The sequence below is a fragment of the Emys orbicularis genome, chromosome 8 (assembly GCF_028017835.1).
Source record: "Emys orbicularis isolate rEmyOrb1 chromosome 8, rEmyOrb1.hap1, whole genome shotgun sequence".
Classification (NCBI taxonomy): Eukaryota; Metazoa; Chordata; order Testudines; family Emydidae; genus Emys; species Emys orbicularis.
This window is the reverse complement of record NC_088690.1, coordinates 49,202,387-49,442,885: the sequence shown is the minus strand read 5'-3', so window position 1 is coordinate 49,442,885 and position 240,499 is coordinate 49,202,387. Positions and strand designations below refer to the sequence as shown.

The 240,499-nt window shown below is 41.1% G+C and overlaps 4 protein-coding genes across 6 annotated transcripts; 1 reads left to right on the top strand and 3 right to left on the bottom strand.

Moving 5' to 3' along the window:
- Positions 1-11,021: 11,021 nt before the first annotated feature.
- GLRX2 (glutaredoxin 2) lies at positions 11,022-18,897 on the bottom strand. Of its 3 annotated transcripts, none has more exons than XM_065409428.1 (4): positions 18,831-18,897; positions 17,456-17,519; positions 12,652-12,828; positions 11,022-11,954 (listed from the first exon to the last, which is right to left on the bottom strand). In XM_065409428.1, the coding sequence occupies exons 2-4, from the start codon at positions 17,516-17,518 to the stop codon at positions 11,808-11,810; spliced, it is 387 nt and encodes a 128-aa protein (XP_065265500.1). In that variant the 5' UTR covers position 17,519; positions 18,831-18,897; the 3' UTR covers positions 11,022-11,807. The 3 variants fall into 3 exon arrangements, with proteins under 3 accessions (XP_065265500.1, XP_065265499.1, XP_065265501.1); XM_065409427.1 differs by lacking the exon at positions 18,831-18,897 and adding an exon at positions 18,512-18,579; XM_065409429.1 differs by lacking the exon at positions 18,831-18,897 and adding an exon at positions 18,045-18,065.
- A 16,511-nt stretch (positions 18,898-35,408) lies between these two features.
- CDC73 (cell division cycle 73) lies at positions 35,409-230,216 on the top strand. The gene is made up of 17 exons (XM_065408934.1): positions 35,409-35,561; positions 48,562-48,667; positions 52,459-52,528; positions 53,323-53,385; positions 53,476-53,528; positions 56,714-56,802; positions 59,843-60,059; positions 76,159-76,257; positions 78,322-78,400; positions 88,859-88,923; positions 184,323-184,380; positions 196,989-197,024; positions 197,227-197,314; positions 214,446-214,607; positions 216,386-216,486; positions 225,483-225,624; positions 229,526-230,216. The coding sequence occupies exons 1-17, from the start codon at positions 35,431-35,433 to the stop codon at positions 229,560-229,562; spliced, it is 1,596 nt and encodes a 531-aa protein (XP_065265006.1). The 5' UTR covers positions 35,409-35,430; the 3' UTR covers positions 229,563-230,216.
- On the bottom strand, positions 133,017-134,294 carry LOC135882868 (beta-1,3-galactosyltransferase 2). The gene has a single exon (XM_065409900.1). The coding sequence runs from the start codon at positions 134,292-134,294 to the stop codon at positions 133,017-133,019; it is 1,278 nt and encodes a 425-aa protein (XP_065265972.1).
- On the bottom strand, positions 185,413-196,438 carry LOC135882357 (uncharacterized). The gene is given in 5 exon segments (XM_065409253.1): positions 185,413-186,132; positions 186,269-186,291; positions 186,380-186,968; positions 187,506-188,474; positions 196,397-196,438. Coding segments are annotated over 5 exon segments (2,343 nt in total).
- Positions 230,217-240,499: the final 10,283 nt, after the last annotated feature.

Sequence of the window (240,499 nt, the reverse complement as noted above, 5' to 3'; positions counted from 1 at the left end):
GATGTGTTGCTCATGTCCATTCCAAAATATGCCCTCCTTACCCCTCTATTGGAGTTATCCGGCAAGAAGGAAATTAGGGGTCGGCAGGGTGCTATATACTGCACCATCAGGGTGCGACTCCAGGGGGCACCATAGCCTACCCGAAGGATACCACTGAGGGAAAAACTTTCCGACGATGATGCATGCAGCATGTGCACACCTACATTGGAATGGACATGAGTAACACATTTCTAAAAACAACAGTTATGGAAGGTTAGTAACCGTTTTTTTTCTTATTTTTTCTTTTTGGAAAATATTTCTCAAAGATAATCCAACACCTACCTGTATGATGATTTTAATAGGCTTTATTTTTGGGAAATAATCATTTTAAATTAGCTTGTGCAATTTTAAAGACTATTTCTATAGTTTGTATAGTGATCATGCTCTCTATTCTTTTTAAAATATATCGAGTTTATATTATTTCCATAATAAAGGGGACTATTAAATTAATATTCTGGATAGATAGGCAGCTTTGCAGCATTGGTTAATGCAGTTTTCTTGTGTCTAGAATGTAGGCAGAAATTTGAGAAAGGAGATTGATTAATTTATGTACAGAATGTTTTAAATTGATTTGACAATATTTCAGCATTTTTACAGATTTATGCTAGCTATTTTCAAAGGTTTCATAGAGACATATGTACAGTAAATACATTGTTTGAACAGACTTATTCTTGTAAAAGTTATTCCCGTACCATAAGATAGCATAGCATACAGCAATACTGACAATATTGTCTGTGTGAGGGATCTGGGAAAAAGGTAAGTCAGTAAGATGGTATATGTGCTGCTTGTCATACCTAAAATTGAGGTTAAGTTTAACAAATCTCAGCAGGAGGTATGATGCCTGTAAATATGTGTGTGTTACATGTGGGTTTATAGTTTCTAATATTGTGACATTTTCCCTTCAGATATTTCTGCATTTTGAATTTAAGTTTAAATAAAACATATGGTAACACTTAAAGGTAAGAACATGTAAAAATACTTCTTTGACAAATAATGAATAGAAATAATAATAAATGGTACCAACTAATAAATGTTACCAGCTTCTTAATAGTTGAGCTCAACAGGTAACAAAATGACTATTCTTCTACACTCTCATTTAAAGTACGATACTGAAATAATTGTTTTTAAAAGTCACTTTCTTATGCAGAAGTTCTGCACCTGGGGTGTTTCAAATTTCTATAGGCATACTTAACTGATTTACAGTGTTTCTCCCTCCTCCCCCAGTTGATTACTCATTTTAGCAATGCAGAGTTTGATCTGGGTGAGAAACCTTGATTCTGTTTGATTCAAGCATCATGATCAACATAACTGAGTTCCTATTGCAGAATTTTTATTATTGGTGATGTATGTGTTTAACTCTCGGCTCCCAAATTGAATTTGCAGGCTAGCAATTAGAAAAACAATGTGTAATTGTAAGCTGTACAGTTTTGATCTGAAGTCACTGATAAACAATAAACATGGAACACCCCCCCCCATAATGCAGGTTTTAGTCATGTTTTAGAGTAGAAACCTCACTTTAAAATATATATGGCTTTGTGCTACTTTCTATAAAATAAAACTAAATTCATTTGAGAAAAGATCTTTGGAAGGAAGAGCCTTAATTTGGTAAATAATGGCAAAATTAACTATTTGAGTACCTTAACACATTCATCTTCATTTAGTAAATGGGCACTCATTAGTATCTATAGGCACACAGCATGTTTCCTGAACTATTAATGGAATTTTGCCTTAACAATTCCCTCAGATTTCTAGAGCATAGAACTCAAAGGGTTAGTATTTTAGGAAGATTTAAAAAAAATTTACAGGTAACAAAACGAAAAGTAAGGTCTTGAGAAAATGCCTTTGCATGCTATTATTTTTTTACACTGTGGGAAGATTTACCAGTCTTCATCTGAGGTCTTGTTTTTAATTAACAGACCTAAGTAATCTACATAGAGGGAAAAAAAGAAGAAAAATCTTTATCAGCATTTGTGCAAAATAATTTTTATTTAGTATAAAATTTAGTGAGAGAGGTATACATTTGTGTGTGTTTAATTTGATGGATATGTCCTTGTAAATCAAAACTTAACAGGGCAGTGAAGAACTAAACAAAATGTAGTAAACTTTGCAATAATAATAATAATAATAAAAATACATATCCGGGGTCAGTGTGTTATTAACTCTTTATATATGTTAAAGATGCACTATGCCTTTCAGAAACTGTGGAGAGGGATTATTATTTAAACTGAAAAATTATTGCAATCTAAAAAGTTCAGGCTGATTAAGTGTATTGTGAGAATAAGTATGCAGGTCTTAAATTACACACGGTCTCTTTCTAATCATATTCTCTGCTCTGAAGAGAAATTTGATGCTACATCTCTTTGGGCAGGAACTGTCTTCTACTGTGGATTTGTACAGTACAGTGTGGGGCCACAATCCTAAGTGAAACCTCTGGGCACCACTTTTTAATACAAATAGTGACGACTAATAATTCATCAGCCTTAAGCCTTTTTTATTGTGAATAGTGCACCTTTAACAGTGTAATGGTCCATTTTGAGGAAGAAAAGGATATGCTTTCCTGTTTGCATATTAACAACATTTCTCAAATACTGCAGGGTCTTGATGGTACCAATATCCTGGCCTTGGATGTACATTATACTGAAATTATTATTTGTAGACATTTACTTGCAAGTGAAATATTGCTAGTAAACTGCATTATGACTGTAGAATATGATATGATTACTAAATAAAGTCTATGCATAGCAGACTATATTGTTTGGTTATTTATTTTCATATGGTGGCAAATTCATATTAAATCTATGGCTGTGCATTTTGGTGTGAGCAAAAATCTGCCTACATCCTGAAACAGTAATCTTGATTTTATATTTGGAAAATGGTGTGTAGTTGTTTGCTCAGCCAGGGCTGGAAAAACAGATCCTCTGTAATACAGACTGGAGAGACAGAGAGGTATCAATAACTTGCCCAGCACACATGCCCTCTAATTTCATAAAAATGTATATTCCATTTTCTCAAGGCCTTGGATTTACATCTTGTGGCCAGGATAATGGAGGAGGAGGACACAGAAAAATGAGGGAGGAAGGCAAAACCCAAATCTCCTTTAACTCAAAGAGAAGTAGCAACGAAGTTAGCAGCCCACCTGTAAACAGAGGAAATTGCAGTGTTTGGACAGAAAACAGGCCTTTCCTATTCTTGTAAGGTTTCTTGAGAGTGGTAGCAATTCATTGGAACTTCTCTCCTGGTCCTGGAAGACAATTACAGATAGGTGTAGCCTATTAGGGGAAGTTGGTTGCAGATGGAAGACCTTTGTGGAGAGCCCTCCATAGATTTGAATAAGCAACCACATTTCTTGAGGGTTATCTGAGCCCCCAAACGTCTAGAAGATAATCATATTAAAACAACCTGAAATTGAACAGACTGTGCACACAACCCTCTTTAACAGCCCCCAGATTGGCTTCTTTGAAGAATGGTCTCTAGGAAAACGTTTAAAATCTTGACCACTATGATGTATCCAGTTTGACACATCCAGTCAACATGAACAACATCCTACATGAACAATGTGAACAACTGTTCACTTCTTCTGAGACACAAATTTTAAGGTGAACTTCATATCAGTGATTTAGGGTAACATTTCTGACAAGAATGTTGTCATTTTTTATTTATTTTAACACATTTACAAACCAGGCACTTCACTATTAAGGTTAAACTTTAAAGAAATCAGAGCATTTGGAAATATGAAAATTCAGTTGAGGCATACACCACACATTAATTCAATACCCATAAAAACACCTGCCTCCCATCTTTTTGGTTGATGTGTGAAATGTGCAATACAGAATATTATATAACTTGCTTAATAATTACATGCTTCCAGCATGAAGTGCAATGCTTTGTCACCCCTTAAGTTTTCTAAAACAGAGTTAGTAACTTGACTGCCATCTAGGGGTATTGTGAGGCTATATCACTCAGGGCAGGTCTTCACTACGGGGGGGGGGGTCGATTTAAGGTACGCAAATTCAGCTACGCGAATAGTGTAGCTGAATTTGACGTCTCGGAGCCGACTTACCCCGCTGTGAGGACGGCGGCAAAATCGACCTCCGCAGCTCCCAGTCGACGGCACTTACTCCCACCTCCGCTGGTGGAGTAAGAGCGTCGATTCGGGGATCGATTGTCGTGTCCCCACGAGACGCGATAATTCGATCCCGAGAGATCGATTTCTACCCGCCGATTCAGGCGGGTAGTGTAGACCTAGCCTTAGTGTTTATACAGCCCTTTGAAATCCTTCATTGGAAGCCACTGCCAAGCTTCCATTGACAGTAGTCTCCCCATACTTAAGCAAGTAACCCACTTTTGATCTCAACTTCAGTCATAGCATATCTATCCTAAATTTCTGAAGCAGATGGATGAAATTTCAAGTTAATCAGTCATGACCTTTGAGATGGGATTTAAAGATTTCAATTTTTTTGAAAGTGCCCCAGATAAACCCCACAACAAGTTAGCCTACCAACTCCAAATTTGTTTCAATCTATTGGTGTTGACAAGGAGTGGCACTTTTCACTAGTTCTGAGTGAAATTATTTAGGGCTTGTCTATATGGGGAATTTGCCTGGAATAGCTATTCTGCAATAGCCATTCTGGAATAGTTCCTCATGTGGACACTTCTTCTGGAATAAAGGCTAGTCAACATGGGCAGTTATTCCAAAATAGCTATTCCTGATAAATTCTACACGTGAACACCCTTGTTCCACATTAGCTTGAACCATTGGATTAGTTCCGTTAGAACTGTTTCATAAGTAAATTTCTTATCCGTTCTATTCCCAAGCCCAAGGGAGGGAGAGGTGCCAGTTAATGATACCTACCTCCCACATGAGAAGTAAGGGTCTATCTGGGTCTGAGGAGAAGGAAGGGGAGCCACAAGGGGTAGGACCACCAGGGTTGTGCACTAGCCCCTCTACATAAGAACACAAGAATAGTCATAAAGAGTCAAACAAATGGTCTGTCTATCCCAGTATCCTGACAGTGGCCAATGCCAGATGCCTCAAAGGGAATGAACAGGGCAATCATTGGGTGATCCATCCCATCATTCAGTCCCAGCATCTGGCAGTCAGATACTTAGGGACACCCAGAGCATGGGGTTGCATCATTCACTATCTTGGCTAATAGACAGGGCCGCCCAGAGGATTCAGGGGGCCTGGGGTCTTTGGCGGCGGGGGGCCCCCGCTGCTGAATTGCTGCCGAAGACCCGGCGCTTTGGCAGCGGGTCCCGGGACAGAAGGACCCTCCGCCGCGGGTCTTCAAGGCACTTCGGCGGCGGGTCCCGGGGCGGAAGGACCCCCCGCCGCCGAATTGCCGCCGAAGTCCCGGAACAGAAGAATCTCCAGGGGCCCAGGCCCCATGAGAGTTTTCCGGGGCCCCCGGAGCAAGTGAAGGACCCCACTCCAGGGGCCCAAAAAACTCTCGTGAGGGCCCCTGCGGGGCCCGAGGCCTGGGGCAAATTGCCCCACTTGCCCCCCCCCCCCCGCCCGGGCGGCCCTGCTAATAGCCATTGATGGACCTATCCTTCATGAACTTATCTAAGTCTGTTTTGAATCCAGGTATAGTTTGCATCTTCACAACATCCCCTGGCAATAAGTTCCACAGGTTCACTACGTGTTGCATGAAGAAGTACTTCCCTTTGTTTGTTTTAAATCTGCTGCCTATTAATTTCATTGTGTGACACCTAGTTCTTGGGTTATGTGAAGGGGTAAATAACACTTTCTTATTCACTTTCTCCACACCATTCATGATTTTATAGACCTCTATCATATCCCCACTCCGTCATCTCTTTTCCAAGATGAGCAGTCCTAGTCCTTTTAATCTTTTCTCATATGGAAGCTCTTCCAGACCCTTAATAATTTTTGTTGCCCTTCTCTGTACCTTGTCCATTTCCAATATACCTTTTTAGATATGGGACGACCAAAATGGCATGCAGTATTCAAGGTTTGGGCGTACCATGGATGTTTATAGAGGCATTATGATATTTATTGTCTTATTATCTGTCCCTTTCCTAATGTTTCCTAATACTCTATTAGCTCTTTTAATTGCCACTGCCTATTGAGCTATCCACAATGACTCCAAGACCTTTCTTGAGGGATAACAGCTAATTTAGACCCCATTATTTTGAATGTGTAATGAATAGGGATTGTTTTCTAATATGCATTATTTTGCATTTAACAAAACTAAATTTCATCTCCCATTTTGTTCCCCAGTCAGCCAGTGTTATGAAATCCCCTTGTAACACTTTGCAATCTGCTTTGGACTTAACTATCTTGAGTAATTTTGTATAATCTGCAAACTTTGCCACCTTTACCCCTTTTTCCAGATCATTTATGAACATGTTGAACAGCACTGGTCCCAGTATAGATCCCTGGAGGACACTGTTATTTATCTGTCTCCATTCTGAAAACTGATCATTTATTCCTATCCTTTGTTTCCTGTTTCTTAATCAGTTACTGATCCATGAGGATCTTCCCTCTTATCCCATGATTGCTTAGTATACTTAAGAGCCTTTGTTGAAGGACAGTTTTTCAGAAAGCCTCTAGCAAAGTACACTATATCCACTGGATCCCCCTTGTCCACATGTTTGTTGACTCCATCCCTTCAAAGAATTCTAATAGATTGGTGAGGCATGATTTCCCTTTATAAAAGCCATGCTGACTCTTCCCCAAAAATCATGTTCATCCATGTGTCTGGTAATTTTGTTCTTTACTAATACTATAGATCCAATGAATTTGCCTGGTACTGAAACTGGCTTACTGGCCTGTAATTGCCAGGATTGCCTCTGGAGCCTTTTTAATTGGCATCATATTAGCTCTCTTCCAGTCATCTCATATGGAAGCTGATTTAAGTGATGGCTTACATACCACAATTAGTAGTTCTGCAATTTCATATTTGAGTTCCTTCATGTCGCAGCCCTACGCCCTGTCATGGCGTCAGGATGGCCAATTGCCGGTCAGAAGGTCACATCGGTGTCGTGTGCAGCACCTTGGTGCTGAGTGCAGTGCCTTGGTGTCGTGTGCAACACATTGGGGCCGTGTGACCATTCTCGAACCTTCCGCCTGGTCAATTGTAGGTCACATTGGTACCGTGTGCTACAATTCCAGCGGGCCGTGTGCATAAGCCTAGTGTGCCGTGTGCAGTGCCTGTTATGTAGAGGGCACCAGCTCGGAGCCTGGTTGGTGTAGGGGCGGAGAACCAATTAGATGCTAGCACGTGCAAGGGTCTTTGAACAAAACTATGTCTCTGGTCTAAATCAGCAGGAGTGTCCGCGTGTTAGCTGGAAGGCCTGATCACCCTTTCAGCCAGGATCTCCTCCGGATTTAGCTAGCTCGTGTCGTGTTCTTTTGGATTACATCTCGTCATGTCCCTGGTGTCTGTACTGCTGGTCAGCTGCGCCTGGAGTGTGGTATGCATGTATTAATTTTTGTAGACATTTTGTTGGTTAGGCCCTTTTTCTGTATTACTTGGTACCAAGTCTCTTGTACAGTGTATAGAAGGCAAATGGTTACAGTTTACTCAGTTTTATATACTTGTTCTGGTTTTTGGTAAATAGTTGGTTGTAAATTATCTGATTCCTTGTTGTTAACTGTATATAGCTTGTTTTATACTACTGCTTCCTTGTTGTAAGTGTAAATAGACTGTTTTATAGTGCTGCTCTGGTGACAGTTTTGGTTGGTTACTTGTTCCTTTTTCAATTGAGTTTGTATTGTATCATGTTAGCACATGATAAAAGTGCTCCTCCCCAGCCCAAGTTGTGATTTGTTCCCCATCAATAAACGGCCACCTGTTTTTGAATTACAATCTGCCTCCGTTTCCAATTTCCCTCCTCCACTCGAGTATTCGAACCTGTATTGATTTCGGACACTTCAGAACTCTTCGGTGAATATCATCCGATCTTGGTGATTTATTACTGTTTATCAATTTGTTCCAAAACCTCGTCCATTGACACCTCAATATAGAACAGTTCCTCAGATCTGTCACTTAAAAAGAATGACTCAGGTGTGGGAAGTTTCCCTCCCATCTTGGGCAGTGAAGACCAATGCAAAAAATTTATTTAGCTTCTCCACAATGGCCTTTTCTTTCTTGAGTGCTGCTTTAGCACCTTGATTGTCCAGTGGCCCCACTTATTGTTTGGCAGGCTTCCTGCTTCTGATGCACTTAAAAAAGATGATGATAGTTTGAGTCTTTTGCTAGTTGCTCTTCAAATTCAGAGAGAACATAAGACTGATCGGGGTGATGTTCCTGCTCAGACAGCTGCAAGAACCTACCCATTGCACATGCAGTTGGAGAGCTCAGGAGAAGCCTTAGCAGCACCAGAAGCTCTGTGGAGGATTGGAGAATTGATGCAAATGAAATAATGCCGGCTTTGTGAGGTACATCTTAGGTACAGGGTTTAGTAAGTTGTATGTGGCTACGTGCCTCCTTTTGATTTTCAGAGCTTAACTAAACATATAGGTAAGGTGGATATGTATCAACATAAGAAACTGGGAGAGAGGAAAAACTTGAATATAAAATTTTTGATTTAAAAAACACTGAAAGTTGTTGTTTTTTAAAAATGGAAATACACATTTAAGGTACGTACTTCCCCCTTCCCACAGACAACCTTAATCATGATCTTCAAAGAATAATAAAATGGTCGGGTTCTTTTTATGATATATAAAGGCAGGATTTTGTCACCAAAATTTTGCTTGATTTAGTTTAGCTTTAGTAATTCAGGGTGGGTCCATCCTCGTAGAATGTGTGATGACTGAAGAACATATGAAACATGAGATTGAGACTGGAAGTGGAGCATTTAAGAGGGGAAGGGATTTTGTCTGTTTAGAACTTTTGTTAAACCCTATTTAATTCCAGTGCTTAATTGACAGAGAAAAAAGGATGTTTTGGTTAAAAATCTGACATTGCCTTCAATTAAAGGCCTCCTAAAGTGGTAGGGAAAGCTTGTGGGGGTCAGAGCATCAATACTGTTTTACAACAAAGCCCAGGAAGGCGGAACTTGACACACCTAATTTTTTTTTTTTTAACTTTTTTATAAAGGCATCCTTTATGATTAACTGCTCCTCCCTCACATGCCAATTTAGCACCAAGCTTTAAGATAGCTAGCAAATATAAGACTATCTACGTAACAAGGCAGATATGCACGATAGTAGTAACCAAGGGAGGTTTAAAAAAAAATGCTGTCTTTCCTGCAACAGCTGTGCAGTTTTATACTAAGATGAAGCTTTAAGAGTATCTCAAGCTGTGCCTATTACGCTGCTGCAATATAACTGCTGGTGTATAAGATACTGGGATGAGTCTATCACACTGCAGCAGGGAAATGTTCAGAACCATACAGTTGAGGGGGAAGTGGGTTGACAAATGAAGAACTGAAAAGGAAAGGAATTAAGCATGGCAGAAATACGGTAGATTTACTCTAATTCGCTGTTACATAGTGCTTGTTACCCAAAGATCTCAAAGCACCTTATAGAGGAAACTAAATACAACTGTCCCTGTTTTACAGATGAGTTGAGAGGTGAAGTAATTGCCCCATGTCACACACTTAAGTGGCACAGCCAAAAATAAAGCAAGGGTGAGTCCCAGTTCGGTGTCTTATCCCAAGGACTGCATTGTGACTAACTGTTCAACTCAGAAAATTCCTTTTTGACCATCTATCTGCCCTTTTTTAATTAACTGCTGTTAACAGTATAGCATCTTATAGTGTTCTAGCTATTAGTATAGAATTTGCAATGTTTGACCTATAATATTGTGCATAGGGACTACATAACTTCCCAGGCTGTTTTTATTATTCATTTGCTCTGAAAGCCTCTCCTCTGCAAGTAAGTTTTGTTATGGCATAAAAGTTATGTGAGCCATGCATTTACCTGATTAGTGTGCACCGTTGAACTGCAGGAGCTCTAACAACCTAATGGTGGTGCCTTTACCATGCGTTGTTAGTATTAACACTAGTTAAATTACTGTATTTGCATTACTCCAACAGTTCCCTGCTAAAACTTAACTCATGACTTAAAACCTACTTGCAACTGATGAGTGAAGCTTTCCCTGGCACTTCAAGAAGCTAAACCATCTGTTTTTGGATTTTTTTAGAAGTTTCTAGCCCATATGACTGAGGTGAATTTGAATAAACTGAAGCAATGTTGTCTTCCTGACTAAAGACAGATTGTTTCAGTCCCTCTGGGACTGCTCAAAGATCTTCCAAGCAGCAAACAAAGTAATAGCTCTCTAGACAGTTGGCATGCTGGTACTCAGAATCTGGTGGGAGAGTGGAAGAATGACAAAAAGAATGACAAAAAAGTGAATTTCACACTACTGCTGGAAAAGCTAGGGGCAGCACATGTGGCACCTGAGCTGTTGTCTCAGGAACAGAGGTAGATCTCCCCAATCTTGCATGACGACTTTAAGTAGTAAGTAAATAATAGTGAGATATGTCAGGGTCTGAAAAAGTTAGGTGGAAAGCAACCCCCCCCCCCAAAAAAAAGAAAAGAAAAGAAAAAAAGCTGCTTATTTCAAAGTTAGACAAAGGAACTGTGAAGTCAGTATGTAACTTATATTTTTAAAAGTACATATGTATTGCATATAGACAATTGAACACAGATGGACATTTAACTTAAATCATATTTCTATATGAAATCTACTTACTATAGTTACATGTAACATTACAGTGCCTGAACGATTAGACAAAAGCTTTATTTACCTTATATACCTGTATATAGTCAGATTCACTATTACCATGTATGTTGGACCTTCACCACATTTAAAAACAACTAAACTACTAAAATGGGCAGGGGAGTCAGCAGCAGGTGTAGTACCTGAAACTACTTAACTACATTATTGAAACAGAACAGACTGGTTGTTAAGTGTCTCAAAGTGATTAGAACTTAGCGTGTTTAAAAAAGTTTCCAACTGTTACTTGAGAATATATACAGAACTGTAAGAAAAACTCAACTACTGTAGCTTACCATGATACTGCCTTTAATAACAGAACTTTTACATTTGCAGAAATGTAATTTAAAATCTCAGTAACTGCAGACTTCATATGAATAAAAGTGGTTCTTTTTAGTGTCTTCAGTGTACATAATTTGACAGAGATGAATTAATCTTTAGCACTGACGTGATTTTATAGGAAACACTAAATTGCACTGTCATCTTTTATTCCAACACAATGACAGTAAAATTAGCTAGAAAGTATAGCAAACCAATTCACATTACAATCAACAGGATACTACAAGGTTTTGAAGGTGATAAGCAGTGCAAGTTTTCACTAGTTGTATTTGTCATCTATTTCACAGACCCTCGTGTAGCACTTTTTAACATATTTAAAACATGTTGTCCTTTATGTCTCCAAAGCATGGTAACAAAAATATTAACTAATCCACACAAAGGCTCTGTGAGGTAGGTAATTGTTTTTACTTCCATTTTATGAACGGTGAAGCTGAGGCAGGGAGGGTTTAAGTATTGCCCAAGGCCGTAATGTCTGTGTTAGATAAATGATTTCAAATTGATGAATTATTCGCTTCAAACCCTAGTTAGTTTAGTAGACCATGCTGCACACGTAGGCCTAAATTTTCAAGTTTGGGTGCTTAACAATTGGCACCTAAATTCATAGTTAGGTCCCCAAATAAATGGCCTAATTTTAGACCTTGTGGGTTCTCAGCACCTCTGAAAGTCAGGCCATTTATTTAGAGGCCTAAAGATGGATTTTAGGTACCTAACATCTAGATTGGGGCACTTTTTTAACTAAGGCTAAGGTAGGCTACATGACAGATCAGAATTTTTTGCTGTTCTCATTTGACATTGATGAACTAATGGAAGCAGCTTGCCTTCCTGGTGAAGCTTTTGAGTATCTGTAGCACCTCCGATGAAAGCCCCATTAATAAACACTCTTGGAACCTGTTAAGTATATAAAAATTACATTAGTTATTTTGTTGGAGGTAGGCTAAAAAACAAGTGTGGTCATGCATGTTGCCGTACTGCCATATAAACTTAGGAATGGTATACTTTACATACTTGCTATTTGATGCACCATATTAGTGGACAGTCTTACATTTCCATAATAACTTTCTATAAAAGGGGTCTTGAGATGCTTTATATTAAACATAGGCATCACTGCACCTTCTCCTTAAAAGTAATATGTGTCATTTGCACATCGGTTTAGAACATGCAGTGAAAAAACACTTGATTCAAATGAAGTTACAGGCAATTGTTACAAAGGCAGAATGTAATTCCAAAAGGTGCCAGGATATGGGGCTAACACTTCTACCCATGCAAAAAGAGTCCCTGATGGATTTCAGTTTTGTGTCTTTGATGTGACCTTTGTTTAAAGTCTCATCTGAAAGACAGCAGGATCAGCAGTACAGTAACTATCATGACTCTGGAGTGGTACGTCAGCACCATGAGGAATGTGAGATACCTTACAGAAGCTTTGCTACAGCTTCCTCAAGCACCTTGTGTTTTACTTAGGAGCTCATATATAAGGTTCAACGCAGCTAGCATGCAAGATCTGATGAGGTCACAATTGGTGGGCTATTGCTTCAGTGAATTAGCCCTCCCTCTATTTTAGTTACTACGTCTGAAAAGATGTACTCACCGTCCTGCCACCAGTCATTTGATGAAGAATGTCTTGAAACTGGCTTCCATTTTCATACATGTCTAGTTCTATTGCTGTGTAATTTACATTCATATCCTGGAACAGTTTCTTTGCCATTTTGCAGTAGCCGCACGTTGTTTTAGAGAAAATCACTACACAGTTGTCCGAAATGGTTTCCTGTATTTTTTTTTAAAAAAGGTTGAGTCAATGTATTCTGCACACGGGTACTAATTAAATGAATTAATTTATCACATTCTTAAAGATAAAGTCTTAGACAAAAGCAATATGTTTTGTCTTTTCATTATGGTAACAAATTCCAAAAATTATAAGTAGGTGTTTCCAGTGAGGTCCCGCAAGGATTAGTTCTTGACCCTATGCTATTTAACATTTTTTATCAATGAGCTGGAAGAAAACAAAAGATCATTACTGATTAAGTTTGCAAGAGACACAAAGATTGGGGAAGTGGTAAATAATGAAGAGGATAGATCACTGTTAAAAAGTGACCATGATCACTCTGTAAGCTGGACACAAGCAATCAATATGTGTTTTGAAATGGCCAAATGTGAAGTTCATATCTTGAAACAAAGAATATAGGCTATACTTACAGTACAGGGGACTCTATCCTGGGAAGAAGAGAGTCTGAAAAGGATTGGGGGAAGGAGGGGTGTCATGGTGGTGGTGGATAATCAGCTCAACACAGGCTCCGAGTGAGACACTATGGCCAAAAGGGCTAATACAATTCTTGAATGTATAATCAGAGGAATAGCGAATAGGAGTAAAGGTGATATTTTGCCTCTGTAAGGCATACATTTTAACAGCGAGGGCAATTAACCACTGGAACAATTTATCAAGGGCTATGGTAGTTTCTCCATCACTGGATACCCTTCTAAAAGTTCAAACAAGAATTTAATTGAGGGACATTGTATAGCCTGTGTTATGCAGGAGATCATTCTAACTGTTCACAATGGCCCCTTCTGGCCTTATAACCCATGAAGCAGGACTGGCTGGGCAAGAAGACTAGTACAAGGAGCTGGAGGGGAAACTAGGACTGGCTGGACAAAGAGAGTTGTGGGGATGTATCATCCTTACGCCAACCTAATGGAAAGTTCCATGAGAAGGTAAGGGTCACGATGGGACACTTGCCAGGTAATAAATCATGGCCTTATGTAAGGCCCCCTGGTGGTCTAGGGATTATATAAGATGAGGTAAACAAGGTAATAAATCATGGCCTTATGTAAGGCCCGCTGGTGGTCTAGGGATTATATAAGATGAGGTAAACAAGGTAATAAATCATGGCCTTATGTAAGGCCCCCTGGTGGTCTAGGGATTATATAAGATGAGGCAAACAAGGTAATAAATCATGGCCTTATGTAAGGAATGGTTGAACCAATCGGTGTGGGGCTATACATGTGATAAACACATGATTCTCCTTCTTGTCCAATCGGTAGATGTGTGATTATAGCCTAATTGTGTTATGTAATGTTGAGAAAAACTAAAAAAGAAAGCTTGTAATAAACAGGATTCAGATTCAGCTTGCAACCACATTGGTTGTGTGCTTTATCCGCTCCGCATGGGACCCCACAAATGGTGACCCCGACGTGATTCGGCTTGGACATCAAGGCAGCCGACTGAAGCGTTCGGTGAGAAAAGGCGGAGGTGGCAGCCGCGGCAGGAGGTACCGGAGGATACCGGCTCCTGGTCGTCCGAGAGAGACGTTCGTGAGCTCACAGGCAGCCGACTGAAGTGTTCGGTGAGAAAAGGCGGAGGTGGCAGCCGCGGCAGGAGGTACCGGAGGATACCGGCTCCTGGTCGTCCGAGAGAGACGTTCGTGAGCTCACAGGTGAGCGGCTGCATTTGATAAAATGGGCTCTGCTTTGTCTGCAGAGGAGGAGACGGTGCATGATTTTTTATTACGCATCGCTGAAAAGCGGGGAGAGAAGCTTCCCTCTGACGCGTTGTCCCGTTTGCTGAAATGGGGACAAAGACGCGGGTTTTTTGTTACACCAAATACTGTCTTTGATAAGGCAGTCTGGGAGAGTCTAGGCTCTGACCTCTGGGAGTCGGTCTCTCACGGCAACAAGGAGGCCGTGTCATTGAGCCAAATATGGTGCAAATCTAAGAAACTGATAGAGACGCTTGCGGCAGAAGCCGAGGTCCAGTCAGCCATTAATGACCTCTCTTGGCCAAAAGAGGAGCCGCCTTGTGTGTTGTCGGTGGGAGCCCGTGAGTTCTTTGGGGGTGAGGACACTATCATACCACTCATCCCCAGTGCACCCGAAGTTGATTCTAGTACCGTCCCGTTACCGGACGACCCCGCGGATAGAATGGGGGTTCGAGCCCAGAAGGGGATAAGTCACAAGAATTTCTGGCGGAAATGTACAAACAGGGCCTTCAGCTACAGGACATGCTGAATCAGTTGTCCCATTTGGCCGGTGAGAGCCATCCCCCGCAGTCCCACACATTGCGAGCCCTGAACCAGCCCGGCTTTCCTTTCACCAATAATGTTTGTACCCCAGAGTTCCGGGCGGAGTTCCAGGGGCAGGGTGAGCAGTTGCGGAATAGGTTGGAAAAAATGGCGGAACCGGGCTTATCTAGCTTTGAAAGGACATATAGGAAAAAAACACCGGATAAGATCAGTCCGGCGGATGATGTAGCTACCCCCTGTCCTCGTTGTGGTTTGTGGGGCTGCGCGATTGGGTGCACCGGACGGGATAACGTGTCCACGCACCGGCCACTGGATGTCACCAACCCGTTTGCCCCGAAGCCTCCGGCATACTCATCCGATGTTTCCACCGATGCGGGTCCCCGGTGGGTTCCAGCGAAGTGGGTCCGGCCGTGGCTCAAGACACGAATTGCTGAGGAGCCCGACGCCGCCACGCAGGAGCCGGACGACGACCCCGCGACACCGGACCTGCACTTGTTGTTTGTCACAGCCTAGACGCCTGATAATGCTGTACTTCTATTTGTTCGGACTCCTTATTATAGGAGCAGGGGTCTTTGTATGTCCAAACTCTGTACCTTTTGTTAACCCACGACAAAATGTTTGGGTCACCTGGGCGAACCAGACTGGCCAAGAAGCCTTTTTTGCTTGTCCATGGCCACCCCATCGGAACCCTTTAGAAAATGTCTTATTGGCTATCCTTATTTACACCCCGATGGTTTTCGTGGGTATTTTAATACCTTATTTAAGAAAAAGGGGGGAGGTGTGGGGATGTATCATCCTTACGCCAACCTAATGGAAAGTTCCATGAGAAGGTAAGGGTCATGATGGGACACTTGCCAGGTAATAAATCATGGCCTTATGTAAGGCCCCCTGGTGGTCTAGGGATTATATAAGATGAGGTAAACAAGGTAATAAATCATGGCCTTATGTAAGGCCCCCTGGTGGTCTAGGGATTATATAAGATGAGGCAAACAAGGTAATAAATCATGGCCTTATGTAAGGAACGGTTGACCCAATCGGTGTGGGGCTATACATGTGATAAACACATGATTCTCCTTCTTGTCCAATCGGTAGATGTGTGATTATAGCCTAATTGTGTTATGTAATGTTGAGAAAAACTATAAAAGAAAGCTTGTAATAAACAGGATTCAGATTCAGCTTGCAACCACATTGGTCGTGTGCTTTATCCGCTCCGCATGGGACCCCACAGAGAGTGGGATTTGGATGAGAAGCCGGAGGAGTGGAGACTGGGTAGGGGAGAAGAAAGGGACTGGGATGAGAAGCCAGGAGTGTGGAAGAGAAAGGACTGGCACAGGGACAAGCTGTAGAGGATGGGTGAGAAGGGGCCCCCACTTGAGCGGGGTAATGGACAGAAGCGTTTGGGACCACTAAAGCGCACTCTCCTCCAAAACACACTCAAAAGTTAGAGGGACAGGCTACCTTAATACTGACGTTTCCTGACTTGAGTTCTTGATTTTGTAACCTTAATAATGTACTTTTAACATAATGTGTGTGTGTAATTTTATATTGTTTGGGTGATAAAATGCAAGGGTGGTCCAAGGAAAACACCTCTAAAGAGATTTGAAGACAGACCATGGACAAGGCATGATAAACCCCAGGGAACAGGACACTGTAGGGGGCTGGAATGATAGGATGGACCTTTCCAAGAATCCCCAAAAGTATAACAGAGCTGTGGGTAACATGGCTGTGATAAGTCACCTAAAGGTAAAAATGATGCAGGTCTGACAGGCTTTGTAGTCAAAAGATGAATGTGGAAAAAAGGATAAAGTTCTTTCTAGAAATGTAAAACTATTACACCTCTACCTGGATATAACGCTGTCCTCGGGAGCCAAAAAATCTTACCGCGTTATAGGTGAAACCACATTATATTGAACTTGCTTTGATCCACCAGAGTGCGCAGACCCACCCCCCCCGGAGCACTGCTTTACCGTGTTATATCCGAATTCGTGTTATATCGGGTCACGTTATATCGAGGTAGCGGTGTACTTTACTGGAGCTAAACCTGAGATATTTTCTAGCTCTCATTGCTTAATTAATTGGTTTCATGGGATTTAACCCCTCCCCTCCTCCAAGACATTATCATTTAATAATGACACCAGTGGTGAACGTAACTGATTTAAACGGGACACTGTGAAAGTATAAGGGTCATGGATTAGATTGCAGAACTGGAGTTCAAAAGTATAATACATTATTTACTGGACTAAGTTTACAGATCAGATTCTGTAGCCTGATGTAATAAAAAAGCAATCCTTGTACCAATTAGAAAAAAAAAAAAGGATCCCTTTTTCAAAGGCTAGAAATAATAATTCTTTCTGAATAATAAATGACCCCTTTATTTACCTGGATCTTGTTCACAGTAGCAGCATTAGACAATCCCATTGAAGTAGATGGACTATTTCCCATTCTAAAAATAAAAAAGTTAGATAGATAGACCTATAAAACCTCTTTTTGAAAAACTGTCACTCATTTTTATGGTTCTCAAGTTATTTTAAATATGATACTAAGGCTTTCTATCAAAACAACTTCACTACCCCCACCCCATTTTTTACCTATCTGCAAAGTGCCCAGAACAGAGACAGCTTGACTCAGTCTATCCATATATCAGAAACCCACTGGTATCCCACGATTTTGTCTCTGCAGGCTTTGGCATTGCACAGCAGTCATTACTTTGAACTGAATTACAGAAACATTACTTTTTAAAATGCCATCTAACAAAGGGATTATCTACATCAGAATGCTTTGCTTCTTTAATTATGCTGGTGTAACTGAAGCGGCAAACCCACCCTAGCCAGGATTCAGTTGCAGTGGTCCAAAGGTACCTGCACTGGTATAGCTTATTCTCGTTTGCCTGCTAGAGTTTACAGGGGTGTAACTTTATCCTTAAGACAACAACAACCACACTCGATCTCCCTCCCACAGTTTACTATACCAGTGTAACTCTTCCAGTCCTAGGGGACCAGACCGGTAATGGTATGGAGGGGATGTGTCTCTGTCCCCCGTTTGCCTTGGGCTCGGCTGATGCATCTGCCCGGATGCGGCGGTGCCGCTAAGAGCTGTGAGGCAGGCAGACCCCGTGGGGGATCGGCTGCCGGCGGCTAGCAGGCTCAGCCGGCTTGGCTCGCTCCCTGCCGGGCTAGGAGTGCCCAGCACCAGGGGAGCAGATCCTGAGCGGGGCTCGGCCCCAGCGCCCTGCCCCGATGGGCGGCGAGGCTGGGCGCGGTCCGCACCCCTGCTCGGCGGCGACACGGGGTCGGTGACAGTGGGGCAGCCCCGCAGCGGCCACGGAACAAGCGGGCGACCCCACCGGGGGGAGAGGCCGAGGCAGGCAGGGCCAGAACCGCCCGCCCTTCCCCGGAGCCCCAGGTGGGTGCAAAGTCCCGACCCCGCCGCACGGACCTGAGCCGGCTGCCGGCGGCGCGCAGGGCTCCCCGCAAGGCCACCATGGGCTCGCCGGGCCGGGGGAGGAGCCCGGCCACCTCCTGCGCGAGCTGGGCTGCCCGCCACGCTGCCTGCCCGCGTCTCGCGCGACCCCCGTCGCCGCGTCCCTCGCGGCCTCCTCCCTCCCCGGAGCCTAGGGACCGCCCCGCCCCCAGCGCTGGCCCGGGAGAGCAGTCCCTGCTCCGCTCCCGGCAGCCATTTGTTGGTCTCACCCAACCGCCTTCATCCACAACCCGACCCCACCCCACCCCCATGCCCCCCTCCGCAGCCATGGTACCTGAGCCGCCTTCTGCTACTGCATTAAGCGATGGGCGGCACATCTGTCAACCGGTGGTTGCGTGCTCCTGTCCCCTGGGGGAGAGATGGGCACAGTGCAGTAGCTTGTTTTGGGAGAGGCCAGTTAGGTGTAAACGCCACATTCTTATGTATTGGTGTCAGAGAAGGCAAGGTCAAAGAAACGCCTTGGCACAGGGAGCAGAAGGTGGTGAGGTTTGTGATGGTTCTTGGGTGAGTTTATGCCAGCAATGCCCCTCTGCCATGTACATTGGCCAAACTGGACAGTCTAGGCAAAACAATAAATGGACACAAATCAGACATCAAGAATTGTAAGATTCAAAAACCAGAAGGAGAGCACTTCAGTCTCCCTGGACACTCAATAACAGACTTAAAAGTAAAAACGAAGAGTACTTGTGGCACCTTAGAGACTGACAAATTTATTTGGGCATAAGCTTTCGTGGGCTAGAACCCACTTCATCAGACGCATGCAGAGGAAAATACAGTAGGAAGATATATATATAGTACATGAAAAGATGGGGGTTGCCTTACTAATTCTAACGAGACAATTCAATTACAGTGGGCTATTATCAACAGGAGGAAAAATCACTTTTGTAGTGGTAACCAGAGTGGCCCATTTCAAACAGTAGACAAGAAGGTGTGAGTAACAGTAGGGGGAAATTAGCATGGGGAAATTAGTTTTTATTTCTTGTAATGACCCATCCACTCCCAGTCTTTGTTCAGGCCTAATTTGATGATGTCCAGTTTGCAAATTAATTCCAGTTCTGCAGTTTCTCGTTGGAGTCTGTTTTTGAAGTTTTTGTTGTTGAAGAATTGACACTTTTAGGTCTGTTATTGAGTGTCCAGGGAGGTTGAAGTGTTAAAAGTGGCAATTTTTCAACAAAAAAAGTCAAAAACAGACTTCAATGAGAAACTGCAGAACTGGAATTAATTTGCAAATTAGGACACCATCAAATTAGGCCTGAATAAAGACTGGGAGTAGATGGGTCACTACAAAAAGTAATCTTCCCTCTGTTGATACTCACACCTTCTTGTCAACTGTTGGAAATGGGCGATGTCCACTCTGATTGCATTGGCCTCATTAACACTACAAAAGTAATTTCCCACTCTGTTGATATTCACCCCTTCTTGTCAACTGTTGAGAATAGGCCACTTCCACCTTAATTGAATTGGCCTCATTAGCACTGACCCCCCCCCCCACACTTGGTAAGGCAACTCCCATCTTTTCATGTGCTGTAATATATATACTGCTTACTGTATTTTTCACTCCATGCATCTGATGAAGTGGGTTTTAGCTCACGAAAGCTTATGCCCAAATAAATTTGTTAGTCTCTAAGGTGACACAAGGACTCCTCGTTGTTTTTGCTGATACAGACTAATACACCTACCACACTGAAACCAGTCTTAGGGTTGGTTTACACTACACAGCTAGGTCCACATAAGGCAGCTTACCTCGACCTAATTATGTCTTCATTACAGCCTTCCTCCCGCCACTACAGTAGTAAGTGCCTACTACACCAACATAATAGCTCCACCGCCACCAGAGGCATTAGGCTTATATCCCTGTAGTTAGGTGTATCACTGCAGACACTGCATCCCTTTCATTGGCTGTTGGCTGTTTTGTTAATTTCAGGGCAGGAGCCCTGAAATTGACAAGAAAGCCAGAAAACTAGAGCCCAGCTGCCCCCCCTGCTCCCCTGGGAGCCAGGGTAAGAAGCCCACACAGCTTCTCCCCACCCTTCCCCACTTCCAGCTAGGACCAAGCGCAAGAAGCTGGGCAGGGGGACTGAGAAGCCAGGGCAGCTGGAGCCCACTCCCCAAGGCGAGAAGCCCCAGGCGGCTTCCCCTGGCTCCTAGCGGGGAATGGGGAGGGGAGAAGCCCCGGGGGAAGGCTCCTGGCAGGGAATGGGGAGAGGAGAAGTCCTGGCTGCGCAGCTCCTGGCCAGGAACAGGGAGCAGAGGGAGGAGGCAGCCTCCCAGGAGCCCAGGAGGCAGCCGGGCTCCTGGCAGGGAGCTGCCAGCAGAGCCAAGAGATCTCTCAGCACCTTGCACTGCCCCTCTTAGGTTGGTGGAAGCATTCCCTGTGAGAGCGCATACCACCGACCCAAGGAGGGTAGTGTGAACATACACCACCACAGTCATTATTGTGGTGACTGTAAACTGGCCTAATATAGGTCGACTCAAGTTTCTAGTATAGACATAGCCTGAGGCTGGTAAAGTTCTGTTTCTTGCATGATGACGTTTTACCCATGTTATTTATAAAGAGTTCCATTGTGCCACAAGAGAAAGTTGTCAGCACTCTTCTCCCTGGAGCTGAAGGGGTCTTTTAGATATTCTGGGCTCAGGCCATGTCGTGCCTTGAAGATCAGGCCTTGAACTTTATTTGGTATTCTATGGGAAGCCAATTTAGAGAGGAGAGGTATGAGGTGCTTGCAGCAGCCTATCTTGCTGAGGAGACATGGTGCAGTGGTGTATACTAGTTGGAGTTTCCTGAGTGCTGAAGACTTCATGTCCAGGTTTATCACATTGCTGTAGTTCAGCTGAGAGGTGATGAAGGCATGAATAACTGAGGCCAGGTCATCGTTGACCAACATGGGATGGCATCTTCTAGCCAATTGGAGATGATAGAATGAGTCACTCTCAGATACTTCTGTGTGAGAGCTTAGCATCAGCAAGGAATCCAGACTGAATTGAGCAATTTTGGGTGTGTACCTTCAGCCAAAGGATTCTGCATGGTGTCTGCAGACTTTTCAAAGGGCTTTCCTCTGGCCACCAGCATCATCTCTTTTTTGCTCAGGTTCAGCTAAACTTCTCTCAGCTGTTCATCCATGAGCCGATCTCATCCGAGCACTGGGCCAGCTTGATGGCAGTGGTGTGGTCATAAATGGTGAAGGATAGGTAGTGTCATCTGCCTATTGGTGGCACTTGAGTTCATGTTGTCTGACCAGTTTGTCTTTGTTTTAGAATCCCCAGGTCACACAGGTCAATTTCAGAGCTGAGAAAAGAAGCCAAGAGTACTGCTTCCTATTCCTGCCAGCCAACCACTGGGAAACACTAGAGCAGTTTGCTCATACCTCTCCTTTGTCAGCTCTCCATCTCATTTTAAATCTCCATTGCAAAGTAAACTTTTATCCTTTGTAGTTTCTTTCTTGCTCTTCTATTACTTATCTGTGTAATTGTATTACAATGCAACTTCAAATATACAAACAAAATCTTCCTGTTATATGAAACAGTCATGAAAAATCCATACATTACCTGAATCCTCAATTATCTGAACATATTCAATATTCCTCATGACATTTGGATAATCAAGGTTGTACAATATTTATCTCTGAAAAGCATTTTAAGATACAGTCTGTATGAAAGAGGCTACAGAAAATAAAACTTCATTGTATTGCACATTTCCCTGTGGCCACAGCAGTTTCCTGGGCAGTGGGGGGAAGGAAAGCATCAACCCCTCTCCTTCCTCCCTGTTGCTCCTGCATGCACCGCCTCTCTGGAGACACAGGTGGGACACACAACGCTTAAGGAACAAGGTGAGGAGGCGAGGGGCGGATGAAGAGGTGGGCCACGAGGTGAGCGGCAGGTGGGGGAGGGGGCGAGGAAGTGAGCGGTGGGCGCGGGAGTAAGGAGATGAGTGGCGAGCCAGCAGCAGAGGAGTGGGGGGATCTGGTGGTGAGCGGGGTGGGGAGTGAGGAGGCGAGCGAGGTGGGGAGTGAGGAGGTGAGCGATGGGCAGACGGTGGGGTGAGGAGGCGAGTGGCAGGGAGGGCTGGTGAGGAGGAAAAAGTGTCAGTGCGGCCACCAGCAAGAGTTGGTGGCTGCACTCTGAGGCCACCAAAAATTTTGTTGCAAGAACCCCTAGTGGCCTATATAGAGGTCTCTAGAGACAGTGGACTTTGATATGTCTTTGGGGTATTATATTTGGGATTATATAATATACCAATTAAGCAAATGTTTTTAATAATGTTGAATGAAACATTCAACATCATATTCTCTAAATCTTAACATGTTTTTCTTTGTTTTAGAATCCCAAGTATTGTGCAATTATACAAGCTATAAGGTGCTGTTCTGCAATATACACATGCCTCATCTATGTCATAAAGTGTCCTTCAGCATACTAGTACTGGAATGTTGGAGATCCCTGGCCAAATGTCCCATTGGATAGCTATACTTATAGGCCCTCTGAGCCTGCCAGTCAGGTTCTATACTAGGAACCCATTAGTCCAGCAGAGCTACTAGCAGCCTCCCTTTTGAAGCTGGTAAGGAATGCTCTATTCAATATCAGTCTCAGCAAACTGTCTAATGATTCTAGTTTTTTCCCCAAATGATAGCTGAAAGGTAAGAATTGAATAATGGGTATTATTTAGTTCTTACTTTCCAATAACAACTTATTATTAACAAATTAATAATCTTTTCCGACAGGCTAATGTTTATTATGTATTACAAAAATAGTACAAGCATTATCAATTCGATATTTGGTAATTATGAGAATTGGAAGTAATGGGTCAACTGGAAGTACTGACACATGATGTACCAAACTGTTTTTGCAACTTTTTGCAACTTTATACTGATTTTACAACACGAACATAACATGCTAGACCAGGGGTCGGCAACGTTTGGCACGTGGCTCGCCAGGGTAAGCACCCTGGCGGGCCGGGCCAGTTTATTTACCTGGTGACGCGGCAGGTTCGGCCGATCACGGCCCCCACTGGCCGCGGTTCGCTGTCCCGGGCCAATGGGGGCGGCGGGAAGCCGCGGCCAGCACATCCCTCGCCCGCGCTGCTTCTTGCTGCCCCCATTGGCCCGGGACAGCGAACCGCGGCCAGTGGGGACCGTGATCGGCCGAACCTGCCGCGTCAGCAGGTAAATAAACTGGCCCGGCCCGCCAGGGTGCTTACCCTGGCGAGCCACGTGCCAAACGTTGCCGACCCCTGTGCTAGACTATACAACTACATATCAGAAAATACAGTTTCAGCAACATAATACTATATTCAATACATTTTGATATTGGTACAATACTAATATGCTTTCTCATTTCAGATAACTCCCTTCACGTTTGAAAAGAGAATTGGTAAATATACGCGCAAGAAGAGGCTGCAGTTTGCTTTTTTATCTTCATTTATCACTTGCTAAGAATATCTTTGTGATGTTGAAATTCTTGTGCTCATGTATGTGCTATAAAGATATCAAAATTGCAAAACATATTCTTTTATTGGCTGTTACCCCAACTTGCCAGTGGTAACATTTTATCTACAAGAGCTAAACAAAGGAATAAAAATACTGGCATTCATGCAAAGCAGGAGGAAAAAAATAAAGAGAGAGCTATGACTAAAAAAAGCCAGAAGTTTTCAGGTGTTTAATCCATTTAATATTGAAGATATTCTAGTCCAGTTGTGATGAAGCTGGTAAGAATGAGGTATCCAGGAGCACATGAAAATAGCCCTGTATCTCTGAGCTCTGTCAACAGATCTTAACTAAAGAAAGCTGTCTAAGCTGATGACATATATTTTGATTTCAGTGTAACACAAATAAATCAACAAAACAAATTGCATAATCTATTTATAACCTCCATGATTTATAATTTTGATTTACGATATGTCAACATGAAAGAGAAAAACACTGTACAGTAAATTTTCTTTCAGCCATGTATTATGGTTGACTACTTACTGTGGCAGGCATTGCTCACCTATCAACAGACTGAGGGATTACTAAAGTGAATACCATATATACTCATTCATAAACTGAATTTTTTTGGTTAAAAAGTGAAGCATCAAAGAGCGGGAGTCAGCTTATCAGCAGGTCTACACCAAAAGTTGATGATTTTAAGCTCTATTGAATTATTGAATTGAATATCTAATACATTGTCATTGTAGATCAGGGGTCAGCAAACTTTGGCTCCCGGCCCGTAAGGGTAAGCCGCTAGCGGGCTGGGACGTTTTGTTTACCTGGAGTGTTCGCAGGCACGAAGCCCCGCAGCTCCCACTGGCCACAGTTCACCATTCCCAGCCAATGGGAGCTGCGGGAAGTGGCGGCCAGCACGTATCTCAGCCCACGCTGCTTCCCACAGCTCCCATTGGCTGGGAACGGCAAACCCCGGCCCCTGGGAGCTGAGGGCCTCCGTGCCTGTGGATGCTCCGGGTAAACAAAACGTCCTGGCCCGCCAGCGACTTACCCTGATGGGCCAGGAGCCAAAGTTTGCCGACCCCTGCTATATTTTAAAAGTTGGCATCACAAGAAACACTCAAAAGTTTTGCTAAAATTATTTTAATGTAATCTAACAAAAAACCTGTTGTTCTTATAATAATAACTGAACAAATATGTATTCACCTTCAAAATTACAGTCAATGTTTTAAATATCTATTTACTGATTTTAACGTCTCATATTGACCTAAGGTACTTATTTAAAAATCTTAAAGTCCTTCAAAGTCCGAATCAGTCTCTGATTCACCAAACAGTTCATTAAACTCGGCTTCAGTCACAGCTGCACCTGCATTGTCATTGTAGATGTCGGCAGTGTCATCTTCAGACTCAGATTCCTTCTCATCATCAGCCTCTGTTGTGTCATCATCAAATATGGCATCGTCTTCTGACCGAGCGCATTGCTGATACAGCATTTCCAAAATGATTTTTCTATCGTTTCTGAGGGAAAGGACTCCCACACGTCCCTGACCTACTGGGCAACCAGATTGATTTCAGGCTTCATAAGATTCCCGCCTTTTATCAACTTTGCCATGCCTGAGCACATCCATTCAGACCACATTTTGTGTAGCGTGTCTTTAAAGGGTTTGTTCAGGCAGACATCAAGCGGTTGTAGAACTGAAGTTAAGCCTCCAGGTATTACAGCCAAAGTAGTTTTCATTTTTTTGGCCACATTTTTCACCTCATCCATCTTGTGTGCCCTGAACATGTCCCAAACGAGCATAGCAGGTTTCTTGAAAAGTGCTCCTGGTCTCTTATTCCACATTTTTCCAGCCATTCAATAGTCCCACTTTCATCCATCCATCCCTTTTTGTGTGCACATACGATGACACCAGCAGGAAATTTCATGTTTTTAGGCAAGGTTTTTCTTTTAAAAATAACAACAGGAGGGAGCTTTGATCCATTGGCCAAACACGATAAAACCACCCTGTCATAACTATAAAGGGAAGGGTAACAACCCTCCTGTGTACAATACTATAAAATCCCTCCTGGCCAGAGACACCAAAATCCTTTTACCTGTAAAGGGTTAAGAAGCTCAGGTAACCTGACTGACACCTGACCCAAAGGACCAATAAGGGGACAAGATACTTTCAGATCTTGAGGGGGGAAGGCATTTGTTTGTGCTCTTTGTTTTGGGGGTTGTTCGCTCTTGGGACTAAGAGGGACCGGACATCAATCCATGCTCTCCAAATCTTTCTGAACAAGTCTCTCATATTTCAAACTTGTAAGTAACAGCCAGGCAAGGCATGTTAGGTTTATCTTTGTTTTCTCAACTTGTAAATGTTCCTTTTGCTAGAGGGGTTACCTCTGTTTGGTGTAACTTTGAACCTAAGGCTAGAGGGGGTTCCTCTGGGCTCTTTGAATCTGATTACCCTGTAAAGTTATTTTCCATCCTGATTTTAAAGAGATGATTTTTACCTTTCTTTCTTTACTTAAAATCCTTCTTTTTAAGAACCTGATTGATTTTTCCTTGTTTTAAGATCCAAGGGGATTGGATCTGGACTCACCAGGAATTGGTGGGGGAATGGTTAATTTCTCCTTGTTTTAAGATCCAAGGGTTTGGATCGGTGTTCACCAGGAAATTGGTGGAGAAGTCTCTCAAGGCTACCCAGGGAAGGGTTATAGTACTTGGGAGGAAGATATTCGGGGGGGGGGGGGAGGTAGACAGAGTTTCCCAAATGACTCATAAATAATTTGGGTGGTGGCAGCAAAACCAGATCTAAGCTGGTAGTTAAGCTTAGAGGTTCTCATGCAGGTCCCCACATCTGTACCCTAGAGTTCAGAGTGGGGAAGGAACCTTGACACACCCTAAAATTGATTTTTTCATGGCCAGTGGTTTTAATTAAAACTGTTTTTTCACCAACACCGGTTACTGTTCTGTTGCTCAGGAAATCGAATGCCATCGGTGTTTCGTCCTTATTTCCTATTTGTGACAGCTCAAATGCATATTCCTTTTGATGTTTTATAATAGGCCTTTGGAAAGATTCGATTTTTTCTTCCAGATCTCTCAGCAGCTTTTGCGCTATCTTTGTTCGCTGACAAAGACAGAGACCATGATGGTTTATGAAGTGAGTACACCAACCCACTGATGTGACAAATATTGATGGCTTTACTGACTTGTATTTGTTGTCTTTCGACATTTGCAGAGCACGCAGACGAATTCCAGTTCTAGTGACGACGTACCCCTTTTGTCGACATTCAACAACCCAATCATTGAGATCTTTCTCCAGCTTAGGAAATGAAGCGCACCTCGTTGGACATTTTTTCTTGCTTCTTGGCATGTCTTTTAGTGTTGTTTTATTTTTTCGCCATTCTCTTACTTGCTTCTCATTGATATAGAATTCATGAGCAGCGGCGCAATTATTATTTGCTTCTGCATATTCAACAACTTTAAGTTTGAACACTGCTTGATAAGCAGACCGTTTTCTTTTGATTTCACTGTTCATTTTAAATACTAGTATGAAAATCTTAGAAAATAATAATTTAGTTATGGATTTTGTAGGACTTTATATAGGAATGTCACCTGCTTTATCACTGTCAAATTATTATTGTTCTTTGTTTATTTCAAAGCAGCCCTGTAGATTGGCATGTTTGTGGCGATAACAGGCTATTTAAATTTTATTACAGATTCCATCAATTCTGCACATTATATTTTCAGATTGGCTTGAGACTTACGAGGTCCATTGGTAGAAATGCATGAAGAAATCAAATTACAGAGTAGGGGACTGACACCAGTGCCATAGTACTATCGTTCATTGTATTTTTCTGATTGGCTTGTAAGATGTAGCATTTTGTGAAATGTATGGGTCAAATGTCATGCAGATCTGCAGCACTGCTCTTTTAGCATTCATTTGAAGCCAGTCTAGTCCACTAAACAAAGCCTTTGAAACTTTAAACGGCTGCAGTACTGACATCAATACATTATTTTACAATCAATAAAAGTATGCACTATAAAAATAATTATAATATAGTCCTGTAGTAGAACAATACTAGGAAAAGCAAACAGCTAGTACTAGAAAAATTGAACTTTAGGGAAGCACGTGTTTTTAAGTGCTTTGTTTACATGGACATGAACTGAGAAAAATTATATCATCGATATTCATACGTTTTATTTATATTCATACGTCTTTTATCTCAATTATAACATAACAAATATACAATTTAAGTAAAAATAAATTTTTAGCAAATTTTTAAAGAAGCAAATCCAGAATTGACGTTCCCTCATCAGCAATCTACAACAGGGGTCGGCTAATGAAAGGGTCATACAGTTTTTGCCATTTTTACCTATCCATCTTGGGGGGTCGGCTTATAAATCAACGGGCTAATGAACGAGTATATATGGTACTTTTTCATTCATCAGAACTATGATGATTGTGGACAGTGGATAAAGGAAGATTGTACATACAGACTAGAGATGTGCCATACAGATCCACATATATTCTAGGTATACTTTGTACTGGCAAATCTATGTATGAGCCTGCCTGGTGTGTAACACACAGTTTGAAGCCAGTGTGTTTCAAAAAAGTCTTTTGGATGGGACATAAAACTAAGATCCTGGCCATTTGCATACACTAAAAGTTCCACTGCAGTTTTTTGCAAGAGGAAGCGTTTTAGTTGAAGTGACATGAGCAAATTCCAATTTGGGCAATTAAATTCTGCCTACCTAAAATTATCCTTAATGTTAGTTCTTCACCTCCTAAATAGTTGTGCACTGTTGCATTATGCAAGTTAAACTGATGCTTCAGTGTACTTCAGAGTTTATAGCATTTTGGTAGATAATGTAATTATATTACTGTGTATTATAGCAGGGGTTCTCACCCGTGTTCTTCCCGAGGCCTCCCTGTGTCACAATAACTGTGTTTCTTCATATAAAAGCCAGGGCCAGCGTTAGGGGGTAGCAATCAGGGCAATTGCCCTGGGTCCCCTGCCACAGAGGGCCCCACAAAGCTAAGTTGCTCAGGCTTCGGCGTCAGCCCTAGGTGGTGGTGCTTGGGGCCCTGGGCTTCAGCCCCATGAGGTGGGGCTTCAACTTTCTGCCCTGGGCCCCAGCAAGTCTAATGCTAGCCCTGCTTGGCAGACCCCCTAAAAATGGCTTGTGGCCCCCCATTGGGCCCTGGACCCCTGGTTGATAAACACTGTATCACAGTATATTCATGTTACATTATGATATAATATGTGTGATTCATTATATGTGTATGTAATATATATTAAATATGCTGCATAGTTTTTTGTTATAAAATGAATGATAATATTTCTAGCATCTCAGAACAAGAAATGCTGTGAAAGATTGCCTGTTTCTCTGCATCTCACCAAGCTCACGGTGTGCTACTTTGAATTCTGTGAGTCTCTTTCATTTTGTTCCTGCTGGTCTTGAAAAAATGTTAAGAACCCTCAAAGCATCCAGGATTTGAATGTCAGCTATTGATCTGTCCTGTAGGCCTAACAATTCAGTGTAATATTATTCCTGAGGAGGTGACAGAATCTCACTTTCAGGTGTCACTCTAAAACATAAAGGATTTCCAGTATGTATAGACTTGAATGGAAGAAATTGTACTCTGCAATCATGAGAAAACAGATACACCTCTACCTCGATATAACGCTGTCCTCGGGAGCCAAAAAAATCTTACCGCGTTATAGGTGAAACCGCGTTATATCGAACTTGCTTTGATCCACTGGAGTGCGCAGCACCGCCCCCCCGGAGCACTGCTTTACCGTGTTATATCTGAATTCGTGTTATATCGGGTCGCATTATATCGGGGTAGAGGTGTAAATGTGCCAGAGGAGATCTGCTACCACTTCAACTGTTTAATTTCCCCAAGATGCAAACCCAGTGTAACAAGTGAAACATGGTAACATGATTTTTTTTTTAAGTAGTGGCAGTAAATACATGATTGCAATGTTTGCTTGTTTTGTTTTGTTACTGTTGTCATTATGGTATGTTTCCAGATACCAAGAGAAAATAAATATTAATCCTTCTCCCACTAGTATAATGATGCTGTGGTATTTGACGTTTTAGCATTTTGTTTTGTACAGCATTAGTTGTGATGTGTTTTATTATTATTGATGCCACCTTTAATTTTAAAGGGACAGTGCCAAGCTTGCTAAGCCCCACATAGGCGCCGACTTCCCCTCTGCCTGGTGGGTGCTCGACCTCCCCCCACCTTCCCTGGCCCCACCCCGTCCCGCCTCTTCCCACCCCTGCACCGCCCTCGCCCTGCCCCTATTCCAAACCCTTCACCCAAGTCCCCGCTCCTTCTCCGCCTCCTCCCCTGAGCGCGCTGCATCCCCGCTCCTCCCTCTCCCTCCAGGAAAGTCCTAAGCGCCACCAAACAGCTGTTAGGCAGCAAGGGGCGGGAAGCGCTGGGAGGGAGGAGCAGGAGCTGGGACGCGACATGATTGGGAGGTGGGGAGGAGGTGAGGTGGGGGCGGGGGGAGCTTGGCTGCCAGTGGGTGCCGAGCACCCGCTAATTTTTGCCCCTGGGTGCTCCAGCCCCGGAGCACCCACGGAGTCGGCACCTATGAAGCCCCAAATTTGTCCCACTTTTCGCCTTCTATCCAGGTCTCAAAGCATTTTTTTCTGATCTCTGTTACATTTATGCCATACATACACAAGTTAGATAAAAGCATAAGCTACTCTCGCTGGAAGGTTGTTGTGGAGGATGGTAAGCCTTGAACATGGGTCCACAAGTCCCCAGGCAGTGCTCAGACTATGGCCACTGGAGCTCACCAAATGACTGGAGAAGGGGGGGGCTAAAAAGCTTTAGTTCACAAAGAGTCTCATCCAAGAAGCTTCTGACTGGGGGAGATGTCCAGCCCCACCAATTGGCTGGGACGCACTACTTAAGCCAGAAAGAAGTACAGGAAGTTGTCTGAGCGATTCGATGAATTCCTGGCTGGCTACTACTACAGACCCTACCTACTTGTCTGACTCCTGTTTCCTGCCTCCCTTACTGTACCTGCCCTCCTTGTTCCAGACCCCCGTCTGCTCCCAGTTCCTGTTTCCTGCCTGGCTCCAGGTCCCTACTTCTACGCCCTACCCCTGACACTGACTCGGCTTGACTCGACTCTGACTTCGGTTCTGACCTTTGGCTTGGCACCTGACGCTGACCCCAGCTCTGGTTCCAGACTCCTGACTCTAACCCTTAGACCTGACTACCCACAGCCCAGTCCCTACAGTTGCAACATTACACCATTTTATTTCTTATAATTCAGAATAATACACAAGAACCCCAAAACACACACAGAGAGAAAGAAGGTAGCTCCTTAAAACAGAGAGGCACAACTCATCTCACCTTACTCTTCTTTCTAGGCTGGTTGTCTTCAAATTGAGTCTGCTTTGCCCAGATCATACACTTACTTACAGAGCTCTTTCATCTGCAAGCAGGACCAGGAAACCTCCCTGAGCATTTAAAGTGACAGATCATAATTTTAATGCAGTTGTCAATACACCACAATCTCTAATCCAGGATCAGTGCTTGGAAAAATGTAGTGATTCCAATAGCATTTGTACTTGTCTCCCAAAGTGGTTCTAACACTGGGACATCGCATTAAGCACTATAACTAGCAAACTAATAGTTCAGTCATTGTGAACAACAATTAAAAAAAAAAAAAAAGCAATGTAGGTTGTTGTAGTATAACAATATAGTTAACGGAATGTATGCTACACCAGGCTCTATTCACAGCCCCAACTACAGATTCGTGATGCATAAATGAGATGCTGCTCAGTAGATTGTGTAAACTAGCATATGATCATCCATCTTGGATCAATAGTGAAAGAGCAATATTGACATTAAATTACCATTAAGTTTCTCACAAGGTTTTGACACCATGCAGTTTTGCTTGCTTGTGTGGATTTTGTAATACTTGCTTACATAAATCAAAGGATTTATTGGAACACTGCCATCGTCTAAGCAGCAATACCTTATTACATATGGTGATTCCAGTCAGATAGACTACATCAGAAAGAACCAACTTTATTGGTAATGGCCAAGATTTTAAAAAGCGACTAGTGATTTTAAGAAACTCAGTTTTTGGGTGCCCAGCTTGAGATGCCTTAAAGGGGCCTGATTTTTTTCAGAATTTGTTGAGTGCCATGCTCTGAAAATCAGGCCTCTTTCTGGAGTCTCTCAGATGATATACCCCAAATTATTAGTCACTTTTGAAAATCTTGTCTAACATGCACAACTCCCAGTAAAAAGAACTACATCATAGTTAACCATCAGCATTTCTTCAGAATATAATACAGCCCTTAGCAGTTTAACAGAATTTGTAAAACTGTAATTATGCCATCTGGTAATGCCCAGTAATATTACACAGTCACGATGCATGGGGCAGTTCACATCTTTCAGGGTTTGTCTACACTTACCGGGGGATTAACAAGTGGCGATCGATGCATCAGCAGTCAATTTAGCGGATCTAGTGAAGACCCACTAAATCAACCTCAGATTGCTCTCCCGTCGACTCCTGTATTCCACCATGTTGAGAAGATGGGAGTCAATGGGAGAGCGTCTCCTGTCGACATCGCATAGCATGGACCCTGCGGTAAGTAGATCTAAGCTACGTCGATTTGAGTTACGTTAAAGTAACTCAAATTGTGTAGCTTAGATCGAATTTCCCCTGTAGTGTAGACAAGGCCTCAGAGATTGTTTGGTGCTCTTTGTAGCACTGAAGACTCATGTAGACATTGGTTCACATTTTGAAGGATCTCTTCTCAACTATAAAGTCTAGATAATTTTGTCTTATTTCAAAGTGATGAGCACCCACAGCTTCCATAAACGTCAATGGGAGGCACAGGTGCTTTGAAAATCAAGCCACTAATTTATTTAAAATGAAAGCTTACTTTCTGAAGTTGGATAATGGTTTGAACAATTGACTATGAGATGATAGGTTGTAGAAAATGTTCCAGATTGTCAACCCAGTGAGACCTTACCCAATCCAAATTTATGTAACCGTATTTGTGAACTATGTGGTACTTTCTATAGAATGGCTTGAGTATGTGCACTATTGCCCTCTACTGAATGGAATGGACCAGTAATTTGCTAGCTAAGTGAATTACTTCCCTTTACTGGAGTGAAGCCTGGTCTACACTTAATTTAAATTTAATTTAAATTTAGGTTGACTAGCCCTGGTACTTGGGTGGGAAAAAATCCACACCTCTGAGTGCTGCAGCTATGCCAGCCTAATCCCCAGATGTAGACACAGCTAGCTCAATGGAAGAATGCTTCTGTCAACATCACTCGGGGAAGTGGAGATACTACAGCAATGGGAAAACTGCTGCTGCTGTAGTGTATGTCTACAGTATGGCGCTACAGCAGCATATTTACAGCATCATAGCTGTGCTGCTGTAGCTCTTATAGTGTAGACCTGAGTAATTGATTCATTCGGCAGCTGGGCTTACAGCTTGGTGCTGGCTGGTGCCTGGCTGGACAGACTAAGAGTAACCTTGTGTAAACCCAAGACTGGCCCCCAGGCTGCAGGGCCAGGCAAGAATGGCTGCTCCCCTCATGCAGGCCAAGGGTTACCACCTAGCTGGTATTTGACCAGCCTTGCCAGTTTTTTAGTGGATTTGCCAGTTACCAGAAAAACAATTTAATCTGCCAGTTTATGTGGATCTAAAGATTTGTATTATTATCACAATACACTGAGATATCTAATACTAAAAGTTTCTGTGTCCAGCTAAAGATGTTGCAGTGTTCCCACTTCTACAGTTTAAGCAATAATCGATCAAAACTGTTGAAAATACAGCAGCTGTCTGCCCACCAACACACAAGCACACCACTCATGTGTGTGAAAGGGGGTTTTAGTCACACAAGAAGGTAAGAGTGAGGAGATGTGCAAGGCATATTAAATAATGGAAGATCAGGGTGATGGTGCGTGTGATTCTACTGCACCTCTGAAAAAAAAGCTTGCATCAGAAACTGCACATTCAGAGAACTGGCTAAATGAAACAGACTACAAAGGCTGGCTGGCAAAGTGTGCTGCTAAAACAAATGCCTATTTGTTATCAATGATATTATCAATCTTATCTATATGTGTTATCTCTCTGCATATTATAAGTGGCTGTTGAAGGGAGATGGGTTGCAGAGTGGCCTTGTGGCTGGGGTTGTGGCAGCCTTGCCTTGTGGTGGAGTACCATTTTTGTACATTTCAAAGGTGGTAACCCTACCCAGGCCTGTGGGGCTGAGTGCAGTATTGTCATCTCTCATGATTTTGTCATGAGTCTCATGATAATTACTGTTCTCCTTAAAACCCCAGCTTCTGGAGTCAAGTGGATATGTGATGATTCCAGCCTTCATTCTTAAAGAAAATGTAAGTTTTATAGCCCTTGTGGCTGTGAAGAAAGCTTCAAAAGTGACCACAATGCATTCTAAAGGCTCAAAAAGTAGAAGGCAAATAAAATCTATTATTTCTTACATAATCTCGTGATTTTAAAGCCAAGCTCAGGATTTTTGGCGAGCCCAACTCATGATCTGTGAACATTTGGGGTTGGCAATACCGAGGATGAAAGGCAGGAGGGAGGGGAAGGGGCAGAGGGAGGGCAGCACTCGGGGTGGGGGGGTTAGAGACAGGGGTAGGGTGACCATATTTACCAAAGTAAAATCGGACACCGTGTGGGGCTGGCCTGAGCTGCCTGCCATCACTGCTTGCCTGAGCCCCCGACCCGGGGCTGTCCCAAGACACCTGGTGTTGCTACTCACCTGAACCCTGTACTACCCAAGACTGGGGTTGACCACCCAATCTCCACCCTGCTCTGGGCTGACTGCCCGAGCCCCACGCCACCTGGAACTGTTCACACGAGCCCCACGCCACTCCGGGCTGACTGCCCAAGCCTTGCGCTGCCCAGGACTGTGGATGGGACTGACTGACTGCCCGAGCCCCAGGCGGCCTGAGCCCCGCACCGCCCAGGGCTGACAGCCCGAGCCCCGCCGCCGCCCCACACACCCCTCCGTCCCCCCCCCCCCCCGTAAGGGGGCGCAACCCATTAGTCTGGCAAAACTGGACGTGCCATTTGCTCTTCACTGGTCAGAGCAACTTGCAACTGGCAAGAGGAGACGGGACCAGGGCCCAGTTTGGCCAAAAAAGTCAGGACATCCGGGACAGGGCTTAAAAAAGGGGACTGTCGTGGCCAAAACCGGACATATACGGCCACCCTAGCCAGGCGGACTGGGGTGAGGGGGGCAGAAGCACGGAGATGAGGCAGAGGCGGCGAGGGGCACATAGGTGAGGCAGGCGGCGTGGGCGGCTTCCCCAGGCGGCAGCGCTCAGGCGTTCGGCAAGGGCAGCCCGGCGGGGCCCTAGCGGCTGGCGGCGGGGTCCTCGCGCGGCTGGCTGTGGGGGCCGAGCGGGCCGGGCCGGGCGGAGCGGTGGCGGCCCGGCGCGAAGATGGCGGACGTGCTGAGCGTGTTGCGGCAGTACAACACGCAGAAGAAGGAGATCGTGGTGAAGGGGGACGAGGTGATCTTCGGCGAGTTCTCCTGGCCCAAGAACGTCAAGACCAACTATGTCATCTGGGGGTGAGTCGCGCGGCCGCTGCAGGTCCCTCCCCGCCCCCCGCATGCGGGCAGGGGGTGGAAGCTGCCCCGAAGTTGTTACCGCTGAGCGGGGAGGCGAGGCGGGGGAACTGGTGCGTGTGTGGGGGGGAGCCCGCGAGCCCGGCCCCTCTCCCCCGGCTCCTCGGGGGTCCTGTCTCCACTGCGTGCTCTGCCATGTGCTGGGAGCCCGGTTCCCCTGCCCGGGACCGGCCGTTGTTTGCTTGTTTGTTTGTTGCTCCTCGGTGGCCGTGGCTGGTCGTGGCCCCTTGTTTCCTGGTGCAGCGTCCAGGGGGGAGCGAGTCCCGGCTGGCAGAGCGCGGGTGGGGGGCCAGCGGGAACCGAGTCGGTGGGGGTGGGCTGTACGCGGTGTGTGTCCCTGTGCCCCGGGGGGTGTCGCTCCTCTGTCACCCTGGGAGCCTTGATCTCAAGTCAAACAACGAAGTCTCTTTTCTTCCTTTTGGGAGGAGCCTGGTTTCCCCCAGCTCTGAGATTCAGCCAGTTGGAGAGAGCAGATCCAGTACCTCAAAGGAAAGACGGTGATTTCTTTCCTGCCGCGGGAGCTGGCAAGAGGGTTATGTCCATTTCAGGTGTTGGGGTTTTAGATTTCTGCTCTAAAGAGGGCACGCTATAGATGAGATTGGTGGCTGGCCTGAGAGTTGTTTTTTTCTGACTTAGTACCTCATACTGAAAGGAAGTGACAAGTATCCTAGAAGTTGTTTTACTACTAATCTTCTAGCTAAGTTTTCCGTATTGTTTGCTCACTTTAATTGCCCTTTCATGAGGATGTGTTTCTACTCTCCTTTTCTCCTTGTGTAGGGAGTATAGTTGGGTCCAAATAGAAACTCTTGATCTGACCATCTGTGAACTTTGCAGAAGCTTCTATGGGGCTATACAGGCCTATTCTTAATGGGGCCCCCCATCTTTGCTGTAATACTAATATAGTTTGTCTCCCAACTTTTCTGGGAGACAACACATTGTAAACAAGTACATTCACAATGTAAATACCTCCCCAGATAGAAAGAGGGTGTATTTATTTTTTAAAGTGAACTTTCAAAATGTTATTCTTTATACGGTATAAATTTTGTAGCCCAACAATTGTATTGTCTAAAAGCCAAGGGGTTGCTTTTTCCTACTTTTTTCTATATTCCTTGAAAATGAGTGCCTGGTTTTTAGTTAGACTTTATTAAGTGTCATTAAATTGTAGTAAGACATTCAATTTCTCCCAAAAATAATGCTGCAGAGAAAGCTGGAGATCAAAGAAAAAAATAATTTCCCCAAAGAAGCTCCATAGGCAGGGAAAGGGGAGGCAATAACACACTCAAGGATCTTTCAGCTGGTCATCTGAAGTCTGGGGCATTATTAAAGAACTTCTGAATTAGGGTAAGAACATTAGATTTGTTAACTGGATCAGACCCGTGGTCCAGTATTCTATTTATAGTGGTGGCCCTAACGTTCAGAAGAAGTCAAAAATAACCACCACAATCATAGAACTGGTTGGGACCTTGAGAGGTCATCTAGTCAAGTTCCCTGCACTCATGAGTAGACCATTCCTCTCCAGTGATGGAGATTCCACAACCTTTCTAGGCCATTTATTCTAGTGCTTAACCACCCTGACAGGAAGTTTTTGCTAATGTCCAACCTAAACCTCCCTTGCTGCAATTTAAGCCCATTGCTTCTTGTCCTATCCTCAGAGGTTAAGAAGATTTTTTTCCTCCTCCTTGTAACAACCTTTTACGTACTTGAAAACTGCTATCATGTCCCCTCTCAGTCTTCTCTTTTCCAGACTAAACAAACCCAGTTTTTTCAATCTTCCCTCATAGGTCATGTTTTCTAGACCTTTAATCATTTTTGTTGCTCTTCTCTGGACTCTCTCTAATTTGTCCACATCCTTCCTGAAATGTGGCATCCAGAACTGGACACAATACTCCAGTTGAGGCCTAATCAGCACAGAGTAGAGCGGAAGAATTACTTCTCATGTCTTGCTTACAACACTCCTGCTAATACATCCCAGAATGATGTTTGCTTTTTTTTGCCACAACGTTACACTGTTGACTGATATTTGAGCTTATGGTCCACAATGACCCCCAGATCCCTTTCCGCAGTACTCCTTCCTAGGCAGTCATTTCCCATTTTGTGTGAGTGCAACTGATTGTTCCTTCCTAAGTGGAGTACTTCGCATTTGTCCTTAAGTAAATAGGATGAAATTCAATCAGACCATTTCTCCAGTTTGTCCAGATCATTTTGAATTTTAATCTTAGCCTCCAAAGCACAATGCAGCTAGCCAGTTGTTCTTAGAGTTAGGGACTTGTTTCTGACCCTTTCAACTAGTCAGTTTATAATCTGAAGTATGTGACTTTATTACCCTTCTTTCAGGGTGTTCAAAAATCTGCTTGAGTTGTATATGCACTTTCCTCCCCTTCTCGCCTCACGTAAATTCTGCCAAAATGGATAATTCCTAGTTAAGGGGAGGGGAGTAATTGCTTTAGATATCTTTCCAAATATTAACTGTTTTTATTGCTGTTTTCTTGAGCAAGCAGGGAGGCAACTTTGGGGTGTCTCCTGCTCAAAGTTTTCTGGGATAGCAACCAGTAAAATTTAACAAGACTCTGGTCAGTTTCATTACTGTTATTCAGAACTATGGGGGGAGCAGAGAAACTAACATCATAGAAACGTAGGGCTGGAAGGGACCCTGAGAGGTCATCTTGTCCTGTTCCCTGCTCTAAGGCAGGGCCAAGTAAACCTAGACCATCCCTGACAGGTGTTTGTCCAATCTGTTTGTAGAAGCCTTCAGTGATGGGGATTCTGCAACCTCCCTTAGAAGCCTCACCCAGTTTTTAACTATCCTTAATAGTTACAAGGTTTATCCTAATATCTAACCTAAATTTCCTTTGCTGAAGATTAGGCCCATTACTTCTTGTCCTACCTTCAGTGGACATGGAGAACAATTGATCACCATCATCTTTGTAACAGACCTTAACATATTTGAAGACTTATCAGGTCCCCCCTCAGTCTTTTTTTCTCTAGATTAAACATATCCAGTTTCTTTAACCTTTCCTCACGGGTCAGGTTTTCTAAATCTTGTATTATTTTTGTAGCTCTTCTCTAGACTCTCTCCAGTTTGTCCACATCTTAAAGTGTGGCACCCAAAACTGGACAAAGTATTCTGGCTGAGGCCTCACCAGCGCTGAGCAGAGCAGGACAATTACTTCCCTTTTCTTACATACAATACTACTGTTAATATACCCCATAGTGATATTAGCCTTTTTCACAACAGCATCACATTTTTGACTCATGTTCAATTTGTGATCCACTTTAACCCTTTTCAGAAGTACAACTGCCTAACCCCATTTTGTAATTGTACATTTTCCCCCCTCCTAAATGTAGTACATTGCACTTGTCTTTATTGAATTTCATCTTGTTGAATTCAGACCAATTCTCCAATTTCTCAAGGTAGTTTTGAATTCTAATCCTGTCCTCCAAAGTGCTTGCAACCCTCTCAGGCTGGTGTCATCCACAGATTTTATAAGCATACTCTCCCCCCATTATCCAAGTCATTTATCAAATTATTGAATAGCATCAGACCCAGGACTGATGTTTGCTGAACCCCACTACATACAGCCTGTCTAGTTTCACACCAACCTCTTGATAATTACTCGTTGAGTACGATCAGTCAATCAATTTCACACCCACCTTATAGTAATTTCAAATGTAATACATTTCCATAGTTGGCTTATGAGTATGTGGGACTGTGTCAAAAGCCTTATTAAAATCAAGATACATCACATCTACAATCCCCCACTATGCCGGTAAGCTACATTGTCAGTGCTGCTGCTTAGGAAAGCTTCAGTACTCCTGTTATTTTTGAGGATACAGACTAACACGGCTGCTACTCTGAAAGCAGTGTCTAAGGCAGGCACAAGAGCTGTTCACAGGGGAGGAGGATCCAAAACAGATTGAGGCAAGTAATAGTAAAGTTCTATTCCTCACTGTAGTTGTGGGGCTGAGGGAAGAAGAGTTGTGGATGAGATGCTCTGGGTGTGTGGAAGGGAGAACCAAGAGTCTTTTGTTGTCTGAAATAATGTCTTTTGGGAGCCAGAAGGAATAGGAGGGGAGGCTGATCCAAAAGAAGGTGCTTTGAGCAGGGTCCAAGGATAGCCCCATGAGGAGAATCTCAGTGTCTTCTTTTTCTTAGCAGTGTGAGGATTGGATGTTATTTCTGGACCTCCTTGGTGGGTGTTCTTTCCCTATTTTTTATATCATCAGCCTTGGTGGAAGGAGTCCAGTAAAAATTTCAAATCTTCGTTTAGACTAAATAATTATTGATAGAGCTGTCCAATTCTTGTAGGTGAGTGAGATCCACTTGGCTTAGAACATTAGTAATAGGATTCAGATCTTTTTACATCTAGGTCACTGGAGAGAATCCAGTCCCTGTTCATAGTTCTTAATGCCTGACTGTGCAGAGAGTGTGTGGTTTCAGTCCAATATGTAGTAGGTGTTTGTCCTCACTTAACTGTAACTGACAGCCCTCTTTGCACTCTGGACAGAGGGGTCAAAAACTGCATAGTCATGGAGACAAAACTATTCTGTGAGCCTTAAAATTAGTCCCTCTGGAATTAAGTTTAAGTACATTATCAAGATAATATGGGGAAGCTTCCATTTCTACTGTATATTTTTTGTGGATAAATGGAGCTTTCACTTCCAGTAATTCAGCACTTTTCCAAAGGATTACATTTGCTGTAAAATCCTTTCTCTAGCTATCTTCTAAAGCCAATTGTGATTTTCCCCCCACCCTCAATGGACACAGGACACTTTTAAAATTGCCTTTACCATTCTTTCACTGCTAAGTAGATTACACTCACATGGATAGTAAACATAGTGAGTGTGTGTGTGTGTGTGTGTGTGTGTGTGTAAAGTTGTTTCTTGGCCTCTGATCTGCTAGTTGCTATTTGTTACTCCTGAACGGCAACTACAGAGCCAAGGCTGAGCCAAGGGGCAGACAAGTAGATCCAGAGAAAGACTTTTATGCAGTCTACTTAGCCAGCAGACGGGGCGATCTCTAGAGTTGAGGTTAGTGAATAGTGAACAGCTAGTTCACTGTTGCTGTAATTTGTGTAATAGACAGTGTACATGTTGCTTTTGCATGTGCCTGTTTCTGAAGATAGATCCTTCTCTTCAAGTAATGGGCTGTCCATGTTACTGCTTTCTTTTGTGCATGAGGGATACATTTTTACACTAAGCACGCCAGTAAAAATCAGTATCTTTCACATCTTCCAGTGTGACAGAGAATAGAAAGTAGTCTGATGGATTAATGATCTCTTAGCATCTACAGATTGAGGGTAAATGAATGAACTGGAAATACAAGTGTCTGGTTTAAAAAACAAAAAATGTTTGCTCTTGCTTAATGCAAATGCTTTCTTTTACTAATATGGCATGAAATTGTTAATCTGGAATTACATGTAAGTGGAGAGATGCACAAGGTGAATGAAAAATACTGTATTTTGTGCAGGCCTAAATTCAGGACTTTTTGTTTCTTTTGAAACACTTGATGGCATTACTAACACCAAAAGTAGAAGTTGGGTTAGTCCTTGTGCTGCTTGGGTGTTTGTGCTATCAACTGCAGCAAGCTACCCTCAGTTTAGGTCTTGACATGTAAGCAAGGAGAGGAACTGACTTTAAAAGGAATTAAAATACCTTTTTTAGGCAAAGTCTTGGCATGTATTCAGTTGCATACCCTGGCCTGGTTTATTGAGGTGGTGGTAGACTGTTTAAACCACCTAGATACATTGTAAGACCTGGGGCAAAATGCCTTCAACTGCACAAGAAGTGCACTGTTAATCTACTAATGCATATCCTAGGGTGGCTAATTTTGGTTCATTTAAGAAAATGTTTTGAAAAAAAAACATTGTGGGTTTATATAACATCCTTCTACTATGAGAAGTTGTGCCTATAAAAAGGATAAGTGATAACAGTATGGAAAATTATACATTTCTAACCTTTTTTTCTCTCAAGGTTCCTGTGTTGTTTTGACTTGCCCTTTCAGCAGTAGCTTATGACCCAACAGCCACTTTCAACTCATTTTTAATTTATATACTTTGCTTATTGACCAAGCTGCCATTTGGCTTTTGGGCTACAAAGTGAGTCTGAAGTGGCTAAAAGGACTAAAAACTCCTGCTTGAATGGCAGTTTTGCCCTTCCCACTAAGTGCTGTTCAGACTAGTTTTCCTTCTTCAGCCTCTCACTCTCCTACCTATCTCTTTCTCCCACCTCCTGCTAGTGTGACTTATCTTAGACCTGGTCTACACTACGAGTTTAGGTCGACTTTAGCAGCGTTAAATCGAATTAAGCCTGGACACATCCACACGACGAAGCCCTTTTTTTTGACTTAAAGGGCCCTTTAAACCAGTTTCTTTACTTCACCTCCGAGGGGATTAGTGCTAAAATGGGCCTTTGCGGGTCGGATTTGGGGTAGTGTGGACGGAATTCGACGTTATTGACCTCCGGGAGCTATCCCACAGTGCTTCATTGTGAACGCTCTGGACAGCGCTCTCAACTCAGATGCACTGACCAGGTAGACAGGAAAAGCCCCGCCAACTTTTGAATTTCATTTCCTGTTTGCCCAGTGTGGAGAGCACAGGTGACCACGCAGAGCTCATCAGTACAGGTAACTATGATGGAGTCCCAGGATCGCAAAAGAGCTCCAGCATGGACCGAACGGGAGGTACGGGATCTGCTCGCCATATGGGGAGATGAATCTGTGCTAGCTGAACTCCGTAGCAGTAAACGAAATGGCAAAATATTAGAACAAGTCTCAAAGGCCATGAAGGACAGAGGCCATAACAGGGACGCACAGCAGTGCCGCGTGAAAATTAAGGAGCTAAGGCAAGCCTACCACAAAGCCAGAGAGGCAAACGGAAGGTCCGGGGCAGAGCCGCAAACATGCCGCTTCTACGCGGAGCTGCATGCCATTCTAGGGGGTGCAGCCACCACTACCCCAGCCATGTGCTTTGACTCCATCAATGGAGAATCACGCAACAGGGAAGCGGGTTCGGGGTACGCGGAAGATGATGATGATGAAGACAATGAAGATAGCTCCACAGCAAAGAAGCAGAGAAACTGGTTTCCCCAACAGCCAGGATATGTTTATCACCCTGGACCTGGAACCAGTAACCCCCGAACTCACCCAAGGCGTGCTCCCAGACCCTGAGGGGGCACACAAGGGACCTCTGGTGAGTGTACCTTTGTAAATATTACACATGGTTTAAAAGCAAGCGTGTTTAATGATTAATGATTAATTTGCCCTGGCAATCGCGGCCAGTACAGCTACTGGAAAAGTCTGTTAACGTGTATGGGGATGGAGCGGAAATCCTCCAGGGACATCTCCAGAAAGCTCTCCTTCATGTACTCCCAAAGCCTTTGCAAAAGGTTTCTGGGGAGGGCTGCCTTATCCCATCCGCCATGGTAGGACACTTTACCACACCAGGCCAGTAGCACGTAGTCTGGAATCATTGCATAACAAAGCATGGCAGCGTATGGTCCCGGTGTTTGCTGGCATGCAGACAACATCCATTCCTTATCTCTCTTTGTTATCCTCAGGAGAGTGATATCATTCACGGTCACCTGGTTGAAATGGGGTGATTTTATTAAGGGGACATTCAGAGGTGCCCGTTCCTGCTCGGCTGAACAGAAATGTTCCCCGCTGTTAGCCACGTGGTGGGGGGGAGGGGTGAAGTGATCATCCCAGAGAATTGGGTGTGTGTGTGGGGGGGGGAGGGGGTAGTTGGGTTTGTGCTGCATGTTAACCCGGAAACCGCAGCCCCTCCTTTTACATTGCAAACCCATTTTAAATGGCCAACCCAACGGGTCCTTGGTATGGGAAATGAGGGCGCTGCTGTTTGAAACCATTCCCACATGTTATGAAGGTTAAAAAAGCCAAAAGACTGTGGCTTATGGCTGCCTGCAAGCTGAATTCTGTTGCCTGGCACTGCGTGAGTGATCTCTCACACCAAACCGGCAGGCCCTCAATATAAGAGGAAAAATGCGACCTTGTAACGAAAGCACATGTGCTGTGTAATGTGAACAGCAAAATTTAACGTGAAAGAGTGTACCCATTGTTCTCTAAAATGTCTTTTTTAACCACCTCTCCCTTCTCCTCCACCAGCTGCAAATGTTTCTCCTTCGCAGAGGCTAGTGAAGATTAGAAGGAGAAAACGGCGGACTCGGGATGATATGTTCTCGGAGCTCCAGATGTCCTCCCATGCTGACAGAGCACAGCAGAATGCGTGGAGGCAGTCAATGTCAGAGTGCAAAAAAGCACAATATGAACGAGAGGGGAGGTGGCGGGCTGAAGAGGATAGGTGGCGTCAGCTTGCTGACAGAAGGCAAGAGTCGATGCTCCGGCTGCTGGAGCATCAAACTGAAATGCTCCAGCGTATGGTCGAGCTGCAGGAAAGGCTGCAGAAGCAGAGACCGCCGCTACAGCCCCTGTGTAACCAACAGCCCTCCTCACCCAGATGCCCAAGAAACACGGTGGGGGGGCCTCCGGCCACCCAGCCACTCCACCCCAGATGATTGCCCAAGCATCAGAAGGCTGGCCTTCAATAAGTGTTAAAGTTTTAAAGTGCAGTGTATCCTTTTCCTTCCCTCCTCCCCCACCCCTCCCGGGCTACCTTGGCAGTTATCCCCCTAGTTGTGTGATGAATTAATAAAGAATTCATGAATGTGAAGTAAAAATGACTTTATTGCCTCTGCAAGCGGTGCTCGAAGGGGGGGAGGGGAGGGTGGTTAGCTTACAGGGAAGTAGAGTGAACCGGGGGTGGGAGGGTTCATCCAGGAGAAACAAACAGAAGTTTCACACCGTAGCCTGGCCAGTCACAAAACTGGTTTTCAAAGCTTCTCTGATGCGCACCGCGCCCTGCTGTACTCTGCTAACCACCCTGGTGTCTGGCTGCGCGTAATCAGCGGCCAGGCGATTTGCCTCAACCTCCACCCCGCCATAAATGTCTCCCCCTTACTCTCACAGATATTGTGGAGCGCACAGCAAGCAGCAATAACAATTGGAATATTGGCTTCGCTGAGGTCTATCCGAGTCAGTAAACTGCGCCAGTCTTTAAACGTCCAAATGCACATTCCACCACCATTCGGCACTTGCTCAGCCTATAGATGAACAGGTCCTGACTCCTGTCCAGGCTGCCTGTGTACGGCTTCATGAGCCATGGCATTAAGGGGTAGGCTGGGTCCCCAAGGATAACGATAGGCATTTCAACATCCCCAACGGTTATTTTCTGGTCCGGGAAGAAAGTCCCTTCCTCCAGCTTTTGAAACAGACCAGAGTTCCTGAAGACGCGAGCATCATGTACCTTTCCCGGCCTCCCACGTTGATGTTGGTGAAACGTCCCTTGTGATCCACCAGGGCTTGCAGCAGCATTGAAAAGTACCCCTTGCGGTTTATGTACTCGGTGGCTTGGTGCTCCGGTGCCAAGATAGGGATATGGGTTCCGTCTATCGCCCCACCACAGTTTGGGAATCCCATTGCAGCAAAGCCATCCACTATGACCTGCACATTTCCCAGAGTCACTACCCTTGATATCAGCAGGTCTTTGATTGCATTGGCTACTTGGATCACAGCAGCCCCCACAGTAGATTTGCCCACTCCAAATTGATTCCCGACTGACCGGTAGCTGTCTGGTGTTGCAAGCTTCCACAGGGCTATCGCCACTCGCTTCTCAACTGTGAGGGCTGCTCTCATCCTGGTATTCTGGCGCTTCAGGGCAGGGGAAAGCAAGTCACAAAGTTCCATGAAAGTGCCCTTACGCATGCAAAAGTTTCGCAGCCACTGGGAATCATCCCACACCTGCAACACGATGCGGTCCCACCAGTCTGTGCTTGTTTCCCTGGCCCAGAATCGGCATTCCACGCCATGAACCTGCCCCAGTAACACCATGATTTGCACATTGCTGGGGCCTGTACTTTGTGAGAGGTCTATGTCCATGTCAATTTCCTCATCATTCTCGTCGCCGCGCTGCAATCGCCTGGTTTTGCTTTGGCATGTTCTGGCTCTGCATATACTCCAGGACAATGCGCGTGGTGTTCATAGTGCTCATAATTGCTGCGGTGATCTGAGCGGGCTCCATGATCCCAGTGCTATGGCGTCTGGGCTGAAAAAAGGCGCGAAACTATTGTCTGACGGAGGGAGGGAGGGGCGAGTGACGACATGGCTTACAGGGAATTAAAATCAACAAAGGTGGCTGTGCATCAGGGAGAAACACAAACAACTGTCACACAGAATGGCCCCCCCAAAGATTGAACTCAAAACCCTGGGTTTAGCAGGCCGTTGATTTCACGGAGGGAGGGGGAAGCAAATGAATACAGAACAAATCTGGTCCATCTATTTTTTACAACTTAAGCCATCAGCATCTTCTGGGTGCTTGGCAGAAAATGCTGTACTACGACTGCTAGCCATCATCGTCAAGACGGTTCAATAGGCCAGGAGACAAAACATGTCGCCCAGGTGCCTCTGATTGAACTCACTGAGGAATCCACTGCCAAAAGGCAAGGAGCTGCTGCTGTGTAGCAATGCAGCCCCACGTCTGCCAGCACCCAGCTAGCCGATGACGGCTACCAGTCATACTGCACCGTCTACTGCCAAAAGGCAATTAGCTGCTGCTCTGTAGCAATGCAGTACCACGTCTGTTGGCACCCAGATGACATATGGTGACGGTGAGCTGAGCTGAGTGGGCTCCATGCTTGCCATGGTATGTTGTCTGCACAGGTAACCCAGGTAAAAAGGCGCGAATCGATTGTCTGCCGTTGCTCTGACGGAGGGGGAGGGGCCTGATGACATGTACCCAGAACCCCCCGCGACACTGTTTTTGCATCATCAGGCATTGGGATCTCAACCCAGAATTCCAATGGGCATCAGAGACTGAGGGAACTGTGGGATAGCTACCCACAGTGCAACGCTCCGGAAGTCAACGCTAGCCTCGGTACTGTGGATGCGGTCCGCCAAGTTAATGCACTTAGAGCATTTTATGTGGGGACACACACAATCGACAGTATACAACCGATTTCTATAAAACCGGCTTCTATAAATTCGACCTAATTTCGTAGTGTAGACATACCCTTAGTGTCCTTGCTCTGTATTAACTTTCCCATCACCCATAATGGGAGTAGGAATTTTTTCATGGGGGTTAACCAATGAAGTACCAGTAGCGCACTGTTGCGAGTTGGTGATGGCTATTAGATCATCGAAATAGCCTAATCAGCAAGTCAGAATGTCATCTTGTAACACCATATCCTCAGCCAGTGTAGTAATAGAGATCTAGCAGTTTTTTCTGCCTTTTTATTGATCAGTTACAAACTCAGACTAAAATGCCTATTATGCCTGATCACGTAGAGATAAGCAGTAGTTCAAAGAAACAAGACAATCTAAAATGATTTTTTTTTTTTAAAAGTGCTAATACTACTGCACAAACCAGGTATTTGTTGTGGATGACATCACTTCTGGGGATGTTGAATGGAGGAAGAGCTTTCATTACTACCAGGGCTCAAGAAATTTTCTAGACATCCACTAGCCAATGGTAAAAAAAAGATGAAAATAAGTGGGAGGGGCCCCATCAGTAAGCCGCTGGGGCAGTGACTTGGGCCCGCCCCCTCCCTCTCACTGTCATCAGCTTCTGGGGATGGCAGATTGTTGGGATTTCTACCAGGGTGCCAATCCTAAAACCTGGCTTTGTGGGCACTAGCTTTAAAACCAGCTCTTGGCTAGTATGTGTCTAATTGATTTGAAGCTGTACACCTCTCTCTCCTTCTCTTCCCCCACCAATATGATTCTTGATAGCTTGGCTGCTGGTCTGTGGTTCCTGATAGTATCATTGAAACTGACCAGTCTAGTCAGTTTCAATCTACTGTAGGTTAGTAAAGCAACAGTCATAGCACCTGTAGAGGCACAGGTGTCTGGAACGTGGGGACCACATTACTACATTGATTTATACTTGGTTCATATTTGGTAGGTGCTCTTTAAAGCATAAATGTTCAATAAGCTAAAATTCTGCAGGTTATGTCTTATGCCCCCATCTTCTCTTGGTAAGCTTGCTGCTTCTGTGGTGGAGTTTTCAAGCCCTAGGTGCTACCTTAATGGTTGATAGTTGGTCACAAGGCACAGAAAACGCTATTTAGGGTATGCTGGAAAAGTCATTTGCTTGTGCAAAGAGACGTTACTTTGAAGATCAGGCTGAACTCCTAATGTGCTTTTAGCAGCCGTGTTGCTGAAAAATGACACTGTCTGACGCCAGCAATCTGGGAGTCCAGTATAAATTTGTAAATCTATTTCCATCTTACTGGTTTATCTTCTGAATAGCTTGTTATCATGTTCCTTATGAGGATCCCTTACATTTTGCTTGTATCCAGACTCTCTTGTGCCTCAGATATTTAGGATACACTTGGTTTGTGAAGTCTCTGAGCTCTTCACTAGCATAGATTTTACAATGAAGATTTTACATATCTATTTCCAGAGCAAGTCATCTGGAGAACACTTTAAATTATTTCCCAATGGATGTTGAAAATCTCCTCAGCCCCTCTCCCCCATCCCCAAGGGTCTGAGTAAGTTATTGCAGCTCTTTTGAAAATTAGGAGAATAAACATGAAGTAGTGGTTTGTCTTCCAAAACTTTTAAAAAGAAAAACAAATATTAATCTTATAGTTACAATTCTTGACAACTATATACTTTTATACTTTTATTAGTTGGCCTCTTTTCTTACACCTAATTACTCCAGCCACTTCTGGAGTTTTGAATCCATTCCATGTAGAGGTTGTAAGTATGTGGGTAATGATTGATAAAATATCTGTTGTACTCATGCTGACAAATTTGATCAGTGGCTTTTCATTTTTTTTTTTTTAAATAGCTTGATATACCAAACAAGATTAATGAGGAGTATATGTGTGAGGAAATACGGTTGTAAATAAAATCTGTTTCTTGATGTTACAGGACAGGGAAAGAAGGCCAGCCCAGGGAATACTACACTTTGGACTCTATCTTGTTCCTGCTGAATAATGTGCACCTTTCACATCCTGTTTACGTCCGGCGTGCTGCAGTAAGTAGAGCACATGGAACTTTGTTCCTTAATAATGTTGGAGGGTGCATGCTTGACAGCTAATAATTTTTGTGATCATGTTAGTATTTTCAGGAAATTAGGAGAACAGTTACTGTGACATTCACTAACATACTTACAAATACTCAGCTGTTTCTTGATAGTTACTTGGCTAACAACATGGTATGGCATAGTTATAATCATGAACAACAGTAAAAACATAACTTTAATAAGCTCAGCTTTCAGTGACTGGCATTATTGTTTTCGCTCCTCACCTAACTGGAATTGTTACTTGATTGGTACAGCCGAGCTGTAAAATAATAATAGTAATAATCTCCTCTTCTGAAAAATCGAAACCGTCTGCATTTTTATATTGAAACATCTCCACTGTTTTCTGACAAAATGTCCACTCCAGTCTTGTGCAGAACAGTTTCACTCCTCTTAGTTCTTCCCTTGATGCTCTGTATACTTTTTCAACAGTGGTGAGTAAGTTGTTTATAGCCTGTTCACACATGCTCTCTGAAGAAGTTTTTTATTTATTTATCATAAAAAGCACTTGCTGACTGAGGTTAGGGTAACATGAAGGAAAACAATACAGGACTAGTAAAGAGAGCATAGAATATGTTTCAGCATAATCACTATATTGCTGAAAAAGGCTGTCATATTTTAATACTTCAATATTGACAGTACAAGTAAATCACTTTGTGGCCTGTACCTTCTTTCTTGAATACTTCATAAGCATTAAGATTGATCCAAGTTAGTACAATATTTTGTATTCTGTTAGCATCTGTTAGTCTGAAATACTGAAATTGACTAAAATCTTTGACCTGAAGAATATCTCTGTGAAGCTCAAAAGCTTGTCTTTCACCAACACCTCACCCACTTTGTGTGTCTAAAATCGTTGACACCTGCTCTTAATTTTCTTATTGAATGAGTAGAATGAAATTGATTCACTGTTCACAGTAATTGTAATAGTTGACACACTGAGTACCGGACTTAATGTGGACTCTGACATTGTTTTAAAGAAGAGAATTTAAGAGAAAAGATTACAAAATCATGTGGAAAAGTATGCATAATACTATAGGATAGCATGTTAATCAGAAGCAGTGCTGGATATGGCAACTGAGCACACACATCCTTCTCCTATTCTGAACTCAGGTGGGAAGAGGGAGTTAAATGTAAAATAATCTATTACTACTTATTTGTAAGCTTGAAAACAGGAAGTTATTTTTTTTGCCATTCTTAGTCTTCCAGCTAGGAATTATTTGATATATTTGAACATATTTTAAAAACAAATATTCTTTTGTTCTTAAGACAGTGGCAAAACTAAGTAGAAAGACACGACAAGGTGTGTTTTATTGGTTCATTAATCTGTGTCTCAGTTCAAGCATAGCATCTCTGCTATGTGTGTTTAGTGATAGTTTAAACCCTGGTATTAAAAGCTATCAAAACAAGGGCTTTTGGTTACATATGGTCTTATCTTTTCAGAAAATTTCTGTTTAATACATCTAAAGAACCAGATTAGCACTAATGTTTGTACATTAAAAGCCATCTTCTTTCTTTTGCTCCTTTGAAGATCAGTCTTTTACTTAGAGCATCTTTAAGGTTTCATTTTTAACAGCTTAACTGTAACTTGCAGTTGATTTTGTGTGAGAAATATAAATGCGGTTTCTTAACTTGAAATGAAAATGGGAAAGGCTGTCCCTGCAAAAATGCTGGATCAGAGGTGTGTTCTTGAGTGGTGTCAGGGTTCCCTCCCCACTCTGAACTCTGGGGTACAGATGTGGGGACCTGCATGAAAGACCTCCTAAGCTTATTCCACCAGTTTAGGTTAAAAACTTCCCCAAGGCACAAATTCCTTTTCTTGTCCTTGGACGGTATTGCTGCCACCACCAAGTGATTTAAACAAAAATTCAGGGAGGGGCCACTTGGAGCCCTATCTCCCTTTCCTGGGGAGGCTTGAGAATAATATACCAACCAATTGCCTTTAATGTAAGTACAAACCAGACCCTTTATCTTTAGGACACTAAAATCAATCAGGTTCTTAAAAGAAGAAATTTATTGTAAAGAAAAAAAGTAAAAGAATCACACCTGCAGAATCAGGATGGAAGGTAACTTTACAGGGTAATAAAAAAAATTTAAAACACAGAGAACTCCCCTCTGGACTCTGCTTCACAATTACAAAACAGGAATAAAACTCCCTCTTAGCATAGGGAAAATTCACAAGCTAAAACAAAAGATAACCTAACACATTCCTTGCCTCACTTACAATTTCCGTAATTCTTAGATGGATTATTCCAGGTATATTTTCAGGAGATGTTGTCCCTGCTTGGCTTCTCTCGTGGGAGAGGGAACAAACAAAGAGAGCCCAAACAAAACCTTCCCTCTGCCCCTCCCCGCCCCCGATTTGAAAGTATCTTCTTTCCTTATTGGTCCTTTTGGTCAGGTGCCAATCAGGTTATTTGAGCTTCTTAACAGGTAAAGATTCAGTACAGCTGCTCAGGAGGGATTTTATGCTACCCTTATCTGTATGTTTATGACAAGTGGCTATAACTTTAATGTTTTTTTCAGATAGCCTATGTTTGTGACAAACCAACTAAACTGAAAGAGATACTGTAAAGATTTTTAGGCTAAACATTTGCTTACCTGCAGAGTGTTTCCATCTAGTAGACTTTACTTGAAGGTAATTTAGTTTATTCTACACTCTGCTTAGGTACATAATCATAAGACTACCTCGATATACTGCATGCAAAAGGACTACACCCAAATCCAAAAATAGTAGCTATTTACTGTGATGTAAATTGGAACAAAATGCTCAGATGGCTAAAATAATGTTAGTCAGAAATTCTAACCGATTTAGACTGCAATCTGTCTACCAGAATTTTACTTGAGGTGGCATAGATGATCCCAGAAATGAGCCAAGATGTTAAATGATATGCCCAATGTTGCCATTGATTTATTGGAAGTAATTAAGTTGAGAATAGCATGTGCACCTTGAATTTTGAATGCAGCTTAAATGAATTATGCATCCACCAATGTTGAGCAGCTACCTAATATTTATTTTGTGATGTACCTAGAACATTCCTGGATGCTTGAAAAGTAATTGCAATCTGTTGGCTGCTGACCTGGACAGTACATTGGTGTTACACGTACCATTATGCATTTAAGTGGAGCCAGCTGTATTTTTTTAATATGTTGAAAGCGTTTGGGTAGGCTGGGGATAAAGCTTAATAGCCCTTTCTCTTCTTCCTATTTTAGCTTATGGTTTACTGTGTAACCATGCAGGAACCATGGCAAGTGCTAAGAGAAAAGCCTTCCTCACTTGGTTCATTTTATGAAATAATTCATTTCCTGATGAAGCACTGCTTTATGAGCAAATGCTTAATTTTAAACTCTCATACTCAACAGATTTACTGTAAAAGAAAACTTTGAAAAATAGGATCATTCTTGTGAACAATTTAAAAGAAAAAAGACCTGAAACGTAGTGGTTCTGTTTTATCATGTGTTGCCAACAACAGTTTTTCACAAAAACAGCTTGCATGTGGTTGTATAGTTACTAAGCACTGTGGGTAAAGTTGTTAGAAAACCTAGTAGATGAGGATTCTGCAGCTCTCCATTTCTAACAGATCTTATAATTTATTTACAATATAATTTGTGTATCAAACAGCAACTTCTAAATAAAGGAAATGTCTTCCCCACAAACTTTAAACATGTCATATTATTTTGGGTTTTGTTCTGAGGCATCCTGTTTTTGAATGTGGTCTATGTAAAATAAAATCTTCAATTCTTTTCAGACTGAAAACATTCCTGTGGTAAGAAGACCTGACAGAAAAGATCTACTTGCGTACCTAAATGGGGAAACATGTGAGTGAAGTTCTTCCTTTTTAGCACTGCTAAACTGCATTTTATTGCTTCACTTTTGCAGTGGGGAGGGAGAGATTAAACAAGAGTGGACATATGAACCTGTATATATGTTGGAGTATATGAGGCCTGTTCAAATGGGCTTACAGGTGTTCTGCCACCTCTTTGTTCTAAATTTCACTTGTCTGTCTCTGTGTGTCATTAGTAGCTATATGATAAAACAAACCGTGACAGCTGAGCCAACAGCTTCTTCAGATGTTAATGCTGCTGTGTGGTAGGGATGTGCATATACTGTTTTCTAGAGTGTGACAAAGACCTATTCAGTAATACCACACACGTACTATACCAGAATTGAGAGTATGAGTCCTACAGTTTGCTAAAATGATATATTACATGCTAACACTTATTCATTAGCAGCATAGCAATTTGTATGGTCTTCCAGCATTAAAATCTAGGTTACCAGTAGTCAGAGAAGAGAGGTGCTTGAAGATGTTAGCCTGTCTGTAGATGAATACTAATGCATGTTGTGTTTTCAATATTTTCTCTGCAGTTTTTCTTGTAGTACTGTATTTTTTAGTAAATTGGAATTTGAGGCTACTCTCTTTTTGTGATATGTATGATAAGCATGCTTTTATTTCAAATGGGGGCCATTAGTTTAATTTCCTCTTACAAATGTAAGTGAATTTACAGAGATACTTGATTCCAGATTACAAAATATTTGTTACCTTTGCAGTGCTGTTTGCTTCCTGTGCTCACATCTTTGAATACTTACATACAATTTTGTGTTTGAACCTTAGCAACGTCATCAAGTATAGACAGAAGTGCACCACTTGAAATTGGTCTTCAGCGATCCACTCAAGGTATGATTTAACTGCTAAGCAGAGTTGGTATGAATTTTATGAAAGCCCACCACAATTCTGCATTTTTAATTACCTTTTTTTCCCCTTTAGTTAAAAGAGCAGCAGATGAAATATTAGCAGAAGCAAAGAAACCAAGAATAGAGGTAATGCAAATGACTAATGTCATCCATCTGAGTTTCTTCTGGGACTAACTAGATTTTTTTTATCTGATATTGTAATTTAGATAAACTTCCTTTCCTGTAGGTTCACATACTTCTCCCATTAATGTGAATGGGAGTTGTTTATGTGAATTAAATGGAGACTGTGCACCAGTACTTAGTAGGAATTTCAGCCTCTCCTTTGAACTTTGATGTTTGACTTTACTGGCTTTAAATTCTAACACACTTAAGTGGTCTGTAGTATAAGAGGGGAAATCTGCAACTTTATAGATCATGGATGTATGTTTTGTATCACATGGCTGGAAGTTAGCCTAGTTGCTTGAATAAGGGCTGAAGGATTGGGACCTAAATCCTATTTACTGGCATTAAAAAAATACCTAGGCACATTTCATCCTCTTAACATGTAGCTACTCTTACTTCCCCATTCAAGACCAAAGCATTTGACCTTTAATTTACATCTTCCCATCATTATTCTAGGTGTGTTTGTTAAAGGATCCTTATCATACTTGGTTTACCTGTTCTGATACTACAGTGCTCTTGGTAACATGTGAAACTACAGTCCACCATTGTTACCCTTAGTCTGACCTGACATCCTGGCAGTTCATTTAATGGTGTACTTACACAAGTGCATCTTCAAAGCAATATATTACATTTATTTATTCAATTAGGAAGTGGTTAGCATTACTTACAGTCAAGACCATGAGTCTGTGACAATCTGATTTAATGTTTTTTCTCAGTTACCTTTTTGTGTCATCCTTGTCAGTTGGTTGCTAAGATTCCTCTATGAAATTGGCTGTACATATGTCCTGTGTATTATAGGCTTCTTTTTTTAGGTGGTCTGAAACTACCAGTTAAATATTACTAAATGTTCCTACTATTCTATAACAAATTAACTTTTATTATTTTCTATAGCAAACAATTAAAATATTGTCCTGTAACTTGTCCTATTTTAAACTAAAATCATGATTTATTTTTACCATTTTGCTGTGGAAAAATAACTTGTTTTAGAGTAGAGTCATCCTCAAAAGATTTAGGAGGGGTGGTGCCATTGCTGATAAAGTGGATTAGATGTGCTCACAGTTAGTGAAGCTACTGCAAATTATTCCACCTCTTCACTCTTTCACTAGCCTGGTGCTTAGTAGATGAGTGATTCATATCATAATTGAGTATATGACTTACTAACAGTCTCTCTACCAATTTTTGCTTCATTTTCAGATGTATGTTGAAAAGCATACAACATAGCTTCACTTTAAGGGCTTGTCTGTGCTAATGCCACAGTTTGCCCATTTTTTATGTTTACATCACAGGCATGTTGTGATATAGTTAAAACAAGATTGGACAGACCAAGACCTTAGCAGCACAGTATAGGCACTCAGTTGTGTCTGGACACAGTTCCATCTTGTGTAGACTAAACTCTGGTTTAAGTATATTCTGGAACCATGCTGCAGTCTTGATCTTTGCAGCTGTGTTCAGGAGACAACTCTGTAACCAGGTCCTCTGAAAAGTGGTTCTTGCAATATAGATGGATCCTGTCTGTCCTCATTCTTTCCTGTGGCCTAGCTGTTTCGTGTGATCGCTCGGTTTACCGACCCTGCTGATGAACCCATTGGTCTTTTGAATAACAAAATACTTAAAAGCTAATTAATTTAAGGCTAACCCGTGCTGATTAGTGGTCACTGCAAAGAATTTGTTGGGTGCAACTTGATGGATGCAAATAATCTTTTTGAAAAATCATTTAAATTAACTGGGGGGGAGAGGTACCTGTTTCTTAAAGTTAATGTTAAATAAACTGTGTTTCTATTATTGCTTTCTTGGATAAACATCTTCAGCTCAGGGGCCCACATCAGTATGTTAACATTTGTCACAGATGTTTAACTTAAGTTCTTCACCTTCTAATAGGCAGTATACAGTACAACCTCATTAATTCACACTAATGTCTGGGAGCCCCTTTTTCAATTAGCAGTTAAGCCTTGAAATTATTTGTAAAATAAACAGGGAGCTGCCACATCAGTTTACAGCTGTCACTTTGGATTTGCGTCTCAGAAGGAGCTAGTCTTTGCAACCACTTCAACTCTTCAATAGACAGACATTTTATTGGAGCATGGTTTATGCTTGGGTGCAGTGGCATGAGAAGCTGTAAGTAGTGTGCAAAGACTCTACTCCTATGAAGCAAAGACGTTAGGGGGCAGTGGGATGGAGTACTGGTGATCTACAACTTTATTGCATTATCCGATGAAGTTATGGTTCTGCTTCACTTCAGTGGTACTGCAGATTTCTTATCATGGTCTTCAGAATTAACCAGACTTCTTTGTAAATAGTTCTTAAAGAAAACACTGTGCTATTCTAGCAGCTCAAAGTCTATAAAGCCTGTTTAACCAGCTACCTGGGGATTCTCCCTGTGTGGTGACTCCATATCTGCCTGATGTAGGAGTTTGGCTAGGTACACTGTCACAACAGTCCCTTCAAGCTATAGGGAGTGGGATGCAACTTGGAACAGACTTGATGCTGCTTTAAGTTTTTTTGGGTGCCAAACTGACTTTGGCTGGCCCTAAGTTCAAAAAGATGAAAAGATGGCATAAGTCCACCTTTGCTGCCCCTTCCCACTTCATTTCTGCCTTAAGCACAGTTCAACAAGAGAATCTGGCTTTTTTTTTTTTTTTTTTTTTTTAATAACGAGTTAATTACTTTAATTTGTTTTGGGAGTGCCATTTGGAGAGGATCTACATCAAGATATAAACTAAATTTGACTTTCTGTGCTAATACATCACTTAAATATCTGTGCAAATCTTAAATACCATTTAAATTTTGTTTGGGAGGGAAAGTGAGGTGATGGAATTCCATATTTCAAGAAATATGTGCTCTGGCAGCCAACATAAAAGCCATTCTCTAAATTGTTGTCTGTGACTTTCAAGAGGTGACTTGTAGCTTTCTTTAGTTGTTAACTACTCAGTGTTCTTTCAAGAATCAATTTTTAGTAGTCTACCAGTCAGCAATCCATCCGTGCAGCATGGCTACAAAACTACACCAGATTGGCAAGGAATTTCTTTAGTCACAAAAAGTTAAACATGCTGATTTCTATGAAGTTTCAGTTTTAATCTTACTAATTTTCAGAGAGGGCAGAGAGATTGTACTGAAGCTGCTTTATAAATAAACATTGCTATTGCTACTAGGATGAAGAGTGTGTGCGTCTTGACAAGGAGCGGCTGGCAGCTCGGTTGGAGGGGCATAAAGAAGGTATTGTGCAGACAGAGCAGATCAGGTAAGAAATCTTATTTCACTCCTGGGGTAGTAATTGCTAGTTTTAAGGACGGTAAAGCCGACCAGTTATTTCATCTGTTCTCAAGTGTATGTCCAGCAGCCCCACTGAGGGGTTCCCTGGATTTCTGCAGAAAAACTGTCTCTGGAAAAATGTCAGCCATCAGACTGCGGCAGAGCTTCATGTGATTGGAGGTCAGACTCCTGTTTTGGAGGGGTAACTTCACAGCAGTGACTGATCAGTCAGCACCCAGAAGTGATCAGACTGTTGGTTTGTGTCACTGACTAGTGTTTTCCTTTTTCCTTGTTTCTGCCATAGTATTATATAGACAGGCTAATAAAATGGGAAACACCATAGAGGACAGCAGCTACCCTTTATCTCCTGCATTTAAAACAACACCCAAAGTTGTTGAGGAATGTGTGTGTCCACTTTGTCTCTAGAAGGAGTAAAACCTTGCAAGAAGCAAGCTGAAGCGCAGATGAGTTCCCTATTAGGTCTCTAAATTGGATTGATCTTCCATAATATGTGTAGATGAAGCTCTGCTAAACATACAGAGAAGGAAGACTTTCATTGCCACAAGAAGTCATCAGCATCTTGAGGATTCAAATAGCTCAGCAGTTTCCTTTTCCTTTTCCTTTGTACCTCTGCAAAATTCTACAGGGATATAGATGAACATCCTTCAGGGCCTTAAACTGGATTTCCCCAAAGCTGGGCAGAGAATCTGATGGATCCATGGCAAAGCCTGGCTGATGTAAAGGCCTTAGGTTTTGTGGGCATAACTGCCCATCATTTCCCTCCACCCACTTTCTCCTTGCTTAGACCTATCCTTTTATTATTACCCCAGGATCCCTCCAAGTTCTGTCCTTGACCCGTCCTAGCTCCCTAAAGCATGGAGCAAAGACTCTATTATGTTTCCGAAAATCTTGGTTTTGACATTGGGGAATATGTCAGACTCTAATTGGCTAATTGAGTAAGAAAACTCAAGAGACTTGGGGGAAGAGACAGAGCATTTGGATGTCTCCTTATTCTAGCACTTCTCAGCTATGAAAGAATAAAAATGGTGCCAAGCTGTTCTAGAGCAAACAGTGCACTTCAGAACCAGGCAGAATGTTTCTAGAAGCGGTGAGCTCTTAGTAAGAAAAGCATTCTGAAAAGTTACAAAAATACCCCTTTCCCCCTAAAATACTTTGAACCAACTATTCAAAAAAGCCTAGAGCTCTAATTGAAGCAGTCCCAGTTAGTGGAGCAAAAAGGTATGTTATTTCTCTGTCTGTCCCATCAAACTGAAGAATTCAGTAATTGAGAATGTCAGAGTTGTTCTCTAAACACGTTGTATGTCAGTTTATATAGACATGCAAATGGACAGATGAGTGGTCTTATTAAGGCTCTGCACTGGGACTCAGAAGGTCTGGATTCAATTATCTCTGCCACAGACCTCTTGGGTGACCTTGTGCAAGTCAGTTAATCTCTTCTGTGCCTCAGTTCCCCAGCTGTAAAATGGGGATATCACTTCCAAATCTGAAGGGGATGTGGTGGATGACTTAGTTTGTGAGGAGCTCAGATACTGTGATGAATGCCACAATGAACAAGACTTCAGCAAATATCTTTTCCCTATCAAGTGAAATTTCTTCAGACTGTACAGACAGTGTGATAAGGAGGCCTCAGTTGTTACTATTCCAATGTTCATCTTATCCACTAGCTTTGAAAGAACTTTCAGAGCCTGGTGAAGTGATGGTCTAGAATCCACAAATAACACCTAAATCCAGGATAAAACATACCTTTCGTTGATAAAGGAGACTGCCACCTGCATAGGTGTAATTAAAGGCTACCTGCAATAAGAATTCTTAATCACTGTCTAACTTCAAAAAGTTTAGTGACCTACTCTTTGTACTGAGTCAGGTCACTGAGGGTCTTGGTGTTCCTGATGTTCGGATGGCTTCACAGACTGCCTTTAGTGTTCTGTGGAGTACCAGGCAATGCTGCAATGAGGATTGCTGAGTATTCATTATTATTTTTTGTATCTCATGTCTTTTATTTTTTTAATAGTACAAAAGAGACTCTCTTTTAAAATGCAAGTGACATAATATTTAAAGGTATTAAAGTGTGTGCATACCTGTTAAATTAGTTAAGCTACTGCAAAAAACAAACTACACAAACAAAAATATCCCTCTCTACATAGCTTACTTTCATAAATAGAATGCTTTCCAATCACATGCTCATTAGATACACTTTTTTCAGTGTGAACTGCAAAATAAAATGAAAATTGACTTAAACACAGACTTCTTTGCCTAACTCAATTTTCATTTTATTTTGAAGTTCACTTTGAGAATGATAGTATCTGAATTGGAGTTAGGCTGTCAGGTAGCTGAGTTTCATTTTGTTCACATTTAAACATAAACACATAACACATTAAATGTTTATGTTTAAATGTGTTAACATAAACACATATGCAACTTAAAAAATATAGGATGGGGAAATACTGGGTCAAGAAGAACTCTTTGAAATGCAGCACAGGTTCATAGCGACAAAGTTTAATGCCATCTTGACTATTTGGTCTGGGTGAAATGAATTGGTAATGTTGGTCCACTTCTTAGTGGAAAAGTGTCAGCATACCATAGCTGGTACTAAACTACGCTCTTTTTACCATCACGAGCAGTGGCCAAGGATTGAATAGACAGGTAACTTGAACTATATTCATTTGTGGGTAACAGAGGGACAAGTGTTGTCCTTACAGTAACCTGAAGCCTTTAGCCCCAGGGCTGTACATTTCATAAGCGCTGGTTGGTGTCTCTCTCTGTATATTGTATTAGTTTTCTTGTGGTATTTTTAAATTACTTGGGAAGTCATCTATCAGGGAATGGCTTTAATGGCCAAAGAAGCAGTGCTGATGTCTCTATGGAGACCACCTTATGATATATGGCACAGATGTAAACTTCTAGTAGTTTGGGAGGAAATCAAGGCTGATTGTTCATATGTACTTCAGAACACAAAACTTATAACTGATTTATGCCTTTACTCAGCCGCCTCTGATATTCTTGTTTAGATCCTTGTCTGAAGCCATGTCTGTGGAAAAAATTGCTGCTATCAAAGCAAAAATCATGGCGAAGAAAAGATCTACAATCAAGACAGATCTGGATGATGACATAACTGCTCTTAAACAAAGAAGTTTTGTTGATGCGGAGGTAGATGTAACCAGAGACATTGTCAGCAGGGAGAGAGTATGGAGGACAAGAACTACAATTTTACAAAGCACAGGCAAGGTAATGCTTTTTGTTTATCAATTTTTTTTGAATCAGCATTTAGAAGCTGAATGCATTGTCCATGTTGAGTAGTTGAGGAAAAAACCTTTCTTGGTTTTGTTTTTAAGTTGAACAGAATGATATTAACATGTATTAATTAATACAAATATAACACCTAAGTAACAACCGTTTCATTCTTTTCATCTTTGTAATTTTCTTTGCCACCCCTTCAGTCTTGACAGCTACAAATAGTAACTGAAGTTACTGCTGCTCAGATGATCTTTTTACCAGTTTTTAAATAACTAGACTTCTTGGTCATGTCACTTTTGTAGGATTTAAAGATAGGATTTAAAAAAAAAAAAAAAAATTCTGAATAGTTTCTGTAATGCATTGCTAAATCAATTTCTATCCTCTTGCCCAATCTTTCGTGCCCTGAACTCCATGGGTAGTGCCTAAAGGTTTTTCCTCCCTACAAAATGGAAATAGATTTGATTGAAAAAAAAGTAAGACTAACAAAACACAGTGTGGCAGGAAAACAGTAGGCTGAACGGCCACTGGCATACTTGGAAAAAGCTCAGTTGAGAGAGATTATTTTTATCTTCATTACACTGGGCCTTGTAATTTGCTTGGTAACTTAGGCCATGTCTACTCTAGCAAGCTTAAAGTGACACAGCTGTACTGATACAGAGAGAGCTCTCCTGTTGACATCATAAAATCACATCGAGTGGCAGTAGCTGTGTTGGCGGGAGACACTCTCCTGTCGACATAGTGCTGTGCATACTACCACTTATGCCAGCAAAACTTAGGTTGGTTACAGAGGTGTTTTTTTTCACACCCCTGAACGGCATACGTTTTGCCAACATAAGTAGTAGTGTAGACATGGCCTTAGTAGCGTCTAAACTGGAATAGTTCAAAGGGAAGCAAAGTAGTTTGGGCTTCATGTTCACCTTATCTTAACTCATCATGGAATAAAGCTGGTGTGAGCCCTGGAGTTGGCAAGGGTCCTGCTCATTACCATGCTCAGAAGATTTCTGCCTTGTTTGAACCTCTTGTTAGGTAAAAGATTTTAAATTGACAGGGAGAGTAATAACACGAAAAAATCCTTTAGTCTTTGGACCTAGGTGGTGGGGTTTACAAGGAGGGGAAAACTCAGAGGAATAAACAACAATATATTGTCATTGTTAAGGGTGATGGAGCTGCACTTCTGGCTTTCATGCCTAAACACTGTCTTGCTGAAAGAATACTGTAGAGCCAGTCATGTTCCTGCTGCTATTTGTTACTAACCCCATCCAGGGTCAATCTTTCTTACTAAACAAAATTAAATTTTGAATATTCAAGATTTTAGCAGTTGTTACAGAAACCATGTAGAAACTGCAGGAGCCTGGGTGGCTTTTCCCCTCCCCCAGAGTCCTGCACTTATCTAGAGGGGCCATCCCCATCCTTAGCATGTGACTTCGACAGGAACCATGTGGAGCCGGTTTAGGGGCGGAGATGGGAGTTCCACTCCAGAAGCTCTGCTGTGGGACGGAGTCAGGGAATAGTGGAGTTTGGCAGATTCTAATACAGGCCTCTCCACGAAGGTAGGGGAGAGAGCAAGGATGAGGCATATGGGTTGTCACTAAGCTTGCTCTTCTCCATGGGACCACTTTGCGACCAATCTGTAGAAGAGAATGAGGAGGATAGAGATTCTTCATTTCCAATCTACCCATAGGAAACAGGGGAGAGCAGTGGGTTCCTGAGGGCAGTAATAGAGACTGATCAAATCTTAGGACCTTTCTTGGGGTATATGAAGCAGTGACGTAAAGTGGAAGGGCAAAGAAACTGATCTCTTTCCAGGACTCTACTTGCACAGTTCTCAGTGCAGGTTTTGGGCCTTCCTTGTTCTATCAGTAGCTCAAGGTGTACTATGCAGGTGTGAGAAATAATCAACTAAAGACAAGGTTACTTGGCTCAGTTGCTTTACAAGTGTTTGAATTTTTTTTCTTTACAGCCACAATTTCCTATTTTAAGGCATTTTTCTCACCTTTGTGTAAAAGACCAACACAAAGTGGAAACTGTATGCAAAATACTGTCAAATGCACAAAGTAAACAGAGGTATTAGAGGAAATCACTATTTTATTTTTTTCAGGTATAGTAAATTTAGGTGTTACTGAAAGAGTAGTTAAAAATGTTTTCAACAGAAGTGAAATATGTACGTTTATTTCTAATTAGATTAAGGATGTGTAGATCAACCTTCCCCTTAAGTTTGGACAGGTCTTGCTACCGTAGATCTTGCTTCTGCTTCAGTGATAGTAAATAGCATTTTCCTTTACAAAGATTTGTAAAGCATGTAGTTAATGGAGTCTGAAGCGTTGACATTCACCAAATTAGGTGGCATGAGGTCTTGCCATTGTAGTCACTTTCTTGACAACAAATCTATTTATAGAGAGAGGGTTAGACTTGTCTTGTCAGATATTTATATAATTTCAAAGAATTTGAACTGAAATATTGACTGGTTCAGATATGCCAGAAGTGATATTTACATTTTTAATGCTACAAATCTTTGGAAAAATATTAATAAGGGATTCCCATTGTAAGTTCTTCAGCTAGAAAACATTTTTTACCAGAGTGGATATATATACTCTGTCGAAGATAATTTAAGATTGGACCTTTAAGTAGAACAGCTACAGAATAAAACATTGAGAATGACTGGTGTTGGTTTCCTGCTCCAAAGATGTATACTATACTCCTGGGGGAATTCTGTGCCAAAAAATTAAAAATTCTGCACACAATATTTTAAAATTCTGTAAAATTCTGCATATTTTATTTGTCAAAATAATACAATATAATAAAGCCGGTTTCAATTATTTTGGTAATTTATTTCAAAAAGCCTATCAGCAAGTATGTCTGTAACAATACAGACAACAAAAAAGATTCAGCAAATGTTTTTTGACAAATAGAGTCCTTACTAGGCATATTAATACAGAATTTTGAGTAATAATTCATTTAAACTACAATTCTGAAATGTATTTTCCGCACCCCACAGAAGCAGTGCCAAGGCTTGGGGGAGTCAGGGGTAATGGAACTGAGGGAGAGGGAAGGAGCCTAGGAGTGAACCTGGAGGGTTGTTGGCTATGGGTGGGAGAAGTATGGGTTTTTTGGCCGGAGGGGGGAGGGATTGTTAGGGAGTTGGGGAGCCTTCCCCATGCTGACCTCTAGCTTTTCCAATTCAGTCAGGCACATCTTTCCCCCCCCCCCCCCCCCGGTCTTCATGTGTCCCTCCACCCCCACTCAGCTACCCTGTCCCTATGTATCTTTGCACCCCCACTCAGCCATCCCCATATGGCCCTACACCCGCACTCCCATTCTGCCTCTGTCCCAGTCTGTCCCCCTGCACTAGCCCTTCTGAACCCCAATCTGTGACCCCCTGCAGCTCTGTGTGCCCTGCTCTCTCTGTCCCTCCCGCATATCCCGTGTCTCCTCACTTGACCCTACGGGCAGGGCGCTGTTAGGAATGCAGGCTTTTCTTCCTTCCTTCCTCCATAGCTGCTGTTGAGCCGGCTGCCCTCTGTTCTGGTGCCACAGTAGCCACTGCTGGGTGAAAGGCATAACTGCAGCACCTCTCAGGCAGAATGTGTTTTCAGAGAAAAAAAGTCTGCAGGGGACATGAGTTCTGTGCATGTGCAGTGGCGTAGAATTCCCCCAGCAGTAAACCAGACAAGAAGGGAAACTTGATTTCAGGTATCTGAACTTTTATTTTGTAAAACAAAGAGCTGAACACATGAGGAAACCCTTACCTTTTGCTGAAACAGTTATTCCTTAATTAATTCCTTCCTTTCACCCCATTTCTCCCCCCCCCTTCCAAAATAACCTGTGACAATTGAGCATTTGAATTCTGCCCACTGCAGATTTCAGTGACCAGTCTGTAAGCAAAGAGCATTTCCTTTGTTCAGTCTGTACCATGAGAGCGTTAATGGCACTTATTCGTCCTTTATAACAAATTAAATTAGTTCGTGCTGGAGCTGGAAGGAAGAGCTGCAGAGTTAACAGGAATATTGGCAGGGAGTCTTTCCATCTCAGTGGTTTTTGATGTACCTAGCTTAAAAACCTTTTCTCACAGCATGCCCAGAAATGTTTCTCAGATACTAAGCAGTGTGGTAACTCAGTAGGTTGGGTTGAACATGTGGGAGTTGTGTGAGGAAAAATCTCAGAATTGAAATCTAACAAGTGCCCTATGATTATGCTTGTGTATTCATGTACTTTTTTAAGTAAACCTCCATTCTCCTGGGAGCAGGGTTTTTTGAGAACTTCCTGAGCTCTTCCGTATTTTTTATCCCTTTTTCCTCTATAAACCATTTCCAAATGTACTGCAAACAATGAACTCCAACCTTAACTACAGTGAGAGCTTTTGATTCATATTTTATTGTGGAATATTTTTCCACAAACTAAAATATAGGATGTTTCAAAGTTACTTTTTCTACATGAGATTGAGTCATACCCACAGGATTGAGGGAACATTAGCTAGCCCCATTCTTTCCCCATACCACCCAACCTCTGGGAAGACTGGAAGGACTGCACCACCATCCTTCCATGGTCTCTACATTAATCAACAAGCTGGAATGGTTGCTATATCCATTTTTATGATGCTTATGCTGGGAGTTCCTAGCTACTGGCTTTGTGGATTTCATGGCCCATCTCTTGACGTGCTCCTAAATCCCTTCTTTGTTGGGCTCTTTGGGGATGGTGCTTTCACAGTTCAGGACAACTGCACCAGTATTTCATCTCCTTAGTCCAGTAAGGGCATCCATTCTCAGACTTACAGCTGGCACCTCTCTTGGGCAGAGAGGCATCTCTCTCCCTCCTGACGGGTATTTCCAGACCTCACAGTTCACTGCCTATACTGTGATATCCCAATCAAGACAGACTTCCTAAACAGGCCAGCATCTCTGCTTTGCTTTCTCTTTGAAGGCTATGAATAAGGTAACTGCCTGTGGTTTTAAGTTACCACACAGCTTATTGTAAGCAAGCATCTTTATTCTTAGGGTAAAAGCATTACAGAGAAAACAGTAAAAACAGTAAAAGAACCTACCCACATGCTTACTAGCGATCACCTCCTATCTCCACACGGCCTCTGGTAAGTGTCAGTTCTTCCAGCCTTTCCCTAAGAATTGGGGCCCTCCCCTTGGACAGAAGGAGCTGTCCCTTTGCTGGATCAGAAAGGAAAGTTCTGAGTCAGTTTAAACTCAGGCTATTTATCCTTTCTTTGTCTGTTGGCCTCTGGAGAATCCACTTTGAACTAGGATAGGTGAGTCTCCCCAGGAGGTGGTGCGCTTCTAGAGGGGTTACAACCTGAGTGAATTTGCCTAGTCACCCTCCACTGTTTTTAGTTCCTGGAGAGCTGTGGTTACCCTCTGCCATGGAATTGCATACAATCCCTGGCCCCCGATGATACTATAAGATCTCCCAAAGATATTTCAGGAAACTGCTATATCTGCTGCAAGTGTAAGTCTCACTCTGGAGGCCTGGATGTGGCACCAAACAGCCCTAATATGAGTCTTAAGTGGCACAAAAGGCCTCTCACCAACCCTCTGTGCCTGGTGAGTTTCACCAGAGGGCAGCAGAAGGCCAAGAGGTAAGATTAGATACACAAGGTGGGTGAGGTAATATCTTTTATTGGACCAACTTCTGCTCTTGCTCGAAAGCTTGTCTCTCTCAACAACAGAAGTTGGTCCACTAAAAAATATTACCTCACCTACCATGTCTCTTTAATATCCTAGGCCTAACATGGCTACAACTACACTGAATACAAGAGAAAAGATTACCCACGTGGATTTGAACAACAGATCATTGCAGATATTATGCTTTGCCTACCTGTACTGAATTTCTATTGTTGTCTGTGGGGAGATCTGAAGGGAGAATAGAGCATTGGAGTAGAACGATAGAAATTGGAGATGGGAAATGTGGATCTGAGTTAAAACTTTGCCCAAAGGGAAGTAGCTTTGTACAAAATTAAAGAATGTAAGAATTTAAGATGCCTTGCACACACAGCTGGTAATAACACTTACCCAGAACAATTCTTACAACATTGCAACTTGTTATATGATCACAATTATATAAAAGTCCTTTTTTTGGAGGCTATATCAGACAGATTGATGAGTTTACAGGTGGAAATGACTTATCTGCTTGCCAATGCAGGGTTGTTCCCTTCAGAACACTTACCAGTGCTTTGTCCAACATAGATATAAATGTTACAAGCACTGAGGCTTTCTCACTTTGCATGGGAGACTATCAAATAATCTGATCCTGATACTCATCATACATTTAGGAAGGGAAAATTTCATTCTGTCATTGCTGGTTATACCCCTCTTTCACCATCCTCTCCATTGTAGATGTTTTCACCTTTCCAATATTTGTGTATACTAAATTTCCTTTACTTGCAGTCCCTAAGAAGAACTTTCAAAGGGAAAAAAGACTGTCCTCTGTTTTTATTATGATGTATAAAGAAGACCTGAAAGAGTTTATAAAACCCCCAAACAAATAAAACTCCTGCTTGAGAAACTCACAACTACACCTCTACCCTGATATAACACGACCTGATATAACACAAATTCGGATATAACGCGGTAAAGCCGCGCTCCCGGGGGGCGGGGCTGCACACTCCGGTGGATCAAAGCAAGTTCGATATAACGCGGTTTCACCTATAACATGGTAAGATTTTTTGGCTCCCGAGGACAGCGTTATATCGGGGTAGAGGTGTATCTATTTTCATCTTCCGTGCTCTTGCTGGAGAATTCCCAGGAGGATTAGTGCAATGGACCAGGTGTTTTCTCAACCCTCAGTTGAAGGGATGGAAGTGTTTGGATTTTTACCAGAGGGATTTCTTCCCAAGTATTAGGAATGTATTTCAACACAGGGTTTTAAACTGTCTAATTAAAATTTATGATGTTCTGCTAATCCCTCTGTTATCTATAGTCTTCCTTGGAAAATAGGGTAGACTGTATGTGATATTGTTGGTTTTTTTTTTTTTTTTTTTTTTTTTTTATAAAGTGCAATTTTTTGTCATTTAGAGGCAAATTGGGCACAACCCCACTTTTTTCATTTGTAAGACACCTTAAATAAGCTATATGTATTGAACTCTAATCTTGATTCATAAATCAGTCCACTTATCAGTTTGGCTTCTCTGAACTCTTTCCTGTGTGTGGGGAGGGGTGGGTGATGAGGTGCCTAGAGCTGAATGAGATATTCTAGAGATGGTCACACTTGGACTGTATAAAGAGAGTCTACTGCTTTCCTGCCTGTAGCATTGATGATTGTGTGTGTCTCTGTGTGTGTATACAGCACACAACTACATTTCTGTGTTTTTGTTCTGTTTCACTGCACACTTGTCTAATTGGATATCCATCATGCCTAGGTACCCTCCAACATTATTGCTTTCCAGATTTCTCCCTCCCATTGCATAGGTATTCTAAACTATCTTCTCCCCCCAGCAGCATTAATGAACACAATACCATGTTGTTATTGCTTGCCAATATTTTTGATTTTCTGTGGATATTATTTGTGTGTACTTCCTCTGTGTTAACTGGTTTATAATACTTCCCAGTTTGATATCATTTACAAATTTCATTTGCATCTTTTTAAGAACTCAGGAGAGCCTGGCTCATGGTACTTGCCCCTGTCTTGAAGTGATGCAATTTGTGATAGAAATTTTGAATGAAGACCAAGTGGCTTTTACTGAAATTCCTAGATTTTTGTCATTCTAACTATTTTTTAAAATGTTCCTAGCTGTGGAGTTGTTTACACATGAGGGGAATACAGTCTCCAACCATTCCCGCAACAGTATATAATAACTTTAGAAATTTAATATTCTGTACTTTTGCAATGATATCCTTATATTAAAGGTTCTGTATAGCTGTTTCTGAGTAGACTTTGGTGCTGCTGTAGCACTTTAATAAGACCTCTTTAAGGTTGTGAGATAAAGCTTGGAAATTTAAAAAAACAACCATTTTGTTCTTTGAGTGTAAAAGCAATTTTGTGTATGAGCTCTAGGTGGCAGAATTGTTCCGTGGTCCTGAAATTCACAGCTATTGCAGTGAACTTGATATCTGAAGCAATCTATAAGGGTGAGGCATGCCCAGTTAAATTAGGAGCCAGTATCCTTGTTACTAGCTTGTTCAAACTGAATAAATTTGTAGTTTAAAAATGGTGACTGTCTAACAGTATGAATGTGAGATTTGTACCTCATCCACCTTGTCTCTGTAATACAGTAACTCCTCGCTTAACATTGTAGTTATGTTCCTGAAAAATGATACTTTAATTCTTATGGGGAAATTCGCTTAATGTAGATGGGGAGGAGGGGGGTTAGGTTCCAGGGAATTATTTTTTCTCCAGACAAGACTATTTATTTATTTATTTTATATATATCTCTCTCCCCCCCCCCCCTTCTACCCCGATATAACGCAACCCGATATAACACAAATTCTGATATAACACGGTAAAGCAGTGCTCCGGGGGGGTGGGGGGGCTGTGCACTCCGGTGGATCAAAGCAAGTTTGATATAACGTGGTTTCACCTATAACGTGGTAAGATTTTTTTGGCTCCCGAGGACAGCGTTATATCGAGGTAGAGGTGTGTGTGTGTGTGTGTGTGTGTGTGTGTGTGTACACACACACACATATATATACACAGTATAAGTTTTAAACAATTAACTTCATACTGTACACAGCAATGATAATTGTGAAGCTTGGTTGAGGTGGTGGAGTCAGAGGGTGGGATATTTCCCAGGGAATGCCTTACTGCTAAATGATGAACTAGCACTTGGCTGAGCCCTCAAGGGTTAACACATTGTTAATGTAGCTTCACACTCTACAAGGCAGCACAAATGGAGGGTCGGGAAGTCAGCATGGCAGAGAGACAGAGACGTGCATTGCCCCTTTAAGTATGCTGACCCCGCTCTAAGTACACTGCCTTTTTAAGTAGATCAGCAAGTTGAGACGACAGCAGCTGCCAGCAAGCTCCCTCCGTCCTGAGCCCTGTCGTGTCCTCCCCCTCCCAGCTCCCGCTCAATGGAGATGAGGTAAAGGAGTGGGTGGGAGGGGGACACCCTGACATTAGCACCCCTCTTCCCCTGCACAGCAAGCAGGAGACTCCTGGGAGCAGCTCCAAGACAGAGGGTAGGAGCAGCACAGGGCAGTGAGGGGAGGGACAGCTGAACTGCCTGGCAGCCTGCTGGGCGGCTGCTGCACAGGGAACTTAGGGGAGCAGGGAGCTGATAGGGGGCTGTCGTTCCACCCTGGTTCCAAGCCCCCACCATCTACCTCCAATGGGCTGCTCTTTCTGCAAGCGGTGAACAAGCAGGCGGCTGCCAAACAATGTTATAAGGGAGCATTGCACAACTTTAAATGAGCATGTTCTCTAATTGATCAGCAACGAAACAACGTTAACTGGGGCAACTTTAAGTGAGGAGTTACTGTATCCTGGGACCAGCACGGCCACAGCAACACTGCAAATCTGATGGTAGTTTCATTTTATAATCCCAATCTTCATTTCATCTTTATGGGAGTTTACTTATGTCTACATTAGTATTTGTAATGGAGATCAGCATACATATTTTGTATGTACGTTTTTTGTTCTGTATAAGAACACCCCCAGTATGTGTGTTACCCGCAATTAAGGCCAGATTCCTATGCCCTTGCTCACGTAGACTGCTGTTCAACTTTACTCCACAAATAATCCCATTGAATTCTTTGGGACTACTCATGAAGTACTATTCTGTTTCGGTTTTGGAATTTGGTCCTAAATAAATAATCCATCACACAGGAGCAGCATTTCTAAAAAGAGCTTGTCTACGCTGGGGAGTTGCCTTCAGGCCTTAGTTTCCTTACCTGAATAGCTATCGTGGAGTGGCTCTCCATGTGAACGCTTACTGTACATTGAGTGCCATTGTGCAGTTTAGGTTAGTCCACTTCCAAAGCGGATTATGCTAAACTACCCAAAGGCACTTTTAGTGCAGAATAAGTGTGTCTGGACAGGGAGCTAGCACAAAATAGCTATTGCATTTTAAATTCACACCCTCGCTTACTTTACAATAGCTTTCCTATGTAGACCAGCCTCATGGAAACCTTGAAGGCAGAGTCCATTTTCCATAAATGTATCTGTAGGAAAAAAATAGAAATGAAGCAAATAGACTTCTTATGCAGTTTTAGTCATTGTCTTTCTTTGACATCTTGTAATGTTTATAGCTGTTTCAAACTCCTGAATTAGTCTTTATTCTGTTTCACATAAAAATTTCAAATATCTTTTTCATGTAATACCCTTTAAATATAAAACTACTAGTGGAATAAAGTGTAATAATGCAGAACAAATGAGGTGTGAAATCTGTTCTGCAAAACATAATCCACACATTTAATGGAAATATCTATCTGAATTTTCTGCACAGAGTATAGTACACTATAGAACTGCTGAAACCTCTAATTAGAACCCTAGGAAGCAATACTTTATTCAAAGAGCAGCTATTTGTGAAAGGTCGTGTGTGGCTGTTGTATTTAGACTGCTACAGAATTTAATTCAGCCTCTAATCATTTCACGTTCTTTAAACATCTCTCACAATCTTAAAATGTATTACTTACTGCAGTGTCCCATAATAAATCTCATGCACACTAACCTAACCACAGACCCAGTAGAACTTAGTTGTCAGTCCATCAGTCTACTTCTATCTTAAAAGCCCAACTAAAAAGATGGGTTAAATGTGGGTACCACTTGCATTAAAATGATACTGGAAGTCCATCTACCAGTCGGTAACCAGCCACAGTACAGACAAAATCTGCATGTAATATAGTTTGACAGAGAGATCTGCTTGGGCTTAATTTTTAGGTCTGGCAGGACCTGAATCAGAGAGGATGGAGTCATTTTCCAATCCAAACCTCTTCTCTACCTGCCAAGCCTGAGCTAGTACCTCCATTTCCTGCCCGTGGTTTTGGAATGTCAGTGGCTGCATGTGCTGGCGAATGTCTGCCCTGCCCCTGATGCACTGTGTATGCTGTGGATGGAGAGGTGCTGCAACTCATCAGCATGCTCACCCCGCAGCACATGCAGAGCAGTGATGTGGCGGCGGCTGGCTGCCAGGTGCAGGGCACTTTGAGGTTGCAGTGCCAATCCTACAGGCGAGGAGGAGGAGAACCGACCTGATCCAAGCCAGGGAGGGTCTGGTTGTCTTCTCATTTGACCTGACCTGGATCCAACATTTGTAATGGGTTTGGGTCAGGATGAAGGGCTCTAGTTTGACTGACTTCTCACTTGCCACCTGAGACTTTGATTCTGCAGGCACCCGTGTCCATCTTGTAACTTGTAGAAATGAGGCCTGAATTGGCACCAGTTGGGCAACATTTGCGCTTCCCCATGTCATTTAAAAACCAAATGGATAATTCTGGAAGTAAAGATGGACCATCTGACTATAGAGCACTCCTCTTTTTTTTTTTTTTTTTTTAAGTATGATTTAAAAGAAAATGATTCATTATATTTGCCTGACTTTTGTTGTATTTTCCTTGCTCCCCATCAGCAGCTGTCCTGTTCTCTCTCTCACTTTTCCCTTCCCAGCAGATTTTTTCCCCTTTGGTTGATATTTTGGTGACTTCAGGGTTTTTTAAAGAGTAAATGGAAAATTCTGATTAACTTTTGTATTTGATAACAAGTTTGTCCATATAACATAATGAATAAATAGCAGGTACATATGGACTCAGAAGCAACTAGAATAGCTTCCACATGACTGACAGTAGTAACCAAACAAAGAGAAACGACAAACAATGGGATTTCCACGTAGGCAGTAGTTTTTAAAGTACTTTTCAAATTACCCAAAGATTTCCATAAGATAGCCATTGTTAGTTTGTGCCCCCAAATGGGGGGATTTTAGTAATCTAAAAGTGCACAATTTGGAATTTAAGCTAAATTTGGAGCAGAAGCTAGAGGAATTTTCAGACACAAGTATGTGTAGAGATGAAAAATGGAAGCTTAATGTTGCTTCTACCTTTCAGGCCTTTGAGGAAGCACTAGCTACGTAGGTCAGCTGGTTGCAATACTGACTTTATGACTGTCTTTTTTTTTTTTTTTTTTTCTGTCACAAGATTGTAATTTTGCGTTCCAGAATGAGCCCACATACAACAGTGAGAGCCTCATTTCTGGATGTTTACTCTTAATATAGATGTAGGACTAAAGAGATATAGATAAGTATTAGTTTAGTATAGTTAAGTATTAGTATTAGCTGCAGCCAGGACTGAAAATTATAAGAAGCAGGACTGACTTCATTGTGTGTGTTGCCAACTCTTATGCCCAAACAAAACGAATTATTGTCTACCATCACACCACTATATGCAGAGCTGGTCTGACCATTTTGAGTGCACCCCAAACTTAACTAACTTTAAGCATCTCTGTGGGTGAGTTTTAGATGTCCTTCTGCAGAAGATAAGCCCAGCTAAAGAGTCGCGCCTCCCTCCCTTTCCTCTCCACACCCTCTTCCCCAAGCTCAGAACTTACTTGGAGATCTGTGGAAATCTCATGCTGTTCCCTATGTCTCTGACTGCATCTTTGATAGTCATGTCTTTATACGTGTTGTCAGGCTGACAATATGCTGCTTCTTGTCTCATATCTAAAGAAACGGTGATTTAGTCATGGTTTTACACTGGATCATGTTACTGAAAGCTTTATTCCGCTGCAATTTCTTTTTAAAGAGACTGTTCTAACGTACATTTAAATACACTGTAGCATTGGGGAGGGCAAACTTTTTGGCCTGAGGGCCACATCTGGGTATGGAAATTGTATGGCGGGCCATGAATGTTCACGAAATTAACAATTCAGAGATATTCAAATAAACTTTCTTTATTAAAGATACATTTTAGTAGAAATAAACATAAAACGTTACTTACTATTATAAATATACCATCATAACAATGTATTACAATAATTAAACCAAACGTACCCCCTTTCCACGCCCTTTCTCTCTAGCCTGGATTTGTTGGGCCTCAGCTTCCAGTCATTGGAACTCATTGAGATTCACCAGCCCCTGCTCTCAGAAATCTCCTCCCACGTAGGTCTTGACAGCCCACAACTTTGAAAACCGCCACTGAGCATTCCCGGGCGAACTACTCTGTTTTATCCTCAACAGTGGAAAATTAACACTACTGAAACATCAGTCACCTAAGCCAACAAGTAGTCGGCACGTGGGCTTGCACATTCCAGGCTCTGATGGCGTGTTTGGGTTGTGCAGCCAGAGTAACATGCATGCTGTCATGCAGGTCCTGAACACACGGGGAGTGCTGGGCGGGCGCAATGGATCAAGTCCCCTACCCTGCTCCCGAGCGGGAGCAGCAGGGCAAGCTCCCGACCCCGTTCCCCGGCAGGAGCGACAGATTAAAAGGTCTGACAGGCTGGATGTTGCCCATGGGCCGTAGTTTGCTCACCCCTGCTGTAGCATCTACACGCAGGTATCTTTGCAATCATAAATGGCTGATATACTCCAGTTTAAAAGGATACGGTTTCAGAATAAATACCATAAATAGCCAGTAGCTTTGTTTTGGTGCTCAGGCTGCATCCATTCCAGGCTATTCTTGTATTGTTAGTAGAGCTGGTTGTGTTTAATAATAATTAATAATAAAAGTCTCAAAAGCTTCAATTTCAATGTAAAAATTGTTTTATGAATTCCTCCTTCTCATTTTCTAACCAGTTAGAATGAAAATTTCCACATAAAATGATTTGCAAATATTTCCATAAACTTCAGTTTTTGACCACCTTGAATTATTAGTTACATTTTTTAGATGGGGCAACACCAAGGCTTAAGCAGGCCAGCATTGTTCTAATTGAAGCAGGAGTCTCAAGTTCTGCAGGCTCTTTGAGTAGGACAGTGTGATTGGTGGATGGTTGCATTGACAGACAAGCCCACAGTGCTCCAGAATTGGTGGTTGCTAGGTCACCCAGCTTAGAAGCTGGGAAATTCTCTGAAGCCCAGCTAAAAATGTTTAGTTGGAATTATTTTTTCTTAATAGATTCATATTTGGGTGTTAACCTTATAGTCCCTTAACTAAGGTTTCTGCTAAGATTTCTCAACCCAAAAGAACTTCAAATCTAGAGCTAAGTTCCTTTAAGCTTTTTCTTTCAAAACTACTATTTCAGTTCAAGGAAAGCCTTTATCCCTAAGAACAGCTTTCAGGAGAGGAAGCATTGGAGTTAACTGACCAACCTATTTACTAGAGCCAGGTAAATTATATTGGAACAGATTTTGCATTAGTGTTTTGTTCTTCAACCTCTCATTTAGGTGATTTTTGTATAGATTGATTCCAGTTCAGAAGCCCTTTCTTGCTCTGTCTTGATTGGACATCCAGTTGTTAGTATTAATATGAAATATCTTGACCTAGAACTGTACATTACTGTGGGAGAATCTACTGGGATTTTTAATTTTTTACATTATTTAATACCTTAATGTTTCTTTGAATAGGGGAAAGCCATCATGTGTTATAAATGGTTTGTAGGAAGTTGCTTTTACTTTGGCAATCATAATTACTGAGAATTATCAGTAAGGAAGGACATCTATTGTGTAGATGTCATTTGCTTAACTTGAAGTGCATCTTGACTGTTGATGCAAAGTGTTAAGTAGGTGCCAAATTAGCATTTATATTTTTATTTTGAAAAACAGAAAATAATCCTAGCAATATTATTTAGTACTGAAAATGTGAAAACACTGGATAAAACATAATAGAAAACCTGCCCAATAGTAAATTAAAGGCTGAGGTACATGACATGTTAATGAATTAAAATTATTAGAACGAGATCTTTGTCTGAGTAGAGAGATTCAAATGCCTTTTAATATAATTTTAGTTACCTGCCTTCCTATATTCAGTCCATATAGAAACCAATTCAATTTCTTGTTACTCATCACAGTAGTAACTAGGTGCCAATTCAAAATTAAATATTAAAAAAAAAAAAATCCTGTCTTTATGATCTGAGTCTGCTCCCATCTGCACAGCTAACCTAACTGGAACACTTGTACATATTTATTTTTAAAGCTATAGACATGGGCTGTTATGCGCCCTCCAGAAGAAAATTATTCCAGAGCAGAGAACTCCCTTTGCTTGTCAAAAGTGCTTTGCTCTGCCCTAGCAGTTTTACTTTGAGGACAGATTGTGTTCTGGCTACTTGAAACTGTTATGACAAACCATGGGCTGAGGTGGTTTCAAACAGCTGTATTCACAGGTTTGGTTAAGGCTTTACATACAACCAACATCTTGTCTTATACCCAGAGGCAGACTGAGAGCCAACTCAGAGCTGGTGAAACAAACATTGTGTTCATAGTGCCTTGCCTCTCATAAAAGAAGAGGGGGTATTCTTCCATAACTGAAGTTTGAGTAGTTTTGCTGTAGGCTGAGCACTTCGTAAAATACTTCAGCCTGGAGGTGAGAGCAGCACAGGAGAGGATGCATTGAAGGAGCTGGAGTATCTGGGCCAGCTAAAGATGGGAAGGCACTTTATACTGCTGCTGCAACCTGGAAATCTCGGAGCACCAATGGGTCCACTAAACTCCTTTGATTACAAACCATTGAGATAAGAGAAGCCATACTATCTCTGTTGAAGTAGCAATCATAATCAGATAACTTTCCCTTTCCTACCAGCATAATAGGAATTGCTACATCAGACCAGACCACTAGTCAATCTAGCTGGGGTCGGTACATAATATGTCACCTTTGTATTGAGTTTGATGGCTGTTTTTCATCCAGAGCTCTGTTATGGAAAGGAAGAAAATCGTAGAATTTGGTTTCAATCAGGATAATATAGTGTTTGGTGGTGACAGGCTAATGATTGCTGAACTTAGGAGTCTCCATATCTTCGAGGGGCCTCACCTACATTGAACAGACTGGGTGATGTGATGGAAATCCATGAGATGTGTGAGAGTCCTGGCACAATGATTCAGTTCTTCAGACACTCCCAAACAGGGGTGAACAAAGTCTCTCTAATTTGTATGCAGTTTTCCTCTGTCTACAAGTAGGCATACACTCTTTGAAGCATATGTGTTGACTCAAAAAATGTCTTCTAGCTGTATTTCTAGTGTTCCAACCAGCTTTGATGATCAGTGGGATTCATAAGTGTCTAACTTGTTTTCCAGAACTTTGCCAAGAATATTTTTGCAATTCTTCAGTCAGTAAAAGCCAGAGAAGAAGGTCGTGCACCTGAACAGAGACCTGCACCGAACACAGCACCAGCGGTAAGAAATAACTCTTCTTATTATGGACCTTGTGGTTGTGGCTCCATAGCTGAGGTTGAATTGAGTAAATAATGGCAAGAATTCTTCTGAAACTACTCTTCATTTTGTTTGGTTCTAATTTAAATAAATTACAGTAACTTTTTCATGCAGAACTTTTCCTTAGATCATCTTTACCTTAAACTGTATATAGTGGTTTTGGAGGAGTTGAATACGCTTCATTTGTTCAATATGTGTTTGCCACTTTCAGAACAAAACAGTTAGTGCCAACTACTGTATGTACCAAACACTCACTAGCATTCTGCAGCTACTTGGAAGAAGAAAATTAGATGAGACTATCACCATTTCCAGCAAAATGCCTTGCTAACTGTATTTTTTGACAGATAAAGTAGTAAAATGTTTAAGAATCTGGAACATTAGTCATGAGCAGCAACAGATCGAACCAGCTGTCCTATGCCTGTGTCAGATCAAAAAGACAGATTTGCTACAGACTAGGGACCGAGTGGCTAGGCAGCAGTTCTGCAGAAAAGGACGTAGGGGTTACAGTGGACGAAAAGCTGGATATGAGTCAACAGTGTGCCCTTGTTGCCAAGAAGGCTAACGGCATTTTGGGCTGTATAAGTAGGGGCATTGCCAGCAGATCGAGGGACGTGATCATTCCCCTCTATTTGACATTGGTGAGGACTCATCTGGAGTACTGTGTCCAGTTTTGGGCCCCACATTACAAGAAGATGTGGAAAAATTGGAAAGAGTCCAGCGGAGGGCAACAAAAATCATTAGGGGGCTGGAGCACATGACTTATGAGGAGAGGCTGAGGAAACTGGGATTGTATAGTCTGCAGAAGAGAAGAATGAGGGGGGATTTAATAGCTGCTTTCAACTACCTGAAAGGGGTTTCCAAAGAGGATGGATCTAGACTTTTCTCAGTGGTACCAGATGACAGAACAAGGAGTAATGGTCTCAGGTTGCAGTGAGGGAGGTTTAGGTGGGATATTAGGAAAAACTTTTTCACTAGGAAGGTGATGAAGCACTGGAATGGGTTACCTAGGGAGGTGGTGAAATCTCCTTCCTTAGAGGTTTTTAAGGTCTGGCTTGACCTTAAAAACCTGGCTGGGATGATTTAGTTGGGGATTGGTCCTTCTTTGAGCAGGGGGTTAGACTAGATGACCTCCTGAGGTCCCTTCCAACCCTGATATTCTGTGATTTACATTTTTATTGTTCAGGTCTATCTAGGCATTAGAAAAGCAATGGTTTTGAGTTGTGATGTTTACTGTTGAGTTTTATTAAACTTAATAACTAAATTCTTGAACTCCTAATGGTAATCTGCTATGAAAAGCCAGTTAATCTTACTTCAGCTTATTTTGATACCTCTGTGTTATATGCCAATGTACCAGATTGGAGTAGCAAGATGAATTTCAACATTTAAATGCTTGCCTTATGCTGAATTTCATAAATTGTTCATGGGACTATTCAGGCATACGGTTTGGAATGATTGTAACTGTGTGACTAAGTCACCCATGAAAAAGATGCATGAATCGATATTTAGTGCATCATTAGATTGGCAGCATTTTGAAAATGCATTTTAAATGTGCCTTTTTTTCCTCTCAATTTAATCTTGTTCTATAGGTTTAGCACCTCTTTAGCTTAATCAGATTTGTGGTGGAGTCTTCTGTGCATGTGGCAGAAGAACCAGCCGTATGTTGTCAGATGACAATTCATTCTTGAGCCCCAAGATGTTAGCAAATGAATGGGATTGATAACTATGGATTTCGTTCATTTTGCTCAGTTAATATGGCTTTCTGTTGTTACTTTTGTCTTGCTTCAGAATGTTGTCAGTTCTTTAGATTTGCATGCCATTAAGTATTTCTTTAAAATATACTATCTTAATAAGAGGTTAAAATGAAGTTAATTAAAAGTACAAACTGTCTGAAAACTTCCACCTATATAATTGCCCAAAACTGTAAAGTCAGTTTACATACAATATTTTCCAAAGTTCAGAAACTAAAATGTGTTAATCAACATACATTTTGAGATGCAGTAGCATATCTTGTTTGCTAATTTGTTTTAGGATCCCACTTTACGGACTAAGCAGTCCATTCCAGCTGCCTACAACAGATACGATCAGGAAAGATTTAAAGGAAAGGAAGGTAAGTTGATCTCACAGTACTAATTAGCATTAAGGAAACACTGCATTTGAGAACTGAAAAGTGAAACTGACTAGTCTGTTTTCATTGTCAAAGCTGAATAAAGTGCAAAGTATAAGCCCATAAATGATGACTGAAACGTCTTCACATGTAGTCTCTGGTAGTAACACAAGCTAGGAATCTTATTTATTAAAAATGATTTTTTAGCCTTAGCCTTTAAAAAACCGATTGTCTAGTTAAAAACAAAACTTACATGTTAAACACTTTTTTGTTCAGTTTCAAGGCAGAGACAGTGTAAGTAGTTTCAACTCATAGGGCCTGGGTATGCACATATATTAGTCAAGCCAATAGTCAACTTCAATAATCAATACTAATTAAAAAAAAAATCTGATAGAGTATCCTTTAAATAGTATGTCCTGAAATTAAAGGGAAAAAAATCCTTTTAAAAAAAAAAAAACGTTGAAGGTTCTGTTTCTAATGGGTGCCTCAAATATTTTGGGTCTAGTACATAATATGTTCAGGTCCATTCTTCTTTCCCCTCCCTTGAGAGGGAGTTGGTTGAAAGAGTGGAGATATGCCAACCTATACTTTCAGAGGCACTGATACATACCTCAATGCTTCACTGGTGCTCTTTTTTTTTTTTTTTATTTAACAGTTTTTAAATGGCAAGATTAATTCATAAAGACTGGTGTAGTGTTCGTGGAAATTGCCTCAATAACTTTATAAAGTCAGCCACAGAGCCAGTGACTGGCCTTCAGATTTCTTAGGAGAGTGCTAAGGGAACACCTGGGGATCTCTTCCCTAGGAGTGAATCCACATTGTGGAACTGCTAGTCAGCCATTTCGTTTGACAACTTGGGCACTAAGAGTATGTCTTCACTACCGGCTGGATCGGCGGGCAGCGATCGATCCAGCAGGGATCGATTTATCGCGTCTAGTCTAGACGTGATAAATCAATCCCCAGTGCTCTCCCGTCGACTCCTGTACTCCAGCTTGGCGAGAGGCGCAGGTAGAGTCGACGGGAGAGCAGCAGCAGTCGACTCACCGTAGTGAAGACACCGCGGTAAGTAGATCTAAGTACATCGACTTCAGCTACGTGAAGTCATTCACATAGCTGAAGTTGCGTAACTTAGATCGACAGTGTAGACCAGGCCTAAGTCTCGTGTGTGTGTGTGTGTGTGTGTGTGTGTGTGTGTGTGTGTGTCTGTGGTGGTGTGTTTTTTTTTTTTTTTTTTTAAGAGTACAAAATTTTGAAAAATTTGGGAGGAGTGCAATTTAATTAAAACCCATGTGGTGCTGGAGGAGCTATGGTTTTTGTATCCTAAACAACAGAGACTAAAGATAATTAGTAGTTCCACTGTAGTTCTCATTACAAATAAGGAATGCATTTTTTTCTGTACCATACAGTGTACATAATGTGTGTGGCTTCAAATCCCACAGTTCTTCATATTTATAATGTATTTATGTACGCTTCAGTGCTACATTTAATATGAGACAGTGAGCCCCTGCTCTGAAGTACTTATAATCTAAAGACAAACGCAGATACAATAAAGCTATCAAGTTATGGTTATCTTTTTATGGAGACCTTATGGGACTTGGGATTCTGGGAAAGATTTGAAGGAAAAGAGGGCTTATTACTTGGCTTTGAGGCACAGTAACTCTCAGTACCTGAGCCATGTAACTTCCATTATCATTAATGGTGATTAATAATTGAGACAAACCTGGGTCCTCTGCATTCAAAGGTTCCAACCCATGTGGGTTCTATAATATATTCTCTGTATGGCTTCTTTTTGATTGGGTGAGATTGAGACTCATGGTGGCTTCTCAGGTACCCATAGCTTTGTAAAAAGGAAATGTTCACATTCTTATTTCTAAAACTATTTCATGTCCTCAAAAATAATAGAAGCCATGGCTTTACATCTTTAAAAACAAAAAGCCCTGTGGGTTTAGCAGAGCATGGTAATAAACACTGACAAACCTTTAAGCAGAACACATCAGCCTTTGACAAAGTGCAAATAATTTTTGGAAATGTAACCATCTGATAAAAAATAATAACCTTCAATGTATGATGTATTGAACATTCAAGTGGAAAATAGTTTTAAGCTGCAAAAACAGTAACACTTCATAACCATCAGCAGCTAAATGTCTACTGCCCTCAGTCTTTTGCTCTGTAGTTTCTCCTTAATATTCTGCAGGTCAAGCAGCTTTCATGTCATCCTTTTAAACTTGTTATGATTTCTGTCCTGTTTTTAACAAATTAAGTCTGACAGCTGACTTTTAACAATTAGATTTTATTAAAAATAAAAAAACGGATAGACTGGCATATTCATATTTTTTCTATTGTATAGCCATTCATTTTATGGATGAACTCGCATGTTAAATATCTAAATGAATGCATAGTGCAGCGGTTCTCAAAGTGTGTGTTGGGACCATATTTTAATGGGTCACCACGGCTGGGGTTAGACTTGCTGGGGCTGAACATGAAGTCTGAGCCCCACCGCCTGGGGCCAAAGCCCTTCAACTTTGGGCCCCTCCACCCAGGCCTGAAACCCTTGGGCTTCAGCTTTGGCCCCCTTGCCCAGGGCGGCAGGGCTCCGGTGGGCTCAGGCGCTCCCCCCCCCGCCCCCCCCCCCCCCCCCCCCCCCGCGGTCTTGTAGTAATTTTTGTTGTTGGAAGGGGGTTGCGGTGCAATGAAGTTTGAGAACCCCTGGCATAGTGAAATGCATTTGGAAGATCAATTGACCTGGGTGAGAGCAAATCATATTGGGCACTAATGCCAGTCTTGAAAACATAGAAGAAAGCATGTTGTCTTGTGTTAAGAGTTGAATATGTAGTGTGGCATTCATTCTTGTTACCAACAGGATTAGTTTTTGTAGGGTTGCCTTTAATATGCTAACTCTTTTAGAAAAAGTCAGAATGTAATAATTGATTATAGAAAGAGGAGTGCAGTGTGCTCAAACATGGTGACCACAGCTCTTTCATTTCATGAGACCAGGATCTTTTAAACGACAAAATTCTCCCAATTATACAGATTTCTTGTCTATTGCTTGTATCATATTTTATATACCTGCTTTTACAATTTGAAACCTGTGTCAGCCATAGCAATGTGCACTTCTTGGAAAGACTAATAGTTCACCTATCAGTCAAACTAGCTACTGTTTGATTTCCATATGGTATAAAATGTAGGGAAGGGAAAAATCATAATCTTTTCAGAGGGGAGATAATGTGGTTCTGAGCCTTGTTATATCTGGATGGCTCAAGAGCAGTCTGCCTCATTACTAAATTTGTGCTAATTGAAGCACCCACAAAATACAGTTAAGTTAAAAAAGAAGTAAATTGTAGATACGTGCAGCATAGTGATTAAATATGCACACAGTAATCTCATTATTGTAAAAGCAAATAGACTGAACTCTAACAAAATTGATAAGAGCTCTTTTAAATCAAGTACAATAAACAACCAAAATTTCTGAATTGCGTTTAACAAAACAAACAAAAAAAGCCCCCTTCTCTCTCTGTCTCATGCCTAGGCAAGGAGGGTGCAGTTTCCCCATGGAGTTAATTAACACCAAAGAGTAACTGGCTGGCAGTGTTTTTGTTCTTGTGACTAGGATTGATGGCACTTAGATTCATTAAGCATTTTCTAGTGGTTTCTTACTCTTGTGTGGATACAGTGTGGACATACAGAGGTGGGGAGTAGTTCTGTACCCTAGAGGGAAAAAGAACCTTGTGTTTAGGTTGCGCAGTCCTGGGATAGGAATCCTAGAAACAGCTAAACCTAGAGAGAAGGCATGGGTTGAGCTTTATCTAGTGAAATCTTATTATGTTAAGACAAATTCTAGGGAGGGGGATAGGGTATTTTTGGGCTTTTCACTGTATACAAAGTATTTCAGAACATTATTGGAAAAGAAACTACTTGTGCTTTAAAAAGTATCACCTCATTAAGCACTAAATTTTCATACCCTGTACAAAGGCAGAGTACAGAACCTATTAGGAACATAATGCAAAGTCTTGCAAAATGGGGGAACAGATGAATCCTCAACCTGAAGCTGGAACTGTGAAGCTACTCTGCAACTCCTGCTGCAGTCTGTGGGGTATAGGACAGACTTAAGGGAGAAGAATTCCTTACATGAAATATATTAGCACAGCATTTATTTTTAAATATTTCTAGTTCTCCTAATACCATGTTGGTAATAAGTTAAAAACTTTGTGTTTCATATTTATCATCTTTATCATTTACCATTTGATTTTTTTGATTTTTATCCTTGTACCACATTGTCAGTATTTTAGCAAATTTAGCAATAAAGACCTATTAAGCCCAAAATTTTCAAAAGTGACTAGGAATTGTGTGTCCAACTTTTGACACCCCAAGGGAGCCTGATTTTTTTTAGAAGATGCTAAAGTGCCAGCCCTCTGAAAATGAGGCCCCTCTAACAAATCTCACGTTGGGCACCCAAAATCATTAGTCACTTTTGAAAATCTCAGCATATAATCACTGGGTGAAATTCTAGGGCCTATGATATGTAGGAAGTCAGATTATCATAATAGTTCCTTCTGATCTTAAAACTCAATATGCTATTAGCATTTGAGAGTAACAGGAAAACTCACTGAATTTTCCTCCATAACGAATAGATATAAGGATAATATACCAAAAAGCATTACTCATGCTGTCCTGAATAACCGGTTAAAAACTGGAACTAAATTATTTATACAACTTGCCACAAAAATAGTGTGTGTACTCTTTTTAGCTCTTCTATCAGAGGATCTTGCAACATTAGAAGAGTTTCATAGTATTAAACTAACAATTACTGCATAAGGACGTAGATTCTTTTAATCTCAATTTTACTACAGTATTATCCATGGCGGTCTTAATTAGGAAATTGCTTGCTTATGTGGGTTTGTTTCTACCTTGGATATTTCAGTGTGTTGGCTTAGTATAGGAATCAGGTTGCTTGTTAACATAAGCAATTTAAAACGTGTAGATGTAAGATAATGGGTTAAAACACTTTAACCTGGCAAGATATGGTAAGTAGACTGCTGAGTTGCAGCCAAGTTTCTGTATGTCCTGGGATGGATCGTTACTCAGAAGGTGGTATCAGTTTGTTCACCTAGATGGCTTGCCTTACAGTCTCTATGCCAAATAGGACAAGTTCTATTATTAGAATGCTTTAGTTAAGGTAGCTGCGATAGTAAATACGTTTTTAGATGTTAAGTACTATTCTTTGAGAGTAAAGAACAAATCTATTATACCCGCAGTAAATTGAACTGCTTTAGCAGTCCTGTAGTAGACACAGACCAATGCTCATTCTCAAGCATACTTTTTATTACTCCAGCTATGATTAAAAGGAGAAAAGTTGTCTTGTCTTTTTAAACTTAAATTATTGTATGTCACATTAAACATGTAAGAATGTGTCTTGCAGCTCCATCCATTACAAATGGTCTATCTATCCTCGCCATGGAAGATCATGTTACCTGGCTGTACACCTGCCAGTCCCATCCCCTCCAAACAATCGAGCTGTTAAGATAAACACACTGCAATTACTATGCTCAGCATTATTTCCTCACTTCTGACTTTGACTTTCAAATTGCTAGTGAGCAGCACACAATCTTTAACAATACAAAATAAATTTAAATACTAGATTTTCTCCTTTTCTGCTTACCCTTTAAGTTTAACTCATTTTAATTTTGACTGGGCATTAAGAAGGTAAGCAAACTTCATGCATGGCATCATTTTCATGGCACAGACCACCTCTTTCTAACCCCTAACTTGTCACATCTATCTTGGCACTATAACAAGCTATATTTTTGATTCATAACTGCTTCTGAAACAGAGGCAATGCTCTTTTTGAACAGCATATCTGGCACCCTTCTCCCTCTTACATCAAGGCTTAGTCCTTCATTTTGAACAGTGTATACTTAATATAGCCAGTGACATGCTCGACCACTGAGATAATGTGTGATGGTGTTTTTTGTTCTATAGGATATTCAAGTAATAAACTGCTTTAAGAGCAGTGGCTAAATTGTTCTGTGCTGACCTTTTTAGACTGCTTTGCCTGCGTTTCATCAAATCCACTTTTAAAGTGATGTTAGCACATGTGAAAAGTGCTGAAATGGTAACTTGGAAGATTTGCATGATCTTTTCTATCAAACATGTTCAGCACAGGTGGTAGCAATATAAACTTCCCCACCAATGCCCTCTCCCTGACTTGAGGGGCTAACTTCAGAAGTGAGATGCTGGCCTTTGTTTCTCTGCTGAGACTACCACCAAGATGCCCATAATCAAAAACCGAATTGCTATCAGAACTGACACTACTTGTGATCCCATATAGTATAAACTGGAGAGAGATTTGTAGGACAGCCATCTGATAGTATTCTTTCTGTCATTACAGGCCACAGTGTCTTCTTTACCACATCTAAATGTTTTCCTATGTTTAACTGAAAGCCTTGCTGTTGGACTTAGTGTGGGCATCACTCTTTCACCCACACCTGTAATTTTGCTTCATGTTTAAGTACAGTTGTATTTACACAATAAATTAATGTGTTCAGATTGCCTACTTGCCACTTCTTTTGAACAGTACATTTATGAAATAGAGGGGGGAGTCTCCAGTTTCTAAACTTGAGGCTGCTTTTGCAGGTACTAAGCAAATTTGTTGTTACCAGAACCAGGTTGTCAATGAAGTTTTACTAACTATAAATGTATTTCTTGTCTTGTCATGGGGGTTTTAAGAGCTTGCTGCTGTCTTGTAGATGTGTAATAGCATTTTCTACCAAAAGTCTAAATTTTAATTATACTCTGTGCCCAGATTTGTTTCTTTTGTGCTTAGAATTAAATTTCTATTTAGAAATAGAATCCTACAATCAAAAAATGAATGTCATTAATAATAGAGAATAAATATGCCAAGGCATCCACAGATTTTGATTTGAAGAAATACATGTCTTCATGTTTTTCCAGCCTGGTGTGGGTGAGCTGGGTGATGATATATGTCTGAGTATTAGAAGACTATAAAATTAATATGTGCAAATAAAACTTCAGTTACTATTCTCAGGTATTGAGAGGCTGTTAAACGGAAGCTCATGCTGAGATCCAGTTGTGAGATTATTGAACTATGTGATAAGTGATTGATGGGCTAGGGGATTTATAAACAGTCTTTCTTTATATCTGATGTATTTTATACAATTCAGTTATTTTGTTAATGTAGTTTAGAAACCGCTGCATGGAGCCCTTTGTTTTTGATTTGACTGCTAGTAAAGAGGGATGTGTGTTAACTTCTTGTTTGGAGTGAAATTTGGTGTCTGACTTCATTAGCATAGTGGTTCTTAAAACAGATTAGTGGACCACTTCCAGATAGTGCAGATTGCTGCTGTCATCAGTAATGAGATATGTACCACTGAAATGGGGAGTGGTATACAGTCTTCATTTTAGGTATAGATGAATCAGCCTTCAACCAGAGCTCCTTTGTGTTCCTAGAAGTGCTCCCTTGTGCTGCTTTTGCCTGTTTGGGTTCCTTCCAGGAACTAGTCTGTTAAGTCTTTTTTTGTCAACTATTACTTTGATGTAAATTCAACCATGATCAGATTTACTGAGGGCTCAACACTGGATGAATAGCCAACAAAAGGGACACAGAAACAAACTGCAGAATGACCTGGAATGGTTAGAACAGTGGGGCTTGTAAGCAATGAGGGAAAATTTTGGGTACTAAAAATGTAAAATCTACCAGGAGTGGAAATAAAGAGCATGTATACAAATTGTAGTGGTGGAATGTAATCAGACCGAACAACTCTCTTCAATATACTTACTGGCTTATTTTCAATTTGGGGCCTAGCCCTTTTAAATGGAGCCAGGCATGGTGTTTGCTGCAAAGTGAGGCTGAGAGGGAAGGTGGTCCGAGATTTCTGAAGCGGTCCACAGTATAATTTTTTTTTGACACATGCTGGGTTATTGAACCATCTGAAATTACTGTTAGGCTACAGCATGGGAATTGCTATACCATAACAGACAACGATCTAGCTAGTTAGGTTTCTCATATCAGTGGTGGTGGGTGAAAAATGACATCCACTTCAATTCAGGCATAAACCGTTTATTTTAGCCTATATTTTGTACATTTTAAGACAATACTATTATCACCTATGAATGACATATACATGCAAAAACAGATAAGGCAAGAAAGATAACCAATCAAGTTCTGTCGCCTAGGGATAGAGCAACTTCTTTCAAATCTCTGGTCTCTGTTTTTCCCTGTCTTCTACACGCTCTTGTTGTCAATCACATATTTTTTATCCCTTGTTCTGTAGCTTTGTGCAGAATCTATTTCCCAAGTTACCTCATCTGTGTACCTATCTAATTAAAACATTCCCATGCATGGAGGGGATGGAATGATGAGACTGCCTGCAATGGCATGTAGCTGATCTGTGACTGCTAGCACCAAATATCGCCAATGGCCAGTAATGGGACATTAGATGAGTTGGGCCCTCAGTTACTACAGCAAATTCTTTCCCAGATGTGTGTCTGGTGGGTCGTGCCCACATGCTCAGAGTCTTACTGATCGCTATATTTGGGGTCAGGAAGGAATTTCCCCCCAGGTCACATTGGCAGAGACCCTGGGTTTTTTTTGCCTTCCTCTGGGTCATGGGGCACAGGTTTAAACTAGTGTAGAGGGTGAATTCTCTGTAATTTGAAGTCTTTAAATCATGCTTTAAGGACTTCAGTAACTCAGCCAGAGTTTATGGGTCTATTACAGGAAGCATGGGCGAGGTTCTGTGGTCTCCAATGTGCAGGAGATCAGACTAGATGGTCATGATGGTCCCTTCTAACCTTAAAGTCTGAGTCTATTAATCACAGTAACTAAGACATTTTTGCTTATCCTGCTAAAACTTACTTTTATCTGTCTGCTTCTGTCATCTATTCTTTACTATCTTCCCCATGGCTCTGTCCAGTTTTTGCCTTATAATAGTTATTCTCCTTACTGATCTGTTTTTTATGACCTTGGGTTTTTTCTTGTTGGGGGAGAGGCGGTACACCTGGAGCTTGATGCTCTGCTTTACTCTGTTGTTACACAGACCAAGGTTTTTACAAATGAGAGATAAACCAGGTTTCATGGTTTACACAATCCTGAAGCTGTTTCAGCGAAGTTCTGAAATGCTGCATCAGCAGAGACATACAAATTGCAAACATTCCTTGATATTTTCTTATATTATATATAATATCGATTTCTCTAGTTAGTATGTATATTTGACTAACAATTTGTTACAGTTTTCTAACCGAGGTTACTGCAACATACTCCAGAGGAAGTTGTAATTCCCTTGTCTCCACAATGCATTCAGTGAGGAGTGGTAGGGAAAACTTCATCCTAATCTTACTGGAGATCAGTTTATGCCCTGAAGAATAAGGATTGATTAGTCATTAACACTTTTATGCTATTAGTGTAACCGCAGTGTATTCAAATAAATATGTAATCTTTAACACATTTCTTTGTTTATGGTGGTTTTAGTTGTGTGTGTGTGTGTGTGTGTGTTTATAAAACTAATTTTATCTACCTACACATCTGGGGTGTGTAGAATGTGGTTCATGAGACTGTATGTTAGGAGTGCTGCTTTTAGTTGCATAATTGGGGCTTCTACGTCTGTTAGAATCTGCGTTTAAAATTGACTACTTGTATTGTATTAAAGGTGAATATGCTTGAGTGAATTTATATTCCTTATTTTGCTATTGTACTAAAATCCCAGTTTTTAAAATTCTCTATCAGGCTTCCTTTGAGTATTCTGCATATGTTGAGTTGTAAAACTAACATACATGTCAGGATATCAAAACCAAATTTAAGGGCTAAATAGTGCAATCACAACCCTTATTCTCAGTTCATATTCTGAGCCACTGTCCCATCTTAATCTAGCCCAGATGAGTTATGAGGATGTGTATTTAGAGCAGCACCAGCAGCATATAGAGCAGTTGCAATATTGGAAAGAGATGAGAGAAAGGAAGACCAGTCAAACTGGATATACAAGCATGGGTAGAGGAGTGTTGTCCATGTAGCAGTAAAGTATTCTGAACTGCTTATAGGAAAACTGGTTACAGGGAAAACAAACATGCAAAAGTAGTCATCTGCCCGAAGCAAAACACTGTGTGAGCTATCCATGATTACTATCCATGTTTTTAACCAGTGTTAAACATAAAGAGAGCATTCCTGGCCCCCATTGAAGTTTATGGCTAAACTCCCTGGAACCTCAATGAGACCAGGATTTCACCTAAACAGTCATAGGCCATATTTAGAGCTAACCAAGATAGTGACTGTGATTAATGTAGTTAAAAGTTAGTGTGTGTACAGGACTTAAAATACTGCACCAGCAGGAAGGCATTTTTCCTCCCAAAAGTGGCTGGAAAGGAATTTCCCCTATCCTGCCAGTTTAAACATGGGCTTTATTCTGATACTTGCATGTGGAATGACTTACAAGAGGCTCTTTTACTTTACAGAGACGGAAGGCTTCAAAATTGACACTATGGGAACCTACCATGGAATGACTTTGAAGTCTGTAACGGTAAGTTAAAAAGCATTTCTGAAATGTTGTATGCCTCAGTGACAGCATATATAAATGGTTCAGGTTTACTTTGCCTGTGCCTCTCAACAAGATTGTCTGTTTGTTTGTTGGAAGCATTAATGAGAAGTCAATGTCTGATTTTAAAACCTGGGGAATGCACTGGTTGTGTATAAATTGAAGAGCTCTTTTTTAAAGATGTTTGTAACCCTGGGTAGAGGCTAATACTTTGCCTACATTAGAAAGGGATTGCCAGTATAGCTATACCGGCAAACTCTCCTACTGGAGATGCAGATGCTATCATCAGTAATTCTTTTGCCAGTATTGCTTATAGTGGTTCCTCTAATGATAGGAGTTATACCAGGAAAAGGTCTTTTTTGTCGGTCTAACTGTGTCTGCCCTAAGGCTTTTGCTAGCATAGCTATGTTGGTTAGCAGTGTAACTTGTCAGCAAAACTTTGAACTGTGGACCTGGAATGTTGCCTCATAGCCAATTTTCTGTTTGGATTTAATTTAGTGATGGTAGAGTTCGTTGACCTCTGCAGTACTTGTCTAAGCTTTTTCCTCCATCTAGCCTGGTGAGATTGATGACCATATGTACCAAATGACTTGATTTATCTTTTAATGTGGATTGCTATATGTACAGATGAGAAAGCAGAGACCCTCAACCAGACTTTTATTTCATGTTTGTCTTAAATTGTCTGCTTATATGGAAGTTGGTTGAACATTCTCAAACAAATGCTGTTTTGATCTGCTTTATAAGTAGGATAGATGCTACAAAACTAACATAAAAGCCTCATTAAGACTTTTGCCATTGGTATACCTATATACTTCTGATGAATAGAAAGCCCTAAACGTTCTTCTAAATCTGTGCACCTATGCCTACTGTGCACTCCTAATTTGAACATAAAATAATGCCTAGAATGTAAATGTTTCGAAACTAATTGGTGGTTCTTTGAACTTTTCCCTTTGTCTAATAAAAACTGTTTTGCCGTTGTCCTCCTCCAGTCTGAAAACACTGGCATCCAGTTCATCTTTTAATATTTAATTTTAAGTAATGAATCCATTTGGTGCCAAAAGTCTGCCTTTTAGATTAATTCAAAATGCACTGATGTGTAGAATTAAGGGGGGGGGAAATGTGTCTGCTTGAATCAAAGGCCTTGTGTTAGAGTGGTGCTTGTTAGGCTAGCTCCAGTGAAGGGTCTAGCAGCACTAGGTTACTAAACACAGATTTTCAGGGTGTAATGCCTGTTTCAAATCGTCATGTTGTGACTTGGCAAACAGGTTGCCTGCTTGTTGTCCTGTGGGGAAAAAAACAGAAAGTTTCTATTATGTTGTTCAAAGCTTTAGCTAAACTAGGCTCAATTAAAATTAAAAAAAAATCTTAAAGTGCAATTAGTCAGGAAAGTGACTTTAGAAATAGCTTTACATGGCTTCATATCAAAGTTCTGCATCCAAAAGTTTTCCCCCCCCGATAACCCCACCTTACAAATTCAACACAGGATCTATAGTTTTAAGATACTTTGAACTGAAATCTTGAATACAAGTTGCTAAATTGGATTCCTTTGTTTTTTCCCCCCCTACAAGCTCTTCCATTGAAGAAAAAAGTTTCACAGTTTAAAAAAAAGACTAATAATGAAACTAAAAGTGGTTCTTTACTTAATATCATCTAGAACCTTTTGGAATAATAATAATAATAATAATAATAATCCAGTTTCTTAAAATGTTATGGGACTACACATAAGATCTTTATAGTGCCATGAGAAGCAATAAAATCTCCTCTGCCATTTTAGAATTACTCCATCTAAGAATCAAGTTCTGTGTTACTTTTAGAATCTTATTTTCCACCAGACTTTTCATTAGTTTTAAAGCTGAATCTGAGAGTTGTGGTGGAATCTTGGCTTTGTGTTATGGACGTGGAGGAAATAATTGTTACTTAAGTGGTGCAGAAATATTACTATATGCATCTCTCTCCAAGCTTGATTTCACTTAAGTGAGTGGCATGGTTTGAAGGAGATTGTATAGTCAGACAACCACCAACCTGTCCATGGTATCAAGTTTGTGACTTCTTTTGAGTTTCACACTTCCTTTTCAGTCCTGTTTCTTCTATTTTTCACACAGTACTGGAAGAAATCAGACTGTCAGGGAATTGAAACATATTCTGCACATTTAAAAAAAAAAGTAATGCAGTAATTTGCTCCCAACTAGTTGAATGAAAAAAATAATAAATAAATAATAAATAAATAATAATACTTGGTCAATCCTCACTTTTGGGAAAAATGCTGAAATCTGATGTAAAGCATTCTGCGGCAAGGTAGATGCTTCTCTTAATGCTCTTCACTCATAGCATCCTTGATTTATTTCTATTCTGGCTTCTACATCAATTGTTTTTGGAATGGAGGAGATCACTGACTACCTTGGGGAAGATTGTTCCTCCAGTTGATTCTCTGAGCACAACTGGATGTTGAACACTGTTGTGACTACATGATCTAACCTTGATTTATCAAGTGCTAAATTGGTGAGTTGGGCACATTCCTCATGGTTTTGTTCTTCAATCCTTGATTTGTGTGGTGCAGATGCATCCAAATACAATTTCCTCAGTTCCTTCTCTTCAGTGATTCTCAAACTTTTTTGTTCTGTGAACCACTTTGTGATACCAGCACTTCCTTTTTCTATCCCCCGTGGTATTAGTTCCCAGCAATTTTCATCTCACAGACAACTGTAAAGGACTTGACAGATCTCTGGTTGTTTCTGGGCCATAATGTGGAACCCAGCTATCTGTAGTAATCTGCCCACCTCTGACATTTTAAAAATGCAGCTTAAAATCCTACCTTTTCTGTGCAGCTTGTGATCCATACACAGTTGTCCAGTTTTCTCGTAGGCTTCTTACTACTATGAACTTTGAGTTTCTCTTAGTTTGTGTCTTCCCACCTGCTCTCATCTTCCTGTTGTAACTGCTTTGCATTGATTTATATGAAACTCTCAAAACTATCGAGTCTGAATATATTGAAACTGCTCTCTGGATTGTAACTGATATTTGAGAGACTCTGGATGCTTGGATTTTTCTACAAATAAACAAAACTACATTTTTATTGCTGCATTGTAAGTGGTGTTGGAAGCTCAATTAGAATTCAAAATTTGTAACAAAATAGATTGTGAATAGTGGGCTTTTTTGAAGTAATGTCAGCTAAAATCTGTGCTGCTGGCTGTTCTTTGCTGTAGTAGGGAAGTTGGCAAGAACTGACTTTCTGTAATGAATTTTTATTGCTAAACCATGAAGTTCATTATTTCTGTTGGTGAATTGATTACAGTAACAGAACTTCTTCAGGAGTGATCCTTTCTCTGACCTGCCACATCTCCCCCATTTTCCTGGGATGGTTAAAATAGGTGAATCAATAAACTACTGGTATTAACATTATGATATTTAGTTACCCAGCAGTTTATACTGTAAACTGGACAGCACCTTCATTGTGTCTTAGAAACACATGACCTTCCATCCTACCTATGGGTTTCACTGCAAACCATAATGTCATGTACTGGTATTATTATTATTATTATTATTATTATTATTTTCATTTTCATTTTCATTTTAAAATGGGAAATGCTCACTGTCAAGGTAATTTAGGGTAGGGTCAGTGGAAACATGAATATGGAAGATGATCATATTGGTAGTCCTACTCCTATCTCATGTATACAGTGTTGGATGATAGCTGGCATTTGTTCTCTCAGTGAATGCTGAGGAAGAATTTCCCACATTTTTAACCTTGTACTATTAAGAGTACAAACATATTTGTTTAAAATGGACACAAAATATACCTGATGCTTTTTTATTCTGACCTTGTTAAAGGAAGGATGCTCAGCTGAAAGCCAAGCTAGTGCCATCTAGTGAAAACCTAAACAATAGCTTGACCTTTACGTTGCATTAGACATAATGAAACTGAATTCTGGACTAATAGTATTGCTGTAACTAGAAAACATGAAGCCCTTAGCTGTCATCACAGCTTGACATGGTTGTAAAGGTCAGCACAAAAGAGCTGTCCAATGACTCATCTTGGAATATTGGAGTAATGAGAAGTTGCTTGTGATTTGCATGTACAATAAAGTTGGCTTTTGCTTTTCCCTTGGTGAGGACGTGCTCTGTATTGACCACATGTACATACAAAGAACAGTTACTTCTCCAGGACAAAGTCAGTGTTACCTAAGTTTTTACCTATAGCTGACTTCCGTGCCACTTTATTTTTCTTCTCCTGTGTCCTGGTTTTTCTCCTTCCCTTCACATAAGTGTATTGGTAAATTGTATAATCCTGTATCAAATAATAATCTTCTCTTTCAAATGTAGCAGTCCCATTAACTGGAGTGGCAAGGGTCTAAACTGGGTCTCTTTATCAGTGCTACCATCTGAGACAGGGTGGGCAAACCTTTTGGCCCAAGGGCCACATCTTGGTATGAAAATTTTATGGTGGGCCATGAATGCTCACGAAATTAGGGTTGGGGTGCAGGAGGGGGTGCGGACTCTGGCTGGGGGTGTGGGCTCTGGGATGGGGCCAGAAATGAGGAGTTCAGGGTGCGGGAGGGGGCTCTGGGCTGGTGGTGGGGGAGGGGAAAGGCTCCGGCTGGAGGTGCAGGCTCTGGGATGAGGCTGGGGGTGAAGGATTTGGGGTGTATGAGGGTGCTCCAGGCTGTGACCAAGGGGTTCAGCGGGTAGGAGTGCGATCAGGGCTGGGGTAGGGGGTTGTGGCATGGGGGCGGTGAGGCTGCAGAGCCCCAGTCCCCAACAGGAGCTCGAGGGCTGGTTTAAACCAGATGGAGGGTCGGATGTTGCCCCTGGGCCGTAGTTTGACCACCCCTGATCTGAGACATGGTTTTCAATTTTTCTATAGGCAGATTAGACCTGCATGTTTATTTTCATAGTGGATGTAACAAATTGTATTTTTTGCCTTTCCCAGATTTTAGGGAGCTGTGGCTTAATACTTCCGTTTTCCTTTGGAAATCACAGCCTGTGAAGCATAGATAATCTGTTTGTTATTTTGACTGCTGGTGTTGGAGGCTGTCACTGAAGGTCATATTCAGCTACAGCCATTGTTAACACTCCTCTCCCTTGGGAACCTCTGCCAGAAGGCATGGATTTGTCCACAACATATTTGTCTACATGTCCTTGATGTGAGACACTTGGTCAGCTTGCCCCGCTCCGGCGCTCCAGCCGGGGCGCTGGCTCAGCAGGGGGGATTGTCAGATTGTTCACACGCCAGAATATAAAAAAGGTCTCCAGCAGGTGTCTCCCAGAAGCTGCGGTATGGACACGCTCGGCTCCTACGTGCTCCAATGGCCCCCTCCGGCGCTCCAGTGGGAGCTGTTGGGGTGGTGCCTGCAGATGGGGTGGTGCCTGTGGATGGGGCAATGTGCTGAGCCACCTGGCCGCGCTTCCGTGTAGGAGCCAGAGAAGGGACAAGCCACTGCTTCCGGGAGACGCTTGAGGTAAGCACCACTCGAAGCCTGCACCCCTGAGCCTCTCCCCATTCTCCAACCCCCTGTACCAGCCCTGATCCACCTGTTGCTCTCCAAACCCCATCGATCCCAGCCTGGAGCACCCTCCTGCACCCCAAACCTCTTATCCCCAGCCCCACCCCATAGCTTGCACCCCCAATCAGAGCCCTCACCCTCTCCCGCACACCAACCCCAATTTTGTGAGCATTCATGGCCTGCTATACAATTTCTTTTCCCCGATGTGGCCCTCAGGCCAAAAAGTTTGCCCACCCCTGATTTATAGAAAAATGTTACAATGTATTACTTTTTGTGAATTGATTGTTCACACGCCAGAATATAAAAATGGTCTGCTATAGTTTTCTGGTCAGTTTTCTCTTCTGAGTTATATAGAAGCAGTTAGTTTAGGTTTACATTTGAAAGGTAACATTGTCCAGTAGATAGGCAAATGTACAATCCCCAGCTTCACCCAGTGCCCTGTCCTGTAACCTTGAGCAAGACCCTATTTGCCCTCCTACTCTTTGTCTGACTTTTCTATTTAGACTGTACACTCTTCGGGGCAGGGCCTGTCTTATACATTTTTGTGCTAGGCATTTCATCCAAGTCAGAAGTAGTGCCAAAAGAACTTCGTACCTTTTCTATTCTCCGCTTTGGAGTTAAGTCATCTGGTGCATAAAACTATATATAAAGAAATTTAAATGAAGAAAAAGAATTTTCACTAGGCTATGTTTTCATTTTTAAAAAGATACCCAAAACCTATACTATGGGCCTGACCTATATAACCGTGCACTTTTAAATACCATTCAGCCACCTCAATGATTGTTTTTTCCTGTTTCTCTGGTTAAACTTGACTAACGCAGGACAAAAAATGCTACAGTTACAAAACAGCTTACCATTATTCCACACTAGGTAATTTACAGAACACAGTTCACCACACACAAGAGACATTGGACTGAGGTTATACTTGTACAGAGAATAATGACCAGTTTGTTATGTAAAAATCGCAAGCCAACTGTGCTTAATTTCAGTGAGAAGACAGCAAAACATCTATTGTTTAATGGCCCATTCTTTCAGTCTCCCTCCCCATCGTCGCAACCCATTCTATAATATAAAAATCTTGTGTAACCCACATGCAAATAGTTTTGTAAGTGGCTATTCCTTTTCTAGTGTTAAACACTAACTTCAGTGGCAGATTTAGAGTTAGTCAGGGCCTGTGTGCAGCTTCATTTTCAGAGGCCCCCCCTCGGGACCCAGCCAAGACTCGGGGGCAGGTTGTCAGATATTTGTCCTGTATTTTGAAGGGCCCCCTGTCATTGGGGGCCCCGTGCCACCGCACGTTTGTTTCATGGTAAATCTGCTCCTGACTAACTTTAAAAGAAATCCGAGGAAGATGCTACAATTTACCCATTTATTTGAAACAGGTAAAAATAATACTATACCAAACATTTTTACACCACTACAGTCCTAAATCCTACTGATGGCAATACTTCAATTCAGACATGCATTTAATCTCCGTTTTGGTACCGAGATACATTGTGTTCTCTTATCAGGGTAGCCGTGTTAGTCTGTATCTACAATAACAACAAGGAGTCTGGTGGCACCTTAAAGACTAACAGATTTATTTGGGCATAAGCTTTCGTGGGTAAAAACCTCACTTCTTCGGATGCACGCATCCGAAGAAGTGAGGTTTTTACCCACGAAAGCTTATGCCCAAATAAATCTGTTAGTCTTTAAGGTGCCACCAGACTCCTTGTTGTTATTGTGTTCTCTTATTTCCTCTGAATACTTCCTTTTAATTAATTGACCAGCATCTCATGATTTACTCATATAGGTGTACCTCAGTTATCCAAATCTTCCATGTAAAGTCTCTGTGTGCACATAATGTTGCACCTCTTCCCCAACCTCAATGACCCCCTCACATGCCAGCCTTAGGGAATCCAGTAGCTCCTCTCTTGACCTTCTTTAGCCCATCACATAATAATCCATGGGGGAGACATTGCGATGCCCTACTTATTGGATCTTCAGATAACCTTTGTTAACTGGATTTTGTATAATTGAGATTCTACTATATGACAAAGTTGGGGATTTTTTATTTTTTATTTTATTTATTTATTTTGGAGGGAGGGGCAACAAAATCCTTTGATTATTTAAATCTTAACTTAGTCAAGTCTCAGTTCTTGAACATCAAATTGAAACTGATCTAAAAATGCTTCCGAATGTCGTGGAGTTTAGCCAATATTCAGATTCTTCCTGAATAACTGTCAGACGTGTGGTTTACCTACCAGTGCATGTTTATACTAAAGTAATTCTCCCCCCCCCCCCCATATAGACTGTATAATGTACTAATTTCATTTTGAAAACGTTACCTGTGGACCAAAATCTTTATTTGGGTAACTTTAGTCCTTGACAGATAGTCAAACAAATATCACAACTGGACTTTCAAGTATCACTAACTGCCAAAAAATCTTTACAAATATGGAGGGGGGGGGGGAGAAGGAGGGATAGCTCAGTGGTTTGAGCATTGGCCTGCTAAACCCAAGGTTGTGAGTTCAATCCTTGAGGGGGCCACTTAGGAATCTGGGGCAAAAATCGGTACTTGGTCCTGCTAGTGAAGGCAGGGGGCTGGACTCGATGACCCTTTGGGGTCCCTTCCAATTCTAGGAGATAGATATATCTCCATAGGTATATCTCCATAACTTTTGCACCAACTATTTTAATCTGGAAAATTGGACGCTAGCCTGTCAGCACTGGAAAAATAATTTTTAAAAGAGATAATTTAGAAGCTTTAAAAAGAAGGCTTCCTTCCTACAAACTAGGATTTCTTAATAAGTGTAGAACATACACCTCTACCCCGATATAACGTGACCCGATATAACATGAATTCGGATATAATGTGGTAAAGCAGCGCTCTGAGGGGGCGGGGCTGCGCGCTCCAGTGGATCAAAGCAAATTTAATATAATGCGGTTTCACCTATAATGCGGTAAGATTTTTTTGGCTCCCGAGGACAGCGTTATATCGGGGTAGGGGTGTATATATTTGTCTACACTGCAGAGGTTTAAATTTTAGTTTGCTATTAGCAAAATATTCATAGATTCTAGGACTGGAAGGGACCTTGAGAGGTCATCGAGTCCAGTCCCCTGCCCGCATGGCAGGACCAAATACTGTCTAGACCATCCCTGATAGACATTTATCTAACCTACTCTTAAATATCTCCAGAGATGGAAATTCCACCACCTCCCTAGGCAATTTATTCCAGTGTTTAACCACCCTGACAGTTAGGAACTTTTTCCTAATGTCCAACCTAGACCTCCCTTGCTGCAGTTTAAGTCCATTGCTTCTTGTTCTATCCTTAGAGGCTAAGGTGAACAAGTTTTCTCCCTCCTCCTTATGACACCCTTTTAGATACCTGAAAACTGCTATCATGTCCCCTCTCAGTCTTCTCTTTTCCAAACTAAACAAACCCAATTCTTTCAGCCTTCCTTCATAGGTCATGTCATTCTTGTTGCTCTTCTCTGGACCCTCTCCAATTTCTCCACATCTTTCTTGAAATACGGTGCCCAGAGCTGGACACAATACTCCAGCTGAGGCCTAACCAGAGCAGAGTAGAGCAGAAGAATGACTTCTCGTGTCTTGCTCACAACACACCTGTTAATACATCCCAGAATCATGTTTGCTTTTTTTGCAACAGCATCACATTGTTGACTCATATTTAGCTTGTGGTCCACTATAACCCCTAGATCCCTTTCTGCCGTACTCCTTCCTAGACAGTCTCTTCCCATTCTGTATGTGTGAAACTGATTTTTCCTTCCTAAGTGGCGCACTTTGCATTTGTCTTTGTTAAACTTCATCCTGTTAAACTTCATCATTTCTCCAATTTGTCCAGATCATTTTGAATTGTGACCCTGTCCTCCAAACCAGTTGTAATCCCTCCCAGTTTGGTATAATCCGTAAAATTAATAAGCGTACTTTCTATGCCAATATCTAAGTCGTTAATGAAGATATTGAACAGAGCCGGTCCCAAAACAGACCGCTGCGGAACCCCACTTGTTATGCCTTTCCAGCAGGATTGGGAACCATTATGGAGGGTGGGGAGGGAGGAAAGCTATTGGACACCAGAGGTTGTACCGAGTGGACTCCTCAAAAGTGGGTGTGCTTGTCCTGGTTTGTTGCTCCAAAGCTCTGTAATAAAGTATCTGACTTGCTGTACCCAAACAAAAAGTGAGAACTCTGTTATTCTCCGACACAACTCTCTGAGTATGGTTATCCAGCCAGTTATGCACCCACCTTATAGTAGCCCCATCTAAATTGTATTTGTCTAGTTTATCGATAAGAATATCATGCGAGACCGTATCAATAGCCCAAACTGACTAAAACCTAGCTAGCCAACAGGACTTGTGTACAACCAGTTCAACTGAACAAGTGTCCAATGGACAAATAGGAGTGTCCAATGGACTTCGCCGTTCTCAGGTTTTATTAGAGCAGATAGCCACAGTATTGGACAGACAGTTTTACTCTTCCCTGGGACTCATCAAGCTCCTAACTTTTTTCTTCTTGAGCCAGCTTTCCAAATGTTTCCCATGACAGCCATAATGTTCTTGGTAACCAGAATAATTTTTTTAAAGTTAGATGTAACTACCTTCAGTAAATTCAAATCCTGTCATAAAGTCCTGCAGTTTTTCATTGTTCTCATAGTATTTTTAGCTTTCCCAAGACTAGGTAATCTGAAATGTGTTATGGTTCTGTGGATGTCGGATTACATGAACAAGTTTTCTTTTAGCTAGAATGCACTCAAACAGGCAATTGTGTTTTTAAGTTGTTTAATAAGGTGAAGAAGCAGCATATGTGGGTATTGTTTTTGAAGAAAGTCAGAGTTAAAAGTTGAATAATGCAGTCCACAAATTTTCATGTAGGATAGCTTTCAAATCATGTACAGATGTGGCAAGGCATTTTGTGTTGGGCTACTGTTTTGGCTTAGTGCCAGTGTACCACACACAATAGTGCTGTTTGTTTTGTTCCTCAAAAAGGGATGCATTTTATTTTGAGATGATAGTTATATGAATTTGCAGCTCACCAAAAGCACTACCCCGAAGTGGGTGTTGACAGATATGGCAATTTCCTGCATATCCTTGCAAGATCTTATTGAATTTAAGTATGTTTGGGGTCTGTTATAGTAAATGCCAAGTTTATGTACTGTTGCTGGCTGGGATTACATGTAACTTCTCTGGGGGGGGGGGAAATGATGTGAGACTTGGAAGTTCAAAGGACTATTTTGAAAATGTGACTAAATTGAGAATGGACTTTTGGGAAATAAGTGTTAAGTGGATTTCTTGGGGAGTACCTGGGGGGAGATTAATGTAAATTCCCTTACACATACACGCCTCTGGTTATGCAAAAATTCTGCCTTTTGAAACTACATCCTGGCCATGGGTCTTTGCTGATTACCTTTTCCAAGAGACTGGAGAATAAAGGCCTGAGCTGTATAAACCGCTTATCTGTCCAGCTGTAATGATTGTTCTGAATCAGACAGTTATGAACCTGTAGCCACAGGGAAAAGACATGTATGTTTGTTGGTTTGTTTTTGAAGGACTGAAACCTACTAGAGCCTTTGTTGGAATCAGGGTTGACCTCTGGTAAGCCTTTTAGCATGCACATAGGTTCTTTTATGGTTTTTAATGTTTTCTCTGTAATGCTTTCACCTTAAGAATAAGTGTGCTTGCTTACAAAGAGCTGTCTCATATATTATAATTGCAGGCAATACGCTATTCATGCCCTTTGGAAAGAAAGCAAAGCACAGATGCTGGTCTGTTTAGGCGGTTGAGCTGCTGGGAGTATCATAGTCTAGGCAGGGTACTGTGCAGCCTGGAAAATCGAAATCAGGAGGGAGAGAGGTGCAGATCTCTTCTCATGAGGTGATGGCTGGGAACCAGGGACCTTTAAGTGTGCGCCCTCGAGGGAGGATGGAGGGGCATATTGGTGCAGTTACCTTGTGTCACGGACTCACCGATCGTGCCCACTCTTGGCCCCATGCAGTCCGTGGGGGGGGTGCCCCTTTTAGTGAGACATCCCTTCTTGGGGGTCCACTCTCTCTCGGGGTCAGGCCCCTCCACCTCCTGGAGCCGCACCTCTCGGAGCCCTAGCACACCTGTTTCTCGCCGTGGGCCCCCTCAGGGAGTCCACTCGCTCTGGACCCCCCGGGCCTCCACCTCCAAAGGGGTTGATGCCACCCTGTTCTCTAGACCGGAGTGACTCTCAGCCAGCATAAAACAGGAGGATTTATTGAGAGTTGAACACAGCACAGGAAACTCTCAGGGCCTCAGGCCTGGCCTCCCTCAGCCCAGCACATCCCAGTCTCTCTGCATCCAGGTGGGCTCTGCCTGCTCCCCCTCTCCAGCCCAGAACCCCCTGCTCCCAGCTGGGCATCTGAGATCACCGGCCCCAGGCCCCGCCTCTGTCCATTGTCTTCTCTCCAGGTAAACAGGGTCGTAAACCGGGGCCTCTTCTCCTCACTTCTGTCCTCTGGCTGGAACCGGCTGGCTAGGTCACTGGGTCCTCACTCTGCAGCCCATTGTCCGCCCACTGGCCAGAACCGGCTGCGTCTCCTCAGCTGGGCCTCCGGGTCGCCAGGTCACCCGGTCGCTGGGGTATCCATCCTCCCGGCCATCGGCTGGGTCCCCAAGTCCTCTCTCCGGTCCTCTGCAAAACACACTCCCTCTCCCCTCACCTCGTTAAACCAGTAATACCCAGGGAAACTGAGTCCCACCCCCTCCTCATGCAAACCATTGAAACTCCACAGAAAACAAGAAAACCTTGAAGCTGTAGCAGGCATCATATAACTACCTAAAGTGTGTGATGTAGAATTCTTTTTTTCTCATAAAGAAAGGCACAATAGCTTTGGTTTTTCAAAGAATAGAAAAGTATACTGGGGAGGTTCTCAGAAGGTTATTTTGCGAAATTTCAGTGCTGGTTGATTATCAGATTTTACTCCGACCCCAAATAGTTATGTTGAACATCTTGTAGAAATGTTAATATATAGGGTGATGTATGTAAAACATTATTCATTTAGAATATCAGTTGAACTTGAGCTACAGAAGTTGTGTTATTTTTAATTTGTATGTAGTTCAATCACACGTATTTCATATGGCTTAACCGGTAAACCTTCTTGTCAACGTATTTTCTCCTACAAATTACCTTTTCTCCTTCAGAATATATAATAGCTCGATCTTCATATGGCAGGTTCTTGTCAGAGAGTCAAATATCTAACAGAAAAGACAGGGAAAGAAGAACTTGGATATCATGTAGTGTACTGATTCATTCTAAATTTTCTGTTCAGATACAATATGTAGCTTTTATGACTTACAGTTTCAGAAAACTCTTAGGTGTGAGCATATTTGTAGCATCTTTCTTATCCCTGCCTAACAGTCCTCACTGTGAAATGTTTAACATTTTCTATGAGAAACCCAGGAAATCAATAATTTATTTCTAAGTAGTACACATGGGCCTATTGCTTACAGTATATTAGTTGAAGTATAAATTATAATTCACATGGCAGTTTTATGAATTGCTTTAACAAATTGGAGGTAATTACCCATATTGTTGTGGTTTTTAAAATTATCTAGCAGTAGTATCAATGGGCTTCAGTCAAACCCAGCCCCAGTATGCTAGCTACTGAACCAATCTATAGGAAGACACAGAGTATGTCTATACTGTAGCTGGAAGTATAATTTCCAGCTAGGGTAGACATACCTGCGCTAGCTCTGATCCAGCTAGCATGCTAAAAATAGTAATGTAGCTGCAATGGCACGAGCAGTGGAATGGGTTTGCTGCCCTAAGTACTATCCCATATGAATCCCTATATAGTTGATGTGGCTAGCCTGTCCCACTGCTTGTGCTGCTGGGACTGCACTGCTGTTTGGCAGGTTGATCGGCGCTAGCACAGTTATGTCTACCAGAGTTGGAAATTACACTTCCAACTCTAGTGTAGACATACCCTCAGTCCCTGCCCTGAGGACTTTATAAATCTAATTCAAGACAAGATACAAGTGTAGCAAACAGTAGGAGGGAATTAGAGGGTAACAGTGTGGTGTGGATGTTGTGGTTACATAAACCAGCAATTGGCACAATGTGACGGCTCAAAATCATTTAAATGGGAAGGGAATTGTAGTGATAGAAGTGAGGGAGTCAGAAGGCTAGATTGGAGGGAGGGGTGTCTGGACAGGGGACATATATAAGAAAGTGAGGGCAAAGATTAGGAGGACAAAACTAGGTGACTTTTTGGTAAGGTGGTGATAATAGTAAATGTAGGGCAACTGCTAAGTGAGTCAGTTTTATGGTGGAGATGGTTGGACCTGTTGCTCACCCCTGGGATTGTGTGTCAAAGACTAAAAATGCCATACTAGCAAAGATATGGTTTATAACTTGAACTTGCGAAGGCTTCTGAAGCTCTGGTCTTGTGAAGAACCAGTAATGTTGAAGGGGAAGTGTGCAAAATGGAGTATCTGCTCCCAGAGGCTGTGAAGAGCCTTCTCTCTGGCTCTTATGGAGTGGTTTGTTACCATATGGATAACTGTCCTATTTTAATATCAGTAGAATAGACAAGATGGTTCTGTTTTACAAAACAGTATGTGTATCATGGGCAGAAATCAGTTACATATTGAAGTATCTCATTGTCTCATCTTATTATTACTTGAAACTCATTTGTTTCAGGATATGCTCCCCTCCCCATTTCATGCCAGGTGCCCAACTCTAAAGGCAGTGTCACTGCCAGCAGCAGTGCAGAAGTAGGGGTGGCATGATGTGGTATTGCCACTTTTACTTCTGCGCCCCAACCAGTAGTCAGCAGAAGTAAAGGTGACAATACCATACCATCCTTGCTTCTGCGCTACTCCTGGCAGAGGCGTTGCCTTTAGAGCTGGGCGCCTGGCTAGCAGCCACTGCTCTCTGGATGCCCAGCTCTAGAGGCGGCACCATAGCTAGCAGCTGCGCAGAAGTAAGGGTGGCAGTACCACAACCCCCATATAATAGCCCTGCAATCCCCCACCTGCCCACGATTGGGACCCACGCTTACAATACTTTGAAATTTCAGATTTAAATATCCGGAAGCATGACATTTACAATGTTTTAAAAATCCTATCACCATGAAATTGACCAAAATGGACCATGAATTTGGTAGCGCCCTATTCATAAGATACAAATACTCTTTAACATTCATGTAAAATGACTGGTCTTAGGGGAACTTCAGTATGGCTGACAAAGTGTTAGTGATATGTGATGTGGAGGACTTTAAACTATAAGAACATTCCTAGAAACCACTACTTACTGAGATAACTGTCAAAGTAATTTTATTATTATTTTTTAATTTTGATCCTTAATTACTAATTTTTCTTCTTTCTTTTAAACACAAGTCTCCTTCCCTGTATATTCTAGAGCAAGGAATCTGGAGCGTGCACTGCATTTCAGTTTATTTTAATCCTGCTTGCTAGTTAACGTTGGAGAGCTATTGGTCAAACAAATTGCAGCGTTAAAGAGTGTTGTCAGTCTAGTTATGTCTTAAGAAAATGAGTTGTTTAACATGTTCTGTTTCTATTTTTATTTATAAAACTCAGTGGAATACTTCTGGGCAAAATGTGCTTTATAATACACTTTGTTCCTAATAGTCTATTGCTTGTGTTCTAGTTAATTTAACTATCTGCTGATAATATATACAGTTACCTTGTAATTTAGTGTGGTGTTACATGCTGTTACAGTACAGTATATCGTAAAGACTTTCAGATCCTGAAAATCTCACTTTATGCTTTACTGCCTGGAAAAAAATTCCAAATGTGTCTAGACTTGGACAGAAAGACTTACAGAAGATCACGTGTATTAAAGCAGTAAAAATGATAGATAACAATAAATCCCAGCATATTCAGCATATTGCCTTATTTTCAGCCTGCTTAAAAGACTGGTCTTTTCCAATAATTTCTTCCAGTTCTTACATATTTCACCTTTAAAATTTAAACCTGCAAATGAGAATACTTGCACAATTAACTGACTCAATTGTGTTTACAGGCACAATACTCGAGTACCTGTAATTCAAAAGAGAACAAGTTAATAGGTGCAAATTGCATGAAAGGAAAGCCCCTTCAGAAATCTTGTCCCACTATGATTTTGGTACATAATAAGGATTTATCAAGGCCAGATTTCATATGCGTGTGCATTTGCACTGCCTAACAGAAATGCAGTCAGGCTAGTGTAAGGTCAGAAGATGCCCTAGGCTGAATTTTGGATATGTTCTTTCATTCCAGCAGACTCCTTTCCTATCTTTTTTTTCATTTGATAGAATCTTGTTTGGGGTCTTATTTTACTTTCTACTCTTTAAGGCTACCTGCCCTTAACTTCAGTGTTAAATTAATTCACGTATGAATAGTAGTAATTCCATATGGTCATTATAATGTGTTCAATTAAAAAAAAAATCTTCATGCTGAGAATACATCTTAATAGGTTGTAAAATATATTTGTTTCTTAAATGGAAATGTTGGACAAGATCCAGAAAACTGTTTACTGTTTGTTTATGTCAAGTGGTAAATGCATCAGGTAATAGAAATAGTTGATACTCATCTTGTATTCCAAATGAGCAAGTCAAGAATTTCTTACCCTTATTAAACAGAGGTTGTTAGTATACAAATGTTTGTGAAGGCCTTCTCAGTTATGGCTATGTATATATTTAAGAAAATATATGTAAGATTATGTTGAGACTTCAACGAATTAACACTATTTTATTTTACTGGTACTTTACTTTACTTTCATGGTTTCATCGCATAAACTTTCTAATGCTTTCTGCATCTTGTTTGAAAATTCCACTTCATCATTAAGCACCATATATACACCATATATACACCATATTGAAATGTGTTCTCTGTATGCAGATACATTGATAATCCTACATCATATGCCAAATGTCTAAACAGTCACACTTTTATTTCAGTAATATACTGTTAAGTTTTGTGAGAAAACATAACTACCGACTCTTGTGCTTGGCTGACCGAGCTTGCTGTGTTCTCAACTAGAGTTGCCCAGATGTAGAACACTTACTGCTTTCTCCCACTAGTAATTTAAATCTTTAAAAAAGGGGTTTGTTGTTACTAATATTCCGTGGCAAATGCAGCTGAAAATTTTTTTGTTCATGTAAAATCATTTTTCTTTAACGTTAGTCAAATTCAAAGCAGTTATCTGTTGTCTGAATTGAATTTGAAGGAAAGGGAAACAGTGTGTTCTCTCGCGTCCGTAAGTGGCTGGATGGTGTTTCAATGGCCAACCTAAAGAGGGTTGGAGCCATTTACATTCCCAAAATATTGTCTCTCCGGATGGCCTGCTCTCCTCCAAAAATCTTCAGTAATTTTTTTTTGTTTGTAGAATGAAGATTAAAGTTTTCTGAGTTGTTTTTAAAGCTCCTGTTTTCTCTTTTGAACCTGTGATGTTTGTCTTTTCTTCCTTCTTCTGTTTTCCACATTGTTTACTCGCTTTACTGCTCAGTCCATAGTGAATTTGTTTTACATTAGTGTAAATTTAGGCTTGTTACTGTAGATAGTATTTTGTTTTATAATCATTTTACTCTGATAGTGTTTCATTAGATGGATTTTCTAAATAGGCTTTTTCTATATATTTAGTCTGAGTCTGTGTATCAATTTCTTTTCCAGGTCTTTCTCGATAGATTTTTCTTTGAGTTGTTCCTCTTGTGTATGCTGTTACAGCCCTGGCTGAGCTCCTACTTGTGGATGGTCTCCAGGCTGCTGTAAGTGACCAATAATTTGGGTCACACGTGCTTTTAAACCTGCTGAGTCTGAGCAGTGTCCAGACACTGGCTCTGAGTCTGGTGTTTCAGGCACACTCCCACAGTACAGAATATAATGCTTGTACCCCTTCATGGTGTGTGGAACCCTAAGGTCTAGCTGCCCTAGACCCCAAGACCAGTGCTGACCTCCCAAAATCTCTCACTAGCTTAAGTATGACCTCCCCAGAGCTCCATCCCAGTAGACACTCCAGTTTACAGTAAGGCAGTGACTTTCTGAAGGTACTTATAAACCATACCTTTTCTCAGAGACAAAGCACAAAATATATATATATAGATCTATGGAAAAATAACAAACCTGCGGGCAAGGCCATCGCTGAGTTTCCTCACCCTGCTTGACAGCTGATTTTGGGTCTTGGAGTCAGTGTCCTTCCAGAGAGTCCAGGATTCTTGGCACGCCCTCTCATCCGGACAGCCTCCTCTTATCCTGCCCAGGCTTCTCTTCTGATTCTGGTCTGGTCTCCCTATGCTAGAGAGTATCAGAGGGGTAGCCGTGTTAGTCTGGTTCTGTAAAAAGCGACAAAGAGTCCTGTGGCACCTTATAGACTAACAGATGTATTGGAGCATAAGCTTTCGTGGGTGAATACCCACTTCGTCAGACACATGTGGTGGAAATTTCCAGAGGCAGGTAGACGATGGATTGTAGTGAAAACTACAATGCATTGGTGATCTTCCAGAAAACACCATCCTAGCCACCATGGATGTGGAGGCTCTCTACACAAACATCCCACACACAGATGGAATACAAGCTGTCAGGAACAGTATCCCTGATGATGCCACAGCACAACTGGTTGCTAAGCTCTGTGACTTTATCCTCATGCACAATTATTTCAAATTTGGTGACAATATATACCTCCAGACCAGTGGCACCGCTATGGGCACCCGCATGGCCCCACGATATGCCAACATTTTTATGGCTGACCTGGAACAACGCTTCCTCAGCTCTCGTCCACGCCCCTTCTCTACCTACGCTACATTGATAACATCTTCATCATCTGGACCCATGGGAAGGAGACTCTGGAAGAATTCCACAATTTCAACAGCTTCCACCCCACCATCAACCTCAGCCTGGACCAATCTACACGGGAGGTCCACTTCCTAGACACCATGGTACAAATAAGTGATGGTCACATTAACACCACCCTATACCGAAAACCCACCGACCGCTATGCCTACCTTCATGCCTCCAGCTTCCATCCTGGACACCCACACGATCCATCATCTACTGCCAAGCGCTGAGGTATAACCGCATTTGCTCCAACCCCAGACAGAGACCAACACCTACAAGATCTTCACCAAGCATTCTCAAAACTAGGATACCCGCACGAGGAAATAAGGAAACAAATCAACAGAGCCAGACGTGTACCCAGAAGCCTTCTGCTGCAAGACAAGCCCAAGAAAGAAACCAACAGAACTCCACTGGCCATCACCTACAGTCCTCAGCTAAAACCTCTCCAACGCATCATCAGTGATCTACAACCCATCCTGGATAACGATCCCTCACTTTCACAAGCCTTGGGAGGCAGGCCAGTCCTCGCCCACAGACAACCCACCAACCTTAAGCATATTCTCACCAGCAACCACACACCACACCACAGTAACTCTAACTCTGGAACCAATCCATGCAACAAACCTCGATCCCAACTTTGCCCACATATTTACACCAGCGACACCATCACACGACCTAACCAGATCAGCCACAACATCACCGGTTCACTCACCTGCACGTCCACCAATGTAATATACACCATCATGTGCCAGCAATGCCCCTCTGCTATGTACATGATCCAAACTGGACAATCCCTATGTAAAAGGATAAATGGACACAAGTCAGATATTAGGAATGGCAATATACAAAAACCTGTAGGAGAACACTTCAACCTCCCTGGACACACAATAGCAGATTTAAAGGTAGCCACCCTGCAGCAAAAAAAACTTCAGGACCAGACTTCAAAGAGAAACTGCTGAACTTCAGTTCATTTTCAAATTTGATACCATCAGCTCAGGATTAAACAAAGACTGTGAATGGCTAGCCAACTACAAAAGCAGTTTCTCCTCCCTTGGTGTTCACACCTCAACTGCTAGAAGAGGGCCTCATCCTCCCTGATTGAACTAAACTCATTATGTCTAGACTGATTCTTGCCTGCATATTTATACCTGCCTCTGGAAATTTCCACCACATGCGTCTGACGAAGTGGGTATTCACCCACGGAAGCTTATGCTCCAAAACATCTGTTAGTCTATAAGGTGCCACAGGACTCTTTGTCGCTCTATGCTAAAGAGTCTTTTAAAAGCAGATTTGAACATCTTGTTTTTCCTTGTCCTTTTCTACTCTCTGACCCTCTATAAGCTATGGCAGCCAAAATGTTCTCTCTGTTTGGGGCTATTTCACTCACTAATCCTGTATGGGCTGCAGCTGTCCTCTTGTTCGTTAAAGGTGTGAAGAGTCTTAGGGCTTGTTTACACTTACATTTTATAGCATGTGACGAAGTGGGACTGTTCTTAATGTTTCCTCTGAGTACTGTGTGGGTGCCTCAGTTTCCCCTATGCATTTCTTAAGTCTCTAGGTGGTGGGGAAAGGTCAGTGTGCATAAATCACTGACACTCTGTCTCCCTGGCAACAAATGGCCAGGGCCCCTTCCCCCCCTGCAAGGAAATAGCTAAAGGTGAACAAAGAGATCAGGTGACCTCCCGGCCCAGGAAAGAGACAAAGCCCAGAGAAGGAGGGGCTGGAGGGGGTTTCAGAGTTGGAGCTAGCTGGGGAGGAGGAGTGAGGGCAGATGTGGGTGTCTGTCTCTCTGAACCCCATAATGGACCCGGCCGAGGGGTCCCGTTTGCCGCTGTACCTACAAGCTCTGTTTTAGACCATGTTCCTGTCATCTAATAAACCTCTGTTTTACTGGCTGGCTGAGAGTCATGTCTGACTGCAAAGTGGGTGTGTGTGCAGGACCTCTGGCTTCCCCAGGACCCTGCCTGGCCGGACTCACTGTGGGAAGTGCACGGAGGGGCATATGCTGAATGCTCCCAGGAGAGACCCAGGAGGTGAAGCCGTGTGAGCTTCTTGCCCTGAAGACAGTCTGCTCCAAGGGAGAGGAGGCTCCCCAAAGTCCTGACTGGCTTTGTGGGGAGCAGTTCCAGAGCATCGCCCGGGGACTCTGTGACAACTGGGGGCAGAGGTAGGATGTACGGCACCCCGTGAATGGCGCTTCGTGCAGTAAGTGACTGGGGAGCAGTAAAACAGAGGGGGGACGGTTTCAGGGGGCGATTAACCCCTAGGAGTGTGTGACCAGCGAGGAGGACTGTTGGAGTAACGGGGTCCCCCTGAGGACTGCAGCGAGCAGTATAAGGGGCGGAGGAGCTTGCCACTCGACCCTGGGAGAGAGAAGGACTTTTGCAGTAACAGGGTTCCCCTGGGGATTGCAGCGAGCGGTCCCAGGGGCGGAGGAGTCTGAAGCTCGACCCTGGCAAAGAGGTGGTGACCACGAGAAGGGCTGGCACACTAGGGGTTCTTCCTGGAAACCGTGGGGGAGCTGAGAGCACACGGGCCTCTGAGTCCAAAGCAACTTAGGCCATCACTCTGCTGTTCCCATCACCATCTCCTTAAGAAGGACATTGTAATCCTGTGCAAAAAGAGAGGGTTACGCATTGGGAAGTTCACCAAGGCCCAGTTAATCATGCAGCTGGAGGACGAGGATCGCTCTAAGGAGCAGATTCCTGACCCAGATGGGGCTCCAAGAGGATCTGGTAGAAGCAGGAGCAGTAGCCAGGCATCCCCAAGAGTCTGGTCCCCAACTGGACAGGGTTCTTCACGATCGGGTTCCCCATCGGGTGGTCGGAGATGGATGGGACTGGAGCTGAGTCCGAGAGAACGAGAGGACTGTGAGAGAGAGCAAGAGCCCGAGAAAGAGCTGCAGGAGAAGCAGCAGCAGCATGGACTGGCGATGGTGGAGCGGAGAGGCATGGGGGCTTCCCAGGGGTGAGTGGGGATAGACCCCGGGCTGCCAGTTCCGCAGGGAACCTCGACACTAAATTGCTGCCCCTGGTTAGGGGGGAGGTGGATGTGGATGCCCACCACATGGCCTTCGAGCAGGCTGGTGATTTGAATCAGGGTGACCCTGCGGAAAAGCCCCGGTATCTAGCTCCCTTGCTGGGTCCCAAGGCCATAGACGCTGTCAGCCAGATGGGTGGGGTGGTGGACAGGCTCCCACTCCTGGCCCCGGCCTATATGTCGGCGTGGAGTCTCCTGGGCTCAGGCCCCTCAGATCCCCAGTGGGAGCAGAAGGTGGTGGTCAGTGGGGAGACATGCCTGGAGTGGCGAGACCCTGGGACAGAGAGAACTGTTGTCAGGCCCCGGGTGGTGCAGCCGCAGATGTTGAGGGGCTGTGTGACCTGGGTGAAGGTCCCCTGGATGAAGCCCCTCGCCCTGCCTATGGCCCAGATCCCTGTGTAGACACAGGAGGGGTCGGGCTGGCTGGTAGTTGGGGTTCTCCAGGATATCGGCTGTGAGGTCAGGTTGGGGGGTGACTGTGTCTCTTTGGGACAGGATCCAGGCCCTGCTCCTGTAACAGCCGAGGATTTGAATTTGAATCCAGGGAACCAATTGGCTAAGATGGAAATGGTCAGTGAAAATGCAAATTACCTGGCTGGCAGGAGGGAGGGGCTGCCGGGCTCAGAATACCTGCCTTCCTGTAACCAGACCCCTGGGGCTGAGTGGGAGGGAGAGATGCTCCCTGTCCCCCTGCACACCCGAGAGGGGGCTCACGCTGGCTCTGATGCTGTGACCAGAGCAGAGAGCTCGCTGCCTGCCCCCACTGGGACAGCAAGGGCAGCGCTGAGCACAGTGGAAGCTGAGACCCCAGCTGAGTGGGAGGACACCCAGGCAGGGCAGGTCGGCTGCCAACCAGGTTTGCCTGGTCCAGACGTGCTGATGGGAAGTGATTACACAGCAGGGAGGAAGCTACCAGGGACAGGGCTCAGGGGGGGCTGTGACTCCAGGCCCAGCCAGCGAGAGGGAGCAGGTCCCACTCCCTTCCCCAGCAGCTGAATTCCAGACCGAGCTGCAGAAGGATCCCGCTTTGGAGAAGCTAAGGGAACTTGCTGGCCACAGCGCTGCAAACCCCCTGGGGGAAGGCTGCAGGGACAGAGTCCTGTGGGAGAAGGGGTTCCTGTACTGGGAATGGGCTCCCCAAGGGGAAGTAGAACTGTGGGGAATTGGGAGGCAGCTGGTGGTCCCCCAGGAATCCACAGGGTTCTTCCCTTTCGAGCGACTGTATGGGAGGAAAGTGAGGGGATCCCTGGACCCGGAAGGGGAGGATTGGGAGGAGAAGGGGGAAGACCCCCTGGTGAATCCCTTCCCTGAGGTGGGAGCCAATCTCCCCATCAGGTGTTCCCGGTTCAGAGTCACTGGGAAAGCAGCTCAAAACCTGGAGAGAGAGGTCAAGGACATGCTGGCTTTAGATGTGATCCAGCCGTTCAACAGCCCACGGGCCTCACCCGTGGGGCTGGTCCCCAAGGGAGACAGGATGATCTGGTTTTGTGGGGACTATCGGAAGCTTAAAGCCATCACCGTGTCCAAGGCCTACCCCACGCCTAGGCCTGGGGAGAGTCTAGACAAGCTGAGGGGGATGGAGAACTTGACCCTGGCGTACGTCGATGACCTGTGTGTCTTTAGCCAGACCTGGGAGGAACATGTGTCCCAGGTGAAGAGGGTGCTGGGCTGCCTCAAGGAGGCAGGACTGATGGTAAAGGCTGAGAAGTGCAAAGTGGAGATGATCAGAGATTAGCCCATTCCCCAGACCAAGAAACAAGTCCAGGCCTTTATCAGGATGGTGAGGTGCTACCAGAGGTTGCTACCCCGCGTTAGCCCCTAGCTGCCCCCATCCCTGAGCTATGTGAGAGGGGTAAGCCAGATGAGGAGGTCTGGACCGAGCAGTGCCAGAGGGCTCTCTCTATACTGAAGGAGACTCTAATCCAGGGCCCGGTAAATCTGGTAAACTCAGATTTTGCCAAGCCTTTTGCAGTGTCCACTGACGCCTCAGACACAGGACTGAGCAAGAAACTGCTGCCCTGGGAGCAGAACTATGTGGCCTCAGAGAAGAAATGGCTGACCATGGTGCAGGCCCTTAGAAAGCTGCAGCTGTATCATTTTGGGCGGCATCACATGCAAGGGGCTGATGCTGAGCTGCTGGAGACAGAGACACCTGTTCAGAGGGTGGCCAAGGTCAAGATGGAGGCTCTTAACCAAGAGAGCCTGAATTGCAGCCCTCCAAACTGGAGCGCTGGGAAAAGACCCAATCTCAGTTTAAACCCCAGGGGTATTGGGGTGGCAAAAGGGTACGGGCCTCATAAACCTTCCCACATGCAGCCTGCAAGCACCATCAAGCACAACAGACCCACGGGAGGGTGTGAAGCGGGAAGGGCCTGGTGTAACTCCCACCAAGGAATGGGAGAGATGATGGGGCATCCATGGGAACCTTGGTGGGTTTGAACTTCCCCAGGTCACTGGCTAAAGTGACCTCGCTCAGTTCAGTCTCGAAGGGGGGAGAGATGTGACGAAGTGGGACTGTTCTTAATGTTTCCTCTGAATACTGTGTGGGTGCCTCAGTTTCCCCTATGCATTTCTTAAGTCTCTAGGTGGTGGGGAAAGGTCAGTGTGCATAAATCACTGACACTCTGTCTCCCTGGCAACAAATGGCCAGGGCCCCTTCCGCCCCTGCAAGGAAATAGCTAAAGGTGAACAAAGAGATCAGGTGACCTCCCGGCCCAGGAAAGAGACAAAGCCCAGAGAAGGAGGGGCTGGAGGGGGTTTCAGAGATGGAGCTAGCTGGGGAGGAGGAGTGAGGGCAGACGTGGGCGTCTGGCTCTCTGAACCCCATAATGGACCCGGCCGAGGGGTCCCGTTCGCCGCTGTACCTACAAGCTGTTTTAGACCATGTTCCTGTCATCTAATAAACCTCTGTTTTACTGGCTGGCTGAGAGTCACGTCTGACTGCAAAGTGGGGGTGCGTGCAGGACCTCTGGCTTCCCCAGGACCCCGCCTGGGCGGACTGGCTGTGGGAAGCGCATGGAGGGGCATATGCTGAATGCTCCCAGGAGAGACCCAGGAGGTGAAGCCGTGTGAGCTTCTTGCCCTGAAGACAGTCTGCTCCAAGGGAGAGGAGGCTCCCCAAAGTCCTGACTGGCTTTGTGGGGAGCAGTTCCAGAGCATCGCCCGGGGACTCTGTGACATAGCACTCTAACTTGCTGGCTCAGGGGTGTGAAAAATCACCACCCCCACCCACCCCCAAGCGCAGCAAGTCTGAGTGCTTTAAAGCGCAAGTGTAGACAGGCTCCGAGCACTGGGAGCCAATCCCCTCATGGAGGTGGATTACCAGGAGTGTTGGGAGAGCTCTCTCCCAGCGCTCGCGCGTGACCACACTTGCACTTCGAAGCACTGCCGCAGGAGCGTTCCCGAGGCAGTGCTTTGAAGTTTCCAGTGTAAACATACCCTTAGCCCTGGCCTGCACTACAAATTTATGTTGGTATAACTACATCGCTTAGGAGTGTGGAAAATCTGTATCCCTAAGTGACAGAGTTATAGTGACCGAGCTACTGGTGTGGACAGCACTATGTCCATGGGAGGGCTTCTCCTGTTGATGTAGCTACTGCCTTTTGGGAAGGTGGAGTACTTATACCCGGAGAAGCTGCAGCACTGTAAATGTAGACAACTTATTAACAGGTTAAGTGTTTAAAAAGTAGTCTCCATTGTCCTGCTAGGGCAAGGTTATTCAATTGTTGATGGTTCTTAGTAGCACTTCTGTTTAAGGACAGACACTGAGGTGCCCCATCCTCTCTCCTTAATACAAGAAGGATGGAGCAATCTACGGCATAGTAGACTGTGAAAGACCCCATGAAGCGCATACAGATTTCATAACATAAAACTGGAAACCATGAACTTTCACATATGCCTTTCCTACTTACCCTGTTCCCGAGTGAGTGTTCAGTGTTCCGTCATTTATTCACAGTATGTGCAACTCTTGTTCATTTTGCTCATTTTATGCTCTGGTCAGTACAAAAACCCAGGGTTCATTTCAGATTGCAAGATCACATGGTATTAATCAGAGACATCAACTTGAAGTCACTGGGTGGATGTGTAGACATGCTGGACTAGCTAACTTGTTTTTATTAAAACAAGCGACTAACCACTGCCTGTCTGGGGTTTGCCTCCTCACTAATGTCACCAATACATGCTGTTGTGGGACCTCCTATCTAGATGCCTCTTTATAGTACAAATAACGCTGCACTGGCATGATTGTTTGGCATCCAGCACAATGGGACCCCAAGTTAGGAAGTGCCAGGTTCATAGTTGCCAATACTGCTTTTATTCTACCCCCTTTTCATCCAACCTGTGCACTGAATGAGAGTCGTATGGAAAAAATATAATTAAACTGCCAAATAATGCATATACCCAAGGGGATGGAATTATGGTTGCAAGGGCAAACATAAATCTGACAGTCCCTAACTTTCCTAGGCTTTCCCCCCCTGTTTCTTTAAGAGGTAAATCAAATGCACAACTGTAATAATCCCCATCGCACATCTTCCAGAAGAAATTGAACTCTAAGCTACAGGGTCAGCTACATAGCAGACAGCAGGAGAAGGCTGTTATCCCACTCCTCCAGGGTTTTCAAACGTGTTCATAGGGAGCCTGGCCCAGCTCTTGCTCTCTCCCTTGCCCCCGGGGAGGTGGGGGGCATACTTTGCCATGTGTTGTTCCCAGAGAGTAGGATGGGATTTGGGAGCCATATGCTAGGTCTGAAGTATGAGGACCTGACTTAGTTCTCTCTCTCTCTCTCACCCACCTCCATATCCCCACTATAGTTGCCTCAGCAGTTCCCAGGTATTCCCAGTGCACTGTGAGCTGACAGTGCTGCTGCTGCTTTGTTGGCAGGTCTAGCTCTTTAGAATGTTTAGGGTCAGTTATTTGGGAGGCTGCCAGAATTTCCTCAGAAACACAGTTGAGAAAAACGAAATGGCGACTTTTAATGGTTTTATAACTTGAGTAAACCTGAATGGAATTTCGTGGAACTTAGGAAACCGATTTCTCTAGTTTAAGGGCTTTTTCTCACTGCCAGATTTCATAGTACTGCCACAAACAATGAAGGTGTTAGCTTCTCAGAGAAAGTTATAGTCTTTTATAATGGAAAGTTAGAGATCAGCTTCTGGTGTAATTTACTCTTAATAACGTTGATGCAGACCCATTTTCCAAATAGAATTTTTCAGCCAAGACTTCCAAAACAGTTACAAACAAAAATTAAGCTTGAGAGTAACCTGAGAAAGGTGAATATTATCCCCATTTCTCAGGTGGGGGCAACAGAGGTTATATACAGTGTGCTCAAGGACACGCATTTAATCCACGCCATACCCAGAAATTGAATTCAGGTATTTCAACTTTTCATCCTATGCTGTAAATCATTAGACTGTGGAGTCCATGTTTCCCAAAGTGTGGAATTCAAACTCTTCTGGTTTTCATGGCTATTTCAATCTTCATTTATAACTTACCAAATAGGGCCTTCTGTTTATCAACCCAAATATTGTGCTGTATGTATTTTAAAAAAACTTCCATGACATTTTTTCAATCTACTTTGTAATTTTTAGGGATTGATCATTGTTGCTGCTAACTTTTGATCTGTTACATTTTGGGTATGCTTGGTTCCTTCACGTTTTTATTCCCATTGTTCAATGCTAATGGGAGACTGTCCTATTTTTACAAATGAATGAAACCAAGTTGAGACTTTATATATATTTATACCATTTAAAGATTAGATTAATAAGAGGAATGTTTCTTGGGAATTAAACACTGAATTAGATCATGGAATTGTAGGAATTAGAGACAGAAAAGACCTATTACAGTAAGTCATTTTGGACTGTGCCAATGCAGGATTATTCCCTACAGGATATTCTTGAATGCCTCATTTGGGATAGTTTTATAGTCTCAAGCAGTGGGACGTCTCCTAGTAAACATGATGGTGGCTCTTATAAGTCTCTTATGTGTAACTGCTTTGTATTATTTTTCCCAGATGTACTAGATAGCATTTTACTAGGCTGAATCTCATTTTATTCCTTGTCCCTAATGCTAACCTCGTAGGTAATATTTCTGTCCTCACTGGAGATGCAACACTGGTTTGTTTATTTTTTCATTTAATACAATATATGCTAACTTAATGTGGTGATTACTATTTTTTCCCTATATATCAGGGGTGGGCAAACTTTTTGGCCTGAGGTCCGCATCGGGTTTTGTAAATTGTATGGCGGGCCGGTTAGGGGAGGGGTTCGTGGCCCGGCCCCCACCTCCTATCTGCTCCCCCCTGGACTCCTGCCCCATCCAACGCCCCCGTTCCCTGACAGCCCCTCTGGGACCCCTGCCCCATCCACCTCCCCTCCCTGTCCCCTGACAGCCCCTCTGGGACCCCTGCCCCATCCACCTCCCCTCCTCTCATTCCTGACAGCCCCCCCCGGGACCCCTGCCCCATCCAACCACCCCTTTTCCCTGTCCCCTAACTGCTCCCTGCCGCCCCATCCAACCCCTCTCCTTCCTGACTGCCCCCTGGCACCACTACCCCATTCAACCCCCTGTTTCCCGTCTGACCACCCCGTTCCCTATTCACACCACCACCCCGAGCTCCCCTGCCCCCTTACCGCGCTGCCTGGAGCACCGGTGGCTGGCAGCGCTACAGCCGCTCCACCTGGCTGGAGCCAGGCCACACTGCCGCCGCCACCACACAGCACGGAGCACCGGGTCAGGCCGGGCTCTGGAGCTGCGCTGCCCCTGGAGCCCACAGCCCCACTGCCCAGAGCATTGCGCCGGCGGTGGAGCGAGCTGAGGTTGCGGGGGACCAGCAGGGGAGGGGCTGGGGGCTAGCCTCCTGGGCCAGGAGCTTGGGGGCCGGGCAGGATGGTCCCGTGGGCTGGATGTGGCCCGCAGGCCGTAGTTTGCCCACCTCTGCTATATATCCTACTTATGTGCCAAATTAAACCAGTCCTATCGCAGAACCTGCAGCACCCTAGTAAATATCTCTCACCACCAGCTAGATATATTGATGTTATCCCTTTTTTATAGTACTTCAGCCCCTTGTCTATTCAGGTGATAGTACTCCTGTCCAAGCCAGTTTGAATTAATTTTTCAGATGTTTGCGTTACCTGAGCAAGTGCTCTAAAGTTGCTATAATAAATCTTCTGCCTTCTCTTCATCCACTAACTTTATAATCCTTAGAGCAATCACATACTTGTGTAGCGTTTTGTTTTCTAAATCTTTCTACAATTTGTCATAGATGCATAGATTCCAAGCTATTTAACCTTTTAAAGATACACTGTTTCTTGCTTTTAATTCATTTTTCCCACTATTCCATTCTTTTGCAGAATTTAGCCAAACTTTTTGCATAAAAAAGAATAATCCTTTATAATCATATACGTTTTACAGAATAATTAAGAACTGTTCAAGTATGTAAATATTTTAATGCATGTTAGCTCATTGGACTAAAATTTCAATACATTTAAGTCATTGATACAGTGCGAGTGAATTAAAACAAACCAAGTCCAGTTGACCTTATCTGAAGTATAGTAACTCCTCGCTAACATTGTAGTTATGTTCCTGAAAAATGTGACTTTAAGCGAAACGATGTTAAGTGAATCCAATTTCCCCATAAGAATTAATGTAAATGGGGGTGTTGTGTTAGGTTCCAGAGAAATTACATAATATACATATACACACACACACACAGTATAAGTTTTAAACAAACAATTTAATACTGTACACAGCAATGATGATTGTGAAGCGTGGTTGAGGTGGTGAAGTCAGAGGGTGGAAGACGGTGGGATATTTCCCAGGGAATGCCTTACTGCTAAATGATGAACTAGAACAGCTGAGCCCTCAAGGGTTAACACATTGTTGTTAATGTAGCCTCACACTCTACAAGGCAGCACAAATGGAGGGAGGGGAGACAGCATGGCAAACAGAGACTTTCACCTGTGTGTGTGTGAGAGAGAGAGATGCGCATTGCCCCTTTAAGTATGCTGACCCCACTCTAAGTACATTGCCTTTTTAAGTAGATCAGCAAGTTGAGACAGCCCCTGCTGCCAGCAAGCTCCCTCCGTCCTGAGCCCTGTCGTGTCTCCCCCCTGCTCTATGGAGATGGGGTAAGCAGGGAGGAGGGGGACACCCTGACATTAACCCCTCTCTTCTCTCCTCCCTTGCAAGCAGGAGGCTCCCGGGCGCAGCTCCAAAGCAGAGAGCAGGTGCAGCACATGGCAGTGTGAGGAGGCACAGCTGAACTGCCCGGCAATTGATAGCCTGCCGCACAGGGAACTTAGGGGAACGGGGAGCTGCCAGTCCACCCTGGTTCCAAGCCCCCACCAGCTAGCTCCAATGGGCTGCTCTTTCTGCAAGCAGTGGATAAAGCAGGCAGCTGCCAAACAACGTTGTAAGGGAGCATTGCGCAAGTTTAAATGAGTATGTTCTCTAATTGATCAGCAATGAAACAACGTTAATCGGGATGACTTTAAGTGAGGAGTTATTGTAATTTTAAGAAGACAAGATAGTCTGGGATCTGATACAGTCTCTGATCCAATCTAAGAGAGTCCTGCTTGTTATGTAGCTATTCTGTAGGGGTTGTCAGTTGTAGAAATGTTAAATGCCTTTATGACATCAAAAATTTGAGAGCTGTAGGATGGACTTCATCAGAAATACTTAGACTGTGTGTTCTGAAAGGATATGTCAAAAAAAGTGTGTGTATGTGTATCAGAATGTCTCTAGGGAAGAGAGAAGGAGACGAGCTAGGAATCTCTTTTAGGACAGGAAACCTGCAGAAAAGAAGGAAGAGATTGTGTTCATCTGGTTTGTGTGGGGGTTTTTTGGTTTTGTTTTTTGCTGTCTTAAGACAAATTAAGTCTCTCTGGAAAATATTTAAATTTTTTATACTCTACATCTAAAATGTTTTAACTTGCAAAAGTTATACGCACATACTTTTTAGGTATACAGTTTTTGTGGTTTTCCAGTAGAAAATGGATTAGAGGGTATTGGACTGTGAAAGAGGGTAGTTGGTGGGGGAGGGAGTAGCTATGGAGGGGGGAGTGGGAAAGTGGGCAAGAAGTTTGTATGAAGGCCAGAGGAGAGGAACTCCACTCCAGTAGACTTCCCAGTGTCCAGAAGACAACTGAATCACTTAACAGGCTGAGCTGTAAGACAGTCCTTTCGATGAACACTTCTGTGTTTGCTTCCAGTTTGCAATTATTCTACAGAAATATCTTGTGGATCCCATTCTCTATTTAAAAAAACCACCAAGACCAAAAATTTGACAATCATTGATGTTAATTGTAAAATATATTTGGCAAAAAAAAATTGCACCGCATATAACACATTAGTAGAAATTGTTGACCACTAGTATTCATTAAAAATGTGCACATAATGAATTGGAGATACAGCCCATGTTTTAGGCGTCTGAATTGGGAATTCAGCTACTAGTGTAGCTGCTATTTATACTGGTACAATTTATCTCAGTTTGAAACTGAGGTAAGCTGCACATGTGCAAATTGCATTGCACCAGTGTAAATGGTTTATAGCTTACGGGTTTGCATTGGCATAGCTATTTTGGTGGCTAAAATCCCACTGAAAAGGCCTCGGGTTTTGCAAATGTCTCTAATTGAGTTAGTTTTCAGCTCTGGAACTTAATGAATTTCTTTGTTGGAAAGGTACTGAAAGAATTAGACTTACCAAAATTCAAGAAGCAGTTACTTTAAAATGTGCTCAATTCATAAGCTAATTAAGATTTACTTGAAAATTCTCAGTAGAGGATGTATTCTATTATTTATTCTTTAAGTGCAAATCTCAGTGCATCCTCAATGGTGCAGCAAATGCAATGCAACCATCTGTCTCACTCTAGAAGTGAGTCCTGGACCCTGTTGGTTCTCAGTGGTACAAAGCCTTGTGTATATGCAATGTGTGTATATATTTTGTTTATGGGTGTGTGGGTGTGTTCATATGCCTCTGGGCTTGTTTACACTGTTGCGGTAGGTACTCCAGCTCCCTGAGAGGTGGTTGGTATGTCCACGAGAGAAGCCTTCCAGTCAACACAGCTCCCACTAGGAGTTGGGTCAGTTTGACTGTGTCACTCCAGGGTGTGGATTTTCCATACCCCAAGTGACGTAGATATACACCTCTACCTCGATATAACGCTGTCCTCGGGAGCCAAAAAATCTTACCGCGTTATAGGTGAAACCGCGTTATATTGAACTTGCTTTGATCCACCGGAGTGGGCAGCCCCGCCCCCCCGGAGCACTGCTTTACCACGTTATATCCAAATTCGTGTTATATTGGGTCACGTTATATCGAGGTAGAGGTGTACTGACATAAGTTGCTGGTGTAAACCAAGCTTTTGATTTAAACCATGGCAAGATGAGAAGGGTGATGTAGAATAATTTTCTTAATGGAAAATGCTTAATATTAGAATTATGATGGATTCCTTTCTTATACAGAATTAGAAGTGCTGAAGTATAGGTATAACTATATTATTTGGCTGTCATGAGAAGTTTTTTATGCAACACAATTTTTCAAAAATGCTTGGTTTTTAGACTTCTCTGGAAGACATGAATATTGTGATACAGGAGGGCCAGGGAGCAGTGGTAGATATATAAGTAGTCAATATATAAGCCCTAGGCTAATTAAGGTGAGGTTCCCTGTCGATTAGGGAGGGTTGCTACAGGTTAATTGGAGCACCTGTAGTCAATTAAGGCCCTGGCAGGAATCTTATGAAACCCCCTGCTTCAGGCTGACAGGGTGTGCGAGGAAGGAGAGAGGACTGAAGCTTGGAGGTGTGTTGTGAGACTTGAAAGACCAGAGAACTGAAGTAAGGGAGACCCTGCCCCAGCAGGGCAAGGAGACTCCCTCCCCCAGTGTCTAAGGACCAACGGTAACCCCACCCAAGGGAGAAGAGGGTAAGAAACCCGCAGGGGTTGAGCGGGGCTGGGGCTCAGAGTGAGGAGCAAACCCAGACCTCTCCCCCGCTTCCCTCCTCTGCCACCTTCCCGGGCCACTATCGGGGCCCTCGGGGCGGCATCTTAGCCGCCAAGAAAAGCGCGGGACACACCATACCAACATCGGCCATCTTGTCACAATATACACTTTATATAATTACCAAGTGTGCGCAGGTTTTTTTTAGATGAACAGAAGGAAAGATGGGGAAGAAATCGTTTCTTGCGATCATACATTTTATTGCTAGTTTTTCCATTCTGCTCTAGTAGTGCGAAATTCAGACAATAAATCACTGTAGTCATTTGGCTGTAGGAGTAGGAAGTGAGGTAATGCTTTAAAGAAAAAAAATATGATGGTAGTCCCATCTGGTATGTGGATAATGAACATGACAATACTTATTCTTTACTCAGATTTAAATCCTGCAATTTTTAATTGAGCTCTCATTTCCTTACCTAGATTTTAGTTACTAACGTTAATGAAAGTTGGACATAACAGGTTTGTTTGCAACATCAAACTTCACAGTTGACTAGACAGAAAATCACATCTTATTGGATGTAGAAAGCAGATTGTCTGTGAAAGGAAGAAAAGTGATTCACCCATTACTGAAAAGTCTAAATGTTAAAAATAGATGGAAACTTTTGTCTTGAACAAATGACATGAGTCTTAACTTGTGATTGAGAGCACCAATATTGAATTATACTTTCATAGATTTGTGACCATACTCTGTAATTATCAATCCATGATCATATTTTGAGAAGGCAGGGAAGAAAAGAGTTAACTTTTAAACTCCGAATGTTTAATAGATAAACTTCTAAAACAGAAGAAGCATTTTTTAATTTCTTTTGTGTTTTTTGGATGCGGTGAAATAGTAAAATGTATCTTTTGTATACACTTCAAAACCTCTCTCATTAAAAAAACTGAGAAGTCCTGTTGATTAATGCAGAATTATTAGAGAATATTTACTGTTAGAGGTATCTATTATTTCAAGAGCAACTTTAAATTTTATATGTATCCATGTGTTTACAAAATAGGCTTTAGAATTTGCTTTTTCAGCACCAGGTGTGTTAGTTGTCCCATCGGTTGTATATTTGATATTGACTCATAGTGGTTCTCAAACTGTGAGTTGGGACCCCGACGTGGGTCGCGACTCCATTTTAATGAAGTTGCCAGGGCCAGCATACTTGCTGGAACCGAGGGCTGAAGCCTGAGCCTCCACCCCACCTCCACCTGCATCTGGGGCATTGGGGCTTGTGCTACAACCCCCTTTTCCCCCCACCCAAGCTGTCAGGGCTTGGCCAGCGGATCCCTTTTATCCCACCCAGGACATCAGGGCTCGGGCTCCGACACTCTCCCCCCCCCCCCCCCCCATGGGTCATGTAGTAACTTCATTGTCAGAAGGGAGGTCATGGTGCAATGAAGTTTGAGAACCACTGACTTACAGTTTGGCGTCTGAATTAAGTAATGTTAAGAGCACATCTGAACTATATCCTTGTTCCATTAAATTATTGGAACATACAAATGCTACCTTCTTGTACATAAAAGAACAATTTATAAGAACACAAATGCTTTACATTATTCTAAGACGATACAGGGGTAAATTAGTTTTTCCACAGGGTTAGATAATTGAGTTGAATTTTTCTGTTTACAAAAATCAGTGTCTAGGTGGACTTTAGAGGGATGCCTGTAAGAAGACTGGCATTTGCATTAAATGGAAGTACTAACAGTTGACATAAAATTTTAGAGTGACTCTCAGATGGCTATTTCCACAGTGGTTCTGTCTTGCTTTACTATGCTATACTGCCTGTGAACTGTAGTTACAGTGGCTGTTAATGCTGAGGCTCATTTCATATACCAAAGTTCACATCTGTATTGGAGGCGATGTGTGCTGCCTGGAAATCATACAAGGGGCATAGAATCTCTCTCTCTTTCTCAGATGTGTTTCTTACAACCCCACTTCCTCAAATGCAGCACATACGAAATATTTAATTAAAACAGTTCAGCAAAATGTGTTTTCCTGTGGGCAGAGGTATTCAGCATGTTATTAGCAAAGCCCCCCCCCCCCTTTTTTTTTTTTTGGTGGTCAGAGTTTTTGTTGTTTAAAGCCTGAAGCATACAGAGGCATGGGAGCACTTGGCATTTTCACAAGAAGAGCTGTTTTTTAAAAGAAGAGCTGGGGGATTTAGTGGTTTTATGAACCAAGGCATCAGACCGATTTGTAACCTAGTATGACATTTTGAAAAGTGTTAACAGGAGTGGATACTTAACTCGTTGATCTTCTGTGTTGGCAAAATGAAATGTATTACTTTCTTGCACGCTTCTAATAGTGTTTATGGCTACCGTGCAGTTCAGTTTCAGGTATCTGTAATCACTATTCAGAGAATTGCTTAGTTATTGGAAATATCAGTTTTCTTTTTAGTATACATAGTAAATAGTGTCTTGTTGACAATTGACCACTGAAGTATCCTATACTTTATGATTAAATACAAAATAAATGCTAGAATCATTATTTAATCTGTTGTGCTGTTGTAGGTGTGAAACGTTTTGAAGACTTGCTTTTTTTTTTTGGAGGTGGAAGTGTTTAAATTATGCCAATTTATGCACTTGCCTTTAATATCCTTTCATGTATCCAGTGAGTTAAGATTGCCTACAACTTGATGAAAATGGTAGTGTGCATACAGTTCAAGATTGGAAAAGATTGTGGGTCTATCCTCCTGCTCTCTCAAGTAATTTTTTTCAAGGTATACACCAGGGTGGATTTGATTTAAATCACTAGTCAAGAAGACTTGATTTAATCATGGATTTCTACATAAAAGTGCATTCTTGTTGGTTGTTATAACTTTTAATACATCATCTTCACAACTCAGAAATTGATGTAGGTTTCATTATTAGAAGGTACACACTATACATTTTTTAAGTGATTTATTTTGAAAACTTTTCAGATTAATTTTACAGCTATATCAGAAAATGAAGGATTGTTTGGTTATTTCATTTACCAAAGGTAGTTGAAGCAGATATTTATGAAGTCATTGGAGGGGAACTATCTCCAATTCAAGAGGTTAATCATTAACATTTGGAGGATTTTCTTGCCACGCTATATTAGGAGGAGAACATCACCAGACAGTCATTTAAATTGTTTTATTTAACTAAAACAACAACATTATGTATTCTGGATTTTTTTCTTTAACAGCAAACATACAATATTTTAACAAAACAAGCATATGGATTTTTTAATTTAGTTAATCGTTCAAGTTTTTTAAAATCAGGTTTGTTTTTGTTAAAATTGTTTTAAACTAAAATAGTTAAATGAAATGTATATATTTTTTAAATAAAAACTAAATCGACTATGTCAGCCAGGTCAACATGAGAAACCTAAAATATTGGCTTCTGCAGATAACTCAGTCATCTTCACCTTCATTTTCCTGTTTGTTCATACTCTGGAAAAGAAAAATAAGCTTTCCTGCTTTTTCAGGTCCTAAGCGATTTCTCAATTTGGAATGAATTAGTCCAAAGGAAGAAATTTTCTTTCTACACTGGCAGAAGTATCACGTCAACAGTCTCTGAATCCAAGTGCTTAAGTGACTTCCACCAGTTCACTGGTGTGACTTTCTTTAAAACATCATCAGCAAACATATATTTCTTGAATGGTTCTTATTCCCAAACTGGGTCTTTATTATGGCCTGCTGCCATTATAGGTTTTCCCTTCTAGTGAGAGAATGGTATGGTAGATCTCAAATCTATAAAGGCTACTCTCAGAAAGACCTCAAGACTTCTGGAATATGCTGCTCAAATAGTTTCATTTTCATTTATACATTCTCACATTTATCTCTGGACTTCTCCTTGTCCAGATCTATTCTGCCCCCAACAATCTTCTATTCATTGAACTTTTTGAAACTTTGCACTTTTAGAGAGAGGTAAGGGATTGACTCTGTCTACACCAATTTGCCGAGGGACAATAGGGTTGAGGTCTGTTATTTCTCACCTCTATATATTAGTTAGTTAGTTAAAAACATTTTTGCTGTTAACAAGCATGTTATCTCTGGAGACCCAAATCCACAGTTTGGGGACTGCAAAACTAAGCATCTCTGATGGTATCTTCTAGATTGAGCACTGAGTCCCATTGGGTAGATAGAAAGATTAACCTAAATAATCTATACAGAAGCCCCTGGAACCCCATAAGATTGGGTCCCTAATCCATGAACTATTGGAACTAACATTACATGAATATATTCTCATACTATAGAATTAGAATTTATAATCCCTATTCCATGATGAGATATCTTTGAGCTATAATGTATCTTAATAAAAACTATCTTTAAATAGGTTTTTCCTCAAAAAGAATTTTATAAAAAAAAATTTTTGATTTAAAAAAAAATAAAAACATTATTTTTATCCGCCCTGGTATACACAGAAATTGTTATCTATTTAGACAGACAACTCCTTTTCTCAAACATTCTTATATTATTTTCTTGACCAGTTATTACAAGAATGTAACCCTTTGAGAGAGAATCTATCAAAGATTTTAGCTGTACTGACTTCAACTTTACACCATCGAAGCTTAACATAAGTGGTTTAGGTAAAATCTTTGAGACTACATAAAGGCATAGCTATGAGTGTTTCTTAGGCTGGAGGGACTTTTATTTATTTATTTATTTTAAGATACTGTATAAACTCGTTCATAAGCTGAATATTTTTGGTTAAAAAGTGACATCAAAGAGCGGGGGTCGGCTTATAAACGGGTCTACGGGTCTACACCAAAATTTGATGATTTTAAACTCTATGGAATCATTGAATTGAATATCTAATACATTGTCATTTTGTTTACCTGGAGCGTCTGCAGGCACAGAGCCCCTCAGCTCCCAGTGGCCGCGGTTTGCTGTTCCAATGGGAGCTGCCGGAAGAGGCGCCACTTCCTGCAGCTCCCATTGGCTGGGAACGGCAAACCACGGCCACTGGGAGCTGAGGGGCTCTGTGCCTGTGAACGCGCCAGGTAAGCGAAACGTCCAGGCCTGCTAGCGGCTTACCCTAACAGGCCAGGAGCCAAAGTTTGCCAACCCCTGAAATATAGGGTTGACTTATGAAAGGGTCATACAGTTTTTGCTATTTTTACCTATCCATCTTGGGGGGTCAGCTTATAAACGAACGGGCTAATGAACGAGTATATACAGTAAGTTATTCAAGATTACAGTCTCATTCAGAGTACTCTGACCAAGAGTTAGTTTTTGAAAAGTATGAAGAAAATAGTTAATATTCTGTGATTTGAGCAGTTAGCTAATAAAGCAAAATACAGCATCACTATCATTCAGTTAGTGTTAGTGTTACTGTGAAACTGTCAGATTTAAATACTTAGGAGAGAGCTCTTGTAACTGTTGCCATGGTAATACCAGGAAGGCAACATGGTAGTTTTCATCTATATCCATGTTCAGCTGAATCCTTTTGTAATCATTTAACTGTAAAAGGAAAGTGCCATTCTGTAGCCAGGGTAGTTCTCATTTATTACTGCACTAATCAAAAAAGAACAGTAATTAATAATTTCATGGTAAATAAACTTTAAATTTTAGATCATCAGATCTATTTTTCATTCCCTTTGTTTTGAATATTCACTGACAGCCATCTATGGAAAAGATTACCTCTGGAGTTAGTGACCTCCTGATATGCTTTCATGTCACTTTCTCTAGTATTCCCTCTGATCAAGGTACAGCTCTTTAAAAGCATGCCTTTGTAATTGAGAAATGACTTGAAATTTTGACATAGAAATGGATCTACCCCCTACTTCATTCTTTATTTCTTTCAGAATGGATAGCTATGTAGGTCTTTCTAACTATAGATTCAAACATTTGTTTTCTAGTTTGTCCTCCTTTTAAAAAAATTCTTAACATTAGATGTGTCCTATTTTTTTAACCTGAATATAGTGTTTGGTTAGCTGCCTCATTTGTAGTGCCTGACAATTTCATCTTTGTAGCTTGACAACTAGATATTCTTTTAACTGAGGTGACCGAAGTACCTATCTTTATTCCTTACACCTGTGACTTTATTTTTGCCTTGGATACAGAGTAAAGGTGGCATTCTTGCCTTCTCTTTTCCTCCTTTGTACATCATTGTACAGCTGGCTAGACGCATATGTTAATAGCTCAGCAGGCGAAAATAGATATTGATGATCAGTGTTGAGGTAGGAAGCTGAAATACTAAAGATCTGTCCTACAATAGTACAGTAAATACTACATTCTTAAACTATGGCTTACAGACTTGAGTCACTTCAGTCTTCCAAGGCATTAGCACATACCAGTTATAACATAGGCTGTTTTGGAAGATGTTGTTTCTGAGTCGCTATCCGTGTAAAATCCGCTTTGGGCTATCTACATCCAGTGAAATTCAAGGGAAGAAACCATAGTTTGAGTTACTGTAATTGTCCTGCATTCACTCAGCCTGTGGCTAAATATGCTGTTCTTTTAAAGGCGTAAAATATTTGTACGTGACATGCATCAAAATGGAGAATTAAGAAAAGCAATGTTTTCTGAGCTTGGCAAATGTACTACTGTATTGTAGTCATTAAAAAAAAAAAAAAACTAATTGAGAGTTATAGATTCAACTATGCATTAGTATTTACCGTTAACAAGAAATCTGAAGGGAATTGGTGTTTTTATATTACCTTCTCCTTTCACTCTCAAGTTTTCACATACTTTTGATTACTTATGGCTCTAAATTTTTTATTTCATTGCTAGTTTCTCCAACTATTTCATACTGGCGTATGTCTGAAGCTTGTGGTGGGTTAGGACACATTAGGAAAATAGGTGGGGGGAAAAAAGAGACCCTTCAGAGTAGGGATTTTTTTTAGCTGTGCTTTTATACTTTTTGAGATAAAAATGTTTAGAATAGTAAGGATACCAGAATATAATGCTTGGTTTAGTATGGATATACGATATACTCTGAAATATAACTTGTAAAATATGTGAGATTTCATGTTTACTTCCTCACAATATCAGATGGACGTTTAAAGTTTACTAAGGCCTGGTCTCCACTACGTAGGTTGATGTAAGGCAGCTTACGTCAATCTAATTATGATGTAAGTGCCCTACTACATCAACATAATAAATCCACCTCCATGAGAGGCATAGGGCTTATATCAGTGTAGTTAGGGCAACACTGTGTCTGTGTAGACACTGTTACTTACACAGGCAGTTGGCTGTCTTGTTAATTTCAGGGCTCCATGTTGGAGCTGTGAAATTGACAAGAAAGCCAGGAAGCTGGAGCCCTGCTGCTACTGTCTCCCCGATCAGGGAAGCGAGACGCCCGGGCGGCTGCATCCCCCACTCCCAGCAGGGAACTGAGTGGAAACTGCACAGGCTTTCAGCCCCCCACACTGCCCCTCTTCAGTCAGTGGAAGCACTCCTGGTGAGGATGCACACCACTGGCAGAAGGAAGGTAGCATAAACATCAGCCACTGACTGGCTGTAAGTGGACCTAATATAGGTCGACTTAAGTCTGTAGTGTAGACATGCACTGAGAAAATATGATCAGTGCTTGAGGTAGGATGCTGAACTATTTACCAGCATGTCACCTTCAACCTAGGATCTGAAAGTTGGATGTTTGTTGTGCTATACATAACTGCCATGAAAAATTGAGTTAATAACTTTGAACTTACTACAGAAGAGCAAAATGTTCTTAACTATCTTCCATTTAAGTCTCAAAAGCATCTTACAGACATCAAATTTCTCCCCACAGCACCACTCGAGGCTTGGAAGTATTTTTATTCTTCTTTTGCATGTGGAAACTGAGATAGAGGTCATGAGATTTGCCCAAGATCACACAGGAAATCTATCAGAATTGGTCCTGTCTCCTGACCTCATGCTGTTAGCCATAAGACCTCGTTTTTCCACAGAGAAGGGTATTGATGTTTGAGCTAGAAAAGAACCTATCTCGCTTGCTTAGCTGAAGATGCACAGGGAACAGATATATTGTCAGACGATGCCTGTTTTCAATAGTTACTTTCTGGATTACACATAGTTATTTTATATACATCTTTTTTTAGCTGAGGAAGTATCAACTGTTAGCCAAAAATCATGAAATTTCCCTGCTGATAGTCCACTGACCATTGTTCTCGTCATTTAAGACTGCTCTTAACTGTATTCCCTTCCCTTATATCTACCTGATAATATTACTGTCATCTTATAGTTTGATTCCATTTGTTCTTTTTCTCATCTTACAACCAAAAAACAGATAAATGAAAATATTTCATTTAACATTGGCAATTGAGGTATATATTGAGCTGTAGGTACATGTGTATTGTAGGAACACACCATAGAACAAATTCTTTATCTTTAGCCACAAATGCTCAAATTACTTTTATGAAAAATATAGTTTCTGTCCATCTTAGTTTGGAAAGGTGACAATGTAAAACTCAAAATATAGTTTTCTTCTAGTGAAGAGACTATTATAAGTGAAAAATTACAAACAAAATAAAAAAGAGTAAAGAATTTGTACCATAAATTGCTATTGCATTATTTTAAACATGAATTAATGCTTTCTTATTTTGTACTAGGGTGAGCAGAAACTAAGTGGTGTCTAAACACAACATAGACAAATGGAAAGCAATTTTTATTTTTTTAAATGGGAAAACATTTTACTATTTCATCCTGTAATAGTCTTTCAGTGTAATTAGTCTTTCAGGCCCTCTTCACTTCTTAAAGTTGGTTCTGAACAAGAGGAAAGAGAACAGTGTTCAGGGGCAAAAAAAACTTCAGTAGACTGGCTATCTTGTTTATAGTCCAAATATTTATTTTTGTATTTATAAAGTGCCTTCAAGTTACACGTAGGCACTAATACAAATGTTTACAAACTATGATGGACTCTCAATATGGCTTATAAAACTAAGCAGCTTCTCTCTCTCTCTCTCTCACTCACACTCACACTCACACTCACACTCACACACACACACACACACACACACACACACACACACACACACACACACACACACACACACACACACACACACACACAATTGCTAACAAATCCTCTGCCAGTCACAGTGCCAGACTACACTGATGGATGTTGCAACCTGTCCTAAAATGCTGCCAAACTGTGGCAGACTTTAAAGAGGAACAAATTCCAAAGATGCGTCTGTTAGAAGATACCTTGCTGCCAACCCTAGAGTTCAAGTGCCAAGCCACATAAGGTTTAACTATTAACCCCTTGGATTAACCCTTCAGCAAGCAGAATTCCAGTACAGAGAAGTGTTACGTGCTGTGTATGTCTTGTTCACACTTGTTAAACAATATTCTGGACTACTTGAAACTTCTGAATAACTCAAATAAAAAGTACATTACAGTGGTCCAGCCTGGAAGTGCCAAAGGTATGGATAAGCACTGAGGTCCTACTCAGAAAGGAAGGGCTGTATTCTTTGGGTCAGCTGTTGATTGGGGAAGGTATCTTGAGCCATTGCTCTTAACTGAACATTAGGGCCCAGTGCTGGATGCATTATGAACCCATGATAGCATATCACATAATTAAGGAACAGCAAACATCCTTAATGGAGGGAACAGTCTGCCCCCAACCATCTCTCCAGATGTCTTCCCAATAACCAGCAGCATTATTTCCATCTTGTCTAGCTTTCATCCAGAATGCTATCTCTGACAAGTATCAACTGGAAAGCAAACTGTATTTGAAGGAAAACCAAAAATGGGTATCAGCACAGTGGTAAAGCAGCAGCCCCAAAGTCTGTTTCCCTCAGTCACCTTCATGTACATGTAGAGGAAATGGCTATGAACGTCATCATTTTCAGAACTAAATGAGATTTATTTCTTCAGTGCAGCTTTCACTTAATCCAAGCAGCATACCCACTCTCTCATGCAAATATCCTAAACTAGTCTAGCAATTTTTCCTACAGGCTTTGAAAGAAGAGAGATTGTTCTTTTTAATACTTTGAAAATGCTCATACACTGTGGTTGTGGTACCATCTGAGTAGTTAAATTGAATACAAAAGGTGGCGAGATAGAATACAACTCGACCTCTAAAATCAAATTGCTCAGTGTTCCCTGGGAGGAACAAACACAACCACTGTAATGCAGCTTGTTCATACCTACTAGTACTTGCCTTGTGGTCAGTCATATCAAAGGTTGCTAAGAGTAAACAGTATCTGTATGGACTCATGCTCTCTTTCCGTTATTACCCGAAGATCAACCAAAAAATCAGTGCAGTGTCTGTGCCTTACGTAGTTTGAAAACCCAGTGTAATAAAGATTAGGGGAAACCAGAGAAGTTTTAAATAATGCAGAAGCTGACTAACCACTACCTTCTGAGTAACCTTCCTGTAAAGGAAGGTTTGAGTGACCATAGATATAGTCTGTTTTTATTAAAATAAATAATAAAAGTGAATCAAATAATATAACTATTACCCAAATGTATCAAGCATCCCCCCCCCCCCCAAATAAAGGTACTATTGGAGGTTGCAGGATGGTTTTCTACTAAATCAAAGGTATATGGCTGTAAACCTGGCACTGTGACAACAAATAGTGACTTAGAATATCTAGTATTAGTAGGCAGCAACCTATTGGGAAATGAGCTTTCTAAATATGTGCATTGGTAGAGTGGAAACCTATAGATATAATAAATCTATATTTTTACCTGTCACTTTCAGTGGGACACAGGAGTGACTTTCATCGCACTCGTGGTGGTGGTGTTGTTTTTTTAGACCATCTTACTATCCAGAAATGTCAGTTTTGCTAAATTATCACTTCCATACCACCTTTGTGGAAAAGAAGATTTTTGGCTTACTTTGCTCAAATGACAATTTTCACTTAGTTAATAGTATTTTTGAGAGGGGAGAGGAACTGCAGTCTTTCCCCCACACAAATTGGAGCATTTTTGAGACCAGATCAAAGGTACTGAGTTTTGCATTTTCATGCACCTTTAACTACCTCAAAGAAAGTGAATGCAATAGCAGATATAATGGACTTGCATGGTGAGTAGTATATTAGGACGAGGATGCTCTTTGTCACCGAGATTATGGTGTCATCCTCCGAATATAATTCAGAGTTTGAAGTAACCTTCAATGAATTCTCAATTTAAACTTTAATCTAAACCTCAATTCACATTACAAGCTGTCACACCACAAAATAGCAGCCTTCTAAACTGCGGGTTTTGTTTGTCTTACTGTAGTAAAGTATGTGCTCAGTGCTTTAAAATGCATTGATAGTTTCTTCTCAAATTGTAAATGTCACATTACTAAACTCCTATTGCCTGTGAAATAGCTATGTAATCACTTTTTAACATGGTTCTGAAGTTAGGGAAGAAAACTTTTTTGTAAACTTACAAAATGTCCTTAACTTGTCATGGATAGTTTTATTTACAACAGGTCTAGACAACAGAATGAAATCATTAATGGCTGAAGAGGAAAGAATTTTTTGAATTAGAGCAGTGTGTGCATTTTAAAAAAAAATTAATAATTTAGTGTGGAAAATATGCTCAATTATATTTTATTGGCACATAAAATAGCAAGTGTACCACCAAAGTGTGCATGCTTATTATTGCACATTAACACAGAAAAATCCTTGTATACCCTCTCTTTTTCCTCAAATTTGTTTGGAAAACCTTTTGGTTATAGTTTCATAATATTACTATCTTCAAGAATTATACTCTTCTAAAATTAAAAAAATAATTTTCAAACTCCATTATGTGATGAGGGCTTAACTAAAGACTTTCCCATTAAGCTCATCCGTTTTCACTGTACATGCTTTCAGCAATATTTACAAATTGCACATGGGATACTTTTATAGAGGGAGTATTGTCCTTTTTAATGCAGTTTACGATGGCGATACCTGCCAGCTTTTTCTTTTGCTGCATTGGCACAGGCATTGTGCTTATTTTGTTGTAAGTGGTTCCAGTATTTGATGAGTTCACTAGGCTGGAACTGATGGGAGGTAATTAGGTGGCTATATTTACAGCTGGAATAAGAAACTCGCCAGTGATTGAAGACAAACTCATTGGGTGGGGGCATAGGGTCAATTCGCAACTTGGCAAGACAGATCCCCACATATACATCCTCTAAGTGCAAGCGTCTGATGCTTAAAGAGACTTTAAATATCTTTTCTGCCAAATCTCCAGAAAAGACATAACCAGTTCCTGAGCAGAATACAGGATAACGCTCACTTGGATACAGATCAGGTGGCATATACCACTTGCTGTCCTTGTTCCTATTAGGTGCATACCCTCTCATTAGGTAACCTGTAAAATATTTGTGCCTTGGAGGCAGTTCTGGCTTCAGAAGCTTATGTATTAAATACTCAGTATTGACAAACATATCACTGTCAGTTTTCATAACATAGGGAACATTTGGACAGTAGGTGGCAACCCAGTTCATCCCCATAAGAGTTTTAATGGTTAAGTTATAATAAGTGTCTAAATATTCTTGTTGAATAACGTCATGGTATTGTCTGCTTTCCTCCAGTATGGCACGTTGGAGGTATCCATTTAGTTTAATGCTTAAGCCCAGCAAAAAAATGCGAACAATTTGGATACCCGGTGCCAGGCTTTCATTACCCCACGTTTGCCGAATAGCTTGTCTAGCTTCCACTTGGCCTGGTTCTGCAGCTATGAGTAGTATTAGAAAAGGACTCTTCTCCTGGCATTTTTCGGGCTCATTTATTATATACTTAAAATGATATGAAGTTGGATGTCCAGTACCTTTCTCATTGTAAATACTTCCATTGGCACTGAGTGTATTCTCTAAACCAGTTACTCCTTGTGGTGACAGGTCAGTGTTGTTGGAATTAGTGACTGTCTGAGGCCTAAGAGTCTGAGGGACTGTATCCTTCCAAATATTCCTCAGAGAGCTGTGGTTTGTCTCGCTTTTTGTAGACCTAAATCCTCGAATAGTGTAAGCCACAGGATTTTCTTTGAATCCAGCCCTGCCTGGCAGCCAGTCATGATGATTAAAGAACAGAAACATAGCAAAAAGAAACACGAGAGAAAACAGACCAATAAGATGGGTGCGAAACAGAGACCTTTTGGTATTCCACGTCATTTTTGCAAAACAGCAGTGTCGTCTTCTCCACTGAAGCATGTTGTACATATCCAACAATGGGATGTGAGATAATGGTTGAACAAAATGCTTTTTCCTTTCCTTTTGAATCCACTGCTATTCTTTGGTATTCATCTTCTGTTATATTCACATTGAGTAATTCTCTGCAAAAGGGTCACTCAGCTGCATAGGTGAAAAAATAACAACCTTTTACAATTCACCTTAAGATCAGGTTTTTGTAATAAAAAGTTACAGTGAAAAATAAGTAGCAAATAAAATTTCAATTTTACGATAAAATATTAGTCGCAGTGTAATTATCTAAACAGAAAGTTGAATTCCACACTAAAAGGCAAACTAAATTTTGTTAGGTTAAAATGTACTTGACACATGTATAGCGCTTTACAAATTACAAAAAAGCTTTTGCTTTATATGGATAGTGTATCCTAGATATTAATGATTTGTCTTCTCCTTCCCACTGTGCAATAAAAGGTAGTTTGTTCAACTCTGGACAAGAAAGTCTGAAGCTGACTTAAATCAGCTCTATGTATAGTGAATGTAAAACTGTTCTACAATTCTTGAGACAGGCCAAGTGAAAAGGCTTTGATACCAGATGGGAAGGTTTATTGGCATTAATTAAAATTGATTTGACATGCAGTGGGTAGTATGGCTCTCACAGTCAGAGGCCCTTTTTGTAAAATGGTCATGTTTGGGTAGTGGGACGGACGGTGCAAAGTTGATTATAGCAGAGTTCTGTTAGTCACAGTACACTGCTTGGCATGTTTTCATTGGCCCCTACTGTGTTCAGAAACTCAGTGAGAAGTTGCACCTGTCAACATTAATTTTCGGGGTCCAGTAACCTCACTACAGTTGTCACAGTAACAAATGATAAATGCATTCGTTCATCTTTGACTCACCTTTAACCTTTAGTTCCACAATGAGGGGTTGAACAGAACATTTTCCTTACCTGAATCTTCTATGGTTAATTTTAAAATGAAATATTTAATTTACTATAGGGACAGAGAGTTCAGTTGTGTGTATAAAATAGGAAGTAAAATTACACAGTAATTTCTCAATTTTTATAGTAAACCATGGATTATTTTTAATGCTTTCCTTGTTTTTAAAGTAACTAACTTGTGTGCTTCTGTTAAAATGTTACAGTGAAGACAAAATTATACTAGCAGCTGCAACTATAGAAAATTTGCTAACGTAGCTTTACAGCATGACTTCCCATCTCCTCATAAATTTATTTTGAGATTCAAGAGCAGAGTCAATATGGCAGCTTCATGATGCTGCATATTAAAAGCTGATCACATCATCTCATAAATGAGCCTTTCATTGCACAGTACAAATTTGTTCGTGATTTTCAATTTGCTCTAATTTATTTCTAGACTCTAGGGTTTTGAGTTGGAAAAAAAAAGCCTATCTTGTAGGAGTCCCATGGAAAACACTTTTTATGTAAATGTGTAATTTATTTAATTACTTCGCTATCTTCCAAAGCCAATATTTGGATTAATTCTTCATTTAAAAAAAGGTAGTGACATGTTACATGGAAAATTACAAGATTTAAACTGTAAAGATGTAATTTGAAAGGTTGGCACAGAGATGATAATTTATTAAATCATACTATGGTTAGAGATTTAAAATGTTTACTTACTCCCCCCCCCCACACACACTTATGTTTGTATGTATATATAGCCTACAAGTCTGTGCCCAAAACATGTAGAAAAATAAAAATGATTCAAAAAAAATTCTACATAAAGCTTTTAAAGTGGCTATATGTCAGACTAAATTTAAAGTGAAAAAATGAATAGATCTTTCTGCAGAGGAGAGCTCATTCAAAATATTTGAATACAGTGCTGAAAGTATTATCTTACTGAATGAAAGCTATAGTTTGTCTATCTTACTAACCTCCACTAGGAGGAGCAAGTAAGTGGGGATTTTAACCATGATTTGCAACAATGTAAATGTATCTGAAAAGGCCATATAGTTCTAAAATTCTGCTTCTGAAACAGTATAATATTTGCTCAGTGATATATTAAACTCTTCTATATGAAGATTTTCTATTATTGTATGCAGTGCCTAAATCCACTGAGTTGAAGTAGTTTTGTCTGAAGTTGAAATTGTTTAGTGGCTCATGTCGTTTATTTGATTCTGAGCTGCCTCTAAAACTATTTTAGAATGTGCACAACGCATACCTGTAACATGGAGGTTAAAGTTGTAAGTGATAAAATTATTTAATTTGAGAACTAACCTGAAATTGTCTGTGTGGGAGGAAATAAATCCCTAAGGTTTTAATTTTGAGCTGAGCTGCCTATTCATGAACTTGTGTGTGTGTGTGTGTGTGCGCGCGCGAGAGAAATATATAACACAGACAATGCGTTTTATGTGAAAAATCAGTGGTTTGAGTTTTAAATTTACATAAAAGCAAATATAACAGTCTTACTTCAAATGTGTCTGTTCAGCCAACATCTCTCAGTACAATGAATATTTAATGTTAGCTTCTGATGGTGGGGATATGTTTGGTAAAAAATTGTTATTCCATTACTTATGTATGTAGGCTCTTGTAGATTTCAGAAACTGAAAATACAAGATTTCTTGAAAAGCTGAATAAAGAATAGCAACTGCAGTTCAGTTTAACTTTGTAGCCACACTGAATTATTCCACTACCACAACTTCCTCTTATTAAATGCAAAAGATTTCAGTGAATTTTATGTTGGGAGCTGTAACTATTCAGTAATATTTTAATGTTGTAACTTTTTGCTGTGCACCCATTTTTAGTTAGAGGAACTTGAAAGTATCTGAGAATATTTCATATGCAAATGTGTAGAACGAGCTTCTGAAAACTTGTTTTCAATTAATTTTCATAAGAAAATATTATAGGAATAGAGGATTTTAAAAGCTGAAGCTTATTTAGAATCTGCATGCTTATGTGGTCTGTTTAAATTTTTTAATATGTTACGCCTATCCTCAGCTCAAAACTTCATAAAAATGAGGTGATTTCTTCAAATGTTTCTTGATTTTCATGCATTTTACTAAAACCGTATATTCAAAAATTGTATAATATTTCTTGTGTTTAAAAATGTCTGTTCACTAGGCTTGTGGAAATATTTACTGGAAGGCTAAATTAAAACTTGATGTCTTCATTATGTCATTTGTAATTGTGGTTCAAAATACTTTAAAATGCATGAAGGAAATTAAGAATTTTATCTCTTAGTATAATAATAATTGTCCTTTTTTGGGGGGGGGAAAGTATGACAGATTATATTACCTAATAAAATTTGCCTAATGTTTAACAAACTGTGAGAAGTTGGCAGTATACATTATGAAAAGCATTAATGGTTTTGTTTCCTGCCACTTGACTGTTTTATTAGGTAGAGTATTCTCAAACACTTGTTCAGTCAGTAATATTAAGCTGTATTTTTAAAAAAGCTTAGAATTAACACATCCTGTGTTACTGGTAAGTGGGACTAAACCTACCCAGAGAGTCGAATAGTCACCTTGTCCTTTGAGTGCTATAGTATGCAGCTGTGCATTTTAAGTATATTATTTATAAAAGCTCTATTTGTTTCTCAACACTTGAATGTGCAGTGATTGATGTATTGTGAATAGACAAAGTTAGACTGTAGAATGCCTCTTGAATGTTTTATTTTTGGTCTTTGCGCCGCTTGTGTTTCAGCTCCTTCTCTTTCCAGTAGTGCTCAATAATTATGGCTCTGCAGATTGAAGCATTAGTTTCAGCTCTGCATTTATACATCCTGGAATTTCATATTTTGATTAGCTCTGTGGGCAAACCCTTAATTAGAGGGAAAAGTTGAGAAGGCAGCCTGAGAATTGGTGTACTGGTGGTAAATAGCAGCAGGGTTTAAGCACATTATGCAGGGCCTAATATCTATGTTGACATATTAACTACATTAATCCATTGCACAAAATGGACTATGCTCAAACTGATGTTTTCTTTTCTGCTTGTTAAAATCCAATAACTTTAAATCATGAAATTCACAAAATTAACTATTTATCATTCATTGGAACATCTGCTGAGGTTAGTTCTCCCCCCCCCCCCCCAAGTGAATTTTTTACAAAATTAAAGTTTTGGACAAATTTAACACGTTATGTTTTGTTAAGGTGCCATTCAGTGTTCAAGTTGCATCATCTTGCTGCATCTTTTGTTAAATTAGACATGCAGACTTTGTCCACAGTTGCATTAGTTTTATTATATGTTAGAATTGCCTGGGACAAAGCAAGCACTTTTATATAATACTCTTTAATCATTTATTACGTTTTATTGATAGATTTTGCAGATAAGGATATTCACTCTGTAGCTCTATAAGATTGTTATAGATTCAGGTCTTTTATTTTTATTGTGATAGTAACATGAGATTCCGGTCTGTTTTTTTTATCAATACAGTGTTTTAAGATTACCGAGCTTAAACAATAGATAAAAATGATTTTCAATCAATTTATCATGGTGCCTTTTTTATAGTTCGAGTTAAACAATCAATGTGTTACATATTAAGCAGAACTTGTAATGATGGCATGATGTAAATTACATGCTCACCATCTTGAGTGATACCAGTGTATTAAGGTTTCCTTTGGGGATCTCAGTGGAGCCTGATACTACTTGTAAAATGTGATGGTTAATTGTACTGCTGGTAGATTAAATCATGTCCATTCTTTTGCTTGCTTTTTTTGGTCTTAAATTAGGCATGCTGATAATATTTAATCTGATGACATTTTGCTTGTGTTTAAGAGCAATATATAGAAAATGCAAGAAGGATTGAAGGTACTACTTAACTAATGTAATTTGACTGCATGGTCTCTTTTGATGGTTCAGGGCACTCAGCGTGTGTCACACATAGCGATTTTACCAGGGCTTTAAGATTACTTCAGATAAGGATTAAATCTGACCTAGTTTGAGAGGATGGTTAACTGATTTTTTTTTAAAACGAGGTTTTTAAGTTGAATTGCTCAAATACAATAACCGCACATAGATACATTATCCCCATAATCCCTCTTCCCTACCCTTAACCCTCAGTTGACGGTGAGAAACATATTTAATAACTAAGAAGTAAAGCAGTAGTGATATTTGTTCTCTGTTGTGTGGGTGCTGGGGGGGAGGAATTGCTGGAATTCTTTTTCACTGTTCATGGAAATGTTATCTCTGGGAACTATAGGTTGGCAGTGATCTATACCTATAGGATGCAAAGGTAATAGACGAATGAATGGTTTAGACATACCTTCCTTGGTTAGGCCATTTATGTTGAGAGGATTATGCCCACTGAAAATAGTTTTGGCACGCCATCACTTCAGCAAAAAAAGATGCTATCGAACATGCGCACATCCCCCAAACGTCTGCTTCCTGCGATTGCTTTTCACGGTATCCAATCTGTCCATCTGTCTGCTCGTTGCTGTGTTACCTTCCTTGCTTATAAGTGTCCATTTCTTGGGGTCTTTTGTTCATCTTTCAAATGAAAGAACAGTAGCTCTTGCTTGTGTTCCGAGGAGGGTTGTCTGTTCCTGACAATTGATGCATTGAAGCTTTTACATCTGGTATTTCCCTTGTCGGACAATGCAGTGCTGTATTCTCTTCTCAGTATCCATATTTCTAGCGATAATGTTAAGCAGCAAGTGCTAGAATGTTGTGGTTCAGTTGCATTCAGTAATGGGATTTATCTCTCCCTTCCTTCCTTCCTTCCTCCTTTGTTGCTAGGCAGTAACTGAAAAGGTTTTGAGCAATTTTAACTAAGGGTTTTGGTCTATAAAATCCACTCCATAGTTCTTCAGCTGCTGCACAGGCAGGCAGCAGTTTAAATGTGGGCTTTGACAGATGCTGTCTTCTGACAGAGCAGAATTTAACGTCATTGCTTGGCTGACTCCCACGTGATTATTTGCATTCATTTTGACTAAATCCTAAGGCAGCCAGAAAGCTTACAGGTTTTTACTTCTATTTGATAAATGATACATATTCAGTACAAGTGTAGTGATGAGTGAATAATATGAAAATAGGATGATTATTAAATGAATGATTGAGTTTGTTTTTCAAATTGTATTCCCTTATCTTTAGTGCCATAACTTACAATTCACTAATGTTTTTTAATGTTAGACATTCCATTTTCTTATTCTGGATATACTTCTGCAGAGGATAAGAGCTATAAGCTTTTAAATATGTTAGCTTGGGTTAACCTCTTCACTGCTCTGTGAACATGCCTGGTTATTCTGTGTAAAATAGGACCTATGTCCTACTATATTATAATATTAAAATAAAAAAAAATGACCCCACCTGTATTTCCTACACCCATGACTGCTCATGTGGAAACTCCTCTTCATGATCTTAGTTTAGTCAAAGCAGCTGGCAGCAGCTAATGTACAAACACCAAGGCATTCAGCCTTTAGTGGTTTCCTTCATTGGTAGAGGTCACAAAGTTCAGCATTGCAGAAATAGGGGAACTGAATGACTGTAAGAGACCCTGATATTTTTATAAATTTTATTCTTATTTTGAAATGTCTACAGTATGTAATTTGTCTTGATATTCTTAATACAACCTGTATTAAATTTTCTTTTCTTTCATTTAATATATGGAGATATCCTATCTCGTAGAACTGGAAGGGACCCTGAAAGGTCATCAAGTCCAGCCCCCTGCCTTCACTAGCAGGACCCAAGTACTGATTTTGCCCCAGATCCCTAAGTGACCCCTTCAAGGATTGAACTCACAACCCTGGGTTTAGCAGGCCAATGCTCAAACCACTGAGCTATCCCTCCCCCTTAACACCCTGATCCTTTTATGGCATAGTATCATAGTAAATTCTGTGATGTATGCAGTACATATGCAAAAACGCCTAAGATTTTACCCAATTATAGGGAACACAATTGTACTGAAGAATGAATATTTGAGTATTTATCCATCTTGTCCTTTGGAAACGGTCCACTGATTTTTCATTTCTGCAGCTCTTCTAATGGCACTAGCCATTGCCTAAGATTGAGAATTTCTTCATTGGACTACCATATCATATGCTACCTCTGACTTCTGTAGTGCACTGGGCAAGTACCTGCTGTAATGGAAATTAAATAACAATTCATGCTTCCCCAGGTGCAGTCAATGTGGTTTACTATTCCAGTCGCATGTTCTGATAACTTACAAAAAACTATTTACCAAAATATCAATGTATAAAAGTCCACCATGTTAATTAGAATGACCTTTTTTCAGTCTATGTATTTCCAATCCTAATTACAATTTGTGTAAACTCTATTACCCTCTTTGAGGTACTATATACAGTAACTCCTCACTTAACGTTGTAGTTATGTTCCTGAAAAATGCGACTTTAAGCAAAACAATGTTAAGCAAATCCAATTTCCCCATAAGAATTAACGTAAATGGGGGCGGGGAGGTTGGGGGTTAGGTTCCAGGGAAATTTTTTCGCCAGACAAAAGACTATATTTTATGTGTATATATAATACATATATATACATACATATACACACGCGCGCGCGCGCGCACACACACACACACACACACACACTATAAGTTTTAAACAATTAATATTGTACACAGCAATGATGATTGTGAAGCTTGGTTGAGGCGGTGGAGTCAGAGAGTGGGATATTTCCCAGGGAATTCTTTATTGCTAGATGAACTAGCATTGGGCTGAGCCCTCAAGGGTTAACACATTGTTATTAACAGCCTCACACTCTACAAGGCAGCAGGAATGGAGGGAGGAGACACAGCATGGCAGAGAGACAGAGACACGCACCATGTGTGAGAGTGTGTGTGAGAGAGAGCAAGACGTGTGCATTGCCCCTTTAAGTACACTGACCCCACTCTAAGTACACCCTAACCCTAACACCGCCCTGCCCCTCCGCACAGCAAGCAGGAGGCTCCTGGGAGCAGCTCCAAGGCAGAGGGCAGGAGCAGCATACGGCAGTGGGGGAAGGAACAGCTGAACTACCTGGCAATTGATAGCCTGCTGGGCGGCTGCCGCACAGAGAACTTAGGGGAGCTGATAGGGGAGCTGCCGGTTCCCCCTGGTTCCAAGCCCCCACCAGCTAGCTCCAACAGGTTGCTCTTTCTGCAAGCAGTGGACAAAGCAGGTGGCTGCCAACCAAAGTTATAAGGGAGCATTGCACAACTTTAAACGAGCATGTTCTCTAACTGACATTAATTCTCAACGTAACAATGAAACAACATTAACCGGGACGACGTTAAGTGAGGAGTTACTGTATATTGGTAAAGACTTGTACCTGCTTTGGTTTAAAATAGTGGTTTTAAAAAAGCAAAAGGGTGAGTAATTATAGGCAGTAACTGTACTCCCCAAAGTGTACTGTAAATAATTAAGAATCAGTATTGAGAAAAGTGTGAATGCCTCCTGCCTGCCTACTGACATGTCTGTTCAAACTTTGGGACATATACAACTCATCCTCCCCTTCTTCCAGAACTTAAATATATTAAGGCTTGGTCTAGACTACCACCTTACGTCAGTTTAACTGTCACTTAGGGGTGTGAAAAATCCACCCCCTGGAGTAATGCAGCTATACCAACCTAACCCCTTGTGTAGAAAGCAGATCGACGGGAGGGCTTCTTCTATCGACATAACTACCGCCTCTCACAGAGGTGGATTAACTACACCTCTTCCGTCGGTGGAGGTACAGTAGGACCTCATATACGAACACCCTGGGAGTGGAGATTGTGTGTAACTCTGAAATGTTTGTTACTCTGAACAAAACATTATGGTTGTTCTTTAAATTGAATATTAACTTAATACAGTTTTGAAACTTTACTATGCAGAAGAAAAATGCTACTTTCCCTTTATTTATTTTTTTAGTAGTTTGTTTAACACAGTACTGTACTGTATTTGTTTTTCTAGTCTTTGTTGCTGCCTGATTGCATACTTCTGGTTCCAAATGAGGTGTGTGGTTGACTGGTCAGTTCGAAACTCTGTGTTCATAACTCTGAGGTTCTACTGTAGCGTCTTCACTAAGTACTGCAGTGACACCGCTGCAGTGCTGTAAGTGTAGTCAATCCCATAGTTTGTATATGTATAGTAACAGATCACACCAAACATGACAGGTTGAAAGCCAACCTGCTATTGTCTGAAGTATTGCCTGGAAAATAAAAAACAATTCATGTAGTTAGTTTACTGATAGTGATTTACATAGGCACATTTACATACTGATAGTGATTTACATGCTTTTGAATATCAACCCACAAGCTGCTGTGTTGTTGTTTTTTTGTTTTTTGTTGTTGTTTTTTAATTTGCTGATATTAAACTGCATGTTTGGAAAAAATCGACTTGTCTGAAGTGGAGTAGCTCACTGAAATCCATTTACCATTTCTATTTGCTTTCAGTTTGTTGTTTTGGGGCATGGCAAAACAATCTTTGAAAGGCTATATATTCCAACATGCGCCTAAGTGCTATAATGCACGACGATCACAGTATTTGTCTGTAAATGCTTTATTAAAATATATACAAAAATATAAGAAGTCCACTTCTGAAGGCTAAATTTCGATATTGTTTTTGGTTAGTGACCACTTAGTGGTTATGGGTGGCATATTGCTTATGGGTGAATGATTTATAATATATGAAATCCCTTATTACTTATTTCTGTATATAAAGTTCATTGTCATGGCAGGAGACTAAATAAAGTTCAGGTAACCAAGCTGCTATTCAGTATTTTAAATCTTGAATGAACAAACATCTTTGTTACCATTTGCAACCATGTTCATGTTTCTAGGGTGAGAGAGCGTCTGTGTTTGTTGTTTTTTTTTTTTTTAAATTTTTTTTTACTAAAATTGAAGAAAGGAAGTGTCACATATTTGCTACTTTTCTTCTTTGTGATACCGCTTTGAAAAGAGGGGAGGGGAGTTTCAAAGGAGTCCCTTTAGAGTGCTGAGTTTTATTCATCTGAATATTTTGGGTCCTTCACTATTGCACTATGTACTTTTTTTAGCCTTGGTGTCTGCTTTTGTATGACAATCCCTTCGTATTTTGGTAAGACAATGCTGGCCTTACTTTCTGGAAATGTAGTCTGAAAAAGATTAAGTAGCCAAAAAGCTGTTTTTTATCTTGAATTAAAATTATCCTTATTTAGGCTGTGTAGCCTTCTCTCGCTCTCTCATATTCTGGAAGGCTACTGAACTACCCAGTTGCAGACTTCTAGCCAAGAGATGCTGGGTGTGTTTTTATATTTTTATGAGAACCACATTTTGGGTTGAAATGGAGGAATGTAACGTTCATGTCTGATAACTTTATTTTCAGTAGTAAGGGTTTGAGCTGTGTGTGACGTTCCCTTGGTGTTATCTGGACCAGTGATCTGCTAGGTCACGCCAATCCTCAACTCTGGGAGCCAGCTTTCCCCTGCTCTGCTGTGAGAACCCGCACTCCTGGGCTGTTCATACACAGCCTCTGGCATGTAAGCTGCTTGGATTGGGTAACCGAATGACATTAGCCAATATCTCCGGTCCCAGACACAACCCTAGGAACCTCCATCTTGCAGTGTCCAGTTATGCCCGCTGGACACACTGCAAGCTTATATGAGTTTGTCAATTTAACAAAGAAATTGATATGCACCAGGCTTGTTATCCCAAGGGGAGTCTGTGAAACACTTCAAACCAAACTCACTGCTTTAGGTAGAATAAACAAACATATTTATTAACTACAAAAGTTAGATTTTAAGTGATTATAAATCAAAGCACAACAAGTCAGATTTGGTCAAATTAAATAAAAGCAAAACGGATTCTAAGCTGATCTTAACACTTTCAGTGCCCTTACAACCTTAGATGTTTCTCACCACAGGCTGGCTGGTTGCCTTTCAGCCAGGCTCTCCCCTTTGATCAGCGCTTCAGTCACTTGGTGGTGGCGTCTGTAGATGTAGGTGGAAGAGAGAGAGAGAGAGAGCATGGCAAACACCTCTCCCTTTTATCATGTTCTTTCTTCCCTCTTAGCTTTGCCCCCCACCCCTTCAGGGTCAGGTGAGCATTACCTCATCATAGTCCCAAACTGCCAAGGGAAGGGGGATGACTCACTCGAGAGTCCAACAGATCCTTTGTTGCTGCCTAGGCCAGTGTCCTTTGTTCCTATGGGGGTAGGCTGGGTTTGTCCCTTACGTGTCCCTTATGAGGTGTGAGCTGCCCCTCTGTTCCTGGAGAGTTTTGCCTGGGCTTGTTTTAAGCCATGAGGACATATTTTCAGCCTCATAACTATATACATGAAATTACAACCTATAACATTACTATTACTATAACAACAATGCTCAGTGCATCATGAGACTTCCAAAGACACCCGACATGACAAACTTTGCATTGGATACCACACAATCATATTATAAGGATGAACTTGGGGGTGCAGGGTGTTCCCCCGAGATAGTGTCACACTGTGCCAATGAGCAACTGCCCTTGTTCTTATGTAAGTAATACCAGTAAGGTACCATGGCCAATGAAAATTCAATAGAAGAAAGCAGCCAAGGGGTGTGTGTGTGTGTGTGTGTGTGTGTATATATATGTTTGTGTGTGGGCAAAACAGAGCCCACTTAACTTTGGAGTGAATATGGCCTCTTTGGCATAGGTGTACTGTCAGAAATGTTTGTGCATCTTTTTTGAAAAGTTTGAAATGTTTCCGTCAAACAAACAAAAATTGGCACATTTTCAAACTTGTGGCTTTATGGCCATCAATGTTACTTCACTTATATTCCTGAGTACCCACCTGAGCATTTAACTTGCAGTATGCTTCTGCTTCTCGATTGTAACTGCTTTACTTTGCATGCTGCTGCATAGCACAGCATAATTTTAGAATCATTTTATATACACCTCTACCCCGATATAACGCTGTCCTCGGGAGCCAAAAAAATCTTACCGCGTTATGGGTGAAACCGCGTTATATCAAACTTGCTTTGATCCGCTGGAGTGTGCAGTCCTGCCCCTCCTCCCCCGCTTCCCCCCCCCCCCCCGAGCACTACTTTACCGCGTTATATCTGAATTCGTGTTATATCGGGTCAGGTTATATTGGGGTAGAGGTGTATTTTGTTATTTTTACTTTATTCTGTTAAATTTATGTTTTGGGTTAAAAACACTTCTGTCGTGCAATTGAATACTGAGCTATTAAAACAGAATAAAATGGCAGGCTGTGCAAATCTGTATTTGGAAGGTATGGAATAGACAGTTTTGAGGATGGAATAGTTTAGCTTCTAAATCCAGGTATATGTGGCTGAAAAGGCTGAAGTTCCTCTGCAGAGCTGTATGTGAGATGATGCTATTCCAAAATGTATATGTTGTAGAGTTTTCAGAATATTACAACAAACAATTTAAATATAGCAAATGGCATGGTTTTCAAGTTGATTGTTTTGGCCTTAGTTGAATCCTATGAACAATTCAGTCCCTAGACCTATATACATTATTTTTCCCATTTTGGTATTTATTTACTCACAGGTGTAACTGTTTTTCAGAAATATATTAATTATCTTCAGTTCTAATTAAGTTAGAGAAGATTCTGTATCTTAAAAACTCTCTGCATATAAGCATTTATTCATATACTAGTAACTGTTCTTTGTTTTAAGTAGAGAAATTATCCAGTTTGTATTGTAGTCAGTGTTGCAGTGTTTTATTTGTGATTTATTTTATGCTCAGAACACAGGTGCATAACTTTGTATCACAAGCTTTTTCTTAACTGAATGAAAAATGGAACTCTAGAAATGACCACACGTGTCAGTGTTGTCTTCCTTATTTTCCTTCAGACTTTCACTATTGTTTAAATACTCCACATAATTTTTTTAAGCAATTATAATGTTCTAAAAGCAATTTGGAATTTTGCCTCTCCAAGTTTAACACTAGCTAATCTACAGAATTGTAATGTTTACATTAACCTGTGAGTTTCTTACATGGCTAACAGAAATATAGCAATAATACTAGAGGAATTAAAACTATGATGTTGAGCACAGAGCAGCAGGTACTTTTGGCATTTGGACCATGCTCCTCCCCCCCCCCCCCTTCTATTCTTAATCAGTTATCACAGTTGTGCACTCTCTTTCTATACTTGATGGTAAATAGGGTGACCAGATAGCAAGTGTGAAAAATCGGGACAGAGGGTGGGGAGTAATAGGCACCTATGTAAGAAAAAGCCCCAAATATCTGGACTGTCCCTATAAAATTGGGACATCTGGTCACCCTAATGGTAAATGATACCAGGGCAAACGTTAAGAAACCTGCCAGAGAAACACAAACAGAAAGGGCCTTGTTTTTTAAGGTCAGAAAAAATACTGCTTACACTACTCCAGGTCTCTTGCGAAATTATCCCAGCACCTTTATGTCGTGTAAATCATTAAAAACAACCAAAGCAGTTCAGGGGAATGGTTCATAGTTGTGTAGATTCAGTTTTGGCTTGTGTAGAGCAAAGGAATTTGTAAAATACCAAACAGGTGTTTAGTCAGTACTTTACACAGGATGCATACAAAAAACCTTAAAACTTGAGTTTGGAAGAAAATAATAAAATTAGAGCAGTGGTTCTCAAACTTAATTGCACTGCAACCCTCTTCTGATAACAAAAATTACTACACGACCCCATGAGGCGGGTCCGTAGCCTGAGCCCACCTGAGCCCCACTGATGCAGGAGGGGGGGAAGAGGGGAGAAGCCTGAGCCCCACCACCTCAAGGGGGGGAGGGGGAAGCTGAAGCCTGAGCAGCAAAACACATGCTGGCCTGCACACTTCTGTTTGCTCTTGTGTTATAAGTAAATGCAACATACAGAACTACTCTTGGGTCTCCCTGAATAATCCATTGCTTTTTCTCCCTCTTTATCCCATTTCCCTTTTTCCTCTACTTTTTAAATTTTCACTGCTTTCCCTTTGAGTCTTGTATCTAGGGTAGGGTTACCATATTAAAGGTTTTTAAAAAGAGGACACTGCTGCTCCCCCCAGACACCTCAGCTCTGTGTAGCTGAAGAGCGGAGCTGCCCGAACGCTACCGGCTTCACGGTTTGCCGGGCAGCCCCCAGACCCTGTGCCCCCAGCCGGGCGCTTCCCCTGCAGCGGGGAATCCGCCTGCAGCTCGCAGCCTGCCGGAGCCGCTCAGGTAAGCAGGGGACTGGGGCAGGGATGCCAGCATTTTCCCGGACATGTTCGGCTTTTTGGCAATTCCCCCCGGACGGGGATTTGAGCACCAAAAAGCCGGACATGTCCGGGGAAAATCCAGACGTATGGTAACCCTAATCTAGGGCAGAGGTGGGCAAACTACGGCCCGCGGGCCACATCCGGCCCGCGGGACCCTCCTGCCCGGCCCCTGAGCTCCTGCCCCGGGAGGCTTGCCCCCCGGCCACTAGCCCACTGTTCCCCCTCCCCTGCAGCCTCAGCTCGATCCACTGCCGGTGCAATGCTCTGGGCAGCGGGGCTGCAAGCTCCTGGGGCAGCACAGCTGCAGAGCTGGGGCCTGAGCCAGTGCTCTGTGCTGTGCAGTGGCATGGCTGGTTCCAGCCGGGTGGTGTGGCTGTAGCGCCGCTAGCCACCGGTGCTTCAAGCAGCGTGGTAAGGGAGCAGGGGGGGTTGGATAGAAGGCAGGGGAGTTCGGGGGTGTGGTCGGGGCGGGGGTGTGGATAGGGGTTGGGGCGGTCAAAGGGTAGGGAACAGGGGGGTTGAATGGGGGCGCAGGGGTCCCCAGGGGGCAGTCAGGAAGGAGAGGGGAGATTGGATGGGGCGTCAGGGGGCAGTCAAGGGCAGTGGTTCCGGGGGCGGGCAGGGGACAGGGAGAAGGGGTGGCTGGATGGGGCAGGGGTCCTGGGGAGGCAGTCAGGAATGAGAGGGGGGTTGGATGGTGCGGCGGGGGGCAGTCAGGGGCGGGGGTTCCAGGGGGTGTCAGGGGATAGGGAACGGGGGAGGGCGGGGGGTGGGTTGGATGGGGCAGGAGTCCTGGGGGGGCTGTCAGGGGGCAAGAAGTAGGAGGGCTCAGATAGGGGGTGGGTCCGGGCCACACCTGGCTGTTTGGGGAGGCACAGCCTTCCCTAACTGGCCCTCCATACAATTTTGGAAACCTGATGCGGCCCTCAGGCCAAAAAGTTTTTCCGCCCCGATCTAGGGGTATGTCTACACTTAAAACACTACAGCTGCACTGCTGTAGCATCTCAGCATAGACACTGGCTACACTGACAGAAGAGGTTCTCTCGGCAGCATAGGTAATCCACCTCCTCGAGAGGCAGTTGCTAGGTCAACAGAAGAATTCGTCCATTGATCTAGCAATGGCTTCACCGGCGGTTAGTTTGGTATAACTACATCTCCCAGGGGTGTGGATTTTTCACACCGCTGAGAAACATAGCTATACAGTATAAGTTTCTAGTGTAGACCAGGCCTCACTCTTGCTAATGTTAAATGAGTGTTTAAAGCACACTTTCAGTAGGGAATGGGTAGCATAGTTTCATTTGCATTGTACAATATTGTGGCTTTTGCAGCGCTCCCCTGCTGCACTGACATATTAGGAAGTAGTGCTTCCTGCTTGTCATGATCGCTGCTTTTGCATTCTAAAAGGATCTCTGACTTTGATTCAGCACAGCAGGGGAGAAAAGGCTAACCTGCAGCAGTACTGAACATTTTCAAACAGTTTAAAAAATAGAAAATTGTGAAATTAAACTCATTCCCCAATGTAACAACTTTTATGCTACATCTGTTTGTATTACTTGATAAGGTAGGGAGAGGGAAAACCTGGTAAATAAATGGAACATCCTGGTGGCTTTTGATAATATTAAGCATGGTAAAACCATCACCATGAAATAATGTATACTGTGTGAATGTCTAGAACTTGCAGTGGATATTTGTTTTCAAGAGAAGTTCCTTTTTTATTAATAAAAACCCCCCACAAGCACTAATTTAATGAGTAGAGGTGCACATTTTAACCACTTGCTGGTATGTACAATATTGCCATCTCAGGCATTCAAAAATCATGATTTAAGCCCTCCAAGATCATGAAATTAAAAAAATAAATAAATTTGGATTCTTTTTATTTACTTTGTTTTTTCCCATTCTTTTGACCACCTAAGGTTCACGCTCTAAAAGTTATTCTCCACGATCATGAGTGCTATAAATTTCCTTTTTTATGAAAACTAGGATTCTTCCCGAATTACGTGACTCTAGGAACTGGGTTTTGGAAACACCAAACGTTGTGAAACTTGTAAAATTGTAAGATTTGGCAACATTGCATGTACCATCCTTCAGAGCCCTGAAAATGTACCCTGGCTGGAATAGCTTTGATCCTCTTTTGTGAAAGTACAAACTCCCCAAAACCTTGTTCATTAAAATCAGCTCATGAATTTTTCCGATTTCATGTTATGACGGGGTCCCCCCCCCCGGGTACCACCTGGAACTGGGGTACCACTGAGCCCTCTGATCCACCGGCCTGTGCTCCCTTTCACACTGTACTGCTGTGACAAGCTGCAAAGCCCTCCAGCCTGCATTTTCTCCAGCATTCACACAGGAAGGGACATGCCCAACTGCAGTTACATTCTGGTTCTCTAACCACCAGCTTCCCAACCTAGGACCTCTTAGTAGTACCATCCTGCCCTGGTCAAATCCAGCCAGTAGATGGGTTTAATACCTGGTCTGCCTCTCCGTCAATGTGAAGAGGACAATGCACATTTGTGGTAACGGAGCAGAGATTTTCCCCAAGCACTCCAGTCAAAGCTCGCTGGTTTAGATTAAAACAAAAACAAGTTAATTAACTACAGAAGATAGATTTTAAGTGATTATAAGTAATAACAAACAGATCAAAGCGGATTACCTAGCAAATAAACAAAAAATGCAAGCTAAGCTTAATATACTAAATAGATTGGATATGAATAGCAGATTCTCACCATAACTGATGGTACAGGCAGCCTTGTAGAGTCTTAAGGCACAAGCTACACTTGCTTTGCAGCTTGGAATCCCCAGGTGTTTCATACACAGGCTAGAAATCCCTTTAGCCTGGGTCCAGCACTTCCCCCAGTTCAGTCTTTGTTCCTCAGGTGTTTCCAGGAGTCTTCTTTGTGGGGAGTGAAGAACCACAAATGATGTAACTTTCGGCCTTATATAGCTTTAGCATATGGCCGGATCTCTTTGTTTCAAAACTTGGTGCCCAGACCAGTTTGTGGGAAAAATACTGACATCCAAAGGAGTCCAGAATCATGTGACCAGGTCACATATCCTTGTAGAGTCATAGCAGCCATTACTTACAGGCTGCCTCAGGAAGGCTTACCAGGTGGGGGATAAGCTTCTCCTAAGGCCCATTGATTTCCTAATGGCCCATTGCCCCTTAATAAGTCCTTCCCCACCCACTACCTAGTCTAGTGGGGGTTACCCAGGTGCTATAATCATATCATAATATCACTGAAGAATATGGGGTGCAGTGTCACACGTGGTGGTGGTGGTTGTTGGTTTTCTTTGCCCATAATAGAGTACATAATTCCAAGCATATCTGACTCCTGGTGTGGTAGGTGGAAGACTACTGAATAGATCTTTAGGTTTTGGTTTACTTTTGTGATCCTAAGGATTTAATTTTTCTCCATAATTCACCATTTAGAAGTCAAAGCCACCAGTGAAGTAATGTACTACATCTGCCTCCCAACTCCTCATGAATTACATAAAAACAAGATGAAGTTATGTAAATTCTCATTGAGATCAATTTGCACTTATGTAGCTAGGATAGACGTCGCAAGCCAGTCAGTTGACCAGTCAGATAGTCAATTAACCACCTGTTGGCCCATGGTAAAATATTGTCAGGCATTTCAGCAAGAATGCCCTGATGGTAGGTGACAGTCTTCCTTTTTTTGATTGCAAAATGGTGCCATCTGTTGGCAAGCCTATTTAAATATCTTGATCACTCACTTTACTACATGCTAATGCCACCTGTTGGGGGAAAAGGTGAACTAATTGAAAGTTGAGCAGCTTGATTGGCTGGAATCTTTCAGAGCACACTGTGTGTGTGTGTGTGTGTGTGTGTGTGTGTGCGCGCGTGCGCCCCCATCAGTGTACATGATGATTTAGAAAGTACATTAAAGAAATGACGACACCCCTGAAGAGCTTACAGTCTCAACTGACCTGACAACAGTCATTAAACCGCTTCCCCCAACTCCAAGAGCAAAGATACACAGCCATTAAGCTTCTCCCTTAAACAAAAGTCATCACAGCTATTAATCCCCCTGCCCACACCACCTCCACCCTCAACATAGCAAACAACCCATATTAAATACTCCTGTAAGTAAACCCCCATTCCCTCCCCGTTAACAAAAATCTCCTTCATGACCTCCCTTCCTCCATGCACAGTTATCCCCAGCCAAACCTTGCTGAGAATATGAAAAGTTAAATGGCAATGAAGAGGTGTGACATCACATCTCTGTAAAGCCCCCTCCTTCTTGCTGCCGATGAGTCCATTGTGTTTGCTGCAGGATGGAGGGACTGCATGCTGTCTTCCTTTCCATGTGATCTGGGATTCTGTAAGGGTCATGTGAGGGAGGGGGCAGCATGCCTGAAGCTTTTGATTGGCTGGATTCTTCTGGAAGAGCAACAGTTAAAAATAGAACTGAATGGCTACTGGTTTATTGAAATAAAAGAGAAACTTCATAATCTAGAAAGTATTCCAGAAGTAGTGAGACACAAAGAACAGTGACATGAATTACGCAGTCAGTGGAAGCCAATACCATTTGCTTGGATTTTTTTTACTAGACCGGAACATGGGAAAATTAGTTCTGTTCTTCCATGTGTGTGATATGTGTAGTTAGAATGGACAAACATTTTTTTAATTCTTGTAATGTATTCAGCTACTGTCAAAGATAGACTACTGCAGTCAAACAGCAAGAAAGGAAAAACTGGTCTGCACAAAAGTTTTCTTCTGTGCATCCCCCTTCTGCTTCATCTTCATGTTTCATGATGATGCTGTCAGTCTTTTGATGAAGAGAATGATATGGGCGAATAAGAGTTTTGCTACTCTGCTTCAGCATTAAAATCTCTTACTCCTGGATGGTCCTCAGATGTTCATCAAATGGGTATTAAAAGGTTTTTGGATAGTTTTTCTGGTCATTGGCACACTAACTTGACACCACACCTTTGCTAGATATAGTTGTGCCAGCAGTATGCCATTTCATATAGTTGAAAATCCTTATATGCTTGATCTCCCCCCTCCACCTCCCCCGTGAAGTGGATGATGTGAAAAAGAGAGTTGGTGTTATTGTGCAAGCTCCTCACATGTCTCTAGTGTCTGATTGTTGGAGCAGTATTCCCAATGAGGATGTCATCAGTATATTGTTGACAGTTTAAAAACATAATCAATATATTGGGTCCACGGAAGGTTACATAAGAACGGCCATACTAGTTCAGACCAAAGGTCCATCTAGCCCAGTATCCCGGCTTCCGACAGTAGCCAACGCCAGGTGCACCAGAGGGAATGAATATAACAGGTAATCATCAAGTGATCCATTCCCTGTCGCCCATTCCCAGCTTCTGGCAAACAGAAGCTAGGGTCACCAACCCCACCCATCTTGGCTAGTAGCCATTGATGGACCTATCCTCCTAATTCATAAACTATGAATTTATCTAGTTCTTTTTTGAACCCTGTTATAGTCTTGGCCTTCACAACATCCTCTGGCAAGGAGTTCCACAGGTTGACTGTGCATTGTGTGAAAAAAATACTTCCTTTTGTTTGCTTTAAACCTGCTGCCTATTAATTTCATTTGGTGACCCCTAGTTCTTGTGTTTTTACTCCTTCTCATAACACTTCCTTATTTACTTTCTCCCCACCAGTCATGATTTTATAGACCTCTATCATGTCTCCCCTTAGTTGTCTTTTTTTTCCAAGCTGAAAAGTCCCAATCTTATTGATCTCGCCTCATATGGCAGCCATTTCATACCTCTAATAATTTTTGTTGCCCTTTTCTGAACCTTTTCCAATTCCAATATATCTTTTTTGAGATGTGGCGATGACATCTGCATGCAGTATTCAAGGTGTGGGTGTACCATGGATTTATATAGAGGCAATATGATATTTTCTGTCTTATTATCTATGCCTTTCTTAATGATTCCCAACATTCTATTAGCTTTTTTGACTGCCGCTGCACATTGAGTGGATGTTTTCAGAGAACTATCCAGAATGACTCCAAGATCTTTCTTAAGTGGTAACAGCTAATCTAGACCCCACCATTTTATATGTATAATTGGGATTATGTTTTCCTATGTGTATTACTTTGCATTTATCAACATTTAATTTCATCTGCCATTTTGTTTTCCAGTCACCCAGTTTTGAGAGATCCTTTTGTAGCTCTTTGCAGTCTGCCTGGGACTTACAAAACTACGCAAGATAGTTATGATCTGCAAATTTTGCCGCCTCACTGTTTATCCCTTTTTCCAGATCATTTATGAATATGTTGAATAGGACTAGTCCCAGTACAGACCCGCTGGGGACACCACTAGTTACCTCTCTCCATTCTGAAAACTGACCATTTATTCTTACCCTTTGTTTCCTATCTTTTATTTTCATTGTGACCAACAATGTGGCTAATATGAGCTGTGCTTAGGCTTTAATGATAAATGAATATGCACACCTAAGATGTTATGGGTGCCCATACAATGCAGCTTTTCATTGGTAATGTAGCAGTTCTGACAGCTTTCTCTTTACATGTGTCAAAAGTGAAGAGCATTGTTAAGTTTTTTCAATACAAGTACCAGCAGCCATTTTTGCGTGTCATTCAGTACAGCACTTAATTTCATTTGTACTGAGTAAGCCTTGTCATACTTTCCATTAACTGTCTCAAAGATCTTCAAATATGGCTCTTCAGTCAGCTGCGGTTGAAGAAGAGCTGGCTGTGTATTGCCCCTGAGTAATCAGCTCTAACATTCTTAGGATCGTTTCTTTTGGATTTTTGAACTTAGTCCATTCAGAATATGATGCCAAGAACAAGTTGCTCGATGCTAAGAAAGGTATTTGTGAGATTACAGAATGTCATCCACTTACAAAAACTGAAGAGAAAAATATAATAGCTAAAACAACATGGATAAAATAAAATGATCATTCCCACACATAATACAGCCTACATTCTTGATTCACACTTCCATGACCAAGATCTTTTTGATGATGAATTGGATTCAGCTTGTGACCTTATAGTGGCTGTTGCAATTTTAAAGGCTGTACAAATGAACAACCAGTTCTGTCAAAGGGAGCAAATTATAAACCAAAAAGCAGTCTCTTCAGTTGTAAAACAGTATGGAGTACAATCCCTGCAGTTGAATGTAAACAGTTTATCATCCATTCAAAAACCGAAGACCTCCATTGTGGGGACTCTGGTGACCATGTATTACAATTTAAGACTAGAGAAGAAAATCAGTATTCATCAAATGAAGGAAAGAGGTGATACTGATGAATTTGATAACATCAAAGATACAGATGAAGTAGTTGAAGATGATAATGAAAAGCAAGATGGATTAAGTTGTTCTACTGTCTACCTAGCATAAGTGACTTTAAAATATTTTTTATACTTGCTGTGTCTTTTTCTGTATCTTTTTTTCTGTAATATTTCATCTTGAAAAATATTCCATTTAAATGCTAGCCTAACATTGCCTAAATGGTGGTAATTATTTTATTCTTTTAGAACTTCATTTCATTGGTTTACATTTTTCTGAGTTGAAATAACTCAGCTAAGTAACTTGTGTTTTGGTTGTTTTTTTGCAATTAGGCATAAGTGTCTATCTAAGGCTAAGCCTTTTGGAGACCATAAAGTATTACTCTTTCTTTTGTTGTTGTAGTTGTTGTTGTTGTTGTTGTTACTGTTCTAATACATTAGAGCTTTAAAATATTTGACCATTTTTCACATTTGACCAATATGTGGCTGGTCAATTGACCGTTTATATTTGGACTAGTCAAATGGCCAACCCTAAATTAGGAAGAGAATATTCATTAAAAATAGGGAAAGTTTGAATCCTTTCTTCTATGTTGAGCTATCTTCCTATATCAGTTTATCTTGTATACAAAAAAGGGAATTTGCCATTAAAATATAACTTACTGAAAGCAGAGTAAACCTCAGGTATGGTTCCCTTATGTCCAGTCTTTCCTAAAAGATGATTCAGTTTCACTAATAGATTTATTTGTTTAATTTTTATACACCAGGAAGCATGCATAATATCTACTAGATACTTGTAAAACTTTGAGAACCCATTAATGATTGAAGATAGATGATTAATTTTTAAAAAATTCCCCTTGAAAAATTGCCCTTGAATTCTCCTTGATCTAAGATATAAACCTCTGCAAATCTTTTGGATCCATAATGTTAATTAGAGTAAATGATAAAGCATAATCTGAGGAGTCAGACTTTCAGAAAATTCTCAAGTCAGTAAGGCTAAGGAGTCTAAGGCAGAAGGAGTGTTGGGTTACACACAAGTTATTTTTTTAAATTTGGTCTTTTGGGAGGTTTTATAGCTAAGCATCCAAGTGTACTTTTCATTGTTACTTTGTTGGCTTATACTAGACGGTCTATCAGTACTGCATTTTGCAAGGTGTAAAATTTAATTTTGGAAAAGGCAGGCCTCTCGGTTTTTTTGGAGGCCCCATATTACTGACTGTTTCCTTCCCAGATGAAAGTTTTTCTTAGATCAGTATGCTTTTTTAAAGTACTGTATCAGTCAATTAATGGGAATCATGATATTGAGAGAGTGGAGTGAAGCAAGGATGACTTACTAATAATAATTATTAAATCTGTTCTGCTTAGCCAGCTGACAGTAAGGACTTTCCATTCTTATAAGTCTTTCTACTTTTTCAGGAAAGGGTATATAATTAGAGTAAAATAATCTCCTAATTTTTGAGGTTATATATCCCTAAATCTTTAAAGGATACTTTTGCTATGGGAAAAGGGCAAATTTCTTGCCATTTCACTCTCCTTATAATTGGGCCCACCCAGCAGATATCTGTGTTGGTATGGTATGCTATCATCATCCCATACCTTTCTGTTACTTGCAGTCTTTAGCATATCAGCATACTCGCCACACTCCCCATCAGTACCCAGACCAAGCTGGGGAAGCTAATGATCCAACCAGCGGACCAAATTTGGTGATGAATCCTAGTCATGTGCCACCTGAGGCACGTTGCGCATATGCAAAGAAGAAGCAGCAGATGTCTGCCTTGTCCATCTAAGTTTTAAAGGGATAAATGAGACAATTAGAAGCTTATTTTTTCTGGATTTTTATACATGATTTTAAACCGTGACTTAAATGTTTTAGTTAGGGTTTGAAATAAATAACATCTCTTGACCAAATCAAATACATTCTTTTAGAGTCTTAAGAGATAATTGATTATAGTTGTGCCTTTGTTCAAAACAAGTAAATCACATTTACCGTCCTCTGAGCATTATCTACTCCACAATATCAGATAAATGTAACCTACTCTGCATAGAGCAGCTTTGTCATGGGGAGTTATTTAGTATTTAGAACAATATTCACAAACAGGTGTCTAGCTTCTCCAAATATCAACCAGTCTTCCTTACATGGGTGTCATAATGATTTTGGTTTCATACATTTACTCAGAGAAATATTCATATCTTGCAACCAAATTAAAAATATGGTTCCCCCCTCCAATCCACTGCCCCCCAAACTTTTTTAGTAACTGTGTAGACCCATCAGATCTCAGTGCATTGACACTATTCAGCAAATAAAACTTCATCTTCATCTTTAATGGTCTTATCTTCAAGCTAGACTTCATCTCTGTAGTAAATGTATCTTTCCTTTTGATTGATGGTAAAGTATATTTTAGACTTTTTAATTCAGAACCATAAACCAGATTATTAGTTGTTCTGTTTTATGGCCATCTATGTACGTATATATAATCCTAAATCTTGAAAGTTTAGGAATAAGGAATAAAAGTATTATGACGTTGGGTCCTGCATTCTTATTTTTAAATTAACCAAAACCTGTATTTTAGCAAGAGCAGAGGAATAAACAAATGTGTATTTTTTTATTTGTAGAGGATATTACTAGGTTTTCTAGCTGCATATAGCTCTAATTTGCTGTCCCTTACTAAGGAACATGGTTAAAAGAGAATGCTGACTTTTGTTTATTAAAAAAAAAAAAAAAAAAAAGTATATCAAAACAAAGTGAAGTAAGGATGACAGTGGACAAGTCCCTGGAGCATCTGATAGTTTTTATGAGAGCTTTACACAATCAATTTGTGCACAAAGCTCCAGGAAGCCACATGTTGGTTGTTCTCAATAAAATCCATTTTGGCACTCTAAATGTTACTCTTTGGGTAAATATTATTGCCCGCCTGCCTCCAAACTCTTTCTTTCACTTCTTAGTAGCCACCATCTAACTGCTCAAAGTTATCAGGACTTGTGTCCTAGGAGTGAAATTCGAAAGGAGAGATTCTGCTATTTCATTCAGGTTTATTGTAAAATCCAGAGGGGTGTTAGGGACAACTGGAATTCTGCTAAAATTCTAGGAGCACTAACAGATATTTCTTGCCAGATAACTCCAGGCCCGTCAACAATATCTTCAGCAGCTCAGTGACGGTAAAGTTGTAAAACCTCTTTTGTAAATAAGATACAGAATTACTAAAACTGTTTTTAAAATGGAGCATATTCAAATCCTCTGTCCCAGCGCTGGCCAACCTGTGGTTCCGGAGCCACGTGCGGCTCTTCAGAAGTTAATATGCGGCTCCTTGCATAGGCACTGACTCCAGGGCTGAAGCTACAGGCACCAACTTTCTAATATGCCGGGGGGTGCTCACTGCTCCACCCCTGGCTCTGCCACAGGCCGTGCCCCCACTCCGCACCCTCCCCTGAGCCTGCCGTGCCCTCCCCCCTCCCCCCAGAGCTTCCTGCAGCCAAGAAACAGCTGATCAGGAGGGAGGGGGAGGCGCTGATCAGCAGGGCTGGTGAATGGGAGGCACTGGGGCCGGGGTTGGGGGGGAGAGAAGGGGAGCTGATGGGGTCTGCTGATGTATTACTGTAGCTCTTTGCAGCCACTTACTGTTGACCTTCACTTACAAAGACTGTCTGCACTACAAAATGCAGCTGTGCTCTAACTATTTCAAAGGACATGTGTGCTATAACTAGACAGACCCCCTGATACAGTTGCATGAAAGCTTAGGGGAAAGCCATCTAACATGTGACTCATACATGGCATGAATAATAAAAGTAGCATGTCATCTTCTCACTGCTTTCGGAAGTTCTTAATTTAACCTTCTTCACACTTCACTGCAGAGGAGAGCAGAATAATGGGGAGCTAGAAGCAATACCAAAGAAAGCTGAAAATGGCAGAGGACTCAGTGGAAACACTCTTCTCATGTGGTTTTATGTGGCCAAAATCCTTTCACATATTAATAGCCTAGTAACTTAATTATAGTACTTGGATAAATCCTTATAAAATTGAGCTTTGATACCCTTGTATCTAAGTGTCATGTCATGAACTAGAACAATGTATGTATTCAGAATACAGACCAAGAATTTTAATAATCTGAATTTTAATAAAAATGCATGTGTAAATAAAACAAATGAAAACATTAGCATTTTAATCCAACAATTGAGATAGTTAGATGTATGTATGTTATAGAGCACTTTTGCTATAGTATTACACAACTAATGATAGCTCTGCACATACTGAGTGCAAAAATTTTATTACAGTGTTAAGATGGAAAAGGTTACACTAGTCAAGAAATGCAAACATTATGCTTGCAGTGATAGTCATGGGCATGTTTTACATATGCAGTCTCTTACTTTCTCATGTTTTACATATGCAGTAAATTCATGAATTATGAATGACAATTGAGAACTGCTTTAAAACATTTTACTAGATGCCCAAAAAGCTACAATCTAGAGAAGGCCACACTGGTCAGAAAGCAACTAGACTTAGACAGAAAGTGCAAGCAGCCATAAAAATCTACCTACCTATGTGTCTCTGTGTATGTAATTTAAATAGGATAACCCTGTGTGTGTATATAAACAAATGGAAGAAAGGGAAAGTTGATAGAAATTAATATAAATCAGAAGCTAGGAACTGTAGAAAATTGATAAGGGGAAGTGAAAGCAAACAAGGAGAAGTCTTGGGCAGTGGAGTTAGGAACAATGAGGAGTTTAAGTATATTGGGAACAAAAAGAATCCCGACAATGGTATTGGTCCATTACTAGGTGGAAGTGGTAGAACTGTCAGTAATAATGCAGAAAAGGCAGAAATAAATATTTGGGGAAAAGCTAGATGTAATCATAGCATATTATCATGATGAAACACCTTCCACTTGAAGAGTAACTCAGGAGAATGCTAATCAGCAGCTACTAAGGCTAGATGCTTTTAAATCTGCAAGTCGGGCTTACTTGCATCCAAGAATTTTAAAAGAGCTGGCTGGGGATCTTGCTGGGTTTTCAGTAAGTCTTAGAACACTGGGGAAGTTCCAGAGAATTGGAAGAAAGCTAATATTTTGGCATCATTTAAAAAGAGTAAACAGCATGACATGGGTAATTTATAGTGCTATCAGCCTGACTTCAGTCCCAGATAAAATAATGAAATGACCAATATAACCCTTATTTAATTCTTTAGTAATTCTCTATTATTAATGCCAGTCAACACGGGTTTATGAAAAATAAATTCTAACTTTTTTTTTTACGAGATTACAAGTTTGGTTGATAAAGGTAATCGTGTTGATGTAATATACGCTAAACTTCTGTAAGATGTTTGACTTGGTACCACACAACACTTCGATTAATAAACTGGAATGATTCAAAATCAATATGGCACACACTTAATGGATAAACTATTTGGGGATAGGCCACACAATCTAATTGTAAATGGGGAATTAGTGAATGGGTATTTTATTAGTACAGTGAGCGCACTAGTCCTAATAATATTGCTGCATTGTCTATAAAGAAACAAAGTTTCCAAGACTATACCACATACAAGTGGCTTTCAGAATGACTTGCTCCTTGTTGCTCTAAATTGTGAGTAATTTTTTCAGCATTCATAATTTTAAACAGTAAGTATTCTGTCAAAAGCTACTTGAATTTTTAATTTTTTTATAATCCAGAAATAAGTGCTCTAGCATAAACTTCTAAAATCTTAATCTGTGTAGAATCAGTGATTTTATCACAGCATTTCTTATGCATTATTTACTGGTCATTATAGTATATCTGCATCGGCTTTCATGTTTGTATTATTGAGCAATTCTGTGTGACATCAGTTGAATTTCCTTTCCTCTCCAGGCAAAACCTGACCCTTTGCTGTTTTCTCAGGGTATGTCTGTGCTGCAGTAAAAGAGCCACAGCATGGCTATGACTGGCCCTGGTCAGCTGACTGGGGCTTGTGGGGCTCAGGCTGCAGGACCAAAAATTTCAGTGTAGATATTCAGGCTTGGGCTAAAGGCCGGACTCTGAAATCCCATGATGGGGAGGTGCTCAGAGCCCAAGCTCCATGAGCCCAAGTTAGTTGACCTGGGCACTGAGTACTTAGTACTGTGGGTTTTTTATTGCAGTATTAGATGTTCCCTGAGATACTAACACGGTCTTCATCTCTATTTCTGATAAACAAAAATATAACTTTCAGGCAAATTGGAGATTGTTTTGTTATTGTTAATTGCCTCTCTATCATCCAGTATTTTTTCCCATTTCGTTGCCCATGGTAGCTTTAAATAACTTACTAGGATATTTATTTTCTCTTGCTAAATTTTCTGTGGTTAAAATCATAATAATCACTATATGCCTCTTTCATAGTTTAGAACAATGAAGTGTCTGTTGCACGTGTGTCTAGTACTCAGGTACATGGCCAGAAATTTATTGTAATCTCAGTTTGATTGTGGCCTGCAATCTTGAAGATTCATGCGTAGAAATAACATTGAAAATGTTCGTATTTATGTATTTCTAACCAATTCTTTGTAGCAAAGTATTAACCTACCTCTTAACAAGTTAATAGGCAATCATGTTGTGCTCGATACAGATAAGATGTAGCATTTTAGTTTGCAATACTATCAAAGTTACATGATTACAAAAAATTGAATGTTGAGACTGATTTTTCATCTTGACAGACTTGGATTTGTTTTTCTTGTCTTCCATTTGATTGAAACCAAACAAAAGACTTTCTATTTTCTGGTTCATACTTCAGTTGGATGGGTAGAGGAACACATTAGCATGGCAACCAAGTATCAGATCTGTTTGTTTTCAAAATAGAGATTCCCCCCTCCCCTCCCCAGTTGTGACAAAATTACGGTATCAGGTAGGTGCAAACTATGGTGTGTTTAGTTTCTGTTGAGAACAGTCAGTCTTTGTCTGACATGGGTGTTTTTAATGAGACTTGCTCACTAAATGACAAGTGACTTTCCTGTGTGTTTTATTATGGATTAGATTTTTTGTGGTTAATTGTTAAAACTTTCAATCAAGAGTAGATCTGTTACTTTGAATAAACTATTAATTTGTTGTCAAGGAGTGTTGAAATGTTACATATTAAGGGAATGCGGGGGGGGGGGGAAACTGGTCTAACAGCAATTTATCAGTTAACTTATTTTCCCCATAACAGCTATTACTTTCATTTGAGACTAAGAGCTTTGTCTAGAGGGGTAGTTATTTTTGCATATTTATACATATACAGTGCCTGGAATTTTGTTAACTTTCTGGTACTGACTGTATGTGCGGCTGAAAAACAAAGCATTTGAAAACCATAGGGGAATACAATTTTAAAATTGTTCCCTACTGTGTCTGAGGCATGACTTTGCTGCCATTGTGGCAGAGAAATAAATACAATGTCTTGTGTTTCTCCATAACAATTCCTTATGTCATATTCTAACTTGGTCCACTCATGAGCATCAGTGGTAGTGAACAGATTTCCTTCCTTTCTGCTGCTTTTGATATAGGCTATCAAAAGACCAAGGAGATCTGTGGTGTAATGGAAGGGGGTGGGCACCTGGTTCCACAGTAATATTAGCAGTCAGTGGTTGAAATGTGTTTCCAGTTTTTTTCATTCCTTGCTTGACTGTGTGGTGTTTTCTTTGCATATGGGTTAGAATTTAAGATGGGTCCGTAAGCTTCCAGGGGCAGACCACAGTGGTACAACATTTGTTTGAAGACAGAGAGTTCTCACTTATCCTTGGCTAGAGTAAGAATCACATAATAAACAGGGCATAATAGTTTTTGCCATGCCCCTGTCCACATATAGCCTGAACAAGTTCCAGTGTGTGACTGGCTCTGTGTGTAGGCCCAGAGACTACCTGAAAGAAAATAGTTGTCATATCAGAGTAGAAATGCTTTGAGGTGACTCTAGTACATCTGAGACCAGACATAGAAACTTGTGGTATAGAACTATTCATCAGTCTCTGTGGCTTTCATGTGTGAAATCCCACAAATCTGTCATTCCCACCCCTGACATCTTGTTCATTGTCTTTATCAGTAGTTCTCAAACTGGTTTCTGGTCTGCTGGATACCTATAGGCTACTTATTGGTGCTGTGAGAGACTTGATGGGTCACATGGTGCTGGTTTCCAAATTGCCCAGAAAGTCAGATAAAAGCACATTACTTCTTCCAAGTATTACTTTTACAGATAAGCAATTGCTGTAATTTCCACATGAATGCTAAGGAATTGGAAATGGGATGTGTGATGTGACTGGTAATGGGAGGAGACATTCTCCATAACTCTCTCTCTTAAGGTGTAGCCCACGCTAAAGTTTTAGAACCTCTGATCTGTGTGAAACCATTGGACGATATCCTGCGGTAGCATAAACTGCAACTGCCAAGCATTACGTGGATGACAGCCAGCTCTATACTTATTTATCCTCAAGCAGTAATGGCATCCTGTCCCCAATAGCTCTTTACAACTGATCCAAGATATGAGGGTGATCACGGTTCCTGGTGAGGGAAGCCTTTTAAAGTACTCACCATGTCTAGAATATTACTTTTCACTGAGTGTCTGCTCCCCAATTATCAAGAGAATCTGCAGTCTTGGAATTCTTCAGGAGTCCTCACTACTCTTGGTCTCTGGCTGTTTTAAAAACATCTATTTCCATGTATGGCTGGCCAGAAGACTCTCCCATAGCTCATTCTATTCTGATTTGACCACAATGATACAAACACTTCTAGGATTTATTGAAATTCATTATATCTATGGATAAAACTTCTGAGCCTGAAAAAGCTAATGTTTGATCAGAATGCAGCAGCTTTCCAGTATGTGAGGCTGAAAAACAAAGCATTCGAAAACCATAGGGTAATATTCTACTCAGCAACACAGGCTGAGAGCACCTCATCCCAGTGTTCTGCTCTGTGCATTGGCTCCTCAAGGGATACAGAAACATAATCAAGGGCTTGGTTCTGATATTCGTAGCCTTCCAAGGTGATTACTTGGAAAACTGGCTCCAACTCTGGGACCATGACCACCCATGAAGTTGTGTTCTTCTGTCACCACAAGGATAAAATCATTGTAATCTAGGGTTGCTCAAACTAATAAGGTGTAGATAAATAAAGTTAAATGAATTTTTTCCAGTGAATGGAAGGAGAAGACAGGATAGAAAATTATTTTTAAAAAGTATTGTGGTAGATAATTTATTCAGAAAGTAAACGGAGAAAAACAAGGGTTTTATATATCTTATTGTTTCTCAGAATTTTAATTATTTGGCATACCACAGTATTGGAAGTACATTTTTGAATCACTAAGGAGAAACTGGAAAAGGGAGCCTTTGCTCTTTTCCCAGGACTGAGACTTTTTAAAATAACCCTGTTAATGTTCAAGACAACTGCGTCTGTACTTCCCCTCTATGGTCCAGCACCCATTCAAGGATCCTGGCTCCTCTGCCCTCACTTCTCTTGGGGTGAGACTTGTGTCTCTTTCCCTCCTGACTGGGGCTTTTCCAGGTTGCACTGTACTCTCCCTACACTGTGAATTTCCCAGCAAGCCAGACTGCCTCAACAGGCCTGCGTCTATGCTTTGCTTTCTGCTTAAAGGCTATAAACAGTGTAATTGCCCACAGTTAGCAACTACTGTACAGACCTTTCTAAGCAAGTACATTTATTCCTAAGGTGAAAGCATTATAGAGAATATTAAAAACAATAAAAGAATCTACATGCATGTTAATGAGCTTACCAGTGCTTCCCCCGACCCCAATTCCAGTAGGAGCTCTGGTAGTTACACTGCTCTACAGCCAAAATGCTTCTGAAATAAATGTAGTCAAACTTTACTAATTCTGGGTCACTGAGAACGAAAATAATGCTTAAAATTGTTGATTGGCTCTAGTTTTCAAGATATGCTATTGGGTCAGTATATACGACCCTTGACTTGGGAATGGCGGAGGATAAGTGAGTTATCAAGGGAAGGGATCTCAATTTAAACCAGAAATGACAAAAATACATCTTTGACTGGATCTATGAATCAATCTATGACTGGGTTTGGACAGTACTTGCTTTTTAGGCAAAACAATGAAGGATGCAATCTGAAGCTGGTATTGCGTCATACATGATATGAATTGCATCGTGTTATTCCTAGAAGTCATGGATGATGCAATCATAACGAAGCTTACATCACTCTGCTGAACAAATTGCCCTATATCAGCTCTAGAAATCATACAGTGTCGTGCTCTCTTATTTGTCAGGGTTTGATTTTGCAAAGGGACACATTTCTGTTTAGCCAAAGTGAGCAGAGATGCCAGGTACTTGTGTGAACAGTGCACATAACTTCTGCTATGTTTGTGGTGAAGTGACTTTTGCATCACAAAAGCGCAGTATAACCACTATGGTTAAGAAAGCCTATCACCTTTATTTTGGCTGCAAAATTGGAGATCAGGACAAGAGGTGGGCCCCACACATATGCTGCAACACTTGTGCAACAAATCTTCACCAGTGGTTGAACAGGAAAAGGAAATCTATGCCTTTTGCAGTGCCAATGATTTGGAGAGAGCCAACAGATCATACCAGCAATTGTTACTTCTGCATGGTGCCTCCAGTTGGGAAAGGTGTGTCAAAGAAGAAAAAGTGGACTGTGAATTATCCAAACATTCCATCAGCTATACGCCCAGTACCCCACGGAGAAGGACTGCCGGTTCCTGATGCACCAGAATCATTCTCACTTGAGTCAGACGAGGAAGAGGAAGAGGATGAAACTTCTGGTCCTGAACCATCAATGTCACAGGACCCACATTTTCTCCCATCCTCCTCCTCTGAACCACACCTCATAACACAAGGTGAACTGAATGACCTTGTCAGGGATTTGGAACTACCCAAGAGTAAGGCAGAGCTGTTGGGCTCCAGACTACAGCAGTGGAATCTCCTGGCAGGTGATGTTAGGGTTTCCATGTTCCGTGACCGTCAAAAGGATCTTGTCCCATTCTTCTTCATGGAAGGTGATCTTGTAGCCTGCAACAACATCGATGGTGTGATGGCAGCCCTCAACATCGTTCACGATCCAGATGAATGGAGACTGTTCATGGATTCATCGAAGACGAGTCTTAAAGCTGTTTTACTGCATAATGGCAATGTTTTGCCATCAGTTCCAGTTGGTCATGCAGTCCATATGAAGGAAACCTATGACAACATGAAACAACTTTTGAGGTGCATAAACCATGACCAACATCAGTGGCAGCTTTGTGGCAATTTGAAGGTTGTTGCTCTCTTGCTTGGTCTGCAGACTGGATACACAAAGTACTGCTGTTTTCTCTGCGAATGGGATAGTCGTGCAAGAGATTCCCACTCCATCAAGAAAGATTGGCCACTCCGACAGTCATTGGAGCCTGGGAGGAAAAGTGTTCAGCATCCACCACTTGTTGAATCAAGGAAGATTTTGTTACCACCCTTACACATCAAGCTGGGTCTGATGAAGAACTTTGTCAAGGCCATTGACAAAACACAAGCAGCTTTCAAGTACCTCCGTGGAAAATTTCCAAGGTTAAGTGAAGCTAAGATAAAGGAAGGTGTCTTCGTTGGTCCTCAGATTCGTGAACTTCTTCGAGATGATGCATTTGACCATGCACTGCGTGGCAAGGAAAAGACGGCATGGAAAGCCTTCCAGTTAGTGGCAATAAATTTTCTCGGAAACAACAAGGCAGACAACTACAGGTTGTTGGTGGAAAACCTCCTCAAGGCATACAAAAGCCTTGGTTGCAACATGTCACTAAAGATACATTTTTTGCACTGTCATCTAGATTTTTTTCCACCGAACTGCGGAGCAGTGAGCGACGAGCACGGCGAGCGATTTCACCAGGACATTGCAACAATGGAGAAACGCTATCAGGGCAAATGGAGCCCATCAATGCTTGCAGACTATTGCTGGACAGTGACAAGAGATGCTCCATTTAATGAATACAAGAGACAAGCCAAGAAGCGCCGAGTAGACACTGAATAGGACTAAACTATGTACAGAATAGTTTTTTGCCTTTTGTTTCATAATAAATTTTATTTATATAACCCTTTAAAAATCAGCAAAAGTGTTACATAAACAGGACAGGTGAAATATTATCATGTAAAGCAACCATAAACACATGAAAAGACCTAGGTTTACAATTTATGATTAAAACTCTACTATCTACACAATATACAGAGACATAAAATGTAAAAACTTAAATATCTTAGAAACAGTAGCCAATCAGTTGTTTTAATTGTCATATTTGAATTCAGCACATCAAAATACATAATAAATAGCACATTTTATCTCTGAAGCAGACGACTTCTCAAAAATTGTAGACCAGTGTTATCAGTCCTTTAAACTCCACATATGGGGTTTCTTTGGTTACAAGTTAATCACAGCTTTTGTTCAGAACAAGAACACTCATAGATTAGCCCCCCATTTATACAACCTGGATGTTTGGTTGTCAGAGACTGTAAACTGGTAATCAGCCAGGCAATGGTTCTCTCCTTACAGTGTAGCAACAAAGTTTGGGTCGAAGGGCGGAATTCACATTCCTCTCCACCCCAGGTATTTCCTAGGAAACCTGTTTATCTTAGTTTTTGCCCAATGTTCCTTCTTGTCTGCCACGTTGTCTAAAATAGTCCTTTGAAGCTCATAGCCCTTTCTAACGTTTACACTGGACACATCTCCCCCCTAGAAAAGTTACCAGGGTGACCAGATAGAAAGTGTGAAAAGTTGGGACAGGAGGTAGGGGGTAATTAGGCGGCTATATAAGAAAAAGCCTCGAATATTGGGACACTCCTTATAAAATCGGGACATCTGGTCACCCTAAAAATTACGTACAATTCCACAATAATACATGAAATTTGCATTTATTGTACAATGGACTCCAAAGCTATTTAAACTTAATTCAATAACCTCTTTCAAAAATAACATAATAGCATTTTCCTTTTTTTAAATTTAAAATCACATACTAAAGGTCCATCTCCACCAGTTAAAACATCTGCTATGCTTATAGATATGCTCAGGCACACACAGAATTGCTAATATTTCACAGGTCTTTACAGTACAGTACAAATGCACCTTTTTGGAGTAAATCTTGTTGTGCCTCTTCCTGCACTAATTCATTGCATACTAGTGTGAAGTTGCCCATCACTGTAATTATATTCTTTTGAACATACGAACGCTCTTCCCTTGAATAGAAGTTTTAAATAGCATTTGCAATCAAATTGCAATATTGTGTATTTGTCTATATAATGTGAATGTTCCCACTTCTTTGTTGTGTTACTTATTAGGAAACCATCTGAGCCATATTTTTAAAATTAAGATACTGCAGTGTGTCAGTACCAGAAGTCCAGTAAAATACCCCAAACGAAAGGATAATTTATGTCTTGTCATGAGAAATATCAGTCTGACACTTGTTTTAAAACTTGAATAAAAGGTATTTAAATCCATATACATATCCTTTCTAATTAAGATGGAGCTTTCCCTTTCTTTAAATCGAGTAAAAAAGGAAATGTGTGGTATTTATTTTGTCAAGTATCAGGAGGTAGCCGTGTTAGTCTGTATCCACAAAAACAACAAGGAGTCCGGTGGCACCTTAAAGACTAATAGGTCCTACTACAGGACAGGCCCAACATGGAAAATAACAGAACACCACTGGCCATCATGTACAGCCCCCAGCTAAAACCTCTCCAGCACATTATCAACAATCTACAACCTATCCTGGAAAACGATCCCTCACTCTCACAGACCTTGGGAGGCAGGCCAGTCCTCGCTTACAGACAACCCCCCCAACCTGAAGCAAATACTCACCAGCAACTATACACCACACCACAGAAACACCAACCCAGGAACCAATCCCTGTAGCAAACCTCGTTGCCTAATCTGTCCCCATATCTACTCTAGCCACACCATCAGAGGACCCAGCCACACCATCCAGGGCTCATTCACCTGTACGTCTACTAATGTTATATATGCCATCATGTGCCAGCAATGCCCCTCTGCCATGTACATTGGCCAAACCGGACAGTCCCTACGTAAAAGAATAAATGGACACAATCGGACATCAGGAATGGTAACATACAAAAGCCAATAGGTGAACACTTCAATCTCCCCGGACATTCTATAACAGATTTAAAAGTAACTATTCTTGAACAAAAAAACTTCAAAAACAGACTTCAAAGAGAAACAGCAGAACTAAAATTCATTTGCAAATTTAACACCATTAATTTGGGCTTGAATAGGGACTGGGAGTGGCTGGCTCATTACAAAAGCAGCTTTGCCTCTCCTGGAATTAAAACCTCCTCGTTTATTATTGGGAGTGGACTACATCCACCCTGACTGAATTGGCCCCGTCAACACTGGTTCTCCACTTGTGAGGTAACTCCCTTCTCGTCATGTGTCCTGATATAATGCCTGCATCTGTATTTTTCACTCCATGCATCTGAAGAAGTGAGGTTTTTTACCCACGAAAGCTTATGCCCAAATAAATCTGTTAGTTTTTAAGGTGCCACCAGACTCCTTGGTATTTATTTTGTAACTTCTTTTAATCCACAATGTTAGAGATGTCTAGTTAAACAGATGTCTTAATTTTTTTTATATTAGCTTGCCTATGCGGCTTCTGCATCAAACTGCACTGTTATATACATTTTTGTTCAGTCCCTGCCATAGTCACAGGTGATTTTCGAACCACAAATCCATGCACAAACATGGAGTTTTAATATTACCCACTGCTATCCAGAAGATTGCAATGAATTCATTATGCACATCCCAGTTGAAAACTTTATTCAATTCATACATCACATTAATTCTACTTAGAATATATAAATAAACTTTCAGTGTGCTATGCTGAGCAGAGCATTGTGTTGCCACTCACCTGCCTTTTAACAAAGATTAAACAAACCTTTGTCTCTCTAATTACTTGAAATTATGTCGAACGCCTTGTCTACTGCCAGGTAATAGTCTTGAAATCTTTCTTCAAATTAATAATCTGAACAGGAAGAAATATATATAAATTGTTTAGTGATATCTACGTGTGCATCTTCTATTGACTAATCAAAAGAATGAGAAACTTGCTTGATTTTAAAGAAATGGAAGTTAGGATATTGTGGACAAGTCTTTGCTTGACAGAGGAGAACAGGACTCTGACTCTATGAACTGGATAAAAGAATTTTTATCCAAAGTAAAATAAATATGTATATTTATATTAAGTTTTTACTTTGACTCTATTACCAATCTTCCTTACGTGCCTGAAGGTTGGCAACAGTCTGAGTTGAAATCATTAGATAGAAAACAACTCATGAGAGGGGAGGATCTGTCCACTAATTACTCTGACCTTTCCTTTTTTTTATTTGGAGGGGTGGGTAGAAGGATTAAATAGGCTTCCTACACGTATTACTCCTGGGGACATTCTGTGCCTAAAAATTCTGCACCAAAAAATTATGCACACAATATTTTAAAATTCTGCAAATTTTATTTATCAAAATAACACTACATAATCATACCAGTTTCAATTATTTGGGTAATTTATTTCAGAATACCTGTCAGCAAGTATGTCTGTAACAATACAGACACACACAAAAATTTCCCCAGGAGTAGAGTGTTAAAGAAACCCTATGACAACCCAATTCCTGTTTCTCTGAGCCCAGCCGGGGGGGTCAGACACCCACAACCTCTCCCCCGCAGAGCCCAGATATGGCCTTCCTCCTCCCCCCCCCACCAACACACCCAACCTCCCTCCCCCACCCAGAGTCCAGCCACGTTGTCCCCCTGGCTCAGATTACCCCCCCCCCCCCGCCCAGATACCCGCAAAGCCTCCTCCCCAGAGCCCAGGGATCCGGAGGGAGAAACAGCTTGATGCTCGGTCCCAGGCTTGCATGGAGTTTCCTGCGTGCCGCCCTCTCCTTCCCTCAGGACATGCTTTGGACTAAAAGTTACAAAACAGAAATTGTCCCAGTTAAAACCAAAGTTATTATATTCCCTACCCAGTACTTTATAATCTGCTTTGTTTTTTCAAAAACTGATTACTTTCTAATTTTCCTTGCCATACTTCACCTGATCTAAAAAAAGTGCTTGTAAAATACTCTCTTAATTCAAAGCAATTTATATCTGTCTTCAACGTTCTTAACTTGTGGTATTTTAGATGCAGAAATGTATGTAATACTCCAAAAAAGGAATTCCCCTCAAAGGTGAAATTTACCTTTTTATCTTTGTAACCTTTCATGATGGAAATCTGTTGTTGATTTGGAGTTCATGTAAAGTATTAGCTATCTTTCACTTTTTTTCTGTTTTTGTTCAAATATTTATAAAATGGCTTCTTTGGCTTGAGCAGTTTCATAACAGTTCATTTTCAAAAAAATGTACAGGTGAGTCGCATCATACGTGCATTTAACTTACGCGAATTCAACTATACGCGCTCAGCAAAAAAAAGAAAAACAACAAGATACTTGTCAATAGTGCGGGCGATTCCACCCGCCATTCCACTCAATGAGCATATGACTTGGAGTGAGCGTGAGATAGGAGACGTGAATCTGCTGTTCCCTCAGTCGGTCTCAGTTCCCACATGCCTCTCATAGTGTGAGCATCTCGCCGCGCTGAGTGTGATTCTAGTGTTTAAAGATACGTATTTTTCGTACAACATGGCCCCTAAACGCAAGCCAAGTACTTCATCTGGTGCTCAACCGAAGAAACAGCGATCTGTTCCAACGCTGGAGGAAAAACTGGCTGTGTTGGACTTATTGAGAGACGGTATGTCGGTCTCCAACATGGCGCGTAAATATGGCCGCAACGAATCTAGCATCGTGCCATCAAGATTCGAGAGAGAGAAATCCGTCAAGCTGTGGCATCAAGTGCTCCAATAACTGCTAAGGTGATGAGCCAGGTGTGTGATAAGACTTTAGTGAAGACTGAAAAGGCATTAAACTTATGGCTGGAAGACATGAACTGTAAACATGTGCATATCAATGGCAACACTTTGCGAGAAAAGGCTCTTAGCCTCTACGCGTTGTTCAAACCTCCCGCCGAAGAGGGACAGCCTTCTGATGAGAAGGAATTCAAAGCCAGCCAAGATTGGCTAAACAGTTTTAGGAACCGCTTCAACCTCAAAAACGTGCAGACTACTGGTGAAGCTGCATCTGCCAATGAAGAGGCAGCAAAAGCCTACCCCGAACAATTAAAGAAAATCATAGAAGAAAAGGACTATCTTCCGGAACAAGTTTTTAATGCTGACGAGACGGGGCTCTTCTGGAAAAAAAATGCCCAACTGAAGTTACATTTCGAAATCAGAAAGACAAGCCCCTGGCTTCAAAGCAGCTAAAGACTGTGTGACTGTGTTGTTTTGTGGCAATGTGGCTGGGCATTTAATAAAGCCGGGCTTGCTCTACAGGGCTGCAAATCCCCGTGCCCTAAAAGGCAAGAACAAAAATCTCCTGCCTGTGTTCTGGCAATCAAATAAAAAGGCTTAGGTGACGGCAGCATTATTTCTGGATTGGTTCCACAAGTGTTTCATTCTGGAGGCCTCTATGGAACGAAGCCTCAAAATCACATGTAGTATTACGGACGATTTGAGACCATATCAGGAAATGTTTGAGCAGCTCAAGAGACAACAGCAACAGTTGCCGATCACCATGTTTTTCAAGGAAAAACAACCAGCAGTAGATGAGTCTACGCAATCAACTTCTCAAGCTGAACCAGAGCCAACCACTTTGTCTACGACTCGCTCTCCGTCACCCAAGCTCTCCGTCACCTCCGTCTCCTGGATCATCATCAAGCCCTGACGATCCCCTGTAATTACCCCCTGTAATTAAAAATACAGTATTGTAAAATTATATTTTGCATATATGCTCTTTATATACTGTACATTACTGTATACATTATACATTTATACATATTACTGTACAGGGTTTTATACTGTACACAAAACCATGTACAGAATACTGTACTTTATGGGCGATTTAAGGGATTTTCAAGGGTAATTTTGACTATACGCGATTTTCGTCTTACGCGCTGACTTTAGAACCTAACCCTTGCGTAAGATGCGACTCCACTGTAATTGTATTCTTAATATAGTATATTTTCTAAGCTTTTGTGACCCATATTATTTTTGCCTTATTCCTGACTAGTTGATTATTAATAGGCTTGCATGAAGATCCTAATTGTGATTCTTGGGGGGGAGGAATGAAGGGGCCATAGCAGAGTTTTGCTTCATATTGTAGACAAATTGTGTCAAATTAATTCTGAATTATGGTCAGGGGCCAGGTCTATAAAATAGGCTACCTGTTATACTCAATTCACCTCAGTTTTCCCAGTGGTCAGTGGTAGATATGGCCCTTAAATAGTGTATCAATTAAGCTACTATCGCAGGGGTGGCCAAACTGCAACTCTCAGGCCGCATACAGCTCTTTTACTGTTAAAGTGCAGCTGGAGGAGCCCCCCATACCGCCACCCCATTCTCTACCTACCAGACTGGGGCGGAGGGGAGGTCAGGGCTTGTGCCCTGCAGCAGAGTGACGGGGCCAGGGGCTTCAGCCCTGCGGGGAGGGAGTGGTGTCTCGGGGCTTCAGCAGGAGCGGGGCTGAAGCCCTGAGCCCCAGCAGGCGCACCCGGCTCTCAAATTTCTGAAGATTATAGGATGCCGCTAGGAGAGTCAATAAGTTTGGCAACCCCTGCATAATTGCATTCAGTTACCACAGTAAGGAGTCTGGTATAAGAACCTGAATAGGATGAAATAAAGTAGGATTCAGTAGTAAAAATATAATGTAAAATTATGGTAGGCATTTTCAGACTTGAATTTATTTCAGCCCTTTGACTATATGCACGTGCAGTTTGTATGCACAGAACTGTGCAGACAAGCCATATAAGTTTCACGCCCAAAATATTTAAAAATTGTGTGGTTGATAGAATCATTTGACTTAACAGAGAACATACCACTGAGATGAATGGAGAACAGGAGTACTTGTGGCACCTTAGAGACTAACAAATTTATTAGATCATAAGCTTTCGTGGGCTACAGCCCACTTCTTCGGATGCATATAGAGTGAAACATATATTGAGGAGATATATATACACACATACAGAGAGCATGAACAGGTGGGAGTTGTCTTACCAACTCTGAGAGGCCAATTAAGTAAGAGAAAAAAAACTTTTGAAGTGATAATCAAGATAGCTCAGTACAGACAGTTTGATAAGAAGTGTGAGAATACTTACAAGGGGAGATAGATTCAATGTTTGTAATGGCTCAGCCATTCCCAGTCCTTATTCAATCCTGAGTTGATTGTGTCTAGTTTGCATATCAATTCCAGCTCAGCAGTCTCTCCTTGGAGTCTGTTTTTGAAGTTTTTCTGTTGTAAGATAGCCACCCGCAGGTCTGTCATTGAATGGCTAGACAGGTTAAAGTGTTCTCCCACTGGTTTTTGAGTATTATGATTCCTGATGTCAGATTTGTGTCCATTAATTCTTTTGCGTAGAGACTGTCCGGTTTGGCCAATGTACATGGCAGAGGGGCATTGCTGGCACATGATGGCATATATCACATTGGTAGATGAGCAGGTGAACGAGCCCCTGATGGTATGGCTGATGTGATTAGGCCCTATGATGATGTCACGAGATGAATGGGGGCAGTTTACATTTGAGTTATTTGTTTGTGCTTGATTCATACTTAGAAGGGTCCCCCCACCTCCCCCCCCACACACACACAGATATAAGGGCAAAAAACCTTTTTTAATTGACATCTTGCATTTCACAGAATTTGAATCATCATTGTGGGATGGGTGGATGTCTCAAGCAGGCCACATGTTTACCACCTCTAAGTCTTTGCAGTTTTTGTCTTTACACCTTTTATTGCGTGTCTCTTTTGTAGTAATTTAAAGCACATAAAATGTAATTTCTACAAAAATGTATACTTGATATAGACTGTAAACCCTCACTTTCTCAAAGAACAGAAGCTCATTCAACAATAATTCTAGCTTTGATTTGTTTGGTTCTCTAGTTTTTCTGGGCATTGATACCACACATCTTTGTACAGCTTTCCCATCATAATACTGTAGTAGTTGCAAATCAGATATTTATACATGGTTCTCCCTGAAATTGAATAGGTAAATGTTTCTCAATATTTATGGAGTTTACAAGTTCACTGTCAGATGAAGTGTTTCATTCTTGCCCATGATTGAAATGCCAAAACTTTTAATAAGTAGAAAAACTTAATGATGAAATGTTGAATTATTAGGCTAGCTATCTATAGTGGCAGTAATATGGAAAGCTGTTTTACATTGTATATGTCCAGGCTGAAGGTGGACCGTGCAAATTATTATTTTCTGTTGCTATGTTATCCTCTTTACCTGCACTTACGTTATATTTCAGTAGTATGGATGTATTTAAATGTTAATGTTTCTGAGTAAAACTCTAGCACAAGTTTATTTTTAAATGCGATAAAGGGCAAAAATGTTGAAAGGACCAGAATGAAAATTAAACTCCCACAATTAGGAAAGCCACAAGATGGCATCAAATTGTCAATTCTGTCCCTTGCTGCTAAAACTGTTTTCTTCAAAAGGTCAAAAAACAGTGCAATCAATTTGTGGGTTTTTATATAGAAACCATTTCGGTACCGGATGAGCCGTGATATAAGGCATACAAATTTTGAAAGCTTCACTCACTGCTATAATTTATGACTTAAATAGTAGCAATAAGCAACCTCTTTTTAAATAACCAGCCCCCACCCAAGTTGCACTACATTAGAATGTAAGCTAACTTGTATGCACAAAAGATTCCTCCAAGGAAAAATAACACATGCTTCTTGGGAAAAGGTTGTACAACACAGTATATACCTGTCTTATAATCTTAGGGGTATTTTCCCAAATTGTAGTAATGATTTATATTATGGCAATACCAGAATTAAAGAAAATTACTTTGTCAATTCATCAGTCAATTGATATAATTCAAACTATGAATGTTAATGCTCCTTCAGACTTTAGAAATAGGCAGTATTTAAATGTACAGTGGGACCTGACTAAAGACAGGGAAATCCATTGACAGTTACTGAATTTTGCAAATTAAGTCAACAAAAAAAGCAAGAATAATGTATCACAAAATATTTAATTCACTTATGACAACTTTAGGTTAAGGAATATGAGGAAAAACTAGTATACTTTATAAAAATAATAGCCTTAGTTAATATGACTAGAGTTGGTTAAATCTGTGACAGCTGGGAAACTCCCTGTTGCTTTTGTGAGGATGATAAGTAAGGTTACGTTTTAATCACAGATATTTTTAGTAAAAGCCATGGACAGGTCACGGGCAGTAAACAAAAATTCACTGCCTGTGACCTGTCCATGACTTGTACTATATACCCCTGACTAAAACTTGGGTGCTTTGGGGCAGGGGGCAGCCCAGGGGCACCATGGGTGCTCTAGGGGGGAGGGGGGCAGCGGTGGCCTGGGGGCTGGCGGGTGCTCTGGTTGGGGGGGGGGATTAGTGGGGGGGACTGGCAGGCTCCCTACCCAGCTCAGTGTGGCTTCTGGAAGCAGCCGTCATGTCCCTGCAGCCCCTAGGCAGAGGTGCCAGGAACCAAAACCAATGGGAGCTGCAGGGGCAGTGCCTGCAGGCGGAGGCAGTGGGCAGAGCCTCCTGGCTTACCATGTCGCCACTTCCGGGGAGCCCCCGGAGGTAAGCACCGCCCCAAGCCCTCACGCCGTTCAGCGCCCCAGCCCCGAGCCCCCTCCCACACCCAAACTCCTGCTGCTGCTGGGGGAAGAGGTGCGATGGCCCGAATCTGCCCCCGGGCCAGCCATGCTGGCCGCTGCAGAAGTCACGGAGGTCTCAGAAAGTCACAAAATATGTGACTTCCGTGACAAACTCGCAGCCTTAATGATAAGTTGTGATGTAGTGCAAACTATTCCCCAAATACGATTATTTTTCAAATTTTCTAGCTACTCAGTATATTGACTAGTATTAAAGTAAGTCAGATTGGGGCCACGTTGTGCTGAGTGCTATACAAATGCATAGTAAGAGACCATCCTAAAGAACTTGCAAGCTCTATTAAAATAAGATGCAGCAAGTCAGTGTAACTAGCAGAGGAAGACAAGATAGAGTTACATTGACAGGAAGGTGTAGTTGTGTGTACAGGTTTCATGCACAGTTTATAGGTTCGATGGCTTTTAAAGATAGAAACAGTAGCTTTATGCCTAGCTAGACTTATGTCTCTGTCCCTTGCTGCTAAAACTGTTTTCTTCAAAAGGTAGAAAACAGTACAGTCAGATTGTGGATTTTCATATGGAAACCTTATGAGCAGCGATATAATGTATGCAAATTTTGAAAGTTTCACTCACTAGCTAACATCTAGTTCCGTAGTCTTACTGTGAAAATGGCATGAACCACATTATGAGTGATGAGAGGCTGGTTGTGGTTTAGGAAGTTTTAAAGCCAAAATAGAAAAATATCTGAAAAAGCAAGAGTTGAGTAGAACATAACAAAAACTTAATTTCAAGGACAGGTAAGAATTCAAAAATCATTTTTTGGTTTCTTCAATTATGTGCAAAGAGTTAGATTTTTAGATGTATTATTGTATTTTGTATTTATGCCAGTGGTACAGGTCTAGAGTACTGTTGTGATAATTGGGCCAATAAATTTACTTTGTGAGCTCTGTTGTAAAAAGTATGTAAAGGTTTATAAATAATACAACAATGTATAATAACAAAAGATGATGGAAAATAGGTCAAGTTACTTTCAATAATGCATGTTATAAACAGATGCAAGAGAACCAGACAGACTGAATTAGTCCAAATAAAAAGACCGTATTGATATAATTCAAGAACTCTGTTGTAATCAGGCTTGGTAAAACCAGAAGATAGGGGACTGGAAATTAATGAACCAAAATTGGTGAGTTGGATATTAGGCCTAATTGGTTGAGGGAATAATGAGTGGATGGGCTATTCTACTCATCGCTCCCTTTGTGTGTCCTTAAAGAAAGAGACCGGGGGCGGGGTGAGGGTGTGTGTGTAGAAAAACAGATGGAGGCTACTGAAGCAAACTTCACCATCATGGCTGCTACCTGAGGCCCCTGCTCCTTTTCGGTCCTAATCCTAAGAGATGTCCTGACCAGACTGGGCCAGAAAGAGGGACCCAGATAATACTGCCATCTCTACCAGCTCCAGCTGAATCCCATACACCTCCTGGCATGAAATAGTTTCAGATTTTAGCAGCAGCAGCAGCAGCTCCAGTTCATCTCAACTAACTACTTCTCCTTTCCCAAAAAGGACAGTTGTTGCCATCTTTGAAACCACTAAAAAACAAGGATTTTTTTCCTTCTAAAACTCTCTCCAGCTAAAGGGAAAAAGAAATGTTAAAATGAAAGCCTTACTTAATACTTCAAATGGCTTAACTGTTTCTCCCTCTTTTCTGTACCTTTAATAAAAGTTTAAAAGGATTTCAGTGGTGTGTTTGCCATGGTTCTAAGCAGTCTGAGGTCTCTGTATACCAAACACTGAACCTTCTTTAACACTGTTTAATGTTGGACGTTAACTGGGTTATGTTAACATCTTTGGCCCATTTATTCCATCTAAATTTATACAACAGTACCCATTGTTCATTCACCATAGGCTCTGTTATGTAGTTGAAGTTTGAGAAATATGCTTTAAGATTAAAGTTCTCTTGATGCATATTTTGAGTTGTTGAGTCTGATACTGTAGGAGCAAGGAGTATTGAAATGGAATGAATGACTCTTTACTGAAAACACATACATTGGATGCTGTTATATTGTGAATATACTGAATATGTAATAATAAATTAGGCTGATACTCATACCTAAAAGCGAAATGGTAGTTACGTGGGAGCAGAAAAACAGATAATGAAAGTTGATTAAGACCCTAATGTTAAGTGTGTAAGTCATGAGTTAGCGAAATACAACTTTGCAAGGTAAATTAGGAAAAGTAAACTAACTTGGTCGTGATTAAAATATTGTGTAAGAAGTCTGTCTAAGGAAGATTTGTGTTTTTGAAATTACAGGGTTTTGTGACAATTACTGAATTTGTTTATAAATATTCATAATCTACTCCTTACCAGTCTAACACAGTTTATGCATAAGAATTAGATATGTCATCCTTTGAGCAAAAAAGTTCAGAAACTTTTATGAGACAATGAGTGTCATTTGTTCAGTAGGTGTGATATATTTGTCTCATTGCAGGAAATTTTAAACAAGTAGTGTTGAAATCTCGTACTCTTTAAACAGTTATTAATAATTGCTTCTCCTTCTACATGATCTGCACAGTTTTTAATGTGAGGGTCAGAAAGATTAAACCATCAGTAATCTTAAAGGGAAAAGAGGTGGAATAAAGCAATTTCAAAGTAAGATGTCTTTTATAGGAGTATGGCTTTTTGAATCTTGGTTGAACTCCTCTTTGTACTTCACTTCTCTCCTTCATTACAATCCTTACTTTGACCCTAATTCTTTATTCTTCATTTCTCTGAAGAGTCCAAATATTTTCCCCCTCCCAGATGCTGGTCACCTTTGTATATTATCCATTCATTTAAATATAATTGTTGAAATTATTTGCTACAGCACAACTAATCAGATATCTTGTCACTTCACGGTCTTAAATGCTTCCATTCTCTAGTTATTTGGTGGTATTTATATTTTTCCTTTGACTTCAGGTGTGAAACATTGATCATTGGTTTGTTCTACAATAAAGATGAAAATTCAGGGAAAAACATGTGCCCCTTGAAATTAATAATATCCTCAGGGTAGTTTTGTATACATGTTATTCTGGCATTATATGTATAGCCTATGGAAGAAAGAAACCACACATACATATAAACTACAAAATATGTTTTACAGAACAAAAGTTTGCCATTATAATTCATAATGGCAAGACCACAAAACTAAGATAATCAGATGTACAAGTCTTCTTAGTGCCAATTTCTGTGTGCTACCCATCTGAAAACAGATGCTATGAGACAGCATGCTGTTCAAAACAACAGTTTATCATAAAAATTCTTTTTTAGCCTTTGAAGAAGGTGCATAATGTTCTACAGTAAATATGAATTAGCTGTATCCTTTGGAAATGTGCCATATGGTTTTAACATTAAGTACAAGTGATTTATCCTGGGTAGCTTGGAGAGGGATTTTTAGGAGCTGGCCTTGTGCTAGTTCTCAGCACTGGCTTGCAAGCCTGACTGTTAGATTCCTAATCTCCATCCTCCACCCTGTATAGCTGGCAGGTGCTGTTCTTGCTCTCAGGCTTTGGGATGGAGTGTTCCCTGTGTCTCTAGTAACTCCTATGACTGATTTAAGGAGTGGTTTTATTGAAGAGTTCCGTCCTGTCTTACCTAGCTAGAAGTATGACAACTATAACATAATGTAGTGGGGATTTGCTCAGGGCTCTTAGAACACGGTGTGAAATTGGGATGTCAGAGAATGGAGCTGTGTGGTTAGCAATGCTTCATTGCCTCCTTAAACAGTGCTAATACTAGAAGAGTGATTGTTTAACGAATAGGTGACTTCCTTTTTGCCTGTCCTGTATTATCCAAGATTTCAAGAATGTACTGCTTTCTTACAGGTCCTTTATTGTATAGAGTTCGTCCAGGTTTCATAATTTTCCCCATGCAGCTTAAATGGTGGTCCTTTAAAATGTGGAAGAATAGTGAATGTTATTGCATGGTATAAAATGGGCTTTATACTCTAGGAAATAATTTCTTATCTTTCTGCTATTGAGTGACTAACATATAGTCAGATGAGAGCTAACTGTGCCTCTTGTCATACATTCCAAATCCAAAATCCTGCTTTCCAGGTTTTGTTGGGCTTTTTTCACTTAACTACTCTACTGATGTAGCTACACAGGGGAGACACATTTCTCCCCTCAGATGTTGTCTCCCACCTCTCTCTGACTCTAATATCCAACCACAATGCATAAACATGTATTGTCCCTTGAAAACCCCAGCCAAAGGAAGTTAGGTAATCAAATCTCACTGAATGGGAATTGGGAGTCTAACTCCCTTGCCTTCCTTTGCCATTAGCTGGAAGCTTCTGCTAAAATGACTAGCAGTGAACATAGTTGGCAATGTTAGTTAGGCTTCAGAGTTTACTACACTTAGTTGTTGCTTTTTTCCCTGTATATTTGGCTGGAAGTACTCAAGTTGTTCAGCATGTTGCAGGGACAAAGAATGTAGCATGCCTTGCCCAGTCCTGTGAGTGGAAGTCTAGTGATTTTCCTCAAAAACTTAGTCACAAAATGCTGAAACTCTGCACTCAGCTCTCGTGCTAGAATGTGTCTGGAGGGTTGCAGACCTGTCTTTGACTTGGCATGTTGCGTCTGCATTCCTGTACTCTTTCCTCTCCCACCTTCCAGTACTTCTATTGCCACTTTTTAGCAGGTGGGTCTTAAGAGCTGTATGTTCTTATTATGCACAATAAGATGACTTTTTAAGGTTGGTTAGCTGGTATTTTTAAAAGTTTTTCAATTAATAATTAAATTAATTTATTATATTAATATGATGAGGGAAACAAGGTAACAATTTAAGGAAGGGCTATGTGCTATAAATACAACTGACTTTACTCTCTGAAAATCAAACAGTATGGACTTCTATACAAAAGTGTTGCTATAGAGTCTGAGAAAGAATAGTGCTAGGGTATGATCTAAAACGCTGTTTAAAACTGAATTGCTATGGCTTTTTCTATGTTTGTGAGCTTTTGTCTTTATCTGTGGGCGCTTGCTCTGATTCTCCCTGCACCCCTGCACCCCCATCTCCCTGCACCCAGGAAATTTACTAATTTGGGATTTTTTGTACATTAAGTTTATGGGAGGCAACATTAAGAATATTCTTCAAAATATACAACTAAAACCCCTTTGTGGCAACATTGTCTTCATGCAGACCATGACATTGACTTTCCTGTAAAGATGGACTGCGGAAATCTTATTCTCACTTTCTCAGGGGAAAAAAAAAAAAAGGTGTTGAGTCTCACATTCCAGCTGTTCTTTAGTAGCAAGGGATCTCTCTAAGGTAGCCATCCTTTGCTCTTGCCAGCTTGGCTTGCTGCTTTGCCCTTAAAGTGCAATGCTTTGACTTTTACCAATTTCTGTGCAGTTGAATAGTTACTCTGAAGGGACAGTGGCAAAAAATAGCTTGTCCAGAGCAGAGATGCAGCATGTCTTGCAAAAATTATTTTTAAAGTTAATGTAGCAGCCAGCATAGACCACGGTATTTTAACCAACCGAAAACCGCACAGAGAAATTCAGCATTAATCCTTTTCTTCTAAGGAGGAAGTTAAATCCTTGCGTCAAGGTCAGCAGCAGAGTAGTTGCTTTAGAAGTTGAAGAAGCTGTATACTAAGCTGAGTCCTACCTGTATGTAATTAATCAGGCTTTTGAAGTTCAGTGGAGAGATGTCTGACTGAATTTGAGCCTTCAGTAAGTTGACAACTGATGCATCCTTATGCTCATATCACATAGTTTTACAGATCAAGATTGAGTTTTAACTTATATTGGAGAAACGTTAAGATTTAGAGGGTCTAAATCTTAATGTTGTGTGACTTTAAAAGTGTCATTGATCTAGTAGCTCCTGGTCTTCAGTGTCCTACTGACGAATTTTCTTAGTTACAGATCACAGTGTTACTTGTTTACATACCCATGTGGGAAGCAGGTGATGACCTCCCTTTCATATAGCTCTTTTGAAAATCGTTCCCCATTTAGGGTTGCGGAGCACTTCATAACAATGGTATTTTGGGGTTCAGTGTTTTAATGTCTCAATGATTTCCAGATCAAGTGTATGCTCAGTTTACAGATCAAAAAGTGATTATTCAGTCAGACCTGTAAACTTAAGCTAGTCCTTTTTGCATTTGTGCATTATCTAAGGATTTTATATCCAATATCGTTTCACAGGAATAAATGAGAACAGAATTTGTCCTTCCATTTGAAACAACTGTAATGTTGATTCAGAACCAATTATAATTGGCTCACTCTTGGCTAATGTGTTGGCGCTGCAGAGCGAACAGGAGTAAAGAGTGGTGGTACAGATTTGTTTTTGTATGTTAAAGTAAACAGATAAGACATGGAAGACACATGCTCAGATCTACTGAGCAAGAAGGTACAGTTTTTATATACGGACTTTTCAGAACAGAAATGCCTTTCAAAATCCTGGCCATAACATTCCAGCCCAGAGCATCTCATGAGTAGATTCAGAGAATAATACCAGTTTTGGTTTGTGATGTGGACAGTTATCCACTTTTTCTCATATTATATCTTGTCCAAGTGATCATATGTAAAAAGGGAAGCACTGTTTCCTAGTGGGTAGAGCAGTGCACTGCACTGGGACTCAGGAGACTTGGGTTATATTCCTGGCTCTGCTACTAGTCTACTGGGAAACCTTGGTCAAGTCACTTCACCTCTCTGCCTCAGTTGCCATATCTAATGACACTGACCTCCCTTATAAAGTGCTCTGAAATTTACTGGTAAAGACCACTATTTAAGAGCTAGATATTTGTATTTACTTATTAAAAGGTGAAAACGTTAATCTTGTAAATCTGCAATTTCGCCTTATGATAAAATGTTGACTGGTATATACTAATTGTGGTGGATAGACCGTTAACATGCAAAAAAAAGGTGTTTTTTTTTTTTAATTTTCAGACTTTTTAAGTCCAAAACAGTGGTTGTGAAGAGTTTTCTGATCAGTTTTCTGCATATTTAGTTGTTAGAATATGTTATGTCCTAATCATCATTAAAAAGCTGTTTTATATTTAACTAAAAGGGAAGCTGAATAAGAGAAAAGCTATTCAAATGTTAACTCTTTTTCTCTCTCTCTTTTTTTTTTTTTTTTTTTTTTTAAAGGAAGGTGCTTCTGCCCGGAAAACTCAAACCCCAGCAGCACAGCCTGTGCCAAGACCAGGTAAACAATATTACTTTATTTGTGTATTATTTGGAATGAAAGCGTTTTGAGATAGGACAAGATTGTAGCTAAAATCCTAATACATTTTGTTAAGATATGTATTGGAAGTCTATAGCCACTGTGTATTAATTAACATATTATCATTGCAGTCGTCCAAGGTCTGAGATTAGCTATGTTCACCCTGAGCTAGAGCAGAAATAGCACTGCTAGGTTGATGGACTAGTAGCAATTTTACAATCTGATTTATTGTGAACTACCAGGGCTAGAATCAAATATCATATACTGTTGGAATAGTTTGAAATCCAACTTTGGCACACCATAAAACTTTTATTTCTAGACCTAGCAATTCAAGAGCTACTGGTGCCCAAAACTTAAGGTATTTGAGTTTGTGTGTGGGGGTGTTTCATTTCAATTTTGAGTTGAATTTAACAGCTGATTTCTTATGAACCATTAAAGCAAAAAACCTCTATGCTTTATACTTTCTCCAAATACTTAATACCAGCATTGAAATAGTGTGTAGTAGTAAATTTCTATTCTGTAGTTTCTTGAGACTGGCAGCTAAAATGTTGAAATCAAGCAGTCATTCTGTATACCATTACTTCCATGACAAAGTTTCAATATCACTACACCTGTTAGAGCTAGGAAAAATCTGGCAACTGGTACAAATGTGTTCAGTGATAGTATAGTTCTTCCAAGTATTTGTCTTGGCCCAGTGATAAGGGTGGGGGGAAATGCCATCCTGGCATGATTTTTTTTCTTAGTCATGCATTGGGCACTATTATTAATTTTCAAGAACCTTTCCACAAATTCCCTTTCTTCTTGTTCACTGAGTGTCTAAAAATGTGGTAGGTGCTATCCAGATATTATTAATATTAGTAGAATTAGCATTACGGTAGTTCTTAGAACCCCAGCCAAGATCATGGCTTCCTTTGAATACCTTGATGTTCGTCCATCGTTATCGATGAAGACCTCAACAACTCATTCTTTTGATGACCGGGCTTTGTGCGTCCGAAGATGACTGATCAGTCCAATTCAGGCGTGGAACATCCTGTCACACGTCGGGCAAACATGTAATGGCACTGTCGATGATGTACGAGCAGCTCTGGACTTGCGCAGCTCACGCTTTTTTTCAGCCTCAGCAATATGCCTTGCCTCACAGGTATTACTGCCTGTGTGAATGAGGCTGTGCCATGCTGAACAGTTCAGTGCGAAGATTTCCCATGTGGCGGTGTTGATCTCGAAGGACTTCAAAGAGGTCTTCAGCGTGTCCTTGAATCGCTTCTTTTGTCCTCCATGGGAGCGCTTTCCCTGAGTGAGTTCTCCATAGAAGAACTGTTTAGGAATGCGTTCATCTGACATTCTCACAACATGTCCGGCCCACCTGGTCTGGGCTCTCATCAGCAATGTGTGAACTGACGGCAGACTGGCTCTAATAAGGACATCAGTATCGGGCACTTTGTCCTGCAATCTGATTTTTAGAAGCTTTCGCAGACAGGAAATGTGGAAGTGATTGAGCCTTCGTGCATGACTGCGATAGACAGTCCACGTCTCGCAGGCGTACAGCAGAGTTGGAAGCACCACTGCTCGGTAGAACTTCAGCTTCGTTGATAGGCTGATCCCTCGACATTCCCAAACATTGAAGCGCAATCGGCCAAATGCAGAGCTGGCTTTAGCAGTTCTGCAGTTTACTTCTTCATCGATTGACACTGCTTGGGAAAGGGTACTGCCCAGGTACATGAAGTGGTCCACTGTCTGAAGTCTCTGTCCATTTACAGTGATGGACGGTTCTGAGTACGGAGCGTGGGGAGCTGGCTGGTGCATGACCTCAGTCGTCTTGATGTTAATGGTGAGACCAAGTTATTGCATGCAGTTGAAAACTTGTCCATACTGGCTTGCATTTCTGGCTCAGTACTAGCATTCAGAGCACAATCATCGGCAAAGAGAAAGTCTCGACGTACAGTTCCCTTCACCTTGGTGATGGCATGCAGTCACCTCAGACTGAATAATTTCCCATCAGTTCTATTCTTCAGGCCTACTCCTTCAGTGCAGTGTTGAAAGGCATCAGTCAGAGTGGCAGAGAATATCATGCTGAACAAAGTGGGTGCTAAAACACACCCTTGCTTGACGCCGTTGGTGACTGGGAAGGCCTCAGATGTTTCACCGTCATCCAGGACACGAGCCATCATACCGTGATGAAACTGACGTACCATTCGTATAAATCTGTCTGGACAGCCAAATTTCGACATGATCCTCCGCAGGCCCTGGCGACTGACAGAGTCAAATGCTTTCGTGAGGTCCACAAAAGTTGTGCAGAGTTCACGATTCTGCTCTTGACATTTCTCCTGTAGCTGACGCACAGCGAAGATCATGTCAATAGTCCCACGACCCTTGCGGAAGCCACACTGTGATTCTGGCAGTAAGCCCTTCTCCAGGTGAGTGATCAATCGGTTCAACAGAACCCGTGCAAGAACTTTCCCCGCTGTAGAAAGCAGCGAGATTCCACAGTGATTGTCGCAGACCTGGCGATTGCCCTTCCTCTTATAGAGGTGCAAGATGGACGCGTCTCTAAATTCCTGTGGAATGGTTCCCTGCTTCCAGAAGGACTGAAACAGCTCAGTGAGTTTCCGTAGCAGCACGGGTCCACCGACTTTGTACACCTCTGCTGGTATGGCATCTGACCCTGGGGCTTTGCCACTTGACAGTTGATTGATAGCTTTCTTCACTTCGTCCTCTTCTGGTGAAGCATCCATGGAGTCATTGACTGCAACCTGGGGCATCTTGCCAATGGCCTCATCATTGATGACTGAGGGGCGATTGAGAATTGCTTCAAAGTGTTCAGCCCATCTCTGGAGAATCTGCGTCTTCTCTGTAAGGAGCACAGTACCATCAGAGTTCAGGAGGGGAAAGCTCCCAGAAGACTGTGGACCATAGTGTGTGTTAAGGGCTTCATAAAACTGCTTAAAGTCGTTCCTGTCCGCATATGCCTGTATTTCATCTGCTTTGGCGCTCAGCCACAAGTCCCGCATTTTGTGCAATCGGTTCTGTACTGTTCTGCGAACGTTGATAAAGGCGGTCTTCTTTGCCGCCGAGGATGGATCGTTTTGATATGCACGATGCAGGCGGTGCTTCTCAGCAAGTAAGGCCTGGATTTCTGCATCATTTTCGTCAAACCAGTCTTGCCGCCTGCATGTGGAGGGCCCCAATACCTTCGATGCAGCTGTATGGACAGTGTTGCAGAATCGCTCCCAGTCTTTCTCAGCGTCATCCTCAATACGAAGATCAGCAAGCTCATTCTCTAGGTCTTCCGCTAGATTTTCAGTGATGCGGCTGTTCTTCAGCTTCGACACGTTGATCCTTTTGAGAGCCTTACAGCCTTGTGGTCGTCTCTTCGGCATGATACGGAGCTTCATTTTGGATACTATGACCCTATGATCCGTCCAACAGTCAGCGCCACACATAGCTTTTGTAACCCTGACATCTTGTCTGTCCCTTCTCCTGATGATGACCTAATCGATCAAATGCCAGTGCTTTGAATGGGGATGCATCCACGAAGTCCTGTTACGGGTAGGAAGGCGGAAGACTGTATTGCTGATCAGAAGGCCATGTGCTGCACAAGTTTTCAGCAGTAACAGGCCATTGCTGTTGCACTTTCCCACTCCATTTTTCCCGATGACTCCTTCCCAGGCTGCGGCATCGCATCTGACTCTTGTGTTAAAATCGCCAAGCAGAATTAGCTTGTCTGTGCAGTGCACTGACGATAGCAGAGTATCTAGTTCTTCGTAGAATTTATCCTTCACGTCCTCTGGGTTGGTCATTGTAGGAGCATATGCGCTGATCAAAGTAGCTTGTTTTCCTTTTTGAAGCCGGTCATTCATACCCTTGGGGGAACTGGCAAGTTTCCGAACAAGATGATTCTTGGTGGTGAAGCCAACTCCAGATTCGCGACGCTCATCACTGCTACGGCCACTCCAGAAGAATGTATAGCCACCGCCTGACTCGGATAGCTGTCCTTCATTAGCAAGGCGAGTTTCGCTAAGGGCTGCAATGTCAATGTTGTAGCGTGCGAGCTCTCTAGCGACAAGTGCTGTTCTTCTCTCCGGTCTGTCTGCCGTGATGTTGTCCAGTAACGTGCGCACATTCCATGTGCCAATAGTGATCAGTGTCACTCTAAGTTTTGTTTTTGTTTTTGTTCGATCGCTTTTATGGGATCCCCGCCAGCCACGGTATGCTGGCCAGGGTAAGGTGAAGCAGGCAATGTTTAGGGCACCTTTTCTAGCCCCTCCTCATTCTACGGAGGTGAGCAGTGCAATCCTGAATAGGGCTGCTCAGTCGCTCAAGAAGATGCCGAGCTCCACTGCTGCTTCAGTCAGTGAGGAACGACCATTATGCCTGAGCCGCCTGTGTGCAGGTCCGCGGCTACAACTCCCAGTGTATCCACACCTGCTGCTTCGTCGCTCGCCCATCGCCACAGTACTTGATATGATATGATGTAGAGACTTGCACGTGAATTGGATTAAAATGAGGGAGAGTTGCGCAACGTCAGCCTCACTCTCTCTTCCCAGTTCCTATCTGTATCCAGTGGCAGGACAGAAGTCGAGACGGCTGGAGATAGGACGGGGCGCAGTGGATGACCAGGACGCCTATGTGTCTTGTCGTGCTCTTAAGCGTTCCACAACGCTTGCTGTCACTGCCTTCCTGACCATTGAACCAGGTTGCCTCAGTCAGCCGGATCCAGCCTTCGCATGCAATGGGTAGACAGGCCCTGACTCACCGAGAGTCTCATACTCATCGGCTACCCTCATCTGGTTTAGCCCGCCAGTCGAGACTGTCTCCGGGGTGTGGCCGCTGTCACATGCTGACAGCTACTTGGAGCCACAGGTGAAAGCTGGGTGTCAAGTGGGGACCAAAGTGGATGAGCTACTCCTAGGAGTAAGACTGCTCCCCCATCAGAGGTACTACCCCTCCCTGACAACCCCATACACCCCAATACCTTACAATATTGAATATTTGAATACCTTACAATATTGGTGGCTTACATGCTAAGACAGCTTTTGTGTTTTGGGAGACCAGAGGAATTGATGGCACGGGGGAATATGAGAGTGGGAGAGGATGGATTTGAGAGAAGAATCAGGGATATGAGGGGGATGAAAGGGACGGATTCAGGGAGGGGAGGTATAGTGGAAGGGTGTTGACTAAAATCAAAAACTGGTGTGATGAGGCAGGAGCAAAAACTCTTAATAGCATTGTGGACCGAAAAATTCCCCCCCCTCTCCCAATCCATTACTGTTGGGATCATAACACACAGCATATTGTGCATCAAAATCATAGAATCATAAAAACGTAGGGCTGGAAGGGACCTTTAGAGGTCATCTAGAACATCTCCCCATGTTGAGTCAAGACTAAGTATACCTGGTGTGACAGATTTCTGTTACCAGTCTGCCTGGGGTGTCAGGTGATCAGGCTGAGGTCACAGAATCGTCAGGGGAGGAGATGAAGGAGCACACCAAGTGACTAAGTTTTAAAGCTTTATTAATAAAATAACAGCGGTGAGTGCGGGGGCTCCCCACGTCACTCAAAGGAAGGAAGAAAGCGTTAGTCCCCATGCCCTAACCCACTTTCACACTCTCACACGCACAACCCAGGGCTGGCCAAGCCTGGGTGTAACGTAAGAAGAGGGGGAAGGGTGGACGAGAGTTCTGACCTGTGCGCAGGCCGTCCAGGGTCCGCTGTTGATCTCTGACTTGCTTCAGCTCTCAAGAGGGTTTTAAGTCCTGGGTTCTTTTGGGGGCATTTCGTTCAGGGACCTCTGTCCCCTGTGCTCTTTGTACCAGTCCAAACCGGCTTTCTGTGCCTTCCTTAGCTTTCCCAAAATACACCGGCGTGAGGGGCGCAAGACTCTGTTTTCCCCCTCGCTGGCCTTCGCCGTCTCACTCATTTTCGCAGCCCCGGCAGTTCTGTTCAGCCGAATCCTCCTTTCTCACAGCTGGTTGGGGTTGGAATCCAGGCCCCTGTCTTTCTTGGCAGGCAGCCGAGAGTCGGTTGTGTGCCGTGGCCTTGGGCTGGAGTCAGCGTCTTATCTTCGGACCTAGCTGGAGCATCGAGTTAACCCACTCTCTTCTCTCTTTCTCCCTCTTCGGCCTCTCGCAACCTGCAAAGAAATCTTTCACTCCACATTCACACCTTCAACCCTCCCCGAATTCATAGATTCTAGGACTGGAAGGGACCTCGAGAGGTCATCGAGTCCAGTCCCCTGCCCTCATGGCAGGACCAAATACTATCTAGACCATCCCTGATAGACATTTATCTAACCTCCTCTTAAATATCTCCAGAGATGGAGATTCCACAATCTCCTTAGGCAATTTATTCCAGTGTTTAACCACCCTGACAGTTAGGAACTTTTTCCTAATGTCCACCCTAAACCTCCCTTGCTGCAGTTTAAGCCCATTGCTTCTTGTTCTATCCTTAGAGGCTAAGGTGAACAAGTTTTCTCCCTCCTCCTTAAGACACCCTTTTAGATACCTGAAAACTGCTATCATGTCCCCTCTCAGTCTTCTCTTTTCCAAACTAAACAAACCCAATTCTGTCAGCCTTCCTTCATAGGTCATGTTCTCAAGACCTTTAATCATTCTTGTTGCTCTTCTCTGGACCCTCTCCAATTTCTCCACATCTTTCTTGAAATGTGGTGCCCAGAACTGGACACAATACTCCAGTTGAGGCCTAACCAGACTTCTCGTGTCTTGCTCACAACACACCTGTTAATACATCCCAGAATCATGTTTGCTTTTTTTGCAACAGCATCACACTGTTGACTCATATTTAGCTTGTGGTCCACTATAACCCCTAGATCCCTTTCTGCCGTTCTCCTTCCTAGACAGTCTCTTCCCATTCTGTATGTGTGAAACTGATTGTTCCTAAGTGGAGCACTTTGCATTTGTCTTTGTTAAACTTCATCCTGTTTACATCAGACCATTTCTCCAATTTGTCCAGATCATTTTGAATTATGACCCTATCCTCCAAAGCAGTTGCAATCCCTCCCAGTTTGGTATCATCTGCAAACTTAATAAGCGTACTTTCTATCCCAATATCTAAGTCGTTGATGAAGATATTGAACAGAGCCGGTCCCAAAACCGACCCCTGCGGAACCCCACTTATTATACCTTTCCAGCAGGATTGGGAACCATTAATAACTACTCTCTGAGTACGGTTATCCAGCCAGTTATGCACCCACCTTATAGTAGCCCCATCTAAGTTGTATTTGCCTAGTTTATCGATAAGAATATCATGCGAGACTGTATCAAATGCCTTACTAAAGTCTCGGTATACCACATCCACCGCTTCTCCCTGATCTACAAGACTATCAAAGAAAGCTATCAGATTGGTTTGACATGATTTGTTCTTTACAAATCCATGCTGGCTATTCCCTATCACCTTACTACCTTCCAAGTGTTTGCAGATGATTTCCTTAATTACTTGCTCCATTATCTTCCCTGGCACAGAAGTTAAACTAACTGGTCTGTAGTTTCCTGGGTTGTTTTTATTTCCCTTTTTATAGATGGGCACTATATTTGCCCTTTTCCAGTCTTCTGGAATCTCTCCCGTCTCCCATGATTTTCCAAAGATAATAGCTAGAGGCTCAGATACCTCCTCTATTAGCTCCTTGAGTATTCTAGGATGCATTTCATCAGGCCCTGGTGACTTGCAGGCATCTAACTTTTCTAAGTGATTTTTAACGTGTTCTTTTTTTGTTTTATCTTCTAAACCTATCCCCTTCCCATTAGCATTCACTATGTTAGGCATTCCTTCAGACTTCTCGGTGAAGACCGAAACAAAGAAGTCATTAAGCATCTCTGCCGTTTCCAAGTTTCCTGTTACTGTTTCTCCCTCCTCACTGAGCAGTGGGCCTACCCTGTCCTTGGTCTTCCTCTTGTTTCTAATGTATTGATAAAAAGTCGTCTTGTTGCCCTTTATTCCTGTAGCTAGTTTGAGCTCATTTTTTGCCTTTGCCTTTCTAATCTTGCCCCTGCATTCCTGTGGTGTTTGCCTATATTCATCCTTTGTAATCTGTCCTAGTTTCCATTTTTTATATGACTCCTTTTTATTTTTTAGATCATGCAAGATCTCGTGATTAAGCCAAGCTGGTCTTTTGCCACATTTTCTATCTTTCCTACCCAGCAGAATAGCTTGCTTTTGGGCCCTTAATAGTGTCCCTTTGAAAAACTGCCAACTCTCCTCAGTTGTTTTTCTCCTCAGTCTTGATTCCCATGGGACCTTACCTATCAGCTCTCTGAGCTTACCAAAATCCGCCTTCCTGAAATCCATTGTCTCTATTTTGCTGTACTCCCTTCTACCCTTCCTTAGAATTGCGAACTCTGTGATTTCATGAACACTTTCACTCAAGCTGCCTTCTACTTTCAAATTCTCAACGAGTTCCTCTCTATTTGTTAAAATCAAATCTAGAACAGCTTCCCCCCTCGTAGCTTTTTCAACCTTCTGAAATAAAAAGTTGTCTGCAATGCAGTCCAATAACTTATTGGATAATCTGTGCCGCGCGGTTATTTTCCCAACATATATCTGGATAGTTGAAGTCCCCCATCACCACCAGATCTTGGGCTTTGGATGATTTTGTTAGTTGTTTAAAAAAAGCCTCATCCACCTCTTCCACCTGGTTAGGTGGCCTGTAGTAGACTCCTAGCAAGACATCACCCTTGTTTTTTACCCCTTTTAGCCTAACCCAGAGAGACTCAACACTTCCGTCTCCTGTGTCCAGCTCCACCTCAGTCCAAGTGTGTACATTTTTAATATATAAGGCAACACCTCCTCCCTTTTTCCCCTGTCTATCCTTCCTGAGCAAGCTGTACCCATCCACACCAACATTCCAATCGTGTATTATCCCACCAAGTTTCAGTGATGCCAACAATGTCATAGTTGTATTTATTTATTAGCACTTCCAGTTCTTCCTGCTTATTACCCATACTTCTCACATTTGTATATAAGCATCTAAGATACTGATTTGATCTTGCCTCCCAGTTTTGCCCTGACCCTCCTTTCTCTCTACCATTATAGCCCATGCGCCCTCCTATTTCCGACCCATCTCCCAGGTCTTGATGTTCCCCACTTACCTGTGGACTTTGCACACCGCCCCATTCTTTCCAGTGCGTCTCAAAGCACTAGCAATATACAATGCTGGTGCTTACCCAGGGGACCCCATCGGGGGGGGGGGGGGGAGCAATTTTATTGTGACACTAGAAGCCACTTAACAATCCCAACCCAACAGAACAGTGTCTTAGACTAATATTGGCCCCACTATACTGAAACCCATACTACTCCTGGGGGAATTCTGCACCACTGCACAATGCAGAATTTTGCAGAAATTAACAGGCGCGCAGAATTTCCTTTCCCCCACAGAAATGGGCTGCAGTGCTGCTAGCCACCACTAGGGGACCTGGCAGAGCCCAGCTCGCACAAAGAAAACACTGCTGGGGGGAGGGGGAGAGAGCTAGAGGGTTCCTGGCAGCTGCAGTTCCCAGCATGCCCTGAGGGAAGGAGAGGGCAGCATGCAGGAAACTTCCTGCAACCCTGGGACCGTGCATTAGGATGTTTCTCCCTCTGGACTCAGGTGGGGGGAGGGAGGGAGGGTTGTCTGGGCTGGGTGGGCTCCATGGCTGGGCTCTGGGGGGGGTGCGGGTGTACTGGCTGCGGGGGGGGACACGACACGTCTGGGCTTTTGGGTGTCCGCCCCCCCCCCTCCCACACACACACACACTCTCCCCCAGCTGGGCTCTGGTGAGAGGAAGGGGGAAGAGAAACAGGATCTGCGTTGTCATAGAGGTTTCCTTAACTCTCTACTCCTGGGAGAATTTTTGTGTCTGTATTGTTACAGACCTACTTGATGACCGGTATTTTGAAATAAATTACCAAAATAATTGAAACTGTTATGATTATGTAGTGTTATTTTGACAAATAAAATTAGCAGAATTTTAAAATACTGTGCATAGAATTTTTAAGTTTTTTGGTGCAGAATACCCCAAGGAGTGCCATATTTATTTTCTCTTCTCCCCTTTAATTTTGTAATCTGTGATATTCCCTAGTGCGTTAGTATAATGTGGTGGTCATTGATTTGCTCACGTTAAATACACACGTTCAGAAAAGTGGACTGTTACAACTGGTAAATTTTGAAAGATTGGGAGAAATTTGTTTACAGGACTTGGTCAGGTATAGATACTGTGAAGATGTTTGCAAAGGCCATGTTGTTTTGGGAAGTGTTAGGCAAGAATTTTTTTCATAGCTTTATCAAATAAATTTAGTGATGCTCTTTAAGCTTTTCACTAAGCAGTGAATAGAGATGTTGCTAAAGCAAGATATAAAACTACTGCTTTGTGTGGCCTGGGTAGATCACCAGATGTTGTGGGTAAATACCTTGTTAATTCCTTGGGATCTTTTTAGTGAAAGTAATGCTTAAAGATTTGCTTTTGTAAAATAGTTTCCCCATGAAAGTCTATTAAGTATTGAATCATCTAAATTGTTTTTAGATTGTGCTGTGTTATTGTGATTCCTTTTTTTGTTCTTTTTTATCTTCCCGGTTGTTTCAGTACTAGAAAGGTCACCCTGTCTGTCATATTTATCTCACTAGGGCTGTTGAGAATATGAATGTATTTGGAACTGACAAACAAGGATATGAAAAGGGTAGAAATAGCAAGAGCAGAAATCCAAATGAATAAACCACTGTCATCAACATGGCCACACTGCTAGATGAAATTTCACACACGTTAACTGACAGACCTGTGTATTTGTATATTAAAAAAGGTTATGTTGGTGTTGCCCCCTGGTTAGCCTTCCATATATTGTAAGGTGCAAAGAGAATTAAGAACAGAGGTATTAAAGATCTGGAGCAAGTATGTCTCTTGGATTTTTGCTTCAAAATGGATTCATATCATGCCCATCCTGCGACACTTTGTTTCCTCATCCTTTAAGATATTAAACTAATAGCAGAGCAGGTATCAGGAATATGTCTGCAGGGAATGTTTGCTTGGTCCATCAAATGAAAGTATTTTGTTGCACTTGAGCTGCCGACGTATCATTTCAGATTTTTTTGTTTAAATTTTAGAATTTTTTATAGTGTTTTTGTTGTATATAATAGTTTATTTAATGCTAAAGCTAGGTGGCCGAATACAGCTTCATGTCTTCCAGAAAGAAACGGTATTTATTTAGGATTATTTTAACATTTAAAATGGCATATATTTCAATATTTATTAATGAAGTTACTAAACCATTGCAGACCTTATAGTTAAAAGTGGTGTGACCAGTTATTTCCATGGTTTTGACAGTGTCAGGTAGAGATAATTAAAAATATGGTCCCTATCTTCTGATGGTAGGGGTGTGTGTGTGTGTGTGTGTGTGTGTGTGTGTGTGTGAGATGAATACTTAAGTACCACAGCTAGGTTCTGAAACAGTTGGTCATAAATAAGCATGAATAGGTGTGTTACAACACTGGAAATCAATTAAGGAAATTTGTCATGCTTAGTACCAGTTGTGACTTGAAGGTATATTGTACTTTCTCTAATTTCTGAACTAGGCTAAACCCAAATGATAAGAATTCTCATCCTCAGCAGCAAGTTTGTTTGGAGTCCTGAAAATGGTGTGGACTTTTCACCGAAAAGTAATCTATGGGAGTACTAATGAACAGCAAGCCAACCTATTCATTAGTAGTACCAAGGCCAGCACTGTTTTATCTTGACCTGAGCTGGCATGGTTGGAAGAGATAGCCAAAGAAAACTAATGTACTAGAAGAGAGCTCATTACTATAAAACTTTCATAGTGGGTCTCTGTCTGATTTTACCAGGTTGTTTAAAGTGAGCCATGGCTGCATTCATTTTCTAGCCATGAAATAACTCCACACTTGAACTGGAATATCTCCCATGTAAGCAGGTCACTGAACTTGGAAGCCTGAAAACAAGAAGAGAAAACCCTGTGTCCAAGCTTAGGGTATATGTTCCCCATCTGTTGAAGGGATTTCTACCATAATGCAGTTGTTTAAATCTTCTTGATGATTTCTGGCCATCTTTTCAGTCTGAGGGCTGCTATGCCTATATGCCGTGCTTTATTGTACCTGACATCTGAGGAGCTCATCTAATCCAGATTGTTGGGGACACTAAACATGCCCTGATGTTCAAATTTGGCAATTGTGAACTCTGTGTATTAAAGGGCAACCAAGTTTTCATACTGCCATTTACCACCACTGCCACTAGTAAAAGGATGAGGCTCTGTGAAGATTTCTTCATGCATAGATCCTCAACATCATGATGTCCCACATCATGCACAATGAAATAGTCATGCAACTTTCTGCCATTGAAAATCCTTAGTAGTGTGTGTTGTTTTGTTGATATGAGATGGGGATGGGCAAGAGAAAAGTGTATGGATTAGTTTCAGTAAACTTTTTGACCTAAGTGGATTTAACTGTTTCAGGATTATTTTATTAATACCAAAGATGTTTATCCTCCAAGTAGCAATTGTGAATCCTTTGTTCACCTTGGTACATAGTTACTCCTATGAGTGGTAAATGATAAGCATTTGTGTTTATATGTCAGTCATTAATATTTTCTGTTTTACAGTTTCCCAAGCAAGACCACCTCCAAACCAGAAAAAAGGTGAGTTACTTATAGCTATACAAGTCCCTTTTATAAAGGCAAACCTTCATGTAAATATACATTTTTATCCTGAATTGAGAATGCTAAAGATGGAGAGGATTTTGATATTCTTTCCCAATTTTGAGCTGTAAGGCAAGTGATACAATTTTTTAATTGCATTTTGTTAAAATTATATTTGCCTTTTTGTATTCTCTCTCTACAGGATCTCGAACCCCCATAATCATTATTCCAGCAGCTACAACTTCTTTAATAACTATGCTTAATGCAAAAGACCTTCTGCAGGATTTAAAGTAAGTAGTTGACTAAATAATGCTTTATAAAAGATTGTCTTCAGATATAAAGATATAGCCAGAGTAGTAGTAATTCAAGAAGCAGTATCTATTGTCTCCTGACAACTGAATTTTAATTTTACAGTCCAAATTTTAAGAAAGCATAGGCATCCTTGAATGGTAGGTAAAAGTATTAGTATGAATGTTATTTGCAAGAATGGTCACCTCTGAACCAACTAAATACATTGACTGGAAGGAAGTGTTAATGTCTAAAGGCAGACTTTTTTATTCTTCTGTTTTTAAATGGTAAATTTTACCCATTCTCTAAATCATTGCTAAATAGGGAATGAGTTGCACTTCACACAAAGAATGGGTGAGTTCATGTGTTACTAAAAAATATAAATAAAGCAAGAACTTGAAATATTTATAGCAAAGTAAACTAGCACATAGAAATACTGTTGAACTAATAAATTCTCCCATCATTTCGATACCCTGCAAACTATGATGCTATAGCATTATGATAGCTGTTTCTTAAAGAAGCACATCCAACTGACAGTCTAAAATCAAACTCAGCATGGCTGAACCAACTGCTATTCCAGTGTAACTAACTACTCTTCTGGTTAAAAATGTAATAGATCAGTAGATCATAATGTGCAAAGTTGCGTATTTCTCACCAGCCATTACTTCTGTGGGTCTAAAAGAAGTAGTAATTATTGCTTAGAAATGTATTCCCATAAATAAATTGGCTTGATGGGAACTACTCAAAAAATGAAAAGGACATTTCTTCCCCCACTATTAACACTTCATTAATGGAGCCCTTTATAAATTATATGCTGTGTTCTTTAAAAGTGATTTTTTTCCTTGCTGAGACATGGCAAGTTGTTGCCCTAGGATCTTTTGAGGGTACATTGTGCACTTTGAGGTGTCTGAACTCCAAATATACCCAGTCACAGCTCATCGAAGAAAACCAGACATGAATTATTACTTTATGCTGAACTGAAGTAGTTGGCATTGAAGGTGCACTAGGAGTATGTGCTCATTGCAGTGAACCTATAGAAACTCTTGTGAAGTGTTGCAGCAACCAGCAGAAATATTCTGTGGATTTTCTGAGCCTAGGACCTGGACTAAAAACATACTGTTTTGGTAAAACTATTTTGGTTAGAGAGGGTGCGATTTTTAATGGAAAAAAGTTATACCAGTACAATCCTTAGTCTGGATCCAGTTATACTGGTATAAAGGTGTCTTATATAGTGTATGGAAATAGCTAATCAGTATGAAGCACTTTTGTGCCGGTATAACTGTGTACGCACTGGGGCAGTTGTACCACTTTAACTGTACCAGTATACACCGCTACCTCGATATAACGCGACCCGATATAACACGAATTCAGATATAACACGGTAAAGCAGTGCTCCGAGGGGGGGCTGCGCACTCCAGTGGATCAAAGCAAGTTCAATATAACGCGGTTTCACCTATAATGCGGTAAGATTTTTTGGCTCCTGAGGACAGCGTTATATCGAGGTAGAGGTGTAGTTAAAATGATTCAATTTTTCTGAGTAAACAAGCCCTCAGAGCAATCTGACCACTGTAGCACAATCTGCTTCCTACAGAAGTAAAGGAAGTGAAGGTTAATGGAAGAGGTTAAACACAGGTTTCGTGTGTGTAAAAGAGACCACAAAAAAAAATCAGATTGAGGGAGAAGGCAAATTCTATAAACTGGAAGTGGAAGAAAAGGATTCAAGAAAACAGTTTAATTTGCTGTGACTGTCAGAGCCCCTCTTCAGCTAATTTGATACTACTTTGAGCCATCAAAGGCTGTAAAATGAAACTTTGGCTGCACATTAATATTTTGTAAACTTCAAAAAACTTCTGTAAATCATACTTTCCTATTTTTTCTAACTTTAAACCGTAACCAAACTAATTTGCCTTAATGACTGTAAATGTAGTTGGAGTGCTACACATGAAAATTGGTATGTGCAACTCACGTTTAAATTAGAAAAGCACAAAGTATACTGTACACGTGGTGATCATGTTTCAAAGTGTGCATATGTGTATATGTGTGTATGTATAATATACATACATACACACACAAAAGTATGCACATGCTATGTCGGCTCTGAAACACAGAAGAGAATAATTTAGTTCACGCTGAGTTTAAATGGCCACAAGGTTTACAGCACTGGAATAGGAGCAAGTTAAGGTTTGCAGTATAATCTCTGCAGGTTTTATACTATTCTAGAATGTAAAGCTGTACACAGCATGTATCTTATGACAATATCTGATTCATTTACATACTGATTTTTAGTTTATAAGAATGTGGAGAAGAAAATGGTTTATAAGAGTATGGAGAGGAAGTTGCATACACATAACTTCTGTGCGTTTTTTATTCTTTCCATTAGAGATCCCTCTTCTGCTTGCACCATCCTCCCCACTTCTTTAGGCAGCATAGTTCCATTGATTCAGGGTGATAATACAGGCTCAGTGACAAGGTTCCACAAATTTTACCCTACTTTTGCAATTCCTGCCTGTGTAATATTTCTGATAAATCTCTATTTATAAAAACAACATTGGTTTTAAGTGTATTGGTCTGTATTTAATACCTTTAACTATAAACTAACCTTTATATCTGGGAATATAATCTTCATTTAAATAACTCTTTCTTTTGTCTTTGTAGTTTTTATTGCATGTTAATGTTCTCTTCTAAATCCAGTGCCATGTCAGAATTGCTGTCATCACCCATAGTAACCATGTCTGTCACAATTGAATTTATAGATGACCAGTTGTGGCAAAAGTGGGATATATTTGCTTCCTTTGAATATATTTTAATACAGATGACCTAACCAAAACACTATTTTCACACAGCACAATAATATACTTTAATTTACTGGTCAACGACTACTTAAAATGCTGCTCTAGTTAATAGTTTAATCAGCCTCTCCTCCCACATAATGCTTGTGAATCATAGTAACTCTTTTAAAGGTGATTATGTTGAGTGTTAATGTACATTAGTGTTGGTTGGGGAGTTTAGTTCCATAGTTGTCGCTTGTTTTCTGGGGAGCACGTACATGTCACTAGCCAGGGTTGTCCTTTTAACTTCCATCTTTTAGCTGATAGCATGTATAGTTACACTAAGTTATTGAAAAATGTTTGGTTGTTTTGCATAAACAAATGAAAAATGGGAAGGGTGACATAATTACAAAAGTAATTAAAAACCAGAAGGATGTTACTGGTGCAAATACTTCATTAATTTTCCAGAAATCTATTTGGACACACTTATCAGAGCTGTAACTGTTCATGAGGGACACCTGGAAACACATGTTGTATCCACCTGTTAGCAATGCTTAATTTTTATTCTTTGCGGAGAGCATGTCTCTTTAGAAGAAATAATAAAGGACACCTGCTTATTTATAAGTGCCAAGTATTTAATTTTTTTTCAATCTGCTACCCATAAATATTACACATGGCAGCTTTCTAACCCATTTTTTTCCTGTGTTGAGAACTGCTAACGCTAAAGAATGTCTGGAAGCTACATTTTGCTGCAGGATATATAGAGCAGAAGTGAAACTAAAATTGTATTAGCAAGATGCAAATTGAAGACCATAGTGTAACCATTATGTTAATTTTGATGCTAACACTGATATAATTCACTAAAAAATGTTTAGTTGCTATCATGTAATTTTAGCATTGCACTTTGAAGTACAAAATTTGGACTAAAGTGTAATAGCTGGCAAGGAAGGGAAAGAGAGCGCATATGTTAGAATGGGGGATTGACTATGCACAGCATCAACTGTAGAAGGAGTAATATATGGAGGTATAAAAGGTATATATGCCCAACATGTAGACTCCTGAAGAATCATAACTGGCCTCTGGTCTATCAGTCTCTGGGATTCTGTGATGAGAAACACCATAATCCACAAATAGCAGTAGTCTCCACTCCATTTCAATCTGTGTTAAAGTCCTAGTGTAAACAAGGCCTTTGAAGTGATTTCTAGTTACAGTACAAGTGCACTAATTCACACTAATGACCAAGAGAGACCGTGTGATTTATCAGACTTTACAGATTTGCTGTTAAGTGAACAAGTTGGGTGTAAGTCTCAAGGATAATGCATTATAAAATGTCCTTTGCTCACTTATTTTGTCAAGTTTAATTTAGTTTTATTTGACACTTTGTAAACTAGTAAATGTGTTGTGGTGTATTTTATAAAAGTACAATCATGGTAATATGAGACCTAAAAGTGCCGGGTTTTTGTAAGAACGTGAGTGGCATTGCCAATTGAAGTAAGAATTAATGAAGCCGTATTAATTTCAGTCTCTTATTCATAAAAGTTTGTGTATATAAAACAATGCTTATTTATGTGACCACTTTAGGTGCCAATTTTTGGAGCGATGGATTCTGAATAGATATGAAGAGTTAACTTTTCTTGATTAGATTTACAAAAAGAAACTAGGAGGAAAAACTGAAAAATCATAAAGGGGACCATTAATGATCAAATTTTAAAACATGTTTACAGTGATATTGTAGCTGTGTTGGTCTCAGATTATTAGAGAGACAAGATGTGTCTCTCACCTTATGTCTCTGAACTTTAAAACAGTTAGACTTTCAATATGTTGGATGGCCAAACATAAGTTTGTCAATTGCAAGCTGTAGTCAACAGTGCTCACAACTGTATATTTGTAGATAATCCTAAAAGGACCCAGTGCATTATCCAGTGTTTAGATTTTTTTTGTAAAGTTTGTTCGTAAGTACAGGAATGTTTGGCTAGTCCTTTCATATTTGGTCATCATACAAATGGATCCTGTCCAAGTCTTTATTTTAGAACTAATTTTAGTTTTACTTCTTGTACTTAAAGCTGAATCATTTAAACTTATAATAAAATGGAGTTAAAATTGAGCTTGTATATGTAAAATATGCATCATTTTTGTGTGTAGTCTGCATACTAAAACAACCTTCCTTGGAAATCTTCTCAGATGCCAGCATTCCATTTGCAGACAGAAGCATCTGCAGTTTATTTTTTAAAATTGAAGGAAACCATAGAATTGAAATGCATAATGCTATGGACAGTTTGGCAGTTTACAGTTCCAGTTCCTACCAAAAATGATTGATTAGAAAAGGACTGTCCTGACAATATTTTTTTAAAGTAAAAAGTACAAAAGCATTCCAGAAACCTCTCTAGCTAGTAACTTAATATTTTCCTGCAGTTTTCTCTTTGGTGAGTATATATCATCCCTTGCCTCATCCTGCTCTTATTTTGTTCTATTTAGATTCTTATACTGCACCCACTATTGTAGTGAGCTGAGGTCCCAGTCATACTAAAATAATAAATGTGGAACTGATTATCAAAATTGCGTGCAAAAAGAAAAGAAGATACATTTTCGCTTACAATAATTTGAGCGTACAGATTTGGTGCACTTGTTCACTTATTTTGTCAAGTCTAGTGTAGTTTTATTTAACATTTTGTAGACTAGTAAATGTGTTGTGTATTTTATAAAAGTACAGTCATGATAATAGACCTAATCATAGCTGCCTGCTTTTGAGTCTTTTCGAAGTGGGATGAAAATGCCAGGTTTTTGTGAGAATGCAACTTGCATTCTCCAATAATCAGTTTTCGGGTCTACTCAAAAATAGGTGTACGTGGCCCTGTGCATACTTCGTTTTGGAAATCAGTCCTGTAGGGGAAGAGTGCTCCACCCCTTTTGGATGCCTAAGGGAGGGCAAGAGTGCCAGGATCCCAAAGCCTCTGCTTCTGCCCTTACCTTCTGTGAAGAAGGTGAGGAAAAGGGGGTAGAGCCATCACAGTCTTTACTGTTTCCTCTTCCTTATCTTCCATTCATCTAGCATTGGAAGTGGCTGTTGGAGTAGCCTCCGAGATCTCTTCCACTTGATTCCCCAAGAACTCAGTTTGACTCCAGTCTCATCACTCAGGCTCTTTTATTTGGCATAAAGCAAAGCCACGCTGAGTTGATCAGACTCAAATGTAGGGGTGGGTACAGGGTATACCACACATGTAAAGTTTGCTTATTTGTCATCATGTAATAGTATTGCTCTCTGAAGTACACAATTTGGACTAAGTGTAGTAGCTGGCAAGGAAGGGAAAGATGGCACATATGTTAGGGTGGGGGCCTTGGCTATAAACATCCAAAGTTAAACAGAGACCCCATACCATCATATATTTACACATCACATTCACTGTACATTGCATCACGTTTTGGGTCTGACTTGGCTACTTTGCTGGAACCAATCTCCCTGTGCAGCATGCTTTATCCATGCCCTGTCCATGTTCAGCTTTACTCTTTACCTCATCTTTGTGCTCTCAACTTTTGTCCATTATTTTCTTGTTTTTAGTAAAAGGTTCCCTTGGGGTTTCCGCTATTATCTTAGCAAGCTCAGATATTCTGTCTTTTGGCTTGCTGACCCATTTACTTAATTTAGCACAAACATTCCGTTTGTAGCCTGCTGATTTAGTTACCTCCCTAATCCTGACTTCCAGAAAATGAAGCCTCCCCCCATGTTTAATTACTTGTGTCAAGCCAAGCCTACAGTGTAGTTCTGGAAGGATTAAACCATCCTAAAGCACAGTGCCTCCTGCATATTATATAAAATGGTCCCTCACCATGCTCTCTGTAGCATACATATGAAATTAAAGAATTAAGGTTATTTTAAGGAAATATATGTGTTGTAAAGAAAGGCCCTGACTGCAAGTAGAAGGAAGGCCTTGAAAATAATGAATTAAAAGACCAGAAGGAGTGAAGTAGGAAGTATGTCTGGTTCAAAGAATAACTCATAAGATAAGGGGACGCTTCTAAAAAGAAGGCCTCTGACCAATAGGGGTGACTGCAGATGGTTTTGAATAAGACAAAAGAGATCTGTCTTAAAATGAGCCAACATGGCCTTTCCCACCACACACACCATTATTACCTCAAAATGTAGGGCCTGTGTGAACCCAGGTGCAAAAGACAAACTACTGGTCAGCAAGAAGGAAGGGAGGAGGCCTTGGCGAGATAGGAGGTTGTAAATCTTACCTGGATTAAGACTGAAAATAAGGGTGAACTGTCTCAAATTGATTTTTAGCTGAAGTCAGTAATTGGCAATGCCATCATTTTGTTAAAGGATGTAAAAGGTAAACTCTTAAAGGGTTCACTGCTTATATCTTCCTGACCACGTTGGAGCCGACCAATGTGAATCTAAGCACCCTGGGTTTAGCCCGTTTGCAAGTATCTTCATCAAATGCTTATAAATGTTTTGTTACTGTTTGGATGTAGTAAATTGCTTATTATTTAGGCTCTTCAAGCATATTTAAAGCAATTGTATAAGTCCTTTAGACTTAATAAAGGAATTTTTGGTTAAATTAGTGTTTGGTTTCCATATTAATATGAATAATTTCAAATATTAATAATTCCAACACTGTCCCAAGCGCAGGACTGTAGGTATATGCTACTTCCCAACCCTTAGTGTTTTAAAGTGTTTGTCAGCTTAAACATCACACTTCACTTTGAAAATGTATTACTCACTTCCAGTCCAAGTAACATTTTAGCTGTTAATAACAGAGATTAAAAAAAAACTTTTCTGTATATTTTAGTTGTTTATTTTGTGCATCTGACAACACTTCATACATACTCAGTATAACTGATTTTCCCCTGTGGTTATTTACCCCTTTTGCCTGAAATGTACTTCAGACAGCAAGAGCTGAGGGAAATGAGATTTTTAAAGTCTCAAAAATGTGTGTGGGGTTCTGGGGCAGGTATAGTATCTGTAACTAATCTTTAAAAAAAAATAGATTTCAAGTTGGTGTCTGTATAAGAGTACCGGCTTTCTGCATGAACCACATTGACGTAGAACATATCTTACGTAGCTATGAAAGTCTAAGGAATTTAAAGCTGTAGATTCTTGGACTGACTAACTTTTGTCACTGTTTCAGAATAGAACCAGAAACATGTTTTGTGCTACTTTCCTGGAAGGCTTGGGTAAAGGTTACTGAAAACTAACTTGGCAAGTTAATTGACATGCACTTGACACATTTTATTTTGCTTTTTGATCAGATTTTGAAAATGGTGGTTGCATTGCTATAGAAGCTTGGAATTCAACAGTGAAACATTCTGCAGGATATCAGTTATTCATGTACTGCTTTTATGTATCTGATCTAAATTTTTCCTGCATCACTTTTTTGATTGTCATCTTTTCTTCTGTTTTTTGTATAGTATCTCTTGTCCATTAACTTCTCTTCTCTTGTAGTTCAGAATATTAAGGCAGCATTATGGGTTTCTCGGAGGAATGAATTGGAGACGACTCAGAGTTTTACATTAAAGCAAAATTGAATTGAAGCCAATGTAAGCGAAGGGTTACAGCCATTGAGGAGGCTTTTAATTATGCATTAATTATATAGCACAGCCTCCAGCTGACTTTCAACTGTGGGGGAGCTGTCAATACAATAATTTTGAAGTGAGTTGTTAAACACAGAAATGTTTAGGCCTAAAAAGTAGAATTAAGAGTGGTGCTTCAACCACACGTTGGGTCTGTCACAGATCTTAACTTGTAGTAATTTAATAACTCTGATCACTGTTGTACAGTACAGCAAGGATGTTTGGCTTCTAAATGGATTTCAGTTTACCATACAATACATTTAAAGTGTAAATGTGGCTGTCTGTGATGCTTCTAAACTGAATTTGCAAATGTGACCTTTGGATTACCATCCATATGAGAATCTGGTTACGGCAATCGGATATAAATTGCTGTATACAGTCTGTAATTACTTTACTTTAATTTGATCACACATTTGTTCTGCAGGAATCCTGCTTCCATCAGTGCACAGGCTGGATAGTAAATGAGGCAGAGTATATCAAGAAAATAATCTTGTTCTGCATTTAAAGGGCTGGATGAATACCCAGGAAAGCTAGATTCTATCTCTGGCACGGCCACAAACTTCGAGTGTGGCCAACTCTTGAGACGTCAAGTCTCACAATATTTGGCGGTGTTTCCTAGTATCAGTTTTAATAAAAATTTAATTAATTTAATAATTTAATTTAATTAATTTAATTTAATTAATGGAGATATCCCATCTCCTAGAACTGGAAGGGACCTTGAAAGGTCATTGAGTCCAGCCCCCTGCCTTCACTAGCAGGACCAAGTACTGATTTTGCCCCAGATCCCTAAGTGGCCCCCTCAAGGATTGAACTCACAACCCTGGGTTTAGCAGGCCAATGCTCAAACCACTGAGCTATCCCTCCCCCCCACAGTTCCTGCAGTCATGTTGTTATGTGAGAATCTCAGATTTTGTTTAATAATAATAATAAAAAAAAAAAAGTTCCTGACCCTCGTGGTTATGGAAAGAACTTTGAGAACGTGAACCATAAAGGCTCACAAACCAAAGATTAAATGAACCCAACATTTATTATTAGTTTTTAAATCTCATGAGTTTTAAGACAAATTAAGATTTTGGATAGCGTCATCCAAGATTTTGGAATCCTTAGGGTTTGCAATACTGGGCTTCCTATGTGATGATGGGCAAAACTGCCATATGCATTCTCTCAAGGAGGCTGAATTAAGGTTTCACTGTCCTTTCGTAAATTTTGAGTGCTTGAGTTGGCCACCATAAAATTCTTCTAACATAGCATTTTCAATATAATACCCCATTTCATTACCATATGGAACCATGTTGTGTGGCCATATGGTGTAGATGAACCCTTAAACTAAAGGTATCTTGTGTTCAGAAAGTCCTATGCTGCTAACTAAATTAATTTAAAATGAGACAATTTTACTATGTATGCACTGTTTGCTTTCTTCTTGGATTTCTCTATACAATGAAAATCTACTAGGTTAGTTTTACTTTCAAGTTCAGTGTTGCAAAGTTTGGCTTTGTTCCATGGATTGTTTTAAAAACTGTTAGTGATAAGATTCCCTTTGGGAATCCATCACTATTTTACCATGCAAACTTGTTTTTTCAACATCAAAATTTTGACTTCATTAGATGAAGAGGAAGAAGGAGATACTGATTAAATTTGATGATGACAATGATATAGATGAAGCAGTTGAGGATGGTAACGAATAATAATGAAAAGCAAGAAGCTTGAATTGGCCTGCTGCCTACCGAGCACAAATGCAAATATTTTTTTCTTTTATAGTTGCTGTGTTTTTCTGTTTTATTTCATTTTGCTTTTTGTGTATCAGTTCAGTCCTGAATAGTGTTCACATTTAAATGCTAACCTAACAATACTAAGAATTTTTTATTTTTTAGAACTTCATTTCACTATTTCACATTTTTCTGAGTTGAAAAAACTCAGTTAAGTAAGTTAGGGTTTTGTTTTGTTTTTGTAATTAGGCATAAATATCTGTCTAATGCTAATCCTAGTTGAGGCCATAGTCTTCTCTCTTTTGTTACACTTCTAACAAATTAGTACTTCAAAATATTTGACCACTTTTGGTGGTATTTGACAATTTCACCAATGGTTGACTAGTGAATTAACCAATCATTTGGGCCCAACCATAGTTTGAAAGATGTATTAAGGTTAATGGCTTATTTTTAGGGAACAATTTGGAATAGGGAGCCAGATCCTATGGTGTGCAGAGCTGTGCTTGGCACTGGCCTGGGGGTGTAGGAAAGACGGTGGTGGCTTTAAATTCAGGGCTACCAGGGACTGAACAGGCCAGTGCTTGCTGAAAAAAGCTGCTCCTAATTTGCACCTGGCTCCCACAACCCTGAAGGAGTCACTCCAGCAGCTAGGAATCAGCTGAATACAAGGGCCTCTCAGCCATCTCTTTACACTGGGGGCCAGGAATTGTGTGCCAGGTGTTAAGAGCTGCTGCAACTATTGTCACCAGAGGATTTCCCAATGGCCAGATCCACTGGATTTTACGGACAGATTGCATCAGCGGATCAACACACAATGGCTGCCATAGGGCTCCAAATACAACTTGTGATGAGATCTTAATTCAGTGTTCATATTTCCTGTGGGCTTCACATTCATTTGGGGAAGGAAAGGGAGGTGTAGACTTCAAGTAATATCCAGTCAATAGTAGAAGATTAATATCCTTAGTTTATGAGTAAGTCTACGTAGGGTTGCTATATTCTCTCATAATCATGGTTGATTTAGCCCAACAGACTTTTAAATATTGTAACCTACACTGTGGAATCCACTTGGTCCTGTTCATTCCCACCTTGGAATTTTCAGATCCGGTCACTTTGAGGCTGTGGTGGTGATTGATCTCTCGTTAGAAATACCTACCGTATATACTCGTTCATAAGCTGAATATTTTCGGTAAAAAAGTGACACATCAAAGAGTGGGGGTCGGCTTATAAACTGGTCTACACTAAAATTTGATGATTTAATATTCTGTGGAATCATTGAATTGAATATCTAATGCATTGTTGTTTTGTTTACCTGGAGTGTCTGCATGGAGCCCCTCAGCTCCCTGTGGCCGCGGTTCACCGTTCCCAGCCAATGGGAGCTGAGGGGCTCCATGCCTGTGAACACTCCAAATAAACAAAACATCCAGGCCCGCTAGAGGCTTACCCTAACGGGCCAGGAGCTAAAGTTTGCCAACTTCTGAAATATAGGGTCAGCTTATGAAAGGGTCATACAGTTTTTGCTATTTTTACCTAACCATCTTGGGGGGTTGGCTTATAAATGAATGAGCTAATGAACGAGTATATATGGTACTTGATTAGCATTCTCCAGAATAACTGTTGAATCAAATTGTAGTTCTTGTTCTGAAACAGAACTGATTCTGGTGGCGATGTCTTAGCGGCAGCATCAGAGGCATTTTAATGCATTTCTAGCATTTGATGGTTGCCATGAGTTGCTCCATAAAGAGTTGTGTTGTCCAATATGCCATATTTTTCTTCCTTTTAAGATGTATAGAGTAAAATATATTTTAATGTATTGCCCCTTCACATTGTTTAATCATTTCAGAGCCTATATCAGAAGAATATGTATGCCTTAAAATATTTTATACTATTTTGAGGAGTATAAAAGATATTTATAAAAATCAGTATCTTTTTTTAAATCAGTCTATTCTTTGCTTTACCAAGTCTTTTCCAGGATGCCTTATGCATAGCCATTTCTAGTTCGAGTGCTCTATGGTGTTACATGCATTAGACAAGAAAAATTAAATTCTAATTTGTCTTGTGCCTCATGAATCACACTTTTATCAACATAACTGTAATGCTGGTTAATTTTACTTCCCAATTGTCAGTCATTTCCAGCTTTTTACTATCCCAGTACAATTAAGTACTGTTAAAGATGACCTGCAAAGTACATTTTAAAAATTGGGATTGTGCCCTTTTTCTGCAGTCTTAAAATGTATTAAAGAAGTCCTGAAAGGCTATGAGGTAGATTTTTTCACTTTCTCCTTGAAACATCAGAAAAGTCAAGTCTGATCTTTCCTAATTTTGCTGGAAGATTCATTATGGGTCTCAGAGAGAGATATATTATTAATTCTCGCTTCCTAATTAAAGAGATTGTTTCAGATTCAACACCACTAACTTCCTTTTCCAAATTGTTAATTAGTCTGAAGATCACTGGTAAGATAAATAGGTGTTAACAAAAGCTAGAATTTATGATCAGTCTGACTAAAATCCTTTCCCCATCTTAGTTTTTCAGCTTTCATTATCTTGACTCTTTTGGCTAGTTTTCCAGTCATTTACAGTTAGTGTAAATGACTGGAAAACTTCCAGTCTAAGCAGGATCTGATTTTTCAAATGTGTAAATTAAGCAGGAGAAAAAATTGAAAAACTAATGTAACATTCTTCTGTCATCATGAAACAATAAGAGTGCAGCCCATTTTTAAATGTTACTTTATTTCTGATAACTATTTATCTTCCTAATTATGTACAAGATAATATGTTCCAAAATTTAGCACCAGAACTTCTGATTTATCTTGGCATTAAAAGTGGAACACATTCTGATTTTCTTTTTTTAACTATTTGTAATTACACAAAACATAAATGTTTCTCTAGCTGTGGTACTAAGAATCCAGCATGAACCATAATTGCTGTTAAAGGTATATGAATTACTGATTTTTCAGATTGTTGGCAGTTCTGCGGGGGGAGGGAGGAATAGTTTTGGGTCAACCTGAAAATTTTGCAACTTTTAAGAAATCTGAAAGGCTTTCAGTTTTGATTTTGGGAAGTTTTCACCATTTTTAATAAAAACAAAGGGAACTTGGAAACAAGGCTAGATTAACAAGGCTAGATTTCCAGCCTGAACGTCTACACTGCAGATGAACAGTCCCTTAGCTGGTGCCCTGAGAGTCCAAGTCAGCTGGCATGGGCCAGTTGCGGGTGTCTAATTGCAGTGTTAGACATACCCTTAGGCATCATTCACAAAATCGAGAAGGGATGGGGGGGGGGAGGGGGCAGTAAATATTAATTGGAGTGAGGACTGGAACCCGGGTGACCTCTATCCCAGGTGAATGCCCTAACCACATTTAGAGAGTCATCCTTTCTCTTTCTTGCCCAATGAATATTTAAAATTTTATACAAAGTAGGACAACTCCAACAGGAGAGATTGAGACCTTGTTCTTAGAGCACACACCTGCAGGGTCGAGGCAATTGAAATCACTGATTTTAATCATGATTTAAATGGTCAAGATGGAAATCTTGATTTAAATTTATTTTAATCTTGTTTTGCATTTATACTTTTTATTTATTTTCCTAAAGAAATATTGATTTTTCATTAGTTGATAACCATTACAATATGTTCATTTGCAACTAAATATAGCCTGTATACTAAATTTAATGCTGCTTTTTGCTAACTGGGAGACTGCACTGTCTATATAGTCCTTTATGCAGTTATATAGCTTAACTTACATTTATTCAGATACTTAATTTTTTATTATGTTAGAAGATGGTGAACAATGAATGCATTTCTTATTTACTAGACCAGATTAATATTTTACTTCTAATTTTGTTTCAAGGTCTAAAGAAATCCAAATTCCATTAAAATGCACAAAAACAGCATTTTAGACTTTTATTAAATAAAACTACTTTACATGCTAAGACATTTTTTTATCAAAACATGTTTGCATTTAAAAGTAACTGATTTATTAAATCAGGAAAATATTATTTGTAATTATACTGATTGAACTGATTGTTTCTGGTCACTATGTCCTTCAAGATTTTAGAACTAGCAGATCTCACCCTCTCACACCTACTTTTTATTCGTAGATTGGAAGAAGGTAAGAGTTCCTGTTTTTTCAAGTCCCAACTGGTTTCTTAACTTTGAATGTACTAGTCACTGAACTGAACTAGTAGTTGAATAAATTGAAAAGAAGATACTCTCTCTGCAGCTGTAGAAGAGGCTGTTGCTGTCAAAAGTTGGTTTAACATTTCAACAAACTCTGATTTCAGGTGCTTAACTGGTGACTTTCACCCATTCAGAGACTTCCCCTTCTTTCAAACTTGACAGCAAACATGTTTTAATATTTATTTTGTTTTTAATTTAAATTATTTTAATATGTGTAGGCCTTAACATAGATTTAATGTTAAATAGGGTTAAATTAAAAAAAAAACTATTTAAATAAAAAAAATCGAGTGTTCTGTTTGTAATATCATCAGTTTTTATCCATCCTGCTCACCTGGGGTGCAGTGGGTTCAAGTACCTGCTTTAGAGTGGGGATTCAAATCGTAGTCTCTCACATCCCCCAGGACAGGTGAGTGCTGCCTGGACTATGCGGTCTAAGGGGGCACCACCACCAACTCTTCCTTCTTCAGGGCTTTGTGAATGGGGCCTAAGTTTCCTTGTGAATCTAGTTCAAAAATTTGAAAGTTTCATTTTGAAAATGTTGGAATGGTTCATTTTGACATGAAAAAAAATTCTTTGAAACAATTTGCCAAAATTGACACAAATTCACAAAATATTTTGATCCTCCCAAATATGCCTTTTTTTGAGAAAGAAATTTAAACTGATTACTAGTATAAAATATTTTCATTTTGGAGATGCATTGTTTTCTGGTAGTTAGAGCTCTGCACTGGGACTAGGAGACCTGGATTCTATCCTCAGCTTTGCATTGGCCTCTGGATAACTGTGGACTCCTGACTTCACCTCTGTGCCTCAGTTTCCCCATCTGCAGATGGGACAGTAATACCTCCTTTGTAAAGCATGTTGGGGGTCTACTGATTAAAAGCACTATATAATATAATATAATATAATATAATATATATATATATATATATATATATATATATATATATATATATATATATATATATAACTACTATATAAATTTATTTATTTATTATTGGGATCTAAGACCACAGTTCTTCAAACTGCTCCATGCATTTTATTTACAGCAAGATAAAGAGATTTCTTCAAATGTATGGAGCATTTTTAGGACTGGGGCTAGAAAGATTTATTTTGTCCTTAAGAGATTATCTAAGACATGAGAATAATATCGTCTTAGTTTTTCATACATAATTGAGCATGATTTGTGGGGGGGGGGACCCCAAAACCCCAGACTAGGCATTCAAAAATCCAGAATTGTTGTACTGAATTAAATAATTCATCTTTGTCTTATCAGTACTCACCATCTAACTAGATGAAAAATAAAAAACATCTTTAACTTCAGCATTATGATAAAAACCCAATTTTTTTGGTTCGTGCTGAGACATAATTTTGATGTATAGAATCAAGTTCCTGTAGCCAAAAGCTATAAAATGTGCACCAACGAGCTTCATGACATTACTTAAATTGTTGTTGTGGGTAAACTGCTGGTGTCCCCCTGTTGTTGCCATGGCTTTCTGACTTCCCATCCAGCGCATCACATGTAGGTAAGTTGGCAGACCCCAGAGGTGTGGCAACAACTCACACTTTGATTTTCAAAAATCAACTCTGCTCCCTTTAGTCATACTGTTCGTAACCGTCTGTACATCAGGAAGTAAGAACTCATGAATGGTCTCATAGGGTGACCCATGAGTGGTCACAATTGTTTAAATAGCCCTTTATGTTTAAGATGCAATTTAACTGTAGTATAAAGAGTGCTGTTTTCAAAAACATAAAAATCCTGACATGAGTACAAAGACAGTGACTGCTGTTGCATTCAGGAGTCGAGGATTGCAGTGACTACTGGGTTTCTTTAGTTGCACTATTGGCCATGGAAGGCCACATCCTGCCAGCAAGCACTGATATAGAATTTCTTTCCTTCCACTGATTTTATCTGATTTGAATTTGATCTTTATGGTGTTGGTATTTATTCAAATGAAATGGTCGGTATTTAGGTTAGAACCCTTTGTGCTACAGTATGTATTGATAGGTGAGCATAATGGCTTCATGATTTGAATTCACAATATATATTTACAAGGTGATGTTATATCAAAGGTCTATGTTACTGTTGTCTAAGAGTTGTATAATCCATTGTCTGTTGATGTGTATAATAGCCCAAAAGTAGAGGATTCAATCATTACTGTAATAGATTGTCAAAGGAATTTTGGGTAAATGCTTTAGTCTTCAAGAATTTTGGAGGCGTAAATTCACATCTTCCATAGAACGCTGTGAGTCTCCTAATGTTTGGTACAGCGTGGGAGACAACCCTTTTCCCCCAGACCTTAACCCTCACGTAAGGGGAGGATGGTGGAATCCCAAAGACTGTCTGGGACCAGTACTGGGTGGGGGCAGATAGGAGTTCTTAAACAGGTGGAAATGATTAAGGATGTAGAGATGACCTGCATTGAATAAGTTATTGCTGAATATTTCCCATATGAGTTACGTTAATAAAGTTGTGGCCTAATTAAACCACATCGCTTGCATCTTATGTCGTCTTGCATGTCTGGGACAAAGATCTGATAGACTTTTTTTTAATGACACAAACTGTCTAAATACTTACTTAAATCCATAAATATGTAGCGCAAAAGCTCCATATATTAATACTTTGTGATTATTTTTTGCTACTAAAAATACTTAAATCACCTATGTTCCGAGAAAATTATTGTAAAATTAGAGATTTAGTTAATGATCAAGCTTTCTTAGCATGCCCTTTTGCTATACAGAGGCATTTCAGAGACAAAGCATAGCGAGTTAAAGAATAGTTTTAACCCTGTTAAACTTCTCCTGTGATCTTGTCAGATTACTTGCATTATCAGAAGAGGTTATGGTTTGTTTACTTCTCTTGTTGACTATAGCAAACAAATAACATGGGTCTGCTAAGTGCCTCTTTGTTCCCTAGGTTTGTACCATCAGATGAAAAGAAAAAACAAGGCTGTCAACGAGAAAATGAAACTTTAATACAGAGAAGGAAGGACCAGATGCAACCTGGGGGCACAACAGTCAGCGTTACTGTACCTTATCGAGTGGTAGACCAGCCTCTGAAACTTATGCCGCAAGATTGGTAAAGCAGAGCTGCTATTTTGAATTATTTTTTTACACGTTTAGTTCTCTTTTTCAGAACAAGAACACAGATCTTGAAATGAGCTAGTAGAATAACTCCAAGCTAATTGGTGCATAAAACATTAACAAATGTGTGTAGAAATGGCTGGATAGCAATTATATAGCAACTTCCATGTTTTTTGTTCGAAACCCTCCAGGAGTAGGAAAGTAGCACTTGAATTGTTCAGGATCAGAGCTACTATATTACTTCATTCGCTCAAGCATGTTACATCTCTGAAAGAAAAATCCTTGTCTGTGGCCAATCTTTCTGAATTTTATTTGGAAGGAAAATGTTGGGGCCTTATATTTCTGACTGTAAATTTAAAAAAAAGAAGCTGGAAATAAATTGCATCAGCTTTAAGCTAATGTGCATAATGGTCAGAGACACTGACATACACTTCAAGATGGAGCTCTGTGAAGGGGGGGATTCAGTCACGGAGCATCTTTTTGCAAATGTGTCAGAGGTTTGTTTGTTTAACCTGCAGGCCCATTTGTGAGGGCCTGTAAAAAGCTGAAACAGTATCTGTCAGTACTTTTACACTTCCGGAGGGTTTGTAAAAAGACAACCCTTTAGTATTGATTAATCAAATAACCAATATTCTTTCTTTATTCTCCCAGTTTAAGAATACTTAAGGCATGTACGAGACCTAGTGGTCTGTAACATTCAAAGCAGGATGTTAAAAGGAAATAAGATCTAATTCTCCAGATAATTAGGCATTCTCTGTGTTGGGAGCAGCAGGCAAACAGAAAACAATAGCTGCTGAAGTACCAAAAGGCAGCTTGCATCTTCAATAGACCGTAAACATTTTTGACAAAGGTAAAGCCGTCTTTGTGATTGATTTCCCAGAGTGGAATCAGTGATAGGGAAGTTTTATTGTTTCAACTTCGTAACAGCTAATGTGAGAAATGTTTTTAAGTGTATAGCCGTGTGTTTTTATCATTTCAGAGACCTGATTATTTTTCTTCATTGGGGTTTTGAAATCCTTACAATAATGTAAATTTAGGAATTAGATTGTGGGATTATTTATTTGTAATGTGGTAGTGCTTAGAGACCCCAGCCCTATTGCTGAACAAATGTATAGCAAAGAGACGATGCCTGTCTCAAAGAACTTGCTATTTGTGAATTTTTTCTTCTGCATTAACAGTGAATAGATTTTTCTTAGACTACAGGTGGTAGTTATGTATATTCATAAAAAGTACAGTATGAAAATGTGGGTTAAATTGTTGCAGCTGTCTATCCTGTTGCAATGAACTTTTTGAATTAAAAGTTTAAAGCATGTGCCGAATAAGCATTTTTAAATTGCTACATCCCATTTAGTTTACAATACAATTCATAGGGGATTATCTTTTAAATTCCAAAGCATTTTAAAAAAATCCTAAAGCGTAATCTCAAGAAATGAACAGGATTTGCTTTCTGATAAATACAAAGTTTGAAATTGAGCTACATACGACAAAAAGCAGACATAAGTCCAGAAATATTACATACAAAAATAGTGTGTTAATGCTGAAGAGACTTACATGTGGAAAAAGCAGCTGTATTGGAAGCACAGCATTAATGCATTAATGTGCTATAATGGTGACATTATAAAGAGAAACTGCTAATGTACAATGCTGTCCTCACAGTAGTGTTGACAACAACCTGTGTCGTATGAATAATAGAGATTTTTTTTCCCTTTTAGGGATTTACAGTGACTAAAAACTCAAGTCCTTTAATGTGTGTCTCTCCTCCTTTATTTATAGGGATCGTGTAGTCGCAGTGTTTGTGCAGGGTCCTGCTTGGCAGTTTAAAGGCTGGCCATGGCTATTGCCCGATGGATCGCCTGTTGATATTTTTGCAAAAAGTAAGCTTCTACTTACAGATAAATGCTCTTACATGTTTTTATCATCAGTGCATACCCACCAATAGTCCAGGTTTAGCTGGGAGCTAGTGTCTTGGCACCTTTGGAAAGTATGATTCTTGCTCTCTGCAGCTCCCTCTCCTCTAGGAAATGAACTAGCACCCTGGCTTCTTCCACACACCTTCAGGAAAACAAGTTTTTCAGCGAGGTAGATTTCTTGAAGATGAGGGGGCTGTTGCTACAGAGCAGTTGGCTTCTAATCCACTTCTGGGAGACCCCTTAATGGCTCAAACAGCTCTGATTTCCCTTTATCCCCAGAAACACTGATAACATATGTTAACTAAGTCTGAGCTCCGAATCTTCCTTGAGAAGAAGGTCTGCTGTTACAGAACTGCTCCTCCTCTAGCCTTCACCCAGGCAGGGACCATCAGACAACTTCTCTCTTCATTTACTCCAAGACAGCCCAAAAACTATATCCCTCCACCCCAACCCAGCAACTCCCAGAAATCTTGCTGCTTCATGAAGTTCACAGTACTCACCAGTTGTTTCTGAAATAGCAAGTGCACAAGTTTGCATTTTCTCTGTTCTCACAAACACCCTAAAATGTAGAGTATTACAGGGTTGCAATCAGCTCCTTTCTCTCTTCAAATTCCAATACTTGTCATGATCAGTTTGTTACGTCAGTTTGTATTTTGCTATGTGTATTTTATAAACATGGCATTTGTATAAAATAAGATGTCTTCCTAAAACTTTAAGCTCTGACATAGGTAAAGCTACTTCTCAGGTACAAGCTAGATGAAAGGCAGTTAGTGTGCTGATATTTGATGATGACATGCAGGCCCTGGATTTAGACTCCTGTGCAGCCAGGAATTTGCCTAATGTACCTTGAGGCCAGTGCTGTTTGCTTACATGGGCAAGCACAAACTGATGCTTACTCTTCTGACTGCAACATGTGGAGCGACATCTAAGGAAACTCCAGGCCTTTACTGCTTCTGATCTGTACTCCCATTTCATCTGCTGCTGTTGCAAGTGGATTGAGTGATTCTGCAGTGGAAAACCTCGATTTAAATCTATTTTAATCAGCTTTTTCAAGTTGCATTCTCATTGGCTGATATAATTGTTAAAACATCTTGATTTACAACTAAAAACAGCCTTTACACTAGATTTGGTACATCATCTTGGTACTGAGGAGGGAACACTATAACTATATACTTTAATTTAAGCAATTGGATAGCCTAATATTTTCATATGCTTATTAACTGTATGTTCTTAGTATGTTAGAAAGTGGTGAATGATATATTGATTATTTATGGGATAATTAACATTTTGCTCATGATTTGTGTCAAGTTGCATTAGAATGGTAGCTGGAATTTAATTAAACACACAAAACAGCATACCGTATATACTTGTTCATAAGCCGAATGTTTTTGGTAAAAAAGTGACGCATCAAAGAGCGGGGGTCGGCTTATAAACAGGTATACACCAAAATTTGTTGATTTTAAACTCTATGGAATCATTGAATTGAATATCTAATACATTGTCGTTTTGTTTACCTGGAGCGTTCACAGGCATGGAGCCCCTCAGCTCCCTGTGGCCGCAGTTTGCCGTTCCCAGCTAATGGGAGCTGCGGGAAGTGACGCCACTTCCCGCGGCTCAACGGCAAACTGCGGCCACAGGGAGCTGAGGGGCTCCCTGCTTGTGAACGCTCCAGGTAAACAAAATGTCCAGGCCCACTAGAGGCTTACCCTAACAGGCCAGGAGCCAACGTTTGCCAACCCCTGAAATATAGGGTCAGCTTATGAAAGGGTCATAAGGTTTTTGCTATTTTTACCTAACCATCTTGGGGCGTCGGCTTATAAACGAACGGGCTAATGAACGAGTATATATGGTACTTATTTTTTATTTAAATGTTTTAAGAGATTCTATGTTTAGGCCTTAAGATACTTTGTATTTTAAACAGGTTTATTTTTAAAAAGAAAAGCTTACTATAATTGAAACAACAATCAAAAAATCATTGATTTATATCCACCCTGTGGTGTTGCTACAGCCTTCAGGCTGAGAATCCTCTTCCACACACTCACTCTTGCCCTGTGTTTTCTGAGCTATAGTTAAAAATCCCTAGGTCCTGCTACCACTGCCCTAGTCGAGGCAAGAAGAGAGTAATGAGTTGGTGGAAGAGAAATGAGGGAGAGGATGCTAGTTGAGAAAAAGAAGCAAGACTGAGGGAGAGGAATGAGAGCCGAGAACATGGAGAAAGGAAGGCATGAAAGCAAGAAAAGGGACAAGTTAACAGTAGGCACTGAAAATGAAAGAGGAAAAGGGATAACACAGTAAACTATGCTAGAAAAATGTCCCTGCCCCAAAGAGTTTAATCTGAAGGCACAAACTAAGAAGGGGTTGTGAGAGTTACAACATATAGTATGTTGTCTGCCTAAGAGACATACATGTGTTCAAGTTGAAAGGGGAATGTGATTACTTTTCTCCCTGGCTCATAAAAGTACTTCTGAAAAGCAAACTTTTTAACCTTAGAAATGCACCAGATTGCCTCACATGGTAGATATTTCAAAAATATTTTCCTGAAAAAGAGTATCTCTAGATCTTCCTACAAGAGCTTTATTCCATCTTCCAAACAAACTATTTAGTATTTTCTGGGCTATTCAAAAGAGCGAGTGCTGGCTGGTACTACCTGGCTCCATTTATCATTTTGCCCCTATACAATCTCTTTAATAGCCTAACTAAATATGATCAGCAGCTTCTGCACCAGTCCATTTTCGAACCTGTAATCTGCCAGCATTTATAGAAGCTAAAAGCTGTCAAAGGCAACCTGGCCCATTTCCAGAATGACGATTAACAGAGATTTAAAGCTGGTTACTGTAGATTTAAATTTTGGAAAATAAGAAGTTGATGGCCATAAAATCTAAGCAAATAGATCTAAATGCATCTAGTAAATCATGGATTAGACTCTACCCAGATCACATCAAACTAGTTTTACTGTCTCAGTCACTTTATGCTGGTTAAAATCCTGTAAAGTTTCATGAATGGAGATTAAAATATTACTCTCCTTATTCCTTGTTTTCTTTTCAATCTACAGCTTTTGGCCCTTCTTGTGAAACTGTTTTGACTCTATTTTTGGACTGACACTCATATAAAAATAACAATTTTCTTACCGGTATACTCTTTACATCCATAAATGGACATATCAAATGAAAAGTTGAATATTTTGCCATTTTAATCTACATAAATATTTTCTTTGAATGCCATTTTAAAGGTCTTCCTGCTATAACATGTTAATGTGCTTCTGTTGAACCTGAAGGTCAGTTTTAGTGAGTTGACTTTTGTTCAGTAATCTTTAACTTTAACTCAGAGGTTCTGTTTAACATTCAGAGATTTTCTTTGTAAATGCAGTGTCTTGGTATGCAGTTATCTATTCTTTATCTGCTTATTGTGAAAGGCTTGGCATCATTTGATATGAAAAAACTAGCTTTACTTATTCTTAGTCTTCATTCAAAAGGTTTGAAGTTGACTTGACAATCTAGTACATAAGGTGATTTATTTATTGAGGCAACTTCTTAATTGTCTAATATAAAGAAATGAAAACTTTTGTACAAAAAGGGCAACCTGAGGCCCTTATTTTGTGCATATGTTAGTGTTGTAAGTTTACATTTTTCATGCATGTAGGTACATTTTGCTACAGAATGATCCATGAATATAGGAGGGCAATGACAATGACTAGACCAGTTTGGTTAAAGATTTGGGTGGGAAGGAAAGATGAAGGGCTGGTGTACTGGACAAGAAAACTGCAAGTGAAGATCTGGCTAGAGTTATATAAAAGAATTACATAAAAAAGTCTGGTCAGATGTTCCTTTTTCTTCTCCTATACTACAAAAATGAAAATGAACTCAAAAGGCTGCAACCTTAATAAAATAGAATGAAATAAGCTTCAATGCACATAATTAGTCTGTGGAACTACCTACTGCAGAATATTAAAGCAAGTATTGTAGCTTAGGCATTTGAGATTGAAGATTTGAACCGAGTAGCATGTACAGTTAAACCTTGTAATTTTATCCTGGATCTAAGTATCAGAGGGATAACCATGTTAGTTTGTATCCACAAAAACAACGAGGAGTCCGGTGGCACCTTAAAGACTAATAGATTTATTTGGGCATAAGCTTTCATGGGTAAAAAACTCACTTCTTCAGATGCATGCAGAAAAGGCAACAGGGTTTGTTACAGGGATTGGTTCCTAGGTTAGTGTTTCTGTGGTGTGGTGTGTAGTTGCTGGTGAGTATTTGCTTCAGGTTGGGGGACTGTCTGTAAGCGAGGATTGGCCTGCCTCCCAAGGCCTGTGATAGCAAATCATTGATGATGCACTGGAGAGGTTTTAACTGGGGGCTGTACGTGATGGCCAGTGGTGTTCTGTTATTTTCCTTGTTGGGCCTGTGCTGTAGTAGGTGACTTCTGAGTACCTGTCTCGCTCTGTCAATCTGTTTCCTCACTTCCCCAGGTGGGTATTGTAGTTTTAAGAATGTTTGATAGAGATCTTGTAGGTGTTTGTCTCTGTCTGAGGGATTAGAGCAAATGTGGTTGTATCTTAGGGCTTGGCTGTAGATAATGGATCGTGTGATGTGTCCTGGATGGAAGCTGGAGGCATGTAGGTAAGTATAGCGGTCAGTAGGTTTCCGGTATAGGGTGGTGTTTGTGACCATCACTTATTTGCACTGTAGTGTTCAGGAAGTGGATCTTTTGTGTGGACTGATCCAGGCCAAGGTTGATGGTGGGGTGGAAATTGTTGAAATCCAGGTGGAATTCTTCAAGGGCCTCCTTCCCATGGGTCCATATGATGATGATGTCATCAATGTAGCGTAAGTAGAGGGGACAAGAGCTGAGGAAACATTGTTGTAAGTCAGCCATAAAAATGTTGGCATACTGTGGGGCCATGCGGGTATCCATAGCAGTGCCACTGACATGAAGGTATAAGTTGTCCCCAAATCTGAAATGGTTGTGGGTGAGGATAAAGTCACAAAATTCAGCCACCAGGTGTGCCGTGGCCTCATCAGGGATACTGTTTCTGACAGCATGTAGTCCAGCCTCGTGTGGAATATTAGTGTAAAGAGCTTCTACATCCATGGTGGCCAGGATGGTGTTTTCAGGAAGATCACCAATGCAGTGGAAGTCGGTGGTGTCTCGAAGATGGCTAGGAGTGCTGGTAGCTAGGGTCTGAGGAGAGAGTCCAAATAGCCAGATAATCCTGTTGTAAGAGTACCAATGCCTGAGATGATGGGGCATCCAGGATTTCCAGGTTTATGGCTCTTGGGGAGCAGATAGAATATCCCTGGTCGTGGCTCTAGGGGTGTAGATTTGTTCCCATGCTGTAGCAAGGAGTTTCTTGAGCAGATGGTGTAGTTTCTTTTGGTACTCCTCAGTGGGATCGGAGGATAGTGGCCTTTAGAATGTGGCAACTACACACCACACCACAGAAACACTAACAGAGAAACCAATCCCTGTAACACACCCAGTTGCCTTCTCTGTCCCCATATCTACTCTAGCGACACCATCATAGGACCCAACTACATCAGCCACACCATCAGGGGCTCATTCACCTGCACATCTACCAATGTGATATATGCCATCATGTGCCAGCAATGCCCCTCTGCCATGTACATTGGCCAAACCAGATAGTCTCTACGTAAAAGGATAAATGGACCCAAATCAGACATCAGGAATGGTAACATACAAAAAGCAGTAGGGGAACACTTCAATCTCCCTGGACATTCAATAACAGATTTAAAAGTAACTATTCTTGAACAAAAAAACTTCAAAAACAGACTTCAAAGAGAAACTGAAGAGCTACAATTCATTTGCAAACTTAACACCATCAATTTGGGCTTGAATAGGGGCTGGAGGGTGGCTGGCTCACTACAAAAGCAATTTTCCCTCTCTTGGTATTAACACCTCCTCATCAAGTATTGGGAGTGGACCACATCCATCCTGACTGAATTGGCCTTGTCAACACTGGTTCTCCACTTGTAAGGTAACTCCCTTCTCATCATGTGCCAATAGATATTTATGCTTGTATCTGTAATTTTCACCCCATGCATCTGACGAAGTGGTTTTTTTACCTACAAAAGCTTATACCCAAATAAATCTGTTAGTCTTTAAGGAGTCAGCGTACTCCTCGTTATTCTGGACCTAGGTTATCCGTTCTCATGTCTGAGAAATCTCCCCTCTCTGTCCCTGTATTACACAGTTACATGTATGGTGGAAGGCAGGGTCTGATACTTTTTTTATAGAGTTCAACATTCTGTACTGTTGGCAACAGGATAATAGACTAAATGGACCACTGATCCAGTATAGCATAAGAAATTCATATGGTCTCAGCTCCTTCTGAATCACAACCTTTTTATTTTAGTAGTAATTTCAAATAAGAAATCAAATGCTATAAAATCCTCTTGAAATAACAACAAATGTGAACTGAAAGCACACTGATTCTAAACTGTTAGTTTTGATTTTTTCTATTTGTAGACTACAGTTATACTGTATCTAAGTGACAGTGTTACTTAGTTGCTGCCATATCAAAGTAACAAAGAGTTTATGAAAACCATGTGTCTGTCTATTCACTCACCTAACCCCCAGTTAAATTCATTCCCTACTGGGTTGGAATGCAGCATTTGTTGAACACCAAAGCAAAGTTCCAGACCATTTAGGACAGGAAATGCATCAGAATACCTTATCAAGTTGAAGTTGCAGGGGTAATTTTAAATATTAAAGACTGGATGTAATATCTAAATTGGAATTTGGCCAAGAGAGACAGGTAACTTCCCTACTATTGCAAAATAATACCATGGAATGGAGATATATCTATATCCATTCCATGGTATTATTTTGCAGTTGTGTACACACACACACACACACACACACACACACACACACACACACACACACACACACACACACACACTTTAATGCACAGCTATTTTTCCAAGAATCTCAGTGCATTTGTGTGTATGTGTGTGTGTGTGTGTGTGTATATATATATATATATATATATATATATATATATATATATATATATATAAAATATTTAATACTGTGTCTCTTAATGTCATGTTGGTGCATTAGCCAAATACCAACTCAGAGGTAAGTGTCAGCCACTGAATCATTAAAAACACTTCCTGCAGCACCTTAGGATTACCTTGAAGTTCTATCATAATACTGATTGGGACTGACCTAAAATAATTTGAGATCTGATGATATCACAGCGTAAGATACCATTTATACAAATGAATATGTAAACAGTGAATATTATCTTGCTGCAGAGCTCAATGTATGTTTAGCATTATGAAGGTAGACTTGTCCTTGGTTGGGAAGCAGCCTCATCAGTTTTAACTCATTTCTTTTGCAGATGTAGAGTGTGTATCAGAGTTGAGACTCATGAATGCATTATTGAAAATCACTAGAGCAGCATGCTCAGTTCACGAGGAGCCAAGAGCCACCCACAGGAATACTGATATTGAGCAGGGTAGCACTATTCAGATCAGTGGCTACCCACAACCACAGCAGTGTGAGAGCAGTACTCTTCTTTGACAGGATGGGGCAGCAGCTATAGTCCAGAATAAAAGCTCTGGTGGTCACTACTTATGCATCAATGTTACAAAGTGTTGTAATGGGTCCTAGAGTCTCAGCTCTGATAAACGCTGCATTATGTCTTCAGTAGACACCAGTAATAAGAAGTGAAGCAAGCCTGGAGAGAAGGCAACAGCCTGGAGTGGGAGGCGGAATCCTACTATATATTTGTGTGGTATTTGAAGTTAAAATCTCAACCTCAAATGTACACACTAAGACAGAGCAGTTGTAATAAGGGGAGTAAAAGGAGGAGGATTCTGCTTCTGGGAGGGAAATAATGTTTTCTGAGCCCAACATTGTGAACACAGAACATAACAAGAATCCTACTACTGGATCTGATATAATTGTGATCTGCATTCTTGTTGTAAGTAATTCTAGTAGGCTATTGAATAAAGCAATGCTGTGTTTTCCTTTCCTTAAATTATTTTATTGACCTCTATAGTGTTCAGAAAATTAATGCTTTTGCACTGAGTCAAAATAATAACTCTTTCATGTAGGCTAATAGATTTGCTGTTTAGAAGATTGTTTATGCACAAAAAGTTAAATTTATGCAAACTAAATGTCCCTCTAGTAGTTCACTTTCAAGCAACTCAGGTTAAATTTACTGATTTTCATCTCAGAAATGGCTAAACAGAATGTCAGGCCCCCCCTCCCCACCCCACCCCTCCCAAAAAATTGCGTTTGACTTGCTTTCAGCTCAACGAGCTATTTTTCCAAGAATCTCTGTGCATTAAAAATAGGGACTGCCACTTCACCCATAATCATAGCATTGCTAGTATGATATATGCCAGGGGTGGCCAACCTGTGGCTCCGGAGCCACATGCGGCTCTTCAGAAGTTAATATGTGGCTCCTTGTATAGGCACCAACTCCAGGGCTGGAGCTACAGGTTCCAACTTTCCAATGTGCCAGGGGATGCTCACTGCTCAACCCCTGGCTCTCCCACAGGGCCTGCCCCCACTCCACTCCTTCCCACCCCCTTCCCTGAGCCTGCCATGCCCTCGCTCCTTCCCCTCCCCCCCAGAGCCTCCTGCATGCCATGAAACAGCTGATCAGGAGGTGCGGGGAGGGAGGGGGAGGCACTGATCAGCAGGGCTGCCAGTGGGCGGGAGGAGCTGGGAGCGGGGGAGCTGATGGGGGGCTGCTGACGTATTACTGTGGCTCTTTGGCAATGTACATTGGTAAATTCTGGCTCCTTCTCAGGCTCAGGTTGGCCACCCCTGATGTATAGTAAGAGAGTTGGGTCATGGGTCCCCTATGTAGACATGACTGTGTGCCCTTAATTACATTTTCTAGTGTGCATTCTTAACTGAAGAATTTTTTGTTTTGTCCAATGAGAATGATTATAATCTAATTATTGCTCCCTTGTGTCCTGTAGTTAAAGCTTTCCATCTCAAGTATGATGAAGTACGTCTAGATCCAAATGTACAGAAATGGGATGTGACAGTATTAGAATTAAGCTATCACAAACGGCACTTGGACAGACCAGTATTCCTACGTTTCTGGGAAACTTTGGACAGGTAAATACGCTGAAAACTTTTACTATGAGTTTTTTGTGGGGAGGGAGAATAAGGTGTCAAGGAAATTGTATATCTTAGAAAGATCCAAGCAATAGCTTGGAGACAAAATACTGCTTGCTATTCATGATTATGACACTGCAAAGCCACCTTAAATTTCCAAAAAAGTACAGATAGACCTAGGGGGGAATAACTAGTCTTCTTGGAATGAAAAGTGTCAGTTTAATTCAAAAGAGTGTGATGGTAAAACTGCTGCTAAACCATCTACTAATACTAAGTCCATACCTACAGTTTTTTCATAATGTAGAGAAGGAGCTTGAGGAACAAGTGTTATGAACAATTTCCCATGTAGCAGTTCAATAAACATTAAGAAAACAGATGATCCTATTGTATCAATTTGTAAATTTAGTTTGATTTTGATACTGTGATTGTTTAACAGCAAAATATTTAAACAAGGCTGGGATTTTCAAAACTGCCTAAAGCACCTAAATCCCATTGAAGTTAGAATTCCTTCAGGCTTCTCTGAAAATCCCAGTGAAATCACTCATTTCCAAACTTCATTATTTTTTTATCTCCCCATCAACATCTTCCACAAATAACTGCACAAATGTTTCTAAAGGCTTCCCAGAAATGACTGATCAAAATGAACTTTAGATTCCTTTTCTTATAGTCTTATAATTTCAGATGTAATTTAATGTCTTCAGTAAGGCATTTGACACAATCTCACATGACATTCTCATAAGCAAATTACAGAAATGTCGTCCAGATGAAATTACTATAAGGTGGGCACAAAACTATTTGAAAGACTGTACTCAGAGTAGTACTTCTTCGAGTGATTGTTCATGTGCATTCCACAATAGGTGTGCGTGCTCGCTACGTGCACCGGTGCCGGAAGTTTTTCCCCTAGCAGTACCCGTAGTGGAGCGTCCCTAGCGACTCCTGGAGTGGCGGCACCATGGACCAGTATAAGGGGCGCTGCGTGCTCCCCCTACCCTCAGTTCCTTCTTGCCGCCAGTGAAGGTGCTTTGGAACTGCTTGTGCTCCAGCTCTCTGCTGTAGTTTTCCCTATTTGGACTGTCGTTTAGCTGGCAAAATGGTAAAGGTTCTCCTGGTGGGCTGCCGATCACGGCGTCTCACCAGTGGCTGCCCCACTCCAGCTTATACTGGATTACCTCCTTCATCTCAGAGCCCAAGGCCTAGCGTCCTCGTCCGTCAAAGTGCATCTGGCAGCCATATCGGCCTTCCGCCCGCCAGTCCTGAGCCACACAGTCATGTGGCTGGTCGATTTTTCTCACGTCATGACTGGTCGATTCCTTAAGGGCTTGGATCCCCTCTTTCCTTATGTTAGGCCCCCGGTCCCACAGTGGGACCTGAACTTGGTTCTGGCCAGGCTGACAGGGCCTCCATTTGAGCCACTTGCCACATGCTCCTGGTCCTACCTTTCATGGAAAGTAGCCTTTCTTGTGGCAATCATGTCTGCTAGCCCTGACCTCCGAACCCCTGTACACGGTATTTCATAAAGATAAGGTCCAGCTCTTCCCACACCCTTCATTCCTCCCCAAGGTGGTCTCCTCCTATCATATAAGCCAGGACATTTTCCTTCCGGTGCTCTGTTCCAAGCCCCATACGTCTAGTGAGGAGCGCCATCTCCACATGCTAGATGTGAGATGGGCCCTGGCATTTTACCTGGAACAAACAAAACCGTTCAAGAAGTCTTCACAGCTGTTCATCGACACGGCCGAATGCATGAAGGATGCCGATCTCCACTCAGCAGCTCTCCAGCTGGATCACTTCATGTATCCGCACTTGTTACAACCTGGCGGGAGTTCCCCCGCCACCGATTGTGAGAGTGCACTCGACAAGGGTGCAAGCCTCGTCGGCCGCCTTTCTAGCTCACATCCCTGTTCAGGACATTTGTAGGACTGCTACATGGTCATTGGTCCACACGTTCACCTCGCATTATGCGATCATCTCCCAGACCATGGAGGACGCTGGGTTCAGCAGGGCAGTGCTCCATCTGTGAACTCCTACCCACCTCCAACAGGTATAACTTGGAATCATCTATTGTGGAATGCACATGAGCAATCACTCGAAGAAGAAAAGACAGTTCTTCGAGTGATTGCTCATGTATATTCCATGTGCGCTCCTCCCACCCTCAGTTCCTTCTTGCCGCCAGTGAAGGTGCTTCGGAACAGCTCTGCTCCAGCTTTGCTGCAGCTCGTCCCCAAAACTGCTTGTTCGTTCAGTGTATGGTACCAACAGTTATAGCTTGGAATCACCTACTGTAGAATACACATAAGCAATCACTCGAAGAAGAAAAGACAGTTTCCTTTTCCGTAACTGGTGTTCTTCGAGATGTGTTGCTCATGTCCATTCCACATCCCACCCTCCTTCCCCACTATCAGAGTTGTCTGGCAAGAAGGAACTGAGGGTGGGAGGAGCGCGCAGTGCCCCTTATAACGCGCCATGGTGGCGCCACTCCAGGAGTCGCTGGGGCGCTCCCCTACAGGAACTGCTAGGGGAAAAACTTCTGGCACCGGTGCACGTGGCGAGCACGCACACCTATTGTGGAATGGACATGAGCAACACATCTCAAAGAACACCAGTTACGGAAAAGATAACTGTCTTTTATCAATGGTGTGCTGTCAAACTGGTGGGATGTATCTCGTGGGGTCCCACGGGGGTCTGTCCTGGGTCTAGTACTATTCAGTATTGTCATTAATGACTTAATGATGGAGAGGAGTATGCCTATATAATTTGTGGATGACATCAAGGAAGGAGGGATTGCTAGCACTTCAGAGAACAGGATTAGAATTCAGAACTACCTTGGCAAATTGGAGAATTGGTCTTTGAAATCAACAAGATGAAATTCAGTAAAGACGAGTGCAAAGTACTGTTCTTAGGAAGAAAAAAATCAAATGCACAATTACAAAATGGGGAATGACTGGCTAGGCAGTAATATTGATTAAAATAATTTGGGGGTTAGTGGATCACAAATGGAATATAAATCAATGTGATACAGTTGCAAAAAAGACTCATCATTCTGGGGTGCGTTAATGGGGATGTTATAAATAAGACATGGAAGTGCCACTCTACTTGGCATTAGTGAGGCCTCAGCTGGAGCACTGCATCCAGTTTTGGGCACCACACTGTACGAAAGATGTAGAGACACTGGAGAGAGTCCAGAGGAGAGCAACAAAAATGATGAAAGTCTTGGAAAATCTGACTTATGAGGAAATATTAAACAAACAAAAACTGGGCATATTTAGTCTTCAGGAAAAAAAAAAGAAAGAAAAAGACGGGGTATGGGTGGGGACTTGACAAGTTTTCAAATACGTTAAGGGCTGTTATAAAGAGGACGGTGATTAATTGTTCTGGATGTCCACTGAAGGTAGGACAAGAAGTAGTTGGCTTAATCTGCAGCAAGGGAGATTTAGGTTAGATATTAGGAAAAACTCTAACTATAAGGATAATAAAGCTCTGGAATAGGCTCTCAAGGGAAGCTGTGTAATCTGTCATTGGAGGTTAAAAACAGTTTAGACAAACACCTGTCAGCAGGATGGTCTGTTTACTTGATCCTGCCTCAGAGGGGGGGACTGGACTAGATGACTTCTCAAGGTCCCTTCCAGCCCTCCATTTCTGTGGTCTATAAACCAAGCCAGAGTTCCCTGAGAGGAAACATTTGACTGTCCTCCCTTCAGACATATGGAACACAGCATTGTACACAACTTTCATGACTCATGAAGAATCTTTTTTTGGATCTTTTAACATTTGTTAATGTTCTAAGAATTAGGTTTTAAAATAATTTTACTTTTCTCCCTACTGTGCAGCATTGTTCCTTGAATGAACACTTTCTATAACTACCAGAAAATGCTGTTAATGCTGTTTTTTGTTAACATTGCAGGTACATGGTAAAGCACAAATCCCATTTGAGATTCTGAATCCTCTGGCTGCCATTCATTTCGTGGAGTGTGATTGAGAAATATGAAAGATGCTCCAGTCTGGAGACTAAGGCTCTCACTGTATGCATTTGTCACGAACTTTACAAATGAAGAAAGGGTCACAGTTTAATCTTTTATAAGATCTTGTTTGGATGCTTCGTGCTATGGCAGGTTGATACCTGCTGTTATTACAAGCAAAAGTGTTTTGCTTAAAACTATTTTTTTAATAATGTTAGCCTTCTAGCCTGCAAATCAAATTGTATATTTTGATAGCAGCAGTTTCTTCCCCATTTTGTTAAGTTAGCAAAATTTTTAAACAGTATGTTTTTGTTCCTCATTAGAAAATAGGTCCATCTTCACTGAAGGTTACAGTGTGGTGTGTGTGTATATATATATATATATAGATGTTATGAGGCTTTCAAAATGACTTTGCTTCTGAGTTTAGCTCTGGTTTCCTTTGCTTTATTGTTTCACTTACTGAAAATATTTTGTTGTGAATGGTATTATGTTTTAGTCTATAGGACTTGCAAAACTAAGCAAAGTGACAATTGTTTTGGATAAATCAAAATGTCAACCTGTATATGTACTGTATATTCTGTTTTGTTGAAAAAGGGATGATGAAAAATCAAGAACCACTTCTTTGGGCTTATAATATTCCAGTTTAACAAATCTTTAAACTTTATTACAAATACATTCAAATAGTGTTAACACAGAATGTCCATCCTCCACACAGATCCTTTAATTTAAAATTTAAAGTGTGTATGTGTACACTACCACCTGTCAAATACTTTATATATGAGAGTCCAAACATTGTATAGACTAAACAATGAATAGAACGAGGGAGAGTTTGCTTTTTTTAAGTCACCACACAGAATTAATACTTTTAATGCCAGTACATTAGATAACCTCTAATGTTTTTCCCTTATGACAAAAGTAGCCCAAACCTTGTCTCCAGGAGTTGCCATTTTCTGATCTGAGCAGCTAATGCAGCCTTCCAGCAGTACTGCACTTGTACTCAAAATAAACCTACTCCAGTTACCAAAGAACACATTTGCTTGATCTAGATTATGAGCATCACTAAGGCAAGAAAACACTGGTATTTGTATGAGTTTATGGTAACTACTTACTTTATGACATAATTTAATATAGTTATACCAGTTGATATAATAGAATGATTAAATACTATAACATACATATGGACTTTTCTGGGGTAGAAAAAAATGTGCTTATATTTCTGCTCTTAAATTCCGAACCATGTTTCTTATGCTTTGCATTTGAGGTTTGACAAAAGTAAAATATTCTACATATTCATTTTCTTTTGCTTTTATTTCACATTTTATCTTCATTTTTTAATATAACTGGAAGCATAGCTCCTACAGAAGTTTTAGAACCATACTGGCATACCAGGGCTCTGAGGTCCCAATGGCTTTGGTGATACTTAACATTTTCATCTCAACTGTACTAAAACTACAATTTTTAAATTTAAAAGTAGGAAATATAAAAATCTCCCAATTCAAATTTTTTCATAGCAATTAAAATCCACATCAGTAGCACTAAGAGTGGAGTTTTGAATGGATATCACAAAATCACTGAGAAGAGCAAACAATTAAAGACTGTAAAATAATTAAATAAAATCCTTTTTAGAAAGTTCCTTTAACTGGTTTAAGAGGTTTGGTCAGATCCAGGTCACTGACTCTCCCACTAATTCTGTTTCACAGAATTAACCAGAATTTTCCTTTCTTTGTATCTCTTAACCTTGGATAAAACTAGGGAACAATTGTCATTAGCACAGCACTTTTACTGTGAAGAAATGATCAGTACAATTTGGGGTTTCATACTGCTGAAGTTCTGGGGCATCTAATATTTCTGTTTCTGCTGCTCAGAAATGGGACATTTTGTAGAGTTAGTACTATGTATGCAGGCAACGTACTTAGTTTTTAAAAGACTACTATAATGGGCAGCTGCAACTTTTCCCACAAGGTTTTGGTATGTACATGTACTGCTCACATGCATTATAATTTACAGATTATACTGTGTTTTTTTTAAATATGCAAAGTCCAATTGACATTCTCTTCTCCATCCTCTGTTTGTTGTGTTGTGTGTTAAAAGCACATGGTGCTACAGCTCATCAGTCAGTCTCAGACCCTGCAATGCTCAAGCTCAATGTGGCACACTGGAGGACAGCCTGATTCTGATTTCACTTACAGTGGTGTACATCCATTGGAGTCAGTGGAGTGATGCAGGTGTGAAACTGGCAGGAGAGCAGAATGTGTGAAATCTGTTGGTTGAACTGTACCATTTTTTGTGTATTCAAAGCCAGACTTTTAATCTTTTGGCATTTTCTATTTGCAATATAATATGTGATTACGATCTAAAACATATTTATGAAGGAGATGGCACTTTTAGGTCTCTTCATTCATGAAGGTAGTGAGGTATTTATCTAAGTCATTGTGCAATTAGTTCCCATTGACTTCAGTGGGAGTTGGATAAGGTCCTCACAGAATAGCTTTCCTGCGGTCTTTCTATATATACATTTATACACACATTATGAAACTACTTGGACGTAAAGTTTACCCATACAGCATCATTTTACAACAGATCAGGTGTTGGAGATCACTTTATGCTTAATTTATCTACAAATTAATGAAGTGTAAGGAAAACTGGTACCAGGAACTGGAGAAGCTGTACTATCTGCCATTTGTTTAAGTGAGCTGCATTCCTATTGGTGAGCAGTTTTAAGAGCTTGCAGTGCTGAGACGTGTACAAATTGTGTAAACTGTATTGAAAATTAAAATGTATAAGTGAGAATGTGAGCTATTTTACTGACTGTCGTTTTACATAAAAGTTAAATGACACAAGCAGTATAGGGTTCAAATATCAAATTGACTGTTTCCTCTCTATTCTAGTAGTTTTAATAATCAAAACTGCTTTGAAATATCTAAACAATAACACCTCTACTATCATTGTTTAAAAAGTACTAAAGCAAGATGGAAACTGGCTTACAGTGTGATATTCGGGGTTCCATACTGCCAGGGTTTAAAAAAAATTACAGCAATATTATAGCTGCCAATAGGGATCTTTTGAAATACCGATTTATATTAAAAATATTACTGCTTATAATTTATACAGAGCAAGAACTGTCTGTACACTACTTGAGCTTTCTGAACGCTGCACTGAACAAAGTGGCAGAAGCAGATCTCTTAAGTAAATGCAGAGGTAATTTCTTTTTAAATAGACTTGTATACCTGAAGAAATAACAGAGCAGCACCTTCAACTGAATAGGCTTAACTACTATATAGTTATTGGCAGGGAATTTTTTTCTATCAAGATAATTCTACAAGGATATGCTAAAAGCCAGTGCTTGAGCTACATGATTTATAGAACTATTCTACAATACTGTAAACTTCTTATTTTTTAATACAGATAAGGAGTAATATGTGGGAAGTGTACTATGTATTAAGTTCATAAAGGAGCTGAACCTATGATCAAGGATAATGTGATATTTGATGTCAGATAAATGTTTATCTGAACAGCACATTTGTTTTTGGCTTTCATTCTGTGTTCAATCACTGTATAAAATATTACTGTTCTCTTCAATGACTTTCAAAAATAAGTTTTATTGTTCTAACTTTTCATTCTCATACCCAATCAAATATGCACTTAGTTGCTAATACTTGCTAACACTGTACAAAAATAAGCTGGTCAAAATTAATGGATTAGATGGTGGGTTTAAAATTTAATGTTGTGAGGCTGTGCTCATTTTAATTCAAAAGCCATAACTAATGCCAAGTTCTTTATTAAACCAATGTGTTCATGAAAAATTAAAAATCCCTGCCTGAAGAAATTGTTGGCCTAACAGGTTAAAGTTCACCTGGAATGCTAAAAGAAATCATCTGTGGAAAAATGTGCCATATAGATTGGATTCTGTGAATATCAAATTGTAGCTCTCTAAATTGTTATGTAGCACCAGTTTTTTAAGGCGCTATGGTCCTGTTAGTTTCATTTGTCTGGACGAATACATGCTTCATTAGAAATTGTAAGTACACATTTATCTTTTTGGTTTGCTGTGCAGTCTTTTCCTTTACCCGAAGACCTTTAACATTGTATGTAAATCCTGAGGTAATAAGGAGTGGAAGGAAATCATTTAAAATGTGAAGAGGTTGGAGTGAAGTTCCTTCCTTTTGGCAGTATAAGCATGGTGTGCTGAGTCCAACAATCCTCTGCTTGGTGCCAGTGAGTATAGAGAATACTGCAATGTAACTTGTATGGGAGGGCTGCTGTTGACTTCCATTTTTCTGTCTGCTGGTGAGAAATATAATTGCTGTAAACTCAGAGAAAATGGTTATTTATTGAAGTAGAACACATTTTGGTAAGAAGCAAATGTTGACAGGCAGTGTTTCTAAGTTGACTTCACTGCATTCATTTTTCTTTAAACAGAAGTGGTTTTAAGATTTGTAAATGAGTGCAGATCCAAAGAATATTCTCAAATGTTTGAAATTTAAATCCATAAGCTAGTTTACATGTAAAGCTGGAAAAGTTCTGAGGTAATATATAAAATCTATATAAAAAAGTATTACTGTTCATGGATTTTATTTGCATCTGTAAATTCCCTTTCCATGTACTCTTCACTTATCCCAAAGTCAGAAAACCTGATTACCATGCTTGTGTACATTCCTGAAATTGTCAAATGTAAATCTTCCTGAAACTGTAATTGCCTGAAGTTCTGAGTGCAGATTTGTCTAAAATAACAAGCAATGAAGGAAGCAAAAAATGAAGCTTAACTTTAAATCTAGTTTGCCCAGCCTGCCTAATGAAACTGCTTGAGTGGCCCTGTGTGAACTAGAGTTTTTCAGTTACAGCTGCTGCCTTCTCAAATTGTATATGGGGGTGGGTTGAAATCCAGGCCATGCAGAAATCAATGGCAAAACTCCCACTGATTTCACTCAGGCCTAGATTTACCCAGTGTCCTAAAGACTGAGAGTTTTAAAATGAGAGATTCTCTAGAATCTTCCAGGAATGAAGAGTAGCAAGTTGAGATGGAGGAGACGTTTTATAAAAGTGTAAGGGTTGAATCTTGGGCAATTGTATTAGATCTTAGAAAAAATTGATCACACTTAGTATAAAGGTTCCAAAAACGGTTTTAAAAGGGTTAGTAAATGATTGATTAGTTGTTAGTCCAACCGGTCAATACTTTTCTTTATTGCTATATTTTATGATCCACTATAGCTTATGATCTATAATAGCTTTTACTGATGTACTTAGAATCATCTTTAACATACTATTGATGTTGGTAACATTCTTTATAACAGCTATTAATAATTTGTTAGCCATTTATAAATGGCACCTTAATATAAAGTGTGACCAAAAGGTTACCGTGGACTCTGGGCACTGGTAGTGTGACATCACTGGTGAGGGGACTTGAAGTGCTATTGTTGCTTACAAAGAAAACATCAGGCTGTATGTTTTAACTTGGCGGGGGGAGTTGGCTGTAATTGAAAATTGGATACCTCAAGTATTTATTAATCTCCCAGGATTAGTGTGTGTGTTCTCAAGTAGTTTGATAGCGCTAGCACACACCAGTGCATCTTCTCGTCTAAACATGTTTAAACATATGCTGTGATTGTTACAGGTTTAGCTGCATCTATGACCCATTTAGGGCACCCCTCAGCTCTCAGTCCTCATGTCTTCACCTCTCCTGGTGGGGGGAATCAGGTGATTTCTCACACTCTTAGATGGGGTCCTGGACTACAGCTGTCTGTACCAACTGTGCTCGCCTATCTGATCTAATTGAGTTTAGCATCTGCAGTTCCTCCCTTCAGGAGTCTGTGGCCAGCAGTGAATATAGTGACACACCAGCCATCTTAAAACAAAAGCATTGTTTAATCTTAAGAGTAGCAGCAAAGCATAATTTAGGGTGTTTACATGTATGTTTATCTTACCTAGAGTCCTAGGCAGACCTCTCTCTTCCTAACCTTTGGGAGTCTGGGACTCAGTCTCTTCTCTTAACACATTCTCCCCCTGACTTTAAGGACCTCTTATTAAATCCAGTCAAAACTTTTGTTCTCAAATTCCCAGGCTTTAATATGCTCCCCCAAACCAGTTTGAACTCTGCAGATGGTGGAGCTAAAGCATCAAATTAAAAGGCCCTTGCATTATGCCTCAAGTGTTTTGTAACAACCCCCCAAATGTATGTGTGTGTGTGTGTGTGTGTGTGGATGTCTTATGTCAAGTTATTGTCTTGCCTTCCTGGTTGTTTTCCCAACAGTTGATTTAATCCAAGATACTCATACACTAATTATCCCACTAACCAGGTCAAGATACAGTATACATAAATTATTACAGGCAGCTCTAAATCAATGTTGCCCTCCACAAATAATAAGCACCAGGCAGATCATTAATATCCTGATTCAATCAATAGACAAATGAGCAAAGGTTTTGCCTTAGAACCTGCTTTTTAGTGCAGGCTTTAATGGATTTCATCTGAATAGAATTTGTAATTTCCTTTCAGTGCAAGACTAGTCCACTAATATTTTACTGGTTTTCAGTCAGGGAACAGTGTGCTGCAGTTGCTTTGAGCTTCCGTTCTTGGAGGGCATTCTATTCCTGAGATGTACTATTGTGCCCTGTTGTAATTATGACAGGCGTTCCTTTTGATAATAAAAAGAATGAGGAGTACTTGTGGCACCTTAGAGACTAACACATTTATTTGGGCATAAGCTTTCGTGGGCTAAAACCCACTTCATCAGATGCATGGAGTGGAAAATACAGTAGGAAGATATATATACACAGAGAACATGAAAAGATGGGAGTTGCCATACCAACTCTAATAAGACAAATCAATTAAGGTGGGCTATTATCAGCAGGAGGAAAAAAAACTTTTGTAGTGATAATCAGGATGGCCTATTTCAAACAGTTGACAGGAAGGTGTGAGTAACAGTAGGCGGAAAAATTAGAATGGGGAAATAATTTTTAGTTTGTGTAATGACCCATCCACTCCCAGTCTTTATTCAGGCCTAATCTGATGGTGTCCAGTTTGAAAATTAATTCCAGTTCTACACATTCTTGTTGGAGTCTGTTTTTGAAGTTTTGTTGTTGAAGAATTGCCACTTTTAGGTCTAAAGAAAGAACAGGAGTACTTGTGGCACCTTAGGGTATGTCTACACTACGAGGGTATTTCGATTTCACTTAAATCGAATATGTGGAATCGATATTGCAAAGTCGAACTTGTGTGTCCACACTAAGGACAGTAATTCGACTTTGTGAGTCCACACTAACGGGGAAAGCGTCGACATTGGAAGCGGTGCACTGTGGGCAGCTATCCCACAGTTCCCGCAGTCCCCGCTGCCCACTGGAATTCTGGGTCGAGCTGCCAATGCCTTCTGGGTAAAAAAAAAAAGGGTCGAGGGTGCTTTTGGGTAATTGTCGTCATCCGTCTGTCAATACCGCCCTCCCTCCCTCCCTGAAAGCGCCGGCGGGAAATCAGTTCGCGCGCTTTTCGGGTCAGTGACAGCGCGGACGCCACAGCACTGCAAGCATGGATCCCGCTGCGACCATCGCTGCAGTTGTGGCACTTGTGAACGCCTCGCAGGTTATCATCCACCTTTCCCAGAGGCAGATGCAGATGAACCAGGCGAGGAGGCTACGGCACCGCGGTGAGGGCCTGAACTCTGAGAGGGGCACAGACCTCTCACAAAGCATGGGACCCAGCTCCGAGGACATCACGGTGACAATGGGTCATCTGGATGTTGTGGAACGGCGATTCTGGGCCCGGGAAACAAGCACTGACTGGTGGGACCGCATAGTGCTGCAGGTCTGGGCCGAATCCCAGTGGCTGCGAAACTTTCGCATGCGGAAGGGGACTTTCCTGGAACTTTGTGAGTTGCTGTCCCCTGCCCTGAAGCGCAATGACACCCGGATGCGAGCAGCCTTGACTGTCCAGAAGCGAGTGGCCATAGCCCTCTGGAAGCTTGCAACGCCGGACAGCTACCGGTCTGTCGCGAACCAGTTTGGCGTGGGCAAATCTACCGTGGGGGTTGTTGTGATGCAAGTAGCCAACGCAATCGTCAAGGTACTGCTCTCCAAGGTAGTGACCCTGGGAAACGTGGAGGTCATCATAGATGGCTTCGCCGCGATGGGATTCCCAAACTGCGGTGGGGCTATAGATGGAACTCACATCCCTATCCTGGGACCGGACCACCAGGCCAGCCAGTACATCAACTGAAAGGGCTACTTTTCAATGGTGCTGCAAGCACTGGTGGACCACAGGGGACGTTTTACCAACATCAACGTTGGATGGCCGGGCAAGGTTCATGACGCTCGCGTCTTCAGGAACTCTGGTCTGTTTAGACGGCTGCAGGAAGGTATTTACTTCCCGGACCACAAAATAACTCTTGGGGATGTGGAGATGCCTACAGTGATCCTTGGGGACCCAGCCTACCCGCTAATGCCCTGGCTCATGAAGCCCTACACTGGCGCACTGGACAGTGAAAAAGAACTCTTCAACTACCGGCTGAGCAAGTGCAGAATGGTGGTGGAGTGTGCTTTTGGACGTCTCAAGGGGAGATGGAGAAGCTTACTCACTCGCTGTGATCTCAGCGAAACCAATATCCCCATTGTTATAGCTGCTTGCTGTGTGCTCCACAATCTGTGTGAGAGCAAGGGGGAGACCTTTATGGCGGGGTGGGAGGTTGAGGCAAATAGCCTGGCATCTGATTACGCCCAGCCAGACAGCCGGGCGATTAGAAGAGCACAGCGGGACGCGCTGTGCATCCGGGAGGCTTTGAAAGCCTGGTTCCACAGTGAGCAGGGTGACCAGTGACCTTTAAGTTTCTGTCCAGAGAAGCTGAACCTGCCCCCGTTTCTTTACCCAGTTAAGGATGACTATCCTCTCCAGTTACAGACCCCCTCCACCCCCTTCCAAAAAAATAAATTCAGTTTTATTTTGTTTACGAATACCGTTGTCTTTATTACTGTTTTCGCGGGAATGTTTTAAACCTGGGACGCAGACTGTGGTGGGGAGCGGGTGTAGTGTACTGATGCAAATGATCCTTCTAAACTCCAGGAATGGCAGGATTCGCAGTGGCGGATTGGTTATTTCCACGGAGCCTGCCAGCCCTCCTGAGCGGGACTGTGTGTATGTGGGGGCTATGTGACTTTATGGCAGGGGGGGGGAGGGTTACAGATCCCCTGCTGCGTGGCTCTGTGATCCAGGACAAGGACCGCTGCATAACATCTGTAACTGCCCTCCCCCGCCACAAAGTCACAGAGCAACCCCTCCCCCCCCAACCACAGAACATGAAAACCACCTCCCAGACTGACCAGGGTAACTAGTCACTGCACTGTGTATGTGCCCTGCTGCTGGACCTGCCCCCGCCTCTGTAGCCTGCTAAAGGTGACTGTCCTGTCCAATTACCAAGCCCCTTCCCCCCCTGCAGACAGACTCTCCCTCAAAACAGCATGACTGAAACAGTAATGAACAGAAACGTATTTTTTATTAACAACCACACACGAACTGGGGGGTGAAACTTGGACGGGGGCTTGCTTGAGGCGGCCAGGAAAGGACTTTTCAAATTTTGGGGAATGACAGCCTTCTGGTGCTTGAGCAGTCTGCAGGGGTGGAGTGAGAGTTTTCACGGACTCTTCCGCCCCTCCTTCTTTGGACTTTGGGCGAGGGGGTATGGGACTTGGTGGCGGGGGAGTGCGGTTCCTGATAGACTGCAGCGGGGCTCTGTCCTCCTGCCTCCGTTCCTGCAGAACATCAACAAGGCGCCGGAGCGTGTCCGTTTGCTCCCTCAGAAGTCCAAGCAGCGTTTGAGTCGCCTGCTGGTCTTCCAGCCGCCACCTCTCCTCACGGTCCATGTGTGTCCGGTGCATTTGGGACAAATTCTCCCTCCACTGGTTATGCTGTGCTGCCTGGGCTCGGGAGCAGCCCATAAGTTCAGAGAACATGTCCTCTCGCGTCTTCTTCCTCCGCCTAATGTGCGCTAGCCTCTGGGAGTGTGATTCCAGGCTGGGTTGGGAGACAGTTGCAGATGTGGCTGTGGGAATGAGGAAAAGGCAGTGAATTCCTCCGAAAGATAAATGTAGTTGTGAATCAAGAACCTTGATTCACAAGAACATAGTCTTTCTCCGTGAACAAGACCATGAACCACACCTATCACATGCGCACTGAGGACAAGGTCGAATTTTCGAACCTTGCCTTCAGTGCCAGGGCTTTTGCACTGCCGATCTGGGAACCGGGGCAGGACACGGTACTCTCTGTAGCAGGCAAAGATGGTTAAGCCGTAGACTTGTTGCAGATTAAAACTTTAGGAGTACCACTGGCCACCTTTCACATTGAAAGCAATGCCAGTCTGTGCTGCCAGCAATCGGCCAAGCAAGAACTGTGGCCCTGTCCCACCCCCTCGCGGATGTGCCAGGGAAAGATCCCTGGATGCTGACCCTCTCCTGCCCCCACCACGTGGCTGTAAACCAGCGGTCACAGTTCTGTAAAGGAACTTGTTGCAAGCAGTCCCAATACTAACAGTCCCCTACCTAATTCAAAGCAGGTTGTCATGACCGACATTACCCTCATGAGGATCCCGGACACCGAGATCCAGAGGATGCTTCGAGAAAGCCTGCAGAGACCGGGGCCCTATGCCGCCATGATCTGCAAGGCACTGATTCCAGAGTACCTGCTTGTCTCCTGGCGCGGGAACGTATCGTACTTTGGAGGACCAAGTAAAGCCGCTCTCCCCAGGAACCTGATGAACAGGCTATCCCTTTACCTGCAGGAGAGCTTTGTTGAGATGTCTGTGGAGGACTACTGCTCTATCCCCGGACATATAGACCGGCTTTTCATATAGCTGCAGTAGCAGGAACAAAAGAGTGGAGCAGCTTGGGCAGCACAATCATGCACAACCGGACACTGTTTGATTTTTTTATAAATACTTGTTACT

What these genes read in the sequence shown, in the direction of transcription:
- CDC73 (XM_065408934.1), top strand. Translation starts at nt 35,431, where the DNA reads ATGGCGGACGTGCTGAGCGTGTTGCGGCAGTACAACACGCAGAAGAAG. An exon ending in TTTTACAAAGCACAGGCAAG is followed by an intron (nt 60,060 to 76,158) that starts GTAATGCTTTTT and finishes CTTGTTTTCCAG; the next exon opens with AACTTTGCCAAGAATATTTT. An exon ending in AAACTTATGCCGCAAGATTG is followed by an intron (nt 214,608 to 216,385) that starts GTAAAGCAGAGC and finishes CTTTATTTATAG; the next exon opens with GGATCGTGTAGTCGCAGTGT.
- GLRX2 (XM_065409427.1), bottom strand. Translation starts at nt 18,558, where the DNA reads ATGGTGGCCTTGCGGGGAGCCCTGCGCGCCGCCGGCAGCCGGCTCAG. An exon ending in GCCGCCGGCAGCCGGCTCAG is followed by an intron (nt 17,520 to 18,511) that starts GTCCGTGCGGCG and finishes TTTTATTTTTAG; the next exon opens with AATGGGAAATAGTCCATCTA. An exon ending in AAATGACTGGTGGCAGGACG is followed by an intron (nt 11,955 to 12,651) that starts GTGAGTACATCT and finishes TATACTTAACAG; the next exon opens with GTTCCAAGAGTGTTTATTAA.
- LOC135882868 (XM_065409900.1), bottom strand. Translation starts at nt 134,294, where the DNA reads ATGTACAACATGCTTCAGTGGAGAAGACGACACTGCTGTTTTGCAAAA.